The sequence below is a fragment of the Hermetia illucens genome, chromosome 2, assembly GCF_905115235.1.
Source record: "Hermetia illucens chromosome 2, iHerIll2.2.curated.20191125, whole genome shotgun sequence".
Taxonomy (NCBI): domain Eukaryota; kingdom Metazoa; phylum Arthropoda; class Insecta; order Diptera; family Stratiomyidae; genus Hermetia; species Hermetia illucens.
The window spans coordinates 141,608,168-141,896,525 of NC_051850.1; the positions used below are offsets into that span (position 1 = coordinate 141,608,168).

Genomic DNA, 288,358 nt, shown 5'->3' on the forward strand with positions numbered 1-288,358 from the left:
TGCTTTAATTGGAGTGTCTCCCGTTGTTGCCTTTGCACCATTTGCTTTGCATGTTATTAATCCTCCGAGATATGGGTCACCTGATTTCCACACTGAGAACCCTTAATCCAAAGGGACGCATAAAAGCATCGTTAGTTTAGGATTTCAGGGCTATGGTTTCCGGGTCAAGTGAAAATTTATAATTTAAAAGCAAATAACTTATGCTTTTTCGATTTCTTCAATTTCCCTGGATTTTTTTGGGAAGGTCATCATTATTTTAATGACAATAATGTGGGGAAGAGGTGGTGAATTTGGGTTTCGCAACTACTAAGTTACCACGATAGTTACCCTGAATGGAAGCTAAACTTATTCGTGTTAGAAAGTTCTGTATCCTTTGTGCAATAAAGGGCGAAATATGCCCTGTAACAGAAAAGGGATAACAGAAGGGTTGAAAGCTAAATGACCAAAAAAGTCTAGACCTCTAATGGAGTATAAGAAGATAAAACTGAGTGCAGTTATAGTTGATACGTTTAATTTACTTTTGATGCTCCACATGTACGTAGTGGTGCCTTTCTATGAGCTGCGAAATACATATTTCGCCCTTTGTTTGGTCGTTGTTATTAAAGACCATTTGATGTTATCGAAATTTCCGAGCGAGCGACAGATCAATTTAGATTTATTCTATGGTAATGAAAGATTATCGTCGCCTTGGATAAGCACGCAATTTTGAATGCGTTGTTCGTTTGTCAAAGAGGGAAAATTGATTTACAGAACCTACATAGGCTTTTCAATGACCTTTGTTAAATTTTGAGGTCAGAATTTCATTGATACTGTGTTAGTTATGTGAATTCAAAAGACACAAAATGGTGACTCTGAGAACCACTCCCTCCGGCTGACGAAATGTGCATTTTTAGTTTAACTATATTTATTTAATACAAATCATTATTTATTAATTTATTATTATTATTTTACATTTAATTACAGTCATTAAAAATTGCAAATCTTTTACAAGGATCTCCTTTCCCCCTACTAACAGGTAGGGGAGCTGCCCAGATAGGTGAGTTTCGCTTTGTAGTGAATTACCCAGCTCTGGTGTGGAGCTCAGCTGAATCTCTGCTAACCGACTTCACACTGCAGCGCCTCCAGACTACCCTGATACTGGGTTTCAGCGGCTTTTGGCCCGCCAACTTTACGGGCGCACATCGAATCGAAACTCGCTGGCCGTGCACCTCCCTTCCCCGAGGCCTCAGCCCCGGGAACAAAAGTCCTTTGTTGCCTGGTCACGGAGACGCTCTTGGACCTGCCGTCAACTTCAAGGCTAAAGAAGTGCTCCGAAGTGCTTCAAGGACTTCCGGGAAGCATCTGCGCAAAGCGATTCGTGTGTGCTAATATCTAGATCCTTCGTTCGGCGTAATAGCCGGTATCCGGTCTAGGCGTGCCTTAGTAAGGATCTCCAGATGCCCTGGTTTTGCGTCGAGGTCCATCATTTCGATATCCGTACAAACTGTCTTGCGTCCTGACCTACACCATTGGGTGACCCGCCCTTCCAATCCATCCAATAATCCATCCTCATATAGGGGGCTAAAAATGGTCAAGAGCTGTCAATTTTTCTTGCTAAGAACCCAAGTTCATGCGCGGATTTTATTGTCGTAGTTGTTATCGGTTTTGATTTTCGATCCTAGATAGGAGAAGTTATCAACGGTCTCAAAAGTTGCAGTTTCTTATTTTTATTGTTTTCGTTTGACTAGTGCTATTCGATGTTGTTTGTTCTTTGGTTTTTGGCGCTGACGTTATCACCATGTACTTCCTTTTGCCTTCATTAATGTGCAGCTCGAGATCTCGCATCGTCCGCTCGGTCTCGATCAACGTAGACTGTATATCTCGGGTAGTTCTCCCATAATGTCAATATCGTCAGCGTATTGCAGTAGTTGAGTGGACTTGCAAAGGATCGTGCGTCTGGCATTCACATCTGCATCGTGAATCACTTTCTTCAGGGCCAGGTTAAAGAGGACGCATGTCTTAGACCGTTGTGGATGTCGAATGGTCTTGAGAGTGATCCTGCTGGTTTTATCTGGCCTCGCATAGGGTCAGCCTAATCAGTCTTTTCAATTTCGCCGGGATACCGAACTCTGTCATGGCCGTGTACAACTGGTGTGACCGGGTAATGATGTCATAGGCGGCTTTAAAGTCGATGCAAAGATGGTACAACTGATGGCCATATTCCAACAGTTTTTCATTGCTTGCCGCACTGAGAAAATCAGATCTGTTGTTGATTTGCCTGGAGTGAAGTTTTGGTATGGGCCAATTATATTCTGGGTGTATGGGGTTATTTGACCCAACAAGATAGCGGAGAATATCTTATAGATGGTACTGAGCAGAGTTATACCTCTATAATTGCTGAACTACGTGATATCCCTTTTAAAGTTTTGTGTAAAACAAAGCCTTATTAAAATCGGTTTACTCTTTCTCTGTTTGTCTGTCCGTCACACGCATTTTTCTCGGAGACCGCTGTATGGATTGACACCTAATTTCGTGGAAAGGTGAGAACTGTGAACGCTCACGCATACAGTAAGTTACATTATTCTACTTTGAATTTAAGGGGGGAGGGAAGGTTACACATGCAAAAGTGGGGTGCACATTTTTTCCATCAAATATAGTCATGTGGGGGACCAAATGAAAGGTCTCGGTTAGTGCTTTTCGAAACCGGTCTTAGTTTTGACATTTGTTGGAAAAGTGGGGAGTACAAGGGATTGAAAGTGATCATTTCTTTAACGGACCCATTCTCAGAAACTACCCACCCGAAGAACCTGAAAATAATCAAGAGGCTGCCATTATATCGTGTCTAGGCCCCGGAATGCCCTACATACCATTGCTGTTCAAATAAAGTTAACAATAACATATTATTCTAATTTTAGTAATTGGCTACAAAACATCCCTTGAGTTCATCCTAGTGCCAGGAAATTTAGTAGCAACGTAGGCTATAATATAGAGAATGATCCAAGTTTGGTAGAAATCGTTCTATTACTAACAAATAATAAGTCAAATTTGTCGCTTCTTTGCAAATTCAAGACTTTGAATGTCAGTATCACTTGAAAGTGGATAGGTGCTAGGATCTGATGGGAGAATCGCACACTCAAATATTTTTATAAAACAAACTCAAACCTTTCATACCTGAAGCGTCTAGTTTCCGGTTTCCCGACTTGTTTATGTATGGGACTGATAATGCCTTGTTGCCAGTCGTCAGGTATTCATTCCCCACACCTTAAGCATCAGTTTATGAACCTCTTGGTGTAATTGGTTGCCTCCATATTTAACCAATTCCATCGGCTCCTGGCGACTTATGAGTTTTAAGCCTGTTAATTGTGCGGGTTGTTTCTTCTATACTTGGTATTGGCAGCATTTTGTGTCGTTTTTAGTTGGCGGAACCTCCAATTCGCCTATGCTCTGGTTGTTGAGCAGTTCATCAAAATACTCCACCCATCGCTCCAATATGTCCATTCTGTCGAAAAGCAGATTCCCTCTTTGTGTCTGCAGGATGAGCATCGGGGTGCGCGCCTGGTGCGGATGCTCCCTGTATTTTTCGTGTTCACAGGCATGTTGGTTTTCTCAGGTTTACTTTTCCTGTATGTGAAATCGCTTCTTCGTTCGATGGAGTTGTGATAACTTTTAGGGGGTGTTGTGATTCGCGCCCGGAATACTATGCCAACGAGATAGTGATCCGAGTCTATATTGGCCCCTTTATATGTTCTGACATTCATCAAGGTTGAGAGGTGGCGGCGTTCAATCAGCACGTGGTCAATTTGGTTGAAAGTAGAGAGGCCCACGTTTGTTTGTGGACCGCTTTCCGTGTAAACCGGGTGCTTCCAACTGCCATTTTGTGCGATACTGCTAACTGAAGAATCCGTAATCCGTTATCCTTGGTATTCGTATGTAAGCTATGGAGCCGAGGTATCGCCTGAATATGATTTCCGTCCCTACTTGACTGTTGAATTCTCCAAGTCTTCTTCTTTTTCTTCAGCCTTTGTCCCGTTCACAAGCGGGGTCGGCTCGTCGTGATCGGTTTCGCCATTTGGCTCTATCGAATGCCTGATCTGGGTGCAATCTCCAAGTATGATTTGGATATTGTATTCGCGACAGGCCTCGAAGCTCCGACTCTGCAGTCTCCCCTGTAGGGACGTGAATGTTAATGAGGCTTATATTTCCAAATGTGCGGCGCAGCAAGCCAATAATAGCAAGTCTCATTTTTTGGCGGACTAGAAAACCTACTCCGAGCACTTGGTTTACTGGATGTACGCCATAATATATGGTGTAGTGGCTCTTCTCCAGGAAGTCGGTTGCTGTCCAGTGCATCTCTTGCAACACTGTTACATCAGCCTTATATTAGGGCAGGGTATCGACTAGCTGCTGAACAGCATTCGGTTTGTATAGGAAGTGCACGTTCAAACGTTGTCGTTGCCGGGTTCGTCGTTTTAAAGTCCATCTTGTCCGAGGTTCCTTCTGTGGCTTCGTAACATCGGTTTTCCGTGTGGGGTTGTCAGTCTCACCAAACCCCAATCTGGAGGACCCAGTTGATATAAATTGTCTGGTTTTCAGGCGCGGGAGATTCGTCTTCCTTTTTGCGTCTGCAGTTTTTCGTTAAGAAAGAACTCCTAGGGGTCACCACGTGGAAGTAAAGATAGGGTTTGGTAGTAGAGCTGTTGGTGTTGGTTCAGCAGGCATTTCCCGGGTTTTATGCTCCATCGTGGGTACCAATCCACGTTTCGCCCTGGGACCTATACTACCTTTTGACCACCATCCTGACCCTTGGTTATATTAACACTCTTTGAAGAATGACGGGAAGGCGGAGGTGATTTTCATTGTGCTACGGTGTCCTGGAACAAACGCGAAAACCCAGTAGCGGAAAGTACTGACCTGGTATTGAATACAGGATGGCTGGGGAGTCTCAAATTCCCATACTACATACTATATGCTTGCTAGGCGGAACCAAGTAAAACGAAAGGCAGGATGTGTGACCACGAAGAGTCGTCGTGTGCCATTATAGCGGCCTTCAGTGTCCTATGCCAGCATTCTAGCATCCTATTAGATTGCGGTTAGTACGAAGTTACTCGGTGGAGTTTGAAGCCCAGGAGTTTGAGCAACGCCAAGAACAAGGTAGACTCGAATTGCATTCCTTGGTCAGTAATAACTTTGGCCTAAACCCCAAAGCGTGGGATCAATTCCCGACAAAAGGCTGGCTAGAAGTATTGCCTCAGGCCACCGTGGACCTATTAAGGGATGTTGGGCAATACTTGAAGCCTTGTGATTCTCGCAAGGGCCCAATAATATCGATGTAGATCGTAAGAAAACACTTTGTACACAGGGGGAATGAGCCTACTTCTTTCTGTACGTGTTTGGTGACTTTACACTTCTGGCAGACGATGCATTGCCTGGCTCAGGAGTTAACATCTATATTCATTGAGGGCCAGAGATATTTGTTAGTGACAATCCGATTTCTTGTCCGATCAAGTACTGTATGAAATACTTCCTTACGAAAAGCGGCCGGACTATATATGGTTTCGGTTCTTCTTCAGAGGTCTCGCAGAGTATTTCGGAGGTTAAGCTGAAAAGAAGAAACTCCCGAAATTTGTATTTGGAGTTGTCTCTAAGATTCTGAAGCACCGCGTCATTCTTCTGTGCCTCGGTGATTGCCTAAAAATCGGCCGTGGCACGGAATTTAACCTCTGAAACGCTTGACAAAGAGTCTACAACAACATTATGCTTGCCAAACACATGCTGAATGTTCGAAGTATGCTGCCTTATGAAGCTCAGGTGCAGGAGTTGGCGAGGTGACGCTTTGTCGGGCTTCTGCTTAAAAGTGAAGGTAAGAGGCTTGTGGTCCGTGAATACTGTGAACGGCCTGCTTTCTAAGGAGTATTGGAAGTACTTTATTGCCATCTATGTGGTTAATAGCTCACGTTCATAGGTGCTTTAGTTCCCTAGAGTTGTATTCAATTTCTTTGAAAAGAAGCTCAACGGCTACCGATTTGATTCACCCTCTGATGAAGGGCAGCAACAACTGCGATGTTTGAGGCATCGACGAAACGGTTAGTATTGCATCAGTTTGAGGAATTCCTAGGAGTGTAACGTGCGCCAGCTGTCTTTTGGCCTTGGTAGACCACTCAATTACGCGTGAGTCTTTGGTCTGGGGTGCAGACAAGTACGCATTGAGGATCGCTTGATGTTGTGCGGCTTTGGGCAAGAAACGACGATAGGAGTTTAACATGCCCGAAAACTGCGCAGATCCTTGACGGTTTTGGGTTGTAGGCACTCTGTGATGACCCTTATTTGGATCCGGTTGAGCTCTCTCAGGGGAAATCATGCGGTATTAAAACTTCACCTACCGTTGAAAGAATTTGCACTTTTCAACTTTAAGTACAAGACCGGCCTAAGGAGATGTTGAAAAATGCATTCGGGATGTTCCAAATGCTCAGATTCAGAGGAGAAGACGACCAAAACATCGTCCAGGTACACGAAACGAAAGTGAAGGTATCACTGGACAGAGTGGATAAATCTCTGAAAAGTTTGCACCGCATTGCACAGAACAAAAGACATCCGTGTGAACTGGAAGAGTCCGAAGGGTGTGCATATCTTCGTTTTCGGAATATTTCCGGGAGCTAAAGGGATTTGTTAGAGAGGTTGTGCGCAAACTCGTGGATGAGTGGTATGGGGTGGCGATTCAAAATGGTCTGAACATTTAGATGTCTGTAATCGCCACATGGTCTCAATTCGCCGTTGGAATTTGGGACCATGTTTAGTGAAGAAGGCCAGCAGCTATGGTTCCCAAATACCCTGGTTGAAAACTGTGTTGAATTTTTTGTTAGCAACAGCGAGCATCTGGCGTGGTAATGGACGCACCTCCGAGAAGATAGGGGAACCCGTTATGCGGTGTGGTGCTGTAGGGTGGGTGTGAGGGTAAGAAGGAAGGTCCCCCCTGCCTATTTTCGTAAGATTCATTAACTTATTGGTAGGGCAATCATCGCCACAGTGTGCAATGAAGGTTATGGAGGGAGGCCGCCCCGTGCTCGCGCTTTGAAGTTTCAGTAAGAAATGTCTGATATGTGCTATTCCACTGACAGGGTTCATTAGTCAGTACTGACTAAGCTGCCAAAGCCACTTCTAGCTCATACTGTTACAGATATTCAAGAGTCCAAACATGGTTTTATAGCATATTCGGAAATAGTAAATAGCTTTCAAATGGTAAAAATACACAGGCAAAGGTTTGGTGTCCGGATAGCTCAGTGGTTAGAGCACTAGGCTGTCATACGGAAGGTCGCGGTTCAAATCCCTCTGGTGGCAGTGGAATTTGCATCGTGATTTGACGTCGGATACCAGTCGACTCAGCTGTGAATGAGTACCTGAGTCAAATCAGGGTAATAATCTCGGGCGAGCGCAATGCTGACCACATTGCCTCCTAGTGTACCGTTACGGTCTTGAATGAAGTGCTCTAACACACTTCAAGGCCCTGATCCAATATGGATTGTTGCGCCAACGATTATTATTATAAAAAGGTTTGACTTGACTTTTCACATCTGCAGCGACTTGTTTAAATATTTGGAAATTTCTATATTAACCTTGAAAATAATTAAATGGATTGCAGGATTTTGTGTTAGAGCATTTCATTCATTGCACTGTAGGAGGTAATACGGTCAGCATTGCGCTCGCTCGAGATTATTACCCTGATTTCACTCAGGTACTCATTGACAGCTGAGTCGACTGGTGTTCGACATCCATTCACGATAGCAGATGGCTCTGGCACCAGTGAGATTTGCAGCACGGCCCTCCACTACGGCAGCCAGCGTAGCGTCTTATAAATTACTGTCGAAAATTCTGGAGAATACAATAAAACCATAAGTACCAAGGCAACTAACCAGCTTCTTACCGGAAAAGTGCTGGAAATATAAAGTTGACGTGTAGCAAATCTTTGTTGACTTCAAGCAGGCATACGATAGTATAGACCGTGGAATACTATATAACATAATGCTGCAATTTGGTATACCAGCTAAACTAGTGCGATTGTAGTCAGAATCCAAAACAGGTTGACTGAACCTTTTGAAACACGCACTCGAATATGCTGTCCGAGCAATAGATACCACACTAGCGGGACACTACTAATTAAGTCGACACAATTGTTAGCGTACCATGTTCGTGTCATGTTCCGAAAACTGACTGGCGTAGAGGAACTTCTGTATACTTTTGACACTGCTGCGAAAGTAATTGGACTACGCATCAAAGTAGGGGACCTCAATACTGAATTCGTAGACAACTTTATATATGTGGGTAGCAGCCTATCAAAGGACGCAAATGAGACTGACGAGGTCAAGCGATGGGTACAGCATGCGAATAAGACTTCCTTCTCGGTCCTCCGGCATGTGCACAGAAACACGAAGCTCCGCGTATACAGAGCCAGTGCTATGCTATGAGTGCGAAACCTGGACTCTAACTGAAGCCTCCGAAAATTTGATTCGAAAGGAAAGTTCTTCGACGAATTTTCGGAGTAATTCGCGACCGTGATGTCCTGTACAACCATGAGTTGTATGAACTGTTTGATGAGCTAGAAGTTTCGAGAAACTACTGGGCTTCTAAAATTGGAGGAAGCAGTCACGTGATCGAGGGTCCGATGTCGGGCTGTAGTGCCACCATGATGATGATGTAGTAATAAGTAAATATTTGGTTGGGGAAAAAGTAATGTCGTATTTGTGAGCGAATTTTAACGCTTTATTTAACATACTTAGAATTATCCGATGTTGCCATTTAGAAGGCAACTCCATTATCCCCCTCTTATAAAACCCCCCTCCTTATTTGCAAGAAACTCTGACAGCCAGTTTTCGCCACCCTCTTTTGAGGCCAACTTAGTAGCACCGAGAGCGTTTTGCATGGACCGGAAGAGATGGTAATCACTTGGTGCCAGGTCCGGACTATACGGTGGGTGCGATAGGATATCCCATCCGAGCTCCCGTATCTTCTGGCAGCATCCGCTTCAAAAATAGGTCGAATTCGTTTCAGCAGTGCATCGCAGGCGTTGGCACCCAAACATCCAGCTTTTTTTGGAATCTAATCTTCTGCAAATGGTTCCAAACGGTTTTATGGTCCTTACCCAGTTCCTGGCCAATCGAGCGAATGCTCACATGCCGGTCTACTTGGATGATTTCGACGATTTTATCGGTTTCTACTACGATTGGCCTACCAGTACGGGGTGTATTTTCTACATCCACTACACCAGAATGAAATCGATCGAACCAACGCAGTGCTATGCGAATCGTTACAGTATCGGAACCATAAACTTCACAAATTTTTTCTGCCGCCTTCGTTGCATTTTTACCTCTCAGGTAGTAAAAAAGTAAAATATGACTAATTTCTTGCTTGGTAGACTCCATCGTTGACGCGCTATAATTTGAGACTGAAACATACGATCACAACACTGTCAGCGAGGCACTTATAGCGCAGATGGTCGTCTTCAAATCGCCGAATAGTATGACCCGATGCGATAAGTATAACACAAGATATGTTTAATTGTTGCCGTCTATTGACAAAATACGATATTACTTTTTCCCCAACCTAATATGCACTGGAAGATCTGCGGTGAAGTTAACAAAAATTTGATTTGTATTTACATAAGTCGGTATACCGTAAGCTGGGCGCTTCGGGTAAAAGGTTTTGTGTTCAACTTATATGAGGAACTCGCTATGCACGGTTTTCTTTTCCTCTTGCATATAATGAGTTACATCATTTTAAGTTGAATTTTTTTCACCAAATATAGTCATGTGGGGTATTAAATGAAAGGTCTCGGTTACTACTTTCCGATGCCAGTTTTAGTTTTGAAATTTGTTGGAAAGGTGAGGAGTGCGGGTAATCGAAAATTATCATTTCTTTAATGAACCCTTTCTTAGAAAACTTCCCAACCTAAAAATCTGAAAAAAAAATCAAGATGCTGACATTCTATGGTGCCCAGGCTCCGAAATACCTTCCATACCGATATCTGTTCAAATAGGGTTAATACTAATATATTTTTTTAGTAATTGACTGCAAAGCTCCATTAAGTTCATCCTAGGCTCATGACATGTGCAGCAATGTAGGCTATAACATAGAGCATGACCTTGCCAATTTTGGTGGAAATCGCACTATTGTTATTATAGATCGAAGTTTCCGCTTTGGTGCAAATTCAAGACTTTGGATATCAGTAAGCTGATATTCTCCTATAATACGAGTATATGCATACGTTACGGTCAAGGTACTAATGGGACACATGTTCACTCAAATGTTTCTATAAAAGAAGTACACAAAACTATTCATACCTCGTCCAGCTTGCGGTTTTCCGACTGATTTTTCTTTTTCGCTAGTATTTTATTATAATGTGATCCCCGAACTTCTGCCGTGCTTCACATGGAGGATTTTCCATTTCAGTTTCTAATGGGGAATTTTCAGAATAATAATAATAGTCGTTGGTGCGACAAGCTAATTGGATCTGGGAGAGTTGTCAGTCATCTAATAAACGCAACTGTGATATTTAGGTAAACAATTAATATAAATTATTTATATTTTGTCATTGGTATTGAGGTAAAATCTAAGAGTTTCGAACACCGACTGTAGAAGTGGAAATGTATACGTAGCTCTTCGCAAGGAGCGGGTTAAAGTTTTGTTTACTTTCAAACTAGTGGTTGTTCTTATTTTAAGAAATTAGAATAATAAATTTTCTTCCACTACACTTTTTATTCCTGTCCTGTTCAAATTTACGATTATTTGCACTTGGCTTCGATATCAACAACGAACAATCAAAATGCTTCAGTTGACTAGAGCCAGCGCTGATTTACCTTTGTGTGTGAAAAAGATACACATGGCCCACCGGTAGCGCGGTCACATTATCATCTGTGTTGAATAAATATTGAAATAAAATGCCAGGTATGCTAAAAGGAAAATAATTGCTCGTTTTCTCAGATTTATGTGTTTGTTTTGTGATTCTAGCAAAAATAAGTCAGATGATTGTGAAGAGGAGCGAGGTGACCAAAAGATAGTCCGTATCAGATGCAATTTGGTTGGAAATATCTGAATTTAGTATTTCAATACTTATCAGTGACAGAATGTTTTTAAAATATATTCACTGTCTCGGTTTCTGTCCGTCTGCCTGTGTGTCTGTCTGCCATAGGCAAATCATTCCGAAAATACAATATTATCACAGAAATAGTGGATGCTTGAGAATTCAGAGATCTCATACCTGTGGCTCTTAGGGTAATTTAGTAGTATTTCTTCTTTGAATAGGCATTAAATTATTAGAATAATTTCTTTTTTTTTGAAACAGTTCTTAAATGAAGTTAGCGCTAGTTTTTATTTTCTACTTTGGGAAACAGCCAGAAAAATACCTGAAATATATTTTGGGAAAATAGTATTTCCTACCAATACGAAGGGCAATATAGACAACAAAGTCGGAAGTCGGAAGCCCGAAATTGTACGTTGTTAATAGATCTATTCATTACAATGTGATGCTACCTTTTCATGACGACTTTGGGAACAACAAATTCTTATCATCACCATCATCATCAACGGCGCAACAACCGGTATCCGGTCTAGGCCTGCCTTAAAAAGGAACTCCAGACATCCCGGTTTTGCGCCGAGGTCCTCCAATTCGATACCCCTAAAAGCTGCCTGGCGTCCTGGCCTACGCCATCGCTCCATCTTAGGTAGCATCTGTCTTGTTTTCTTTTTCTACCATAGATATTGCCCTTATAGACTTTCCGGGCTGGATCATCCTCATCCATACGGATTAAGTGACCCGCCCACCGTAACCTATTGAGCCGGATTTTATCCACAACCGGACGGTCATGAATCGTCCAGCCTCACGTAGGGGGCCAAAAATTCTTCGGAGAATTCTTCACTCGAGCGCAGCCAAGAGTTCCCAGCTTTTTTTGCTAAGAACCCAAGTTCCCGAGGAATACATGAGGACTGGCAAGATCATCGTCTTGTACAGTAAGAGCTTTGACCCTACGGTGAGACGTTTCGAGCGGAACAGTTTTTGCAAGCTGAAGTAGGCTCTGTTGACTGGTAACAACCGTGCGCGGATTTCATCATCGTAGCTGTTACCGGTTTTGATTTTCGACCCTAGATAGGAGAAATTATCAACGGTCTCAAAGTTGTATTCTCCTAGCCTTCTTCTTCCTATTTGACCAGTGCGGTTTGATGTTGTTAGTTAGTTCGTCTTTGGTGCTGACGTTGCTACCACATATTTTGTCTTGTCTCCATTGATGTGCAGGACAAGATCTCGCGCCGATAGCCGCCTGCTTTATCTGGATGAAGGCAGTTTGTACGTCTCCGGTGGTTCTTCCCATGATTTTGATATCGTCAGCATAGGCCAGTAGTTGGGCGGACTTAAAGAGGATCGTACCTCTTGCATTTACATCAGCATCACGGATCACTTTCTCGAGGGCCAGGTTAAAGAGGACGCATGATAGGGTTGTCGTAGACCGTTGTTGATGTTGAATGGTCTTCAGAGTGGTCCTGCTGCTTTTATCTGGCCTCACACATTCATCAGGGTCAACCTAGTCAGTCTTACTAGTTTCGTTGGGATACTGAATTCTCTTATGGCCGTGTACAGTTTTACCCTGGCTATGATATCATAGACGGCCGATGAATAGATGGTGCAACTGTTGTCCATATTCCAACAGTTTTTCATCGCTTACCGCAGAGAGAAAATCTGATCTGTTGCTGATTTGCCTGGAGTGAAGCCTCTTTGGTATGGGCCAATGATGTTCTGGGTGTATGGGACTATCCGGCCTAGCAACGCATAAATGGTACGTAGGAACGTGATACCTCTATAATTGCTGCACTGTGTGATATCTCCCTTTTTATGTATGAGACAGACAATGCCTCGTTACCAATCGTCAGGCATTGATTCGCTGCACCATACCTTGAGCACAAGTTGATGAACCACTTGGTGTAACTGGTCGCCTCCATATTTAACCAATTCGACTGTAATTCCATCGGCCCCAGGCGACTTATGATTTTTTAGCCGATGAATTGCACGGACTGTTTCTCCTAAACTTAGTGGTGGCAGTATTTGTCCGTCGTCTTCAGTTGGCGGGAGCTCCAACTCGCCGATGTTCTGGTTGTTCAGTAGCTCATCAAAGAACTCAACCCATCGCTCCAATATGCCCATTCAGTCGGAAATCAGATTTCCCTCTTTGTCTCGGCAGGATGAGCATCGAGGTGTATAAGGCTTCATCCTGCTGACTTGTTGGTAAAACTTCCGCCTTCTGCGCCTGGTGCGGTTGCTCCCTGTACTTTTCTAGTTCACAGACTTGTTGGTTCTCCCAGGCTTCTTTTTTCCGTCTGTGAAGTCGCTTCTCCGCTCGACGGAGTTCTTGATAAGTCTCTGCGCGTGAGAGAATGTATTGAGAATGCAACATTACTCGGTATGCGGCATTCTTCCGTTCCGTTACTAGCTTACATTCATCGTCAAACTAGCCGTTCCGACTCCTTTTGCGGCTGGGGCCAAGTATGTTTGTGGCCGTATGCATGATAACGTTCTTCAGGTGGTTGTGAAGATCATTTGTGTATGCTTCATCTCCAGGCCCTCTGTTGACTGCGGTTATTGCGGCATCCATTTCCCTCTTATAGGTGTCGCGGAGGGCTGTGTTGTGGATGGCTTCAGTGTTAACTCTCACCTGATTGTCAGAGGGGGTTCTGGGTGGTATTGTTATTCGAGCTCGGAGCACCATGCCAACGAGATAGTGATCCGTGTCTATATTGGCCCCCCTATATGTTCTGACATTCATCAAGGCTGAGAGGTGGCGGCGTTCGATCAACACAAGGTCAATTTGGTTGAAAGTGGTCTCGTCTGGAGAGGCCCACGTATGTTTATGGACCCCTTTCCGCGCAAACCAGGTACTTCCAACAACCATTTCGTGTGACCTTGCTAATTGAATAATCCGCAGTCCGTTATGATTTGTATTTTCGTGTAAGCTATGGGAGCCAACGTATCGCCTGAATACGGGCTCCTTCCCTACTAGGCTGTTAAAATCCCCAAGTATGATTTTGATATCATATCGGGGGCAGGCTTCGAGGGCTCGTCATACTGCCTCGTAGAAGGTATCTTTCTCCGACTCTGCAGTCTCCTCTGTAGGGGCGGGAACGTTAATGGGGCTTATATTTCTAAACTTGCCTCGCAAGCGCAGAGTGCAAGCCGTTCGGTTATGTTTTCAAAGCCGATAACAGCAGGTTTCATTTTTTGGCTGACTAAGAAACGTACTCCGAGCACGTGGTTTACTGGATGATCACTATAATATATGGTATAGTGGTTCTTCTCCAGAAAACCGCTCCCTGTCCAACGCATCTCCTGTAACGCTGTTATATCAGCCCTATATTGGGATAGGGTATTGGCTAGCTGCTTATCAGCTTCATCTCTGTACAGGGAGCGCACGTTCCATGAGAAAATGCGCAAATCGTTATTCCGTTGCCGTTGCCGGGTTCGTCGTTGTATCATCCGTCCAGTCCGAGGCTCCTGTTGTGGCTTCGTAACAAGTTGTTTTCCGTGTAGGGTTGTCAGCCCTACCCAACCCCCAACTTGGAGGACCAGTTGGTACAATTTGTTCCATTTTTAGGTGCGCGAGACTCGCCATCATCCTTCGCCGTCTGCAGCTTTTCGTTAAGAAAGAGCTTTCAGCGGTGACCACGCGGAGTTGGAGATAGGGTTTGGTAGTAGAGCTGTTGGTGTTGGTTCAGCAGGCATTTCCTAGGTTTTATGCTCCATCGTGGGTACCAATCCACGTTGTTGGAAGAGGAGGTTCAGAAAGCTGAGGCAAGAGGGATAGGCCACACGAGGAAAGTGTTTTTTAAAGAAGAGGGAACGGGTGAAATTACGTTGCACCTGGGTGATCAGATTATGGAGCAGGACTCGAAGGTACTTCTCACGAGGATTTTAAAGAGAGTTAAGGAGGATTATATGAGGTACAAATCATAGGAGGAGCAAAGACACTACTGCGAAGTACAAAACTTGACAATTTTGCTGCTCGGTTGGTGACTTCGAGGCAATGGGTGTCGAAACGAAGCTTATTGTCGAAAATGAATCCGAGGTCTTGAGTGGAGTTCTGATATGGCAAAGAATATTGCAGAGCACCGACGCACCACAGTGTTTAGGTTAGATTTAAGAGAGACACAGTTCATAGGCGACGATACAGTGGAAAGCGGCTTCAGGAATAAGGAACGGAATGTGTAACCCTGAAAAGAGACGCGGCAGGATCGGTTAGAAAGGTGAAAGGCATATTATGAAACAAATGGTATGGGAACGCTTAGAGCCGAAAGTTTGAATAGAAGGGTTTAGCAAAATCACGGTAAATAATATGCACTTCTTACCGTGAATTTAGACATTTGTCGATAAAGTTGGTAAATTCGAGCAGGTTGGAGGCAGGGACCTACGCTCAAAAAAAAAGTGTTGCTGTTTGACTATAAGGTGGTCAAAGTAGGCCGGCACCAGTCGCTACATACCTTTCCAAGATTTTGGAGCAGGAGGAAAGGAGGAAAATGCAACGGTAATTTCGGCAAGAGTACAATTCCCACTTTTGTGAATGGGGATGATGAGAGCCATATGCAGGGGAAAAGATTCTCTTTGAGAATTTTGTTGAATGTAAGGGACAGTGGAAGGAAGATGGACTGCCAAGTTTTAAGCAAGATGAGCTTTCTAAGACCGTCGTAACCAGGCTGGACATTGGCGTCAAGCTTGCCAATGAAGTACTCGACAAGCAAAGGGGAATGGTAGACAATGCGGGTAGGCTACGTCCTCTAGCGCGAGGGAAGAGGAGGGAGGAGAGGAAATATAGACTTAGGAAATATAGCGGTGGAGTAAATCACAAGGGGGAGTTTGCTCAGGAGCCAAAGCATTTAATGTACGGAGGTTACTGGGCGGGATTGGCGTTTGTGGTTCTCGTACTCCAGTGAGTCTTCAACTCTCGCCAGATATTCCTTTCTAAACTTAAAGAGTAAGCATTTGGCAGCGGAACGTAGAGTTACAAGAAAAACGAAGTCACCATAGATTTTAGATTACCGGAACTTCTTTCTCGCAGTGTGTTTTTAATGAAGTTTGTGGATTCCAGTGGTGAACCAGACAGGGTAAGAGCGTCGGGAATTGGGGACCGTAATATACTATATATTATTAACTTTCTGTGAGAAGATTTAGGATGTATGTATTTTAAGGCTCAGTTTTATATAGGAACGACATTTATTTATTTACCAAACTCAATCTCTATAGATGTAGTGGTCTCTGACAGAAATACATGTAATTGACAGGCAGTGTGGTAGGCAGGATATATAAGGTTTAGTTAGACAGCATTGAACTAACATTTACGGAAAATAAAACATAAACACTTCTCATCAACAGGCATTATGAGTGAAATTATAACCCTCATCATCAGCCCCAATTCAGCCATAAAATACTTGGGAATGATGATAGATACAAAGCCCCAGCAGCATTCATAATTTGTTTGCGACAAAGCATCCACCGCATGTCGAAATGACTGTCCGTTACAAGAAATGCTTCGTTATAATTTTCTCGTCAATACAACGCTGGCCAGTTGGCGAATTTACAAGAAAGTGATCACTGTTACCGGGGCGGTCCATTACAAATCACAAACTGGACATTTGGAAAAGAATATCGAGCTATTGTATTAGTTACGACAATGTTACTTTGCTTACCGATAGATAAGCAGCCACGGACAGAAGGGGAAAATGTTCCGAGCAGCAGGACTTGATGACTTTGTAGTTGAGCTCTGGACACTATTGCTCATCGAGTTACTGAGGAGGGTAGAACACTATCTGACTGGCAAAAAAGAAAGGTAATCCAGCAGAATATTCTAATCAGCGTCTGATCCGATTTCTAAAATTGGTCTGAATATCGAAGTCGATGGGAAATGATCAAAAACCGACCAAAATAGCGATGACTTGCTTCGCTAAAGGCTATTAACTCTCGACTCCACTCAGAGCAGGCCTACTACACCCATTTGCCATCTAGTGTACGTATGAAATGATCTCACGTTTTTCATAGAATCAATTACTCAATCAATTTTGCCAAGGTTGGTAGGCGGCTTAATGGTTAGTAGGAACACCCTTGCGCAGCCTCTTTACCAGGATTCGGAATCATTATAATTATGCATATTTTCCAAAAACTAGGAAACTACTACTTTTAAGCAGCGACGTTAAATGGACTACATCAACTTGAGAAACTTTCTAACTATAATCGCATTGATTTTGTCATGCCTAGGTACTTTTCTGTGTTTAAAATGGTCTCTGTTGACCCACATTGAGCGGGTTGCGTCGGACCTTGGCCTGCGCGTAAATGAATGCAAGAGGAAATATATGGTAGCAAGGTCAGCTTTCAAAACAAATGAAACGACAACATCCAATAGAACTGGTCGACTGAAATCAATAAAGATAGGTTACAAGCCGTTAATAATTTTTCCAATCTAAGGTCGAAAATCGCAGCTGATAACAGCTAGCAGTTGTCCATAGGAAACAGAGCCTCTTTCAAATTACGAAAACTGTGCTGCTCAAAACTTCTTACCATAAGGTCAAAGTTCTTACTGTACAAGACAATGATCTTGCCAGTCGTCTTGTATTTCTCGAAGACTTTGTTCTTAGCAAGAAAAATTTCTCTCTCTTAGCCGCGTTTGAGAGAAGAATCCTCCGAAGAATTTTTGGCCCCCTTCATGAGGATGGACGATTCTGTAGCCTACATAACGACGAAATCTATGAGCGATACCATGACCGGTTGTGGATAAAATCTGGGTCAATAGGTTACGGTGGGCGGGTCACTTAATCCGTATGGATGAAGATGATCCCACCCAGAAAGTCTATAAGGGCAATATCTATGGTAGAAAAAGAAGACGAGTCAGACCCTGCCTAAGATGGAGCGATGGCGTAGGCCATGACGCCAGACAGCTTTTAGGGATATCGAATTGGCAGACGGACGATCGAATTGGTAGATGGACAATTTCGTGACTTATATGACGTCGAAATTTATAACTAGTTGCGGATAAAAGCCGACTCAATAGGTTGATGGGGGCGGGTCACTTAATCTGTATGGGTGAACATGGTCCAGGGGGGAAAGTTCATAGGGTCGATATCTACAGGGCACTTCCAAAAGCTCTGTCGGCCTCCATTGGGGATGTTGTTGAAGAAATTTTAATCAATTTAAGTGGATCTATGCTTTCTTAGTGTCCGGATAGCTGAGTGGTTAGAGCGCAAGGCAGTCGTACAGAAGGTCGAGGTTCAAATCTCACTGGTGACAGTGAAATTTGTATCGTGATTTGACGTCAAATACCAGTCAACTCAGCTGTGAATGAGTACCTGAGTCAAATCAGGGTAATAACCTCGGGCGAGTGCAATACTGATCACATTGCCTCCTTTACGGTACTGTAATCCTATAGTGTACTGTTACGGTCTTGAATGAAGTGCTCTAACAAACTTCAAAGCCTTGCTGTCTTACTGCACAGATGGCTATGTACTAAAGTGGGTGTTAATCGCTACCTAATAACGGAAGCGACGAAAGGCTGCCCCCAAGAAGGTGTGCTGTCGCCACTTCTATGGAGTATGCTGATCGACTCACTACTATGCATCAGACACTATGCGCGTCAGAGATCAGATTTTTGGTGCTGGTGTGCTACAACTGCAGCGGGTGCAATTCACTAACGAAAATCCTGAGATACATAAACGAATCCAGGATATTCCGTAAGATGCTTAGAGGCTTCGCCTTTCCCCAACCTTAAGCAGACCTATACACACCCTCAGCCACTGCGCTCTCTATGCCTCTTCTTAATGCTGACTGACCTGCCTCTCTCGCCTCACCTCATGCATTCCCTAGTTTAGTTCTTCATTGGTGATCTCGAAACCATTGTCGGACTTAGTACCGATAGGTTTTTTAATTTCATCCTTGTTGTGTCTTTGTAAACACCACATTTCCCTCCCTCTGTGTATTATTTACAACAAAACTTGAGAAGAATGCTACTTGCCTCATCTTTGGAAAGAGGCCCTTATAATCCCTACCTTCAAGAACGGCGCTTCACTAGTTTTGAACTATTTTGAACTACTGTTCTATTTATCTTCTCTCGTCTTGCTCCAAAGTTCTTGAGGCTTATGTCTATGATAGGCTGACTGCGCACTTCTGTTATCCCATTGTGAAAAACCAGCATAGTTCCGTGAAACATCGATCGACTCCTTTAAACCTTTTGGTCTTTACCAACTTCGTTGCTAAATTAATTCTCGAAAGGAGGTATACGCTATTTATACTGATTTCGGCAATGCTTTTGATGTCGTTGATTACAATGTCCTCCTCTCCAAACTATCGCTAATCAACACTTCTCGCCCGCCAATCATCCCCTCCTATTTATGATGCCGTTCCTTCCCGTTTTTTTTTCTTTTCTGGACACTTATCCAGTTCCTTCTCTCCTTTCCTCTGATGTTCTCTAGGGTTACTTACCCTCCCCCTACTATTCCTGTTTTTATTCAATGGCCTCCCCTCCATCCTTATTTGTCTGTGCTAGTCTGGTCCCCTTTCGCTTTGAAGCTGAATAACGGAAATTTAACCGGGTCCTGTTTTTTAAAAAGAACTTTTCTTGGGTGGACCGTCACGACTCTGCACTCTCAATCTCCCTCCTCCCCTCCTTCCCTGCATCTTCCTTGATATGTGTTTCCTCTTCAAACTTTGTAATTGCTTGGTAGACTGCTCTGCCAACTTCGATGTTATTTTCCCCCGTAGTAGACGCAGTACGGACATCCAATTTCACTCCCCAATTCCAGGACTATGCTGGTCCTACAACGCTCCTAAAGTTGGGTTCTATGGTTCTATCTCTTTCCTCAGTTTTAAGCTTAAGTTAAGCCATTTACTTGCTTCTCCTTATGAGGACATATGTAACTAGGAATTTACTTGTCTTGCCTTTAATTAAATAAATAAAAATATGGTCCTGGGTTGGTATCTAGCTGTCATTTGGGTCGCTTGTTTCGTTGAGTTGCAAGCGGATTTGAATTTATATCTCTTAAGGTTATTCTTCAATCTGCAGATCTTGTCATTTATGTGCTCGTGTTCCTTCTTTCTCCAAATCTTGTAGGTGTGTCTTAATTCTACATATTTGCATTGATATTTTCCTCTCATGAGATAGTGGCTGTTATCATAATCAACATCTGGTTAAACGTCGTTTCATCTAGTGAGCCCTATATTCTCTTGTGGATGCTGCCGCGAGGAAAATAAACGATGAGATCAGGATATTTTTGCTGCAAGCGAAGTTTAATTCCATCTTCGTTGGTTAAATCGTGGAGTAGTTCCTACGGTGGAACTATATGTCAACCTATCTTTATGCTGTTTGAGGGCAATGAATCAATCTGGACTCAGTTCGCCTGTTATTGAATCGTCCATATCTTTTTTGGAGGATATAAGGTGATTAACTAAAGGTTCAAAAATTTAGCTCACTGCTCACTGCAAGTGTACAAATTTTTTCATTGTTTGGTTAAAAGCTTTTAATATTACAAGCGAAATTCTTATGAACGACAAAGCTGTTCACTCTCAAATTTTATTTTCTGCATTCAAAATTAGTGTGAGTTCGAAAGTCAAATACTTTTAGTTTACCGGACGCGTAAGATATATGATCTTGTAGTTTTCGTCCTGTTCAATAAATGCTCTAAGAGCGGGAGTTTGGATCGGAGACCACACGTTCCAGGTTTAAAATTCGTAGTCCTGATTCATTGTGGTAGTCGTTGTTGCATTTTCAACCCAATTTGGACCTTCGCCATGGTTTGCAAGACGATTTTATTCTATGAATGGTTTGACAGTCTGATGCACAGTCACGTTCCCGTCAACCCCCCTACCCTCTTTAACGAAGGTTGAGCTTTAGCTGTTTTCAGGTTTTTATGAGGAGCCTATACTTCCCCCTACTTTTCGGCGCCATGTGAGTGACCACCCCTCCTGTAACCTATCCACAAACACCACCATCCTCTTCATCAATCAACTCATCTCCAGGCCATTGATCTGTACGACTAATCTGGTCATCAAGATTTGCTCTGCAGAGAATACCAACGACACGACAGAGACAGGTGATAACGAAGATTTGAAGGTTTAAGTAACAATGGTAGTCCCTTCCCAAGTACTGATCGTATATGAGAGCACAGAGACAAGCTTGGTGTTGATATTAAGGTATCTGCATTTCCAAATTTTAGACAAAACAGCGAACGCGATTTTAGCGCTTAAAGCATCTGGTGACATCACCCTCTGTGCTATCATCGGCAGAAACAACGCTACCAAGATTGACGAATTGACCGATACCTTCGATGTTGCGCCTGTTAATGCAAATAGGGACAGTGCGGTGAGACGCCAGACTGAGAACCTTCTTTTTGTTGGGGTTTATCTTCAGTCTGACTCAATTTGTCTCTTCTTTCAAAACCAGAACCATTTGGGTAAGGCCCATGATTCGGTGGGAAAGCAAACAGTTCTCATCAGCTTAGTCGAGTTTTTTGAAGGAAAATTTATAGCCCATTGAACTTCTTCACGTCCTCAAGAGAAGGCAGCATGAAGGATGCCACCGATAACAAGAAGAAGTAATATCGGTGACAAGGTGCAACCTTGATGTGTCACTCCTGCGTGGAAAATGCCATATATACTCTGTTGACGTTGTCGAAAACTTTCTCAAAATCAATGAAGACCAGGTGAAGCGGGGATCCAAATTCCACTTATTGCTCCAAAATGATTCGCAAGGTGTTGGTATCTTCAATGCAGGAGGCAGAGCCGAAACCAGCCTGGCTTTGCCGAGTAAGTTTTTAAGATATTCTTTGATGCATTCCTGGGTTATTTTGGCTATTATCGTTGCGAAGGCAGGAAGCAGGCAGATGCACTCAAGATGGGTTCCCTTTTTCGGAATCGTGACGATCATCCCTTGTTTTATTCACTGTCTTCAATCAATTCTCTTGCATTCAGTGAGAGAAGGGTTAATTTTGTTTAAAGACAAATCACAATAATCACGGCAAGAAGTAAACTAAATTTCAATTGTCCTTCTTGGATAATGCGCTCAAAGCTCACAAATGTAGTTCAATTGTAATTTTACATAATGATGGCATGAATATTTTAAATCAGTCTCCGAGTATGTCATTGATTCCTCCATTCGAAGCATGTGATGAGCTCAGGTGAGTATTGTCTAGGTAAACAAAGCAAAGTTGAAGTCAGAGATTTAACAACTGTTCCATGAATGATATAGTAATTCGTGTTTACATATGTAGGAAGATATTGGTGTGCTTCAATCAATAACTTATTTATTTATTTATTCATGCTATTAGTGTTTTTTTTTCACAGTACAATGGGGAAGTCAAGGTCGCTTGGTTCAATGAGTATTTAGTTTGTGGTCTATCTTTCTGTTCCACTTTTCACCTTTTTCGCAGATTATATTCATTTTGATAACGCATTGACCATTATGTGATTCTTCTTACTGGTTAATTTGAAATTCTGTTATATCGTGCTTCTTGAGATGGACAATACCCAATTTAATTAATTATATAATTTCAAAATAGAACCAAGGTAATTGCCAAATTAAAAAAAAAAATGGAAGGCTATGAACCTATTTAAATCTCGAATTTTACTCGTTTCTAGCTTCATTCCATGCTAAAATATTCATCACGAACCATTTTGAAATCACATTATCACTTCCACGGCTGTGTTTATTTTTAGAAATGGGGAGCCAGAAATCGCAATTAAAATAAAAACTCAAGCGTCATATTTACTTTACATCGCCCTGAAAGGCAATTACCACGCTTTTAAATCCATTGATCCAATCACTGTGAAAATTAGGTCAAAGGATTCAATCCAATCTTGTCGAATTCTATTGTATAAAATCTCAATTAACCTAATTATAAACTGTTTATGCATATGAGCGTGTTCAAGATGTATTCCCAACTAATATTGGCTTCACACACGGCCCAGTCAGAGCCGATCTATTGAAGTTCAGTCACCCAAATCTAATTAGCTTGTAATAATTTAATTACCGTTTATTGAACAAGTGGATGATATGTTGTGCCATTGCATGGATTCTCCATCAATTCCTAATTATCGCTTCAAGTCACGCGTGAAAACTGTTACTATTATGTACCTACTCATAGCTTATTGATTATTAGCTTAGCATAAATTTGAAGCAATACATTCACATTAAGAGTTCATTTCAGCGTTAACACTGGATGCATAATGGCCAAAAGCTTGTATTTATTTAAACAATTAGCTTTCTAATATGGTAATTGCTTGATTTTCCTCATTTGGCTTTTTCTTTCTGTTCAGTGGTTCTTATTTCTATGTCCGTTGTTTAAAGTCCCCAGGATCTGTTACTCTCTTTTGCCCTTGTTCACTGTCACTGCTAGAGCGTGAACTACGCTATCGGGAATAATTCTTTTCTCTGTTTCCTTTCCTATTGATATGGTAGCCTAGACTCCCTAAAGGAAGTATAGCACATCCACCACGCCTACGTGCATTGTTCGTCAAAATGCGCTCTACCTCTCTCAGGGTCTACCCATGAACCTTACATTCCTCCTCTACTGCTCTGCGCCATGCGATTCTTGTCGACCATTCCAGGAAAATGGGTTCCATTGTATAACATCCCCCGCAATGCATTCGGCGTGCTTTCTTCAAGTGTGACCTATCCACTGCTACTTCCGGTCTTTAATCAACATATCTACCGGTAACTGGTCCGTATCAATAATTTTTCGGTTAGGAAACACTTTTCTGGGATGCCTCCTTTGTCTGATGAGCTGCGCATTACGAAACTTGAAAATGGAATTTGAAGTAGCTGTAAATGTACCCAGAATATTTCGAGAATATTGGGAAAAGTAGAGAATATCCAAAAATCGACAATAAAACTATCCGCAAAAGACTCGTTTGATTTCTTATATTGAAGAGTTGATTCAGTGTTCATCATCATCAACGGCGCAATAACCGGTATCCGGTCTAAGCCTGCTTTAATAAGGAACTCCAGACTCCCGGTTTTGCGCCGAGGTCCACCAATTCGATATCCCCAAAAGCTGTCTGGCGTCATGGGCTACGCCATCGCTCCATCTTAGGCAGGGTCTGACTCGTCTTCTTTTTCTACTATAGATATTGCCCTTATAGACTTTCATCTTCATCCATACGGATTAAGTGACCCGCCCACCGTAACCTATTGACCCAGATTTTATCCACAACCGGTCATGGTATCGCTCATAGATTTCGTCGTTATGTAGGCTACAGAATCGTCCATCCTCATGAAGGGGGCCAAAAATTCTTCGGAGGATTCTTCTCTCGAACGCGGCCAAGAGATCGCAATTCTTCTTGCTAAGAACCCAAGTCTTCGAGGAATACATGAGGACTGGCAAGATCATTGTCTTGTACAGTAAGAGCTTCGACCCTATGGTGAGACGTTTCGAGCGGAACAGTTTTTGTAAGCTGAAATAGGCTCTATTGGCTGACAACAACCGTGCGCGAATTTCATCATCGTAGCTGTTATCGTTTGTGATTTTCGACCCTAGATTGGAGAAATTATCAACGGTCTCAAAATTATATTCCCCTATCCTTATTCTTTCCGTTTGACCAGTGCGGTTTGATGTTGGCGTCCCCCTTTTCGTAGACCGTTGTTGATGTTGAATGGTCTTCAGAGTGATCTTGCTGCTTTTATCTGGCCTCGCACATTGGTCAAGGTCAGCCTAGTCAGTCTTATTAATTTCCTCGGGATACCGAATTCTCTCATGACCGTGTACAGTTTTACCCTGACTGTGCTATCATAGGCGGCTTTAAAGTCGATGAATAGATGGTGCAACTGTTGTCCATATGCCAACAGTTTTTCCATCGCTTGCCGCAGAGAGAAAATCTGATCTGTTGTTGATTTCCCTGGAGTGAAGCCTCTTTGGTATGGGCCAATGATCTTCTGGGTGTATGAAGCTATCCGGCCTAGCAAGATAGCGAAGAATATCTTATAGATGGTACTCAGCAACGTGATACCCCTATAATTGCTGCACTGTGTGGTATTTCCCTTTTTATGTATGAGACAGATAAAGCCTCGCTGCCAGTTGTCAGGCATTGATTCGCGGCCCCATACCTTGAGCACAAGTTAATGAACCACTTGGTGTAATTGGTCGCCTCCATATTTAACCAATTCGGCTGTAATTCCATCGACTTCTGCCGACTTATGATTTTTTAGCCTATGAATTGCACGGACTGTTTCTCCTAAACTTGGTGGTGGCAGTATTTGTCCGTCGTCTTCAGTTGGCGGGACTTCCAACTCGCCGATGTTCTGGTTGTTCAGTAGCTCATCAAAGTACTCAACCCATCACTCCAATATGCCCATTCAGTCGGAAATCAGATTTCCCTCTTTGTCTCGGCAGGATGAGCATCGAGGTGTATAAGGCTTCATCCTGCTGACTTGTTGGTAAAATTTCCGCCTTCTGCGCCTGGTGCGGTTGCTCCCTGTACTTTTCTAGTTCACAGACTTGTTGGTTCTCCCAGGCTTCATTTGTCCGTCTGTAAAGTCGCTTCTTCGCGCGGCGGAGTTCGTGATAAGTCTCTGCGCGTGCCCGCGTTCTATGAGAATGCGGCATTTTTCCGCTCCATTGCTAGCTTACACTCATCGTCAAGCCAGCCGTTCCGACTACTTTTGCGGCTGGGGCCAAGTATGTTTGCGGCCGTATGCATGATAATGTTCCTCAGGTGATTGTGAAGATCATTTGTTGATGCTTCATCTCCAGATCCTCTGTTGACTGCGGTTATTGCGGCATCCATTTCCCTCTTATAGGTGTCGCGAAGGGCTGTGTTGTGGATGGCTTCAGTGTTAGCTCTCACCTGATTGTCAGCGGGGATTCTAGGTGGTATTGTTATTCGAGCTCGGAGCACCATGCCAACGAGATAGTGATCCGAGTCTATATTGGCACCCCTATATGTTCTGATATTCATCAAGGCTGAGAGGTGGCGGCGTTCGTTCAACACGTGGTCAATTTGGTTGCAAGTGGTCTCGTCTGGAGAGGCCCACGTATGTTTGTGGACCGCTTTCCGCGCAAACCAGGTACTTCCAACAACCATTTCGTGTGACCCTGCTAATTGAATAATCCGCAGTCGGTTATCATTTGCATTTTCGTATAAGCTATGGGAGCCAACGTATCACCTGAATACGGGCTTCTTCCCTACTTGGCTGTTAAAATCCCCAAGTATGATTTTGATATCATATCTGGGACAGGCTTCGAGGGTTCGTTCTACTGCCTCGTAGAAAGTATCCTTCTCCGACTCTGCAGTCTCCTCTGTAGGGGCGTGAACGTTAATGAGGCTTATATTTCTAAACTTGCCTCGCAAGCGCAGAGTGCATAGCCGTTCGGTTATGTTTTCAAAGCCGATAACAGCAGGTTTCATTTTTTGGCTGGCTACTCCGAGCACATGGTTTACTGGATGGCCACTATAATATATGGTGTAGTGGCTCTTCTCCAGGAAACCGGTCCCTGTCCAACGCATCTCCTGTAACGCTGTTATATCAGCCCTATATTGGGACAGGGTATCGGCTAGCTGCTTATCAGCTTAATCTCTGTACAGGGAGCGCACGTTCCATGAGAAAATGCGCAAATCGTTTTTCCGTTGTCGTTGCCGGGTTCGTCGTTGTATAATCCGTCCAGTCCGAGGCTCCTGTTGTGGCTTCGTAAAAAGTTGCTTTTCCGTGTAGGGTTGTCAGCCCCACTCAACCCCCAACCTGGAGGACCAGTTGGTACAATTTATCCCGTTTTCATCCATCTTTGCTCCCCTTTAATGGAGTACTGTGCATCGAAGTTGTTATTAAAAATGAAAAACCCAAAAGAAAATAATAATTCCTAAACAAGCCGGGAAGCTGGGCGCTTCAGGTATGAAATGTTTTGTTTGCTTCTGTTGGTATATTTGAGTGTAGAACTATCCTATTTGCACGTAGCCCGTTTTGTATATGCATTTAGTATGTCAGATTTAGTACTTCGGGTTGTAAATTTACATGGGAAAGACAATTTTGGGCTACTGTAACTTTGTTACTAATAGTATGATTTTGATCACACTTGGGGATAATGTGCTTCATATTATATTTTATACTACCACCAACTTTTATAACTCTGGAATAAACTTAAGGGGGGTTTTACTCAATTTTCCCAAAAATATGGTAATATACTATTATCAACTTAATTTGAACAGATATCGATGTGGAGGGTATTTTGAGGCCTGGGCCCCATACAGAGGCAGCTTCATGAATTTTTTCAGATTTTGCGGTTGGATAGTTTCTGAGAATGGGTCCGTTAAAGAAATCATTACTTTCCACGCCTCCCACTCCCCACCTTTCTAAAAAATCTCAAAACTAAGACCGGCTTCGAAAAGTACTAATCGATGCCTTTCATTTGATGCCCCACATGACTATATTCGGTGAAAAATAATTTTACACATGTATGGGGGGGGGGGGGGTTACATGTATGGGGACCCACCCAAAATCTCAACCTAGAACGATACCACTCACTGCATGTCTGGGCGTTCACAGTTCCCACCTTCTTACCAAATTTCGTGCTAATCGGTGTAGCCGTTTCTGAGAAAAGTGCGTGTGATAGACAGACATACAGACAGGCGGACCCGATTTTAATAAGGTTTTGTTTTGCAAACAAAACCTTAAAAAAAATTGAAATAATAAACTTTGATTAAAGTTAACATCAGTACAGCTGGTCCCAAGCCCGGTTATGAATTGTGGAGGGATAGAATGCTTCCGTCTGAAAGCTGCACGGCACGCAGCATGTCATAGCTGAGTGGTTAGAGCACAACGATGTCATACGGAAGGTCGCGGTTCAAATCTTACTGGTGGCGGTGGGATTTGTGTAGGTACAAAATCTCACTGCCCCTTGTTGCCAAAGAGATTCATTGAGCGCTCCCCACAATACGCGCGCGTGACTGAGCAGCGAATCAAACCCAGCTGTCATCAGCGAGTGTCCTCGGCTTGAGGTCATTGTGGAAAATGGTAACCGCGGTACTGCGGGTAACGGTTTCAGCGCTCGACGAAGCTCTCTTCATCGCCCCCCGGCTGAATTCTAAGCTAAGGCTTGTGTAGAATTCTTGGAATTGGATCCTTTGCATAGACCAAGTATTTTCAGGCTCTCGGAGAATTCGATCTCAAATCAATGATTAAATTGTGACTATAAGATTGCACCGTCAAAAGATTCGCTACATAGAAAATTCATCTAGAGCATCGGCGGGACTGATTATACAGGACAATTCAGCTCTGACAATGCCAACAGACGTGTTAAGAATAAAGAGCAGAGGGTTTACAGGAACTATACCATCCCCAGTGAGATACACATAGTTGGAATTCTGGAGAGACTAAAGCTGAAAATTTTGTCGTATGCAGTTAGTTACGATGGTCTCATGAAAGTCGTTTCAAACGTGCCCAGAATGCAACGTACGCGAGGAACCAGGGACTTTTTTAAGATCTGCCAACGAATTCCAACAGAGCGTCCAGACAGTACAATTTTCTGTTACGGAAGCGAGAGAATATTGGAGCGGGCTTTGGGGTTACCTGGTCAGCATGTTGACCATGGTAAGTGGGTTACTGCCGAGGGCACTCGCCATGTCACTATGCCTGGCATGAATTTTCGGATTTTACTGAAGTGGAGGAATGATGAGTCACAAGAAGTTCGGTTGGTACATAGTATAAATCAGGTCATGAGTCGGCCTCCGTTCCACCCTTCCTCAATGCGGGGATTACCTACCTTATTCCCAAGAGAGACACGGTACCGGACATGTTGTATGCGCTTTAGCTAACCACCGACCGCCACCACCAGAGCCTGTTTATTTGTTAAGTAGGTAGGATCGTTTGAACCTAAATATTTGGCACTTCGTGCTAGTATTATGTAAAATACAATTGGATCAGGGCCTTGGAGTGCGTTACAACACTTCCTTCAAGACTTTAGCACACGATGCGGTTGGCATTGCCCTTGCCTGTAATTATTACCCTTATTTGACTAAGGTACTCATTTACAGCTGGGTTGACGCCACAAGGCAGCATGAAGAACGTCACCAATAACAATGAGAAATATAATAATATTGTTGGCATGATACAGCCCTGGTGGACCTCAAAATCCTCTGAGATTTTACCTCAGTGCAATACGTTACTTTTTTATTGATCGCCATCATGTGTCGGTCTGATAATAATCATTACTTTCTCCGAAATGAATCATTGTCTTCTGCGGCAACTTCCGCTTCCATAAGAAAATCTCTCTTGGCACGGCAATATCGGAGTTTGAGCGCGTCAAACCCACTATCATTTGGAGCGGCCAATACAGCCTTACACCCTTTCTATTCATCGATCCGCTTCCACTATTCCGGAGTCAGCTAGCTCGTATGATGAAGCTTGGGACGTTGTCGACAACCTGCATAGCATCACCAAAAAAGTAGTTTTGATGGGACCTCAATGGTCATCGATATTTTTAGTCAGTTTACTCAGCATAACTGCCATCTGAGCATCAAGATAGTTCTCCCGTTTTCGAACGATAAATGGGTCTTACAAGCATGAGGACTGGCGGACGCAACACTCAAGCGTAAACGATGATCAGATGGTGAACCCTTTCGGATGTCGGAGACAACAATCCATTGCCGATTGCAAAGTTGTCGATCTTATTGTTCGTGGGTTGTCGGTCAGTTGAAATCCAACTGAACAAAAGCATCCTTCTCTCTTATATCGGAAGTCTTCGTTGGTACATGTCATTGTACAATTGTACAAACCGGCTTCCAGGTCAAGAGAGCGCACCTTGTGGTAGCCGTGCTAAACAGCCAGTCACCGGATTCGTAGAAGCACATTGCCCTTAGGAATACTATCCAGAATTCCACTACCAATCATACTCTGTTTTTGATAGCCAAGGGCTTCGACGGGAGGTCAGTCCCTACTCGAGGCGTTGTTGACCTTTCAGCAGCAGCAAAGTTTGGTAATTTGCAGGTTGCTAGTCCACAAATTTCTATCCTTTTAGTCGTCTCTTATGACAACCAGGGAAGACTTTGAGTGTTTTCTTAAGCTTCGACTCAAAGGACACAAAGATGGGGTATAACAGATATAGTAACGGGGAGTATTTTGCATGGATCGCTCTAATTGTTTTCAGATTTGGCGGGTGGGTAGTCTCTGCATGAGGATTCGATATATTTTTTAATACGACCCAGGATTGTTCTAGGTTTTGCCTGTGTGACACAGAAGCAGAGACCGCTGAAATTGTGAAACGCAGATCTGTGGTAACTGCAGATGCAGCGGTAAACAGCTCTGGAGGGACAGTCCATATCTGCATCTGAAGAATCTCACCGCATGTAATACAGTTAAGAATCGTGGGGAGTTGTTCTTTCCACGTCTTCTATTGTTCAATATCGTGGATAAGAAGTCGACCGTCAGCGTCCTTCACAGGACCATGGAAATATTTTCGACGACATTCAAGTTCTTTCATTTGACGGTATACACTTCTGAATTTATTGGGCTCCGCATCATCTTCCGCTTCCCTGACTTGCGTAACAGCAAAGTTCCTTTTGTCACCGCACATATTATACTGAATTTCTCGAAAATTTCGCTCGATATCGGAGTTGAGTGGGTTAAGCTCATACTATTCGCAGCGATCAATACAGTCTTACACGCCTTTCGTTCATCTATCCGTTTTCATGCTTACGTAATCAGCTAGATCCTACGACACCTCTTCGTGACGGATGACGAGGCCGACATCCTGTGTAGCACTCAAGAAAAGAGCGCTTATCGATATTCTCAGGCGATTACTCAGTATATATGCCGTCCGATTGGCAATTTAGCTGTCCCACCGCTGATCAAGAGTTGGATTATACAGGCGGTCGATATTGAACTCTGCGGATCCCAGCTCCCCAAATCTTCCAAAAGTGGTGGACGCATCATGTAAGGGACTATCAGATAGTGACCCCTTTCGAGGCCGATGTCAGCGTCTGATTGCTCGTACAGCGTCGGTCAGTTGAATTCCAACTGCACTTATGGGAGGTTCTGTGCTCGAACAATGTGCCACTAATGATGAGGTGGCAGAGACAAAATCTTCGAACCACCCACCGTTACCGTTGTTAACCTTGGCATTCAGACCACCCATCACGATCACAATGTCACCTTTAGTTAGCCTCTTCTGAACTGTTCGGAATTGCTTGAAAAAGCATCCTTTTCCACTAAGTCGGAAGTTTCCGATGCTGCGTAGTAATTGATGATTGTGATGTCTTTTAATTTGGAGTGGATAGTTACAGTTAGAAGTCTGTCAGAAAGGCGGGGTAAGAGGCGAATTGCGGCTGCCACCAGGAGCAAACCGACACTGGAATCGCGTCTGCAAGAGGGACAGGAGTACTCTCCAGAGTCTCGCCATATTACTTAATTTAGGCCTAAAATGTTCAGCTTATATCGCTGGAAATCCCGCTTAAAGTAGAGAAAGCAAGCATTCCAATCATAGTCCGTGTTCGATAGCCAAAGGTTTTTGGCGTGAGGTCAGCCCCTATCCGAGGCGTTGTTGACTTTTCGGTTCCTTTTAGTCGCCTCTTCCGACGAGCAGGGAAGACTTTGAGTGTATTCTTAAGCCCCCCTTTAATTAAAAAGTGAAGGAAACTTGGGAAAATGTTGCGCTATTGAGCTACGTTATCTTTTGTAACTTTATGGTTAAGATTTTACCACATAATGCATAATTATTATAGCAGCCTGTTGATAACATACATACATATCATACCATCATATCAATGTGTTGCCAAATATTTTAACATTTTTGAGGTTTAATGTTTTTGATTCTTTAAATACCTATGAAGCCGACTAGGCAGATACGTAGTGTTTAAGTCCTTTGCTGAGCTCTGCACTTCGAAATAATGGACAGGAACAAAGGATGGAATGGATAGGAACAAAGAAGGTTTTCCAATTTCTGCGTCTATACTGAGTACGAGGCACTCCCGTGGACATTTCTAGATAAAAAAATTAAATCGCTGGTAGGTCAGCCAGAAGGCTGGATTTCACCCGAAATATGTAGATTTGAGTCCTTTTGCTGGAGAAAAAATATTGTCAAAAACTCTGAATTGAAACAAAAACAAAGCCTAATCGGGAACAAAGACAAAGCTAAAACCTACCATAGTCACAAGGGAGTGTAGAGTGAAATCCTGGTACCATCAGGAGTGGGAAGGAAATCCCTATTTCAAGTTAACAATAGACCATTTAGTCTGGTGAATTCATAAACTCTTTAAATACCGTAAAATGGACGGTGCAAACGCTTGGGAAGGCTTTCAAGTGTTAAATCTGGTTGCGTGAGTTTTCCAAACATTTATGTATTCACCGAGTGGACTTCAATAGGTTGCAGGATGAATCTGAACATGGAGAATTATTTTGGAGCCTGAAATTTCTATAGAATTACGCGTAAGTAGCTTGTGAAATTGTCGAGAGGGAATGTTGAATTTGTATAGCGGCCATAGCGAATTTATTACCAGTTGAGTTTCCAAATTATGTTTTAATCAAATTAGCGGTGGTCGTTGGAGTTATGAATATATGATTTGCTAAAATTTAAACACCTGTTGCTCCCATTTACGCATTTGAATCAGATTTTAGCGGATTTAATTGGCAAATGAAAAGTCACGCTGTTGGGTTCCGCTTAATTTCGAGGCTATAGAATTCTGGAAATTTGGTTGAGGTATTTCGTCAGCTTTTCCTTCAGATGAATGAAAACATTTTTGTTTCCCCGAAGCGCTCTGTGAGCTGTGAAGGTGAGGTCATAAATCAATAAAATCCTCTAATCTACATTGAAGTACTTCTGATACTATGAAATTCTAGTGATGAGAAAGATCCCTCTACATCCTATATCCTGCACAAAGAGGAAACTGGAAACTTCTTTCATATTAAGTTTCTTCCTGAACTTTTTTTAATTTTCGGTTTAGTAACGCCAATAGTAAGGAAATAACTCCTAAACGTAACATTTTGCGGCATACACCTACCGACTAAAAATGAAGCTTAATCCCTTGCGAGGATGCTGTCCTTATAGCTAGGGGGAGTTTCCTCCTAAACTGTTATCAATGTTCAGCATCGTAGCCGGATCGATTGGAATCATCATAAAAGACCCATCCATCGGCCTCGATAGCGTTGGCTACAAATAAAAGCCCTCTTTGCAGTCGTTTGGGCAGAAGAGTTGGAGTCGTCAGAAGACCACTTGCCCCTTTGGTTTGAATTTAGCCGCAGATGCCCTCGACGATCGTTTCTCTTCAACATTGGCACAACCGGCGGGGTTGTGTTTTCCGCGGAGATGGAGGCAGTTTACCCGCAGGCGATTTGCCAGAAGGCGGTTTGTTCCGAGGCTGTTTGCTTATTCTGCATATTTCCACAAAATTTCATCCCAACAAGTGCAGTCTTTCCCAAGGACAGTGTCTTTGGGAGAAACAGACAAATGCGTAGACTAACTCTGGCAATAATGTGTCGATAGCCGATTTGAAAAGTGAGGCGATCAAGCATACAGAAATGTATACGGCAACTTGAAACTATGTTCGGGTGGAGAAAAATAAGCAGCATGTACTCCTAAAATTGATACGTTCCTCTAAGCCTCACATTGCTGAGTTCGAGCACATTTTATACAGGCTAGAGTTGGGATCATACTGCTTCAATTTAAACAGGCAAAAATTAAGAAATTGCAGGCCTTGTCACGGGGGGAAACGGCGGAAGTCAATCTGAGTGGAGATCAAGTGGTAATTGAATAAAAGGACTTTGACGAGATTGCTACGAAGGATGAGGTTAATTCGGGAGACTGAGCGTCTATGATAACGCAAGGCTTATGGCGGCATACAAACTGCGTCGGTAAGTCTACATTTTGAAGCGGCGAAAAGAGTTACCATTGCTAGCAGAGTCCAGATCGGTTCGGTCGTCTGCCGGCTGCGAGAGCAGAGATCTCTGAGCAGATACTTGAGGTGTCTAGAGTTTGGGCACATGGCCAAAAACTATACAGATATATCCGATAGGTCCAGGGTGTGCCGTAAATGTGGAAAGATAGGTCACATTGCTGTGCGATAAAAGGCCCAACCGTTTCTTCTGACATCAATACCGCCCACATCACAGGCAGCAGCACACATCTGGTATTTAGAAAAGCGATCAACTCTATGCGCAAGTGAGATTTTTACAGCAAAATTCAAACCATTGCCCAGCAGCTTAGGATCTGCTCTTCTAGACGATAATTCAAAGTAAAATTGTGGTCGGCCATGTTTGCGAACAGTGCGAAGACCTACACAGTGGAATTAGGGTTGCGGATAAGAGCGGAAAACGCAATATAAACCTGCAGAAATTGAGCCGTAGAAGGCACAGGGGAGATCCTCGAGAGTGGCTTCATGTGAGTGAAAATAAGTAGTGTACTCATCTAAGTCTTAAGGGGGCTTTACACGCAACGATACATTGTAGCAATTTATCGTAACGATCAGATTGTTACAATTTATCGTTGTGTGTAAACGGGAGATTGTAGCGATTTATTGGGATTGGAGTTGGAGTGGATGGTTGATGCCGGCCGGCATCAATTTCTGGGAATCGTAACGATTCTTCACCTTTCTCACCAAACAACCGATGTACAGCGACAGCAACACTACTTCCTCCATGGTTAAAGCTTTTATAAAGACTGGGGGGTCGATGTAGGGTGACATTTGACAAGAAATCGTTACAATTTAGCGTAGCGTGTAAACAGTGCTCTACTCTTTCGATTTGTTGGAGCGATAAATCGTTCAATGAATTGTTACGAGTTATCGTTGCGTGTAAAGCCCCCTTTAAAGGCGAGGAGTTCCAATCAATGTTGCAGAGGCTAACAAGAGATGCAAACAACGAAATCATAGTTGGCGATTTTAATGCATGGGGTGAAGACAGAAGAAAAAGCTGCAAGTACACATCGTACTTGCAGCTTTTTTTCGTCTGAATTCTGCTCTGGCAAGCGGATGCGTCAACACTTTGCGAAGAAAGTAAATGGGGTCGTCGAGAGATGTCCAATTTTGTAGTGACATTTTAGCTAAGGGTCTTCAATGGCATATTAGTGAAAGTTATTCACAATGCCTTAATTTTCAAAATCAAACAACCTGCAAAAATAAATTGTTCCCAGAAGACATGAGCCATCTTCAATCCTTTAAAGTTTTTCTCAAGATTCCTCCAAAATTCAGCAATTTTCCTGGCACCCAGACCCCTCAATCTATATACCATCTTTAAACTCAGACCCGCCCCCAATAGTAGTGATCACGAATTAAGCTCCTTTTCTCTAAATTCTCAGTATTACCGGAGATGAGTTCCAGGTAAATTCTGATCCAGCCCGGCGAGGTAATACACATAGGTGTACCGCGGGGAGAGTGGAAAAAGAAGGAGTTGGTTTTAGTGGGTAAGAGTCCCAAATAACCGTCTGGCACGAGCCAACGGTAGATTTTGAAGCCTTTCAACGAAAGAAAGGTTAGCACACCACGAAAAGGACAGTCCAGTTGTTTTGTAGACTTGACCTGGAGTAGCAGTGAACGCTACACAGAAAGCGATTATCAGACAATATATGCTATTAGCATAGTATGCTGGTCCCAAGCCCAGGTAAAGGAGGAGGGTTTGAGGCAACGTACTCTGTACTATCCTCAGTAAAACAAAAATAAAATACTGAGATCAGGGAAAGAGATAAATAGAGTATAGTTGGAGTTATTCTACTATGCTAAATCCTACCTGATCTCTCTTGGTGACAGGCCCCGCGACAGGTCGACCAAGAAAATGCATAGAATGTCGTTACAAACATGATGATCGGATTAAGTCACAGGCCTCGGAGAAATGCTAGGGCGTCCACCTCAGTCGACGCGGCAGGACGGGCCCCGGTCCTGTCGAGAAATGGGCAAGGGTTCTTGACGCATGGACGGCGTCAGGACGTAAGCAAGTTAGTCCGCACACAACGAACAAAACAAATACGTGTCTGCACGCTAAATGTTGGTACCCTAACTGGAAAGACCGAGGAACTCGCAAGAGCCCTTCGGAAAAGGTGCATTGACATCTGCGCTCTGCAAGAAACCCGATGGTCTGGTTCCAAAAGCTGCGACATTGAACGCGAACGCGGTAAAAATGGCTACAAACTTCTCTATTTTGGTAACCCACACACTCAATATGGTGTTGGCATTGCCATCTCAGAGGGTTTCCGTGATGCCATTAAAGAAGTCGAACGATTTGATGATCGGCTGATGAAGCTCACCATTATATCAGCTGATCGCACTATTCACTTCTTCACCGCGTATGCACCACAGACAGGCCGACCTGATGCCGAGAAAGATGCTTTCTGGCAACTTCTCGATGAAAAGACTTGTCACGTGCCTGCTGACGATTACATAATCATTGCCGGCGACCTTAATGGTCATGTGGGTGAAAAGGCAGACGGTAACAGGTGCCATGGGGGAAAGGGGTTCGGAGCGCGCAACGAAGGTGGCGAGCGTATAATCGATTTTGCGGACACCCATGACCTTGTACTTATAAATACATGGTTCATCAAACGATTGTCTCATCTTCCCACATTTTATAGTGGGAACAATAAAACGCAAATCGACTATATTCTCATAAGACGTCAACATTTTACCACTGTCACTGATTGCAAAGTCGTTCCCTATGAGACCATCGCACCTCAACATCGGCCGTTGATTGCTGTCCTGCGAATTAAGCCACCGATAAAACGGCGTGAGGAACGCACTGGCCCGCCGCGCATTAAATGGTGGCGATTTGGTGAGAAGAACGAAGAAACGGTCTCACTCATACGATTGCCAACCATTACGAATGTGGAAGAATCATGGAACCAAATGAAAGACACGATCCACAAAGCGGCCTCTGCAACCCTCGGGGTCACCAAGCCGGGTAAGCGGTACATCAACCGAGATACTTGGCTTTGGAATGATGATGTTGAAATGAAGGTCCGTGAAAAGAAACGCCTCTACCACAAATTTCTCGACGATAAAACGCCTGCTAATTGGCAAATTTATAAGAATGCCAACCGGGAAGCAAAGAAAGCGGTCGCTGTCACCCGAGCGAACCATTTCAAAAATCTTTACGATAAACTGGACACTCGGGATGGCGAGAGAGATCTGTACCGACTTGCTAAAAGCCGTGATGAACGCACACAGGATATCGAACACTTCTGTTGTGTTAATGACAAGAACGGTACTTTGCTTACTGATCGTCGAGCCGCGACGGATAGATGGCGAGAATACTTCGAGCAGATTTCAACTGAAGAATTTGCTCATCCTCCACTTCCACAATCATTGCCGACATTTGGAGCAGTTCCACCAGTCAGCGCAACTGAAGTCGAGGAGGCAATAAAACAAATGAAATCGGGGAAAGCAACAGGACCTGACGACATCGCATCTGAGCTCTGGAAAGCAAAGAGCTGGGACCCAACACCGTGGCTGAGTGAATTCTTTAACCGGGTTATTCAGGAAGGAAGAACACCATCTGACTGGCAAGAAAGTACCACTGTTCCAATATGGAAAAAGAAAGGTAGTCCAGCAGAATGTTCAAATTACCGTCCGATCCGGTTACTTTCCCATACCATGAAGATTTTTGAACGCATTCTTGACAACCGTATTCGCGAAATCGTTGAAATAACCGTGAATCAAGCCGGATTTGTCAAGAACTGCGGAACTACTGACGCAATACACGCTGCGCGGTTACTCATGGAGAAACACCGTGAGAAGCATCGCCCTTTTTACATTGCCTTTCTGGATCTAGAGAAAGCGTTTGACCGTGTACCGCACGAACTCATCTGGTATGCTTTACGACAATACTTCGTGCCAGAAGAACTCGTGCGCTGGGTTCAATTGCTCTACCACGATCCGAAAAGTAAAGTTCGAAGTATGGCGGGTGTATCAAAACCGCTTCGTGTCTCTGTTGGAGTTCATCAAGGAAGTGCCCTCTCACCACTCCTCTTTGTCCTTGTTATGGACACCGTCACACGGGATATCCAACGTCCAGCGCCCTACACACTGCTTTATGCAGATGATGTTTTCCTAGCATCCGATAGCAAAAATGATCTCGAGCAACTTGTTCAAAAATGGAATGATCGCCTCATGCAACACGGTCTCAGATTGAATTTAAACAAAACTGAATTTTTGACGACCGATCCCCATGAAACAGGCACAATCACTGTCAGCGGCAGTGATCTGCCCAGATCTGAGCGATTTAAATACCTCGGGTCAACGCTATCAGCCAATGGAGAGCTGCGTTATGAAATTGCTTCACGCATTAACGCAACCTGGATGAAGTGGCGTTCCACAACTGGTGTCCTTTGTGATCGACGTATCAACGAACGTCTCAAATCTAAAATTTACCGCAATGTTGTCCGTCCAGTCGCTCTCTATGGTTCTGAGTGTTGGCCGACCATAAAAGACAATGAACGGCGTCTCGCGGTAATGGAGACGAAGATGTTACGTTGGACTAGTGGCGTCACACGTTTAGATCACATTCGAAATGAGGATATCCGCGACCGTTATGGGGTTGCACCGATCGTGGAAAAGTTGCGTGAGAGGCGTCTTCGATGGTATGGTCACGCAATTCGTGCAAGCGAGAATTCACTTGCAAAGATTGGTCTGAACATCGAAGTCGATGGTAAACGACCAAAAGGCAGACCTAAGCAACGGTGGCTTGATACGCTGGATGGGGATTTGAAAGCCTCGAGATTGCACCCAGATCAGGCATTCGATAGAGCCAAATGGCGAAGCCGATCACGACGAGCCGACCCCGCTTGTGAACGGGACAAAGGCTGAAGAAAAATAATATGACTTGGGTTTTCATCTAGGGAAAATGCAACTCATCAGACATTGCCTCACCTCTGGCCTGGGAGCAGCATGGCTGCCCCTCTATATTAATTCAAAAGGAGGACATGTGTATGATTTATGACTAGGGAAAAAACCGCTTTGTAAAATTCAGGCCTAAGCTTGCCAAAAGTCTACCAGGCCATTGTTTTCAACATCAAAAATAAGTCAAGTGACTAGGGGTCTGCGCGATAAATATTTATGGGGGCATGGTTAGGCCAGAACGGATTCATCGACGTCGAGACGTTATACTTTCTCTAGTAAAAAGCTAAATAACTGTCAGATCTTCGCTTGGTGGCAAATCCCTAAATTATATGTTCCGGTCACCTCCTGAAAATTGTTTACGGTTTACTTAGCAGCAGTAATGCCCGCAGTAGTGACCAAAAGGTACTAGGAGCAGAGCACCGAACCTTCAAGGCCCTGAAAGTCCAGAAGCTGGTCATTCAATCAACGCAGGGCGTTTTTGTATCGTTTCTGAATAATGGGGTCTTTTATGAGCATCAAAACGACAAAGGCTAATGTTGTTGGACGTTCTGAAGAATCATCCTATATCATACATATATCGAAGTCCCGCAGTGCACCGTAGACTGTTTATTGCTATAGTAGTGAACTCTATAGTCATCGATGCGGCAACAGTGTTTGAAATTGTACTGCATTCGACATGCAATGCCTAAATAAGACGGAGAACCGGACGATGGACACTTGAGGTATGAAAGGTTTTGTGTATTTCTTTTATAAAACCATTCTTTTATGAAACCATTTGAGTGTGCATTTGCCCCATTAGAACCTACATAATATATGCATATATTATGTGAGAATATCCACTTTCGTGAGATATTGACTTTCAAAGTCTGGAATTTGCACAGAAACGGCAAGTTTCACCTATTATAACTTTGTTAGTAATGATGCGATTTCTAAAAAACTTGGCAGGATCATGCTCTATACTATAGCCTACATTGCTGCTATTTCGTGATTTTAGGATGAACTTAAGGCGGGTTTGCTGTCAATTATTAAAAATTATAGTAACATACTATTATTAACTTCATTTGAATAGATGTTGGTTATGGAGGGTATTTCGGAGCCGAGGCACCATAAATTGGAAGCCTCTTGATTTTTTTTAGATTTTTGGGTTGGGTAGTTTCTGATCAATCGATCAATTTTGACCTCCTGAACACCCCACCTTTCTAACAAATGTCAAAACTAAGCCCAGCATCGGAAAGTACTAACTAAGGCCTTTCATTTGACATCCCACATGACTGTATTTGATGAAAAAAAAATTTACACTCTTCTTTTACCTGTATGGGGACCCCCTCTTAAATTCGACGTAGAATGATGTAATTCATTGTATGCATGAGCGATCACAGTTTCCACCTTTTCACCAGATTTGACGATGAGATGATGCGCATCTACGGTGGACTCGGTTTTCCTTCTAATTGGCAGATGAAAAACGCCGAAAGGGACGAACCATTGAGCAGACGGCAACAATGATGGGAACGGACGGGAAAGGGTCGATGGTAGTAGCATCAAGGTTTGGACACAGAGGATGCATGATGAGATTGTCTGCAATTTCACGCATACTCTTACCGATTGGGCCTAATTGGGAAAATACTCGCGTGAAAGGAAGACTTTCCGGACTGGATAATTCTCTTTCATCCAGTGCAACTTATAGAGCCGGATTTAATCCAAAACGAGACGGACATGGTATTACTCATGAATTTCGACGTTATACAGGCTACGAATTGTCCATCCTCATGTAGGGAACCAAAAATTCTTTAGTCGATTCTTCTCTCGAACGGGTTCTCGCGTTCTCAATTTTTCTTGCTAAGTACCCAGGTCTCCGAGGAATACATGAGGACTGGCTAAATCATTGTCTTTTACAGTAAGAGCTTTGACTCTATGACGATGCGTTTTGAGCGGAACAGTTTTTCGGTTGTGGTTTTCCCACATAGATGGGAGAATTATCAACGGTCTTAAATTCGTAGTTTCCTATATTTATTCTTCTCATTTAATCGGTGCTATTTGATGCTGTTGATTCTTTGGCTTTTGATGCTGACGTTACCACCATACTTTGCCGTGCCTTCACTAATGTGCAGCCGAAGATCTCGGGCCATAAGCCGCTTACTCGATCGAGATGAAGGTAATTTGTACATTTCCGGTTGTTCTTCCCATAATGTCAATATCGTAAGCATAGGTCAGTAACTACTGTTGGGGTGGACTTAAAGAGGATGGATCAGAATTGTGGATCACTTTTTCCAGGGCTAGGTTACAAAGGATACATTATAGGGCACCCCTTTGTCTTAGACCGTTGATGATGTTGAATGGTCTCGAGAGTGATCCTCTTGCTTTTATCTGGTCTCGCACATTGGTCAGGATCAATCTAGCAAGCCTCTTGATTAGATACCGAATCCTCTAATGATCGTGTACAGTTTTACCCTAGCTATGCCAGGACAATCCCTCAAATTACCGTCTGTGATTCAACAAGTGAAGCAGACTATTTTCAGCATTCGGACAAGAGGGATGCTTCACCAGATTGTTAAGGACAACAGTCAAACAATCTTACTTTAAATAGCGGAAGATCTTGTTAGTGCTCAGAGATTCCATTTTGTGCACAGTTATACGTAACAGGTTGTCCAATATTCTAGAAGGTGCGATGGTCTGTGGAAGTCTTATAATAGTAGAGTAGTATAGGTGTGGTGAGTTAGGGTCACGGACAAACATTCCGGCAACACCGTGAAGAGGGTCGGATTGGGTTGGATTGGAGTTTATTTCTTGCTTTGACGGGAATATTTCATGGAGTGTGGACTTGCAAATGACTCAGTCTTTTGTAATCAAGGGGTCAATGGTAAAATAATTATAAAAAAATTTGGCAGCATTTATCGAAGAAGGAACTGTTGCAACGGAGTCATCTGGTCAATCCGATAATTCGCAACTTTCTTGAGTGGATTCATTTGAATTATCCGACGAAAAATGGTAATAGTAAATTACAATTTTTCCGATAGAAAATTTTATATATATATCTCGGTGTCTTAAAGGCGTTGCATACTGGGAAATCTGAATCCATTGCCAATTCTATTGTTTTACTTTACGCATTGGGAGGAGAGGTCTACCAAGTGATCCGAATAGCAAATGTTCTAGTTTAAGTGAAATTAGTGAGTACTATTACCTAACATAATATCAAAAGCTGTTGAAGAGTTGAATAATCTTTAAGTTTTCACTATTATTAGACTTGGTATCTAAGGCGCGTTAACATTATTGACCTATGCGTTCCCAATCTATGCGACAAGACGAAGATATACTAAAAGACTTTGGTCTTTGAGCTTATTAACCTAAACAATATGTATCTATATTAATCTAGTTTCAAAGCTGGGACATGTATCTGTTTCAACTAATTGATAATGTTCTTAGTCGATTTGCAAATGATACCAAAGAGTCAGTAGCGCCAAATGAGAACTTTATCCCTATGCGGTTTGCAGTCAAGATACTCGCAAATTGCATGGTGATTATTAAGTTACTTTGCGACTAATTTATCCCAATTAACAAGTTCTATTTTAGGACTTTGTTGTTCCCATGTAATAGATACAAAGACCAGAAGACATTTACCAAAAACTAATATTTATTTTGTATTTCAAGGCTTCATAGCAAATAAAACATAAAACTACAGCACAAACTGCTTTTAATTATTGTACACTTTCGTCATTGTTTCGTTTCGCTTAATCTAAAGAGAACATGCACACTTGGTTGAAGTAGGTTTAATTAACGATTAAATTAAACTTCCTCTGTATGTGCCGGCTGGTAAGTGTTAGTAGTTTCTGTTGTCGCCGAAAGGACATATTTCCGCATTCCAAAGTAGACAATTACACCAATCAGTAGCTCAGCGATGGCTACGAGGATGACGATGGCCCATCCAGGAATCGCTAGAGGTCCTGTTTTGAAAAAAAGAAAATATGATTAAATACTGCAAATCATTGTTGTATCTTTGAAAGTGGGCTAAGATCTTCTTTATCGTCGCAAATTTTATAACAATAGTTTCGGTCAAGTGTAAGTGGCTAGTGGCAGAAAGTAGGCTACTAGCTAGATTTACTAATTCTCTGTTCTGAGTATTTTAGCTTGTGAAGCTTTTAGAAGAAATATGGCATTTTTAAGGACACCCAAAATCAGGGTCTCAAGCAAACTGAACTGAACTGAGACCACTAGTTAACCCAAGCTGTCCCAGCACAATTCAGGAATCTAGAGAATGGGAAAGATTGGATTCATGAAAGAGAAATAATACGATTTTGAATTTGTTGCCATTCCTAGGTATAGAAGGCGAACGTGCAACATTCTCTGAAATATAATCCATATGGTGGTGTGGAGATACATAGCATACGCATACGCATCTAGGTTCCAAACAATTTGGAGCCCGAAAGCCTTTAAAGGAAGTAGAACCTTTATTTGGAGAATAATAGTAGTAGTATCATTTATTCATTTAATTAAAATAAACGTAGATAATCTAAAAAGATATTGTCCCCCGGAAAGAGGAGAAAGGGGAGAGTTTAACTTATGAACAAGAGTCTAACAAACCAAGCTGAAATGCATTATATCAATGAAATAGCCTCCAAATCGAGAACTGACAACAAAGTTCTAGATGGGGACCGTAAAAAGTGTGCATATATCGAAGAAAGTTCTTCATTGTTTTAAGTAAAGGAGGTTAAGAGGAGTGGTAGGATAGCCTACACGGGAGAAATTCTTTTTAAAGAAGAGCGGTCGGGTGAAATTGCTTTGAACTTTTTCAATGGTATCATCGATCACCGTTGTGGAAATGGAACTGTAGAATTTTAAGGAGGGTTGGTGTCGGTTAAATTCAGAGGAGTTACATAGTCTGAAACCAGACATCCTGGAAATGCGAGCGCAGACATCTGCGCAGTGTCTGCCGAAAGTTACACCAAGGCCTTGGATGGAACTCCGCTGTCATAAAGGGGGCCACCAAGAGAGTAGGAAAACAAAGTGGGGGAGGATTTAAGAGACTAGAACATTGAATGGGACTTGAATTGAATGAACATTGAATGGCTAACGTTGCCAACTGACTTATAGAACACCGCCGAACCGATATGCATAAATTCGACTGAAGGGACACACAATGTACAGGAGGAATCACACATGACAAAAAGCTTAATGTTATTGGCCTAAAGTAAGCAAGGGAGCGTGAGAAGGAAGGAAAGCTCGTTAATAAAGAATAGAAATAGCAGTGGGCCGAGAATGAAACCTTATTATACACCAGAGGAGCGAGAAAGGAATATTAAGAGAGACGAGTTTGGATAATAGTACCATGTGATTAACAGAGTCAAAGGCCTTAGAAAAATCCATATAGATGACCTGCACTTGAGCTGGCATTTGGCCACGAAGTTGGTGGAGTAGCAGCGAACAGACGTTTTATAGAACCGTGTTGCTCTTCAGCTATAAGTTGACCAAATTGTACAGAACACGAGAGAAAACGGAAATAAGGCAGCATTGTTTGCGATTATGATCATTGCTGTGGATTATAGGCTAAGGCAGGGGGATTTTGGTAAAAATTATGCAGAAAGGAAGTGAAATGAATTGTTCGACTTTAAAAAAAAAAGTTTAGGAAGTCTAATAAAACTGGGACTAACATTGGCGTCTAGGTTGCCAATGAGATACTTCGCTAAAAAAAAGTGGTAAGAAGAGGTATTGTAGAAGATGCAGAGCAAGCTGCCCCTGCCGGGGGAGAAAAGAGGAAGGAGAAGAGGAGTTATACACCGAAGGAATGTGATTACAAAAAAGGTCACACGAAAATTGCGGCGAGCCAGCAGACGAACCCGTTGGCAGCAATTATGGGCTACATATTATCTTACGTAATATCAAAGTATTCTTAGTAGAGATTATTTGCGAATTTGGGAGGGAGGGAGAAACGAGGTACATAATACCCACTAAGAGCACTAAACAGGATGATAACACTCATAACAGTCCAGGAAGATTGTTGTACTAGAAGAAAACGGTTACCATTTTAAACCAGCCTACATCAGTCGAGTCCCGTTCCGCAGTTGCGTACCGGAATGCATACGTAAGTATGTTGGTGCAGGGCGATTATGTGAAACAAGGTGTGAAATGACTATGGAAATAATAGAGAATAGAAATAGAAAATAAACCAACCATTGAAGAGGATATACGGAAGTTTCTACTACGCAGAAGTTCGAAAACCCAATACAGGTGGCTTTTGGAAGCAGGCAAATGAGCCTCCGACTACTTAAATGCACAGGTTGGACTTCAATCCGCTTATTTGTGCTATCAGGTCAAAATAACCAGGCAAGGAATAGATTTCATTTCACTTGGCGATAAAATAATAGAGAGAGGGGGGGGGAATAGGCACCAGATCATAGACGCTATGACAAGAGCTTTCGACCATAAAAGCAGTGTGAAGGAAGATGAGGTGAACAACACTGATGAAGCCCCTACGAATTTGGTGCAGAAGCGAAAATCTGTAAGAATGGTTGAACTAATGAATTGGAGAACAAATAAAAGGAGAAGAGCTTTGTTCCCAAGAGGACAGGTAAGGAGAGCAGCTGAAGTTCATCGTCAATAGGAAAAGGATCTAAAGTCTGAGAAGGGGGGTGGACCCTATCCTAAAAAAAGGAATAGACCAACTTAGGAGAATTATTATATGCGTCATTAGGAAAACTGAGTAAAGGATCCTTCGAAAAAGTTTCCCCTCACTAGGATATAACGATCTTATCTTTGAAAGATATCGTTATTGTGCTGTCATGGATACAATCATGCTCATCTGGCCGGTGCGCGATTCACTTGATCTGCATGGAGAAGGAAAATCCTTGCCATAAAGGTAAGAGGGGCACTATCTACGCCTCCAATGTGTATTTACGGTGTTTCTAGTGAATAGAGTAAAGAAATTCAACTAGAGACACCATTTCTGTCACAAGAAAAGTGCCTTTGGCGAAGCGAAGCTAATTACCCTAAGAGGAAACTTGGGCCATATCAAAAGATCCTAGAAAGGACGAAAAGTATATATAATATAAAGGTCAAATAGAGAAATTTTTAGCGAAGCAGGTGGGCGCAAGGGTTTACAGGAGATAACCAGCGGTTGTAGAGACATGAATGGAGAAAAAAAGACAAAAAAAAGAAAAAGAGAATTTGACCCAATTGGGATTGCATGATTTGATGATAAAAGCCCTAGGATGGGAAAAACACAAACATCAAAGTAGTGTGATATACGGTTCTGAAACTGGCGTTGACAGGTAGAGTGAAAATAGAGAGAGGTTATGGGTCGAAGGGGGTAACCTAAAATACTGATGGAAGACCCAGATGTAAATGATGGGATCAGGTAACGCACGAAATGCAAAGCTGATGAGCGTATCAACAGCCCAGAGTGTACAAGCGAGTGTTTCTTATTGTATAATAGGCATAATTCCATTCATCATAGTTGAGGATGTATCTATTTATGCAGTGGATATAAAACACAAGCGCGATTGGGATAGAGTCGTGCAATCACTGGCAGTGCGTTTGTAAGTGGTCGACCCGAAAATTCATCTCTAAAATTTCTACTTTAAAAAGTAGTTAGAGAAAGTGAAAAGTCAAGCACCATGATCCACATCCTGCAAGAGAACATGGAGCATATGGTGCAAGACGGAAGAGATGACTTGTTGTACCCCGGCGAGCAGTACCGAGATAAGAGCTCACCATCGTGGTATACCAATATATCTGGCACTGCTGCCATTGGGTGAGAGATACTGTTGACTTGCTGGTGCAAGCTCACTGGCGAGGAGATGACTAATTTTGGGTTCATTATGTGGAAGTGACTTTTTCCAGTGTTTACTTCATACTAAACGAATCTCTGTCCGCTTTCCAGAATAGGCTCGGCGCTTTGGAAGACGAAATTTCAAAATACCGTAGGGAGAGTTGGAGAAATGAAGGACGCCTCAACCAGATTCTGGAGGTACGAACATTTTATAGATGGTCTGGGAAACGTTCCAATGCTCTGATTGAGAAGACACTACCACTGACATGACCTTGGCTAAGAAGTTCTTAGTGTCTTCGGAATAGAAGGAATAATGCGAGTACAAGATAGCGGAAAAGGAACTCCGTCACGCAATTAGCATGCAAATAGCACACTGCCGGTAACGCTAACAGGGTCCGATGAGGCTTCGAGTGTAAGCTGTTTACTAAAAAAATTTGATGCCCGGATGGTATTACCCCTCGAAGTGCTAAAACTTGTTTCTAAATACAAGCCGAACTCATTACTCAGCGCATTTAACGTATGTTTGACAGCGGGCCCTTTTGCCCCATCGGAGAGTTATGAGGCATGTGCTGATAAGCAAAGGCGACCTCGAGGCCCTATTAGCGTACCGTCCGTTTAGTATGTTGGACATAACGGGCTTAAGAAACTTATCAAGCCGAGAATGACTGACACAATAAGTGCTGCGGGAGACTTCTCACTCAAACAATATCTTTTCATATTCCGCACTACCTTTTGCGAATATTGAGCGACTATTTAAAGGACCGCGCAATGCTCTTTGATACCTATGAGCGACAGTGTAAAATGAAGGTCACATCGGGGGAGGCTCAAGGATCTATCTTTGGCTCGGACTTTTAGAACGCCTTATACGCTAGTCTGCTACGACTTTAGATGCCTGATAAATTGCATCTAGTCGGATGCACAGATAATGTTGAGGCACTCGTTGGTACACGCGCGGTTAAATAATCTGAACGCACACTTTGAATGATGTAGCGAGTCAGCAGATATGGATTCGCTTTAGTTCTGGATGAAGTCAAAATTAGAGAAGCTCAAAGCGCTTAAAATATGAGGGCTTTGCGGCTAGCATAATTATGAAATAATACTTAAACATTGGGGCAAAGGGGGTCAACTCGGATAAACGGGGGTTGCTTATACGAAATGAGAATCTCACACGCCTGCGTTTGCAAATGTTTCATTCCCAAATTTTGAATCTCGCTGACGCTTAGAAGGTGTAGTATATAGCGTACTATCGACATTGTTATCATCAATTTTACAACTGATTTTATTCCGCACACACGATGACAGAAAGAGCCTGGAAAGGACACTAGGTAGGAAAGTACTCTTTGAAAATATATTAAGGAGGAACCAATATGGATGAGTAGAAATTAAACCTTATTGCGCCATATAGGGTGAAGCATGTCCTGGGATTTGTTGCCCCCAATACATCTGACTATGTGCGTTTGCTTCAAGGTTTACTGCTGGCCTAAGAGAGCAAGAAGAAAATGTAATCAGCAATTCCGGTGGAAGCACAATGGGAATGAGGTCTGGTTCGAATGGGTAGAAATCCCGATGGCCATATTCGGAACATAGCTTCAAAGATTTTCATGTGCGGAAAAAAGACAGATAGACAGAAGAACACTAAAACATTCGTAGGAGCCTGACTCTATAAACTTCTAAAAACGAACCTATTTTTGTTTTATAGCTATTGCAGATACTTACGGAAATATTGACGTGTTATTGTTCTGCGACCACGCAAAACTCTTCTCCGTCCTTCAGCCTCATCGGCAAAGCAGGCGATCAAAACTAAAAATAAAAATGAAAACATTCTTGGTTGAGAAATAATTCAATTACAATCTAAATCCAAATTGTTGACTATAAGATTTTAGCTTGATCATCTGGAATTATTTCGAGTCCATTAATATTTATTTTAAATATTTGGGTGTTGTGCTCTAGTGGTCCAACTGGCGCAAACAATTGGTCCGCGTCATCCACATTACGCCCGGTGTGTGTACCAATCAAATTTTGACGAGGATGATAATTCTTTGGCAGAGGTAAACACATGGCCACCTTGCAAAATAATCTTTTTATTGAACTATAAAATGTTGGATTAACAATAAATTGCATTAATTTTTAAATAGATTTTATCATCTCTCGGTGAATTTTTAGTCTAAACAAAATATAGGTCTTGTGAATGTTAATGATTTTGATATGTTATTTTTAAGCTTGTATCTAAGCGGAATATCCATGCGGTGGCGTTTTTTGGTAAACACGTTTTTTAGCGGTGGAAGGAATCTTGCATATTTAATGAATTTCGCAAGTGGATGATTGACTTAAGTTTAACAACAATAGTTAGGAGAGAGAAGTGTGATTTAGATTATATAATAATAATTATGAGTTTGTTGTGGCTTCACTGCATTTTCTAGGGTCTGCTTACGCTAGTAGCTACTAGTGGTTTTGAAGTACGTAGAGCCTTAACTTGCATTCGAAAATCTGGGTTGGTATTTTATAGAGCCATGAAAATCCGCGTGTGGAGTGAAAATTATCTAAATGTCTTAGCGATGGCTGAATGGGCAATTTACTTACTTGGCCGTCTGGGTACTTTATTATAATCTATGAATTAATCAGCCAATCAATAATATTGAATTCATGTTTCATTTCCTAGTGACTGTTCTCAACCTCTGTCTAGCACGAAATGTGATGTAAAGGTTGGACCCCCAAGCATGCACTGAATAAATTTTCGTTTAAAGGTGGCCTACGTATCTTTTTTTATGCAAGATAGCCTTGTCGGATATCAGAATAGGTCTCGATTACAACTTTTCGAAGCGTGTGTTAGTCTGGAGATGAGTTGTAAAGGATGGATGTGCGGAGGTTAGACATTGACCACTTATTTCCCAGAATTATTCTTACATAAAAAAAATTACCAAACGTAGATGTACTATAGTTTCAACCGGGTAAAAAGCTAGTAAATGCCATTTGAGTGTATTTAAATTATGAACGTTAACAACGAAAATATCTACTTCGGCTAGGTTCCCTTGTATTGATAATATCAAAAAAATGAACCAAGTGCATAAAGTCGAAGTGGGTTAAGTCCTTAAGGGTTTTAAGTGAGCACCTGTCTGGAAGACTCTTAGGACACGGATTGATTTTGTGACCACAATCAGAGCCCCGCTGTGACAAGCAACAACGGTACCAGTCTATACCAAGTGCATGGCTTAGCATTCATACTGGTGGATGCAAGACCTACCAAGTCGAAGTGGGTATAACTTAAATTGTTACCAGATAGGCATCACCCTAAAGCCCTTTGTGAAAACTCGCATAAGGATAAGTACATAAAACGAGACTGGCCGAAAAAGCCCACCATGAGATTTGCTTATGTATTAGGGGGTAATACAGAATCCTGAGGCGCTGTTAAGGTAGCTGTTGATTTTTCTGAGTAAAAATCTCAGTAGAAGTCCAATAAGAAGAGGACATTGCCAAAGATTATAAGCAAAAACTATTGATGCGGAAAAAAATAAGAACAGGCTCTTAGACAACTACATTTCACTATGGAAGATATTATCGATAGGTAGGTTATAAAGGACCCCTTCTACTTCAATACATCTGAGAAGGTATTATTATAAGCCACCTTCTTTTTTCTTCAGCTTTTGTATTATAAGCTACCTCTGCTATCCTTAGCTAGATTTAGTAAAACATAGGAAAGTGTTGGTTGGCCTTAGATAGGTGGTAGCCTATCAAATTATGGCTTGTTATTTTTTCTTTGGACTAGCGTGGCTCTTACCAGCATTCCCTCTTTTGAAGTTTTGTCGTAGACCACTTCTCGTGGTTATTCATTGCCATTCTGAGACTACTATGTTATCTAGCAAGTATTATTAATTTGATAATCCAATTTATCAACAGACTGGGACTCCTACACTAAACACCTGAGTGACAACATGCCTCATCTACAGGTAAGCGGTGACATCAAGAGCGTGATATAGCAGTAGTAGAAAGCCTCAACAGAGTCATTATTAACACATATGCCAGAATGAGAAAGGACGTGCGAAAACCCTTAAACCGGGCGAAAAAGATCGAGGACTAGCAGACGGACAAAAGGACATACAGCATCGCTATCAAGGAAGTAAAACGAAAAAGTTTCGGGGAATTCTGTGTAGAATAGAATAAACTACAGAATAATCCAGGCTATATAAGGCTATAGCCAAAGACAAGACAATAACTTCTGTCTGAAGAAGGAAGACATTTACCGAGAATGATGGTGACAAGATAAATCTGCTCCTTAGAACTCATTTTCCAGGGTTCTACACCACCGTGGAAGACAATAGCATTCTAGGAATTCAAATTCCACACCGTCTCCGTCGCTAGCACAAATTTTTTATTCAGCAAATATCGGTATTTCGGGAACAAGTTGTTCCCTTTTTTAGTGCCGGGTGCATAGCGTTCTGCCTGACACCTGAACAATCGACAGAAAAGGAAAAAAAATTGGAAATTAGCGCAAGAGGTATGTTCGGAAGCCAGAGTAAGATGGGCGTGGGAATTTTATACTACTGAAATCAGCCGGAGGAAATGTAATTTTCCTAACACCACTCCAAGGCCTAGAAATATCCTAGGATCTCTCCTAAGAGCGGTAGGGTGCAGCCTAACCCCAGGATATATGCCAAGGGCACGGAGACGGGAAATGGTGGTCTTTATTCTTAAAGCGGGTAGAACGAATCCTTTTTACCCTAAATTTTTCAGACCAATCTGCCTGATATCGTTCGTGCTTTAGAGGGTGGAGACGTCCGTAGACTACAACTAACGTTCTAATACCTAACATCCTATATTCGTGTCAACACTTTACTTGGCTAGTCAACCGAAAGTGCTCTGTTTCAGCTGGCAGACGTATTCGCGGATTCCATATAATGGAACGAAGTACCATTGTGTGCGTTTCTGGACAACGCAGGAGTGTTCGATAACTCATTGCGTTCAGGAATACGAGATACCCTAATCTACAAGGGAGTGGGAAACACCCTGGCGTTCTGGATGGGTAGAATCTTAAAGAGTAGGCAGATAGAAATCCAGGCGGGTAAAAATTCAATTGTCATGAACACTACTCAAGCTGGTAAGGTAGTGATTACCTGGTACACTGACGGATCCTTTACGGCAGAGAGAGCAAGCACTGAGGTCATTGGTCCAAGAAAAATGCATTTTGGTCAAATGGGTAAGGATACCAGCTTATTCATACACGCCATGGGCGGGACAAAAACTGAAGACAAAGAAGAGGAAGATAAACAGATGTGTCTCCTTCTACCTCGAAAGGAATTACCGGGAGCGGAATAATGAAATTCTCACCGACAGCCAAGTGGCTATTAACGGACTTAATTAATGTGAAGTATGGTAGTTGATGAGCTCTTGGACAGCTAAAAGACACTGGAATACAGGTCAGGGTAACGTTGATGGTACCGTTTTAATCTGTAGGGGCAAATATGAGGATACGCTATGTGACAGAATTCAATCTGGATTGCGAGTCACTAGTAACTGGGGTAGAAAGCCAGGACTGTGCTTAAATCCAGGTCAAGGTCAATAATAATACCATTCACTAGGAAATGCAAGCTTGATCACCTGAGACCCATTAGATTATATGGCATGACTGTGAAATGAGAAACAGAGTTAAAATATTTGGGAATAACACTAGACCAAAAACTACTCAGGAAAACACACCTTGAAAACGTATATCGGAGCCACAAGGGCTCTGTGCAAAAAAAATGGTGATGCACCCCGGAAGTGCTACACTGGATATACACTGCAATAATAACGCCAATGATTGATTACCTGTGGAGCGGCAATCTGGACAGCAAGAACTAAACTCAGCACAACAGCCAGGAAGTGACAAACTTTAAAGACTAGCTTACATGTGTATCAGTGGGGCAATGACAACCTGCCCAACGGCATCCCTAGAGGTCCTTCTGGGATTGACTCCTCTCCATCTGCACTTAGAGATGCAGGCAAGGAGGCCGATCTAAAGAATGTCGGGTAGTACTAGTGAGGCGGTACGTTGCCTGAATCGAGGGAAAATTGCTAGGATGCATCTCGAATTACTGATACCACTTCACTTCGATGGGAAGTTTGAAATACTTTGGAAAAACAGAGCAAACTGGCAGAGGGTGGCATTGACATACGACTTAAACTAGCAACTGATTACATGGTACACTGACAGATCCTTTACGGCAGAGACCAAGCCCTGAGCTCGTTGGTCCAAGGAAAATGCATTTTGAACTAATGGCATACCAGCAGATTTCAGGCAGAAATACATGCCATAAACAGATATATCTCCTTCTAACACGGAAAGGAATTACAGGGGGCAGAGCATTGAAATTCTTACTGACAGCCAAGTGGCTATTAGTGCACTTAAGTCCTACCAGGTAAATTCTAAACTGGTATGGGAGTGCCTTAACAAACTGAGCACGCTCCACTTGTTCAATAGCGTCTGGATACTCAGGGTTCCAGGCCACATTGACGATCGTGCAGGACGTGCAGGAAAGGAACAGTGATGAAATGGGTTCGTGGCTACAATATTTAAAAATGAAGAGCCTGTTTTCTTGGAAACAAATGTGGGGAAGGAAGGTCTTGATCCATTGTAGCAAAGTATGTGAATTTTCTCTTACCTTACCTTCTCGTTATTCGTAATATACTAATCCAATTATAATTTTTTTTATAAATTCAGTTGGAAACAACTAGCTGACAATGACATGGTGGGAATTGATGGACTTCGGTATTCCTTTGGCAAACCACCAGTAGAATTCATGTTTCTTCGGCTTTATGAGATCATTTCCGAGTGATTGCCTAATTTTGTCCGAAACAAAACCTCTGTTCGACACGAACTTTTTTGCAAGGGTTGGATCCTCAAACATGCATTGTGAGATATCAGAATAGGTTTCGAAACTACCTTTCGAAGCGGGTTTTAGTCTGGCGATGAGTTGTAAAGGAGGGATGTGCGGAGGTTAGCAGCTGGTCACTTAATTCAAAGAATAATTCTTACATAAAAAATCACCAAACGTAAATGTAGTTTCAACCAGGTAAGAAGCTAGTAAATGCCATTTGAGTGTATTTAAATTATGACCTTAAGCAATGGAAATATCTATCTCTGCTAGATTCCATTGACTTGGTAATGCGGATGAAATGAACTAAGTGCATGATGTCGGAGGGTCGCTATGATTTAAACTGCTTCACATAGTATAGTATTAATATCTTGCCCCGATCCTTTCTCTGACCTTAGATGATCAGTAAATCTTTATGGAAAATTAATCCAACACCTGCAGAACAAAAAAAATATGTGTCTGCACGCTAAATGTTGGCAGCCTAACTGGAGGAACTCGCAAGAGCTCTTCGGATGGTCTGGTGCCAAAAACTTCGAAAAATAAAGTTCGAAGTGTAGCGGGTGTATCAAAACCGCCCTGCTTTATACAGATGATATTTTCTTAGCATCTAATAGCAAAAATGATTTGGAGCAACTTGTCTAGAAATGGAATGATCGCGTCATGCAACACGATCTTAGATTGAATTTGAATAAACCTGAATTTTTGACAACGGATGCAACGGAGTGCATGCCTTAGCCTACCTAAATCTCTACCGAACTAAGGAGTACGGCTCCTGTGTTGAAACGCAACACCACGTCGAGGCCCAAAGGTCTCTTCTTACTTGAGTATAACCAATAACCCCCATGAAGCTCCCACTAGGGGGCCAACCGCAAATAACCGAGTTAAACTCATATACAAAGAGAGTTCACCCGAAGTATGTGAGTCCAGAGCCTATCTCGGTTCCCATGGTAGCAGTATACCCCTGGTCAGGTTTCGTGACCAATTTGCCACTTCAGATGAGTCCCCGTGCAGACTCGGGTCTGATCGCCCTGATTAGGCCTTTGGAACATTCGCCTACTGCATCACGGCCGGCAAGCCAAAGTGAGTACAGCCTCTCCCGGTGCCACCACTATGGAGGTTCTCCTCGGCCACTTGGTTTTGGTTTGGCCAACAGAGTTGCCGCCCCGTCTTCCTCAACGCTACCTCTGAGCACCTGTCTTCAATGGTATAGTCACGTAATGTGTGCTAACGAGAATTCACTTGCCAAAATTGGTGGATGGTGGAAGTTGATGGTAAACGGCCAAAAGACTGGCCGGAACAACTGTGGCTGGATACGCTGGATGAGAATTCAAAAGCCGCTAGATTGCATCCAGATCAGGTATTTATTAGAGCCGAATGGCGAAATCGATCACGATGAGCCGCTGGGTGAACGGGACAAAGGCAAAGAAAAAGAATCCAACACTTAGGCAACGACATTTCACTATAGAAGATATAAACAATATTTATTGAAGGCCGGGAAACTCCTATTGTAAGCAGCTTCTGCTATTAAATTATCTGAAATATAAAGCTAGCCTGGCCCTAGTGCTAGCTAGACATAGTGAAATATAAGAATGTCTGGGATTGAACATAGATAGGTCGTAGCCTCTCCAATTTGGCTCTTACCAGAGTTGCCTCTTTAGAAGTCTCGCCTAAAATATTCCAGTGAATTACGATGCTAAAACTATGTTTGCCAGCAAGTATTATATTATTAATTTTAATGTCCAGTTTATCCTTATTCCATAATTATGAACTTACATTCGTAATTATTTTATTTTATTTTTATATCTTTGACTTCAGGAAAGATTTAGCAAGATAGGTATCTGGAATCAAAGTATTTGTTAGCTGCATGGATCATTGTTGACGAAGAACATCTTTGCTAACTAGATTTAGTTTAGATTTGTATTCGTTTTCTTCCTGTCTGACCATGCGTTGCCGATTTTTGATCCTTGGGCAATCGCATCGATGGCCGATTTTTTACAAAAAGTTCACAGTGATGTGAGCGGCTAAGAACGTACCTGCATAGACCATGCCACTGAGTGTTTCTATTTCTGCCACAATCTTAAGATTGAGATAAGAAATACATGTCTGTATTGCAAGGTCATAGGAAAAAGTTATAAACTTGAAAACTGCGTACTTTTGGTAGATGAAAACCGCATTCACAGATTTTTGTTATCTGTGCTTTTGAAAAGAATGATTCCAATTGAACTTCTACCTGGAGTAAGCAGAAGCGACCCACCTCGGACACTATTTTGTTGTGGTGGGGGAACTAGTCGTAGTTTACTACTACACTATGGGTGTCCAAAAACACATGAAGATGGAACCAAATGATTCTAACTCTGCAAGTGGTAAGAAGTCATAGACTTCGAATCCACCCGCGACTTTGAAAAATCAATTCGCCACGAATTTTGGGAATCTCAGTAGATTCATGTTTCCCTACGGAGAAATCTGTCGAAGGCGGGCTCTCCACTTCAGTGGGAAACCTGCACCCGGTTCCTGTAGTGCGGTCAGCCAGAAAGTATAAATAGTACAGAAACTCCCTTAATGAGAAGAACTGGAAACCTGACTGCGGCTGGCCTGCCAGTGACACTGTTGCCTAGCAAACTTTTAAAGACTGGGCGAGGAAACCTTGGCAGAAGGAAACTTCAGCCGTAACGGAGAAGGGACTATAGGCTTGAATGTCAGAACCTTCTCCTCTGCCTCTACGAGGAAAAGCGGCAGAAAGGGAAGTTGGTGATGTAGAAGCAACTGGTATAATTCCGGTATGAGGAAACAGATCCATGCGATGAACCTGGAGGATAACGGAAGAAGGTGAAGTTTCTTGAGAATGAGGATATGGGCGTTGCTACATCACTAAGTGTGGTGAAATCCAGAGAAATCGGACGCAATAAAGCGGAACTTTCGGCGGGAGTCGAGCACAAGCTGGTAACCTGGGTGAGACCCACACTGAATACAGCAGACTTTTCAGTTAGGGACGGTTTTGATATTAGGCTACACTTATGTCTACAAACATAAGAGCTAGTCGAATTAACTTGCAGCATGCCAAAGTCTCTTCCTATTTACTGGCAGCAGGCAAAGTTGCAGGACCATGGGTTCGTTTTAACAATATCTATGCTATTGGACCAGTTTAGGGGACTAGGATCTTCTCCAATGAAAGATCCTCGACACCGAGGGCCTGTGTTCTGATGTCAAAATTGTTAGAGTCAACTATGCTGAAAAAAATCTTTTCCCAAGACCCTGTTGCGGTGAACTTACAATACCAGGTTAATGGTAACAAGGGGATCTGGTAGGGTAAGCAGAATGAAGTGGCCTTAAACTCTTCATGGGTAGTGATACGAACGCTCAATATATTTGTTGTGGAAGTAGCAAATGCAATTTTAGAATGCTTGATTTTATCACTTCAGTTGGTCTGATTACCGGGAACGTAGGGTGCGCCCCTACATTCGTCGGGTGAAGAAGAAGTCAAGTAATTGACCTAACAATCTGCACTTCAAAGTTGATAAAGTTAATTAGAGACTGGCGAGTGCTATATGAAGTGTTACTCTCAGATCACCGTTACTTAGAATTTGACTATTTCAGACGAACAGTCTGTAATACAAAGACGGAAACCTGGGAAAACGAGTGCTCTGGAGAGGTCACGGGTCCAAATCGGCAAAACGGTTTGATGTTCGAACCGAGAACTGCACAGACTCAGCAAAGTAACCAGACGACTTCTAAGCCATGCTTGTAAAAGCTATAAGAAAGAACATTGGTTAAACTTCCGGAACTCAGAGCGTGAATATAAGAGGCTCGTAAAATGTTCGAAACACACCTTTAGAGTATACTGTGAGGAACTTGAAGGTGAAAGGGAGACTTCCAGGCTGGGCCAGAGTGCTTAATAAGGATGAGTCGGTCAAGTTGGACTCTCTTAGAAAACCGGATGGTACTTTCACGGACACCTCAGTTGAATCTATACAGACTCTCTTGGAAGTACACCACTCGGGAAAGCAGGTCTCAGAAGTGCGAGGAAGGGAATTGACGGTTTCTGGAAATCCTTCAAGATGAAGGTGTTGCAAGGGGATAGCGAGAGCAGCTATACTATCCTTTGTACACTTCAAAGCACCGGGCATGGATGTCATCTATCCGGCGATACTAAAGTATAGAACACTTAGAGCAACTTATAGAAAGTATTTTTCGAGGATGTTTTGTTCTGGGCTACGTACCTTCCTTTTGGCAGAAGGTTAAGGTGGTCTTTACACCGAAGCCCGTCTGCAAAAGACAAAGACTGGCGCTGGGCGAAAGTAGAAACGAAGATGTTACATTTTTACGTAGCACACGCAATGATCGTAAAAGAATTCCGAGAGAGATGTTTTCGATGGACTGGTCATGAGGATTCATTTGCAACATTGGTCTGAACATCCAAGTCGATTGGGAAAGAGCAAAGGCCGGCCCAAATAAAGATCACTACTCCTACAAGATTAGGTCTGTAACCGAGCTAAATGTCGCCACCGATCAAGACAGGCTGAAGGCTGTAATTTTATCATAAGTTCCCTTTCAAAAGAAAACTAATAGTCGGCGCGTTTTATTGCAATCATTAACGACCCTTATTCACATGTGTGAAATATTTTTATTTAGCAATATTATTACAACGTGCTCTGCAGAAGGTTTCCGCTAAATAAATTTCGAAATCGATGACTCATTAAGAGAAGATAAGACGTTATCATTATTCACCTGTTTTGTTGCTCACTAACAAACACATACAAACATATAAGGGTGTATCATAGGACGTAATACGTTCTCCACTCATTGGCCCCACCCGATAATATGCTTCTTGGATCTAACCTTCTAACCTAATCCTTGGTTCCTCGATGAAAAGGATCACGTTTAAGGAAGACCACAGGAGCAACCCTTTAACAATCACTTTATAGATGTTTCACAAACAAATCACAATTCGTTTTCATTTCATAAAAATTTACTCATTTTCAACTTGATTTGCTACAAAACTTCACTCACCTAAAACAATCGCCAAGTAAGTTGCACCTTTTTTGAATAACTTCATTTTGGATTATCCCGAATTATGCGAAAATCAAATATAAAAACTTCAGCCACTTAATTAAGCGAAAAGAACTGCGTTTCGTTTCGTTTGGTCTCTCACTAAAGCACAGACAGTGGAGATAATGTGCACCTTGCTCGCAATGAGCAAGGTGGATTTTATCTTCATTGATAACATTTTATCGGAGCATTGTTTATCTTATCAGACTGCGATAGCGCCTTGTGTATTTGTATTTCTTCATTTGTCACGAAAAAATGGTTTCAAAAACTTTTCGGTTTAAGATATGTTAGTAATGGCTTATCTTAAAGATACATAATGTTTACGTTAGATACGTTTATGCTTTCGCAACGAGTACTACTAAAATCGCATGTATCCGTTATTTGATTCATTGATGATTTCACTTCATTTACTCGGAATTGCGTTTTATAGCAAGTTACTAATCAGTAAATTATTTCAGTCCAATATATTAGATGTTCATTCCTTTTCAATACAAATGGGTCATCTCAAATTATTATTGATACATACTATATTTGAATTGGTGGAAGGTTCTGAATAGATTAAAAATCTAGCGGAGGCACAGCTCCTTTGAAATATTTCCAGAGTTGCCTAGGCAATCAAGGGCTTAAATCAACACGAAATTTAACTTTAAATTTACTGTAAAAGTTAGCAGGCACACCGCTGAGTTTTTGATAGGTAAAGATGTATTTCCTCTGTAGGGTTGTGAACGTTAATAAGGCTTATATTTCTAAACTTGCCTCGCAAGCGCAGAGTGCATAGCCGTTCGCCTATGTTTTCAAAGCCGATAACAGCAGGTTTCATTTTTTGGCTGACTAAGAAACCTACTCCGAGCACATGGTTTACTGGATGACCGCTATAATATATGGTGAGACTGCAGAGTCGGAGAAGGATACCTTCTACGAGGCAGTAGAACGAACCCTCGAAGCCTGTCCCAGATATGATATTAAAATCATACTTGGGGATTTTAACAGCCAAGTAGGGAAGGAGCCCGTATTCAGGCGATACGTTGGCTCCCATAGCTTACACGAAAAAACAAATGATAACGGACTGCGGATTATTCAATTAGCAGGGTCACACGAAATGGTTGTTGGAAGTACCTGGTTTGTGCGGAAAGCGGTCCACAACCATACGTGGGCCTCTCCAGACGGGACCACTTTCAACCAAATTGACCACGTGTTGATTGAACGCCGCCTTTCACCCTTGATGAATGTCAGAACATATAGGGGGGCCAATATAGACTCCCGAGCGCAATGCTGACCACATTGCCTCCTAGTGTACCGTTACGGTCTTGAATGAAGTGCTCTAACACACTTCAAGGCCCTGATCCAATATGGATTGTTGCGCCAACGATTATTATTATTATTAATATAGACTCGGATGCCGCAAAAACTGCAGTCGACAGAGGACTTGGAGATGAAACATCAACAAATGATCTTCATAACCACCTGAAGAACGTTATCATGGATACGGCCACAAACATGCTTGGCCCCAGCCGCAAAAGGAGTCGGAACGGCTGGTTTGACGATGAATGTAAGCTAGTAACGGAACGGAAGAATGCCGCATACCGAGGAATGTTGCATTCTCAAAGAACACGGGCACGCGCAGAGACTTATCACGAACTCCGTCGAGCGGAGAAGCGACTTCACAGACGGAAAAAGGAAGCCTAGGAGAACCAACAAGTCTGTGAACTAGAAAAGTACAGGGAGCAACCGCACCAGGCGCGGAAGTTTTACCCACAAGTCAGCAGGATGAAGACTCATACACCTCGATGCTCATCCTGCCGAGACAAAGAGGGAAATATAATTTTGGACAGAATGGGCATATTGGAGCAATGGGTTGAGTACTTTGATGAACTACTGAACAACCAGAACATCGACGAGTTGGAGGTACCGCCAACTGAAGGCCACCAAGTTTAGGGGAAATAGTCCGTGCAATTCATCGCTAAAAAATCATAAGTCGCCAGGAGCCGATGGAATTACAGCCGAATTGGTTAAGTATGGAGGTGACCAGTTACACTAAGTGGTTCAGCAACTTGTGCTCAAGGTATGGGACAGCAAATCAATGCCTGACGATTGACAACGAGGCATTATCTGTCTCATACATAAAAAGGGAGATATCACACAGTGCAGCAATTATAGAGGTATCACGTTGCTGAGTACCATCTATAAGATATTCTCCACTATCTTGCATAGCTTGCTGCATAGCCTCATACGCCCAGAACATCATTGGCCCATACCAAAGAGGCTTCACTCTAGGCAAATCAGCAACAGATCAGATTTTCTCTGTGCGGCAAGCGATGGAAAAATTGTTGGAATATGGACAACAGTTACACCATCTGTTCATCGACTTTAAGGCCGCCTATGATAGCATAGCCAGGGTAAAACTGTACACGGCCATGAGAGAATTCGGTATCCCGACGAAATTAATAAGATTGACTAGGCTGACACTGACCAATGTGCGAGGCCAGGTAAAAGCAGCAGGATAACTCTCGAGACCATTCGACATAACAACGGTCTACGACAAGGGGATCCCCTATCATGCGTCCTCTTTAACCCTCGAAAAAGTGATCCGTGATGCTGAGGTAAATGCAAGAGGTACGATCCTCTTCAAGTCCACCCAACTACTGGCCTATGCTGACGATATCGACATCATGGGAAGAACCACCCGAGACTGTACGTCTCTTCATCCAGATCGAGCAGGCAGCGCGAGATCTGGGCTGCACATCAATGAAGGAAAGACAACATATATGGTGGGAACGTCAGCACCGAAGACGAATCAACCAACAACATCAAACCGAACTGGTCAAACACGAGGAAGAATAAGGATAGGAGAATACAACTTCGAGACTGTTGACAATTTTTCCTATCTAGGGTCGAAAATCACAACCGATAACAGCTACGATGATGAAATCCGCGTACGGTTGTTGTCAGCCAACAGAGCCTATTTCAGCTTACAAAGACTGTTCCGTTCGAAACGTCTCACCATAGGGTCAAAGTTCTTACTGTACAAGACTATGATCTTGCCAGTCCTCATGTATTCCTCGGAAACTTGGGTTCTTAGCAAGAAAAATTGCGAACTCTTGGCCGCGTTCGAGAGAAGATGACGTAGGTCAGGACGCCAGACAGCTTTTAGGGATATCGAATTGGTGGACCTCGGCGCAAAACCGGGATGTCTGGAGTTCCTTATTAAGGCAGGCCTAGACCGGATACCAGTAGTTGCGCCGTTGATGATGATGAGGTCCCACCTCAGGGGTTTAGATCGACATAGGTGCAAATCTCTTTGGAGTAGTTCCCTGCATTCCTTCGAATGGACTATTTTAAGCGTCCCCGCATATGTGTGCGTCCTTCTCGGTGGTCGTTATGGGCTTTTCCCTAAACCTGTAGTGCAACCTCCTCGCACAAACAAGTGGTTCGCGAAATTGCTATTTCGTTATTCCACCAGCAGTTAGGTTCCCTACTGGGGAACGGTCGTCTTCTAGGCATAACAGCATCGCATGCTTCCGTTACTCGTTGGATGATTTGGGTGACTTTTCCTCTGGTCGTATCATCCGGCGATATGTGGGGCTAGGGGGCTACAAAGAACGTGTCCCTCTTAAAAGCTCTTTTCGAGCTCGGTTCGTCCTTCATTTCCATGCAGATTGCCTCGGAGTCACTACGATTGCCTCGGGGTCCCTCTACTGATTAAAGCGGCCCCAAAGTATGTCAATTTCAATATAGACTACAGGCTCCTTCCTCTGAAAGTGTGCTGGTATTCGCCAGTACCACGTCTAGCTCCGCTACTATGATTCTAGGTTAACGTCCTCTTCCGTCCAGAACTAGAGCGCTTAACATCTGCTCATAATCGGTCAGTGTAGCGGCGCTTGGTAGAGCATAGTAGCCATATATGTGAGTTCCTTTTACTTTTGGTCTGACAAATCCATCTTGCGGATGCTCCATTGTTTCCTGCAAAGCTAGTTCTTCACAAGCTACAGATGCCACCACCATGATTCCTATGACTCATTAATTATAGCCTCATCGATGCCTTTGTCGCAGATGGGCTGCGAAAGTCGATCATGCGCCGCTTGACAGTGGTTGAGGGCTCATCTGTGATTTTTACTGGGGGCTCTCTTGTAATTCGGGCGCCTTTGCACAGTAAGCAATATGAACCAGCTTCGCAGAGCCCTTGCTGATGTCGCCCTTCATTCCGCATTTCTTCTTTTGATTCAGCTTGGCATTTGGAGTGGTGCATGCCTTCGCAATGTGACAGAAGCCAAGGTATTTAAAGCATTGCTTCAGTCTGTTCTTCGTCTCCCTACTGCCCGTAGTTTGAGTAATGCCCTCATTGGTAGGCTGGTGATGACGGTTTATGTTACACCGTAGGATTTATTAGCGTTTTCACCGCTGACTCTTGTAGTCTCTAGGTTAAATTGTTTTTCCAAAATCTCGCGGACCTCCTCCTTCGTAGTGATTTCATCTAGTCCCTTGCAGACTACGGTGATCACCGGGTTGCCAGGCTATATACCAGCTTGCTATTGTAAGGACTTTTCAATCTGGCTCAAGATTTTTTCCATTATTGGTTTTCATGAACTGCAGCATAGGATCTCTTTCCTGAGATCGTCTAATACGGCTAAAATTATCCTCCAACTTGGTGAGTTCGGGGTCTGTCTTCACTCTTCTGAGAAGGTCAGTGTATGACCCTTCACCGTGTTTGGTGATGATGATAAAATCCAGTCTTTTTCTCCTTCGATCTCTCCATTTCTGAGGTGCCAATATCCTCCTTGTTTGATCAATTCCGTTTTTCCAAAATTATGGCTACGATGATCCTACGAATTCAGCCGTTCAAAATCAGGTGAAATTTTTTATTTTGGGAGTTTGACTCTTTTTCCTTTTGTGGGTTGTTACTCTGTTTATTCGCGCGGCACATTGTCGCCAAGCTCACTTTTATTCTGGTGAATATTACGACGTCTTTTGAAGTATTCACCAAGCTCCATGATCTTCCTACCTAGTGAGATAAAGGCAACTCCTTACTGATTACTGCATGTCGTTCCAGCAATTGATCATCAGGTACACTGATAGGTCCCTTACAGCAGAAGGAGCGCCGAGGTTAGTAGTCTAAAGAAAACGTACTTTGAACCACTGGAAATGGACATAAGTATATACCAAGCGTAAATATAAGCCATAGGGAAATGTGTTTCTTTTAACCTCCAAAGGAATTGCGGTGCGCAGAACATTTGTATTCTGAATGGCGTCCAAGCTACTATTTACCTACTAAAATCCGTCAGTATGGGAATGCCCTAATATACTGAATATGCTCGGCGTGCTCAATAAGGTCTTGATACTTGGTTCCAGGCGACAATGGGATAGAAGGCAAAAAGGTGGCAGATGAGCTGGCCAGGAAAAAAGCGTAGACTTTGCTATTCGGGGCAAGTCCAATCTATGGAATCGGAAAGGGGTTCATGGCTACGAAGTCAAAGAATGAAGAGAAAGGCTGAGGGAACTATACTACGGGAACTCACTAGGAATGGAACTTTCCAGGGTGCTCATGAGGTGGATTATTTGAATTCACCAAGAATAAGCTCAGGGTAGTAGTAGGAATACCAACTGGTCATTGCAGGCTTAATTATCACCTAAAGAGGCTAGGAATATCTACGGATGTTTTATGAAGATCTCCTAGCCTATCAAATCCTGAAAACTGTAAGAATCAAATTTAAGAGTCGAATTAAAAGTTTAAAAAATATATTTTATAAAACACATATTGCATATATTTAAAATACGTTACTCGTATCCATTAAAATTATGTCAATCAATATTACACACCAATTTTTCACACACATATGTAATCATAGAGAGGAATCTTAATCGTCCAACTGACAAAGTAGAGCTGTCCCCCGATTAATCCAGTGCGTTGGTTTCACCTTCGAATTCAATTCCATAAACATCACGAAGTTCGTGGAGTGTCCAGTGGTTGAAAGTACACCACGCCTTTCACTTGTCTTATAAATGGGACATTCGTATTTATTTTCATCAACGACTTTTGTAGATTTTAAAATAGGTTCCATCAAAATGACCGGCATTTGGTCGAATAAGATTTTAGGAAACGATTCATCGAGCGCGTGTGTTTCCCGATTCCATCGAGCTCCTTCCAGAAATAGACCCTGAATTTTGGGGAAAAAAAGGGAAACATTTTTAGGGACTTGTGTCGGAAAATTTGAGAAATGATAAATAATTGGTTTTTCTAATTATAGCTAGAAATGAAATTAGAAACAAGTATCTAAGAAGATGATCTCATAAATTATGAATGTAAAAACATCCGAGGCCACGAAGCATCTTCAAAATGCAAATTGCTACTACCCTCGCTTCACCCACACGTCACTTACATCATACATGATAGCATCCTCACTCTTTTTCCGCTTATCCTTTTTGTCAGCATGTGTAAGTATAATAAAATAGTTTCTTTATGCAATTGGACTCTAACCACGCTACCTTAGCTCTTCTTGAATAATTCATGGCAAAATTTATAAGAAGGATTCATAGAAGGATAATTCCTCTTACCTTAATGTAAGCACCAATTTCAGGTGATTTATTGGCGTCACTTTCGAAATCTGTTACGAAAAACTTTAGAGTGATGAGATCAATTTGGAAACGATTCTTTCTTGAGTAGTTCTGTAAGACGCCGGTGATAAATGACTGAGTAAAATAGAATCCTGATAGCCAGTAGACATTCGGTTCGCCGTTATCAATCCAATTTTGGAAGAAATCAAGCCTGTGGATGAACGGAAAATGTATTATTTGGAAATGTTCAAATTGGGATTACTGATATATGGTGGATCATTTTTCTTGTTTGCAATTATTACTGCTTATTTTCTTAGAATACCTTCAGTAGTATTATGGGAAGGACACCTAGAATATTCATAATATAAATACCAGATTAGGAAAACAATAAAATATCGCTGACATTTGCGAGTGGGCGAGCAGTGTCCCCGTTGGTGGATTACTTCACCATCTACTGCATCGAATGTTGCAAGTAGACTGAAAAAATGTGTTTACAAGCGATATATCTATCCCCTCCAGCGACAGCTTTGACGTATTATAACTTTGTTAGTAATAGTGCGATTTTCACCAAATTTGGTAGGATCATGCTCTCTCAAAAAGTACTAACCGAGGCCTTTAATTTGATACCTAACATGACTATATTTGATGAGAAAAAATGTACACCTATATTTTGCATGTACTCCCCCCCCCCCCCCCCGCTTAAATTCAAGGTAAAGGATGTTACTCACTATATTCGTAAGCGTTTACAATTCTCAGCTTTCTAATAAATTTGGCGTCAATCACTACAACCGTCTCCGAGAAAAATGCGTGTGACGGGCAGACAGACAACAAACCGATTTTAAAACCAATGAAATTGACCATGAACCCGCAAACATTGATGTTCCATAGAAGTGTTCCGTCGACACCCCTCAGCGCTAGCCAAGTTCGGGAATGTGGAGAGGGGTCCTTTTAAGCGCTTCCATCTTTCATGTGTCTTCAAATATTCGCATCTTTATGGCTAATAAACTGCCATTCATTCACCTTTGGATTAACGATGTTCTCCTTGTTTTCGAACATTTATGCCACCAAAAACACCTCACTTGACGATTTTTATTCCTTCCGAGGACAACTTCACTTTCAGATAATCGCTAGTAGAATGATCACCCGGTCGAGTTCATCAGCTGTTCCTCCAATCAGCCGGTCTGCGGTTCCGCTGGTCTTTACAACAAAAATGCATCCTCCTTCGCCCCAACCAGAATAACCAATATATGAACCGGTGAAGTTTAAATACATACAAGGACGATGTTGCCTTTTGACATTCAACATTTTGATTATAATTGACAATTTGTATATAAATATATAAATGAGTTTTAGAATTTTTAGGGAGAGGTTTTGACAAATGATGGATTTTAAAAATTTTATAAGGTGGTGTAAATGCTTTTTTGGGAAACCAGTAGTAGGTGTAGTAATTTTGCACTGAAAAGAGAACTTTGAGCTACTGTAACTCTATCAGTAATAATACGATTTTGATCAAACTCGGCGTTATCATGCGTCATACTATGGTCTATTTTACTGCAAATTTTTATACCTATAGACTTAAGGGAGCTTTCGCCAATTTCCCAAACAGAGTAATAGTACTTCCCCGCCTTTCCAACAAATGCCAAAACTAGCACTGGCTTCGAAAAGTACTAATTTCATTTTATAATCAACATGACTGGTCAAAGGGTAGTATAGATCCCAGGGCGAAACGTGGATTGATACCCATGATGGAGCATAAAACCAGGGAAACGCCTGCAGAACCAACACCAACAGCTCTACTACCAAACCCTATCTCCACCTCCACATGGTGACACTGAGAGCTCTTTCTTAACGAAAAGCTGCAGACGGAGAAGGATGAAGGCAAGTCTCCCGCGCCTAAAAACGGGACAAATTGTATCAACTGGTCCTCCAGGTTGGCGGTTGGGTAGGGCTGACAACCCTACACGGGAAACCAAAGTTACGAAGCCACAACAGGAGCCTCGGAATGGACCGATTATACAACGACGAACCCGGCAACGACAATGGAATAACGATTTGCGCATTTTCTCATGGAACGTGCGCTCCCTGTAAAGAGATGAAACTGCTGAACAGCTAGCCGATACCCTGTCCCAATATAGGGCTGATGTAACAGCGTTACAGGAGATGCGCTGGACAGGGACCGGTTTCCTGGAGAAGAGCCACTACACCATATATTATAGTGGCCATCCAGTAAACCATGTGCTCGGAGTAGGTTTCCTAGTCAGCCAAAAAATGAAACTTGCTGTTATCAGCTTTGAAAACATAAGTGAACGGCTATGCACTCTGCGCTTGCGAGGCAAGTTTAGAAATACAAGCCTCATTAAGGCACGCCGCTACAGAGGAGACTGCAGAGTTGGAGAAGGATACCTTCTACGAGGCAGTAGAACGAACCCTCGAAGCCTGTCCCAGATATGATATCAAAATCATACTTGGGGATTTTAACAGCCAAGTAGGGAAGGAGCCCGTATTCAGGTGATACGTTGGCTCCCATAGCTTACACGAAAATACAAATGATAACGGAGTGCGGATTATTCAATTAGCAGGGTCACACGAAATGGTTGTTGGAAGTACCTGGTTTGCGCGGAAAGCGGTCTACAAACATACGTGGGCCTCTCCAGGCGAGACCACTTTCAACCAAATTGACCACGTGTTGATCGAACGCCGCCACCTCTCAACCTTGATGAATGCCAGAACATATAGGGGGCTAATATAGACTCGGATCACTATCTCGTTGGTATGGTGCTTCGAGCTCGAAAAACAACACCACCTAGAATCGCCTCTGACAATCAGGTGGGAGTTAAAGCGCTCCGCAACACCTATAAGAGGGAAATGGATTCCGCAATAACCGCAGTCAACAGAGGTCCTCGAGATGAAGTATCAATAAATGATCTTCACAATCACCTGAAGAACGTTATCATGGATACGGCCATAAACATACTTGGCCCCAGCCGCAAAAGGAGTCGGAGTGGCTGGTTTGACGATGAATGTAAGCTAGCAACGGAACGGAAGAATGCCGCATACCGAGTAATGTTGCATTCTCAAAGAACGCGGGCACGCGCAGAGACTTATCACGAACTCCGTCGAGCGGAGAAGCGACTTCACAGACGGAAAAAGGAAGCCTGGGAGAACCAATAAGTCTGTGAACTAGAAAAGTGCAGGGGAGCAACCGCAACAAGCGTGGAAGTTTTACCATCAAGTCAGCAGGATGAAGCCTTATACACATCGATACTCATCCTACCGAGACAAAGAGGGAAATCTGATTTCCGATAGAATGGGCATATTGGAGTGATGGGTTGAGTACTTTGATGAGCTACTGAACAACCAGAACATCGGCGAGTTGGAGGTCCCGCCAACTGAAGACGACGGACAAATACTGCCACCACCAAGTATAGGAGAAACAGTCCGTGCAATTCATCGGCTTAAAAATCATAAACCGCAAGGATCTGATGGAATTACAGCCGAAGTAGTTAAATATGGAGGCGACCAGTTACACCAAGTGGTTCATCAACTTGTGCTCAAGGTATGGGACAGCGAATCAATGCCTGACGACTGGCAAAGAGGCATTGTCTGTCTCATAGATAAAAAGGGAGATATCACACAGTGCAGCAATTATAGAGGGATCACGTTGCTGAGTACCATCTATAAGATATTCTCCGCTATCTTGTTAGGCTGCATAGCCCCATACGCCCAGAACATCATTGGCCCATACCAAAGAGGCTTCACTCTAGGCAAATCAGCAACAGATCAGATTTTCTCTGTGCGGCAAGCGATGGAAAAATTGTTGGAATATGGACAACAATTACACTATCTGTTCATCGACTTTTAAGCCACCTATGATAGCATAGCCAGGGTAAAACTGTATACGGCCATGAGGGAATTCGGTATCCCGACGAAATTAATAAGCCTGACCAGGCTGACACTGACCAATGCGTGAGGCCGGATAAAAGCAGCAGGATCACTCTCAAGACCATTCGACATCAACAACGGTCTACGACAAGGAGATATCCTATCATGCATCCTCTTTAACCTGGCCGTCGGGAAAGTGATCCGTGATGCCGAGGTAAATGCAAGAGGTACGATCCTCTTTAAGTCCACCCAACTACTGGCCTATGCTGACGATATCCACTTTATGGGAAGAACCACCCGAGACGTATAAACTGCCTTCATCCAGATCGAGCAGGCGGCGTGAGATCATGGGTTGCACATCATCGAAGGCAAGACAAAAGACATGGTGGCAACATCAGCACCGAAAAACAACCAACCAACAACATCAAACCGCACTGGTCAAACGGGAAAAATAAAGGTAGGAGAATACAACTTTGAGACCGTTGACAATTTCTCCTATCTAGGGTCGAAAATCACAACCGATAATAGCTACGATGATGAAATCCGCGCACGGTTGTTGTCAGGCAACAGAGCTTATTTTAGCTTACAAAAACTGTTCCGCTCAAATGTCTCATCATTTGGTCAAAGCTCTTACTGTACAAGACTATGATCTCGCCAGTCCTCATGTATTCCTTGGAAACTTGGGTTCTTAGCAAGAAAAATTGCGAACTCTTGGCCGCGTTCGAGAGAAGAATCCTTCGAAGAATTTTCGGCTCCCTACATGAGAATGGACGACTCCGTAGCCTACACAATGATGAAATCTATGAGCGATACCATGACTGTCCGGTTGTGGATAAATTCCGGCTCAGCACGTTGCGATGGGCGGGTTACTTAATCCGTATGGATGAGGATGATCCAGGTCAGAAAGTCTATAAGGGCAATATCTACGGTAAAAAGGAACACGGGCAGACCCTGGTTGAGATGAAGCAATGGCGTAGGTCAGGACGCCAGATAGCTTTTAGAGATATCGAATTGGTGGACCTCGGCGCAAAACCGGGGTGTCTGGAGTTTCTTATTATGGCAGGCCTAGACCGGATACCATTTGTTGCGCCGTTGATGATGATGATGATTGTTCTTCGGCGTGAGTTCAGTTCCTGTTCGAGGAGTTGTTGACGTTTGAGTAGGAATAACTTTTCAAAATTCCAGTCGCCTCGTACAAGCAGGGAAGGCTTTGATTCTTAGAGACCAACTTACAGGACGCATAAATTAAGCAGACTAATAATAAACGGTGGAAGAGGACTGTTGCATCTCGGTTTGTAGAGATCGGTAGGTATACTAGATAGGTGAAGTGCAATGTTGGAGTAACTTTCGGTTGTCATTCACTCCAGACCTACTGACCCAGGACGTGCTGCGAGGAGAAACGTCGCATGAAGTATCGCCCTCTACACGTTGCCTGCAGACATAAAGTCATCTGGGATACACAGCGTATTTGGTATCGGAAGACTGATGGGCTGGGGTAATTAAATTGCTTGATTGCAATCTGAAGTGTGAAGTCCAAAGTGTGACAGGTATATCAAAACGGATCCATGTTTCTGTCGGTATTCCTCACCATTTCTCTGTTCTCCTAATGGACATTATCACCCAGGAAATTCAAAGTTTAGCACGTAGCACAATGTTCTATGATTTTTCACAGCATCTCACAGTAAAGCTGATCTTAAGCAACTTGATAACGGATCGCGTCAACCAGCGCTACTGCCTGTACTTGCTGTTGGGGCCTGAGAGATTTGAACATCTCGGTTCGGTGCTGCCAGATAATATGTTGCCTCACATATCAACATAATCTCGAACAATGCATCAACGACAATTTTAAATCCAAAATCTCTTGCAGTGTAGTTCCCCCTGTTGTCCCTAATGGTTCCTAGTACTGGCCGGCTACCAACAAAAATTAACTCCGCTTCGCTGTAATGGAGATGAAGATGTTGCCCTGGATAAGGGATGTCACACTTTATGGTCCGTACAAAATGAGGACATCCACAATGGACGTGGGGTTGTACTTATTGTAAAGAAGTTGTGTCTGGAAACTTACTTGCTAAGATTGGTCTAAATATCAAAGTCGATGGAACTCAAAGGCTGATCGAAACACAGGTGACTTGATATGCTAGCTAGTAATCTCTGACTGCAAAAAGCGTCGAACTGAGCCAATCCCACTACCAAATGGACGAAGAGGAAAGGCTAAAGGGACGAATGATCACATTGCCCGTTGGCATATATGTGGAGTACGGCTAAACTTATAGAATCGTCTCACTCATTATATGCAAAAGGTTCTATTGATTACAAATTACCATAAAATTTTATGATTATACACGTAGTCGTTTTCGACTGAATTGGGTGTAGCAGACATCAAATGGATCCTTATCTAAAAGAATATAAAAATTATAGTCAGCATTAACATTATTGATCCTGAGCTCCAAATCAACCATAGTCGTAATACCTCTGCCACTCTTCGATCCAAACCAACCATTTCAAGAGATATAAACCACAGAATGGCAAATTGGAAAATCTTCCAATTCTCAAGAAAAATGTTTTACAAAAAATGTAAATGTTTTGCTTCTGTTAATGACTTCTTTCGCTTTCTTTCACTTAGCCATTGCCCCCTACGCTGCTTGTTTTCAACTTCCTGCCAATGCCCCCGAAAGCGCCATCATTAGTCGTATTTTTTAGCTTCCTATCAAATCAACATTTTAAAGACTTAAATTCTTCTAAATCCTCCCTGGGGATTTCTTAAAAGTGCCTGTTAATAGGACCTGAGGCTTAACATCTGCCTTGGATTTTACGGATTAATTTCACTTCCGCCAAACTTTCTAACTCCCCACAAGGAATGGACGTAAACTAAGTCACTATACCTCCCCCTTGCCAAAGAAGTTGTCGCTGAAGACGGTGATTGTAAAATTTTTGTGAATCACTTTTTTATGTTTTTTTTCTGTTCTTAATGTCGCAGATACTAACCTCGCCAGGAAGTCATTTATATAGCCTCCAAGTGGCTTCAGCGATGGGTAACTTTTTCCTAGCCAGTCGCCCGGTAACTTTCCAATTATCATGGCGTGATGGATCCGCTCCAACTCTGGTATCATAGCAATCTGACCTTGTACGGCTTTTTGGACGTTGATTAGACTTCGTCGAATGTATTCCAGCAACCGATTGAATCTGAAATAGAAAGGATATGCGACGATATAAAAAGGGAAAGATAAAATATTGTGATTTGGAGGTTCGTAAAAAGAAAGCTTTTTCGATGAAACGTAGACGCTCAGAGAGGGTGGATAAAATCAGAAGCTTTTAGTTGAATTATTGATCAACCTAAATTGACACCTGAATAGTCAGGACACCCAAACACATAGAGACAGCAACTAATTGTATATAAAACCATCTAGAGTTCTATGTACTCACCTAATGAGTTCCTGACGGAGGACCGTATTCATCGAGTTTGTGTACAATACAGGATACTTGGCCGAAATCTTTTTTATGTCGTAAGATTCAGGAAGACGACTCAAGATTTCATGGCATAATTGTAAAGCAGGATCTCCTTTCGTATCCGATTCTTCGGAGGCTTTAGTCGCAGCCAGCAATTGTGTTTGGGTAAGAAGTACTCCTGATAAGAGCTGAAAGCAGGAAAAAAGTTCATGCAATGATAGTTATCTGCATAGTGAGAACGTAAGAAATTGTTACCCCTGCAGTTTCCTTGTTGTTTCTATTGATGTCCGCGTTTTCATGTAGTCCAAACACTTCAGGATGTGGACTAAGTGGGAATGTTGAAATGTATTCCAGACTGTTCGTTCGGTTTGGTATTAGAGGGATTCGATAATTTCCTGACGCCGAAAGGGAGTAGCTGTGAAAATGGAGAAATTGAGCAATTATTAAGTATCAAGTTGGTTCGAGAGTGATTCATTCAGTTTCAATCAGCAAATTCCAAAATTCTAGCATCTGGTATACAATGGAACATTGACATCAACCTGTTCCTCTTCGGTGTGAATTGTTTCTTTTTTGTTTTAATTTTTTTTTATTTTTGTATTTTTTTTTATAGAGTGACTTCGGCCCACTGCGTACTTATGCAAATACTCTTCTTGGAAGAAGCAGCCGTTTGGTACTAGAAGTATCGGCGAACTCCAACGATGTCATGAGGTATACCCATGGGCACCTATTAGGTAATTGATATTATCTTTGAGTTAGGCAACTGCTTTGAAGCCGAACTACGTCCAGGAGTAAGCTACAATAGAAGACAGGATGATAACACTTAACATTAAGGCCTGATTTTATCTGTAGATTGGAAATCTCACGAAGACTGAATGGGTGAACGTCTTATTGGCTGTCACTGTTGTATATCTATTTCGAATACTCAATATCCAAAATTTGGCCTTCCACAAGTTAAAAGTTACTGGCTTAAAGCGGTCTTATACTTCCGTTTTGACAAATACTTTATATATGATCGCTTTGATCCTTTTGGGGGGTATAGCGCGTCAACCATACCAACGCGCCATCACTCGCGGTTACCTGAAATGCGTTTCAACTCGCCTCACGGCTTCTCGAGACGTTCGGACTCCTCCTCAGCTCCTCTGCGCCAAGTGCAGTTAAGGTGACGCATTCGTCGGCCATTTTGGAAGAGTGAATTCCACTTGATGGCACAGCCCGCAATGCAATTGTCGAACCCCTTTAATGTGTAACCTGTCAACTGCCACTTTAGGATGATAGGAAGTATCATATCGCGCGATTTAAATTTCGCGCACTGTTCCAAAGTGAGTCGTTGAGTATTGCAGGTAAGATTCCGAGCGGAAACCAGTCTGCTCTCTGTTGATTAAGCTTTCAAGATGCGGGGAGACCGTCAAGCCCAGCTTCTTTACTCCAAAAGCAAGGACTAAAGGTTTCGTCCAGGGCAGAGGCAACTTATCAGATATTGCCTTATCTCTGCCCTGGGAGCAGCGTGACCGAAAGTGGCAACAGCTAGAAAACGCTCCTTTATTTAATCACAAAAACACGACAAGGGTGCGAATTATATCTGCCAATAGTTTGAGCCTAGATGTGGACTTAGGATCGCCCATACCCCAAAAAAATAATCTGGCTTTACTCCGTTTGAGTGCATTGATGGGCATTTAAAACATCGAATTCATTTCGCAAAAAAAGTCTTCTACTCGGTCCTGCTGATTTTACAAGTCAGCTACATACACAGACCAATATCTTCGTGTGGGTCAAAGTCCTGAGGAGAATAATTGCAGCTAAACGGGATGAAGACCAATGGGTGAGTTGCACCTAACATTTCACAATCCTGAAGTCTCCAAATTAATAAAACTTCGGAAGTCGCAATGCGCTGGCCACATTCAGCATATGGACGAAGCTTGGACACCTAAAAGGGTAGTCGAAAGGACGGTAGAAGGCCAAAAGTTGGTCGAAAAACCCCGGAAGCGTTGGGCGGAACCTGATGACAAAGACACCCTATCACCCTATTGCCCGGATTTTAAAATCGGAGGGCGATGGATCGAGATGGTTGGAGGAAAGACATCCTGGAAGCAAAGGTACAAAATGGGCTGTACAGTCCTGACGACGGCGATCTGTGAAACCTTAAGTGGTGGTCCTCAACTGGCGTCCTCCGCACTACCAATATCGGGGCCGTTATAAACCGTGTTGAATAGAATCCTGAACCTCATATTGACCAAAAGACCGACTACCAAAAATAATTACCGCTGCCCCGTGATGATAAGGCAGAAGGTTTTTTATTGGATGAAAGGCTTACTGCGCTATGATCACATCTAAAACGTGGATATCCGTGATCGAAAGTCGGGTTTTTGTAATCCGCGTTGATCGAAATCTGCCTTTTTTCTAAGTAGGAGCGTGGCAGTTAATGTACGAGACAGTGAAAGTATCAGCCTTCATGCAAATTAAGCAAATTCGTTTATTGATTGCTCAGAATGCTTTCACACTGACGTGTGTCGTTTTTGATAACAATCACAAACGGTTCCCTGCTTCCTCGTTCAGCGTTGTCATTGAGCTAGCTCCGGAGCCCGTTCGAGATCCCTTGTGTTTAAATAGAGCTGCTGATGAATTCCATCCCACCTTCCATAAGAAAAAAAATGCGATGGGCGTCGTCCACAATTCCACTGTAAAACGCACAATCCGGAGAGATCGTGCCTTTCCAATATTGTAAAACTGAAAACCTCCATGTCCACTAAAAAATTGGGCAAGGAAATTGTCAGTCTCACCATGCTTCCGATTCAGCCACACATCTAAGTTGCCGATGAGCCGGGCAGTCCATCTCCCCTCTAGTTTAATTTTCCCAAGAAAGCTGCCACTCGTCTAAACTCCGTCGCGTTCTTCACGAGCAACCACCTCCCTTGGCTCGTCTCGCTTGCGCTTGTATATGGCTTGACGCTTCTTAGAAAGAAGGGCAACGGGGATCACTCCCGCGATCACCATCACGGCCGGTTCAGAGACGGTGCGGTGCGCAAACGCCACCCGCAAAGCTCCCCGTTTCTGTACTTGCGCGAGACGCTTACGATTTACCTCTTTGCCAAGAGTGTCAGTCCATACCTCTGCGCCGTAAAACGTCGCCTGCTAGTCGTATGGCCCCCTAATATTTGCCATTAGCCTACTTAGCGCCGAAACTCCAGCTGCAGCCTTGTTTACTGCTGCTTTGATTAGCTTAAAACACAAAATTCATATTTAAGTCAAGAGTCAGCCTGAGGTACTTTATCGCTAGTTTTGACTCGATTATCGACTCGCCGAGCGATATGGAACGCAGGGTCGCAATCTCTTTTGTCTTTTTAGTCAGGATGACTACTTCGGTGTTTTTCCAGTACAAGGTTGAAACCATGAGATTCCGATGCTAAAGTTACACCCCGGGCGCCGGAACGTTGGGGTGGATCGGGTGTTTAGAACTACCAGTCCTGTTCTCGCTGCCATTTCCAGAATTCGTTTCCCTCTAATGTGAGGCATGTGCCCTGCATTGAAGTCATTCCCGACCAGGATCCGCCCATCTGTGCCTAAGATAGCGTCCTCAAAAGCATCAAGCCTGCGTCGAAAGCCCGGCATCGTAAGATACACACTAAAAGACGTTATTCTTGAACACCGAATCTAGACAAAACCTGGGGCTTGAGTAAGAACCCTAAGAAGGGTGCAGTCCCGAACCCAGATGGCAGCCGTGCATGATATGTCAGGGTGCAATGAAATTGGGTTCTTGTTTTGGTACTGCTCACTGATGAGTACTAAATCAGCTTTGGTCTCCGTAGCGAACTGCGCCAGCAACTCGTGAGCATTTGCACTCCGGTGCATATTGATTTGTAGGATACGAATCATGTTGACCACATCCTAGCTCTTTCTAATTTTTCTCTGAACACTGGACATCGCCCCAAGCCTGCAGTGTGCCCAACGTTCTCATCAGTCGCACTACGGTCCCCGCATAGGAGACGGCTTTCCTTTTCATTGCAAGTGTTCCCTTTATGGCCTGACTGAACACACTTACGACATGTTACCCTTCTGCCAGGCTTTCGACAGGTTGCAGATGTGCGCCCATAATCCAAACATCTGCAACATTTGGTTGGGGCGGCCCGGATTCGCATCCTCCACACTACCCAACCAAAAACTTTGTGATGCCGCCAGAGAGCATGGTGTTGATGATCCATGCTATGCTTGCGCAGAGATTGCTGTACGCTGAGGTCTGGGTATCACTGATGCCATGAGCATGACATCCGCGCAGCTCCGAATGTATTACTCAATTTTCAGCCCTTGGATATATTTATTCAAAGCACTGCAATGAGAGCAGCTCATAAACTAATTCTATTAGATATATGGGGAAACAGCGGATGTGGGGGGCACAGAGCATTGGAAGAGTTACTGCGAAGACTGAATTCGGTTCTTACAATGCCTTTCGATTCTTGTGTCCCCATACATCTATTTGGTAGAAGATATGAAGTTACCCTGAAGCGTAGAGAGGAGTCTACCTCTCGAATAAAAATGAGAACTGGGCTTTTCCTTTGGGACAATATACAACGGTTTTTCAAGCCGAAGTTTATGCGATCCTAAGAGCGACAAACTGGGTAATTGATGAGCGGTTGAAGGGCAATCTGCAATTTGCAGTGACCGTCAAGCTGCATTGAGGGCGTTGAGTAGTTCTTTGATCAGCCTCGAAAATTGTTCAGGAATGCAGAAACCGTTTGAACTCTATTTCTAGATTCAATGCGGTGGAACTACTCTGGGTACCTGGTCACTGTGGCGTTGAGGAAAATGAAATCTCGGATGTTTTAGCGAAAGAGGGGTCAATCTTCCCCATTTCGGGACCGGAACCAGCAATTGGAGTATCAATAGCATTGGCTAAGTCTGTTTTCAAAAACAGAAGCAGAGCCTAAATGCTGCTCGACACGCCAAACTTTTCCTGCCAGAACCGAACATGCGTCCCGCAAAGTTTATCCTGTCGAAAAGCAGAAGGACTTGCAGGTGTATTGTGGGCATTCTGACAGGCCATCATTTACTCACTGGGCATATGTTCAGAATAGGAATTACTCAAGATGATGCGTGTCCCTCCTGTAATGAGGAAGCAGAATCCACGGAGCGTTTCCTATGTGAATGCCCCGCCTATGAGCGTATCAGGCATCAGATCTTTAGTGCCGATGTTCTCCAATTGCGACGGGTACCATCACAGCTACTAACGGAAATCCTGTGATACGTTAACGAATCCGGAAGGCTTGGCTGGCTTCACCATACATACACACACACACACACACCCAACCAATTCTTATTTTCCCGCTGTTCAGAAGCTTCCTCGGGTATTGTTCGGCAACTTCCGCCACTGGGAGTTTTTGGCCTCGGGAGTTCGCAGAGGTGATACCAATCCGGGCGTTGGTCATCTCCGGACATTCTGGTTTGATGGTCTCTTTTGCCTCGTTCTTTTCTGGCATTCCATTAACATCTTTAAGAGTGAAGGAAATAGTCGAGAGCTAGTGGTCTATCTAAGAGAGATTGTTGCAGGGAAGTAAGAAACAAACTTACTTATTGGTATCGATAGTATCTTGGTTATACACTAAGTTCAATAACGACAATAGCAAGCGTCTGTCTTTATCGTCAGTGACACGACCTCCGTAATTACATTCCCCCGTTAAATATCGATGTCCTTCAAATGGTATCACTCCATATTGTTTCAAAAACATCTTGAGCTGCACCAGAGATATCCTAAAATTAAATTGTAGATTAAGTGCTCTTTCAAAGTAAATTGTAAATTATACTTTATAACCTACTTCAAATCAGATTCATTAAACTCATATGCGATATTCCAACCAAGAGGTCCAAACTCTCTCCGTTCCTGTATAACAGCGTGGAAGAATACTAGGGAGAAAACGCCACGGAGCCAAAACTTTGAAACATCACCAACAAACGCGTTGCTGAAGAATCTGTCACTATTAAGTGGGTCTGAGTTGAACGATCGCATCATATTCATTTTCAGCCCTTTTGGTGGTTCGTTTGTCATCTTCACGCTATTTTGCAAAACAGATACTGGGAAAACTGGACTTGGATATGACGTACACCAGAGTCTGTAGTCTTCATGAGCTCCATCCGTGAGAGTGTTATCCATGCAAATTCGTTCTAACTCACGCATCCAACTGACTGCGACATGACAATTCTGGAGAACTACCCAGTGTCCTAGTTTCGTTCCTTCGATGATCATTTTTTCAGCCCTGGGACCTTGGCCTTGTCCCAGTGAAATTGTTTTGCACCTAAATTCATTAAATGAAAAAGTGTATTTAATGGTTTCAGATATACAATTCCGAAGACGTACTTATCTTGCATGTTCTTTTGTTTTGCGAAGTTTAGCAGGTTCGCCATTGGATCCGATCCAGCTGATAGAAGGAATACCAAAGGAATGTTCCGTGCACTATCAGCAAATGAAGCCTCCAAGTCAAAAGTGGGAGGCTCAACGAAAGATTTGTCCATATTTTTGGTGATGAAGTCCTAAAATGGTCGTTGTACAGCAGGTGGAACCTAGGAGGCTTTTATAATAGAAAGTTACCCTCACAGCTGGGACAATCTTATCAGATCGAATGCATTTCAACAAAATTAACGAAATCAACTGGTCGGGATTTTCGTATGGTTTGGGGAATGGAGCATCTTGAGGATTGGGAAGGTCGTAGTACATCCGCCACTCGTCCACATTTGCTGTAAAATTCGTGCGGAAATCCTGCAAGCTGAAAAGTGGGGTGAACAGGAACATTATGCGAACAATGAGGACAACATAAGTTCTAACACTCTTATAAAAGGACGCGTGACTTTTTTCAATTTTCAAAAGAAAGCACAATACAATGGTCGTTAGGAACTGAACTCAACTCATTTCCTGCTTTTCCTTCACTACACCCATAATTGGCAATTTAGCTAACATACGACATCAGATCATGCCACGGTTAATTCCTCTAACCAGGCTAATGTCTAGCGATTACATTCTCGCCAGCTCCTTACACGTTGCGGCACTATATGTTTGTAACTATAAAATCTTTAACACGAATCCATTATTTTCACCAGAGAATTATTATCGAGTCCCGACACATTATAAATGCGACCCCATAAAACATATCCCTGATATCCTCTGTCGCGAGTGTCCTTTGCCTTCCCGTTCTATGTCTACATCTTATTCTTACCCGTCTAGCTCGCTGGCGCGAACAATTGCCGCCCAAGATTTATCACTGAGCCATGCTGAAGCCGGATTGGGATAAGGATTATCCAAGCCAACACCTCCGGTTAACAAGAAGATAAGATGTGAGTTGTTCATTTTGCCCTGCAAAAGAGGAATTTTTTCTCGCATTATTATTTATTATACACAAGGAGCAGGGATCAAGAAGGACACAAAAGTTGAATGGAGTCAGTATGGTGTGGTCATGGTTTTGGTGTTGCCGACTGTGGAGGAGGAGATAAGGCACTTAGGATTCATATGAGCTCAGCTTCAATCTAATTCGGAGCTGGAAAAGTAGCTCCTTGTCCCCTGGGGATAGCTGCTGTTCCAGTATGAAATATACTCATGATAAGAGTCCTGGCCATTAAGGCGATAATTGGATGCCTCTATTCACTCCCAGATGACAACACCACACCACATATAGTATGCGGTGCATCAGTCAGCATTGCACAAAGGCGTAACCTCACCTGAGATGCTAAGATTCCTGTGCACATTACGAACGATATGACCAATTTGTCTTTTTCGAAGAGCGACCGGCAAACGTTTAGGTAAATCGTTTTCGTGAAGTAGCTATTTAGGTTCGCCAGTCGCTCCTCCAGGACGTTCGACTTGGGCGCCTTCATAATCGTCTGCACGAATAAATTGAGAAACCATGTCAGCGAATACTGGTACATGGGGTCGATATTGGCGAGCTCCGTTATGCAGAAGAACAGGACCGCGGAATGTTTGGCGACGGGAACGTATTGCTGGCGGGCGCTGTCGATTTCGATTTCGGTTGCCACGGCGATGACCTGCTTCTCTTGAATTTCGGCCGATAAAACTTTGCTGGAGGATAAAATGTTGATAGCGTTCTCATCCTCCAGGATGTTGCCTTCCGACGATGATAATACCTAGGAAGAAACATTTAATTCGTTGTTGATGTACTCGGGAGGGAAGCGAGCGACGGACGGAAGAAATTCGATTGAAAGGAATTACCTGAAGAATTTTCGTTTCGAGATTGTACAAGGTATCACGATTCCTTGCTGATTCCACAATTAGCTGCTCTTTTTTCTCCTGTAAATCGGGACGTTCATGGACGACAACGGTGGCCAGTAGCTGCTCCCTGAGTCCTTGTTCTGTTATCATGAAGTTCAATATTGTAACCTGTTTGAAAAGGATCAGAAATTATGTTTTGTAATGTGCAGGAATTGTCGAGGCAATTGAAATTCCAGAAAGTTTAATAAATTTAAATTTAAGAGATTAGAATGGTTGGAATCGCTTTATTTGAGATTATTTTTCCTAATTGTTATGTTTCGCGTACAAAACTGTTCTAAAATGTTCCTATGTCTGTCCCAAACAACCTCTTCTCTCATTCGGGAGGTACAAAAATTTGTCGTCACAGGTACTACCTTACCGAATATTTTGATAGAAAGAGGAATCTTTTTATTGACTGAAAGCTTTCTAATAGTCTAGTGGAAATTTTGCAGCATATAATGAAATTACTAGTCCTTCTTGACACTAGGGATCTAACGCCACATATTGGAGCAGCAACTGTAGAGCCGGCGGTCAAAGGGCAGTATAGGTCCTAGGGCAAAAGATGGACTGTTACCCACGCTGGAGCATAAAACCTGGGAAGCACATGTTGAACCAACACCAACAACAACCTAACTCCATCTCCATCTCCACGTAGTGATCGTTGGGGAGTTCATTACCAATGAAAAACTGCAGACGGAGAAGGACGAAGGAGAGTCTCCCTCGCCTAACAACGGGACAAATTGTGCCAACTGGTCTTCTAGGTGGGGGATGAGTAGGGCTGACAATACTTCATGGAGAACAACTTGTTGCAAAGTCGCGAAAGGCGGACTGGATGGATTCTACAACAACGAACTTTGGCAAGGAAAACGGAATAACAATTTTCTCATGGAACGTGAGCTCCTTGTACAGACCGTACTCATCAGCTAGTCGATAACCTGTCCGTATATGAGTCTGTTATAACAGCGCTGGAAAATGACCGGTTTCCTGGAGAAAAGCCACTACACATCCCATATTATAGGGGCCATTCAGTAAACTATGTATTCCGAGTAGGGCTCTTGGTGTCATTGGCTTTGAAAACGTAAGCGAAAGGCTATGCAAATTTGGAGAAGTTAAAAGGACCAAGCTGTTGTGCGTTGTAACTTCAGCAAAGCCTGGGAATTGGGGAATGGAAGTAGACTTCGAGCTCTGCGAAGGGCACGTTGAAAATGTCTGCGTTACGTGTGTTCTAAGACGCAGGACGTCAGGTGATGCCGTTAGAGACGGAGCAGTCTACCAGACCCGAGGAAAGTTTAAAAAATGTGCATATCCAGATAGGATCTACCCTGTTGTAGGAAGGGGAGATCCAAAAAGCGGGGGCGGGGCGGGAGGGAAGTTTGTCTTAAAGAAGAGGTCACTGGTGAATTCACGTTGCATATTTCCAAGAGCAAGACAATCATAGTTACGGGAAGGTGACCAGATCACGAAACAGTACTTGAGGGTATTCCTCGCGAGGGAATTGACGAGATCTAAATTGGAGGAGGTATAAAACCTGACAATTTTGCTGCTCGATTGGTGATTTCGAGGCAATTGTTGTCGAAGCGGAGTTTATTGAAAGTGAAATTTAGGTATGACAAGGAATGTTCGTTAAGAGAGTAGGCGAAAGTGGGTAAGGATTTAAACGAGTAGCATAGAGTGACACTTTCTGACGTTTAGCGCTAAACGATTAGCAAAGCATCAACGAACCAGAGTGTCCAAGTTACATTGAAGGGAAACACAGTCCATAGGCGACGATATAGCGGAAAATAGCTTAAGGTTGTCGGCATAGAGCAAACAGGGACTAGCAAGGAGGAGAGGAAGGTCGTTGAGAAAAAATATAAATAATAAACGACTCAGAATAGATCTTTTCGGGATGCCAGAAGTGGAGAAGAAGGAGCGGGATCTGGAGCGTTAAAAGAGAAGTGGCAGCATCGGTTAGAAAGGTGAAAAGCATGCCATACAACAAGTGGTATGGGAATGCTTAGACACGAGAGTTTGGATAGAAAGTATCTTGTGATTTACAATGTCGGTGTGCTAAAGCCAAGTCAGTGAAAATGCATACCATTTACTTTTTGCCGTGAATTTAGAAAATTGGCAACAAAGTTGGTAAAGTCGAGGAAGTTGCTGGCACTGGATCTACGCTCAACAAAGTTTTGTGCCCTTTCACTATGTGGTGGCCAACGTGGGCCGACAATCATTTGTTGACGCACCTTTCCAAGATTTTAGAAAAGGAGGAGAGGAGGGAAATGGGACGGTAATTCTCGACAAACGTGCGTATAATCGCCACTTTTATGAATGGGGATGATGAGAGCCTCTTTCCATAAGCCGAGGAAATGATTCTATTCCAGGCTTTTGTTGAAAATAAGGAATAGGATAAGGGAGATTGATTGACTGAAAGAGGTTTCGAAGACCGTCGTAGCCGGCATTGGAATCAAGTTTGCTAATAAGGTAGTCGACAACGAGAGGAGTAAGAAAGGGAATGGTGAGCGATGCGGAGCAGGCTACATTCATTAGTGGGAAGAAAGAGGAGTACGGAGAGAGAACACAGACTGAGGAAAAGAAGCGGCAGATTAAATCACAAGACAGTTGGAGGGAGTTAGCTGAGGAACTAGAGAATTTAATGGACGGAAGGGGTTAACTGGGGGCAAGTTTCGGCGTCTTCAACACTGGCCAGATATTCGTTTCTGGACTTACGTATTAAGGATTTGACCAAGGAACACAGAGTTTTAAAAAATAACTAAGCCAGTCACTTCCTCCTGGAAGTGTGTGTTTGACGAAGTTTTTTGTGGATTTCAGTGGTGGACCAGATAGGGTCAGAACGTAAGCAGTTAGGAGAGGAGGGTACGTAACAGGGAGGAAGATTAGATAAAATGTAAAAGTAAGTGTTGGGTGCTTGGTGACTCGGTAATGGGGAGAGGAGGGGACGATCCCATATACACTACGCGACAGTACATTCAGCACAACTGCCGCGGCGCGGCATGCGTATATTGCATTAGCGCGGCAGTCAACTGAAAACTACTACATCTTTTGACATTTTAACAGGTGGATACAAACCCAAATTGAAAAATCGTAGCCGTCAACTGAGTTCATTATATGGAAATGACACTGTAAAATATTCTCGGCCAGGCAACTCGGCCGCGTCGCATCGTGTGGCTGAATGTCGCCTCGTGCAGTGTCGTTCAAGTGTGTATCACTGTATACAACTCCAAATCAAGATATGATAGGTAGTGCAGTGTGTGGCTGCGTCGCGTCGTGTAGCGTAAATGGGGTCGTACCTTTCCGAAAGTTGAATTTGGTAGGTTTTCGCGCAATTGGGGGGTGGAGTCGAGATATCTGAGCATCGAACTCAAGAACAGGATGGTGGGCGTCAGGGGCAACGTAAGAGGTGCCATGAGGGGATTCGGAAAGACAACGCGGTCTAAGTGGTTTCTAGACAGGAGGGTGGGACAGGAGGGTATGAAAGTGGATAAAGGAAAGGGGTGGCTGGAGTTATAAGGGAGGGAGGGAAGGCCAAGAGTAATAGGCCAGGAGAGCATAGGAAGTTTGAAGTCGCCACAGAGGATTAAAGGAAGTGAGGGGAACAAAACGATTAGGACTTCTGATAATCTGTACAGAGAAGGGGGCTACTAAGCGTGGAAAATACACACAGGATATGATGACTCGCATGGTGACAGAGTCGTAGGTGGAGGAGGAAAAGACGATTTCGGTACAGAGAGGGACTTAACAGCTATTAGGGCACCTCCGCCGCTTCCCTTGCCAAACGCAGCGTACTCTTTGTCACAACGAAAGACAGAGTAATTTTCGGGGAGTTCGGAATCTAAAAGCTTGTTATCCAACCAAGTTTTAGAAATGGTGATGGCAGTTTGAAATTCGACAGCTTGGTCCTTAGACCCCCTACATTTTGATACAACTGTGTAAAGTTTTGATAATCAACTAAGTTGGGAGAGGCAAACAGGCGGGCCGGAAATTTTCACGAAGCTTAGTCCTCTGATAAGGCTAGACGAAGGCCCCTTGTGGCCGAAAGGAAGATTGGACGATAGGAGAGCCATCCTTCGTCATCTTCGCACATGAGAGAGGTGACAAACAAAGTTAGCCTCGATACAAACAGTTGTTTTGGTGGCGAGGCAATGTTCAACTGGGGACCGCTTGAGTGACATGTGGTCGGAAAGGCTTGTGGTTCAGTAGTGGTGGGTGCCGATGATACGCAAGAGGAAGTGTTCGGTAGTGCAAATGCAGCGATAGTAGGACTGCGTAGCGCAGCTGATGCTGAGTAGGGAACATATCCTGCGGGTGGATGGCAATTTTTAAGTTGGTTTGCGGACGTCGTCAGGCTGGTACGATCTTTTACAGACGTACTGGAATGTTGGCTGCAGTCGCCGGCAGGTTATAAGCAGAGCCAGTCAGCGGCGTCTCAGAAGCCGAGGCTACGCTGGCTCTCGATCAAGCAGCAGCTTGAGAGAGCAGAATTGGTAATTTTGAGACTGCATGTTAAATCGATGCTAAAGTCACCGTGTGCTGATGTAAAAGTTGAATCGCATTAGGTATCCATTGCGGTCTAAAAACTTGAAGCGATTCTTTTCAAATAGCACACAGTGTGCCATAAATCAGCGAGGAAGTAGCCATAATAATTACACAGCCACGAGAGGTTAACGATGCAATATGTTATACTGTATAGTTAATATAGTCTATTGCAAACAGATGAAAATTGAATTGAAATTACATGCACGCAACGACAACATAATTTGTTTTAGGCGGAAAAAAGTGGGAACCGATGTAGCGCCAAATCGAACTCAACAGTTGTCACAGAACCACGTAGCACTTACGATCTATTCGACTACAGGGGAGCATGAATTTAGTATCAAGGTTCGCCTAAGTATTGGTTAGGGTCAGCCTAGTCAGTCCTTCCAATTTCGTCAGGTTACCGAATTTTCTCTCTCTCTCGTCTGGAAGACCATTCGAGATCATCAACGGATAAGGAGATACCTTATAATGCACCCTTTTTAACATGACCCTGGAAAAAGTGGTCCGTGATCCTGGGGTAAATGAGAGAAAAAGCACTATCTTGTTTAAGTCCACCCAACTACTGGCCCTAGGCTGACGATATTGACATCATAGGAAGAACAACCCGAGATGTACAATCAGAATCGGTGCAGGATTTTGGGCTGAAATATATGGTGGAAACGTCAGGGGGGACTTTGACTTCGATAGGGACTCAGACTTCGATAGAGACTCAGACTTCGATAGGGACTCAGACTGCGATGGGGGGACTTAAACTTCGATGGGGACTCTGATTTGAGAGGGACCGTTGGCCGATTACGATAACTTGGTGCCTATCAAAACCTTTGTTACTTTCTGGGTAGAGCAGGATTCAAGCCTATTTACTATATAATTCTTTAGAAGGACGCACTTACCATGACCACTGTCTCTGGGAGATAATGTGGGTTTCTCAAACAAGTTGTAATATAAAACATGAAGTTGCTGTTGTATTCAATCATACCATCACCAAACTTGATATAATATGCTCCTTTGTGCTTAATAACGTTGCGTTCAAGGACAGAAAATAGGTTGGAATCGATAGATTCGCCTGAAAGTCAACCATAAATATTGTTTAAACTTTTGAATGATTTTGGATTGAATTACTGCGAGGTAACTTACCGACATTTTCTAGCAGGACGGGATGACCATACCTTATGGCGAGTTCCACTACGCGCATATAGTTTTCATCAGTTTGTTTTATAACTTTAAGGTTGTTGTTTCTCTCCATGTTCTTCACCCATTTGTTCGCTTGTCCTGAAAATTGTTTTGATAATTGGTAAACTATTAGGACTAGCGCTATTGCTCTTTATGTGAGTTAAGTTCTACTGAATATTTGTGTAGAAAAAATATTTCAAAATATGTGTGTTTTTAAGTGACGAATCCTTCAGCATAAAAGTTTTCAATGGTAATTGGACTTCAAAATTAAGGAAACTTATACCCCTTTCCTAAATGTTACTTGCTAATTTAGTGGCTATTATTGTGCAAACCAATCAAGGCTGCATGCACTCAGTTAGCTAAGGGTACGGCCGCACACGGAAAGCTCTGAACATAAATTTTCATAAGCATTTGTGTCAAACCACGTGTGACTTCCTTGCTAGCGTAACCAATCATGGCTATTATTTAAGGCGACTGCACTTTCTAGCGGAGATATTGACTTGCGGCTGGGATCCACACTACAACGACAACATCAACCACAGCAGCACCAACATTAATTATGATAACAAAACCGGTAATAGTTAAAATGGGAGACTCCACCGTAAATTCCTTCGGCAAGTAGCGCGAAGTTACGATAGTCGCCTACTGAAAAAGTAGAAAGGCCCAATGTAACAACGGCGAAGGCGACCAGTAAAGGCGATCAGTAAAAGGGAGTGACACCGAAGAGGGTAAGGGCCATGGCGGCAAAAAAGGAGAGAATTCGAGTTTAGAAAAAGGGCCGTGAGAAAAGATGGCAAGCTCTGAGCTGCGTCACACTGTCTTGTCGGGAGAAAAGATTCACCAACGCCCGCCAGGCGAAAACGCCAGTTATCTTACCAGAGAGGATGCACCTCATCCAAAAGATCTCTACGGTTCTGTTTTGGATGAGAATTCTCATAAAGTGCGGGGTGGTCCTAAGCAAAACGAAGGCTGCTACTATTGTCCAGTGAAATATCTCCATAGATATGAAAAATGCAGCACCCTCCGTCCGCCAGAGGGGAAACAGACAATCAACAAAAGAAGGCGGGGAAAACAGCGTGGAACTGCAAACACTGACGCATCAAGAAGAATTCCGTGTGGTCAATAACCAAACGGACCAAGCGACGTCGAAGAAAGGAGAAAATTCTACAACAACAACATTAGTTGAATAGTGACTGCAGGGACTTCACTGTAGCAAAGTCCAAGTCGATGGCGACGACATCATCAGCGTCAAAGAAGGGGCAAACCACGCTCAGAAGTCAATCTCGTCAAGCTGAAAGAAGGAAAATCGAGAAATGTTAAACTGGCTGGAGCTGGCTATATGCTTGTCGAGCTTGAATTCAAGATCCATAAGGACAGTACATTCTACGAAACAGTTCAGGACATTCTTGCCACGAAAGCAATAGTTTCCAGCCTAGAACCCATGTGCATCCTTGAAGTAAGGAATCTGAATTCTCTCACTAACACGGAAGCCGTGGAAGCGACGAAAAGGATTTACCCAGGTGTGATCAAGTTTGAGGTGAGAGTTACGTCGGTCAACTCCGTAGAACAAAAATTGATAGCGGGACAACTTCTTCATTGCGGGAAAACAAATATCGAGTGGATCTTTTGTAGAATAAGGCGAAAGGCAGTTCAAACCTGCTGTTTTAAGTATTGGGCATACGGGCATATAGCTGGGGCTTGCAAAGGACAGGACAGACCCATTTTTAAGGTTTTGTTTGTAAAACAAAACCTTATTAAAATCGGTTTACTGTCTGTCTGTCTGTCCATCTGTCTGTCTGTCTGTCTGTCTGTCTGTCTGTCTGTCTGTCTGTCCGTCACACGCATTTTTCTCGGAGACGGTTATAGTGATTGACACCAAATTTGGTAGAAAGGTGGGAACTGTGAACGCTCACGCATATAGTGAGTTACATCCTCTTACTACGAATTTAAGGGGGGGTCTCCATACATGCAAAAGAGGGGTGTAAATTTTTTTTCATCAAATATAGTCATGTGGGGTATCAAATTAAAGGTCTCGGCTAGTACTTTTCGAAGCCGGTATTAGTTTTGACTTTTGCTGAAAAGGTGGGGAGTGCGGGGGGTTGAAAGTGGTCATTTTTTTAACGAACCCATTCTCAGTGAACTACCAAACCGAAAAATCTGGAAAAAATCAGGGGGCTGCCACTATATAGTGCCTAGGCTCCGAAATACCCTCCATATCGATACCTGTTCAAATAAAGTTAATAAGAGTACATAATTATAATTTTTAGTAATTGACGGGAAAACCCCCCTTAAGTTCCCCCTAGAATCACGGAATGCAGCAATGTAGGCTACAACATAGAGCATGATTTTGCGGAATTTGGCGAAAATCGCACTATTACTAACAAAGTTATACTAGGTCAAAACTGTCGCTTCTCTGCAAATTCAAGACTATGAATGTCAATATCACTTGAAAGTGGATATTTTCGCATAATATATGCATATTTTACGTGCTACATGCCAATGGGACAAATGCACACCCAAATCTCTTTATAAAAGAAATACACAAAACCTTTCATACCTGAAGCGTCTAGCTTCCGGTTTCCCGACTTGTTTTTTGTTAAAAGTGCAGCGAACCCGGACCCAAAGCGACAAATTGTGGGTCTATAAAATGTCATGTCTTTTGCAAGGATCGCGGTCGGCCGGAAGTAGATGTGACTAATGTTCTAGTGACGGGTGGTGCCAGGTTTTCAAAGAAGAGTTGCAGAAAGAGAAATTCTGATCCACATTCTGCAAACGAATATGCATAGGAGTACAACTGGTCACGACCTGATGGCAGATGGTGCAAGAAAGAAGAGCTCACTTGTTGCTTCCCCGCGAGATGGGAGCTCACTATCGTGGGATGCCGATCCATCTGGCACTGTTGCCATCATCGCGGTACTGCGGTTAACTAGCGAGTACGTAATGGTCGAGGAGAATGCTTTATTTGGGCTCATAGTACGGAAACGACCTCACACTGCTTTTCGAAATTGGCTCGCCACTTTGGAAGACGAGATTAGAAACACAGAAGGAAAGGTCTAGTCGGAGGAGACTTTACCGTCAGAGTACTCCAATGGCATGCCTCAACCAGATATTAAAGGGACACAGATTTTGGAGATGGCCGTCAAGACAGGACTTATTCCCCTAAACATGGGTATAACTCCGAAATTCCGAAGTATTGGTTTTAAGGGAACTATCCGTGATGTAAGCTTTACTACGGAGTCCTTAGTGTCAGCGGTTCAACGATATAAGGAATTTCACTGTCAGTGATCATCAGTAAGCTCCTTTCAATGTTGCAAATGGCTCCTCACAATGTTCTAACGTCCAGCTAACATCTACCGGGTGGAATATTAGGAAAATCGACTTCGGAAAATTTGCCAAAGCTACCTCAAGAGGAGTAAATTAGCAAAAAAACCCAGGTGCAGAGAAAACAACTGCAACCGAATCGCTACTTCATTCAAAAAGGGCCTCATCACCGCAGATTGTAATGCATCGACTCCTAAAAGGAAACTACGTCCAGGGAAATTACCTGTGTACTGGTGAATTTAAATTGCAAGCCTACGGAGGAACTGCCTCAAACTTCGGTGGATTGTTCAGCGTGGAAGAGGCTAAGACGAGGTGACCCTTAGTTTCGTAGGATATAAGAGAGGGAAAAAGGAACTCCGTTACGAAATTAAAAGACAGAAGGGAGCAACGTTAAGGTCGAGCGTTTGTTGAGACGCAGTGTGATGCACGGTGGCGTGGGGTGACTCAGAAAAGCAGGACTTGAAATGAGCTGCGAGCAGCTTGAGCGAAAGTTGAAGTGCGTTTCACGGGATTCCTGCTTAAATACATATAGTGATTGTTTTTGAAGTTATAAATCTAATTCCTATTATGAATATCGAATTTTGCATGAATATCGATTGCAACATTATTCTCTAGAAGCCTTTCGAAAAACATTTATTAAAAAAAAATTATGGCAAGTGGCTAATTTTCTAATAAAAAATATAAAAACTATAATTAAGCAATTCATGAGCAATGTTCACTCGACACAGGTCGCAGTCACTAGTGAAAATCGCGACATGAATCCAAACCTTTGCATTTCACTGGCGCTTTCAAGCAGCGGCACGCCATTCATTTCGTTGTTTCACAAATAGTCACGTCACCTCACCGTGGTGGCGTCTCAACTTGCGTCCGGCCTAAAAGAGAGCCATGGCGCTTTGGGTATAAGCTAATTACCGAAAAACGAGTTGAATCGTGCAGGCCCTTTTTCTAGGCCATTCCATCCGAGTTGACGTTGTCAATGAGGGAATGAGCACTGATGACTGCCCACTCTTCACTGTGAAGGAAATAGAAGAGGCAGTTTTGCCCATGAAGGACAAAAAAACACCAGGACACGATCGTATTTCCAGCGAAGTGTTGAAATTACCTAGCGCATCCAATGCGTTTTTGACAACCGGTGTTTTTACCCTCAGCTGGAAGGTTGAAAAACTTGTGCTGATAAGCAAGAGCAAAGGCGACCACCCGAGGTGCGCTCAGCATATCGGACATTTTGGACACTGACAAGAAGCTGCTTGGAAAGATCATGAAGCTACGACTGACTGACGCAATATGTGCTGCGGGAAGACTACTCACCAAAACAATATGGTTTCAGAGCGGAGCAATCCACAATTGATGCGATTAGAGAGGTGATTCAAGCAGTGAAACTGGCTAAGACGCATAGTCGTCACTGTCGGCGAGTAGTGTTCCTTGTGACCCTAAACATTGGAAACGCTTTCAATTCTGCAAGGTAGTGCCCACATGCTTGAGGCACTGGAAAATAGTTTAATAGTCCAGGCTACTTATTGTGGATAATGAGGGACTATTTAAACGACCATGCCCTTCTCTACGAGACCGAAATACCTGATAGACTAGCATCTGGTCGGATAGGAGGATGATGTTGTAGCACTGGCTACCGCATGTACGGTTGCGTGCGCTGGGAATGATGATGTGGCGAGTAAGAAGATGGGATGGCTGAACATAGATTCCTACCTCTGGAGAATACCAAAGTTGTTGTCCGAACCAAGCACAGGGTTCCCACAGTCCTTCCTACTTAGGTTGGTGAAACCATGAACTTATTACAATCAAAATATATAGAAATAAAAAAGGAGCGCGTTAGGCGAAACATAGGCAGTGGGCTGTGAACTCCGCAGGAACTTTACGTTAGATACGTTCGTTCCACACAGCTAACTGCATGGAAAAGTGGGTGAAGCAATAATTAAATGCGGTAAACAAATAACCTATCAACATCTCATCCAAAGTCTGAATATTGATGTTGGCGAAAATTGTGTATTTAAACGGCGTAGGGAATTGGTTGAGGCAACTTCTTTGTTGGTACTTGTCCTGAGTATGTACTGACATCCCCCAAAGCCGGTGGGTGTGGAATCTTGCCGGCTTCTGACTATTTCGAGCTTTTTTGTAAAGCCAAGTCTTGGAAGTACTTTGCTTGTCCGTTGAAGGGAAGTATCTCTATGCACACTTTGGGTGACGGTGGTGTATACCCCAATGTAAAGGCTCATTAGTTATAATTATTCGGTAATTACACTTTCGTTTTTTTGGAAAAAAGGAAGGAAAAAAGGGATCCTATATTGAAAGATTGCATTATTATTTTCTACTTTCGATCCTACTTTGAAAGACGGCAACTTTACCATAGTATTTTTCTACAAAATTAAAAATTTACCTTGGATAGGGATTGGAATGAATGGGGCCACTCCCGGGCTATAATTCCTTTTCTTTATTTTCCCACAGGCAACCCTAAAAGTCCTTTCGGCGTCCGGGTGCACGGGCGCATCCCCCTCCGAGTTGTCAGTCGAGTCGAAGAAGTTCCCGGGAACAGTAAATTAACCCCGCCAGACACCAAACAGAGAGGAATTAATTTTGCGGAGCACCGGCCCCGTTTTTAAGTGCGGCCCCTAGTAACGGGGTTATGTACAATTGTCCCGCGACGATCAAGAGGAGGATGCAATGTCTCAAGACGGCTGGAACAGCAGGCACTCTTCCAGGTTTACGAGTACGCCAGTAGCGAGGAGTGCCGTCAACGGAAGAAGGAAGGAACTCCGGAACTCCCCTCCCTTTCCCATAGTTTGATTTATAAGAAGTGAGCGAAAGAAACGATATTCCCCCATTAAAGTCAAATTTGATATTTAAATTATCCCAGGCGCGGAATAAGGTCGACCGACAACCATAACAAACCAACAAAATACAATGATTTGGTGATGAGACCAATAAGCAACAAGAAAAAAAATGTACAAACTTGTAAAAGCCAGCAGCGAAATACTTCGGCATCATGACGGGCATAAAGACGAGGTTCTTTGAGCAGATTCGCAACATCGCAGAAAAGACTGCGATTAGCCGGCTGATCTTCAACGTGCTCCTTATTCAGGAGGTGTGGCTTGCTGATGAATGCTTTTCAGTCCGTCCTTCTTTACGATTCCCAAGTATGGGCTGACACCTTCACTAAGTATCGCAAGCACCTACCGTAAGTACAAATACGAGGGGCTCTGCGAGTTATGTGCCTTATCGCCTCGGAGCTAACAGTAATGGTGGCAGCAAGAGTTATTAAGATCGTTCTACATGCTGCCGAGCGGAGGCTTATATACCTCAGAAAAGGCAAGGGAAATAAGGAGGCTGTCGATTGTGAAGAGAGAGCCCGTACTCTGTGGTAGCAATCTTGGGAGAGAGAATCGAGAGAGAGATGGGCCAAGTATCTCATCAAAGACGTGCAGCCGTGGTTTAATCCACACCATGCTGAGATTGACTATTACCTAGCCGAGCTGCTTAGCGGACGTGGGTATTTTCAATCTTACCTGCACACATAATCGGGAGATTACGGTCGCCTGCCGACATTCATTTCAAGGATGTGCTGGATGATCCCTGTCAGACCTTTTTCTTCTGCAGAAGGTGGGAGCACCATTGGAATCACTTTTCGATGGAATAGTGTCAGCTCTCGCTGGAAATCATAGTTGAGGTCATGCTGTAGAGCGAGGACACCCAAAGCATTCTAAAAGGGGAGGGAGATGGATTGGGGAGATGCTAGAGTAGGGGACGCTCCCTCAACGACAGGATTTTGCTTTTATACTAAAAAGGCCTGCAGTGAGGTAATGTGTCAAACGGTTCCGAGTTAGACGCTCTTGATGGGTGTTTTAGCCGATAGTTTGCTTGAGATAGGACTCTGGCACTTTGTGTGTAAATGCATCTCATCTTCCTTCCTCGAAAAAGGACATCTACTTCTACTATCTTGTGATTTGCTCGATGAGTGCTCTTTTCTCCTATAGTCTGCTGTTTTGCATTTTCCAGAGTTTATCAGTGTGGTGATAGTGGGTAATTTTACTGCCTTTCAATCTTCTAAAACTTATTTTGCTTAAGAGGTAGTCGGCCGAGCTGGACCGAAGAGTAGGGTATCTTAAAATTTGACCTTCAAATTTCTATCCTTCAAGCTTACTGTAAATAAAACTAGGAACAATGGTACAGTTCGGCTATTTTCACCGGGTGAGTTAAATAAATAAAAGCCAACTTTGGCTTCATTTTAATCAATTACTTACACAGTAACGACCAAATTAGAATGACGAAGAAACTAAAAACAAATTCAAAAGAAGCCAAGTAATTACCTTGAGGATCAATCATCAACGGATATCGATTAGCGTTCGTCACAATTATTCCATTTTCAATTGAGAAATTATCTGAGGGCAATCCAGCTAAAGACCAAGCACGAATCTGCATGGGCGTGCCAAGTGTCGTTGCCAAGGAAAACTTTTCCGAGCACGGGATATTCTTCTCGATGCAAAGTTTGTTCCAGTTCTCCAAAATATTAACTCGATACTGAAAATAGGATGAAAATGAGAATCACCCAACAATCACTCGTTTGGCATTCGGAAAAGTTGAGCGTTTCGCTGTTGCACATTTTACAACATTGACTTGCAAATTTCATTTTTGATTGACTCGAAAGTTCGCTACTAACCTCGGTTGTAAAGAAACCCAAATATGCAATACAGCCAGCTGCCAACAGAACATCGCCGATTACGTTGTGCAAGGATGCATGCAAAGTTTTCGCATTTTCCGACCAGCGGGTTTTCTCGCCTCCGAGTCCGCCCAAAAGTTTTTCCGCTCTGTACAATGAAAATGTTTTAGGGAAATTGACACAGAAAGGTATGTCAGCGTGCAGCGATGCGTGGAGGGTAGAATGTTGTTTGAATTGTCCTTCAATAATGGGAGTAAGGGATGGCTGAGTTTATTTTGATAGAGCAGCACGAGAATCCTGGACTATGAATTAAATAGTTTCAGGAGTTTGAAAATATTCAACAGAAACGTAGCTACACTCAATGGAATCTTAGCTCCATTATTCTGGAGTCAATTCTTGTCACCGGCAGTGAGGAGTGCTTAAAATTTCCATCTTATTACAATGGGGTATCAAAAACGTCTCTTTCATACCGTATCACTCTACCAATCTATCGCTTCCCTGCTGATGTCGCCAGCTTAACAATATCCACACCACCCACCTGTTGAGCTTCTTCTCGCAATTGTCAATTTCATCCTCGAGACCTTTCTTCTCTCGCGATTTTTCCGCAAAAAAGTCATTGAGTTTTTGCAATTTATCGTAAATCTTCTGAAGTTCAGCACGTTTTGCATTTAATTTTTCCATTTGTTGGGCAAGTTCGTCTTCGGCTGCTCCGAGGGCGATCTTTTTCGGTGCTACAATTTTCGCGACACGGTCGTAGACGTCCATTGCACGTACCCATTTACATAATCCTTCGCAGGCAGTCGATGCACTACGTATCTTTTCAGGAACGAAATCACGGTCCGAAATGTATCTAAATGGAGTTGAAAAAGAAACGACAGCAAGTACAGGAGCATTTGCATAGATTTAAATTTAGTAGTTTGAATGAGTCTAGGAAAGTCAGTTACTTGTCTCTGATTTTCTTCATTATTGCAGGATTTATGTTGTCCTTGTCGAAAGTTTGTAAAGATTCCAGGAACTTCATGTCGCCAAGCATTCGTTGTGACGATCCCCAGTAATCGTCAATCATTCGGCCGGCTGGAGTTTGAATAAGGGAATTTTAGGTAATTGGTTTGTTGAATTCGTTGACAATATTGAAATTAATTGAATAAGTCAAGTCCTTACAAGCATCTGGTTTCCGTTCTGGTTTGATTCCTTTCATGACACATACAGCTTCCAAGACTAGTTTGACTCCATACGGAGGATTTTTCATAGATTTAACGAATGTTATGTCAGCAGCTTTCAGGGTATTCAAGGCATCTAGTGCAGCCTCGAGTGCAGGGATAGCTTCCTGCAAATCACTTTCACAATCGTCCTTGATAGCTTGGGCTGCAGCTGCAGCTTCATTGGCAGCGGCTTCGTCAGCTCCAACGACCTCTTTCTTCTTTTCAGCTTCAGCCGTATCACGCTCGATTTTCACCATAATCTGTTCTGTTTCTTCGGAAAGCTTCTTAAGTTGAGGCTGTAAATCGTAAAGGTTCTGTTGCATGAGTCCAACCTGGCCCGCAGCATAGTCCAGCTTATCCAAACCAGTTGTGTATCTGAAATATATTTTATTTGTCGAGCGTGTATTTCCAATCAGTGGAAAAAAGGCTTACCTATCACGCATTAAAGTTATCTCATCGTATTTCTTTTTGTAAGAACTTTTCAGGCACTTCATAAGTTCCAAATAGGAGGTCGGAGTTACATAGTTCTTCCGGGACAATTCTCTATAACACTTTTCGCTAGCATCCTGAACAGTTACATGGAAGTGCATAACCATTTCAACTAGTGACTGCTCGAGATCTGTCAAAACCATTTTGTTAGACGTTACGTCTGCATTCGCATCCAAAGCGGAGTCTTCCTTGATTTCTTCCCGCCCGCTAAGATTCATTGAGTAAACGAAGGTTTCTGCTACTCGCACTAGAGCATCATTGGGCCACGAAGTAAACCTAAAATTTGACATTATGAACAATTTGACCAGTGGGGAGGAACGGTTCATACCAGTCTATAGTGCAGCAATTAACTAATGAGGGAAACATCCTCAGCCTCTCTTTGAATGAATCGCCAATCGGGGAAAATGCCAGTGCCATATGGAGCTGTTCACGCACGCGTTCAATGAAGAATGCATACATTGCCATCGGTGATGGGTCGATTCTTTTGTCCTGCAATTTATAAAAGAGGACAAGATCTTTTTTTACTACTTACATAAAATGTCATGTTGTAAACCTTGGGTCCAAAGTGAAAAATATGCCTATTATCTCACTATTACAATAAAAATTTCATTCCTGGAATAGGCAATAAGAATTTGGAGGAATTGGGATACATCGATCAGGCACCTTCAGACCTGTGCACGGTTTTGTTGTTGCCGGAGATGGATAGGTTTGATTTGATGGTGCTGTCGAAGTAGACGGTCTGGTTCCCAATGTTATAATTGCTTGGTATTTTTCGGGATAGGGGACTGGTAGTCTACTTGAATTGGGCGCTAGCGCCATAGAAAAAGAATCACACAAATTTATCAGAACCTCTTCCTGTTCGGCACCGGAAGCTGACACCTTGAGTGTGTTCGGAGAGTGGGTCTATCTAACTAACAGGGATCCACTTGACTGTTGATTATGTTTTAGCGGCAATGGAACTGGGTGAGCAGATGCAACAACTAAAGGACTATTTTCCCTGCGCCTTCAAAGGTGCTGAAACGACCCCATACCAAAGTGGGGCAGCATTCACCGGAGCTCTGCGACTAAAGGGGAGCTTAGTGCCGAGTAAGAGGATTCCGTGGGCATTTTTGGTTTTAAATGAGCTAGCCAAGGTAGGTTTCATTCTTTTGCGATCAAGCGTGGATTTTTGAGAAGGGCATCATAGTAGGTCGAGCCCCATCCCTCCAACCAGCAGACATCCCAAGATCCCTATAGTAAACTTGATTGCGATTCCGATAGTGAAAAGGTAGATATATTCTTCGTTTCCAGCCCAGGAACCATTTTCGTCAAGATGAGTATACCGAATTTCGGCTACAGTATACTTACTTCGAAACCGTTGACAAGGGCTCACCTGAAATAAAACTATAAAAGGAGCCAGTGGTTGCTACTGGGAATTTAGCAAAAAATTATTTTCTCAAAAGCCAGTACTAGAAAACTATCTACATGCTACGCAAGCTTGTCGAAAGTGGAGAATCTGGTAAGGTCGATAGGGAGATGAAAAGGACGGAACTAAGTTTCAGATCTTTGCAGATTTATTTACCAGTGTCATTAGCAAAAGAAGTTAAATGAACAGTATTATAGAAACCAAGCCTTTACTTCAACGGAAAGCAAAGCAACAGGGGCCGTTCAACTGCGTGAACTTCAGCAAGGTGGCTAGGCGTCATCTGCAGGTAACACTGCTGGATGGTAATTCGAGTAGTGGCAAACTTTCCCCGGAGATATGAAACAGTGTGGAAGGCAAGTCATGCAGAGACCAGTTCTCCTCAAATTTTCTTAATTAAGTGCCAGGTATTAAAGGATAAAGAACTCCAAATAAATATCGTGTCTTTCCGCTTTTTCATGAATAGAGAGCCTTTACGGGGCTGAAAAAGGCGACGTATCCTATGTTGGTCTAAATGATGATCCAGCGGTGATGCCATTCACCGTCTGCTTCCACCGTCCCCAGAAATGCTGATGGCAATGCGCAGCAGTTCATGTGCGCCTTGACTGTTGCTCAGGATATTATTACCGTACTAGTATAGAAGCCCTAAATTGCAGGGTATATGGCAATGTAAGGGTTCAAGGACAAAAAGTGCAATATATTTAATAAGCCAAATGTTGATCACCAGAAGCCTACCGCCTGAACCCTCAAAAAAGGCGTATGTAGTTCAAACCGAGGTAAGCTGACGGCAACGGTGCATTTTGTGAGGGATGGGACAAGATTCTTGATATCGGCTGACACCGAGAAATTCAGGATGGAGGGCGTGCAAACAGCTCGACATTTTATAATCTGAATCTCTTCTTAAAGGCTTGCGAAGGGACGCTAAGTAAATTGACTGGGCGAAGTTTGGTCCGGTTTCATATTTAAACCCCTCAGTACTATTATTGATAGCAGATTACACCATAGACGAAGTGGAATCAAATGTCCCGACTCTAAAAACGCGGTGGAATTCGCCTCTCGTGTCAAGAAAAACGCAAGATTTTAACCAAAAAGCACATGAAATTATTTTTTCTTAAGGAATCGGATGGTTTCTGGAAAACTCGAAGGCTTGCAGACCCATCTTATGCTATAGAAACTACAGTCGCACTTGGTGGAGAGCGTTGCCCCGTGACTGGTGGAGATCTGACCGAACTGAATTTTAATTAACGGCGTGCAACACCCCTGGTGACATGTACCCTGGTGAAGTATTCTTTCCACCTCTTCGGTTGCGCGTCATCGTGGATGAGTAGTCAACCGTTGAAGTCCTTCATAGGACCATCAAAAGATTTGCGACCATATGTAAGCTCTTTCGTGAAACGGTGTATAGTTCTGAAGTCATTGCGATCTGCGGCTATTGCGCTGACCAGTGCAATAGCAATTTCTCCTTTGCCAGAGCGTACACTATGCTGAACTTGTCGGGATTTCACTGGGTGTCGGAGTTTGAGAGCGTCACGCCGGCTATCATTCGCAACGATCAGCAGAGCCTTCAACTTCTTCTGTTCATCAATCTGTTTCCAAGACTCCACAGTCAGCCAGATATTAAGGCGCTCTGTCAGGACGTGGCCAGCGACCTGCGCAGCACCCGAGAAAAGAGCATTTTTAATGGCAGCCCAATGCTCATCAATATTATCAGGCGTGTAACTCAATAGATCTGTCCTCACTAGCGCAATAGCAAATTCTCTTTTGTCACGGCGTACACTATGCTGAGCTTCTAATGATTTTGCTCGGTATCGAATTTCGAGCGCCCTTCTCCCCGGTTATCTATCCGCTTCCACGACTTCGTAGTCGGCCGAATCTTATGATTGTGATCGACGACCTGCGTACCCCCCGAGAAGAGAGCATTTTTGATGGCAACCCAAAGCATATCGATATTCTCAGGCGCGTTACTCAATAGATCTGCCGTTCAATCCGCAAGATAGCTCTCCCACTGTCGAGCGACGCTTGGGTTGTACAAGCGGTCGATGTTGAATTTACAAGGTCACAGCTCTCCAACTCTGCGAGAAGTGGCGGCGCAATACACAAATGAACGGAAATGACGATGTTAACGCCTCTCCTGTTACGCGAAGTGATCGATTTAATTGCTCGTATGGCGTTGAAACCCAACTAACCTTATTGCAGGCTCTATGCTCGAACAGTGTGCCACCGATGATATGGTAGTGGAAGTCGCAGAAATCCACGAACTTCTCGCCATTACCGTTGCGGTCGTCAAGATCATGTTTCCTCACCAAATGTCACAGGAAGGTGTTGATCCCACCTTGGCATTCAGATCACCCCCACTCCCCTGACCCGCGTTTAATTGCTCATCGAAAACATCTTTTACCATTGCATCGGAAGTCTCCGTTGGTGTGTAACATTGTACAATTTTGATGCTCCTTAACCTGGAGTCTGTCAGAAACCGGTTCCCAGGTAAAGAGAGCGGGCCTTGTTGTAGTCATCAAAAGTAACCCGACACCGGATTTGCATCAACTACCACTTGGCTTTCCAGGGTACTCAAGCACATTGCCGAGAGTCCCACCATCTTATTTCGCTTAGGCCCAAATTATCCTGGAATTCCCGCTCATGTTGGAGAAAGCGAGCATTCTGAGGACCCTCGATACAGTTGTCATTCCAGAAGTGCCTCGTTTGCCTGTCGTTTTCAGTTTGCGGGCTGATGGAACTTTTAACTAGTCGATATTCTGGTCGTTGAGCTGTTCATCAAAATACTCACCCTATTGTTTCAATATGCTCATACGGTCGCCAGTCAGATTTCTTGGACAGGATGAGCATCGAAATGTATACGGCTTCATCCCGTTGAGTTTTGTACTTTACGACTTTCTGGTTTTTCTAGGCTTCATTTTTCTGTCTGTGGCGTTGCTTCCCCACTCGTGATAGGTCTTTGTACCTACTCGCATTCTTCGAGATTGTCGCATAGTCCAGAATGCAGCGTGTCTCTGTTCCATTGCTAGGTTACATTCATTTTCGAGCCAGTCTTTCTGACTTTTATTACGACTGGGGCCAAGTATGTTTGTGGAGCTGTGGTGGATGATAACGTTCTTCAAGGTCATAAAAAGGTATAAAGGCTATTTTCCATGCCGAATCTCCAGGTTTTCTGTTTACTCCGCTTATATCAGCACCGATTTCCTTTTATAGGTGTTACGGAGGGCTTTGTTGTGGATGGCTTCAGTGTTCACTCTGACCTGGTTGTCAGAAGGGTCCGACGTGTTTTGTTTGCTATTTGGAAAACTATCCTGAACAACTAAGGTTACCGCGTAAATAAGGAATGCCATAACATGCGAGGTCTGATCAAAAAGTTTCAGGACTTTTCAAATTGTGGGCAACAGACGATTGTTTTTTCCACCACGATAACGTGCCTTGCCAAAAACTCGTGTAATGAGAAATTTTCAGAAGATTCTGCAGTAGGGTTGTGGTAGACATAGAAGTTGAATTTCTCTCGGGAGCCTTAGCTGAATTTAGGCCAGGAATTGAGAAAGGATATGGGGAGGATATGGAAGGGGAAAGAGCAGGTCCTCCCTCTCATCTATTCATACAGTGTTGGAGTGACTTTTGAAATAGTTATGGTGCCTCTAGGAGGAGAGGTATTTTGATATCACTGTGATAAAGGTTGAATTTTCAATGGAGAGGAAGTTGGAAAGGCTCTCTTCCCATTACGGAGGGGTTGGACATTGAAACTTTACCATGATGAGCTGCGAGTTTTAATGGAACTGGACAAGGAAAGCTCCCGTCGTTCTCCATAGGTTTTGGAATGCTCTGCAGAAGGAAACGTTTTTGATTTAAAACTACTTATTCAGATCGTTCACAGCTTCTCACCTCGTCTTTGTTTGAAGGAATACTCTTTTGATTGTCTAAGGTCAACACTCTTCTTTTGAAATGAATTGTTCAAACAGAACCAGGCAAAAATGGCTATTATTATCCTGTAATCGAATATCTTCTATGATACGTACCTGTTGTTTGCTTATTGTTTGCATCGCGTCGAGAATTACACCCTTTTCGTCTGATTGGTACAAATTCGGCAAATCCCCAGTGTTGAGTATGCCGTTAATATCCTCAACAAAAGACTCATAAACAACCTGAAATAAATAACAGGCTCCGATGAATATCACACGGAACGTGCTGGGATGAAGTCTTCTCCCGGAAATCTGAGAAATCAATATCTCAAGTTCCAGGGAACATCATGCTTCAACAATAAATACAACAATATTGTTTTCGGAGAAACGACGGAGCTTACTTGGGAATCACTGAACAAGAAAACGGCCGGCTTCATTCCCATTCCTGCTTTCATTAGGATCCGCTTGATATCGTCTCTCCACTCAACCGACGAGTACGTCTTGGTAATTTGAATGGTTAATAGTTCAGCATCAGCTATACTAGCAGCTAATTTTGCTGAGCTCCTTCGTCCGGAGCCACCCAAGCCCACCATCAGGATATTACCACGGGGCATTTGCAAGACACGTGATACTCTAAAATGTGTGAAGCATATTAAGTTACGTTCCAGGTTAATTATTTGAAGAGCTTGTTCGTTAATGTAATGCTGCTCAATGTTTTGATACAGCTGGAGGTAAACATTTTGAAAGTCTTCCACAGTAATAAATGAAAAATCCTCAGAAGTCGGGAGGGCATTACACAGGAAATTTGAGAACGTATCCTTCCTTTGTTCAAATCAAAATTGTATAACTACCTGGAAACGTGTTCAATAGCAAATCGGAACAGAACCAAATCCATTGGTGAATTCGAGAAGGAATTGTACTCCTTCAAGTAATACTTCATAACTCTTTCCAGTTTCTCATTATTCTCGACTTCATCATAGATTTTCGGTTCGGCATCCGGCTCCATGTAGTTGCCAAAGAACATATTTCTTAAATCGTTGTCAGTTACAGCTTGGCCGGGCTCGATACGGTCCTCCATTGCCTGCTCCAGGGTGAAACGCAGCTGCTCCTTGCATGCAGTTTTTACAAGTTGCAGTAATAGTTCGCGATCTCGTTTTTCAATCAACCTTTTAACAGAAAAAGTAATAAATTTATCTACAAACTCATTCATCTGCCTTCGTCTCTTACCTGTCGTAGTAAACCCGATAGGTTTCATGCGCCCACAATCTACCTAGTTTTTCAGGTGTCGGCAGACGTTTAGCTGGAACTAGGACAATGCCTTGCAGTACACGAGATACATCTCTCAGCGAGAAAGTGTAGTGGGACTTTGCGGGAGTTGGAAGGAACAAATTTATGGCGCTTCTGTAGGTTGCTACGAGAGCCCCGGCTAATCCCTGAAATGATGTCAGTGCATATTATGTCAGATCCAAAACTTTTCGCAGAAAGTATGATAAGATAAGTGTTACCCTTGACAATAAAGCTACTTTCTCTGGGTAGTCCTTGCTGAAATGCCAATCACCAATCGTGTTAAAAATTCGTATGAGAGTCGAGTCCTCAAATCCATCAACTGCAACGACAAATGTGTGTCGATAGAGTCGGGGAAATATGTAGTTGCTCCCACCGACGATACCCATTGCACCAAGGAATATCTGTAAGTAACGATGTCGGCGAAAAGTCGATAAAGTAGGTGTTCAATATATGGAGCAAAAAAAATCTTTAAAATGTAAATAAAAAAAAATCACATTACCAGGTCGATTAGTTCCAATTTGGAAGTATCTTTAAGATCCGACCAATATCCATGATCCATCCATTGTCGTAGCAGCTCTAATGGTGGTTGCGACCCATACGTGTCCTTTGAAGGCATCGCCACATCATCACAAAATACAATACACTAAATACGATAAAACTTAATAATTATACAAAAAAAATGGAAGTCGCAAAAAATACCTTTTTGCCAACAGGAGGACCAAACACTCCTTTTCGGCGGCGATCAAGCTTGGACATTATTGTCTCTTGGACCTGAAAGCAATTTAAACTTATTCTAGTAATTCCACTGCGCAATATAGAGATTGTCTATGAAAGGGATGTTAGGGATGACTTAAACGAGTAAGACATCGAGTGCATTTGCTGACATTTAGGGTCAGCTCCTTCAACGGGCACCAACGGACAAGCTACTACCTAGATTACTAGAAAGCACATTCCGGCGGGTATGAAATAATAATAATAATAATGGGGAAAAATATTAATCAAAAATAGGAATAGTTAGGGTGCTAGTACAGAGCCTTGAGTGGTACTCCAGACGAAAGACAGAATGCATAATCATGGAAAGGAACTCTACAGGATTAGGTAGTTATATTACGGTTGACGGAATCAAATCGGTTTAAAGTGAACTCGGAACTAGAGCGGAGGAGTGAGATAGGTCGGTCAATGCTAGAATAGAGTCTGCGTCTTGGAGAGATTGACGTTTGGTGATTTAGTCTAGTATTCGGGTACATAGATAGGGGTGTTATTATAGAATGTTGCAATGTCCGCTTTGAAGACAAGGAGGGCGAGGAAAGTACTATGACCTCGCTTATTAGTAAACTATGTCCAGATAGCTCAGTGGTTAGAGCACAAGGCTGTCGTACGGAAGGTGGGATTTGGATCGTGATTTGACGTCGGATACCAGTACCTGAGTCAATCAGGATAATAATCTCGGGCGAGCGCAATGCTGACCACATTGCCTCCCACAGTGTACTGTGGTGTACCTTTACGATCTTGAATGAAGTGCTCTAATACACTTCAAGACCCTGATCCAATATGGATTGTTGCGCCAACGATTATTATTTCCGAGTTATCACAATCTCGGCAGATGCCCGATTTTACCTAATACTAGCACTAAGTGCCAAGCATTTAGGCTCGGACGATCCTACCTACTTAAAAACTAAAGGGGCACTGATACTGGTGGCCGGTGGGATGTCAGTGGGAGAATCCGTCGAGTACTCCCCGCAACATCGATCACGTATGCAGAATGGTGTACTTCTGCATGGTTTGAACCAGACTGTGCGAAAATCCCAGGACATCAAGGGAAGCCGTGAGTGATTTAGGTACAATACCTGTAGCTGACGATATTATGGGAACTACAACCACCCATTCGAGACGCCAAATTTCTTTGATTTCCCGAACCAATGGCTCATAGTTCACCTTCTTCTCCACGTATTTCCGTTCAATGTTGCTATTATGGGGGATAGCAACATCAATAATATACGCGGAGCGACCCGTCTTGTCAACTAACAGTACGTCAGGCTTGTTGTGTAGAGTGTGGCGATCAGTCAGAACTTGCCGGTCCCAATACATGCTGCAAGCAGAACTATCATGTACTGCTTGCGGCTCATATCGTTAAACCGGGCATGTTGCCGTGATCAACCCATGCTTGTGTGCAAGGTTTTGATGGATAACCTTACATACAGCATTATGCCTGGTAATGTATTGCACCGGTGCCATAACACCATAACAGTACATCCAGAAATGAGATGGTCCAACGTCTCTAACGCCGAACCACACATTCTGCACTGGTCGTTCTCCACCTGTTCTTTCATGATGAGCTTTTTATAAGCTCGGGTGGCGACCACGCCATTCTGAATGGCACAGATGAACCCCTCTGTCTCAGCAAAGAGCTCCCCAGAACACAGCCACCTGTTCGACAAATGCAAATCGACAAATGGCTGCCAAAGACAATTCAAGTGTTTACCGTGCATTGCCTTCGACTTCCATTCATCGATCCGCTCTTGGTCCGACTTCACCCCACTCAGAGGATTCAAAGATCGATCCTTCAAGTAAAGTGAAGTCAGTCCACAGTCTGCCTTACAGACAGCCGCATGCAAGGGACTCGCCTGCTCTTTGCTGTAAAAATAGGCACGCAGCGAGTCGACTTGGCGATGATGTTGTGCCGCCACGCCAACCACTCCCCTACCTCCGATGTCACGAGGCAGGTTCATCCGCTCCACGGCAGACTTTGGGTGATGCATTCGGAATTTGAACAAAGTTGTCCGTATCCGCCGCTGGACGTTTTCCAGATGGGTCTTCGTCCACGGCAATATTCCGCATGCATAAGCCAGTGAAGGGATAGCGAATACATTTAACGCGCTTATTTTATTCTTCCCCGAGAGATGCGACTTCAGCACCAGCTTTACACGTAGCAGGAATTTGGACAGCAGAGCATCCCTCATCCTTCAGATCACCAACTCGAACATGGGTTCCTTGCAGAATTCCTAGGTACTTGTGGAAGTCTGTCTCGGTCATAGCTTCGATCTGGAGGTCACGAATGCTATGTCCGGCATGCGGCTCGTGATGACCTTTGCAGATGGCTTGGATCCGACACTTGTCTAATCCAAACTCCATCCGAATATCACGGCTGAACATGTCTATTATTCGCAACAGACTTCTAAGATGATTGTCAGTCCCAGCATACAGCTTGATCTCATCTAAGTACATCAAGTGTGTCAGTTCGCACTTAGCACGTAAGCCATATTTTATTGCAAAACCGTGCCCTCTAGCATCATTCAGTAGCGATGAGAGGGGGTTCAGTGCCATACAAAACCAAAGAGGACTCAACGAATCGCCCTGGAAGATGCTCCTCCGTATACGGATGGGCTCTGGGGTATTAGCACTCTCAGATGTACGGACTGATAAGGTGGTATGCCACCCTTCCATGACTGTCGCCAGAAACTTTATTAGTTTCGGATCAATGCGATACAGATGTAGGATGTCGATTAGTTAGTTTTGCGGAACGCTATCAAAAGCCTTGGCATAATCGATATAGCAACTGAAGAGGTTTCTTTGGCCTCTAGTTGCTTGTCCTACAACTACCGAGTCGATAATGAGTTGCTCTTTGCAACCCCTTGACCCAACTCGGCAGCCCTTCTGCTCCTCGGACAGAATGTTGTTGGTCTCGAGGTGCGCATTGATCCTTCCACTAATAATGGACGTGATGAATTTGTAGAGGGTTGGTAAGCAAGTAATCGGTCTTGTGTCTGCGGGGTCCTGCACCGATACAGATGTAGGATATCGATTAGCCAGGTATGTGGATCGTTGTCGAAAGCCTTGGCATAATCGATATAGCAACTAAAGAGGTTTCTTTCACCTCTAGTTGGTTGTCCTACAACTACTAAATCGACCATGAGTTGCTCTTTGCAACCCCATCTCCAACAAGGACGGTAAGGTTGAGGCGTCCACACCTACAGGAAATGTGTGAGAGGTTAGGTGATTTTCCCAGGACACTTTTAGAGGTGGCAATAAAGATAAGGCCCGACCTAATTTGGTTTCTAGCATAAGTGATCATAACAGATTGATTTTCGTTGAAATTCCTTTTATTGATGGGAGCAAATGGATTCATTAGAAACGAGTGGAGAATAAAGGCGTATGGGAGTAGTGTTGTCTTATAATCAATTATAATGATGATACAAGTCTTTGGAAGGTTCCACAAATAATAAGGAATTAGATCGAGCCGAGTCATGGACAATGAAAGTACAACCATACACTCTTCCTCACCTGGGCCCGTACAGAAGTGACGATTTTCCAAACCATGTTAGATGTGCCAGCACGCCAGGATACTCAAAGCGTTTTTCAATATCTCCGATTTTAAGCATGGTGATGGGGACAATAGTTGCAGTCGAACTAGCCCGCTGTTCATAGTAGTATAGTAGCTGGCAGGGGACTGCAGGATAGAGAGATGCGGAATACAGTCTTCTGGGAGCTAAGCTAGATCTCTGGAGTTGATATATGGCCCTCCAGGAGCCAAGCTTTTCTTCTATCAAACCGTTAGTGGGTGGTGACCCAGCTATTAACAGAACGCTACGAATCGAATCTGAGGGGTCGAAAAACACCTCTCAAATCCATGGTGGGGGTCCATGGAAATCGTGCCCATTGGATAGTTTGCAGTGGGGGGTAACTGGCTGTATTCGAACGAAACCCCAATAATACCTGGTCATCACGGAGGGCTATGGGATGGCTCCCCTTCTCGTGGGAATTAAATGAGTGATACTATAAAACAAACCAACAAATCAAGCGGTGAACGAACAAGACCCTGTACGCACACAAACTGGTCCAGCACATGTCACCAACACTGAGAGCCAGGTGGTCACGCAAGCAAGAAGGGAGAAGTTTAGAGATGAAGCAGTGGAGCCAAGCTCAACACTGGCCCACTGCGAAGTCCATAACCAACAAGGATTCCCGCTCAAAAAGCAAGAACAAGCAAAGGTACTTCAGGAAGGAAACGGGGTTCTGTGATGCAGGTGCTAAATGATATCTACGCTATCTGAAGGACGTTTTGAAAGCAGAGGGGCCCTTTAAGAAGGCTTATTGCGGACCTGAGACTTCATCGTCAGAGCGGAGTAAGCGATGAGTAGCGGCAAGCAGTAAGAAGGAAATGCTTCGAAAAAACGTAAACCCAAGCCCAAGAGAGAGGAAACCTTGAGGGGCGGGGGTCGGCTACACTAATACGGTAAACAACATATACGGTGGAAAGCATTTCAGCAGTATACACTCACTCCTGAGGAGCAGAAAATAATTGAGGATCCCATCGTCATGCAGATATGTGGGGGATGGAATAAGGAGCACGTGTTCACCGGCATACGCTTTCGACAAGGTCATACACTGTTTCGACCGCAAAAGAGGAGAAGCTGGACGACTTTGATCTAGATCTTCTAGCGTTCAAGTCGCAGAGCGAAATGCAAGGAAGTGCCGTGTCGAAGGAGGAGAACAATTCTCCGACATTAAAGATCCAAGGACTAACGGAATCGATGGACAACATTAAAATAACCCAGCAAAACCTGCACCATGCAAAAGCTGCATTTGCAGTAATTTCAAGGACAAGTTCGAAGGATAAATTTGGAATTTGGCTGGCTCAAGCACCCTAGGTGTACCGGGCATGCAGGTAATTTGGGATTCCTCTTGTGAAAAACCAAGAGCTTGCATTATTCTCAAAAGAAACTGGAGACCAAGTTGCTGTTTCTCACTGGAAGTCGGGAGAAGAACTGGACTGGCAATCGTGGCACCAAGATACATCCCAGGAGATGACACCCTTCCCTGAATAGCATTACGACGAAAATAGAACAAGAATAGAAACAGTGGTAGAAAGCCTCAACAGAGTCGTCATTGATGCAGATGAGGGCAGCTGCTGGTTAAGACAGTCAAATCATTAAGGGACGTATCCTGGTGGGAGAGGAACTTAGCCAGAATTAAAACCGGGCAAAACAAATCGGAGACTGCCAGAGGTCCAAAGAAGCACTGACGACATATAGCATTGCGATCAAGGAAGCAAAAAGAAACAGCTGTAGCGAATTCTGTGAAGGGATAGAACAAACTACAGAAGCATCCAGGCTAGTTAAAATCATAGCGAAAGATAAGGTAATACCTTCTGTCTGTCTGAAGAAGGAAAATGGCGCATTTACGAGAATGAGTAGGACGGGGTACATCTGTTTCTCATAACGCGTTTGCCGGGATCTTACCTCACGTTGGAAGGCAATAGCATTCTGCTGACATCTCAGCAACGGACAGAAGGGGAAAAAGCTGAATTAGAAACTTGCAAAAGAATTATGCTCGGAAGATAGAGTCAGATGGGCAGTCTACATGCAAAGCACAATTCAAATGATAGTCCAATGACGTAGATTTGGAGAGGCGAAGGTGCTTTTTGTAGATAATCCCGGATGAAAAGATCAACTTCCTATATATTACCAAATTTTATTAATAGCGTCACAAATTTTGAACCCGAAGCAGGCAGCTTCGGCGTTATGAAAAGAAAAGAAAGCGATTAAATTGTGGAAAACCGTTTAAGAAAAGGCATCTGCTTACAAAGACGGCATAACAGAGAGTGATTGATCCAGTTAATTTCATCAAGGATTTCCCATGTCAATAAGAAACGATTATTCGAGGATATTTTTCCTAGGCAAAATTATCAGAGTTGGCAAAGGATCTGATCTGATCCAACTTCCGAAATCAAGTAAGCCATTGGCCTCAGGTTTAAACTGTAAACAATTTACGAGCGACAATTTTATTATAGATAAAAAACGAGATGTACCCAACTGTGAAGTAAGATTCCACTTTGTATGTCATTAAATCAGGACCTACAAGGACATAAACATACCTGTTGCGCTGTAGTCCTTGCCGAAAAATTCACAACATTAATTATATTACTCTGCTTCGGCAGGTCCTTAATATGATTGAATATGACTGCACTCTTGCCCGTGCCAGTCGGCCCAACAAGCAGCATCGGCTTCGACTTGTTAATGCAAAAATTCAGCCAGTACGTAATGAAGCCAGTTTCCTTTGTGGGCACGATAAGCTCACTGATTTGGGCTTCATCCGGAAAATTAACTTCATCGGTCTTCAGCCATGGCCACCAATTTTCCACTTCATCGTATCGGTAGTCGGTCAGCAGTTGTTTCTCGGGAAACATTTGACCACGATTCAAGGAGAAATACTTGGGCCGTGGGTAGTTATCATTGGCACCGTACAGAACCTTCCGAATAAGTGCATCGAAGACTTTTGCTCCTTCATCTGCAAGTGATTCGTTGGGATTTGTGAGTTCGGCTTCGTAGCCGGAAAATGCAATTGCAAGTGGAATTCATACTTACTGGTTAGAAAGGATGCGTATGCCCAAGCGAAGCAGAACAGGAACGTTTGCTGGAACCAGGTCTGATTGTACTGCTTTGTTTGTTGCAGGAAATGCAGGAAGAATGTTGATAGCATCTGGAAATGAATTTTAATCAATTATTGTTGAGTGTGTTCAAGATACCGTGAAAGGTAATAGACTCCTGGTACACTTCACAGGATTTGATTGTGAATCTTCGAAAAACGTAGTCAAGGTAAAATGGATTGCAGCTCACCTGATACTGATAAAGGGGCGACGTTTCAAGCATTGGTTTGCAATCGTCAAGAAAATTAAGAGCTGCCGGTACCAGCCACTGCACTAGTTCCTCGTACAAACCCAAGTAGATCTCATTAAGCATTGATTGCAAGGTATTAAGGAAGCTTTTGTGCAGAGTTGTCCATCCAAGCTGAGCTGGATCCATATAAATCATTCCGCATCGAGACACAGTAGCTGGTGAAGCTTGTTCCAAATCGGCAGGCTCGAACATCATGTTCATCATTTTCGTCATCTGAATAATCTCTCCTGACATAAGGCAGAGTTTCTTATTATCGTCCAGGACAGTATTTAAATTTTCAATCCAAACGGCATCAACCGGGCCGTCGAATATAATCCAGTAGCGTTCATCAGTTGCTCCGTATACCATTTCCCTGAATGTTTTTGCCAATACTCCATCACTCCATTCGTGGGAGACAGCATCGAAGCTACCATAGAGTTGACCCATTGTAATAGCTTTTGGATTGATGATCCGATAATTGGCAGGATATTCAGTGCTGGTGGCTTCAGGATCTGCGCGGATAGCTCGCAAGGATTCGGCCAGTACTTGATAGGCAGTGGTTTTTCCAGCCATTGGGCCGCCAACGATCATTAAACCGTGACGGACCAAGAGCATTTCATAAATCTGTACGACTTTTTCAATGAACCACGGAGTTGGTTGAAGGTTTTTCTCCTGCAGCTTGATATTGAGCCATTTGAAAAGGTCTCCGCGTGCGGGCTACGAAAAATATATTTTAGAAAAAATGCAATTTTGGAAATATAGCTTAAATCTCTTGTGATTGTTGTCACTTTTTTATACAAAGAACATCACGTCCCTTCTCGTCTAGTGTGAGTATGTGAAAATGGAGGCATGAAGGTACCGTATGTAACTGCACCATCAGTTGCGGTAATTTCCAAGGAAATTGGACGCAAGGAAGCAGAATCTTCAAGTAGGAACAAATTAGTAACCTCGGTGAGATCTACAGTGAACGCAGCAGACTTTCCGGTCAGCGGTAATGTCTGCAAAGATGAGTAAAACTAACGTATCCGTCGTGGGCATCTCTTCATTGTGCTCCGCACTAGGGCAATTTAATATCCGTCGAGAATGCTCACGGGAAAGTTTTTCACGATGGGCTCCTCCATTTCGAGTCCACCAATAAGTTCGCCTTATAATGACTCCAGCAGTTAATCTCATTCACCGGGAAACCGGCTCCTGAATGAAAATGGAAAGACAAACCTGCAAACGTGGATGAGTTTATCATGGTATTCGAACTGGACTAAAAGTCTCCAGGAACATTCACCATATGATATTGTATGTTTTTTTGAAAGTGTTTTAAAAAACTGTAGAGAATCATTTTTATTTGTAAAGTGAAGAACAATAATGGCCACATCTGCCTGCGGGGGATAGCGCATACATTGGCAAAACCCTCGTGTGGGGGTCGTATCGGTGAAGGCGCTCTCCCGGTTTGGTGAGCCTCTTAGTTAGGGAAGTCCTTTCACCAACGGGAGAAGAGCGGAACAAGGAAGTGGTTAGTTCAAAGAAACCCTTGCCATCCGGCCCCTCCACCGATTGAGCTAAACTTTCTTCTCAACAAGAAGAACCCGAACGTAATGGACATCATTCCGGACCGGTCCGGAATTGAAGACATTTCTGATGTGAAGCGCTATCCTTCGAGATCGACGCTTGTACGTTCGGCTTGATGAACGGTATCCACAGTCTCCATAATAACTCCACCGTGCATTCCCCTGCTCCCAGCTGCTTTAGAGATAAGTCCCGGGCAACAAGGATCAGTTCAGCCAGTCAACTTCTGACAAGCTTTTCGAGCACTTTCCGCCAAAATGCCTTTACTGCAACTTTGTCTGTTCCAGAAGCTCTGGCGATGTTCAACCCAGCGACGTTCCATGAAGAAGAAAAGTACTAATGCGCACGTAGAGTGAGGGCACCCTTCGTTTTGTCTTGCCTTTTGTCGGCTTCATGAGTGGAGCCAACTGATCTGGTCTGGTCATTCTTCGTTTTCCCCGTCTTTTCTGTTTTTATTTGTAGCATTTCCTGATGAGCCTTATCCCTTCTTCTCTAACTAGGACAGTCAATTGCATTTCTCTACTCGGCTCGTGTCCGAATTTACCTGTTTAGGCTTAGAAATTTTGTCTGAATTTTTTCCGGAACAGCAACATTGCGGAGTATTGGAGTTGATGTTCCAGAGGTTGCCACCTTACTTTCCAAGGCCTCCTTTTTATTTGGGCGTTCCGGGGACTCTTCGGGTTTTTCAGCTCAGATTGCCTCTTCTGTTGGGTGCGACAGTGTGCGACACGTTGTGTGTACTACTGCGCCCAAATGCAGTCAACTCTTCCTCCAGCTGTTCTCCATGAGAATTTTTACTAGTGCATCGTGTGCAAAGGAGTGGGCCGTAATAGTCAAAAACAGTTGTGCTCTCGTGGACCAAGTTACTACTATAGTTGGCTGAGGTCTACGCTTAGCTGATTTCAGGACTCACAGATGAACCAGCGGCTCGCTCGGAGTCACACGGGCTACTAATATCGGTTCAATGCAAAGTACTTGAGCAGGATCCCGAAGGGGCTGGCTCCTAATACAAGTCATAAGGATCTACTTGGCCGAGCTATGCTCACTTCAACCCCTTCGACGTACACAGAGAGGTGCTGACGGTGACTTCACTCTTCACGGGGAGGATTTTCCAAATGAAGTAATTCTCGGATAAATCGAAGGTAAGAGAAAGAAGTCTGACGCTTCTGTGTTCGTTATACATACATATAAGGCCAAGCTTATGTCATAACATAAATAATATAAAGGTGGGCCAAATCAATCTCCAGAATGCCATATTCCTGTCTTTTTGTGCTAGTAGCCCCGTGCACTTTTCTGATTATTTAAATTAAGGGAAAGTCGCACCGCGTCCTTAAAGAACTGTTGATACAAGAGTCATGGGTTTGACCCAGCAAACAATGTGGCATTAGATTAGTTAAGGCTGCAAGGACATAGTTGCGGTAATTTTACCACATGAAATTAATAGCAGGAGAAGAATCGCAGAAGCAACTACCGCATCGATTTACATTATTATTTTTTTTGCCTTTTGCCAACGTAAGGACTTAATAAGCTGGTAATGTTATCCAGACAGATTTTGTAATAGGTCAGCTGGTCTCATCACTGCGATCATAGTGTGTACCACTAGGTCAGTGGGATTTGGAAGAAATGAAGTGACTAACCTAACAATCTGCACTTCAAAGATATTATACCTGATTAGAAGATGGCCAGTGGTTGACGCAGTTTGACTGTCAGAACACAGGCGGAATTCAGTCCGATTATAGCGAGGTAAATGCTTCGTTGATGCAATTGAAGAATGTAAAAACTAAGAAAATCAACCAAATGACTTCTGAAATGTGCTTACAAAAGCAATAAGAATGAAGACTGGTTAAACTTCATGAACTCAGAGCATGAATATAAGGGAGTCGTAAAAAGTTCGAAACGAGACTAATCTAGAATATATTGAGGCGCCAAGGCTGGGAGGAGATGGGTTTTTTCACTAATTTTCGAGAGATGGGTAACTGCAGAAGCTTTGGGAAGTAGACCATCTGGGAAGTTTCTGAAAAAAAATTTGCAAGATGAATTGGAACCTCGCTAGAGCGATGGTTACCAGTAAGAAGGCAAGGACTGATATAAAATTTTGAAGCACCTTCCATGGAAAGAGCATCTAGAGAGAGCAAATATTTTTCTAGCGTATCAGGCTCTGGACTATGTGCTCATCTCTTGGAGAAGGTTAAGTTAATATTCACATCTAAGCTTGGAAAAATACCCATTTAAACCATTCATTTTCGCTAAGGTTACACCCACTAAAAGAAAACCAACTGGGGTTTGAGAATACATTCAAGCCTTCATTGCTTGTAGTACAAGGTGATCAAAAGGGACAGAAATACCATAAAATTTAGAAATGCTACTGCCAACGAAACGTCAAGAACCTCTCGGATACAGTCTGACCTCATGGCCACAGCCTGTCGCTATCGAAAAAGGACTATGACTGATCCCCTTCAGGCATGGATTGTTTTGGAGACGGCAATTAGACCCCTGGTGGGATTAGCATCGCGGTAGTGATCTGGTGCAGGGCTCAGCAATAATATGAGTGCGAAGTTCATCAAAACTTCCCTTGAGTGTTGCGTCCGCCACTTTTTGCAGGTGCGGAGGGCTGCTAATCCCCCCGCCCCCTCCCCCCCCCCCCGCAAGTTCAACATTGTTCGTCTATGTCATCCGGCAGTCCCTGACAGCGAACAAATTATACTGCTGATCGGACGGTGTATATACTGAGCTAGACCCCTGAAAATAACGCTGAGTAGTAGGTTACCATCGAAGGCGCTTTTTTCTCGGATGATACGCAGGTCATCTGCTGCGTCCTCAAGCAGCATTAGAAGATCTATCTGACTTTGGAGTTGTGGAAGCGAAGCGATAAACGGAAAGGATTGAAGGCTATATTCACCGCTGCGAGTGATTGTGGCCGGTCAAAATCCTGTAAAGTCCATCGCAGTGTGCGCCGTAACAAAAAGGAATTTGTTATTATGCTGATCAAGAAAGTAGAAATTGACGCAAAACGTAATGATTTCAGAAGAGTATACCGCATCACGAAAGACCTTGCATTCGCAAATATTTCGATGGTCCTGTGGCGGATGCTAACGGTTACGCAGTTATTCACAATGACACGCAGATGAAGAGGAAGAAGGAACACTTCACCACATATCTTATTAGTTCGATTTCGAGAACTTTTTGATAGCCTGAACTAACTAACAGTTATCATCAGCGCGATATATGATACGCTCTCTCACACGGTCATGAATTTTTGCCAAATGGTTTTAGATCTGGAGAGAGAGGAAAGTAGGGTTGGACTGAAGATAAACACTAACAAAGAAAAAGTTTTCAGTCTGACGGGTCATCAAACTCTTCCTATCGGCATTAATAGGCAGAGCATTGAAGGTGTTAATCTGTCTGTATATTTAGGAAGCATGATTGCTGACGGTGGCACCAAACTGGATACTTGCTGGTCGATGCATAAACAGCGCTGGATCCGCCTTCGACGCGTTGTCTATAATCTGGAAATAGAGTTATCTCAACACCAAGATCAAGTTAAGATTGTTGATAATGTAGAGTAGCACAAGGAAAGTGACCAGTGTTACTCAAAACTTCCAAGCCTTCGCGAGCACTTGTCTGCAACGTATCATCAGGGTATGCTGACTTGATAGTATTTCGAACAAAGGACTTTGTCGCGCACAGGCCACGGGCACAGATCACGGTAGTGTAGGGATCTCTAGATGGCTTGGGGAAAGAGAAAGCTCCTTTCAGTAGACTGTGTACGATGGCTTATAGGCGTGGTTGATGCACTATGATTCGTCCAAGGAGTGAATTGTAGACATAAATACATACGCGGAAGAATTCAGGAATTGACTTTAGAGATAGAAGACGCAACTCTGGAAGGCAAGCACGCGATGCGGATATTAGTGGACATTGAGGGGACTATTGATTGTGTGGCTTTCCGAAAACTTGGTGAAACCGTCAGGGAGCATAATGTGGATGATACTTCAATTAATTAATTAATTAGGCCTGCTTTAATCAATGTGAGTATAAGATGCTATTGCGTTTGCTTATGCATCTCTGATGTAGTGGACTAAGGAAATGCGAAAGAGTTAGCTAGCCTCATTGGAAAGAAATGAGTATTTATTTATTTATTAATAAGCAATAAAACAGAGCAAACTCTAACTACTTATTGCCCTCAGAAGGAGTAGAAAGAACCTTAACTTATGATAACAGACCAAGCTGGTTTGCGTTTTAACTTCGACAAGGCCTAGGAATCGGGGAATGGAAATAGATTTCCAGTTCCGCGAAGGGCACTTTGAAAATGTCTGTGTTACGTGTATAAGACGTAGGACAGCAGGTGATATGTCGTTAGAGGCGGAACAGTCCATCAGACCGGAGGAAAGTTTCAAAAATGTTTATGAATCTAGATAAGTTCTATGCTGTTGTAGGAAAGACAAGTTCAGAGGGCGGAGACAGAAGGGACAGTCCACAAGAAGAAAGATATTTTTAAGACGGAAGAAACGGGTGAATTTTCATTGCATTTTTCCAAGAATAAGGCAATCACAGTTACGGGAGAGGATAATTCTAACGAGGGAGTTGAAGACAGTTATGGAAGGTTAGATGGTGTCAAAATCAGAGATAGGGCGAAGTATAAAGCCTGACAATTTTGCAGCCGATTGGTGACTTCGAGGCAGTAGGTATCGAAGCGGAGCTTATTGTTGCAGATGACTCCGTGGTCTTGAGTGTAGTTCTGATTCGAAAAGCAATATTGGGCAAGAGAGTAAGAAGAGGAAGTGGGTAACACTTTCTGATTGAAAAGCGATGCAGTTTATAAGCGATGATATAGCAGAAAACAGGACAAGGAGTGGAAAGACCGTTGATAAAGAATAAAAATAGTAAAGGACCCTGAATAGAGCTTGTGGGAAGCCCAATGTGCAGCAACAAAAAGAGACGTGGCAGGAGCGGGTAGAAGGTAATAGGCAAGCTATGAAACAAATAATATAGGAACGCTGAGAGAGATGAATTTTGAGAGAAGTATCTTGACTTTCAGTTTCGATGGTTTTAGCAAAGCGAGGGTAAGTAATATGCACTTTTTCTAATCACTGACATACCTTTTCAAAATTTTGTATTAGGGGAAGAGGTGCGAAATGGGATGATAGTTACCAACAGCGCGATTGCCACTTTTTTTAATGAGGATGATTATAGCCTCTTTCCACAGGCAAGGAAAATGGTTCCCTTCGAGGCTCTTGTTGAACATAGTGACGAGGTGAGGGGAAATGGACTGAGCAGTTTGATGCAAAAAAAAGGTTAAGAAATCCGTCGTGAGCAGGACCGAGATTGCCGTCAAGCTTATCACTGAGGTACTTGACAAGGGGAGGAACATAGATTGGAGAAAAGTAGCGGTGGAGTAAATCACAAGATAGTTGGGGGAGTTAACAGAGGAGATTTAATGAAAGTAGGAGATAGGTGAGTAGGACTGTGGGACCAGGATGGTTTGAGGTTTCCGCGCTTCACTGAGTCTTCAACACTGGCCAGATATTCCTTTTGTTATTTAGGTATTAAGATGCTTTCCAGACTGAGGAAGAGAGCAAGGAATTAGGGGAGGACTGGATGTAACAAAGAAAGCGATCTGAAAGAATGGTGTAGAAGGCAAATCCATGAGAATAGTGTGTGTAATTCGAATGGGTGTTATGAATTACGTGTGCTGGTTCCGATTACGGAAGTCTCGGAGTTTCAAGTAAAGGGGCTTAGGAAGTTCCAGGTGTTTATGTAAACCAGCAAGAGAATGGAAGTTTCGGTATCCAAGTGGATATCGACATAAAGCAAAGTACGTAACAATATATTTTGGCTAGGTAGGTTCATTCATTTGGACATATAGGGGAAACAACGGACGTGGAGGGTTTAGAGAATTGGAAGACATGTTGGAAGAATTGCACCTAGCTTTTATGAAACTATCTGATTTTCTCATCCTTATACATCTGTTTGTTAGCAGATATGAAGTTAGCCTCAACCTGGGACGAACCAGAAGAACTCGTGGTATTATATACCGAAGCCTTGTATACCGATGGCACAAAAACAGAACAGGGTCTTAGAGAGGGAATCTACCTTTCGGGTAAAAATAAGCAATTACTTTCTTTTTTTGTGACGATATCCTAAGTGCTATAAACTGGGTGATTGCAAGCGATTTAAGGAATGAACGAAACGCAATCTGCAACGGTAGTCAAGCTGGACGGATGGCATTCGGCAGTCTTCTGATCATTTCAAGAATAGTTCAGGAATGTAGACACCATTTTAACTCTGTTCTTAAATTGAATATGGTGGAACTACTATGAGTACCTAGTCACTGTTTTCCGCAGGGAGACGAAATTGTGGATGACTTAGCAAAAGAGGATTCAAATTCTCTGCTGCCGAGATCAGAACCTCCAGTTGGAATGTAAGTCGCATTGACTAGTTCTGCTATCATGAATTAAGAACAAGTTTCCCGGAAGGGCCAGTAGCAGAGTCTGAATGTCGGTAGACACTTCAAATTTTTCTTGTAAAAAAGAAACCAACGGTGCAAAGCTTACGCTGACAGTAAGCAGGAATATTGGCAGAAGTATTGTGGGACGGGCTATGTTTTACCAGTTGGACATATGTTCAGGATAGAAATTCTATAAGATGGTAAGTGTTTATTCTGTGATGAGGAAGTGGATTCCACCGAACATTTCCTATGCTACCAGTTATGGAGGGATGAGACATCCGATTTTCGGTTTTGAAAGAGTCGAATCAAATGGACCGCCATTGCTCAAAGGAAAAGCGTCTCTCCTTCAATACACACCCAAAAGTAGTCTTGCCCTTTATTTGTAAAAGTTCATACATCGCAATTATTAACGAAAATAGAAAGCTATCAGCAACATGTCAGTCTTCATTCAGGTATTTTTCCCTTATTTATTCACGCTTTGACCTCCACCATTCACATACTCTCACTACTTCGACGTCACTCGTTTCTACCCGCCATTCGAGCAAGTTTTTATCCTTCTATCCGACAAGTGACATTGATAGAAAAATATGTGGGGGCGAGCGGGAACGTTTACTTGTAGTAAATACGAAATGGTCCTTCAAATAAAACCATATAAAATGATAATACCTCAGGTACTTCAACTCCGGGGAATAAGTCCGTGTAGATGCCAATAAATAGAGCAACATCCTGTTCAAGAAACTTGGGCAAGTTGACGTCGATAATGGCTCGCAAAACAATTTGAGCTTCAGGCAGATCCTTGTGCATTTGTCGCAGAGCACTTGAAGCCAATAGAACGGATTTTACAGCTCGCATACCTTCAAGGCAAAACATTTTTCGATTTGAATAGCTCTGTGGGATACTTGAAGGTGGAAAAAGGACAGCTTAAGTACACTATGCCGCGGGAATATGCTTCCAATTCGTTCTTTTGCAAGGCTGCATTCACTCTTTATTTGCAATTCTCAGTTAGTCGTGGCAGCCTTTCGTTATCTGCCAAATAAAATGCGGATAAAACCGGGAGATAAAATTTTATGGAAGGAAAATTTAATTTCGTAAGATATTATGCGAAGTGCTGCACTCCAAGATTCAGTGCCAAATAATGTGGTTGCCTTTCAGGATGCTAAAGGACTTTTTGAAGTTCAGTTGAGTAATCACGCCTTTAAAATTTACTGGATATGGAAATGTGGATCTCATTATTAAAGAGCTCCCGCTACATGACCCTTGCATCAGAACATTTTCGTTGCAGATACACTCATGCGTCTGCAGTGTATCATGGAACTTATTTGCGTAGCATAGTGTCGCCTGCGAGTCAATTTAGATTCGCCTAAGCTCTACTCCTATAGTCCTAGTGCTTCCTTGTTACCATAATCGTAATGCGATTGCGACGAAAGCTGTTCCGAGCATAACTTGTATGTGTGGACGATTTTTTGTGCCAGCGGTCGAGCATCATCAAAGCCATTTGAATAAAGAGTGATTTCACCAATCATTGCATAGTCTGGTACCATCATAGCGACTGTTCGGAAAAGGACTTTCAAGTTGTCAGGCAATTCCGTGCGCCCGGCATAGCTGAAAGGGAGTAGAAAAGGCAACGAGAAAGATTAAGTTGATGAAAAGAATTTAAATTTACATGTCATTGGCTTCAACGGTTATTTATTCATTTGAGAGTTGACCTTACCCAGGATTCATGGTGATGAACATTGTGCACGTTGGATCCAAATGGAGCATCGTATCCTCGAAGAAGAATTTGACGACTCCGCGATTGATGGCACGCTGAATTGTTGAGATTTGCTGTGCAACGACCGACAGGACTTCTAATTCGATACGATTGAATTCATCGAAACATGCCCAGGCTCCAGATTGCGCTAAGCCCTGTGGATTTGGAACGAAACGAAGAAGTATTCGTAGTTGAAAATAACAAGGATGCTTTTTGATATCTTGAAGAGGAGAAACTAACGTAATTGTGGCTATTAGAAGACGACCTTGTAGTGGACTCAGTAGTGATAAATTTGAGTCAGTTCTTAAGGCAAACGAAGCGACATCGACTTCTCATTGCTACTGATTTATACATCCTATCAAGTTTGTGTAAGAAGCCGATAAAAATTAATTAACCGATATAAGATACGTATTGCAACTAGTGCGAAGCCGATACACACTATATTTTCTTAATTTTAGGGAAGTTCCCTGTTATCGGCTAAATTGCTGGTACTGGGACTGGAGATCTGGAGAATGGCCAATAATAAATCTCTCTAAAATCAGTTTTAAATCTCAGTTGGATACTTCTGAGGCGCTAAGAGAACCGAATAGAGGAAGTTTGGCTACATTATTTAAGCTAAACTTGGAGTTTTTATCGGTAGCTTCTGCATTGTAGAAAAGTTTACCAGTTGCATAATGGAAGTAATTTTGAGAACCTTCTGCTAGTAACATTTTACTTAGACACTACCCTTGTGGTATAAAGGACTGTAGTCCTGTGAGTTGGGGCTTAAGAATACACTTAAAATCTTCCCTGCTTGTAGTATGGAGCGACTAAAAGGGATAAAAATTTGCATTTGCAAATTATGAAACTTTATTGCTACCGGAGCTTCAATAATGCCTCGGATAGTGACTGATCTCACCGCGAAGACCTTGGCTAGCAAAAACGGAATAAGATTGGTTTCTGGAATGTACGCACACTCCTTGACGACGCAAGCGAGGATCATCAGAATGCTCTCCCTCTTGCGGCAATGTGTTTTTGTAATTTGGAAAGCCAAGCGGTAGCAGATGCAAATCCGGTGGTGGTCGGGTAGCTTCTGACGGCTACCGCAAGGCGGGCTCTTTTGGCCTGGGGCCAGTTTCTAATAGATCTATAACTGAAAGATTCCGGTCCAGACTAAAGAGCATCACAATTATACAGTGCTACACCAATGGAGACAAATTACTCGCAGTCCAGGATAAGCTTCCTAAAAGTTACATTGTGATTGTGATACCATAAGCCAACTTCAATTGATCGACACCATCGGAGCAATCAGATCAATCACTTCACGATCAGCATTAGATTCAGAAGTTGTCTTCTGGATGTGCGTAACAGGAGATCACCAACTGATGGTCGCTTATGTCCCCTTGCGTGTTGCGTCGCCACTTCTCGTAGGGTTGGAGAGCTGCGACCTCCAAAATTCAACATCGACCGCTTGTACAGACCACCTGCCGCTCGACAATGGGAGAGCTATATTCCTGATTGGATGCCAAATATACTGAGTAACCTGCCTGAGAATATCGATGAGCATTGGGCTGCCATCAAAAATGCTCTTTTCCTGGGTGCTACGCAGCTCATACGTCATTATCATAAGATTCGGCCGGCTACAAAGTCGTGGAAACGGATAGATGAACGGAGGGGGTACGCCGTGACAAAAGAAAATGTTCTATTGCGCTGGTCAGGGAAGCGGAAGATATCGTGGCAAGAACATTTCACGACGATCTTTAACCGTATCACATTCAGTGAACTTTCCCCTTTTATGGATGAAATGGCTAGCCACTGTAACATGCGAATATGCGCTGCTCCTCCAAGCAGAAGAGAAAGCACTTCGGCCATCAAAACAGAATAAAACACTGGCCTCTCCGCAGAGTTACTTATCGCAGCACCTATAGTTACTGTAGATCTGCCAATTCCATTCGTACGGAAATCTTGGGAATCCGGGACTTTTCCTTGAGAGTGGGGGGAAGGAGGTGATCCTTAAGATTCCATAGGAAGGCACCGGTCTTGTATGTGAAAATTTTTCGGGGTATTTACATGCTCCCTATCGTCTCAAAGATAATGTTAAATGAATTCTAGAACACATCAAAGAATATTTGGAAAGCTTGATTGATAGAGAGCAGACTAGTTTCGGTTCCGGATGCTCCTGCATTGACATCTTAGGTATCATTGTGGAGCAGTTCGCGGAATTTAGATCTTCGCTGAATCTGCTCTTCATCGATTTCGAAAAAGTTTTCGATAGCGTAATAAGACCTATATGTGGAGTGCTCTGCGCAGGAGGGGTATTCCGGAAAAACTCATATAATATCAGAGCGTGATATGATGAGGCAAAATGCCACGTGCTACAATTAATTAAAATCGATGGCGTCAACATGCAAGGTATCTGTAGTGCTCTAACTGGGGGACATTACGAAGAAACTAATGGCTATTATGAGAGCGACATATGATGGCGCAACGCACGTGCTACACCGAGGTAAAATCTCGGAGGATTTTCGGGTTCAAAGCGGAGTTCGCCAGGGTTGCACCATGAAACAGATATTATTTGTTCTTGTTATTGGTGACGTCCTTCATGCTGCCTTGTCCGGAGAACGTGGATGTATTCAATAGACGACGACATCTTTCCTCAAAACCTCGACGACCACGCTGATGACATCTGTTTGCTCTCTCACCGTCTCTCCGGGTCATGGACTTTGGCCAACGGGCTCTGGATTTCTAAAGAGAGGTAAGTAGATTTTAAGTGAAAACCAACCAAAACCAAACCAACCAACCAAACCAAAGTTTCCAGTCTAACAGTCAACGCACTTGGCCTATCTGCATTAGTGGGCTGGGCATCGAAGGCGTCGATCAATTTGTATGTCTAGGGAGCGTGGTTTTTGCCGATGGTGGCACCGAACTGGATGTTCCCGATGGATTAACAGTATTTGATTGTATTGTGTTGTTTGTGCATTGCTCTGTGCAAATAGCACATGGAAAGTGAAAATAGCACATGGAAAGTGAACTCCACAGTTATACGAAAGCTTTACGCTTTCGTCAATACCTGTCTTCGTCGTATCGTCGGAGTACGCTGGCTTGATGCTATCTGAAACGAAGAACTTTTTCCGCGTGCAGGCCTGGCACTCGTACACACTGGAATCGGAAAACGAAACTGGCGGTGGATAGACCACACATTAAGACGGGATGACAACTGTATTGTTACCTACGCAAGCGGTGGAATTCACGCTCCCCCCCGTTTCTCAACTTTCCCAGTCCATTGCCCAAGTGTTGAAGTCGTACTGCAATAATTCAGGGGGCTATACTGTATTGTGACATTTGGAGCTGTTATCGATCTTAACCCTCACAAAGTCCTGCTCGCGATTGTCTGTTGCAAAGCTCGACTACCGCAAGCCCACACCGCAGCCTTTCCACTCAAGTCCATTTTGCAAACACCTTGATGGAGACTCTTCTTTTCTTTTCGTGCACTTTTTGTACAAGCAGGTCCTGGGCGGATTGGTAGGCCTTTAAATTTAGCTGGATGACTCTGGTATTTAAAGCGATTTTGCAGGCTGAACACCTGATACTACCCTTAATATGGTTGTAATCACGATCTTTGATTTCTCTCACTGTGTTCCAGTTCTTAGTGCAGTCCTTCGTCAAGTGTTTGCACCCTCCAGATTTTCAATACAGTTTCGATCTATCGGTGGTCTTTACCCGCAAACAATGGTTTCGTAGCTGGCGCTAGAGATATGGTTAGGGTCGCTGTCTGCGTTCCGCTGTCCTCTTGATATGAGATGCATTTAGTACCTTTTTGACACATTCTCCAATACGATAACTTTTTAGTTACCGTCAACATTCCTTATGTCCTCGCTAGAAATGGCTTCCATACTTTTCTGTATTTTGTAATTGGTTTAAGCGTTTTAACCATGTCAAAATTGTAATAAGTGGGAAGAGAAAGCCTGTCAGTTTCTATAGCTTATATGGCTCACAACCGGCTGAGCTGCTGAAATACAGCAGCTTCCTTTATCACAGCGACCAAACGGCTAATCATGAGCGATGTCAAGGGAAACCACTTGCAATGCGTTTACTAGTGCCTGGTGGAGGAAGCTCAATATCATTCACTAGGAAGCGTAAGCCTGATCCCCTGAGAGCTATAAAGTTACATGGCGTGCAGGTGAAACCAGAAACAGTGATCAAATATTTGACAATTACACTAGATCAAAAATTATGTCGGAAATACTTGTCTGATGACTTGTAAGTCCACTTTGTACTTTGGATATACACTGCAAAGTTAAAGCCTATGGTTACCTATGGGACGGTAATCTAGACAGAAAGAACTGAACTCAACACAAGAGTTAAGGAGTTACACAAACTCCAAAGACTGGCTTGCGTGTGATCAGTGGGGCCATAAATACATGCACAGCGTCGTCCCTGGAGGTCATTACGGGATTAACCCCTCTTCATTTGCAAATACAAATGTAGGCAAGGAGAGCAATTTTCAGGATGGCCGCATTAGCGGCTTTCAGGTTGAAAATCTGCCCAGTTAGACTGGGCATAGCGAGTTCCAGGCACAGTACTCCTACTTCGAAACCGATTTCGGAGGTCCGCCAAGAAATAAAGGTTGACAAGAATGGCACTCACCAGAGGCCTTCAAACGCAATGGATCAAAGGATGAGGTCGAATAAGCGGAGCAGGGTGTGCAAGCGCTCTGGCGCCAAACAACCTCTGCAAACAGTTTAACAGAAGAATCGGTTGCTCCGGAGTGGGGAAAGCAAACTGAAAGTGTTCCGCTCCATGAAACCCTATGCTGGTCAGATCCAGTCGGCGCCGCTAATGGGCTGTTTGACAACATGCAGATCGACGGTTCGATGGGAATTGAAGGTTGACCAACGTAAGCAAGTCATGGTGAAGATAGCGAAGAAGGAGAAGAATGAACCATCAAAGAACTCCAAATTAAGTATTGAATTTTATTGAAAAGTATCCTCGCCAGGACCTGCGTGCTTTTGTTTCCGGATCTAAGTTCCAGTCATGGTTAAATTGGATCTGGCTAGAGCGGAGAACGTGTGTATCTCCTCAGCTTAATTACCCAAGAGAAAATCGGCTGGCTCCAGGTAAAGACAACATAATGTCGGTCATCTTCCAAAAACAACAAGAAACGGTTATGCCGTGGCTTGGAGACGTTTATTGAAAGCTGTATTTCGTTCGGATCGGTACTGCATGGAGATGCACATTCCCGGCTATGAGTCCGCGCTGAACAATCGCCCAATCAACCTAATCTCTCAGATTGTAGAACCTCTCCAGGAGATTCATTTAAGAACCATTATAAAGCGGACACACTACTCCAAGTGTCAGCCTTCCTCAAAGGCAAATTCACAGAAACCGCTTTTTACGAGGTAATTAGCACGGCCGCTACAGTACGTGCAATAAGAGTAGATGTTTATATAGTAGCTGCCTTGCTAGTTATAGGGGGATGCAATGAGTAATTTCCATGTTAAGAGCCAAGATAATCTTGTCTGATCGGAAGATAGTTACTTGACCAGAGCTGTGAGCAGAGGGACGCATTGAGTGGCGTCATCTTCCTGGTGCCCTACTTCTAATGATTGATTAAATTTTCCGAATATAGGTGAGAAGCGGAGTGAAAATGGTGGCGTATGCTGACGACTTGACGTGATATTGATGTCAATAATGTTTCTTTCCGTTATAAGTGAAATCATGATGGGCTCGTTGGGAAAGGTGTGGGCATTGGCCACAAGTCGCAGACTCAGCATAAATACAACCAAAATGGAGTTGATGTTATCTACCACCAAGTCAAGGATGCCCGAATTTCACAATTCGCGGACAAATGGACAAAGGTTGGCAATCTCCTCCAACATTAACCATTAGGATGTGATTCTGGATACTAAATTAAATTGGAGACTTAATATAGAACTAAGGGTCAGAAGACACGTTTTGATCACATCCGAAATGAGAATATCCGCAATCGTTATGGAGTTGTACCGATCGTGGAAAAACTGCGTGAAAGGCGTCTTCGATGGTATGGTCACGCAAATCGTGCTAACGAGAATTCACTTGCCAAGATTGGTCTGAACAACGAAGTCGATGGTAAACGACCAAAAGGCAGGCCGAAACAACGGTGGTTTGATACGCTGGATGGGGATTTAAAAGCCTCGAGATTGCACCTAGATCAGACATTCGATAGAGCCAAATGGCGAAACTGATCACGACGAGCCGACCCCGCTTCTGAACGGGATAAAGGCTGAAGAAAAAGAACGAGAAGGTTCAGAAGACCTGTATAGCCGTCTATATTTTTAAAAGGACCTTTATAAGGAAATGAGGGTGTTCAGCCAGCGATGGTTCCCTGAATGTCCACAGCCGTAGTTTGCCCCATTCCAGCGTACAGTTCTGCTGTATGTTGGTTGTCGTCTCTGAGCACGAAGTCCCAATAACACCAACCTTACTAGGATTCAATAAACCGCCTGTGCAGATGCTAGTGGTGCTCTACATTTCTACCCGGCAAATGCCCTCAATATACTCCAAACCTCTCCGCCTTAGACCTTCATATTTTATAAGCTGTAGCGTGTAGTGCTCTCAGACTACGTGTGTCTTTACGGCGAAAGTAACATTTTGGACGATGTACATCGGGAAGCCTCGGCAACGGACTACGCCACATGCAAGCCGAGTTTCAGGTGGAATTTTTGCTGTAAGTTTTCCAACTAAGGTAGAGTGAAAGATCGGCGATGTGTTGTAAGCTTATGAAATGGAATTCTTCGCCGACGGTGTTTTCTTGGATATACAAAACGTGGCCGAGTCAATGCTATCAGGAGAACTGCGTTACGAAATTGCTTCACGCATTAACCCGACTTGGATGAGGTGGCATTCCACAACTGGTGTCCTTGTTATCGACGTTTCAACGAACGTCTACATCCAGATTAGGCATTTGATAGAATCAAATGGCAAAACCAATCTTGACAAGCCGACCCCGATTTTCCACGAAGACAAAGCGTGGTCAATTCGTACGCCAGGATTCGCCAGTGCATTTCTGGCGGAGATGCTGGTGGTACTGGAGGCTTGTTGGTGGCTGGGTGCGTGATCTGAGACACATGCGCAGCATAATTACTCTGACTGGTAACCAGGCGGCTTTATGTTCAGTGCACTCGGTGACTGGTGGTGTTACGACCCTTTTTCTTAATAGAATTCATTAATGAAATGATTCAAAATTACATGGACAGCGTTACAGCTAAAGGTATCGTGAACGGACTGCAAGAAACCACATATCATTCGCTAATTTATTCAAAATAAAGTGCTGACCTGTCGTCTGCATTTTCGCCATATTGTGGAATTTTTATAAAGGGTCGAATTGCAAACTGCTTACTCAGTTGCATGTGCAAGGTGTTGCATTGCATTTGCTAATATTTCATTATACCTAGACTGATATGTGACTCGCACGCTCAAAATCACCTCTCCTTTGGATTTCTGGTTATATGATCAGGGGAGAATAAGCGGGCTGATGGACTGGTCAGGCTTTGCATTTGGCAGTTCCTCAGTGAGAGCAGTCGGCTTGCCGCTGTCGACTATGAAGAGTGGAAACTATTTGCGCCACTTAAGAGCGGCTGGCTTTAGATTGCCAAGGTTCACTGCCTGTATCAAGTCGTGCAAATGCATACGGGGTTACGGCGGGTCCCCTGGCCTATAGAGGATCATACCGTCCGACTTGAGATATTCTAAAATTCGCATTGTCAGAGTAGCGAACAGGAATGAAAAACCCTCAGACACTTCTTTTCCGATTGTCTAGCTCTAGTTAGAGCCAGGCTCCCGTCAACAAGTAAGCAATTCTATGGGGTCCTCAAAGAGATCTCTAGATGCAGGGTAGAAAGCTGCTATGCTCCTGCGAATGCTACGGGCTCGTTTTGAAGACTTGACTAGCTCTCATTGCCTTTCGCACAGCAGTTAAGATTTTTGGAGTTTTTAACGTAAAAACGGGGCACCATGACGCTTATTGGACTCTTTGGCCACTCATACTTACCTACCCTAACTTCGTTAATTTTTGCTAGCTAAATAGAATCAGTCCAAGATAGCTCTTCAGAAATCGAAGTTAGCTGATTTGAGTGCATCCTTTGCCTTGTTGTGGCAGAGTGCCGTAATGAATTTAAGGGGAAGATGGTGAGTGTAAAGTTTGACACACGGGCATGCACCAGGAAATAGGGAGAGATAACGCTCAGGCTGATTCGAAAGGAAGGACGAAGGGCTAGTTTACTATCGGGAGATTAAAATGTAAAATTGTTTTTTCCTTGGGAAGGGCAAGTATAGGGGAAGGATATACAGGAATCACAAGAGTTGGACGGGAAGACACGTAAGGAAACACTATCAAAAAGTGAGCCGGAGGTGAACAAGGCGGGTTTGACAAGCCTGGTGTTTGAACCCGGCCCCTATTGCAGTGTAAAATGGAGTACGAATGGAGCTCGAAGCTCAATATTTTATCATCAAGCGAAGTTGGTACAAAACAGAGGGAGCCAACTTCGCCATGTTATATAATTCCTCTGGTGGTTAGACAGGGCATGACAAGAGTCGAGAATGTTCCTAATAGTTAAAAATCCCACTCGCTGGCTGGCCCAGGACAGTGTGTTTTGAAGATATCCTCATCATCATCAACGGCGCAACAACCGGTATCCGGTCTAGGCCTGCCTTGATAAGGAACTCCAGACACCCCGGTTTTGCGCCAAGGTCCACCAATTCGATATCTGGCCTCCTGGCCTACGCCATCGCTTCATCTTAGGCAGGGTCTGCCTCGTCTTCTTTTTCTACCATAGATATTGCCCTTATAGACTTTCCGGGTCGGATCATCCTCATCCATACGGATTAAGTGACCCGCCCACCGTAACCTATTGAGCCAGATTTTATCCACAACCGGACGGTCATGATATCGCTCATAGATTTCGTCATTGTGTAGGCTACGGAATCGTCCATCCTCATGTAGGGGGGGCCAAAAATTCTTCGGATGATTGAGGAGTGAAGATATCCATTTAATCAAAAAAAGATTGACGAACAGGCATGCATTGATTAGGATCCAATAAGGTTTTGTTTTACAACTTTATAAAGCCGGGAAATATGGTGTAGATGGAATGGCGAGAGTGGAAAACAATTCGTGCAACTCGCTTTACAACTGCTGAATGACCCTTTTATCACATTATTGTGAGTTTTTCTGTGTTCAATGAAAATTAAGCGCAAAATCCAATACATTTCATATTTACGCTATTGGGTTTGCACCTAATGAAACTGGATAGTTTCCGTGTCTAAAGCGAGTTATCCATTTTTAATTAAGAGCGCATAATTCCACTATAAACGCTCAATTGACTCGCAGATCCATCCTTTTAAACATTTACAAAGCAAAACATAAATAATTCCATTAGTTCATCAAAACATTATCCAGAGCCAAAATTTATATGCATTTTCCATTTCAATAATAATTAAACAAAATGCAAACTTGAATAAACTTTTCCAGGACGATGTGAATTATGCATTCAGGAAAATGCATAAATACAGTGCGGTATTGGGGCGAAATGGTGGTCTCCTCCAATGTTGTTTGCACCGCAGAAATATTACCACTCGCGCCCTGCTCACGGCCACGCCGCTACCCAATTGCCGTTGATTATTGTTTTTCGATCAAAGCAAAAAAGGACCAACGAGGAAAACACAAATAAATTGGTATTTATCGAAAATCGCCCCGACAATTCCTTTTTGCAAATCAACAGAACGCACTCATTTATTCCACATGTTTTAATTTTAATACAGAACGGGGCTGAATGGCTGCCTGACTAGCTGTTGATTTTGCAATCTATTATTTTATTGTTCCGTTTATTAAAATTATGTATGTCAAATGGATGAGTGGACGGAGCGGGAGATGTGGGGATGCTCTTGCAGGGTGAGCCAATCGAATCGGTATTCATCCCTTGATGAGAAATTACGTTTAATTGCTAATTATTGACTTTACTCTGAAGTTTCGGTTTTTCTGTGAGCCATTCATGTGTGCCGAATTACATTCAGTCGAAATTAACATTGGGAATTGCGTTTCCTGTATTTTCCCTTCTATGACTATAGGAATTATATCGGAATGTGCCTTTCCATTTTATTCATCCAAATTCAAAGCATTTCAACTGTGAAGAGCCATTCAGTGGCGGCTAATGATTCCGGATTCATGGAAATCCTTGCTCCTTTTCCTAGAAGCTATTTGTGATTGTGCGGGCTTTCCAAGAGGCATTTCGAGTTTGTGCTGTGCCTATTCAGTATTCGGCCATGCTTGTAGTTATGAAAATGTCTATACCAAACCACCGAAATGGGACTTAATCATTGGGTTCTCTTCTCCTAATGGCTTATTCCCAAGTCTATTTCTGCAGCAGCTTCGTCTGATGTTGGGACTGCCTCTGTCATTTGAATTTGAAATTACATAGCAAAACTCTACACTTTTTCGTCATAGGCGGATAATACATATCATCAATCACTTTAATTTGCGCGACGGTTCTTCGCAATAAACAAACTTCATCAGCATTTTCCAGCCGTTAAACAAGCAGAATTCCCAGGAATTTCTCATCATACGATTTTCCTGACAATCCACTTACCTCATCAGGAGACCAAAGTCCTGTGAAAAAGCATCAAAACGAAAAATACAAAGTCAATCATACCTTGAAGAACTTTCCCAGAGCCTTGTAGTCCAGTCCGTCAGAACAATTGAATACAACACATTTTTTAGCAACAGCCTTGGCCAAGTCCTTGCAGGTTTCTGTTTTTCCAGTTCCAGCCGGTCCTTCGGGAGCACCACCTAAGCAAAGTTTCAGGGCGCCCATCAATGTCCTATAAATTTTCAAACATGACAGTTTTCAGTTGGATTTTTTTATTGTCTGTTTGTTGTTTGGTTCTTTTCTATTCCTTGGGAATCGCCTTTGTTCAAAAAGTGATTCCAAAGGAAGTTTTGAAAATTACGCATATATATGGTAAAGCGGGGACGTGTTGTTTGTGAAGAAAAACATGTAACCATATCATGGAAGGTCCAAGTGGACATTGGTGCACAAAGTTTCAAAGTTTCAATTTCTTTCGTAATAACCCTTCAGTTGTCAAGGGTGTGAAATTGTACCCAACTTCTGTAGGTCACTAGATAAAAATTCAACTATATCAGGAGATGGATGTAGATATTAAAGAAAAACTTTTTACATCAAAGGAAAGGCTAAGATCAAAGACCATGCCTCGCAATAGCAAGATGCGGTCTACGTGGAAAAAGACTAAGTTTGTGTTTTACAAAGAAGTGATCGAATTCCTAAGCCACGTGCTGCCCTAAAAAGCAACTCATTATTTGTTCGTGTGCCTGCTTTCAAGAAGTGGCCAAGCCATACGCCATAGCCGCCCCCTCAAGGGTTATTTCCTCAGAGGTCGTCGCATCAAGGGTCGTCTGCGGTCTTTAACCGGTTGCTCACGTTACGGAGAGTGAGGTCCCCGAGGCGCCCGAGTAAGTACTTATGATCTCCTAGTGGGAAATATACCTGAATCCTAGGTAGTAGCCTTGAGAAAACCTCTCGCTGAAGAACGAACCGCAGATGAGCGGTACATGTCGGGACACATTGAGATTCCTCGAGGCCAGCGAAAGTTCTTTGCCGCCGTCGATTGGATTAGTCAAGCATTGTCAAGGGTGTAGGTCTGACGTGTAGCAGGAGCTTCGCCGACTAGTGTTCATTGAGCCGGTGAGTTCGGTTATCACCCAAAAGTAGTTCAGACCTCAGAGAACTGAGGTTGGGGCTTTGTCCCCGTAGGTACACTCGTTCCTGACTATTACGGCCCGCTGTCTTGTGCGCAATGCCCTGGTGAAATTCAACCGGAGAACAGAAACAAAACAACTCAAGAAATTCTCGGAATAACAGGGAAGGAGGAATAGTTCAGGAGGAAGAGCTGACTGCATTTGGCGCAGCGAGAAAATGCGTCGCTCACCGCAGCAATCAGCGAAAGGGGCAGCGAGGGCAGAAACACCCGGCAAGAGACGAGGACGCCTAAATAAAGGGGAAGCTACGCAAAGTGGTGCGGCCATCGGTGCGAGGATGACAATTCTGGTACTCTGCAATGTACCTGTTACCGAAAAAAATGTTGGGCAACATCGGTGGATTCGGACACGAAGAGAGTGGAAGCTCAATCCGCTATCTTAACTAGAGTAGAAGAGGAAAAGCTCATCAGAAAGTAGGCAACAGTGGTGAAGTGCACTCGGCCGGGAATGTTCTTCGAAAAAAACTTCCGGCTCATGAAACTGGAGAAACTACTGGGCCACATTTCCTTCTACAGGCGTACACGAATAGCAGCGAAAGATGTGCGAAAAGTGGAAAAAGCCAGACTTCCTTTTGAGGACACTGCAATTGCCAAACGGAGATAACCCACTACTAAGCGAACTGGGGAAAAGCGGAAAGCAGAAGGCGCGTCTGAGGGAGATTTTATCCAAATAGTCATAGGGGCACAAAAAATGAACGTGGAGAAGGGCAAAAGGAAACAAGACGCCACGCGACCAGAAAATAGTCCTTGTAAAGCCAGGGAAACTACAAATGATAAATTACTAACAGAAAAGGCGAAGAAACGAACAATAAAAACGGTCGACTCATTAAGACGGTGGAAGCATCTTCCATACGAAGGGCGCGGAGACCTCTCTGAATTACCCCCGAAGACAACTACTGAGGGAGTGGGCTGCGATTTCTAGTCTAGAGCCTATGTGCTTTCTAAAAAGATTTTGACAGCCTCGCAGAAAAGGTCGAAGTGGAGGAGGCCATAAAGCATGAATGTCGAGAGGTAGTTCATACCGGGATAAGTACCATGTCTGTGAATGGTTGAGGCCAAAAACTCGCTGTGGTGGAAGTCGTCGAGCAATACCGGTGGAAAATCAAAATTGGATGAGTAGTATGTGCGGTACAAATGAAGACTCCCACCAGGTCTTGCAGGTGCCTGGACTATTGACACACGTCTGCAATTTCCCAGGAACCCGACAAGATGTCAGCATGACGCAGATGCGGTTAGGTAGAGACTCAAAAGCCAAGACTTGTAAGAAAAAAAATTACTTTCGACACTTTGATATAGCCTGGAAATCGTAGCAAAAACTGGAGTTATAGTTTCGAACACTGGATCTATGCTAACTTTTCGTTGCCTAGGCTACGAAGAAAGCATCCTTGACGTAACTGTGGGATGAAATCACCGTCGGTGGAGACATGGTGAGTACTAGAAAAACTCTCACCAAGTGACCACTAATTTATCGCGTTCGAAGTGGCTGACGACCAGCCTGCACTTGGAACGTCGCAAAGGTGAACATCGGGAGATTCTTCGAACCTATTGAAAATGGCAGGGCCCCGCTGTAGTGTAATTTGTAGCTGAAAAGTCGTAAATTCAGTGATGAACCTGATAATGGCAGCCTGCCAAGTTTCTGTGTCCCAGCCATGACAAGCCTTCTATTGAATGGTGAATGGTGGACATTGCCGACCTTCAGAGTGTCACAAGCTACGCCGTTGGCACAACGATTACTCGCCCGCGAGGAGCCATGCACCACAATGGCAGAGTACAGATTACATAAAAGGAGACCCCGCAGCGTGATAAATAAATGCAAAGCTTGCGACTGATAGAACCTAGTGAACAAGGTAAATGGACATCCGCGGGGACTTGGCTATAAACTTGTCACCCAGAAAATCGGTTCACTGCGTAAATCTTGACTACTTAGTGCCCACCAGATGGGGCACACTGTACGGATATTATTCCTCAGACGTCCCGTACGGTTTGATGGCAACAGCGTGGAAAGCGTGGAGAACTTCTTGCTTTTCACCATGAAAGAGCTCGACATATCGTATGTGAATTGATGTCCAGGCCAAAACTGCTGTTCGCCGCGTTCAACGCTTGCTTGAAGGAGAGCATTTTTCTTTGCCGCTTGAAGGTGCTGCTCTAATGTGGCGGCGGGGAAGACAGGCAGTATTTGCCCACCGTCCACACGAAAACCAGGTGGCCTAGGAGAACCTCCAAGTGATTGCACCGGGATAAGCTGCATTCACTATGGTTTGCTGGCTGTTATGTAGTAGGCGAATGTCTCAAAGCCCTAACCAGGGCGATCAAAAACGGGGACTCATCTCAAGTGGCAATAGGTCACGAAACCTCACCAGGGGTATACCGGTACCGTGGGAACTGGGATAGCCACTGCACTCACCTGTCTTAGAAGAATTCCTGTCTCATGTGCGTTCAGCTCGGTTGTAGCGGTTGGTCCCCCTAGTGGGAGTTTCATGGGGGTTGTGGCTACTCCATACGTTGTGTATGGTACATGAAACTCATTTGTTTCTCTTGAAGGTGGACTGGGATCATGCCCGCCACCATCAGTAATGCACACATTCGGCAACACATTTGCAAGTCCGCGGCGGCAATAGCTGCCTTTTGATATGCACACTCTAGGTGCTGTGTTCAGTTTGGCGTTAATCATTACCTCCATAGCCGGTTTAGAGATGAGCGTAAGTTTATCGACTTCCACTTTCATAGTGTTTTTCTTTCTACTGGTCATTATCAACACCGCCATTTATCCCTTGGCGGGGTATAACGCGTTAACCACACTTATGCACCTTACGTTAGCCGTTACCTGAAGTGCCCTTCAGCACCGTTCTTGATTTGGCGAGACGTTCGCGCTCTTCCTCTCCTGTTTTGCGCCAAGTGTCTTTAGGGTGATCCACTCGTCAGCCATCTTGGGAGAGTGGATTCCACTGCATGGCGTAGTCCGAAACGCAATTCCTGCCTCTCTTTAACGTGTGACTTATCCACTTCCACTTCCACCTTTCGTGCGTACAATTGGCAGGCCTGTGTATCGACCCAGTTCTACGTTTGAGATAGTGTCCGCGCAGCGTACTCCGATGATGTGGTGCAGATAGGTATTGACGGAAGCTTGGAGTTCACTTTCCAAGCGCTACTCCTATATATATATATATATAGTAACACAGAAAGAACACTAGCACAGAACAGTCTCAACTCAATCTTGAAATATTTGGATTTCCAAATTTTAGACAAACCAGCGAAAGCGGATCTAGCGCTGTTAATGCGTCGGTTGATATCCAGTTCGGTGCCACCGTCGCGTCATGGCTATACAAATTGATCGACACCTTCGATGCTCTGTTTATTAAGGGAGATAGGTAGAGTTCGACGACCCGTCAGACTCAGAACCTTGATTTTGTTGGTGTATATCTTCAGTCCAACTCTAATTGCCACTCTTTACAATTCTAGAACCATTTGGCCAAGGTTCATTAACCGGTGACAGAGCAAACAGATGTCATGATCGTAGTCGAGGTTTTTGAGGAATGATGTCACAGTCCACTGAATTCCTGCACGTCCTTCGGACCAGGAAGTATGAAGAACTTCACGTTAAGGATGTAACCCTGGCGGAGTCCGCTTTGGACCTGCCGAGGGCACTCCAGATCCGCTCTCTTTTCATACTATCTAAAGCTTTCTCGGAATCGATGAACAGCAGGTGAAGCGAAGACGCAATGTTCCAAAATGATTCGCAGGGTGTTGTTGTTGCGAATGTAGAGGTTCCCGAGCGGAAACCAACCTATCTCTGTCGATTAAGCTTTCGAGATGTTTACTAATGCGTTCTAGGATTATTTAAGCTATTGTTTTCGCGGAGGCAGGAAGTACTCAGATACCTTTCCAATTATCACAATCAAAACAGGTCCCCTTCTTTGGAATCTTGACGATCATCCCCTTTTTCAACTCTCTGGGAAATGTCTCGAATTCGAATTCTTAAGATTTCCGTACGAGTGGAAGTAACGCATCTGCAGTAAATGCAGGTATACCAATAAATAGACCTGCGGGGAAAGCGCCAAGCTCAGCAGCTTTACTCCGTTTGAGTGCATCGACAGCCGAATAAAATCTCTTTCGTGATGCGGATTAGATTTCTGAAATCATTATGTATGGCATATTTCAGCACAATAGCAAATTCTCTCTTGTCACGGTGTTCACTACGCTGAACCTTTCGGGATTTTGCTCGGTATAGGAGTTCAAGCGTGTCAAGTCCGCCCCCTCGTAGCGGTCAAAATAGCTTTCAACATCTTTCATTCACCTATCCGCTGCCACGATTCCGCGACCAGTAAGATTTCATGAAGCCCTTTTGGAACGTGGTCGACAACCATCCATATTGTCAGACCGATTACTCAGTATATCTGCCGACCGATCAACAGGATAGCTCTCCTACTGTCAAGCGACAGCTGAATCATACAAGCGGTTGATGTTGAATTCAGAGCCGTGTAGTTTTTCTACCGTGCGAGGAGTGGCGAACGCAACACGCAAACGAGCGGTGATTTCTTTTGAGACCGATGTCAGTGACTTACTTGTTATGCACATCCAGAAGACAGCTCCTGAATCTACTGCTGATCCCGAAGTGCTCAATCTGATTGTTTGTACGGCGTCGGGTGGAACCCAACTGGGCTTATTGCAAGCTCTGTGTTCGAACAATGCACTACCAATGACGAGGCGGTGGAAGTTACCGAAATCCACGAACCTCTCAGTATTCTCGCTGGGGTCGCTAAGACTGTGTTTTCCCATCACATGTCTGGGCAAGGTGTTGTCAGATCACACTTTTACATTCAGATCATCCGTCACGATCACTATATCACCATTAGAAAGCCTCCTCTGAAAAGCATTTAATTGTTGGTAGAACGCTCCATTATATCCCAGGTCTTCGTTGGTGCGAAGCATTGCTCCTTAACCTGGACCGGAATCTAGCAGTTAGAACTCTGTTAGAAACCGGCCTTCGATAGAGGTCAGAAGCAACCCGGCATTGGATTCGCATCTGCTACCACTTAGCTTTGCAGATTACAAAAGCACATTGCCATTAGTGAGGCTCTCTGGAACTCGTCGTCTTACTTCGCTTAAGTCGCTATCGGAGGTGATGTTGATGTCTCGGTAGCAATAAGCTTTGAACATTTTCATGTTGCTAGCCCACAAATTAATATTCCTTTGATTCGCCTCTTACGACAAGCAGAGAAGACTTAGAGTGGCCCCAACCCGCAGGGCTAAGGATAATAAGGTCCTCGATAAAGCCGGCATCGTAGCCTCTTTTGGAAAAGGAAGGACAAGTACTTCATTATAGATGAGTTTCCACAACAGTGGACTCCGTAACAAGCTCTGCGGTACTCACGCCGTGAAGATGAACGGGGTCCCGTACCAGAGACAGTCCGCTCTGAGAAGTAATTCTCCATCAAGCTCTCCTCATGAAAAAAGGGCAATGTCCTGTAAACAGTAACTAGTTTTCCTCGTCTCAAATTTTATTTAAAATCTCATCAGATTTTTAATTTGTTACTCCAGTTGGTTGGAACACTGGGTTTTCATTTTTTTAAATGTCACCTCTAAGGATAGGTTGAATTAATATTGCATGCCATCAACACAAAGGATTAATAACATGTGTCTTTTACAGGTCGATAAGAACAATCGCGATATGCAGATGACATATTTTCTTTGCTGGTGTATTCACCCGAGCTCCGAGCGCCAGGTTTCTAAATATATCCTTGTAGACTTTTATCTACGGGGAAATCTGTAAAAAGCCTGTCAAAGAGTTTTTTACCAAGAAAAAGTGTAATATCATCTGAACTGCGGAGTAGAATTATTGAGGAAAGTATGATATTATTGGAAAGAAAGTTGAGACTGGAATTCGTTCTGACTTGAAAGTTTTTACTCAGTTCTTATAATATTGAAGTATTCAGTAGGGGAATCTAGGGAGACATGATTGAACCAATAAACCTAGAAGTATTGGAAAGGGACATTTTATACCTCATGAAACAACTGATAGTGAATATTCCAAAGGCTCGTGATAATTAGGGTTAAAATTTCAATAATATTATATTGACAATGCATAGAGCCGCAATGCTCACAAAATGACAAAAAATATTTCAAGGATTCGATTCGAATCTTAAAATATTCAATTGAGTGTATCATAGGGACTTCATAGTGGACATGATATCGTTTGGAAGATGTAATGTAGCCTCGCCCCCGCTTTACTCTACACATATCGTTTCGTGGCTTCATTCTCATTTCATTTCAACTTACCTATAACACCGATCCGTTAAGGGAGTCACCACTAAACGTGAAATGTTTCCTAGATATTCCATCCCATATTTGACATCTGTTACGACCATACTGACACGCACGTAGTGATGTTTAGCTTGAAATGGCAGAAAAGTTCAGAGAAAATGAAGAAAATCAAAAGCGAAGGGAAAACTTCACAACAGTCTGCAATTCAGTATTTAGGCATAGAGGATTGAATGGAAGGGTTAGTTGATAGCATTGAATACGTCTGCATATTTAAAATTGGAAAAATAGGAGACAACCTGACAAGCGGAACAAACAGGGGGCGCAAAGGACACATACTTGCATCATCGACACTCCAGTAGTAGCGGAGCTGTGCGATCCAATTGAATTCACTGCTATCCTTGACGTCCGTATCAACCAGGAATTTGACGGTGTCACGTGCTGGAATTTGTCAGAAAAAGGATGATATTGTCTTTTGAAAAGGAATATGAGAATAGTACCGTGAACGTCAAGCACTATCAAGGCCTCGACTGTTATTCGGGTGCCGGCTTTGAGTGGCTCCCGCACCAATGACACCAAATGACCTATTTGTTCGTTGCACGTTTCAAGGTATTTGGGAACGGTATGGTTGTCGAGGGCTTCCTCCACCTGATGGAATAGATTACCGTCAATGAATACTGTATTTATGAGTTCATTCATTCGAACTGTAACAGCGGTAACAAGCTAGTCATATCGAAACATATTTGATTCCATCCTTTTATAGAAGATGATTTGTGCATCTTTCACAATAGATTTGAACTCATTCAAATATTGTGTTCAAGGATATTTGAAAATTGAAAGTTACCTCAAATGTCCATGCCATGCAAGATATGGCTTGCACAACTTGTCCGGGCCACTTCTGTACCCACAGAACCCTCAACTCGTTAAAGTAATCCTTCCAGGCTTGCATCATTTGGTCCTGTACACTTTCCAGCATCACGGCTTCAACTTCTTTCAACCACTTTTCCACGAGACCCTACGAATGAAAAGCATTTGTGCATCACTAAGTAATGTCCTTTAGAGTACAACTGCTCGTTTCGCATACATTCGCTGCTGCAGGTACAACTGTCCTCGTTAGTGGAACGACTTCGCTTTCAGCGGATATCATGGAAATTATTTCCATGTTATGATCGAAATGCAAGGATTCAATCTGAAAAGCAAATGTCATGGTTATGTAGTCCAATGAAGTCACGGATGACTGAGAACTTACTCCTTCAAAGCATTTCTTCATATGCGGCTGTACTCGCAGTGGATCCTTCGTTTCAGATAGTATTTCGAGGAGTTCATCATTTGACAGGAAGAAGAATCTGGCGAAGAATAGACGTTTGTTTTCTAAATACTTATTCAAACCCTTTTGAACTGCTTCCAAGTCGACTGATGCTTGTTGAAACGTCTCAAGGAGGCTTGGATAGTCCGTCGCCTGTATTACGTTGGGCTGGGCAAACGTGTTCTTCATGATTTTCCTCCATGTTTTGTCCACCTAATTGTAAATACAATATATCCGCTAATGACTAAATTGTTTGGTATTTATAATTATAAAAATATTTCAGAATTTGCGGCTGTTATTTATGCTTTCTATATTCGTTAGGGAAAATGATTCCAAAAATATGTATATCTTTTGCATGGTTATTATCTTCCTTTGTCAAAAAAGAAATAGTGAAGCAAAGGTCAAGTTGAGGGTGTGTTTTAAAATGTATAATAATGGACCCCGAAAATTAGTAAAAGAAATTTTAGTCTGCAAAGGCGCAGAAAATAGTTTCTAATTACGTAAAAGCAAATGATTCTAAAATGGGGAAATGGAAACGTGGGTAATAATATAACGGACAGCACCTCGTTGACTTCGGCTCTATGATAGTAAGTTTCAAAGGCACGAGGAATTAGGTTAACCAATTTGCTATCTATATTAGATTTAGGAGTTGTTTCCTGGATATGCGTGTGTTTGTGTGTGTGGTAGGGGCGAAGCTACAGCTTCTGAGCACTCAGGCTGTGCTAGCCCATTGTCACGCCACCCCCGTCGAACGGAATATTCCAGATTCGTTAACGTATCACAAGATTTCAGTTAGTGGATGTGAAGCTACTAGTCGCAACTGGAGAACATCGGCACCAAAGATCTGATACCTGATGCGCCCATAGGCGGGGCATTCCTGAACGATTTGTGAACAAAGGCCTACTCAACGCCCTCAATTCAGCTTGGCTATCATTGCAGATTGTGATGCGCCTGCCTTTCAACCGCTCGTCAATCACTCAGTTTGCCGCCCTTAGGATTGCATAAACTTCGGCAAACCTTTTTGTCTCATCTTAACTAACCACACTATGGATGCATATACGGCAACGTGTATCCACATTACCACATGAAGCCTGAGTCGCCATGTCGAGGCAAAGGTTCGTCTGCACAGCCCATAAGCTGTGAGAGTTCGTTTCATCTTTACCTCTACATGTTTGTTCCAAAGAAGTTTTTTCTCTAGAGTGACTCCCAGATATTTCACTTCTTCGGAGAATTGAAGGGTAGTACCCCTCATCTCAGGGAGGCAGTTTTCTCCTTTTTGTGAATAATACCATTTTGGTTTTATTTGGATTAACTGAAACACCATGTCTAAGGCACCTGCTGTCTATCAAATCAACGGCACGTTGCATATTCCTACACACCGTTCCCAGATCCCGATCAACAGCAAGCACAGCCACGTCATCAGCATAAGCTTGAGCATGTATTGGCAAATTTTGCAGTTCGCCTAGTAGTGAGTCGATCAGCATACCCCATAGAAATGGGGAAAGCACACCTCCTTGGGGGCAGCTCTTCGTTGCTTCTGCAGTCAGAGAGCGACCGACACCCACCTCATCGTACAGAAATCTCTGCGTTAGCATAGCATGGATCCACTTAATTAAAGCATCATTAACACCATGCTCTCTGGCAGCATCGCAAAGTTTCTAGGCGCATAGTCAAAAGCCCCTTCAATGTGCACGAACACCCCCATCGTATACTCACCATTGACAGTTACATCCTCTATCTTTGTCACCAAAGAAGGAAGAGCAGACTCACAGGACTTTTCACGCTGGTAAGCATGTTGGTTTTCACTAAGTGGGTGCGACCTAAGTGCGTTTCCACGAAAGTGATGCTTAACCAGTCTCTCGAAACTTTTCAACAAGAATGAAGTCAAGCTGATCTCTCTGAAGTCTTTTGGATTAGAATAGCCATCTTTCCCAGGTTTCGGTATGAATACTATCTTAACATTTTGTCAAGAAGAAGGCACGTGCTCCAGCATTGCCGGATAGATGCCATCCATGCCAGGTGCTTTGAAATGTTCAAAGGACAATATGGAAGCTCTCACCTTTTTATGGGTAACAGCCACTTTCGCAGTGTTCCAGTCCCCCTTGCAGCACTTGCGTTTTGAAGGGGTTGCAAGAATCGTCAACTCTCCCCCTGCCACTTCTATCACAGTACGCTCTAAAGGATTCTTGGTTCGGACACCAACCGAGCCTCTTATATTCACGCTGTGAGTTCCTGAAATTTAACCAGTCTTCATTCTTATTACTTTTGCAAGCCCGGTTCAGAAGTCGCATGGTTGATTGCCTGAGTTTTTGTAGTTCCTGGTTCCACCAACGAACCGTTTTACCGCTTTGGCCTCGGGAAGTAGGTCAAGCCTCTTCATAACACTCTAAAAGCGTGCAGTTCAGAGCTTTTAATTCATCTTCCAGTGCCAAAGGAGTCCTTAGTCGCCTAGGAAACTGTACTTTATTGCCAAGAAGTTCATTGAACTTTGCCCAATCCGTTTTCCGTCTTTGTACTGCAGACTGTTCGCCCACAATAGTCAGATTGAATTCTAGGTATCGGTGATCTGACAGTGAGACCTCGTCTAGCACTTGCCATTGTGTTATCAACTCTAATACTTTTGAGGTACAGATTGTTAGGTGAATTACTTTGCTTCTTTTCGGTCCCACGAACGTGGGGCGCACCGTACGTTTACAGTCATAAGACCAGCTGAAGTAATGAAATCAAATAGCTTCTGTCCTCTTCGATTACATTTGCTACTGCCGCAACAAATATGTTGAGCATTCGGATCGCAACCTATTAAGAGATCGCAACCACTTGATTTTGCATACGCCACCAGATCCCTAAGCTCTTGCGTCGGTGGAGGATACAAAGAATCATAGGATAAATAAGCGGAGGCAACTATGATGTTTTTCCTCTCACCATTTATCTGGTATTGTATGATATCCGTTTCCGGGGTTCAGTACTGTCTCAGCATGGTTGCCCTGTAGCTTTGTCATTCTCGCTGCTGGTTGATTTGACCAATCCCTATGTTTTTCGACATAAACTTAGTCTATTGTCTAATGGAAAACAGTATGCGGCAGTCCGCTTGTGACGGGGTTTTCCCAACACCGCACCGCCAGAGATTCGATTCCCGATTTGATTTCTCTGAGAAAAACCGCACTTAGAGGTACCGCAGTTCCCATGTCCTCATCCATGAAAAATTTCATGTCATCCCGCAGAGCATTCGTCTGTTTTCCACTTAGCACCTTGATTGGTTTGCATAGATTAGATCACTCGAACTGGCATCAACTCCGTTCCGTTCACGTCTCTGGCTTCTCTTTCTTCCGCCTGTTTCTTGAAAGGTGTAGGAACAGTTACTAGCAGGTAGGATTCACTCTGTAGTCCCTTCACTAGTGCGAGTCCCCATAAGGGGATTCCGCCCTTGTATGGACTATCCTCCGCGCGCAGCTACATTGTGGGAGAGCGCACCGAAGAAGCTGTGATTTGCTCTATATTGTGTGAGTCGAAGACCACCATTATTCTTCGCTCTCAAAATGGAGACGTTTTCTACAGTTCTCTGATATGACTGAATTTCAATTTTCCCTGAGAACACTCTTTTGGTCCAGTTCGAATACTAAGTTGAAACCCTCCACGTTTGTAGATTTGTCCTTCCTGACATTCATGAACTTCACCCTACAGTGTCCGAAGTCCATGCCCGGGTTCTGTTCACCCAGCATGCGGATGGTATCTTCTGCCTTCCTTCGAGGCCAGGTAGCCAACATGCGCGACATGATCTGTCCTGTGTTGTTCAGTGTTCCTAATAGCGAACTTGGGCCGACCACCGGAACTCAAAGCCTGGTCTGCCTGCTGGAGCCATTTTGAGGCAGCCTTGTCAGTGCACTCCAAATTAAGAAGCCCATCGCGAAAACCTTGATTGTTAAATCAATATGTAATAACCAATTTAGCTGATTGATCGTGGCTGACGAGAATGACTCACCGTACAATGCAACATAACAGTGTAGGTTGCTGTTGGCGATGAGCTGGGCATGCACTTTTAAGTTAAAGGTCAAGGACCGGGACCGAAAATTAGCGGGACCGGAGCCAGCTAATCGTTGAACAGCGGAACAGCTAGACCGGAAAGTTGAAGCAGCAGAGATTTTGACTTTAGACGGAAGATTGGTGACGAGTGCGTCAGCCAGGTTTTGAAGGTGAAAAGAAAGTGAAAATTGTGTTGCGTTGTCATCTGCTAAGTGGAGAACAAAGAATGTTCTCCTTTTCTTCGTATATGGTATGATTCCGTCGATATCAGCGACATTGGGAGCGCCATAGCACCACGCGTGATGAGAACTTCAGTGTTCGGAGTACTACCGGATCAAGAGAGTCCAAAGAAAGTGTTGAAAAGATAGTGCAGTGCAAGCAAACAAATACGACTAACATTCCCGTAAAATCGAAAGCTGATGAAGAAGGCAATGAAATCCTCCACATCTGTCTTTCACTGTATAGCAAATCTTTGAAACACCATTAACTCATCGTCTGGTCCGAATATGTGAGTCAGTTTCAGAGAACATATTCAGTGTTATTAAATTAATCGCAAATATAGATTAGTGAATTAGACCGGGCTGTTTTCGCTGTTGGCTATGGATTTGTTAATGGAGAAACTTATTGGTTGTTTAAGATCTCTCGGTTGAATTATTGAGGCAATTAGGGATACATTTGATGCCGGCGTGCAGTAATAATTTCGGCGTTATAACAACTCTTAGGTCTTAATGAACTTTAAAGAAGAAAATATAATTAAAAAGGACTTTGTGTAGAAAGAGAAGAGAAAATAAATAACGAAAGAAGAATGGTAACTGTCGCAGCATATAAAAGCATTGGAATCTGCAATGAGTAGTATTTGTACTATATTGCTAATGGCTGGTCAGCAGCAGATTCCGCTGCTAGACTTGGTTGATTGATTCTGACATTGAAAGAAAGTTTCAACTGCAATAATTTTTTTTTCCATTTGAATGTGCTCCTTTGGGAAATAGTGGAGAGTGTCTGATTTAGTCGAATGAACTTCACCTTTGGAGCCTACACGGGGAGGGCCTGAATTTTAGCCTTGGTTTTTTTACTTCAGCATGATTATTATAAAAATATACTGATTCAAGGATTTCTTTTCCCCCTACTCTTCTCTAGCCCCGTAAAACTCATTTAGATAAGGGACATTCCTCAATATAATGGCCTGAGGATGTCAAGGTAGAGTAGGAACATCTGAGGCAGGGAAACATTGACTGAGGATGTTATTCGTCCTGGATCCTCCTTTTCGAACGCGGCACTGGGGTCCGGGGGGTATTACGGCTAACACGCGAAATCCAGCCGTATTCTTTTTCATGTTTTTATTTGCAGGTTTAGGTTGTTTATTTCGATAGGTGCGCATAAATTTTTATGTTTATTTTTCAGGATCCGATGGGAACCCACGCACCGGAAAGGACGCATAAATTTTACGCAATGAGAAGAATGAAATAAGGAATCGAAGTGCTTAAAGGACCCCGACATTCCTAAGCCTGGCAAGGACGTGCCGACGGAGTACTTCCATTGAGCTTCAATATTTGCGTGCGGACCTTCACGACCAGTTTTGCTACCTTCTTAGATTTTCGCGTTAGCATTCCTTTCTTGGTCGTCTTTAGCCACTAAGGATGATCTTTTGACCATCGACAAGCTACATTATGCCATTACAAGTGAGAGAGCGACCTTGTCTATCGGACGGACGACTAATCCATTGGGTGACTCGCCTGAGAAAATCGCTGAGCATTAAGCCACCGTAAAAGATGCTCATCTCTAGGGTAGAAGCGGATCGATGAACGGAAGGGGTTGAACGTGACGTGATTGTGAGTTCAGCGTAGTATATACCATGGCAAAAGGGAATTCGCAATTGCGCTAATCAAAGAAGTGGTTTAATGAGTGACCTCTGCCTGGACGAAACGGTCAGTCCCTTTTGGGACTCAAACCCCACCACCCCACTTTCCACATCGGTGACAAACGCTTTGAGGTCGAAATCAATGCTTCGATCACCTCCCATAAATATACGTGATTATATTTCCAAGCAATCAATCAAACCGGTCTGTATGAGCAACCATTTCCTCCAGCCACACTCCGTGATTTTATCCCAGTTCGTCCAACCAAAAGTGGTTGCAAACTTCGTTAAGCAGAACAAATCCATCAAATCCTCAAAAACGCTCTGCAATCACTAGTTTTTATGTGTCCTCTATCACCGTCTGTTGAATGCCGTAAGCCTGTTGAAAACTCTTCCTTTCTTAAAAGCTCCGTCCACTCAAACTTCGCTAAAATTTACGAAGAAAAAAGCTCTCAATTCTGTTAGGCAGTACAGACTAGTGCATAAAATTATTAATATCCTAAACTTCCCCTTAACGTTCGAAACGAGATTCCTTTAAAGCCTCACAATATGATTTGGATTAAAAGGTGTAAGAGAGACTTCCAAGCTGCGCAAAGTCCTTAATAAGAATGGGTCGGCCAAGTTTGACTTTTAAGAGGATGGTATCTCACGAACTCCAGAGTTAAGTCTATAGAGAGAGCCTCTCGTGGAAGTACATCACCCGGAAGCAGAGGTCTCAAAGTGGAAGGAAAAGAATTGGCGGTTTCTGCAAACCTCTGAACACGAAGGTGCTGCAAGGAGAATTTGGACATTGTGGGAGCGGATGTTACCAATGAAAAGGCGGAAGCACTTCAAAGCACCTGGCATGGATGGCATCTACCCAGCGGTGCTAAATGAGGGTATTGAGGACTTGAACAGCTTCTAAGAAAAATTTTTCGAAGATGTCTTGCTCTGGACTGCGTGTCTTCCGCTTGGCAGAAGGTTAACGTAGTCATGATACTTAAGCCCGGGAAAAATTACTACTCAATGGAATCCAAAGAACTTCAGACAACTCAGCTTAATATAATTTTGACTGGAATGTCTGGATAGACCAGATGAGCGTGATATTCACGAGAAGGCGCTAAGGTCCCTAAATGAAAATCAGCATGCTAAGCAGCGTGACAATTCCTATCTGCTGCTCTTCACTTTTTGGCTTCAAAGAAAGAATAAACAGCTCTGAAAGAAGAGTACGCGATGGGGGTGTTCGCGGATATTGAAGGGTCGTTTGACTGTGAAGACTGGTTAAACTTCAGGAAAGCACAGATGAACGTTTGACTGTGCGCCCTTTTCAAAAGTTCTGCCATGGCGACAGAGAACATGGTGTCGATGAAACTCTAATTGCTATGTTAAAGCAGAGATTGCTATGTGCTTAAGTGGATTTGGACCACTACCTATTAGCGGAAGCGAGCTAAAAACTGTCCCGAAGGTGACGTGCTATCGCCACTTCTGTGGAGTATGTTGATCGACTCACTACTATGCGAACTGCAAAATAAGCTAATAGACACTCAAGCTTATGCTGATGACGCGACGTTGATGTGATTGATAGTTGGTACCCCAGGCATGGAATTTCAGTAAATTCAAATAACACCACAATAGTATTTACAAAAAAGAGGAAACTGAATAGTCTTTCCGTTCCAGAGATGAAACGAGCTCTCCAGCTTATGGGTTTGGTAGGCGGACCCTCGATATACGGACTTAGGCTTCAGGTAGTAATGTGGATATGTGTTGCTATCATTTGGCCGTCGAAGTATGTGTCTGGGTATGGCTGGCTCCATGAGCATGATATTCGGCGCAGCTCTTAATGCATTACTCAATTTGCAGCGCTTGGATTTGTTTAGAGCACTGCAATGAGAAGAGCTCATAGACTAATTCGATTAAATCTATGGTAAAACAATGGAAGTTGAGGGCACAGAGCATTGGAAGAATTATTGGAAAAATTGAATCTAGTTTTTGCAATGCCCTCTGATTCCTGGAATCTCATACATTTGTTTGTTTGTTATCTTGGAGCGAAGAGAAAATCGAGAGAAACCAGACAAATGGGCGTCAGGCTACGTCCCATACCTCAAAAACCGAACAGGGTTCTGGAGCAGTAAGTAAAATCAAGAGGTAGGTAGCATTGGTTAATGCCGCTATCAAAGAACTGGAAACAACCTCCCATAATGACAGGTGGGTGAAACTTAATGCTGCCAAACACACCCAACTTTTCCTGTTAGAACCAGACATGCATACTACAAAGTTTATCCAGTCGAAAAGCAGGAACACTTGCAAAAACATTGTGGGCATTCTGACTGGCCATATTTCACTACCTTGGCCTATACCTGTATCCAGAATAGAAATTTTTCAAGATGATACATGGTCAATCCTATAATGGGGAAGGCAGTGCCCTGCCTATCGACAATTCAAACATCAGATTTTTGGTGCTGATGTGTTGCAACTCCAGCGGGTAGCGTCGCATCCACTAACGGGGAATCGAGTATAATATGAACCACTGGGGTCTGAGTGCCTAGAGACGATGCCTCTCCCTCGCCTGAAACACACACACAAACTTCCACTTGAACCTATGTAGGCTCATCCTAAGCTTTCACGATGGTCGACCATCCCGAGCGATAGTTCAGCAGTAGCTCTCTTCTCTATATATTCATTTTGCGTGAATCCCGCAACGTTCCGTTCTTTCCGCAACCCTATTCTTACTGTGCACAGCAGGCATTCCTAAGTCCCTTCGAAGCAAGTCCTAATAATCCAATCAAGATCCTTAAATATACCGAGGAGGAAGGCGGGCATTACCGTTTCTGGACACTCAGACCAAGTGGAAAGCCCTCAACCATCTAAAGTGCCAAACGATTGTTTTCTCGGAAACAGAAGAAGAACCACTCTCTCAATATTAACTCAATTCGCTACTGTTATGTAAACCGTTTACTTAAGGGTAACCACCTCCTCCAACTTACCCAATATCGCCCACAAACATGAGCTTAAAATCCAATTGCAGAGAAAATTAATTAATTATGAAGCCACCAAAGAAAATAACAAATATAATATTAGGCTGACATACCGCTTTGAAATTCCTTCCTTCCACAGGCATTTGTCTCATGATATCCTCCGAACTGAAAATCGGTTCCAGATACATCCACGTTGACTGAACTTGAATCCAAATATCCAAAATATCCTGCATTGAAATTAGCTTGTCTTCCCAATCATCTGCCTTTGCTCCCAACGCAACAATAAAAGGTGACCCCCGCATAGCTTGTGCCTTCAAAATGTGGTCATCCAAAAGAGTTTGAATGTCATCCACAGCCGCAAGAATATAAGTGTCAGAATCACGGTATGGGAACACCTCGAACTCCACATCCTTCCACTCCCCTTGCATAACGACCAGTTGGTTATTCAATTCATATTCTTTACCCGCGGCATTGGAGATTTCTTCCAGTTGAGGTATAATTGTCATTATATCGGCACCGACCATTGCTTCCAAGGTCGGATAAAGTTCAGGATTGCATGGTTTACCCAATTTAGCGGAGACAGATTCCCAATGTCTGGGTTTCAAGCCTTGGCGACATATTGCGTCCAAGACAGGCAGATAAACTTTGAATTTGTCTATTTTCACGCGAACTTGTTCGGCCATTCTCTTTGCCATTGGATTTCCCACCATTTGACGGGATAATTTGTACATTATCTGAAATGTGTTGTATTAATTTAATTTGGTATTCAGGGAACCGCAAAGAATTACCTTCGACATGTTTTCAACGTCTGAACGGATGAGGTCAGCATTCATATTAGCAAATGGTTGATAAAACCTGAGAAAAAATAGAAGTTATTTGTCTGCTTTGGTCTACTTTATTTTTAGAGGATGAATCCTCCCTTCATTTTCTTCTATCCAGAAACTTACCATATTTCATAACTCTTATCAAACTCATATGCTGTTTTCCATAGTTTCTCTATAGGTTCCATCTTCTCAATGAGTTCGATAAGAACTGGGAAGAATGATTGATCAATTTGCAGCAGCTGCTCCTCGTGATTGATATGTTTTGCTTCCTTGCTACATTTCTGCGAAAGTTAAAACGTTTTTTGAGCACTTCCTTATTCCGAAACGGAATATTTATCACGATACCTCCAATGTGTCCATCAGTTCATCAACGGCTTCAACTTTCTCTTTAAGTTCTTCCAGAGAAAGAATCTCCCTGGCTTCTCGCATTCTAAATGCATCCATGCGACGTTTCTCAGATAGAATGAAAGTTTCGAAGTTTGCCCGCTTCTCGCTGTTCCCGGTAATTAGGTTAAAGTTAGACAAAGGTATTTAAGGGAGGAAATTTCCACTAAGTACCGTAAAGCTATTTCCAAGTTATCTCTAACAACATTTAATCGAGATGCACTTAGTTCTAAGACTTGTTCCAGCTCCGTCGGCCACAGGAATGTCCTCGAATTCAGATGAATATCTTCCGCTACAACAAGAGGGAATTATGCAAATTAGGTTTTCCTAGACCAGCTAAGCAGATTGGCGATTTACGGATTTGTACTTTCCATAAACAACGGCTTATTGAACGAGTCAACATATGCCTGGGGATAATCAATTTCGTAAATCACCTATTAAAATTCTTAATTGCTCCATCCACAACCTACGGTAATCTCAACTCTCAAAAGCCATTCAAATAAATTAAATATGCTTTAAGCGCCTCCTCTTACCTTCCATGGTGGCATATCTGAGCAAGAACGAAACTCTCTTTGCGACCACTTTAATTTCATCCTTCAATTTGAAAATCCTTTCATCCCGACATTCAGTCAGATAATTTTGCAGCGCTACCACTTCAGCCGTTTCCTTGGGCCGTTCACCGGCTTTCATCGACATCTCTTCGAATTCATCGCAAATTCTAAGGACGATAATATTAAAGCGAAATTTAATTAAGAAGATAATTACATTCGTTCTAATCCCAATATTCTAGTAGGCTTTTACGACCAGTTGTGTTTGCGTGGGGAGGTGGCTTTCAACCTGGCAGGTGTGAAGGATCTATTCAAAGGCAGGAGCCGACTGCTCGTAAAGTGCTTAAAACTTCATGGTCTTGAAGACCTTTGGCCGTTTTGCTGCTGATGTTACTGAAGACATTAGAATTGGCAAATGTAGGGGCTGTCTAAGAGCGCCCTTTCTGTGTCCTGGCGTGGCAATTATCGTTGAGTGGGTCCCAAAAGGGATTCACTATAAGTCAAGTTTAAATCCACCTCTAACAGTTGCGGACCACCGCCACAAACCTATGTAAACCAGACTTACCTCCGGTTCTCGTTCTGATTCAAAATTTTGAAGTAATTCGTTGTGAAGTCGATAATCTCCTGAACTAGCATCGCCAGTGTCGCGTTCGTATGTCGATTATCCAGCATGAACATATTCAACGGGACAAAGTCCCTGATAAAGTAGGTCCCTTGCAATAACACTCGCATTTTTTTCATTAAATCCTCAAATGCCTATTATCCAGCAATTTCCAAGTAAGTCCAGACACGGAGCCGAACCGATGACGGACCGGGGGAAGGAGTAAGTCACCACGTCGTATCATTCAAGTCGGTTATGGTAATGACGATTGGGAGGTAATTTCCAATATGCCAGAAATTAAATTGAATTTAATTTAAAATAGCAATAATATGCGTCGCTGCGTTTAATTTAAATTTAGTCAAATTTACCGTCAGCTCGGGGATGGTGTACTGCGTGAAAATGTGCTCCGTGAGGGCCTTCATTTTTCCATTCAACAGGGGAAAATAATACGTGTAGATTGGATACAAATAGGTGGTTGGACCCGTCCAGTTTTCTCGGACTATGCTCTCGACTTTGTCATATAGTATCCTCATATCCACATGCGTCTCGGGCATGCAATGCAGGAAGGTTCGATGTTGAGGTTCTAAGGATAGATATGAAATGAGAAATTAAATTTGGATATAACTAGTGGCCACAGGCGAATTCAGAAATTAAATTTATGTGTTGCGATACTTTGAACGATAAAAATCTAAATAATTTTACAAGAAAATGTATAAAATCTTTATTTTCATATATCTAGTCTTCTCGCTAGTAAATTATGGACGTATTGAATACAGCTCCCCCGGTATTACCTTCCTTAACCACGGAAGCAGATGGAAGACGGAAAGTGGAATTTCTTTATCAGATTTTATGTGCAATTTTTCGAGATCATATGCTTGTCACTTTCTTTGGCCACAGTTTTTCTCTCTCCACACTTTCAACCAGTTAATTATATGCAAAGGACAAGCTTTAGTGCTACGATGCTAAGATAAACACAGTTATTCGTCCTTTTGATATCCATTGGTTGTAGAAGATAGCTCTTGTAAAGTCGATTTTATTTTAAGACAAGTCGGGAAACCGGAAGCTCGGCACTTCAGGTATGAATGGTTTTGTTGATCATTCATGTAATAATGTTCAGGTCTCATTTATATGCAGCTCATAGTGTATACAGGATGAACGAACTCGATATTCAATTGGATGTGGTGGTACTGACATTTTTTTCAGACAACTTTGACCTACTGAAATTTTGTTAATAATAGTAAGATTTTTACCAAACTTTCCAGTAGGCTGCCCCATATTAAAGCTTATATCAATGCATTTTACTGGCCTAGTATGAGCTTAGAAGGGGTTGACAGTAAATTTAAAATATATATTAATGGACTATTATTAACTTTATTTTAGCAGATATCGGTATGGACGGTATTTCGTAGCTTAGAAACCATCACGATTTTTTTTAGATTTGTGTTGTAATGAAACTTTAGATTCAGATGGTCAAATGACTAAACTCAGTGGCCAAGATGACCTAGAGGGAAGAGCTACCCCAAAACCTTAAAGAAATTGGCTACGTCGACCGTGAAGATATGCTCGCAAATAGTGAAGCTCCATCAAAGCTCTCGGTTGATACGTTCTTGCACGCCTCTGTGCCAACCGGCAACAAAACCAAACAAAAACGAAGTGAAAGCGGATCGCTCCACTACAAAAGGATAAGTCCAAGGGCGAAACGAGGATTGGCACCCACGATGGAGGATAAAACCTGGGAAACGCCTGTTGAGCTAACACTAACAGTTCTACTTCCAAACACTATCTCCACCTCCACGTGGTGACCGCTGGGAACTCTTTCTTAACGAAAAGCTGCAGACGGAGAAGAAGGAAGGCGAGTCTCCTGCGTTTAAAAGCGGGACAAATTATACCAACTGGTCCTCCAGGTTGGGGCTGCGTAGGGCTGAAAACCCTACACGCTAAACCGACGTTATGAAGGAGAGAAGGAAGAAGGGGCCTCGGACAGGATGGACTTTACAACGACGAACCTTCCCATGGAACGTGCCCTTCCTGTACAGAGATGAAACTGCCAAACTGCTAGTCGATACTCTGTCACAATATAGGGCTGATGTAACAGCGTTGCAGGAGATGCGCTGGACAGGGACCGGTTTCCTGAAGAAGAGTTATTACACCACATATTATAATGGCCATACAGTAAACTGTGTTCGGAGTAGGTTTCTTAGTCAGCCAAAAAATAAAACCTGCTATGCACTTTGCGTTTGCGAGGCAAATTTAGAAATATAAGCCTCATGCTCCTACAGAGTCGGAGAAGAATACCTTCTACGAAACAGTAGAACGAACCCTGGAAGCCTGCCCGACGTATGATATCAAAATCATACTCGGAAATTTTAACAGTCAAGTAGGGACGGAGCCCGTATTCAAGCAACACTTTGACTCCCATAGCTTACATGAAAATACAAATGATAACGGACTTAGGATTATACAATTATTTGTGTTACATTACATGGTTGTTGTAATATTACATGGTTTGTGCGGTAAGCGGTCCGCAAATAAACGTAGGCTGCTCCAGGTGGGACCACTTTCAACCACATTGATCACGTCTTGATCGAACGCCCCGACCTTTCAACCTTGACGAATGTGAGAGCATATGGGTCAATATAGACTAACACTAATAACAACACCACCCAGAATCCCTTCTGACAATCAGGTAAGAGTTAACACTGAAGCCATCCACAACACCTAGAAGGGAGAAATGGATGTCGCAATAACCGCAGTCAACAGAGATCCTGACGATGAAGCATCAACAAATGGTCTTCATAATTACCTGAAGAACGTTATCATAAATACGGCCACAAACATACTTGGCCCCAGCCGCAAAATGAGTCGGAACGGCTTGTTCGACGATGAATGTTATGTAGCTAACAACGGAACGGAATGCTGCATACTGAGTAATGTTGCATTCGCAAAGAACGCGGGTACGCGGGGATACTTATCACGAACTCCGTGGAGCGGAGAAGCGACTTCGGAGACGGAAAAAGGAAGAGTAGGAGAATTAACAAGTCTGTGAACTCGAAAAGTACAGGGAGCAAGCAGACCAGGCGCGGAAGTTTTACCAACAAGCCAGTAGGATGAAGCCTTACACACCCTGATGTTCATCCTGCCGAGACAAAGAGGGAAATCTTGTTTCCGACAGAACGGGTATATTGGAGCGATGGGTTAAGTACTTTGATGAACTGCCCCGCTAAGTGAAGACGACGGACAAATCTGCCACCACCAAGTATAAAAGAAACACTCGGTGCAATCCACCGGCTTAAAAATCATAAGTCGTCAGGAGCCGATGGAATTACAACCGAATTTGGTAAATCTGAAGGCGACGAATTATACCAAGCGGCTCATCAACTAATGGTCACAATAATGGATAGACTAAGTTACTAACAAAAAAGCAAAAAGAAAAGCAAAAGTGCGAATTTGTCCAGATACGATTGTTATCTCTTGCAAGGGCAATCGGTCCTACGCGGAGATACTTAAAAGGCTCAAAGATCGAGCGTAGGCTTGGGAAGAACGCCACGGCGCGTGTCCGACAACAGGAGATTCACATATAAAGGCAGGATCTCGATGAAGTGACATCGAAAGGAGAAATTTCCCCTGTGTTGAAGGAACAATTCAACTGAATTTGCGGAGGAGTCTATGGCAAGTTTGCGAAAAGCTTATGGCGGGTATTCAAACGACTGAAAAGTTCAGATTGGGTGAGTAGTCTGTCGTTTAAGAGAATAAGGCGTGATAGATCCGATCGATACAAAAGGTGTGGGGAAAAAGGCCATATTGCCAGGGATTGTAACAGCGATCCCAAGGGCTTATTGTACGAAGTTAAGTAGGGATGGTATAACGAGCATATGGCCTGGAATTTTGGAAGGCGCTAACTGCAATGAAAAATGCAGTTTATTCAAATAAACCTCAATCATTGCACTTGAACAGAGCACCTACGAATCTGTAATGGAAATTGTCATCATAGTGAACCGTATAGAAACTGTCAGAGTGGCATATGGGTCGCAAATTCGACTGGTAGAGGGCGATCTGGGCTTACTTTCGACAAGTCACACAATGTACTACGAGTCAGGCAGCCAATGGCTTTGTGTGGGAAAAAATTACCGGTGTATATATACACAGTTGCTAGGCCCCACCAAGTATGACACTGTCTGAATTCGAGGAATTGTTTGAAAATCTTGTTTTCGGCAATGAAGTTTAAAGTTGATTGGGGGTGACTTCAACTCTTGGACACTTGAGTAGTAGAGAACCAAACGCAAGGGGGCGTAGTTGGATATAGTTGTGAGGAAAGATGGCACTGTAAGCACCTTTTAAAAAGGGAGTCTTTCTCGGTTGTGGACCTAATCTTTGTCAGCCCTGTACTACGGGTGGTATGTCCTAGTGCGTCAGCGAAAGCTTCACCCATAGCGATTACCAGGCAATCTTCTTCAAGGTATGTGTGGAGCCACAGGGTATAGAAGATTATGTCCAAAATCGCTGGATAGGGATTTAAAAGCCTCGAGATTGCACACAAGATCAAGCATTCGATAGAGCTAAATTTCGAAACCGATCACGACGAGCCGACCCCGCTTGTGAACGAGTCAAAGGCTGAAGAAAAAGAAGAAGATGTCCAAAATTGAGAAACATTTCATGCTGGTCTGCAAACTCTGGATGGGTCTTCAAAGAGGTGTAGTTAGACCAACCTAATAAACCAGAAGTCTCTACGGAAATTCGTGCCCATGTGCCACAATGCATCGCCAAGGCATGTGAGGTGTCCATGCCAAGGAGGTGCTTATCCCCTAGTAGAAGGAGAGACTACTGGTAGAATGCTGGACTGGCCAGTTTTCGATCAGCCTGCCACCAAGCCAGAAGAACGGTTCAGTCTCCCACGACCTCCGACTGTGGCAGTAATACCACCAGTCAACCGAGACGAGCTGCTAGAAGTCTGCGGCAGAATAAGCGATAGTAAAGCCTTGGGCCTGGACGGAGCACCAAATAAGGCCCTTAAGCTGACTTGGAATCCAGATCGGACATGTTCGAAGCGTGCACGTCCGAGGGGATATTTCCTGCATCATGATAACAGTAGAAGTTGGTATTGCTGCCTAATTCTGGCAAACCACCAGGTGTCTTCTGGACACTGTGGGGAAAATGTTAGAGCGAGCAATTTATAATAGATTACTACTGGTTGTTGAGAACCAAGGAGGCCTTTTAGATCAACAGTATAGGTTCTGTAAAGCCAGATCAACCATTGATACCCACAAATTGGTTACTGGCTGGTTACTGGTGACGACACGATGAGATTAACTATAATCTTACCCGATTTCTGAGGGGTCATGGAGGGTATAGCCAGTACTTCCAGGTTTAAACTGGATACCTCATGATTCAGCACGATTCTTCGACTGTCAAAGATTTGTAATAGAAAGGAAGAACTTAAAGGAGGCTCTATGAGAGATGCTGGTGCCAGAAAATCTGATGCCGAGAATAGTAGCTCGTCAAAAGAATTGCGATGCGATCAATTCCATGATTGCCTGTTATGATCGATAGACGGGAAATTTCAGAACAGATCGAGATCAAAAATCTTGGAAGGCATAGTCGAAAGAAAAATTAAGCACCGATTGATCTAGATGAGGGAGCATAGATGATTCCTATTCCGTCCAAGGGAAGTGGAGAGAAGAGGCGAGGCGGGTCACTATGGTTTACATAGCTCTAGACAACTTAGCGTGTAGGCGGGGAAACGTAGCCCGGGCTAATAGTGTTTTGTTAAGCCGAGAACTTCATGTTTCGGATTTGTGTGGTTTTGGCGATTTCTTTAAATGTGCTTCTTGTTTTTGTCAAAGGTATATTGCTTGATTCTGGAAATTAACCTTTTGTCGATGATCATTCCAAAGTACCCCCAGGGGCTCCGATGAATGTTCACATGCTAAAATTTCAGTGATGTGGAGAAGCACTGAATAATTTTATTTTGGAATACGTGCTGAAAGTAATCGTCAACCCGGATACTGGATATTGGATTTGCTAGGCAAGCCTTCGTGTCATGGAAATTTTTAGCAGACTGAATTATTCACTGTTCGATTCGGAAGGAGACTATGAATGACTCTGTGCCGTCCAGAAGAAAAAAGTGGTATTACTATCTTGATAAGTGAATATCAATTTGGCAAATCGTGATGACAAATTGTCATTGACGATGACACCAACTTGTTATTGATAGAACAATGTTCGAGCACAAACACGGCTATAAACAAATTTCATGTCAATTAATTTTCAACATAAATTTAATCAGATCGACTACGTCGCCATGAGCAGCCGATTTCTAAGTTGCAGCACCGTGACAAAAGGGAGTTTATTACTGCGCTAGTCAGGGGGGCAGAAACTGCCACAAATAAAAATGATTGCAGTAGTATACACCGCGTCACGAAAGAAACAGAAAGCTAGACGCAAATCTTTCGTTGGTCCGTACTGCTGCAAGGGTGTTGACACAGTGAATGTAAGAGGTCCGAAGCGGAAACTTCTGTTAATCTGTGTCTATCAAGCTTCTGAGTTGTCCTTTAATATGTTCCAGGATTACTTTATGCCATTGCAACGGCAGGGAGCATGCATATACGCCTCTAATTGTCACACTCAGAACTTCACAGGTGTGGTACGGTTAAGAACCGTGGTGAAGTTCCTTTCCGCACAGGACCATCGAAAGATTTGCCACCCCATTCAAGTTCTTTCATTATGTGGTATGGGTATAATCTAAAATCACTGAGTCCTGCGATATCTGGACATTCATTCTGGGAACCCAAACGGCAGCATACGCAGTGTCGTGTTGCTTGTGATGGCTATCGCAATGCGCGTTCTCTTAGCCGGGGAGCGGGTTTAGTACCATCACAACTGTACAGTGCTATGCACCAACGGAGACTTCCGAAATAGTGGAGAAATTCACGCAGTTCAGGTGAGTTTCTTATGGTGACATCATTGTGATCTGACAACACCTGACTCCTTTATGTGATTGGAAAACACGGTTTTGGCAACTGCAACGGTAAGGGAGGGGGACAAGTGTTTTGCAGCTACCAGCACCTCGTCATTGGTAGCTAATTGGAGAGCACAGAGCCTACTATAAGGTTAGTTAGGTTTCAATTGACCAATAACTTCGCGACCAGCATTAGATTGTGCGTAACACGTGCGAGGTGTGTAACAGGAGGAGATGACGTGGGCCTTGAATTAGGTCACCATCGGTTCCCTCGCAGGAGGGAGAAACTAATAGTTATTATCAGAGTGACAGATGATGGCGCAAAATGGCACGTGCTTCGCCGAGGTAAAATTTTGAAGAATTTTTAGGTCCAAAGCAGAGTCCGCCAGGTTTGCATACTGTCACCGATATAATTTTTCTTGTTATCGGTGACCTTCGTCATGCTGTCTTGTCCAGAGGACGTGGCGGAATTTAATGGACAATGACATCTTTACTCAAATAACTCGACTGGGCTGATAATATCCGGCTCATGAGCCTTCTTGGCCACATGGCGCTGCATTTTAAAAGGAAGTAGGTAGAGTTGAACTAAGGATAAACATCAACAAAGCCAAGGTTCTCAGCCTGACAGATCATTGTAATCTCTCTAGCTGCATTAATGGGCAGAGCATCGGAACCGTCGGTCAATGTGTATATTTCTGAAGTGTTCCGCGGACCGGATGACAAGGAGCTGGACGTTGACCGACGCACTAACAGCGCTTTCGCTGCCCTGTCTGAAATCTGGAAATTCAGATATCTCAATACCAAGAACAAGTTAAGGTTGTTCTGGGCTAGCATTCTTTTGTATTGCTATATAGGAGTAGCACATGGAAAGTGAACTCCACGGGAGCGCGGGAGGCACCATCCTCTTAAAGTCCACCCAACTACTGGCCTACTCTGACGATATTGACATTATGGGACGAACAATCCGAAATGTATAGTCTACCATCATTCAGATCGAGCACGCTGGGCTGTACATCAATGAAGGCAAAACAGGCATCAGCGCCAAAAACCGAAGGACGAACATCTCCAACCTTGCGAGCATCAGATGGTGATCCCTTTCGTGGCTCATGTCAGTACATTTCTTGTTATGCATATCCAGAAGACAACTCCCAAATCTATTGCTGATCGGAAAATGGCCAATCTGATTGTTTGCCGTACCATCTTATTCCGTGTAGGTCCACAATGTCCAGCTTAGATCGTTGGAATCATCGTTCCTCATTTTCGATAGAAAAAGGTCTTTAGCGTAAGGTGAGTCCTTATCTGAGGCAGTGCTGAGGTTTCGGTAACAATTAAGTTTCGAAATTTGCAGATTGCTAGCCCACAAAGTTCTATTCCTTTTAGTCGCTTCTTACGATAAGCAGGGGAAGGCATTGAGTGCATTTTAAAGCTTCACTTAACAGGGTTGTCGAAACAAGCTTCAATAATTGCACCCCGCGATTATTGGTAGTTGAAAACTTCTACTTGCATGTGAAGGTCAATTTGAATGACTGAGCTAACCAAATTTAATAATTAAATACACATACCTTTCGACATAATATATTCAAGTCGTGGAATCTGGTATCCAACTTGCAGAATTTTTTTAAAGAAACTCACGAAAAGCTCCGGCAATTCAGTCATGTACGGGTAAACGAACATTTTTCCGCTATTCTTGAGGACGAACGATGTTGTCTGCTCGATTTTTGCAGTCTGCGGTTTTTATTGGAAGAAGAAAGATTAATTTAATCTAGGAATCTAGTAATTAGCAGGACAACTGTGTATTATGAAAACGAAAAACTTTATGTATTCAAAAAGGACGTACCGCTATAGCCTTTTGCAACTCCATCAAGTCAGGATCAGTTTCGTCGACTCTGTATATAGTGGCGTTGCTGGCTCTACCGTTTAAATTGTCATCAGCAAAATGCTTTCCAACCACTGAAATAATTAACCGCATGATGGGACGTCGTTTTAATTTTGGATGATCCGGGTCGTATTCGTCGATGTAATTGCCTTCCTGTTTTGAGAGATTTTGTTTGTCAGCGGGACTTTGAAACTCATTACGGAACCTGAATATTATCCTGGCCGCATATGAAATCAAGATCCAGTGAATAAATGGACGAACAAACGCATATGTCAGCCTTAGAGGCAGCTAGTGTGCACTAGTGCCTGCAGGGGTACATACGAATGCCTTTTGCAGACTTTCTACGCAATTTCAGTGAAATCACCCTCGTCCCTTTACTCACTATCTCTTTGAATACTGAGCCAGATTGCGACGGTAATTACGTATCTACGATAGGAACATTATTACTTTATAAACATCAATCGCGCGGAATAAATGATCCACGCTACGCTGAATAAGTCCTCTCAATTGCAGGGACATCAACGAGTGGATACACTCGAATAATATTTCAGCCCGGCCGCCATACGAGGTGTCCCAGGCCACCAAGTCCTCCCACGATTTTCTCATGGCGTCAACCAAATCAGCGACTCGCGGTAGCCAATCATTGATTAAAACCTATCAAAAACCAAAGCAAAGAAAAAACCACGTGAATATTTAATCAATCCAATTTAAAATGCATTCAGCGGCCGGGGATTATCAAAGGACTTACATCCCTCGCAACGAGGCACGAATTATTCACCAAATCAGTAATTTGATCAGCATTCAGAGGAATTTCGTCGCGATACAGCATGGCCGCGTTAAAAATTAAAATGTCGTGATAGCTAATGCGATCCGTCAGGAAACGAGTGCCGGAAAGGGAGAGCGGGGAAAAGTATATTTAATGCATTTTGTCATTAGTGACTAATGTAATAATTCAATTTACAGTTGATGCCAGAGTGCATTAATCGCCTGCAGGACGGGATGTGTGACCATCAATATTTGATCAAGGCGATTAGTGGCCACCTGGATGCGAGCTTTCCACGGGATGGGAGCCCTGATGGTCATTATTGGGAATTCCGGGGGCTCCATTTCCAGCTGGAGCCTTTTGCGCTCGTTCTCTGATCTGTAAAAAGGATTCCTGAGTATGAAGCGTATATGATTCACTAAAAAATGGCTATCAAAGCTCAAAAGCGATTTACATTAATTTATTATGATAATTTTGGAGATTGCTGGAATAGCGAAATTTTTAATTTGAAGAGTTTTACGTTTACAACTCGTTGCAGTTGGACCCAGGTTATAAATACCAAACTATGAAACTTTTGAACTAAGAAAGCCGTTACTTGCAGCAGAGAAGATTGAGATTAATTAAAACTCGAGCAAGTCGAAACAAAAAAGTCTTTGACCGGGTCAAAAACTTTGTTTCCTCCGCACAAACTGCAGGAGCTCAAAGAACTTGACGAGAACAAAACTAACTCGATCCGTTCATGGTGCCGATAGGAACTCCCGGTATCCAACGAACGGAGAAGTTAAATCGAAAAAGTTGTCGTAACATGACAAAAATCTTATTACTTCAAGATGTATCTGAGAAAGGCCCTTTTCACGTGATGTCGGTAATCCTCTTGTAGATCAATTAGGCATGATATGATAAGGACAGCTTCATCCTCTCGAACATGGTGTTCGGGGTTGAATAAGTAATCCATCAGCATGACCTCCGGATAAATGCCTGGCCACAGTTTCTAATTGGGTGAATTAAGAAAGAGGGTACTTGTGTAACTTGTTCATGTGGAGGGATATGCTTTTCATGGATGTCGTGACAGGCAAAGTGGTGTAGCGAGCGACTTTGCCTGCTGTTTTGTGTTTTACGACCTACCTCTTCCTTTACGATGAATTTATAGGCTTTTTGCAAGTATGGAATGTGACTATCGATTTTCGGTAGAACTTTCTTAATTAGTTTCGACGGATACGTTTCAAGCTTGCGAATGTTGATCTGGAAAGAGAAATGGTCGGGATGAAATGTTGAGCGTACAAGGATTATGGAAGGTTGGATAAATTGGCGAATGGCTCCTGGAACGGGTGTTATGCAGCATGTGATGTCAGATTAGATTGGGTACTTTGCGTGGGTCTGATACAAAAATCTATATCATAATCGGGTAAAGCAGATAGAGCATACTAACAAATGTTGGCAGAGGAATCTTTGTTCTCAGGCTATTTCTTGTCAGGATACGAGAATTTGACTGAAAAGAGAGTGACTAGCTATTCTCACCTTTTATTATCAAAGATCAAATGTTAACTGCAGACTCTCAATTCCCAGAAACACAAAATAATAATAAACCCTACCATAGCTGATCCCAAGTTCGGTTGTGAACGGAGGGAGGATGGCTTTAGTCTGAATGGGTGTACGCCACCACAACGTCTCAGAGGGTAGGTGAGGAAAGAGCAGAAGCTTAATAGTCTAGTACATTACGCACTGAGGAAGCAATTAAGTATAAAAATCTAATCCATAGAAGAGGAGAAGAAAAAATGTGAAGTCCTAGCGTCCGTACGTCTGACTTAGTGGCTGGGGCGAGATTCCATAATGGACAGCACGTCATCGAAATCGCTGATGGTGGGGTTGTTGGCTACTACTGCGAAATAACAACGACAACAAAGATTCGTCGAGCGTTTCCCGCAATATGCGCACGTTATTGTGCAGCAGGTTGCAGATTAGAACCTAATTCCAGTCATCATCATAGCCGGGACTGGTGATCAAGATTCAATGGGGGCCATAGAGGTGTGTAGAGAATTTTCGAAAAAGGGTCCTTTGGATAGACTTATTATTCTCAGGCTCTGTGCATTTCCAGCAATTTCGAGCGTTTTAGCTCAATCAATTAGGTGTGCTGATATGTCGCTGCTGTGTTGTGATGCAGTTACGGCTGCCACATTACACGGTCAGAAGATTCGCTTTCGCAATATTGGTTTGAGTGACCGAAGATCACCATTGAAAATTCGTCTCAAATGTCGGCGCGACCCACTAGGGCAGAACATTGCTATGTTGATTTAGGTCAGCACTGACAATACCAGCAGACGGGTGAGAAATAAAGTGAAGAGGGTTTACAAAAACTCTGCCATCCCCAGTGAGACACACATGGTTGAAATTCTAGACACACTTAAACAGAAACTTTCTTTTTCGATGATATGGCAAAAGTCACTCCAGACGTGCCTAGAATGCAACATACGTGAGGAAGCAGTGGAGCCTCTTCAGATCCCTCAACGAATCCCATTCGAGCTTCCAAACAGCACAGTTTTCGGTAACGAAAGCGAAAGGATACTGGGGTGGACTTTGGGGGTTACCCGCCCAGCATGCTAAGCATGCTGAGTGGATCACCGATGAAGGGACCCGCCATGCCATAATGTCTGGCATGAATTTTGCGGATGTTACCGAAGAGAAGGTTTGATGAGCCATAAACAGCAGGATCGATATTGGATTTAAATAAACATATCACATATATAAACATGGGGCCTTCATTTAACTTCTGCTATCTACCTAACCTGACAATTCCCAAAGAATAAAGCTGCCACGGAAATCGCATCTGTCGGAGAAGGATAAGATAGGCGCATTGAATATATTCGCTATCCCGTCACTGGCTTATGCATTCGGAATATTGCCGTGGACGAAAACCGACCTGGAAAACGTCCAGCGGCGGATATTGACAACTATGTCCAAATTCCGAATGCACCATCCAAACTCTGTTGTAGAGCGGATGAACATGCCTCATGACATCGGAGGTAGGGGTGTGGTTGACGTGGCGGCACAACATCATCGACAAGTCGACTCGCTGCGCGCTTATTTTTAGCGGAAAGAGCAGGCTAGTCCCTTGCATGCGGCTATATGTATGGCAGACTGTGGGGTGACTCCACTTAACTTAAAGGATCGATCTTTTAATCCCCTGGGGTGGGATGAAATCAGACCAAGAGCGGATCGATGAATGGAAGTCGAAGGCAATGCACGGTATACACGTGGATTGTCTTTGGCAGCCATGTGTCGATTTGCCACCCGAGCTTATAAAAACTCATAATGAAAGGGTGGGTGGAAAACGACCAGTGCAGAATGTGTGGTTTGACGTTAGAGACGTTGGACTATCTCATTTCTGGCTGCACTATTACGGCACCGAAGCAATGCATTACCAAGCATAATGCTGTATGCAAGGTCATCTATAAAAACCCTGCATACAAGCATGGTTTGATCACGGGAACATGTCCGGTTTACCGATATGAGTCGCAAGCAATACTTGATAGTTCTGCTTATAGCGGGTATTGGGACCGGTAAGTTCCAACGGATTGCCATACACGGCACAACAATCCTGACGTGCTGTTAGTTTCCAAGACGAGTCGCAATGCGTATTTTGTTGATATTGTTATTTCCCCATAATAGGAACATTGAATGGAAATACGTGGAGAAGAAAGTGAACTATGAGCTACTGACTCAGAAAATTAAAGTAATTTGGCAGCTCTCATAATAATGTCAGCTACAGGTATTCTATCAAAATTCCTCACGGCCACCTGGATGTCTGGGACCTCCACACAGTCTGGTTCAAATCATGCCGAATAACACCATTCTGCATATGTGCTTGATATTGCGGAAAGCCCTCGACAGATTCTCCCATCGACCTACCACCGGCTACTACCACCAATGCCACCTTAATTTTTAACTCGATAGGATCATCCAAGCCTAAATGCTTGGCACTTGGTGCTAGTATTAGGTAAAATCCGGCAGCTGCTGAACTTGTGACAACTCGGAAATAAAACTCCGCCGAAGTCGGTTCCAAGCCCGGTTGTGAAAGGAGGAGGGATGGATAGGTTCAGTCTGAAGGGCGGTACGCCACCGCAGCGGCTCAGGCGGTAGGTGAGGAATGTGCAGGAACTTTGCAATCTTGCAAATTACTCATATAATTACAATTAGGTATAAAATGCAAACCTAAAAATGATAACGAGAAATTTGAGGTCCAGTACAGATAACTGGCGGGAGTTGTCTGATGTGGTGACTGGGTCGGGCTCCCGTAGTGGACAGTACGGCGTTGAAACCGTTAGTCGTGGGGTGGTTCGACGTCTAGGCGCCACGACGACCAGGAGCCTGCTGCAGCTGTTTTGCCACAATCGGTGACGACAATTTCAGCAGGTTCGCGCAGGCAGCGGATGAAATGGGCTGAGGGAATGAACCTCTTCATCATCCGCTCCTACTGCGAAAAAACGGCAAGGGCGGGTACAACATCTTACCGCCCCTTGTTGCGCGTTTCCCGCAATTCGCGCGCGTGACTGTGCAGTGGGTCGCAGACCAGTACCGCGTTATTATTCGTAGTGACGAAATCCTGGCCATCATCAGAGACCGTGTTCGACTTGTTTGAAACTGGTGCCCAAGAGTCGATGAGGGCAGAAGCGGTAGCATCACCAACACCACGCCCACTGCACAGTTTCAGTACTCACCGAAGCACTCTTCTCCTCTGTCCAGTTGAGGTTTCCGCTGAGGGTCGGGATGAATTCCAAAGAGCGTGTATAGAATTCTCGGAAATGGATCCTTTGCATAGACCAGATATTACCAGGCTCTATACATCTCCAGAAACTCTATCTCAAATCACTGATGAGATTGCATCTCGACTGCGTACTGATATGTCGCTGCTGCAACTAAAATCACCTGTGTATTGTGGCGCAGTTGTCACTGTCAATATGGTTTGCTAGCAGTTGCACACTAGATCCGGAGACCAGAAACTTCTCGAGAGGTGCTTTGACTACTGCCAGCCTTTCCGGATCTAGTCAGTCGGAAGCGTTTCATGTAACTATAATGTTCTTCAAGAATTACCGGCTACAAGCCAGGAGGAAGGAGCGATGTCTATCACTGCATTAAAACCACTTGCTCGCTCGCCGAGAAACCTCGACGACTTACACCGCGAAAACTGACTATTGCAAAATGAAAGTTCGAATATCTCATGAAGAAAGGCTTTTGCCGACCCTCAGAAAAAAAACCTGGGTTGGCTTTTTGAATTTTGTTTTCAAGAAAGACAAATTATCTGGATACCATGCGTTGCTTATTGATAAGTCAACGTTCTCACCGAGTTGTAGTGATACACCATACTGCACATGAAGATCGCCACCGGTTTGGTTGGGAAGACGATATTTCCAAATATTGACCTGCTAAGAGTTTACCAGTTCCAGCCGGGACATTCATTCCCAATACGGCTGCGGTCACTTCATTTGGATTGATCAGAATCAGAAATCCAATTGTCGTGGGAACATCAATTGGTACAGTCCCATCAGCCATTGCATGCCTACTGTTTGATGAAGCACCTGAACGATGAGGAAGCTATCTCCGGCGAATCCTCTTCTGGCGCAGATCATGAAAACCTACCGGCCGCAACCATCAAAGTGATAACAAGTTGCGGGTGATATCGAATAAATGAACATCCGTTTTTTTGCTGTTGTTTTGTGGTCAAAGGGTAGTATAGGTCTCAGGACGAAACGTGAATTGGTACCCAAGATGGAGCATAAAACCTGGGGACCGCCAGCTGAACCAACACCAACAGCTCTACTATCAAACCCTATCTCCACCTCCACATGGTGACCACTGGGAGCTCTTTTTTAACGAAAAGTTGTAGACGGAGAAGGAGGAAGGCGAGTCTCCTGCGCCTAAGAACCAATACCCTGTTCCAATTTAGGGCTGATGTATCAGCGTTGCAGGAGATGCGTTGGACAGGGACCGGTCTCTTGGAGAAAAGTCGCTACACGATATAATATAATAGCGGCCATCCTGTAAACCATGTGCTCGGAGTAAGTTTCTTAGTCAGCCAGAAAATGAAACCTGCTGTTATTGGCTTTGAAAACATGCTATGCACTCTGCGCATGAGAGGCAAATTTAGAAATATAAGCCTCATTAACGTTCACGCTCCTTTAGAGGAGACTGCAGAGTCGGAGAATGATACCTTGTAAGAGGCAGTAGAACAAACTCTCAAAGTCTGTTGCAGATATGATATTATCAAAATCATACCTGGGGATTTTAACAACCAAGTAGGGGCGGAGCCCGTATTCAGGCGATACGTTGGCTCCCAATTAGCAGTGTCACTCGAAATGGTAGTTGGAGGTAGCAGGTTTGCGCGGAAAGCGCTTCACAAACAAACGAGGGCCTTTCCAGACGGAACCACTTTCAACCAAATTGACCACGTGCTGATCGATCGCCGCCACCTCTCAGCCTTGATGAATGTCAGAACATCTAGGGGGGGCAATACAGACTCACTATTTCGTTGGCATGGTGCTACGAGCTAAAATTACAACACCACTCAGAACCCCCTCTGACAATCAGGTGAGAGATAACACTGAAGCCACCCGCTACTCAGCACTCCGCAGCACCTATAAGAGGTAAATGGATGCCGCAATAACCACAGTCAACTAAGATCCTAGAGATGAAGCATCAATAAACGATCTTAACAATCACCTGAAGAACGTTATCGTAAATACGGCCACTAACATACTTGGCCCCAGCTGTAGAAGGAGTCAGAACGGCTAGTTTGACGAAAATGTAAGCTAGAAACTGAACGAAAGAGTACTGCATTCCGAGTAATGTTGCATTCTCAAAGAACGCGGGCACACGCGAAGACTTATCACATCAACGAAAACAAGACAAAATATATTGTGGCAAAGTCAACATCAAAACAAACCATCCAACAACATCAAACCGCATTGGTCAAACGGGAAGAAATAAGGTAAGAGACTACAACTTTGAGACCGTTGATAATTTCTCCTATCTAGGGTCGAAAATCACAACCGATAACAGCTACGACGATGAAATCCACGCACGGTTGTTGGCTGTCAAAAGAGCCTATTTCAGCTTACAAAAACGTCTAACTATGGGGTCAATGTTCTTACTGTACAAGCCAATGACCTTGCTAGTGCTTATGTATTCCTCAAAGTTTGCGTTCTTAAGAAAAAGAATTTTTGGCCCCCTACATGGGGATGGACGATCCCGTAGCCTTCATCACGAAAAAATCTATGAGCGATACCACGACCGTCAGGTGCGGGCGGGTTACTTAATCCGTAAGGATGAGGATGATCCAGCCTGAAAAGTCTATAAGGGTCTATCTATGGTAAAAAAAGGCGAGGTAAACCCTGCCTTAGATGGAGCGATGGCGTAGGTCAGGACGCCAGACAACTTTTAGGGATATCGAATTGGTGAACTTCGGCGCAAAACCGGAATGCCTGGTCTTCCCTAATTAGGCAGGCCTAGACCGAATACCGGTTGTTGCGCCGATGATGATGATGATGGTAATGTACCCAGATATTCATACGTGAAAATTGAACGAAACCTATCATATCTGAAGCACGGAACTTCCGGCTTCCGACTTGTTTTTCCTACCATAGATATTGTTCCTAAAGGCTTTCCGGGCTGGATCATTCTCATCTGTACGGATTAAGTGACGACCCTCTCGCAGCCCACCATTGATTTGGATTTTATATACCCACAATCCAACGGTTATGGTATCGCTCATAAATTACATCGTTATATAATTTATACAGGACCATCTGCTTTGCATTATTTCCAGAAATTGGGAAGATAGATTTTCAGCCCACCTGGTATAATACTTTATAGATATGAGTGAAATTTGTATTCCTTCGAAGCCAAGATGCCTTTCAGTTGAAACTGGCTCATAAACATCTAAGGGTAGATAGAAGACAGCGTGTAAAGGGTACGTTACTGCTGAGGACAGATACCAACTGACCTCACCATCACAAACTTGGAGAACTAATTATCGTATTTCTCAATGACCGATAAGGATTAGTGGGTGTATTCGGGTTGGTGATATCCTTTCAACATCTATTTATATAATTACTTCGTGTTTTCTAAAGAAGCCTCGAAGTGATCCTTTGATAAACTAATTGCGATGTCAACAAAAGATAATTAACTTCGCCATTTCTTTTCCGTAAAGAAAGTATCTCTTACATTTTTCATCAGTTTAATCATCTTGAGTTTCATTGCGCACGTAAACAGCTCCTCAGCTTTAGCTAGCTCGTCCATATATCTCTGCAATATTATCCTCTTCTGATGATCGGGATCAACAGGCAAAAGTCCTTCCAAGTACTTAAACGTTCTGAAAATAGAGACGACAGCCAAAGGGTAAAAATAAATGAAATATATTTGTTTTCTTTCATTTTCTTCAGCTTCAAATCCAAGTCCCGTCTATTGTATCCTTTAATTCCATGAAAACATAGTGAAATGAAATGCCCTCTTGGAACTAGAGGCTGACGGTAGCTATATAGATTGGCTAATGGAACGATACACAACTGTTTCTCCTGCTCTTTAAGCTTTATCATGTGCTGTTCGACGTTGAATTTTTCTCGTTTAATTTTCGGCCCGTAAACCTTCTTGACTTTACGAATTTCCTAAAATAGAATGTTGGAAATAAGAGCGAATGCAGGAAACATATTTCATTGAAGGATTTATTTTGAATGAGGATTATTTTCAAGAGTTGATGAGTAGGAGTAGCATTCTGTCTTATAAAGGCAAATCTGTTATTCGACTTCACCCCTTGATGGATCCGTACTCATTCCACTTACATCTTTCATACACATCTTTTGTTAAGACCCATAGGATCATTTCCATTTTGCAAATAAATGAGGAAAACTATCAGCGTAATATCTTTATAAAAAGCTAATCCGCTATAGATACTAGAGCTAGAATTATGAAATAGAAACTTGTGATTGACTTACACATTTGGTTTCCAGGTTTTTCACCGTGTCGCTCATCGATACCGCCCTTTTCATTGCTTTCTTTCTCAACAAATCAGGTTCAATCAGCTTATCTATAACTTTACTCATCCGATCCAGTTCTTGTCTAAGTTCTAGTCGTGAAAAAGATGAATTAGGAGGTTATGGGAATTATGAAAATATATTTTCTAAAATAAAATACAACAAAACTTATTTGAATTATGAACACCCTGTTGTTGTCCCTTAAAAAGTTGTGGGTTTTTTTATATCATCGTGGCCAAGCAGAATGAGAAAGGTCCGCCTTTCTAATCTGTTACAGATTTAGGGTGATGACCCCCCCCCCCTTAAAACGTAAGGTTCCTTTCTCCACAGCGTGCACAATTGCGTATGTTCGTCATGTAAATTGTTCGCTCTGTCCTCCGTTGAAACTAAAGGGGTTTCAGTGACGAACTAGACTCATGGATCCCTCAGCTCGGCTGCGCAAGTCAAATGGATGGCTGCGCTTTCTTTGGGTAAGAAGGCTTTTAGCCGGCCTAGGGCGACTCCCTTAAGTATGCCTCTGACATCGAGGCTAAAATGGTGTGGGCCTTGCTCGAGGACCTCGAACAGCCCCAGTAAGGTAGCGGTAGGGGCTTTCGGGAGATATTGTTCACCCTAATTAGGACATGCGTGCAGCAGTTAGGATCCCTATGTACGTAGGCAATGTTTCTCGCGTCGTTGGCGTGGTTGGTGGCGGATTTTCCACTGCGTCCTTGGGCAAACGCAACAACTCGGCGGAGTTATGGCTCGAGCTAATGTTTGATACAGCGTGGCTGGGGAATGTCAGGTTCTCCTTATATACTAGCTCAGCGGGACCTGCAGTAAATTCTTCGCCTTTGGGTGTCCAGAGGTTAAGTAGAATAAATGGTATGAAGGGTCGCTTTGGGAGACTATAGCAGCCTTCAGTCTCCTGAGCTATCTTTGAAACATACCATTGGATTGCGGGTGGTATCCGGTTGTCCGGTAACGATTGAAGTCGAGTAGTTTGCTTAACTCGGAGAAAAGGGAGAATTCGAAATACATTCCTTGGTCGGCGATTCTTCTCTCTTTTCTCGCGCTCTTCGTGCAAGGTTTACTTCGAATGTGTCCCACCGCTGTAATAGTTGTTGTGATACTACGCTCTTTGATGTGATCCAGCTCTGCATCATCCGTCGGTGGCATTAGCGGCGATGCCGCAAGCAGTTGCGGCGATCCAGCAAGCATCTGGAACGGCCCGGGCTTACTTCCGCTATCCGGCGGTTTGTTTGGCGTCAATATATCACCGGGTCATTCCCTCTACGCGGTTCGGCTAGCATGCCGGCAAAAGTTGCGCAAAATACGGATGCTATACCTAACTCCCCCGTGCATTCACGTAACCCGCTTATTACAACTGCTTCCTACTGTTTTGATGCGGTTCAGATAGCTGCGACCTTCTCAGTGAAACCTCCAGCCTCCCAGCCAATAGCTCTTCTAGTAGCAGCTAACCCATCTTTAGCGCGCTATTTGTCCACCGCAGTGTACCAGACTTCAGCAGCCTTCATTCCGAGCTCCTCTTTTTCGCACTCGGGGGGCCCTCTGCTACAAGTCGCTTCACCTCCTAAGCAACTTTTCGTTACCAGACTTACCTCTTCCATTTCTTCTGAAAGTAAAGCTGGTTTATTTGCGTTGCATCTTTCGTGCTTGAAACTGACGAAGCATGGCTCCTCCGAACACGTAATTCCATCCTTCAAAGTAGCGTATCCACATTACTTCGATACCATCGTCGAACACTCCTTTTGGCCGCAAGGAGTATTCCCTAAGCTTTACAAGTAGAATAAATTTCGAATAAATTTCTGGGTGGCCCGTCTCCTTCGCCGACCAATATAAACAACTTGTCAAGTTGTTTAAGTCTGTATTATGAAAATGTGGGAGTACGTAATCTTTCTGCCCTTTATTTCCAACACCATCTCATCTGTATCACTGAAACGGGGTTGGAACTCCATGAGGGGTTCTTTGTCTTTCGCTGCGACAAAGATCAGCTTCAGGTTATTCATCTTCTACCCGCTATGATTGTATCACCTTACGTGTTTTGCCTTCCAACGCCAGTGCTTTTATTATATGGTGCGTATACTTCCCTTGGCTTGGACCCTCCTATCTGTACGATGAATTCTTCGACAGTCTTTCAGAAGTCCTTACTGTAACTTTCCCCTCTTTTCCTTTCATTGCCTGTGGTGATTTGAACCTCTTTTGATCTACTGTGCTATGCTGCTCTTTAGTTCAACCGCACCACAAATCATCTAAATCGCACCCTCGATCTAGTTCTCTCCAACATGCCAGAACGGCTCCTTTCTCAACCTTCTCTTGCTATTCGCTATGTTGCTCCTGATGCTCCTCATCCTGCTCTTAAGTTCGAGGTACTACTGCCACGCCTTAATTGCCATACTAGGCCCAAGCCCTCTAAGCTCAACTTTCATAAGGGCAACTTTGAGGGTCAATCAACTGGGCTCCCATTCTCTCACCATTAAACGAGGAGAAAGTTTTTATTCACCGGAAGCTGTGCAGACTTCGACCATTTCAGTGCTTTGCGATTTTCAGTTAAGTCGCTGATAGGTATGTCTAGTAAGGATTATCTGGACACTGTTGAAGTCGGATTGGCACGTGCAAACTTGTGTCCGGATAGCTGAGTGGTTAGAGCGCAAGGCTGTCGTACGGAAGGTCGCGGTTCAAATCTCACTGGTGGCAGTGGAATTTGTATCGTGATTTGACGTCGGATACCAGTCGACTCAGCTGTGAATGAGTACCTGAGTCAAATCAGGGTAATAATCTCGGGCGAACGCAATGCTGACCACATTGCCTCCTAGTGTACCGTTACGGTCTTGAATGAAGTGCTTTAACACACTTCAAGGCCCTGATCCAACATGGATTGTTGCGCCAACGATTATTATTAAACTTGAAGCCTTTCTGGTCTCAAATTCGTAACGCCCGCAATGCCTCCCAGCCCCCTCCCATTCTCATCAAATTCTCTGACGCCACTGCTACCTCTCCTCAGCTATCCTGTGATTTACTTTGCAATTACTTCTCCTCGGTGTACAACTCATCTCCCTCTCCAGTTGTTGTGTCGCGCACATTATTAAGTGATGTATTACCGTGGGAGACTAGTAGCTTGAAGAGTAGTGATGAAGAGATATTGTGCTCAAACAAACATTAAGATTATTCAGGTTATTCCTTCGCCGAGAGTAGATAAGGTCGCCGCCTTGAAGTAAGGCTTCGCAGAAACACGTAAACAGCTGCTATAAATTTGTGGCAAGATGCTAGGCACCAAAGCATCGGGCCTTAATGGTTTATCTTCTGTCATATGCAGTCGGTTACGACGGCATGGCAAAAGTCATTCCAGACGTGTCCAGAATGCAACATACGCGAGGGACCAGCGGAGCTTTTTCATATCTCTCAACGAATCCCAACAGAGCGTCCAGACAGTACCATTTTCGGTGACGGAAGCGAAAGAATATTGGGGTGGACTTTGGGGGTTACCCGGCCAGCATGCTGAGCATGTTGAGTGGATCACCCCCGAAGGCACCCACCATGCCAATACGCCTGGCATGCATTCTGCGCATGTTACCGAAGAGGAAATTCGATGAACCATAAACAGCTCGAAGAACTGAAGGGACCTATTACGGTGGCATGCAATGATGGTAGGGTCATCAGCAGCACGTTACAGATCTTTTGATCAAGAAGTTGCTATAAGGCATCTTTCTCGGCATCAGGTTGATCTGTCTGTGGTGCGTATGTGGTGAAGAAGTGAATAGTGCGATCAGCTGATATAATGGTGAGCTTCATCAGTCGGTCATCAAACGGTTCGACTTCTTTGATGGCATCACGAAAACCCCAGTCCAGTTCTCGACAGGAGGGGGCCTGTCGCGCCACGTTGATTGAGGTGGACGCTTGAACATTTTTCCGAGGCTTGTCACTCGATGCGATCATGTTGTTTCGAACGACATTGAATGCATTTTGTTGGTCGGCCTGCATAGGATAGTCGAATAACTCCAACCAAACTTTATTTATCTCCTTCCCTCATCTCAATGTGATAGTATGGTAGGCACCAAAGCATCAGGCCTTAACGGTTCATGTTCCAAATACATTCGTGAGGTCCATAGATGTCCTTCAAATTTCTGTTTCGAACCCATTATTGTGCAATGTCATGTATAATGCTGCTGAGGACTGTCAAGACTATCACTCACCGAGAGTAACACTAAAGTGGTGCTCATCAAAATGTATAAACGGGAGGCATCATTGTTGATCAGAAGTGAGAACTATATCATTTCATCAAAGCGATCTATTGAATATTTTGGGGTGAGGGTAAAAGCTCGGTTAAATTACAGACAATATTCAAAAGATTCTAGCGTTAAATTTTCCAATGACACTATGATGACTCCTGGAGGAATGGGACAAACCTGTAGGCTGGTTATATCCAAGAAGTACTTACTGGAGTATCAGTTTAGGAGGATTTAGTCTATACTATTCGCAATACCCAGAAAATATTGCGATTCGCAGACTGCTCTAAAAAGTGGGCCAGTGAAACACGAGGAGTAGCAAAACGCAAAAGCCGCTACAGAGGGGAAAGTCAGGAAAAAACCCTCTCGGCTTAAAGAAACAAATAAGATTAGACGAGATCCGTGAGAGGATGCGGAGAGGATACGTGTAGGGGAACTTGAAGCTATTGTGCGGTGGAGTAAACAAGGCCAGGACGATGTCTGCTTTATGGGCGGTGATATAGAATTAGCCTATCGTCGTGATAAATGCTGCCTTGGTTGTGAGGGTTGAGAAGGGTCTATGGGAGTGGAACGGTGTCTGAAGGAGTGGGTCGTGAGGTCTTGTTGTATGGTAGCGTAGGAACGGATTAGGTCATTATCATAAGATTCGGATTTGGTGAGGAACTTAATGAGGGAGTTGAAAAGGAATCTGTCGATACGAATGGAGTTGACATTGTCATAAAGGAACTGGTTAGAACGGAGGTTGGAATCAGGCGTCGCCAAACGGAAGACCCTCCTCTCGCATAAGCACAATTGTTCCATTTGGTGCGACGGGTTGGCACACCAGGCGACAAAACCGTATACTATTAGAGGTCTTATCAGTTGTTTATAACAAAAAAGCTTTATTTCAGGGAGGATTGAGGAGTTTCTGTTAAAGATAGGCCAAAGAGTAATTGAGCCGGTGTGGGTGTTGGAGATGATGGAGTTGACGTGGGAAATTGGTGATAAACAGGAATTTAGGTGGACACCCAGGTATTTAATGGAACGGACGGAGGGGATGGAAACTACCCCAGCATTGATGTTCAGGTTTTGTGTGACATCTGTTATCTTCCGGGTTAATTTGGCTCTACCACGGAAGACGATGGCTTCGCACTTACTTGGATTAAGAAGGAGTTTCCATGAGTGAAGGAATTTATTGAGGGGTTTGATGGAGAGGTTAAATCTTCTTTGAGCAGCTGGAATGTTACGGGATACGGTATACAAGATTAGGTCGTCTGCGTATTGGATGGTTTTAACGGCGTAGGGAGTGTTGATAGGGTGTTCGAGAGGGATGTCGGCGGTGTAGAGAGAGAAAAGGGTAGCTGACAAGACTGAACCTTGTGGGATGCCTGCAGGAGGAAAATGTGGGCCGGATAGTGAGTCAGAAATGTGGACTTGAGATTGGCGGTTGGATATTAACTAAGGATTAATCTGCAAAAGTGGGGGTGGAATTTGAAGGAGTCGCATAGTTTCAAGATGAGGCCTTCGTGCCAGACGGAATCAAAGGCCTCCTGAATATCAAGGAGGCAGGCAGTGGTAGGGATATTGTTGTACAGGTTGCGTGGGCGTGGGATGTCTATGGGCACGTTTAAAAGCAAATTGAAAAGGAGGTATAATATTGCTTCTGGAGATGTGGGAGAGGATGATGTCGTGTAGGACATGGTCAAACATTTTAGATGTGGTATTGAGGAAAGAAATTGGTCCGTAGTTGTTCGGGGAAGCATAGGGTTGCTATTCCTTAAGAATCGGTATGATTTGGGCATTTTTTCAGGTTGTGGGAAAATGGGCTGTTAAGATGCATGAATTGAAGAGTTGGGATAAGAAAGAGCTAAAACATTAAGGCCTAGTACGAGGGAGGTGCGTTTATTATGGGCTATTGGGTGGATCAAGGAATTGGTTAGGACAATAGATGCTGGCAAGGAATACGACGAATGATTGGGTGGAGACGGAGACTATAGTTCGCTCAAGGGAAGGGGCGATTGTGGAGGGAATGTAAATTCGGCTTGACGGGCAGTTACTATCAAGATGGCAGTTCCTCCACCTCGGATGCCAGTTCAGTCGGAGTGGAATGTGGTGTAATTGGAGATGTAGAACTTATGTCTGGGACTAAGTTTGGTTTCGTTAAGGAGGAGGAAGTCAGGTTCATGAGTGGAGAGAACATTGGATAAGTCTAATGACTGGTGAGTTGACGTTTAGCGGAACTACCTCAGCAGACATTGTCTGGGGAGACTTGATAGAGGAAGGAGAGTAACGCTTGACTTGATAGAAGAAGGTGTTAAAAGCTGACGGGGAGCGAGTAGCGTTCCTAGCTAGGGATGGACGGAATAAAGGGTAGGACTGAGGTTTGGAAGCAGGAAATGTTTGGGAGGGTCTGAGCTGACGAGTTGGTCTGGTGGAGGGTCAGAGTTTGGTTTGGAAGGATGGACAGATCGAGTTTGGCGGGCGCGAGCTTGAAACATCGGCCAGTTGCGATAACTCGCCGGATGCGCTGGAACTTGGGGGAAAAAGATAACAGAGAAGAGGTGTAATGGTTTGCGTTACGACATATGGGAGGACACTGGTTGCTTCTCGAGCTCCTAGGCGATGAAGTTTGCCTAATATCTCCTGAGGGAAGTATATAAAATCTACTCCACTGAGAACTCGATTCACCGGCCTAAGGTGCGTCGGCATGTAAGTAAAGAGGGGATGGTTCCCTTCTCTAAGTAGCGCTTTTGCCGAATCATATTTAGCATGGGACGAGGCGGCACATGAGTGGAGTGGACGGAGATTTTTTTTAGAGTCAAGTTATTTGGGATAGCTGAGATTAATTTGTTTTTTAATATTTTTGGTAGTAGCAGGGTCCGCGCCCGCGGCCTTTTGAATTAATGTTACTTGATGACGTTTGAGGTTGAGCGTTGGGGATATTGGTTGGGTGTTGATTGGAAGTGATGGAAATCGGTGTTTGGATCTTTAAAGCGGGCGAACAGGATTGATGAGGAGGGTAGACTGTGCATTGTGTGATTGTTGTTTGGAGCGGGCTGCGAGTTACTTTGAACAACGGCGAGTTCTTCCTGATTTTTATGGGAACCGGGGATCTTTTCAGGAAGCAGTTCTAATTGTTCGTAGTTGGAAATCATTTGTCAAGCATCGAGCCGTTTTTCTCGTTTCTCATGGGTTGATTTATCGTCGTCGGGAATGGCCCAAAGTGATACGAGCCATTCGTACTGGCTCGTCATTTTCCTGAGGGCTCCCGTGAAATCATGGACCTGTCGCCTTAGCTCAGCGACCTCTTCTGAAATATCCGGCTCCATTTCAGAACCGTTACTGTAGGCCGTCCTAGGGCTCTCGACAACGCTCGAACGAGCGTCCTCCTCACTATCCCCAAGGGGATGCATCGTTTTAGGGCCAGGATTTAGCTCCTGGACCGACCTATCGACTACATTGCACTTCAACATTACCGCGCCCTTCTCATTAACACTGTTCAACTTCCAGATAATCACTTCAGTAGTTCACTTCCACACATACTATCATCATCATCATCATCAACGGCGCAACAACCGGTATCCGGTCTAGGCCTGCCTTAATAAGGAACTCCAGACATCCCGGTTTTGCGCCGAGGTCCACCAATTCGATATCCCTAAAAGCTGTCTGGCGTCCTGACCCACGCCATCGCTCCATCTTAGGCAGGGTCTGCCTCGTCTTCTTTTTCTACCATAGATATTGCCCTTATAGACTTTCCGGGCGGGATCATCCTCATCCATATGGATTAAGTGACACATACTATCGCACTTCTCAAATATTCACTTACGTTCAAGGTTTGAACCGCGACCAAAAAGTGCGTTTGCACGCGTACGCGAATGTCAAGATAATGCAATTGCCCCCATTGGATACCGAGAAGCAAATGAAATGAAATCAATGCAAGGCAGAAAATTAGCTTAGTTTGTAAAGCGGGAAACCCTCTGGATAAGGTGGCAATTGAAGATGTTCATGGAAGCAATTAATTGTGATCGATCGACCAATGGTGGAAGTTTAGACAGGCTAAAACCACCAGTTGGAAAGCAACATACTTTCACGGTTGAGGTCCATTGATCGTTCATTCTTGGCAAGTACTCAAGTTGCAAAAAAAACATGACTCTCCTCGGTCGACCCAGGCCGAATTTTACTAGACGATTTTTGTCCTCGTTATAATTCACACATATGTCGCGTTTTTGAATTTAAATGAGGGAGCAAATGCCATCTTGTAACTACTTCGGTCACGCTACTCCCAGAGCTGAGGTGAGGCAGCGTCTGATGAGTTGCCTCTGGCCTGAAACCACAAGTCATATATTTCGCAATAAATTTAAGAATTTATCGAGATAGTTCAGATCTTAACTAATGGAAATTCCAACCCCATTTCAAAGTCCGGTTACTCACCTGCTGCAGTTCGTATTTTTGCAGGATCGCCAGGCTTGAATATTTCTTGCTTCTTCTTTTTCCGTATTGTTGGTAGGCGAACTTGCATTGCAGTACCACTGCGAAATGCTCCTAAAAATGTAAATGGGAATAGCATTGGATGATTGGGAACCAGGAATTCGAATAGGTTTATGATACTGTTCAAAGACAATATAGCTTACCAATAGTTTCAGAGGGTCCTCCATAAAGTTTCTGCAATTCATTTGAAAAAAGCGCAGATCTAGTTCTTGCATTGTCCATGAACAGTTTTCTCCGTCTTTCTTTGTAAATTTTAAGTAATTGATTGGTGACTTCAAACACGACATGTTCACTAGGGTTTTCTAGTGAGACACAGATTAAGATTCTGAAGTTTAAATACTCCAATAAATGCTTACCACTCTCTAAATTTTCAATCCACGGATACACAAAGGGCTCTAGGGTGTACCAAAAAACAAAATTATGAACTTCTTGTTTATATATGTATCAAGGAAATTTTACCTTGCGTTTCAAACGAGTACGGTAGGCATGGCTTTTCTGTTAGCAACGTTAGCCTGCTTGGTAACCGTATTTGCTCGACTTCTCCCAGAAGATCCTCATCTTCTGGTCTAAATCCGGCGTAAGTGTGCAAATTATAGTTTGCACGGAGCTCGGGATCTTTGGATTTTGTGAAGCGGTCTTCATGGAAAATTCAAACGAGACGCAGGTATACACTTTTTTCCGTTAATCGAAAGATATTTCACTTACCCAGTTTTTTAATAATAAACGGTTTTGCAGGATCCAGAGGCAAATCATCCGACTTGTACCGAAACTGGTAGAATGGGACGTCTTCGATATGCCGCCTTACCGCTGCCTTTGTCCTCTTTACCTTCTTCATATCTTGTTTTTTCTTTATTTTGTAACTTTTTTTTTCACTCAAAGTTTCACTTAAGTTATAATGTCAATTTTAACTATTTTTATGCCGGTATTTTGATGTGTAAAATTGATTTTCTTTTTACTACGAAAAAATAGTCGTTTGTTTGCGTCCCCTTGAAAGTCAGTTGGTTACTAAGGTGAGGAATAAATAAAAGCTGGCGGTGTTGCTAAGGTTTCAGTTTATGCGGTAGTCATAGGTTTTCAACAAGTTACATTGAAAATATCTGGTGAAGAAATAAAACGTCATTGGTCACAGATTACAGAAATCGAAGTGGCAGTGACGGTACCACTTGTAGAGAAACTGCCCGTCAATCTCGTTGCTTTGGGTTCGAATCCTAGTCGCTATTGATGGCTGTGTTTGTTTTGTGTTTGTCTCGCTACTGTGAGCTTATCACTTGCACACCATTAAATATTATGACAATGAAACTGAAGTAGATAGACTACATCGGCGGAGGCGCCGCTTTGCTGCAATTGCGGCCAGACCGGACATCCTGCCAACTACAGCGGATGCCCGGCATACAAAGATATGGTTGCCAGAAGGGAAGCTGGCAGGGCGAGAAAAAATGCAGAAACGGCGAGGACCAAGCAAATGGTGACACAGATGTCACAAAGCTTGTCCCGGCCAGGTGTTTGGTACGCCCAAGCAGCTAGGAACACTCTTCCTGGAGCTGCACTTCAAGCTCCACAAGGCAACAAACTGGCCTTCAAGAACTTGGTCGAAAGCCTCGCTTCCGCCCAAACAAATGAGCAGCGACAGATTGCCGCAATACAATTACTGATGAACTTATGGAGTTAAATATAGTCACATTTAACTCCGCGTCCCTGGTCTCACACGCCCAACGTGCCACTGCCCAAGCGTTGGTTGATACTCTGAAAGCAGACATATTTTGCGTTTCGGAGACCCACCTAAACCACAGACACAATGTCAATTTCACCGGATATACCACTATTCGGCACAACAGCAACACGGGCGCTGCCCTTCTAGTCAAAAAAGACTACCATTTTGAGGAAGTCGTCATCGAGGGTCTACTAGTCTGTTCCGCTGCAGCGGCAATAGTTAAAACTATCGATAATAAACGGATTTTGGTAGTTTCCGTTTATTTCAAATACAATTCCCCAAGTGAGCAACTGGGCCATGACTTAAAAGTCTTGGGCGATCTCCAGTTAAAATCAAAATATCTTACCTTCGGTGGCGACTTTAACTCATGACACATATCCTGGGGCGATAAGGCAGAAAATTTAAATGGGAAAACCCTGTATAACTGGATCCACGACCCTTTCAGGCCAGCCAACCTTGAGGTGGTCTCGCCGGATTCGCCGACAAGACCCGCTAGTCTATCCATCATTGACTTTTTCCTGCTGTCTGATGAAACCAAGCAAAGTTTTCAGGTAACTTCCTGTAAAACCTTGCCAGGCATGTCCGACCATTTTGCAGTTGAACTCAAAATGGCCTCAACTTCACAACTGCAGAAGCGAGTTAAGATAACCATCAGGTCATTCGCCCACACTGATTGGGACAAATTCAAGTCAGATTTAACACCAAGGCTGAACTTGAAGAAACTCGCTACAGATCGCAATCTGTCGGACAAAGAAATCGACAAAGCAATCATTTTGGCCACGGACGCCATCAATACTGCTACACGCAAAAATACCAGGCTGATCAAAGTCGATGAGTTTGTATACAAGAAACTCCCGCATGACATCATGCTACATTTGAAGGTCAGACAGATTTGGCGCAGGAACCTCAAGCGCAACTTCCATAAAAATGGAAATAAAGTTAATGCTGAATACAAAGCATTGCTCTCCCGGATTAATTGGCTTGAGTACAATTATCCGGGAAATGGTGGCGCAATTCCGCAATAAAGAATTAACCCGTAATCTCGCAGATATTAAGCCCGGGCCAGATATGTTTCAACATATAAATAGGCTAGCGGGGAAAAATAAGTCCCGTAATTTCGTTCTTACCAGGAACACGGAACCAATCTGCGGAGACGCCAGTAAGGCGCAAGTCCTTGTGGAATCATTTGAGTCTCAGCTCAATACCCCTCCTCCTCAAAGTAACCCGGCAATAGTGTCGATGGTTGAAATAACTATCGCCGACTTTGTCTCTAGACATTCAAATAAATTAACCACATTCTCCCAAACGAACTCCTCGGTAAAACCAACGGATTCGCAACAATTCCTGAGTTTATCACAACTCACGACCTTGACCTCAAACCTAAACGGTAAAAAATCAGCCGGACCTGACGAAATTCCTAATTACGTAATTAGGCAACTCCCCCGAGTCTCCATCAATTTTTTGCTGGCAGTATTTAATAACTGCATAAATAATGGCTACTTTCCCACCACCTGGAAAGTAGCTAAAATAATTGCGATCCGGAAAAAAGGCGGCTCTACTGAGCCTAAAAACTTTAGACCCGTTTCATTACTATCCAATTGAGGCAAACTCTTTGAGAGAGCATGGACAATCGGGCTAGTCCAATATTGCAATCTCACAGAGATTATACCGAACCATCAGTTCGGGTTTCGCAGCAGGCACGGAACTCAACATGCACTTAGCTACCTTCACGACACCGTCGTAGCAAGACTTAACGTCAATAATAAACCGACCGTAGTATGTGCATTAGACTTAGAAAAGGTCTTTGACTCCGTATGGGTAAACGGACTAATCTACAAACTGATAGATCTTGAGTTCCCAATTCCGATCACTAGAATTGCACTAAGCTTCTTCGAAGATAGGTATTTCTACGTCAGCGTGGGGAATGAATTCTCCGATCTCTTGTCGGTAACATCGGTAGTACCGCAGGGATCCATTTCTGGACCCACATTTTATAATATCTTCACGGCTGACGCCCCAACTCCCGAGCCCGGCACCGAACTTGTTCAATACGCCGATGATACTCTCATCTTCGCCTTAAGCCTCCACCCCAACAGGGCAGCCAAAGCGGTCGAGAGATACTTGAAAGACCTTGGCAAATATTACCTGGCATGGGGCATTAAGATTAATGAGGCCAAAACGCAATTCTGCACTGTCGGAGGAAATCTAGATACCTAGGTTCTAGAGGAATCCATAGAAAAGCTAAACGCTTGAAAATGAAGATCGGAAACACTATAGTGAGCAATTCCCAGACCATCAAGTACTTAGGAGTTAAACTTCACGAACTCCTTAAGTTCAAGCCACATCTTGAGCTCGCTATCGGTAGGACTCAGCACCAAGGCCAAACTGACTCTCTACAAGACCCTGATCAGACCCATTATCTGCTATGGAGCGCCCACGTGGATCACTTGCTCCACCCGAACCATGTCCAAATGTGAGGCATTCGAACGACGGATATTAAGGTACTGCACTGGTCTTTCCTATAATTGGAAAACCAAGAAGGTTGGAAAAAACGCCGAAGTAAATCGGCGCGCCAAGGTGCAACCTCTTCGAGAATTCGTTCTCAACTTGGTGGAACGGCTCTTCGAAAGAACGGAGAATCATCCAAATCCACTAATCCGGCAACTCTACCAACAGGGTAGCACCTTCCCATTGGCCAACTTCCTAAGGCCCTGCCAAATAGTGAGCGAAGCTCTTAAACCCGCCATCTTTCCCTATATGATTCTCCCTGCCTGGTAGGGGTACATCGAGGCTAAGCACAAGACATGTAATGTGCTATTGTAAATAGTAGGTTTAAGTATTTATTGTTAGAGTAAGTTAGATTAAGTTAGACTTAGTTAGTTTTAAGTATTTTAAGTAAGTAAGTGATGCCTTCTGGCGCTTTTAGTGCAAGCGCAGTCTTTGAATAATTCAGTTGCATACAAAATAATTGTGAAGATTTATGTATTAAAATTAATACAATTAAAGTAAAAATTTACACAGAAGGTCGGGTAGGCCAAACAATTGTAATAGCCACCCATTGAAATAAAGTTAAGTTAGTTAAGCTTAATATTTAAGCTAGAATGTAATTAATCATGTATTAGAAAGTAAGACACTATCATGAATAAAAAACTTAAACTTAAACTAGACTACATCCCGAAAGGCTGCAGGCGGAGAAGGACGAAGATGAACTGGTCCTCCAGGTTGGGTGTTCGTTAGGGCTGATAGCCCTATACGGAGCCCTATTGATTACACAATAATAAGCCTGGCAACGAAAAAGGGATAACAATTTGAGTTTTTCTCATGGAACGTGCGCTCCCTGTATAGAAATGAAGCTGCCAAGCAGCTAGCCGATACCCTGTCCCAATGTAGGGCTGATATAACAGCGTTGAAGAAAAAGCGTTGGGAAGCGACTGGTTTCCTGGAGAAGGGCCACTACACCATATATTATAGTCAGCCAAAAAATCAAACCTGCTGTTATCGGCTTTGAAAATATAAGCAAACGGCTCTTGACTCTGCGTTTGTGGGGCAAATTTAGAAATATAAGCCTCAAAAACGTTCACACACAAATTGTAGAGTCGGAGAAGGATATCTTCTACGAGGCAGTTGAGCGGACCCTTCAAGCCTGTCTCAAGTATGATATCAAAATCATACTTGGAGATTTCAACAGTCGAGTAGGGACGGAGCCCGTATTCAGGTGATACGTTGGCTCCCATAGCTTACATAAGGATATCAGTGATAACGGATTGCACATTATCCAGTTAGCAGCATCACACGAAATGGTTGTTGGAAGTAGCTGATTTGCGTGGAAAGCGGTTCATAAACATACGTGGGCTTCTCCAGACAGGACCACTTTCAACCAAATTGACCACGTGCTGATTGAACGCCGCCACCTCTCAGCCTTGATGAATGTTAGAACGTATAGGGGGGTCAACATCGACTCGGATCACTATCTCGTTGGCATGGTGGTCCGAGCTCGAATTACTATACCACCTACAATCCCCTCTGACAATCAGGTGAGAGTGAATACTAAAGCCATTCACAAAACAGCCCTCCGTAACACCTATAAGGGGAAAATGGATGCCGCAATAACTATAGCTAACCGATGCCCTGGAGATAAAACATTAACAAATAATCCTGACAACAACCTGAAGAACGTGAATGTAAGCTAGTAACGGAACGGAAAAATGTTGCATACCAAGTAATGTTGTATTCTCAAAGCACGCGGACACGCGCGGGGGCTTATCACGAACTCCGTCGAAGGGAGAAGTGACTTCACAGACGGAAGAAGGAAGCCTGGGAGAATCAACAGGTCTGTGACCTTGAAAAGTACAGGGAGCAACCGCACCAAGCGCGGAAGTTTTACTGATTTCCGACAGAATGGGCATAATGGAGCGATGGGTTGAGTATTTTGATGAACTACTGAACAATCAAAATGTCGGTGAGTTAGAGGTCCCGTCAACTGAAGAAATTTTGCCACGAGCATGGAAAAAACAGCCACACAACCAATTCACCGGTTTAAAAAAACGTAATTCGCCACGAGTCGATGGAATTACAGCCGAATTTGTCAAATATAGAGGCAACCAACTACACCAAGTGGTTTATCAACTGATGCACAAGGTGTGGGAGAGCGAATCAATGCCTGATGACTGCCAACGAGGCATTCTCTGTCCCATACATAAACAAGTCGGGAAACCGGAAGCGTGGCGCTTCAGGTATGAAAGGTTTTGTTTGCTTCTTGTGGGAGTATATTTGAGTGTAGAACTATTCCATTTGTGCGTAGCCCGTTAAGAATATGCATTTAGCATGTCAGATTTAGTACTTCGGGTTGTAAATTTACATGGTAAAGACAATTTTGAGCTACTGTAACTTTGTTACTAATAGTATGATTTTTATCAAACTTCGAGATAATATGCTTCATATTATATTTTATACCACTACCAACTTTTATAACCCAAAAATATGGTAATATACTATCATTAACTTAATTTGAACAGATATCGATATGGAGAGTATTTTGAGGCTTGGGCACCATATAGAGGCAGCTTCTGGATTTTTTTTTCGGATTTTTCAGTTGAGTAGTTTCTGAGAATGGGTCCGTTAAAGAAATCATCAATTTCCAGCCTTCCCACTCCCCGCTTTTTTAACAAATCTCAAAACTAAGGCCGGCTTCAAAAAGTACTAATTAAGACCTTTCATGTGATACCCCACATGACTATATTCGGCGAAAAAAAATTGTACACCCCCCTTTTACATGTATGGGGACCCCCATCTAAATCTCAACGAAGAAGGATATCACTCAGCGTGTCAATCGGCATAGCCGTTTCTGAGAAAAGTGCCTGTGACAGACAGGCGGACAGAGCGACGGACAGATAGACAGACGGACAGACAGACAGATAGACAGACATTGAACCGATTTTAATAAGGTTTTGTTTGCAAACCCCAAATGCCTATTGTGCGAGGTGAAAGAGGGACAAGATAACCGGCATATTGCCGGAAGCAGTAAATGTCCCGAATTTAGGAAGGCGCTCACTGTAATAAGAAAATGTGGTTTATTCAAATAAACCTCAATCATTGCAGTTTCGTTCAGGATTTAATTGAGCAGACCACGTTTGAATTTGAGATAGAAATCGCCATCATAAGTGAGCCGTACAGAAACCGTCACGGTGGCGTATGGGTCACAGATTCGACTGATCGACAAACCACACAATGTACTGCAAGTCAGGCGCCTGATGCGTCGTCGAACGCTGCACCCACAGCGATCACCACGCGATCTTCTTTGAGACATATGTCGAGCCTCAGGGCAAAGAGCTATCATGCCCGAAATCGAAAAAGATTTCAGGCTGGACTGCAAAATCTTTAGATGAGCAGACCTTCATAGAGGGGTGGTTAGATCAACTTGAGGAAGCAGGCGCCTCTATGGAGAGAGCCGTCCATCTGGCTCAATGCATCGCCGAAGCATGTGACGCGTCCATGCCTAGGAGGTGCTCATTCCCCCGTAGAAGACCAAACTACTGGTGGAATGATAAGCTGACCGGTCTTCGATCAGCCTCCCACCGAGCCAGAAGAGCGGCTCAGAGGGCGGTAGGTAGGGTCGATCAAGGGTAGAAAGAGTGCGCCTACAAGGCAGCGGACGTAAACCCGTGGGGGAGAGCTTTTGGAATCGTGATGAGACGATACAAATGCCGTTCATCTCCGCAGCAAGAGGAGAGCACCGACACATTCCAACCACCTCTGAATGTGACTGCAATTCCGCCAGTCACCAGAGACGAGCTGCTGGAGATCTGCGGTAGAATAGGAGACAATAAAGCGCCGGGCCTGGACGTAGTACCGAATAAGGCCCTTAAGCTTGCCGTGAAATCCAGGCCGGACATGTTCGCTGAGTTGTTCGAAGCGTGCATGTCCGGGGGAATATTTCCAGCGGCATGGAAGCGACAGAAGTTGGTACTTCTGCCTAAACCTGGTAAACCTCCAGGTGAACCATCCTCATACCGACCCATATGTCTTTTGAACACAGTGGGAAAATGTTAGAGCGGGTAATCTATAATAGATTACTCCCAGTTGTTGAGAGCCAAGGCGGCCTTTCAAATCGGCAGTATGGGTTCCGAAAAGCCCGATCAACCATTGACGCCATCAAATTGATTACTGGCTTGGCCGAAGATGCAATCCACGGAAAGGGTATTACCAGCAAATATTGCTTGGTAGTAACCCTGGACGTGAAAAATATCAGGTTGTCCACAAAGTTTTCGCACAAATCAAAGACAGAATTCAGCAGATAAGTTTATAAAAACCTTTAATTATTTAATCTAATATATAATTGCCTCCATTAGATACGACTTCCCTCCATCTATCGGGCAACTTCAAAATCCCCCCTCTATAAAACTCTTCCCCCTTCCCCTCAAAGTACGTGCGAAGTGCACTTTGGAGGTCAGCTTCAGAAGTCATTTTTTTACCATCCAGAAAATGTTGGAGGGACCTGAACAAATGGTAATCAGAAGGAGCAAGGTCGGGACTATACGCAGGATGACTCAAAACTTCCCAGCCAAGCTCACTCAATTTTCGCTGAGTAGTTAAAGATGTATGCGGCCGGGCGTTATCATGATGAAAGACAATATTTCGCCTGTTGACCAATGCTGGTCGTTTCGAACGTAGCTGGGTGTTTAATCTGTCGAGCTGCTCGCAGTACTTATCGGCGGTAATGGTCTCGTTTGGTCCCAAAAGCTCGTAGTGTATGGGGCCACGAACGTCCCACCATATACTGAGCATTCGCTTCTGCTGATGAATAGACGGCTTTGCTACCGATGGACCCGGTTGATCTCGATGAGTGTAGGCTCGTTTCTTCGCTACGTTTTCGTACACAATCCATTTCTCATCGCCAGTTACCAATCGATTCAAAAAAGGGTCGTTTTCGTTCCGTAAAAGGTTAGCGGAGCAAATTCTCACTCTATCGGCCAGATTTCGCTCAGTCAGTTCGTGCGGTACCCACTTTGTGCTCTTCAAAACATATCCAAGACGCGTAATGGCTACTGCTACTCCTGATTTTGATACACCGAGATCCTCTGCAAGCACACGTGTCGAAAGAAAAGGATTCGCTTCCAGTTTGTTGCGCAGGATATCGTCGTCAATCGTATAGGGTCTTCCTGAGCGAGGTTCATCTTCAAGTGTCAGGTCTCCGCTGTAGAATTTTTCGAACCAATCGTAAACTGTCCTGCGCTTTACCTTTCCTTCACCGAATACCTTCGACAAATTTTCAATCGCCTTCGGCACCTTCGTCCCCATTTGAAACTCGTACAAAATGCAATGACGAAAATGTACTTTGTCGAATTCCATGTTTATCCTTGAATATCCTTCACAACACTGACCCTTCAAGGATAATTTACCATGCATTTTATAGTTAGGACTCTGACCTTTCCATTGGGATATCACATGTTGTACCTGCTGTTTTGGTTTGTCTGCTAATTGCTTTTTAATTGTCACATTAATATTTGTGCGAAAACTTTGTGGACAACCTGATACATTCAATTCGCCCAATTGGAATCTAATATGGAAATCCCTAGCGAAGGTTGGTATTCCCGCCTATCTCGCTGCTATCGTCGATAGTTATTTAACTGAAAGGAGGCTCTGGTATAACACCGATGATGGACCCCAGGAGTACGTTGTTTCCGCGGGTGTCCCACAGGGCTCCGTATTGGGCCCACTACTGTGGAACATCATTTACAACGATGTACTTAATCTTCCCCTTTCCGGAGGAAGCCACAGTGGTGGGTTATGCTGACGACATAGCGCTGGTTGTTGTCGTCGCAAAGCATCTTGAAGATGCTGAGTTATATTCAAGCGTGGCAATCGGTGCTGTCAAATACTGGTTAGAGAGCTCTGGTCTGATGCTTCCGAAGGAAAAACCAGAAGCGGTCCTCATCACCAAGCGCCGGAAGAGAAATTACGCCTGTATTAGAATCGGGAATCATATCATTACTTCCAAGCCGACCATCAAATACTTGGGGGTGGTGATAGACAGGAAGCTCAGTTATAAGCAACACGTACAGTATGTTTGTGATAAATCATCCACTGCCAGTATGGCCCTGGCGAGGATGATGCTGAACGTGGGGGGGGCCACGGTATACCTCTAGGTTGCTTATAGCCAGGGTGGTGACCTCAATCATGCTCTATGCCACCCCAGTTTGGAGGGAGGCGTTGCGTATGTCAGTTAATACTAGCAAACTGAATGCAGTCTACAGGAAGACAGCTCTGAGGGTATGCTTTGCCTTCAGGATTGTCTCAGATGATGCACCATACGTCATCTCTGGAATGATGCCGATTGACATCTTGACAGATGAGATGGCGAATATATACCATGCGAAGCCAATCTCTCTCTTATTGCAGACGAAGAACGCTGAGAGGGAGAGATCCATAAATAGATGGCAAGAACGTTGGAAACGCTCGGGGAAGATTCGGTGGACTCACAGGCTCATTCCTGCCATCAAGGAGTGGTTGGAGAGACGACACGGTGATTAATTATAATCTCACCCAGTTTCTCACGGGACATGGAGGATGTCTCCAATACCTTCACAGGCTTAAATTGGAGACCTCACCCGATTGTCCACATTGTGATGGAGTCCGGAAGGACCCAGAGCATGTATTCTTCCATTGTCCAAGATTTGTAGAAGAAAGGAAGAATCTAGAGGAGACTTTAGGAGAGGTGCTGGTACCAGAAAATCTGGTACCGAAAATGCTAGCACATCAAGAGAATTGGGATGCGGTCAACTGCATGATCGTATCTATTGAAGATAAATTGCGAAAGGCAGAGGAATGGAGAAAAGTCCGGTCACGTGCGCCGCGTATAGAAGAAACGGGATTAAGCTAGAGTGAGCTGACTCCGCCCCGTGATATAATACCGCATGGTGGTTCCGCGGGGCGGGAGGGAGTCGGGGGTGGTTTTAGAGGGGAAAAATCCCACACGCTGGTGAGTCCAGACCAGTGTCTTTTGAAGGTTTCCACCTCCTCAAAAAAAAAGGCAGACCGACAGACAGACAATAAACCGTCATTTCAACTCATGGGCAGAAGAATTGGGAAGCAGAAAAACAAATGCAAAGGGGCAAATACTGCTAGAGACATTCTCGCATTTAAATGTCGTACTTGCGAACTCTGGGTGAACCAACACATACCGTAGAGGAGAGTTACAATCGGTAGTAGACCTCACTTTCATCAATGACACCCTTATCAAAGACTTGCAGTGGCATGTCAGTGAAGAGTACACAGACAGCGATCGTCAGGCTATTGTCTTCCAAACCTCGCATAGGAATTATATGAAGCCACCAAAAAGAATAACGATGAGCTGGGTAACTAACAAATACGATGAAGAAATGTTCAAGGAGGTACCTCTTGATGACACAGTATTATTGGGGAGCGCACAAGAAAAAGCTTTACATCATCATCATCATCAACGGCGCAACAACCGGTATCCGATCTAGGCCTGCCTTAATAAGGAACTCCAGACATCCCGGTTCTGCGCCGAGGTCCACCAATTGGATATCTCTAAAAGTTGTGTGGCGTCCTGATCTACACCATCGCTCCATCTTAGGCAGGGTTTGCCTCGTCTTTTTTTTCTACCATAGCAATTACCCTTATAGACTTTCCAGGTGGGATCATCCTCATGCATATGGATTAAGTGACCCGCCCACCGTAACCTATTGAGCCGGATTTTATCCACAACCGGATGGTCATGGTATCACCCATAGATTTCGTCGTTATGTAGGTTACGGAATCGTCCATCATACAGGTCGCGGAAAAATTGCAGCGGGCATGCGATACCTGTATGCCACGGCGTAGCGCTTTCCGAAGACGAAATCCCAATTTCTGGTGGAATTCAGTAATTGAAGAATGTCGGAAAAACTGCCTCAGAGCTAGGAGATGCTCCCAGTGCTGAAGAAATTAACCTGAATTCGTTGCAATAGAAGAACGCAAGGACAAAATTGCAAGTAGCTATGATGCTGTTCGTCGAACATTTCAAGCGGATGTGTACTGAAGCTGATTTTAATCCTTGGGGTGGCGCCTACAGGTCTGTAATGTCATCACTGAAAGGCGAGCGCTCTCCACCGAGTATCTAAATTACTACAAAACATAGTGGACATTCTCTTCCCAAAGGATGTGAACTACACAAATCTGCCTAAAGTCCATGTAAACCCTAACGAAATTCCTGTAGTGGTGGAAGAGGAAATTTTTGATGCAGCATGGAAATTCGCTGAAAATAAGACCCCAGGGCCAGATGAATTCCCGAATATTCCTGAAAGTGTAGCCAGGACAGCACCAGGTATGTTTGCCAAAGTTTTTACGGCCTGACTTAGAGAAGGAGAATTCCCCGAGCAATGGAAGCTGCAAAAGTTGATAATTATTCCGAAGCCAGGTAAACCATTGGGTGATTCCTCCTCATATCGGCCGATATGTTTGGCCAATACCATTGGTAAACTATTTGAACGAGTATTATACAACAGGCTGCTCCCTGTTGCGGAAAAGGAAGAAGGCCTATCACACAAGCAATTCAGGTTTCCTTAGGGGAGATCAACCGTCGATGCAATACAAGATGACAAATGCTGCGCAGTCGTGACACTCGATGTAAAAAATGCATTCAACACTGCAAAGTGGACGAAAATCGTAGAGACCCTAACCAAACTACAGGCTCCGAAGTACATTGCACGCATCGTTGTTGCATTTCTTCTTGGAAGAAGATTATATTGCGATTCGGACGATGAACAGAAATTATTCCCAATGACATATGGCGTACCACAGGGATCCGCCTTAGGTCCCTTCATCATCAACGGAGCAACAACCGGTATCCGGTCTAGGCCTGTCTTAATAAGGAACTTCAGACATCCCGGTTTTGCGCCGAGGTCCACCAATTCGATATCCCCAAAACTTGTCTGGCATCCTGACCTACGCCATCGCTCCATCTTAGGCAGGGTCTGTCTCGTCTTCTTTTTCTACAATAGATATTGCCCTTATAGACTTTCCGGGCGGGATTATTCTCATCCATACGGATTAAGTGAGCCGCCCACCGTAACCTATTGAGCCGGATTTTATCCACAACCTGACGGTCATGCTATCGCTCATAGATTTCGTCATTCTGTAGGGCTACGTAAGGGTCCATTCTCATGAAGGGGGGGGGGGGGGGGGTGGGCAAAAATTCTTAGCTGTTATCGGTTGTGATTTTCGACCCTCGATAGGAGAAATTGTCAATGGTCTCAAAGTTGTATTCTCCTGTCTTTATTCTTCCCGTTTGACCAGTGCGTTTTGACGTTGTTGATTCGTTGGTTTTCTGCTCTAACGTTGCCTTCATTGATGTGCAGCCCAAGATCTCGCCCCAATCGCCGCCTGCTTGATCTGGATGAAGGCAGTTTGTACATCTCGGGTCGTTCTTCCCATGATGTCGATATCGTCAGCATAGGCCAGTAGTTGGGTGGACTTGAAGAGAATCGTACCTCTTGCATTTACCTCGGCATCACGGATCACTTTCTCGAGGGCCAGGTTAAAGAGGACGCATGATAGCGCATCCCCTTGTCGTAGACCGTTGTTGATGTCGAATGGTATTGAGAGTGATCCTGCTGCTTTTATCTGGCCTCGCACATTGGTCAGGGTCAGCCTAGTCAGTCTTATTAATTTCGTCGGGATACCGAATTCTCTCATGGCCGTGTACAGTTTTACCCTGGCTATGCTATCATAGGTGGCTTTAAAGTCGATGAATCGATGGTGCAACTGATGTCCATATTCCAACAGTTTTTCCATCACTCGCCGCAGAGAGAAAATCGGATCTGTTGCTGATTTGCCTGAAACAGGGGTCCACCATAAGTCCCTTACTGTGGTTAATTATGTACAATGGAGTGCTGACATGGGCTTTGGGAACGATATCGGGGTAACAGTAGCTGCAAAACGCTTAGACGAGATCGAAATTTACGCAAATGAAGCGATATGGCAGATCAATTCCTGGTTGAAAAAGTCCGGTCTATCACTTACTGAACATAAAACGGAACTAGTGCTAATCAGCAAAAGAAGGAAAGAGACCAAACAATTTACTCCCTAGAGTTGCTTAAATATTTGGGAGTAATGATTGACAAAAGGCTCAACTTTAAAAAACACATTGAGAGCGCTGCCACTAAAGCGTCTTCCATCGCTGTAACGATCTCGAGGATACTACCGAATATTGGTGGACCAAGACAAAGTCGACGTCGTCTTATTTCAAGGGTAGTTAGTTCCGTGCTACTCTACGCAGCTTCAGTTTGGGCAACCGTTCTGGAAAACAAATCAAACTGCGGAAAACTAGGAATGGCGTATCGACTTAGTGCACTCCGGGTATGCAATGCTTATCGAACAACATTAGGAGAAGTAGCATATGCACTGGCAGGGACAATCCCCATAGACGTCTTGGCGGATGAAGGTCGGCTTCTCTACGACAAAATGTATGCAATTGGGGAGTCTATTGTACTTCGACGGTAACTAGCACGGCGGGAATCCATCGCAGAATGGCAGAAGAGCTGGACCGATGCACAAACTGCCCGTTGGACCTACCGTATCATTCCACACATTCAAAGATGAATTGAAAGAAGCCACGTGGAACTAAGCTACGAGCTAACACAGTTTTTAAGTGGACATGGAGGTTATCGGGCTTATCTCGATTTGGACACAGCGAGTCACCATGCTGCCCAAGATGTGGTTACGTAGCTGGGAATGCGGCACAAGTTGTATTTGAGTGCCCAAGTTCTACAGCACACCGAACTAGGCTGGAGGCGAACGCAGACAGGCGCTTATCACCTGAAAATATAGGGGAGTTTATGTTGGAATCAACGAAGGCGTGGAATCAAGTGGTAATTCAGTTGAAAATGATTCAGTAACAGCTAAGGCATGAAGAACTGCGAAGAAAGCAAGAAAAGGTGCTAACAATAATGAGCCACAGTTAAGAACTGATCCAGCCCCGCAATGCAATGCTTATAGCAGTCCTGTGGGGAAAGTGGAAGAAGAAGGAGGTGGTTTTAGTGAGTAGGAGTCTCACATAACTGCATGGCAGGAGCCAGCAGTAGATTTTGAACCTTTCCACCTTCCAACGATAAAAAGAAAAAAAGCGATGCTAATTAGGTTTTGTGTTGCACACCCAAAGGATTGCTTAAACCTCACTAAAAAGAACCTCCGAATCATAGTGGGAATTCTCACTGGTTACTGTCGGTTAAACTACCTAGGGATATCTACGGACTCTGCCTGTAGGTTCTGTGCGGAGTGTGATGAAACCCTCTCATTCCCTCTCATTCTGGGATAGTGTCCGGCACTTGTTCAGAGTAGGTCAAGGTACTTGGGAGAACACTTAATACCAGATGCAAAGTTGCAAGATCTGGAAGTAGGGAATGGACTAAAATTGCTAACGGTTGTGGGCGTGCTTGAGATACTATGACTAATAGGTACACTATAACCAAAAGGAGACTCCGCAGCGCAATAAACAAGAGCAAAGCTCGCTGCTGGCAAGATCTGATCGACGAGGTGAATGGGGATCCGTGGGGACTCGGTTACAAACTTGTAACCCGAAAAATCGGGGCTCTGCAGAAACCCTGTTCACTTAAGGCCGAGCAGATGGACCGCATTGTGAGGGCATTCTTCCCTGCACACTCCGTATGGGATGGTGACGTCGGCGCAGAGAGCGCAGAGGACTGTCCACTTTTCTCTGTAAAAGAGATGGAACAGGCAGTCCTCTCTATGAAAAACAAGAAGGCACCAGGACCCGATGGTATTCCAGCAGAGATGTACAAACTGGTATTCCAACACCGGCCAGACCTACTGCTCGGCGCATTCAACGCTTGTCTGAAAGAGGGCATTTTCCCTGCTCGTTGGAAAGTTGCGAGGCTTGCGCTGATCCCTAAAGGGAAAGGCAATCCCGAACTGCCGTCTTCATATCGCCCACTATGTATGCTTGATACTGCTGGGAAAGTGCTCGAAAAGCTCATCAGAAGTAGACTCGCTGAAGCGATACGCGCTGCCGGAGATTTATCTCCCCGGCAGTTTGGTTTTAGGGCAGGGAGATCGACAATTGATGCTGTCATGCAGGTCGTGGACGCCGTTCGACGAGCAGAGGCACATAGCCGCCGAACTCGACGGGTGGTGCTCCTCGTAACGCTTGACGTCAGAAACGCCTTCAATTCCGTAAGATGGAAAGACATTCTAGGCAGTGTGCCTACCTTCAACGTGCCGAACTCTCTCTTACGGATTTTGAGGGACTATCTGAGCACAGGGTAGCACAGGGATCCATCCTAGGGCCGGACCTCTGGAACGCTACCTATGACAGTCTGCTTAAACTCGACATGCCAGAAGAGTCGCGCCTGGTCGGCTACGCAGATGATGTCGCAGCGCTTGTTGCTGGACGCACTGTCGAACAGGCGCAAAGCAGACTCGGCATATTGATGCGACGGGTAAGCGGATGGATGACTACTCATGGTTTTAACTTTGCACTGGAAAAAACCGAAGTAGTCATCCTGACTAAGAAGAGAATTCCGACCCTGCGTCCCATATCGTTCGGCGAGTCGATAATCGAGTCAAAATCGGCGGTAAAGTACCTCGGGTTGACTCTTGACTCAAAGATGAGTTTTTCTGAGCAAATCCAAGCAGCAGCGAACAAGGCTGCGGATGGAGTTTCGGCGTTAAGTAGGCTAATGGCAAACAATGGGGGTCCTACGTCTAGTAGGCGACGCCTCCTGATGAGCTCAACGCAGTCTGCCCTGCTCTACGGCGCAGAGGTATGGGCTGGCGCTCTTAACAAGGAGGTATATCGTAGACGCCTCGCGCAAGTACGGAGACGGGGAGCTTTACGGATGGCGTCTGCGTACCGCACAGTCTCTGAACCGGCCGTGATGGTGATCGCGGGAGTTATCCCCGTTGCCCTTCTTGCTAGGGAGCGTCAGGCCATATACAAGCGCAAGGGAGATGAGCCAAGGGAGGTGGTTGCTCGCGAAGAACGGCAACACACTCTAGACGAGCGGCAGCTCTCTTGGCAAAATGAAACTAGAGGCAGATGGACTGCGCGGCTCATCGGCAACTTAGGTGCGTGGCTGACTCGGAAGCATGGTGAGACTGACTATTTCCTTACCCAATTTTTAAGTGGGCATGGAAATTTTCAGTCTTACCTGCACAAGATTGGAAAGGCGCGTTCTGCGGATTGTGTGTTTTGCAATGGAGTTGTGGACGATGCCCACCACACTTTTTTTTCTTGTGGAAGGTGGGATGGGGTTCGTCAGCAGCTCTATTTAAACACAGGGGATCTCTCTCCAGACAACATTGTGGAAGAGATGCTGAGGACTGCTGATAGCTGGAACCGTGTTGCCCATTACGTTCGGACCCTTCTCGTTGCTAAGAAGATAGAACTCGACCGGTGGAGGAGCCGGATGGCAGGGGGTTCCTTGAACTGACAGTTCCCTTCCTCCTCTCCCCTCCCGTTGGTGAAAGGAATTCCCTGATTTGAAGGCTCCGCAAAGCGGGAGAGTTCGGGGGCTGGCCCTTAGTAATGAGACAAACGGTTCCAGGCTAGCTCTCTGACGATGGGGAGGTGTTTAGTTGGTAGTCCGATGACGTACCGAATCGGGAGTCCAACACTGTGTGCGTAAATGCGTTCACCTACCCTACCCCAAAAAAAAAACAAAAAAAAAACACTATAACCAGCAAAAGGCCATAATAGTTCTTTAAGGACGCGATTCAACTTTCTTTTAACAGGATAATAATAAGCTAATATCCCATATCCAACGCTTCGAATCACTTTATTCTCTCCTTTAGTCCATAGTCTAATCACAACGTGAAAAAAAAAACGCAGATAAATAATACATCCATTATCGTAATCTGATATTTATGACACGTATGCACTTCGATACGTTCTGATGATCGCAAACATAACGTAAATACACGGAACTCCGCCATTAATTTTAAAGATGCATAATTATGCAAATCCATTCCCGCTGCTGCTAATTACATATAAAAAACTTTTCAAATCACGTGCTCCCTTCAATATATTCAATCGCAGTAAATTGCACCCATTACCTGTTCCTGGCACAAGTTTTTCCCGTCAGCCTTCGTGGGGTGTGTTTATCCTTGCAAAATATTCCACTGCGAACAAGGGAAGCGCTTGCCCGCCACCGTCAGTTACAACTTGAAGACAACACAAACTAATCCGGGAATAAATTAAAATTTCAAATTGGACGAATTAATCATTTAGCTCAGGTATGCTTTTGTAATGGCTTTCTAATTACAGTTGATGCTTACTTCCATTTACTACATGTTAAAGGATTTCGCAGGATGTGGGAAGTACGGCGAAGCGCCACTACGGCAGGCAGGCAGCATGTAGGGGACTCAAGCGCATTTGAAGTGAACGATGGAAAAAGGGAGACGGGAATTTGATGCATAAATGAATTTTAATCAAAAGTGAGTACTTAGTCGATTGCATCAAGGTGAGCACGTTCCGGGGTCATGCAAGTAGTCATCGTTTATTCAGCTTCTTGAAAAGGGACGAGCATGAAATACATAGAGTGCATAAAGTTGTTGCGTGAGGTGTGTGAGGGAAGACTGGGCCTTGCAGTAACGTGTCGTAATTAGAGCGAATGTTTAGGTCCGAGAATCCTCTCGTCTTCTGGCCAGAGCCGTATCCTTTTATTCAATTGAAATTTCAGCTTGGCTGCAAAACATGCAATTCCGTTTTGTACTCCATCTGAACATGTCACCCTACACGAAGCCTTCTCAAGAAATACGAACAACTAACTCATGAGAAACGCACAAACGATGACTGCTGCTGCAGAGGCAAGAAGCTCCGAACATGATACCTTAGAAGCAACCCCCATAGTTGTTCGCATCGTTTCCCCATATCGTTTTATTAAATATATTTATTTCCGCCGGAAGCTAATATAATGCAGCCCATACGAGTGAAGTCTGAATAGAGCCATTTTCTGCTCATGTTCCCAATAAAAGGCAACTTCTGACGAGTTCGCCCCAACAGCAAGCGTTTATGCAAACATACATCCCTGAACGCTTCTTCTTTTCTGTACCATTCTTTGTTGAACTAATAGAACCACATCAACTGCACCCTCCCCGCATTCATTCGCACCCGATCTTTTATGGAAAGGAAAGCGGGTACTTTACAGAACTTTGTTACTTAAGGAGTTCATTTTTGTTGCCTCGCTCCTTGGTCAAAGGAAAAGTAGTCCTTACTGCTGACCGCATGAGATGCGGCCATGTGTGCGGGTGGGTTTCAGAATTGTTTAACTATAGTTAGTCTTGTGTGCGAAGTACTTAGCAAGTATGTTTGCAAAAGTGTTTTCATTTCTAATCGGATTATGAATGGATAACTTCGCACACACAAAAGTTAATGCATAAAACATTGGTTGCACTGTGAAAGGGACCAAGTACCAACTAGAATCCATGGAGCTGGAAGCGAGTGTGTGTGTTTGTTTATCACTACGAGTTCTGTCTATAAGTTAGTCGCATACATAGCCATTTTCTCGGGCTAATTTTGCTGGACATGCAACATATGTATGTACACGCATTCACTTCATAAATGCACTTTTCTTCGCATATATCTATATACAGATAAAACATTATATATATACATAACATTATTTTCAGAATTGTGCTAATATTTGTACGAAGTTTTCTCTGAATAGCAACTATGTATGTCTAAATCATTTATCCTTGCGCTTACAGAACAGCCAATGGATTATACAATTATAAGGAGATGAGCAACTAAGCTTGTCAGGAGCCGAATATTTCTAGTATAGAGCGTTGTAGGAAAAGAGGAATAGTTATTACAAAAATGTGTGGCGCGGCAGGATTCGCGGCATTCGAAATTTATTTCGAATTTCGCGAATACCAGCGCACAGATGACGCCACTGGCGCTCCACTCAGTTCAGACCTCGCTACAAGAGTGAGGAACAGAGTAGGTGGCGAGAAACGTCAGATAAAAAATAATAATAAGAAAAAAGAGTCAAGAAGGTAGTTGGCAGTCATTGTGAAAAGAACGAGTTTTGTGCATAAAGAAAATAGTTACGGACGGAAATCAGTATAATTTCTAATATCCCTGAATTATAATAGAAGTACTTTTTTTGAAATTGTGTATTGAACGTTGTTAAATACAAGCTCCTAAAAATGCGTGTGGTTACAAATTTAATCTCATCAAAATCTCATCGGAGGATGCTAACATATACTGGAGTAAAGTCATAACGATTTTTGCCATAAATGAGCTTAAAAATTCTATGAATGCAACTACAAACCAAGAGCATAACCGAATAAATGCAAGGATAATATCGGAAAAAAAATCTGAAAAGCTGATGATTAAATAGGAAGTACTCGAAAATGCATGCAAATATGATGTAGGGTTTATTGGTGTGTGAGACAAAACCTTATTAGAATCGATCCGATGTCCGCCTGCCTGTCTGTCAAACCCGATTTATTCAAAAGCGGCGGGGCTGATTCTCACCAAATTTGGTGAGAACATGTTGTTTGTGGCGCCATTTAGTGTTGAGTTTAAGGGGGGGCTCTCCATGCATGCGAAAGGGGAATGCAAACATTTTTTACACAGAATATGGCCATGTGGGGTATCCAATGAAAGAGTTCAACAACAAAGTTATAGGAGGTGAAACTTTTACATTTTATGTGAATTTTGTGCATTCTTAAACGTAGATGACGTCATCAGTTCGTCAATACCGCAAGAAAGTGAGCTTATATGAATGAGGGGTCGTATGGAAACGTGTCGATTTAGTTTTTTAATTATTCATATCAAAGCGTAGTTTACGTCCCAGGGCAAAATAGGGATTGGTACCCACATGGAGCATAAAACCTCATAAAGGCCTGCTGAGCCAACACCAACAGCTCTACTAGCGGTACGGATAACAACCGTACCCGAAAAACCGATCTTACGAAGACACAAAAGGAGCCTGGGAAGGGATGGACTTTAAAACGACGATCCCGGCATCGATAACGGAATAACGATTTGCGCATTTTCTCATGGAACGTGCGCTCCCTGTGCTGTGTTAAGGGTCACTACACCATATATTATAGTAGCTATCAAATACACCATGTGCTCGGAGTAGGTTGTTTTGTCAGCCAAAAAATGAAACCTACTGTTATCGGTTTTGAAAATATAAGCGAACGGCTACGCACTCTGCATTTGCGAGGTAAATTTAGAAATATAAGCCTCATTAACGTTCACGCCCCTAGAGACGGAGAAAGATACATTTCACGAGATAGTTGAGGGGACCCTCGAAGTCTGTTCAAAGTATGATATCAAAATCATAATTGGAGATTTCAACAGTCAGGTAGAGACGGGGTCCCTATTCAGGTGATATGTGGGTTCCTATAGCTTACATAGGGATACCAATGATAACGGACTGCTGATTATTCAGTTAGAAGTATCGTACGGAAAGGTAGTGGGAAGTAACTAGTTTGCGTGGAAAGTGGTGGGCGAACATACGTGGACTTTCCAGACGGGACCACCTTCAGCCAAATCGATTACATGCTGATTGAACGCCGCCAACTCTCAGCCTTGATGAATGTCAGAACATATAGGGGGGGGCCAATATAGACTTGGATCACTATCTCGTTGACATAGTGCCTCGAGCTCGAATTACAACACCACGCAGAATCCCCTTTGACAATCAGGTGGTAGTGAATACTGAAGCCATTCGCAACACAGCCCACTGCGGCACCTATAAGAGGGAAATGGTTATTGCGGCAAACCGCAGCCAACAAATGTCCTGGAGATGAAGCATCAACAAATTATTTTCACAATGCCCTGAAGAACGTTATCATAAATACGGCCACAAACATGCTTGACCTCAGCCGCAAGAAGAGTCGGAACGGCTTGTTCGAACGAAAGGCAACAATACTGCATACCGAGCAATGTTGCATTCGCGAAGAACATGCGCACGCGCAAAGAATTACCATGAATACCGTCGAGCGGAGAAGGGACTTCACAGAGAGATACAGTAAGTCTGGGCGAACCAACAAGTCTGTGAACTTGAAAAGTACAGGGAGCAACCGCACCAGGCGTGAAAGTTTTACCAACAAATCAGGAGGATGCAGCCTTACACACCTCGATGTTCATCCTGCCGATTCAAAGAAGGAAATCTGAGTTCCCACAGAATGGGTATATCGGCTAGTTGGACCTCCCGCCAACTGAAGACGCCAAACAAATGCTGTCACCGCCAAGCATAGAGGAAATAGTCCACGCAATTCACAAGTGCAAAGACTGTAAGTCGCCAGGAGCCGGTGGAATTACAGACGAATTGGTTAAATATGGAGACGACCAGTTACACCAAGAAGTTGGCTCAAAGTATGCGACAGCGAAACAATGCGTCACAACGGGGGGGATATCACACAGTAAACGAATTATTGAAGTATTGCGTTGCTGAGTACCATCTGTAAGATATTCTCCTCTATCTTTCTAGGCCGGGTAGCTCCATACGCCAATATATCATTGGCTTATACCAAAGACGTTTCATGCCAGGCAAATCAGCAACAGATTAGGTTTTCTCTGAACGGAAAGCGATGGAAAAACTGTTGGAATATTGGCATCAGTTGCATCATCTTGTCATCGACTTTAAGGGGGTCATCCCGTGTGTCGAAATCGCAGAATCGATTTTTTTTTTATGGCATCAACTGTATCTGGTTATAGTGTAGAATATATGGGCAAAGTGATTTTTGATATTCGGATCACGTAATAAGTCACATGCCAGATTTATATCGATCGCCGTAATAAAGCTCGTATTTATCAGTCCGATGACGTTCAAATGTCTTCGCTAAAAGGACAAGGCTGTAAGTGTGCTTCTTGAAGAGATCTAAGGTTCATGGACTAGTTTGCTGATAGCTGATTAATTGTCAGTTAAGGTTTTATGGCTAAAAATCGCATTTTACTTTTAAAATGCGTTTTTCTCGAAACTGCATATTTAAAATCGGCTGCCACCATAGCCCAAAATCTATCCCACAAAATTCTTTGAAATTTTCACGATTTATTCAGAACATATTTCTACGGTCCGCAAACTAGGATAATTGCTATTCATTGGGTAGTTTTTTATTCATTAAAGAAGCCTCGAAAAAACACCAAAATTCACAAAAAATTTAACTTTTAAGATTTTTTAATAGTTTGCGGACTGTAGTTAAGTACGTTAAAATGCCGTTTACTTTTTTTTGGGATGATCCCAGCGCCCTCTAGAGTGGCAGCAGGAAAACACCTTTTTTCGAGATGGATGTATAAATTGCTCTGTATTTCAATAACAGACTATGCGATCTGGCTGGAAAAATGACTTCATAGTCAAGATATTAGTAAAACTATGGTGAAGAATTCGTATTTCCGTATCTTCATCCAGTTCTTCACAAAAAAATATTTTAAAAGAGGCAAAAAAACGGCCTTTACACGGGATGACCCCCTTAAAGCCGCCTATGACAGCATAGCCAGGGTGAAATTGTACACGGCCATGTGGGAATTCGGTGTTCCAACGAAATTGATAAGACTGACAAGGCTGACCCTGGTCAATGTGCGAGGCCAGATAAAAGCAGCAGGATCACTCTCGAGACCATTCAACATCAACAACGGTTTAAGACAAGGGGATGCCTTATCATGCGCCCTCTTTAACCTGGGCCTGGAGAAAATGATTCGTGAAACAGATGTAAATGCGAGTGGCACCTCCTCTTCAAGTCCACTCAACTACTGGCCTACGCTGACGATATTGACATTATGGGATGTACAGTCTACTGTCATCCAGATTGAGGAGGCGGTGCGAGATTTCGGGCCGCACATTATTGAAGGGAAGACAAATTATACGGTGGCAACGTCAGCGCCAAAAACCACAAAACCCGAGAGGAAACAACATCGAATCGCACTAATCAAACGAAAACAATGAGGATAGGACACGATAACTTTGAGACCGTTGAAAATTTCTCCTATCTAAGCTCGAAAATCACAACCGATAACAGTTACGACGATGCTCGAAACATCTCACCATAGGGTCAAAGCTCTTACTGTGCAAGACTATGATCTTGCCAGTCTTTATGTATGCCTCGGAAACCTGGTTCTTAGCAAAAAACTGCGAACTCTTGGCAGCGTTTGCGAGTAGAATCCTCCGAAAAATGTTTGGCCCCCTACATGAGGATGCACGATTCCATAGCCTACATAACGGCAAAATCTATGAACGATACCACGACCGTCTGGTAGTGGATCAAATTCGACTCAATAAGTTGCGGTGGTCACCTAATCCGTATGGATGAGGATGATCCAATCCGAAAATCTATAAGGGCAATATCTATGGAAGGAAAAGAAGACTAAGCAGATCCTGCTTGAGATGGAACGAGTGCGTAGTCCAGGACGCCAGATAGCTTTTAGGGACATCGAATTGGTGGAACTCGGCGCAAAACCGGGATGTCTGGAGTTGCTTATTAAGGCACCCCTAGATCGGATACCGGTTGTTGTGCCTTTGATGATGATATATAAATATCAATTACACGAGACAGTATACATATATATATGATATATAGCATGATCCGACCAAGTTTGGTGGAAATGGCGCTACTACTAACAAAGTTATAATAGGTCTAAATTGTCACTTTTGTGCAAATCCAAGACTTTGAATGTCAGTATCATGCGAAAGTGGCTATTCTCACATATCATATGCAATTATTACATACTAATGGGGCAAATGTGCACTCAAATGTCTTTATAAAAGAAATACATAAAACCTTCGTACCCAAAGCATCAGATTTTGGTATTTCGACTTATTAAAATATTAAAGTTATCTGCAATGTACGATGGTCGTGGAGCGCTTGGAGTGGCCATTTCACTGCATGGTGCAGCCCCCAATATAATTATTGTCCCTCCTTAATGTGTGACCTATCCACTAGCACTTATGTCTTTTGATCACATTGCCTTCGAGTGCCAGACCTGTGCCAATCAAGTTGTTCGGTTGAGATAGTGTCAGGTCAGCGTAGTCCGGTGATGAAACGCAGATAGCTATTGGCGAAAGCTAGAAGCTTTTGAGTAACAGTATGGTTCACTTTCCATGTGCTACTCCCATGTAGTTGCGCAGAAGAAATACTTTTAAAAAGCCTCAATTTGAAATCGGTGTTGGGATAAGTAAATTTGCAGATTTTAATCAAGCCAACGAGGGTGGATGTAGATATACAAATTGATCGACGCCCTCGATGCCCTGTCCATTAATGCAGGTAGGGAGAGTACGGTGACCCTTCTGAATTAGAATCTTGCTTTTGTTGGAGTTTGTCTTCAGTCCGCCATTTGCGCAAGATTCGTGACCCGCAACAGAGCAAACAGATGTCATCAGGGTAGTTGAGGTGTTTGAGGAAAGATATCATTGTCCATTGAATTCTTTCACACCCTTCGGACAATGCAGCATGAAGGAAGTCACCGATGACAAAAAGAAATAATACCGGCTATAGGGTGCACGGTGCTTTATAGCTCAAAATTTGGGATTTTGACTCCGTGTAGCATGTGACATTTGGGGTCATCATATGTCGCTCTAATAATAGCTATTATTTTGGTAGGAATGCCCCTCCTAATACCAGGTGGGCGGAAAAGTTCGTAGGCTAACATTGAAAAAAAAATAATTTTCAGAAAATTTTATTTTATTATTCAATATAGTTGCCTTCGTGGGCGATATAACGATTATATAGCGGCCTTACAATTTATCTATACCATTTTTAAGGTTTTGGGTGAAACAAAAACTCCGGCTTGGACACGCCAGTTTGCGGGATTTTTACCCACTAAAACTACCCTCGCACTCAGTTTATGTCCATTGCCTAAAATATGCAGCGCTTTTCCCCAAACTGGGACTGCATATAGCAAGGTGGAACTCATCACTCCAGCTATGAGCAGCTTGCAAATGTGCCGGGGCCCTCCTACATTTGGTATCATCCTCCCAAAGCCATGCTAGTAGTGGATGCTTTTCAGAAGTATGCTCTATATGCTGCTTAAAATTTTGCTTCAAATCTTCCAAGTCTTCGACGGCCGACTTAGAAGTGATGATACGGTTTACAATTCTAATACACGCGTAACTTCTCTTACGGCGCTTAGTGGCGAGGACCGCTGCTGTCTTTTCGTCCGCCAGTGCCAGTTCAGCACTCTTTAATCAAGCCTTAACAGGATTCATTGCTTCGCTTGAGTACAACTCAGCATCTTTGAGATGCTTTACGACCACAACCAGTGCTACGTCGTCGACGGAACCCCATCCTCTTGAACCGGAAGGTTAAGAACAATATTATACATGATGTTCCACAGTAGTAGGCTGAGTACAGAGTCCTCTTTGATACTCGCGGAGTCAATGTACACCTTAGGTCCATCGTCATCATTATACCAGAGCGTACGCTTTTGCAAGTAGCTATCGACAACAGCAGCAAGGTAAGTGGGAACAACAACCATTTCCGTAGCTTCACATTGACGGTCCCTCCATGAATTTCATTTTCAGTCAGGCCAGCAACCATTTTGATGGCATCAATTGTTGATCTGGCTTTACAGAACCCATACCGCCAATCTGAAACGCCGCCTTGGCTCCCGATGACCGAGACTAACTTATTATAAATTTCTCACTACAACTTTTGCCTCGTAGTGAGAGAGGACATATGGGCCAGCCTTAAGCAGCGGCACCAGCTTCTGCTGCGTCTATGGTACAGGAAAGATACCCTCGGACATGGACGATTCAAACATATCCGGTCTACATTTGAAGGCTTTATTCGGTATGCCAGCCAGCCCCGGAGATTTGCTGTCACCTATTCGACTGCAGATCTCCAGCAGCTCGTCCCTGGTGAATGGTGGAATCGGAGTCACATTCAGGGGGCGCTGGTTGGTGTCAGTACGCACCCTTCCCCTTTCTTTTGTTGCGGAAATAGCCCCTGGATTATTTTTAACAAGAGCATAGGGCACGTGATCTGCGGAGATGAACGGCCTTTGAATGGTCCTGTCACGATTTTATAGGCGCTGCCCCATGGATTTATGTCCGCTTCTGAACGTGAAGGTGCGTGCTTTGCTAGGCAGGTCTAACCACAGCTCCATGAATGTTTGTTCATCCATCGCTTTTCCAGGCCATCGTCGTGTTCTTTGGATTTCGGCTTCCGGAGTGCATGTCACCTGCCCTGGGGCTGCATCTTTAGTTCTGGTGGTCACTGTACGTGAAGTCCTTGCTAGCTTGCGAGGGCATATCATGTGCCAGCGCAGGGCTGAGTTAGATCAACAATTGAACCAGATCCCCCTTTCCGATAATTGTTTACATCACCTACATTGGCCAGAACTACATCCAACTAGGCGAATGCTTCTAGTAAGCATAGTCCCTTGCCATTCGATTGCCCACGCATTATTTATTTATTTATATTGTACGGCTTGATGCCGCACGCCCATAGCGATGCATTCGGTCAGTGCAGTCGGTGACGGAAACGAAAGAGTATTGGGGTGGACTTTGGGGTTTGCCCACCTAGCATGCTGAGTGGATCACCGCCGAAGACATCCGCCATGGCAATACGACTGGCATGAATTTTGCGGATGTTACCGAAGAGGAATTTCGACGAGCTACAAACAGCTCGAAGAACTGAAGGTCTGGGTCGGGTGCACAACTTCTGGTACAAAAAGGTCAGCATTATACATGGTCCGTTAGCGCACAGCATAAATCAGATCCTTAGTCGATCGGAGGAATTTCCACCGTTTCTCACTGCAAGGATTGCCAACCACATCCCTAAGAAAGACACGGTGCAGGGTCCCACAGACACAAGACCGATTGCTTGCTTACTAACCGTCTACAAATTCATAATGCTCATTATTAGTGAAAGGGTCAATACGCACCTCGAAACCAACAACATTCTGTCCGAGCAACAGAAGGGTTGCCGAGTTGGGTCAAGTGGGTGCAAAAAGCAACTCATTATCGACTAGGTAGTTGTAGGACAGGCAGCTAGAGGCCAAAGAAACCCAATTAGATGCAAAATCGATTATGCCAAATATTTCAACAGGGCCCTGGGCCCAGGGCCATTTCCAAGGTCTAAATCTCTCCTAAACTAGTGATCACGACTTAAGCTCCTTTTCTCGAAATTCTCAATATTAACGGAGATTTGAGCGTTTAGAGTTTTTCAAATGATTCCCCCACTTTTCGCCCATAGACTCATAGACACATAGACTCTCCAACCCATATACCTTTGTCAAGGTCTAAGGTCTCCTTTACTAGTGACCACGTATTAAGCTCCTTTTCTCGAAATTCCTCACATCCATATACAAATTTCTCAAAACTTGATTAACGACGTTTTAGAGCACGTATTTATAACTATAAACTAGAAAAGATCGCCCGTCGTCATACAATCGGAAACTATTCACCGCTAATTCATAAAACGAACTCCCCGACTTTCCGACTACGCATCCACGACATCGCTCGCCAACTTCCTTCCCACTTCGCTTCTTTTTCGCCTTTTATAGCGGGGAAGGATTATTCTTTATCTTGAAGGTGGACCGCGGATCATCTCAAAAAAAATTTTACCACCTCACGAATTCTTCGCTGCAGTACAAGCAGTATACCCTTGCTGCCTCCTTGTATATAGAGGGAGCTTTTAACAACGTTAGTACCAACGCCATCAAGGAAGCCTTAACCGGTATTGGATTGGAGGGGCATCTCACACATTGGATTATATCCACGCTAAGTACGACGATAATCCAGTCGGATCTGGGAGCGAACCACTTGACCAGAGCTGTGAACAGAGGCACGTCCCAGGGTGGCGGCATCTCACGGGTGCTCCGGTTAATAGTAATGGACAAAATTTTACGTATATTGGACAACAGCGGGGTAAGTATCAGGGATGCTTCTGTCCATTATGAGCGACATCATGGAAGGAGCGTTGCGATAGGTCTGCCTGTGGGACGCAAGATGCGGACTCAGGATAAACCCAACCAAAACGCAGGATACCTGAATTCCGTCTACCACGGCTGAATGAACAAAGATTGGTTCTTTCCTCTAATGTAAAGTATCTGGGTATAATCCAGGATCCTAAGCTAACTTGGAGATTGAACATAGAACTGAGGGTTAAGAAGCTCTGTATAGCTTTCTATGCCTGTAAGAGAAGCTTTGCAAAGAAATGGGGTCTCCGGCCGAGGATGGTTCTCTGGATGTACACCGCTGTAGTGCGTCCGATCCTAACGTACAGCTCTATTGTATGGTGGCAGGCTTTGAGAAAAAATACAATAGAACGAAGCTTAATAAGATTCAAAGAATCGCGTGTGCAGGTGCTACTGGGGCTCTGCAGTCCTGCCCGGCACATGCACTCAATGTACTCCTGCATCTCCTCCCCCTATACCTCCACATTAAATATGTTGCAGCGTGCAGTGCCGTCAGACTACGTGAGTCCGGATGCTGAGTAGCGAAGTCCTACAGTCACAGCAACATCCTAGATGAAATACCTCGGGAAATCAGGGCATCCTCCACGGGCTATTTTACACGGAAGCTGAGCTTCACGAGAAACTTTGCGGTGGACCTTCCAACCAGGGCAAAGTGGAAGACCGGCGGCGTGTTGCAAGACTATGATACAGTATTCTTTACAGACGGATCAAAGGTGGCCTATGGAGTCGGCGTGGGGGTTTTCTCGAATACACACGGTGTATCTAAGTTGTATGGTCTCCCATGTTTCGCCAGTGTATTCGAGGCGGAAGTACTGGCGATATTGGAAGTCTGTCGATGGCCGAAGCGTGATTCGAGCCCCATTTTGACTGACAGCCAAGCGGCCATCAAGACCTTGTACTCTACGACGGAATCTTTCCCGATGGTGGGGTAGTGCGGAGACGCGCTGAACCATCTGGGCGGCACGCTCAAGGTCACTCTACTCTGGGTTGCCGGGCACAGGAACATAGAGGGGAATGAGCGAGCTGATGGATTTGCCAGGCAAGGCTCTTGGCAGTCTCTCGGCAAATACAGTCGGTGTTCCGCTGGCGGCTGTCGGGGGCAGAGTCTATTCGCACTACCTAGCAGCCGCTGCTTATAACATAGCCCGATCACGAGAGCTACTGTACCAGGCACGTGCAAATGCACGGGGCACTGCCCCATATGGGACCATGCCGCTAAGCTCGGCATACCCTACAACTCGCATTGCCGAAGCTGCGGAGAAGGAAGGGAAACCCTCATGCACTTTCTCTGCGATTGTTCAGCTCTGGCTAGAGTCAGGCTGCGGACACTGGGTAAACCATTCTTTGGTTCGTGAATGCTACGGGCGGGCTCCGAAGATCCGAGCCGGCTGGACTCGGTCTTAGGAGTTTGTGGCATCAAAACGGCGCACCAAAGCGCTAATTGGGCTCCTCGGAGCGGCCACTGATACCTACCTACCACGGCTTCTTTTTTCATGACCAAGCCAAATCTTTCACTGCTTCCAGCAATCAAATCCAAAACTTCTTCTCAGAATCCGAACGTTTTCCAATTGTCTACCCACGAACCGGTCCCCATCCCGCTACGCTCGCCTTAACTCCGATTGAACTCCAAGAGCTCAAGTGGCAGCAACATATGCATGCGGCAAATCATTCCCCGCTGTCAAGATCAATGCGGACGAATACATTCAATAATGTGCAATCTCCGGCGAGAGTTAAGATAATTCCACATTATAGAATGCATTATTTGAGCAAATTAATTCAGAAAAAGGCGAATGAGATTCTGTTCTTTTCACGAAGCCGCGAGCACTACAAAACTCTGCCATGCTAGTAACATAATCGACATTTGGAGCAGTTCCACCTGTCAGCGAAACTGAAGTCGAAGAAGCAATAAAATGAATTAAATCGGGGAAAGCAATAAGACCTGACGACATCGCATCTAAGCTCTGGAAAGGGAAGACCTGGGACCCAACACTGCGCCTCAGTGAATTCTTTAATCGGGTTATTCAGGAATGAAGAACACCGTCTGACTGACAAGAAAGTACGATTGTTTCCCATACCATGAAGATTTTGGAACATTCTTGACAACCGTATTCGCGAAATCGTTGAAATAACCGTGAATCAAGCCGGATTAGTCAAAAACTGCTGAACTACTGACGCAATACACGCTGCGCGGTTACTCATGGAGAAACACCGTGAGAAGTATCGCTCTCTTCACTTTGCTTTTCTGGATCTAGAGAAAGCGATTCACCGTGTGTCACACGAACTTATCTGGTATACTCTATGACAATTCTTCTTGCCAGAAAAACTCATGCGATGGGTTCAGTTGCTCTACGTGTGGCGAGTGTATCAAAACCGCTTCGTGCCTCTGTCGGTGTTCATCAAGGGAGCGTCCATCTAACATCTAATGTCCAGCGCCCTAGTCACTGCTTTATGGAGATCGCATCTAATAGCAGAAATGACCTCGAGCAACTTGTCCAAAAGTGGAATGACCGCCTCATACAACACGGTCTCAGATTGAATCTGAATAAAACTGAATTTTTGACGACCGATCCCCATGAAACAGGAGCAAACACTATCAGCAGCAAGGACTTGCCCAGAACTGATCGATTTAAATATCTCGGGTCAATGATATCAGCCAATGGTGAACTGGGTTCTGAAATTGCTTCACGCATTAGCGCTACCTGAATGATGTGGCGTGCCACAACTGGTGTTCTTTGCGATCGACGTATTAACGAACGTCCCAAATCTAAAATTTACCCCAATGTCGTCCATCCTGTCGCCCTCTATTATGGTTCTGAGTGTTGGCCGACTATAAAAGACAATGAACGGCGTGTTGCGGTAATGCAGACGAAGATGTTGCGATGGACTAGTGACGTGACACGTTTTGATCATATCCAAAATGAGGATATCCGCGATCGTTATGGGGTTGAACCAATCGTGGAAGAATTGTGAGAAGTGCGTGTTGGATGGTATGATTATGTAATTCGTGCTAACGAGATTTCAGTTGCCAGGATTGGTCTGAATACCGAAGTCGATGGAAAGCGACCAAAAGGCCGACCGGTGGCTTGATACACTAGATGGGAATTTAAAAGCCTCGCTTTTCGCCGATTCCGCTTGTGAACGGGTCAAAGGCTGAAGAAAAAGAAGAAAGAAGAAGATAGTGTCCTCAAATATTCTTAGATTAAAAATCAACGAAACGTTTTATTCTTGAAGCGCCGAGCTTCTGATTTCCGACTTGTTAAAATGAAATTTGATTCCCACATCAATTATTCTAATTCTAATCTTATATAATACTTTCTATAGTTCGCGGTTTCCTTGCTGTATGTATAATGAACGCTTTTGCGAACATCCTTGAAATTATTCCGTTTGCCATCTATGAATGCGGGAAGTAAGAAAGGGTGCTTGAGGGCTCAACTTTACGAGAATTGTTTCCCTTCCTGCAATCGGCCGAAATCCAGGGCCATGTGCTGCGAATTTTCTGGACAATCAGATCTCGACGAATCAGAATTCTCTTCTCGAATTCCAGCATTTCCCCGGTGCAGTAGATGCAGATTCGAATCAGGTCCTATTATACCAAAGGCTGTGCATATCATTCACCTTTTGAACTAGAAAGTTGAATGCACGTTGACATATGAAGGTCGTTGGCAAAACATACATTGAAGAGCTTCCTCCCGTGGCTATTCGAGCTCAAAAGCAAAAGTGACGTCATATCACAAGTAGCCCATCGCTCTGGGTTTCGATATGTCTATGGAAAGTACACCCTTCTCGTATCTTAATTTGCAAAGTGAATAGTAATGAAATTACTTTTCCAAAAAAGGAAAAACAGATGACAAGTCCCAACGTGGAGTATTTGCTGCCAAACGTTTACGCGCACGTTTTTAACCGGGACATGATACTAGATAGTTGTTGTGAACAAATATTTCAATATCAAAAGTTCATATATGTAAACGGCATGCGTTTAATATCCGCACATATCTGCGAAATTGAAAGTTAAGTATAATAAAAGGAATGGCAATAATCCCGACCGCATGTATATGAAGCGCCATCCAATACTTCTGTGGCTACCATCCCGGCATGCCCTCCAATCTGGAAGCTCCGAGTGCCCAAAGTATTTCTGGAAATAACTTTTATCGAAACTATGTATGAACTCCCATTTCGAGTGGTCAACGAAATATATTAAAATATCCTGAAAGATAAAATTGTTCCTCGCATCGCTCGAGTTCGTGGTGTTTGTCGTTTCCGTTAGAGAACAAATAAGGATAATGTAGCACATATTGGGGGTGTCGGAGTGGACTAGGCCAGGTTTTCTGGCCTTTTCGATTTCTGCGAATCCATGTCCGTTTGAGGGCGTTTTGTGTATTGTATGTAGCGACGATGATACTCCGGAGGCATTAATCACAGTAATGGTGTTTTCGTACTGTTGACCAATACATTATTTAGTGCGATAAATATTTATCGGAGTATTTTTCCATGTCATTTATTGCTTGCTATTATTTTCTCCAGAATTGCTTTTCCGCACACGTAATTGGCATTTCATTGAATTCCGGAATGGAAAGGAAAGCGGCCTAAGCTGCCAGACGCGAAGATGCCAAGTGGGGAAACTCGGCGTAGTAATAATTAGAGTAGTGGCTGCCATGGAAGTGAGATGTGCTTGACTAACTTGTCTAATTTAATGCTATAATTGTTTCGGTACTAATTTACTACCCTGTAGAGAGGGATTGCCTTATTTACGAGAGATTGCATTGTGGGTCGGGGATTATATTGATTTTTGCTTTCTTCCGGCAAGAGATTTGACTAATGGCGATACTATCTGTTACTGTCGAGCTTGGGGATTTATTTCTGGACTCCTATTTTCAGAATAGTTGTAATTCGGACTATTTGAAGGTTTAATTCAGGTATTTGAACTTGATTGGAAGTTTTACTCATTAAACGTATTACGACTGTTCGAGGGAGTCTCCAAGTATTTATTTGTTGGAATCAGAAATTTTCTTTGCAAAGATTCGTCTTAAGCTGGACACTTCTCGGAAGCAGAATGAACGTAAAGAAATAAAATGTTCTTAAGACGATTTAAGTTTAGTATCGGGGGTAGGAGGAGAATATTTTAGCTTGTGAAAAAAGGGATGAGAAATTCCTTTATTTTTGTAGGTAGAATTGGCTCAATACCTCTTGCTGATTCCGGGAAACTTGCAAAGGCGATAGTAAGCGAAACTGTATAATAGTCTGAATCCTGTAGTATTTGTAAAACTTGTATTGCTCTATTGTCTTGTGGCAAACTTGTTATCAGTCTTGTGACCGAAAACAAGCTTTATATCGGGTTGAAAAGGCTTTGAAACCGAAATTTTGGTTACTGCTTTGGATACTGGACAGGGCGGATATCGGCATCGGAACATTCTAAACATTTCCTGAAAGTCAGTTAATGAAAATCAGCTCAATCGAAAAAAAGTTTTGAAGTTCTGGATGATGCTTTGATCAAGTAGCTGTACTTTTGTTGCCTTGTCGTTGTTCTTTTAAGTTGTATATTAGACAAAGGTGGAGGATTGTTGTGCACTGTACAATTGCCCGGTGCTCAGAGGTGGCGGCAACCCTGTCGGCCAAACCAAAACCAAGTACCCGAAGAGAACCTTCATAGTAGTGGCACCGGGAGACGCTGTACTCACTTTGGCTTGCCGGCCGTAATGCAGTAGGCGAATACTCCAAAAGCCTAATCAGGGCAATCAGACCCGAGTCTGCACAGGAACTCATCTGAAGTGGTATACTGGTACCATGGGAACCGGGATAGCCCCTGGACTCTCATATTTCGGGTGAACTCCTTTGTATGCGAGTACAGCTCGGTTGTTTGCGGTTGGCCCCCTAGTGGGAGTTTCATGGGGTTGTGGTTATGCTCAAGCGAGAAGAGACCTTTGGGGCTCGGCGTGGTGTTGCGTTTCAACACGGGTGCCGTACTCCTTAGTTCGGTAGAGATTTAGGTAGGTCTTGCATCTACCAGTATGAATGCTAAGCCCTGCACTTTGTATAGACTGGTACCGTTGTTGCTTGTCTCAGCGGGGCTTTGATTGTGGTCACAAAATCAATCCGTGTCCTAAGAAGACCATGGGATTAACTCTTCCAGACAGGTGCTCACGTAAAACCGTCAAGGACTTAATTGTACAATTGCCTAGGAAGAACAAGATTCGGCGCTTTTGACGTTTCATATCGTTATTTAATGATAGTAGCCATTCATTAACAAATTCCTTGGCCATTCACCTTCCCGTTCGACCGGTAATTTGTTGGCAATGACTGGATGCCTTTGGGACACCTAGGCTTTGCGGCTTTTCCTATGATGAGCGGCTTCAACTTTTCTGAACCTTCCATGTTCACAGCCTAGAAACGTCAACTCACCTCTGGCAGTCCGTTTTCTTCATTCAGTGGCTGCCGCATTCACTATCTTTCTCTCATTTTTTTAAATGACGGACAAAGTATTTAAAGAAATTTTGAAATGTTTTGCCACTTCCGTCTTTTTCGAACGCCTTTCAATCGCCCGGATTGTTTCTTTCTTATGGTTTTATGTAAAACAAAATCTTATTAAAATCGATTCACTGTCTTTCTGTCTGTCTGTCACACGCACTTTTCTCCAAAACGACTGAACCGATCTAAACGAAATTTGATAGATAGATGGGAACTAGGAAATCATAAGCATATAGGGAATGACTTAAATTTAGGTGGAGTTATGTACGAAGGGGGGATTTAACATTTTTTTGCACCAAATATAAGCGTGTCAGGTATCAAATGAAAGGTCTCGGTTAGTACTTTCCGAAGCTAATATTAGTTTTGACGTGAGTTATAAAGTGCGCAGCGAGGAGTCAAAATGTACGCACTTAAAGTGAGACAGGACTCATTTTCGGAAACTACCGAAACTAAAAATTCGAAAAAAATCAGGAAGGTGCGCTTGATGAAATCTAGGCCTCAAAATATGCCCCATTCCGATACCTGCTCAAATAAATTAATAACTTTTAGACATTTACTAAAGAATCCCCCTTAAATTCATCCTAGGACTTCCAAATTTTGTACCAGTTAAATTTCATGGAAATCTGGCCATTAACGCCAAAGTTATAGTAGTTCAAATTTAGCAATTTCGAGCGAATTGACAGCTTCTAAAGCTATGCAAATAAGATTCTGACACCATAATTAACGAGAGTAATTGACATTTTGGGTAAAACAAAACCTTATTAAAATCGGTTTACTTCTGTCTGTCCATCACGCGTTTTTCTCGGAGACTATATCAACGATTGACAACAAATTCTGTGAAAAGGTGGGAACTGTGAACGCTCAAGTATATAGTGACTTAGATCCTGTTACGTCGAATTTAAGGGGAGGGCCCAATACGTACCAAAGGGATGTGTAAGGTTTTTTTTTCACCAAATATAGTCATGTGGGGTATCAAATGAAAGGCCTCGGTTAGCAATTTCCGAAGCCTGTACGTGTTTAACTGCTAGGTCCACTCAGTCTGACGTTATCTGAGTTTGAAGATATGTTGAACAAGCTTGTTCACGATGCAATATTTTTCTGACCAACGAAGGTAATGTAAGTGCGTTTCAGAAAGGAGAGTTTGTTTCAATTGTAGACTGACACGTTTCATATCCTGGCACGTCAGCGAGGACTACACCAGCAACGATTACCAGGCATTTTTTCCAATTATGGAGACAGCCACATGGTAGGGAAGCTGGTCTACAAATGCACTGCATTAGCACACCGTTATGGGTGTGTGCTAGACCTACCTACTAACGCTGGCGCAAGCCACCAAAAATCTCAAGCTAGCCATCCGGCTCTGCCCTGAGGCGGACGTAAATCTGATTCAAAAGGCGCTCATCCGCGCAAATCACATGCCTTACCTTTTGATTGAAAATCATCCGGGGGTTATTCTCTCCACAAGGGAGTAGAACGGACACCTTTCACAGGTCTCTGAATGTGACGGCAATTCCAGCAATAACTACAGACGAACTGCTACAGAGCTGCAGCACAATTGGTAACAACAAAGCATCATGCCTGGACGGAATGCCAAATAGGACCCTTACGCTCGCCGTGAAATCCACACCGAACATGTTCGATGTGTTGTTTGAAGCGTACATGTCCGCTGGCATATCTGCTGTGTCAATCTATCGGCCTACCATTGTGGATAGTTTCTTGCGAGAACAGACGGTCTGGTATGAAATGATGGTGATCACAGTACGCAGTACGTTAACTCTGCGCGTACCCTTGGAGCTCTGTAGTATGCCCACTACTCTGGAACATCATGTAAAATGTACTTAATCTTCCGTTTTCAGAGGAGGATACAGTAGTACGCCGACGACACTGGTTGAATGTAGGAGGTCGTTGGCATACATGGAGGCTGTTTATAGTCAAGGTATCAGGGTGGTATGTGCCATCTTGTTGTATGCGGTCCCAGTATGGATAATAGCGTTGTACTATATATTATACAGAAGCTGAGTGCAGTGTACAGAAAAAAAATCTTAAGGTTGTTTTCTGATTTCCGGACCGTCTTAGATCTACAATTAGATGGTAACAGCGTTGGGGCCTCTCAAAAAGGGTTCGTTGGATACACAGGTTGATCCCTAACACCAGGGAGAGGCTGGGACTTAGAAGAAACTTTGAGGAAACTCTTGGTGAAATGCCATTTTCGGAAAATTTTGTCCGGAGAGTGGTTACTTACCATGGAGGTTGGGATGCGATCGATTTCATGATCTCAACGATCCGAAAAGCGGAAGAAGTCGAAGGCGCGGTAGCTAAAGTAGGGTACCTCCGCCCTGAGCTGTAATCTCTAAAGGCGTTTCCACGGGGTAAGAAGGAGTCGAGGGTGGTTTTAGTAGATCAAAATCCCACAATGGGGTGTTCAGGCCGTTGTCTTTTGAACATTTGCATCTCCTAAAAAAATCATAAAAAATAGATAGGCAGTGAACCGAATTTAAAAAGGTTTTGTTGAAAACAAAAACGGAATTATTAGTCGCTGAGTTCGCAATGAATTGCCATTAATCATTCATCATAGGGAACAGCCAACGCAATGGTTAACGGGGTAGAGTGCTAGCTTCTTAATCTCGTTTCACTTGCATAACGACACAATTGTGCCAATAATGAAACTGGAGCACCGTTTCACTGCAAATAATAATAGGGGCTAAAAGCTCCACAATGGTGTGGAAATCTTTTGAAAACTTTATACCCCGATATTTCAGTTAATAATGAACTCCATCAAGTTGTTTACATAGTATCCTGTGCCAAGCCCAGGTAGAGAAGGAGGGTTTGAGGCAACGTACTTTGCACTATTATCAGTAAAACAAAAATAAAATGCTGAGATCAGGGAAAGAGACAAATAAAGTATAGTTGGAGTTATTCTACTATGCTGAATCCTATCTGATCTCTCTTGGTGATTCGTCCCGTGGCAAGAAGCATCAAGAAAATGCATCCAATGTCATTAAATGGTGATGATGCGTCATAAACCCAGGGAAAATCCTAGGGCGTTTACCTCTGTTGACGCAGCAGGACAGGCTCCGGACCTGTCGGTAAATGGGCAAGGGTTCTTGACGCGTGGAGGGCGTCACGACGTTAGTAAATTAGGTAAGTAATCTGATTACGCAACTTTCCTGTAGAGACGAGATAGGTGAATGATATGGGTGTATCAAGGTGTCGACATCATCTTGATGGCTTTCTTGTGTATTTCTTCATCATATCCAATTAGGAAACGGATGCATTTGAAAGACCGATTCTGGATGTATATGTATACTTATTTCCTTGCCACTTCCAAGATCCTCATTGATTCCATTAAGATCCATTACCATTAATCCTAAATTAATCTTTAAGGAAGCTCTCCCGTTGGATTCCGCTGGAAACCAAGATCCTCATTGATTCCATTAAGATCCATTACCATTAATCCGAAATGAATCTTTAAGGAAGCTCTCCCGTTGGTTTCCGCTGAAATGTGGCAAACCATGAACAGCTGTGCAATGTCTATCATTATGATAGATATTAGTTCGGGCTCGTAATTACGTGGCCGCACTTCAATGGATCACGGATCAATCATCACGGACACGACACTAACACCAGCCCTTATGTCCGGAATTTTACTCGCGTAACTTCCGTCGCGGTCAAAGATATGCAAGACTTTTCCGCCTCCATACAATTTCAAAGAATGTGTTGGGAGTTGATTCTTGATTGGTGCTCTACAATTGGCGATCGACGCATCAGGGGTCATCTCGAATCCAAAATCTAGATCAGCGTCGTTCGCAACGTGCAGAAGTGCGTGGAAATCGAAAATGATATATGCCGGCATTCACAGCTTCTAGTTCCTTGAAGCGCAACACTCTAACAATTGGAGGAGAAATTTATTCCCCCAGATCACTGAGCACATAACCTTAAAATCTGCGTCGGCTTTTGAATGGGGCAAGCGAACGACGAATGTCAAACACCCATGCTGTTTAAAGTATTCGCGGAGTTGGGCGGAGATGGTATTCATTTGGGGAGCGGAAACATTTTCTGTGGAAGTGGTCTGGGATCTGTAGCGAGGTCAAGATATGACACTGCCGCCGGGCTGGGATTTCCTTCCGCTTGGAATAGTACCCATACTGAATGCACGCAATCTGTATATCAGTCAAAGATGGGTCAGGGGATTAGAATAGTGCTTAAGTTTTTTGAAGCCATCGTGACCAATAAACAACTGAATGTCATGAAGTCATGCCCGGAAGACAAGTACTCCCCTTGGGCACTCTAACTGATAGTGAAATAGGGAACTCGTGCAGCTCGCTTGCTCGAACAAAACGACTATCTCAGCGATTCAGAGAGAGAAAGAAATAAAGAAAAATTAATGCTGCTCGCAACTGAATTTATCTAATTTAAGGCTTATTGCTGATAAAAGATAGGATCTTTTAAAAATCTCTTAGTTCGACAAAAAGGTAGTTTCATAACCAAACATCTTAATTTCTAAGAAGTATCCTTTTGTTCTGTGCTTGAAGTCTTCGAAGTTGCGTGCTCCCCATAAAATCTTTCTTCTTCATCCATAAAGTTGTGATAACCGATAGAGACTTCCGACTTTAAAAAGCCTGCAGAATTCTCTACCTTCCTCCAGATAGTGGAACTTGAATACACTTCATTTTTCAATTCAAAGCAAATATCAGTTAAAAGGGTAAACAAAGAAGAAACGTTTGTGATGTTGATAGCATTTCACTAACAGCAAACAAATATGCACATCCGACCGCTCGCTTCCCTGTTCATTCACATGAAGCACACGTAACCAACCATTATTTGTACATTATCGCCAATTTTGTAATACAATGCGTCCTATCCACCACATTATATCACATCCCTGTGTATTTGATCCTCTCTCCCGCCTCGCCGTGCTCACACCTGAGCTGGAAATGCAATATTTCAATGGTTTTAAATGAAATTCGCAGGGTCGTTGTCGAAATCAGGAGGACGATAGTACCAGAGCGGGAACACCTCGAAAAGGGTAATGGGATGGATGTGAATATGGTCGAACGTGCTGATAACGAAACGGGCGACCTGGCGTATTGTTCCTTCAAAACTGGCGGAATTCTCTCCATAAGTCTTTATTAGCAATTGCGCTGCTTTCGGTGAGAACCTCCCAGATCCTTTTGGATTCGTTGCGCTGAATTTTAAATGCAGTTCCGTTCTATTTTTATGCCGGTAGTGTTTGATGAATAAATTATTGGCCTCAGGTTGTTCGATGACGACAAAGTGGAATGCGTTTTCTGAGACCAGACGAAGCGACGGGGAGGTCCTTTTCCTTTTCATAGTCGATTGCCGGTTGACGCTATGCCATTTTTTGCAAAGATGAATTTTATGGCTATTGTTCGGGAGTCTTATTGTTGTCGCACTTGAAGTGAAATGCTTCTCCTTTGAAAGTGAACTTGAATCTGTTCACAGGAAGAGTTGCCACTTTGTGAAGTTAAGAGCTCTATTAATGAAAGATTCCTTTTTAATGTACAATATTTAAGTATTTTTTTCTGTTTATTAACTGCATACTCTATTTAGAATAGCTTTGAAAAACTGCCTTATTTTTGTTTAAATTTACGAAGTTTTATCTTTAACCTCTTCCATCTTAGAGTCGCCTTGGACGTGGTCAAGACGTTCTTGCAGGGCACAAGATGACTTTCTGCAAGAATCGAGATGACTAAATATTTATTGGGTAGTCAAGGCTAACACAGCCTTCGAAGCGAAGTCGTTGGTCAGTTTCCGTTGGAACAATCTAAATCCTGCAAAAAGCCATTTTCAAATCAAAATTTGCAGTTCTGCTTTTAAGCCATACGTTTACACTGTGTCGACTATATGCTAGGAGTTTGCAAGAGCAGCAAATTAAGAAGGATGGGAGAAGTGCCTTCTGTGCTTCAAACCAAAAGGTGGATTTGGTTTAGTATCTTAAGTCCTGAAGGCTTGCAAATCATCATCTATCATAACTATTGAAACGAACTTCATTGATACCATATAAATGAGCAACTGGGTACGTTCTTAAATTCCGGAGGACCCTTAAATATAACAAATAAGTTGAAAACCAGATTCTCAATGGTTCAGGTATGAAAGGATTGTATATCTCTCCTTTAAGTAGCTCGTAATGTACACATATTTAGCATGTAAACAATTTACGTTAGTGTGATATTGATATTCAGTGTTTTCGGTTACAGTTAATTTATACGGAAGGGAGACTTTTTAGCTGCTGTGACCTTGACAGTAATAGTACAATAAACTTAACGGGGGTTCGTAGTAAATTTCCAAACCATTGTAATATACTATTATTTACTTTATTTGAATAGATATCGATATTGCATTTTGAGGCCTGCACACTATATAGAGACAACTTCAGCTTTTGAGAATTGGTCGGCCAACGAAATGCTCATTTTGAGGCCCACACACTCTCCGTCTCTCCAGCAAATGTCAAAATGAAGGCCGGGTTCGGAGAATACTAACCGATACCTTTCATTTAATACCCCACATAACTATATTCGGTAGAAAAACAGGCCTCTTTACAAAAGCATATTCATATTCGTCCCAACCAGAAACAAACATTGGAATTGCACTTAACAACATGCAGCATGAGTAAGCCTATGAAAAGTCAAAGAAACAGTCATTTCGCAATATTAAGAAGTGGCTATGGTAAAATTTGAAATATTTAAATGAAAATTGATTTTAGAGTTTTGGGCAAAAGCGAAAGGTGGTAGGGTTTTGTAAACAAAATAAAATTGATTATTTTAAAAATTGAATTTTTAATACAAGTGAACATCAGGATGGGAATTAGAAAATTAGATTAAGTGTATTAGAGAAGCAAACATTGAATGAGTACCTGAGTCAAATCAGGGTAATAATCTCGGGCGAGCGCAATGCTGACCACATTGCCTCCTACAGTCTACTGTGGTGTACCGTTACGGTCTTGAATGAAGTGCTCTAACACACTTCAAGGCCTAGATCCAATATGGATTGTTGCGCCAACGATTATTATTATTATTAAACATTGATACTAAAATATGAAAAAAAGAAGAAATGCTGCATAATAGCAAAGGCATTCCTACATCAGCTTGATACCAGGCAAGGCGATCGGAATGTTAAACATGCCGCAACGCTGCGAATACTACACAATGTTCTTAACTGACGATGTTTCTCGCAGCTTAATTAAAGTAGCACTTCACAACTGATGATCTTTTGCCATCCACGCAGTAGCATGTGCCTTAAATCTAAAATCTAAGTTCTCTTAATCGATCGCTCTCTAGGAATTTGCGTACTGAATAGCTACCACCAAAGACATAGCTCATACGTTGCTGCTGCGTTGTGTATGATGAAGGAGTTCAATTAGATCATCTTTCTCAACTTTGGATGATATGAAGTCACCTATTAGCAATTACAAAAAACAATGATAAATCGGATATCGATAGCAGCCATTCGGCCAGAAATGCACTTAAAATTTAGTTTAGAAAATTTGACTCATGAAACGGATGCTGGGATCAAAAAGGATAATCAATAGATATACGACTATTAAGTTAGCAGAGGCCTATAATAATGTGGGGCAAGGTGACTGACGGATGCCCAGAAAATTTTCGGACTCAATGATCAATACGAGGTCGACTCTAACTCACCATTCGACGGCACCATCCAGCGCCAACAACAATTTGACAACCAGTTTTGAAACACGAATTGGTGGGTTATAGGCTGGAATTCTTATCCAACTAGGAATTAGATTAAGTCGTAGCAAAGCTATTATATAAGTCCAATTAAATAGTCACCTAGTAGAGAAGTGCTTTCAAAGTTTCCCATTGAGCTGGGGTTTAGGCATACATTCAAAGTATTCTTCACTTGTCATAAAAAGCGACAAAAATGTATAACAACTTGTGGGTTAGCTACTGAAATATCAATAATGACTCCAACAGGAGCTGACCATACCGCTACGACCTTTGATTATCGTATGGTTTGAGGAATACGCGCATACCCTTCGGCAAGGGCCCTGAAAATTGTTACTGGTCGCTGGGCATTCTGAGCCTAAACGAAATGAAAAGGGACCTTGAAGAATACTCCCCTCTCTTGTGATTCTGATGTCGGACAGTTGTCGGCGGCTACCGCAAGGCTGGGCGGTTTCGATCAGTATCTTGGCTGGGAAATTTCAATCCAGGCTAAAAAACCACAATTTTAAAGTGCTCCGGACCAACAAATACTTCTGATATAGAAAAGGAGGAACTACATGCCATTTAGGTGAGTCTGGACGTAGGTAATATCCTGATCTCTATGTGTGATCTGAATGTCAAGTTGGGCCCTGACAACACCTTGCTCGGCCATGCGATTGGGAGGCATGGTTCTGACAATGGGGGGACAATGGGTATATTATAGGGAGGCCTGGTTTGTCGACCGTAACAATGACGGTGAATTCTGCAATTTTCATTTTCGCACCATATTTTCGAGCAGCCGGTTTTCGACTAACTAATAACAAATATCTAACCAGATAGACTATATCGAGATCAGCAGTCGATTTAAGAGTTGTCCTCTCAATGTGCTTAAGAAGCTTGTATCACAAGCTACATTATCAAATGTGGCCTTGTGGTGCCTCCTTTTAATAGCTGTTTATTTGACAACACATGCTTCGGTTTCAAATCTGTCTGGAAAATGTTCACTACTAAGTATTGTTTAGTTCAAGGTTACTTCTGAATTAAATGAATGATGATAGTATATTCAATTTATTATAGAACCCTAATAGGAAGGGGAGACGTGCAAGCGGTATCGGGCCAGCCACTCCCGCACGAGCATCTGCCAATGTCTGGCCACGCACGGTTGACTCGTTTTCGCAACCAATCGAGCATTTCCGCGCAAAATTGTTTGACCAGAAGGTAAAAGGATGACAAAAAAACTAGAAAAATGGTTTTCATCTTGGAGTTATACATATAGCCTTTTTGGGGCGAGAAGAGTAATTTTGTGCCATTCCGAATTTTGGCGTTTTGTCCTTGCGGAAACACCAGGTCACGTCTAAGAGTGTTCATGTGGTTTTTCTAGTGATTAAATTATCTGAAATAATTAGATGGTTTCTGCTTTTTCGCTAGTATTTTTAGTTTTAATGGTATATACCGATATTTCGGGAACCACTTGTTCCCTTCATTAGTGCTACACTTCTGCTCGTAATTCTTTTTGGTTTTTGAAACTTATTACTATAATGCACTCAAAGTCTTCTCTGTTTGTCGTAAAAGGTAACTAAAAGGAATACAAATTTTTGACTAACAACCTGGAAATTTCCAAACTTTACTACAATTGAAACTTCAAAAACGCCTCGGATATGGACTCCTCTCAATCGAAAAACCTTTGGCTATTGAAAACCGGCTATGATTGATTTGTCAAATGAGCGCACACTCCTTGAAAACAATAGCGAGGATCGCTTTCTCCAACTTGAAGTCTGGAAAGCCAAATTGTAGCAGAAGCGAAACCTGCACGCTCTCTTGATTTGGGGGCCGGTTTTAGGCAGACTGCCGATATCAAGTCCAGGCCAAGGAATATCAATATAGCATAGTTCTATGCACCAACGGAGACTTCCGATATAATGGAGAAGGATGCTTTCTACGAGCAAATGCCCACAGTTTAGGGGAGGTTTCCTAAAGGTTGTGTTCGTGATGGTTGTTCTGAATGCGAAGGTGAGCACCTACAAGATCTTACTCGGGCATGTTTGGCGACCAGTAGGGATATTGGTTGGAGGTTTTTGGATTTGTGTAGCTTGTATTGCTCATAATTGACGGCATATTTTTTCACCCACGATGATAGCTAGCCACCGTTACATGCGGATGCGAATTATACCTTCAAGCAGAAAAGAAATAATTTCGGTCACCAATGCACTCAAATGGAGTAAAGCCGCTGGAGTTGATGGTCCCCTGCAGAAGTATTCATCGTTACCCTGAAATTATTGTAGATCTGCCACCTCTGCACGTATTTTTCTCAGAGAAAGGCAAGAGAAGCTGTTAAGATTCCACCCGTTTTGGATGGAACAATTGGAGGGGTATCAGCGTGCTCCTTGCAAGAGATTATCTAAAATAATTCTGTAACGCATTAAAATCTTCTGGAAAGCTTGATCGACAGAGAGGAGGCTAATTTCCGCTTTCCATCCTCCTAAAATTGACCACATTAACACTTTACGGACTATTTTGGAACAGTGCGCGGAGTGTGGATCTTTGCTTCACCGGCTCTTCATTGATTTCGAGGAAGCTTTTAACAGCGTGAATAGGGAGTCTATCTGGTGTGCTCTACGCAAGATAAGCGTTCCGGAAAAACTGAAAGGTATTCTCAGAGTGGCATGTGATTAATGCAAAATATCAAGTGCTGTACCAAGCTAAAATCTCAGATGAATTTGAGGTTCAGAGAAGAATCCTTCAGGGTTGCATCGTGTCCCCGAAATTATTTCTTGTTCCTGTTGATGCCGTTCTGCATGTTGCCTTGTCCGAAGGGCGAGAACGAATTCAATGCACTATGAAATCTTCCTTCAAAAAACTCGATTACGATGATGGCATCTGTTTCCTTTCTTGCCAGGTCATAAATTTTGGCAAAAGGCCCTGGATTTGCAAAGAAACGTAGGTAAAGTGTTACTGAAGACAAACACTAAAAAACCGAGGTTCTCAGTTGTTGGGTCATGCCGCTCTTCCTATCCATGTTAATGGGTAGAGCATCGAAGGTATCGATCAATTTATACATCTAAGAAGCGTGGTTTCTGCTTACAGTGTACTCAACTGGATGTCGCTCGACGCATTAAGAGCATCAGATCCGCCTTCGCTGCCTTGTCTAAAATCTGGAAATGCAGTTATCTCAACACCGCTTTTGCACCACACTATAAACTGACAAAATGTAGGTATCAAATGCCAAATGGAGTGTGGGGTCCGAAAAGGGTCATTCTCAGAAATTTGAAGAAAAATGTATTGTTGTCCATGTATATGGTATCTGGGTCTCAAAATACCCCCGGTTATCATATCGGCTTAAATAAAGTTAATGCATGGATATTTTTACATTTTGGAAAGTTACAGTAATATAGGTTTTGATTTGGAGCATCATATTGGAAAGTTTGGTGTAAATCCTACTATTATTAACAAGATTATAGCAGGTTAAAATTGTCTCTTTCATTCACATATATACACTACGAGCTATATATAAAGGGAACCATGCACTCAAATATTGTGGCAGAAAACGAACCCTTTCATATATGAAGCGTTTAGCTTCTGGTTTCCCAATTTGTTAATATTAGTTTCACTTGCGCTTTTTAGCTGTATCTTCTTTTTCTTTCTTTTCTTTTCTTCTTTTTTAAAGGTTTTGTGTATGAAATCCCAGGCATACAGAGACATAAATTTAGGTAGAGTTTAAAGGGAGCTCCCCATGCATGCAAAGGAGGGATTTAAACACTTTTTCACCGGATATAGTTGTGTAGGGTACCAAATAAAAGGTCTCGATTAGTACTTCCTGAAACCGAGTTTAGTTTAGTTTTGGCGTGATATGCAAACTGCGTGAGTGTGGAGCCACAATGCATGCACTTAAAGCTAGACAGGACTCATTTTCGGGAACTACACAATCGAAAAATCCGAAAAAAATCAGGAATCAGTTAAATGAAATCTAGGCCTCAAAATATGTCCCATTCCGATATCTGCTCAAATAAACTTACTTATAGTATACTACCGAAGTGTAATTATGCGGTGTTTCCAACGATTAATTATCTGAAATAATAAAAAACTCGTCTCTTAAATAATGCATAGAACTGCAATTTAAATGTCCAGTTAAACTATAAAAAACCAATCGAAATGAATAACACACTGTAAGCCCTGTAGAAAAAAAAAAGTTGTTTCTTATTCGTTGGTGTAGATATTTATTCTTGCAAATACCGATATTTCCCTTTTGATTTGGTTTTGTAGATAGTCGTGCAGCTAGGTATATAGGTTTATAACAAAATATAGTATATCAGAATAAAACTGACTTTTGCAGGTTATACAAAGAGGGATACGAGAGGGGTTTCGCACTCTGAATACCTTGGGCAACTTCGGTTTCAAATAAGACCGGACCAGGCAGGGTGGACATTCTTCCCGGACTACTCGTGGGACCAAGGCATGGACTCAATTATCAAAAAAACAAAAACGGTGATAGAAGAAGAGGGGGTGATGCCAGGCGCATCATCGGAGGACGAGCTGCTGGCCTCCAGCCAGGAGACAGTAACCGTCGAGAGCGGTACACTCGGTGTCAGCCGTAGCACCGTTGTGCAGAAACCAACCGTAGCGACCTCCCGGAGCGAGGCGGCAGACGGACTAGTGGCTTCCAGCCTAGAACCTACTGCCGTCAAGCTGGATGTAGCGAGTACCAGACATAGTACTCCTAATCCAAAGCCCTCACTTTCGGGGGATCTCTCGAAAGCGAAAACCGACAAGAATGTCGGTCGACGGAAACCGGCAAAGAAGCGAAGGTTCACGCCCGTCCAAGGCCATGCATATTCTCAGCAAGATTGCTAAGAATAAGGAGGCCGGTGCTGTCGACGAGCGGGATGAAAAAGACCTCGCTAAATACCAGGCGATTGTTAATGAATACAATAGCAAACGCCGAGCAGAAGGCGATGCCCATCGCTCTAAAACACAATCGATCCCAAGACGAGGTCGAGCAAGATAAGAAGCGGAGTGGGTAAGAGCGCAGGTGCTAAACAACATCCGAAGGAAATTGCACAGCAACCGTCAGCCGACGGGCCACATACTGCGAAGTCCTTCAACGACGTGGCCAGGAGCCACTTACGTGTGGCGCTGTCGGATGCCAATTCTGCTAGTGGCAAACTAGCGCTGGAGGTGTGGACCAGTGTTGAGTCCAGGCTGTCCGGCATGGTCTATGAGCATCTCCTGGACACCGGAGGCAAACACCCGGGACTCATCCCCCACTTTGATTCATCTCGAATGGTCCGTCGGTTCCACGTAATAGTCTGCATGGACCAGTTCTCTAAGGACTTTCTCGGTTCTTGTGTCGCTAAGATCAGCGACGCCTGGGCGGGCGCTCAAGATCATTCCTTACGACGAGATTCCCAGGAGACCGGTCGCTTGCATCTGGTTGCCGAAAATCCGCATGGATAAGGACAAGCTCGTTCAATTTCTGCGCCTTCACAACCCCGGGATTCCAATGGACGACTGGGTTGTTATCAAGGAGGAGAAACCTCAGGCAAACAGTCAGCCTCCGTATAAACGAGAAGTGCCTGGAGGCACTGAAAAAGGCCGACTATAAAGTGTGGTTCGGAGTCAGGAATGCAAAGGTGAAAGTGTTCCGCTCTGCAAAACCGGACGACCACCTAGATACAACCGCCACCAGCCGCCAACGAGCTGTTGGAGGAGATGACGATCGACGGTTCGACGGGGACTGACGAACCCCACACGCAAGCAGATCATGCTGAGGGTAACGCAGATAAATCTGCAGCACTCGATGGGATCCTTAGGGTGGATGACTGGAGAGTGTCTGACCAGAGATCCTTCTCTGACCACAGTTGGATATTCTTCGGTCTAGATGTCGCCACAGAGGTCTCCAAGCCCTTTAGAGACCCCAGTCGGTGTTCCGCTGGCGGATGTCGGGGGCCGAGTCTACTCACACTACCTAGCAGCCACGGGCCTGAGATGGCGAAGGCTTACAAGCTGTGCCAAGTCAAGGAGAATTTGGACCGCTTATAATACAGCCCGATCACGAGAGCTCCTATGCCAGACGCGTGCAAATGCTTTCAAGATTACGGCGGTCTGCACGGGGCACTGGTCCATAGGGGACCCCTGCAACAGCCACGGTCGTAGGAGTTTGTGGCATCAAAACGGCGCGCCAAAGCCCTAATTGGGCTCCTCGGAGCGGCCACTGATACCTACCTACCTATCTACCCAGAAAGCGTATAACATATCTACGTTCTAAGAGAAAAATTGATATAAAATTTTTTGACAGTTTTCAATCCAGTAATGTTGAAAAACACGAATCATCCTCCAACGACAACACTCAATTCCTTCGTGGAAAAAGTTTCGATTCGCTGGAAAAGAAACTTGAACATGTGCCTACTATTTATTCAACAAAATTGTACCGGAACGAATAAACGAGCACAAAACATCACTTGATATGCAAATTTGCATTTTCTCGTTAATCATTCAGAAACGAATCCGTGGTGAATTTTAGTGTTTATTCTCCAGGTGGGAACCTCGTCATCTGTTCTCCAGGAAGCGTGCATCCCAAGGCCCGCGGTGCGCTTTCATTGCACGAATTGTAAACATAGAGGAAATGTATTAAATGTTAAATAGTTGTTGATCGAGTTTTTACAAGAAAGCCTTTTGAATGTGATTTCCCCCATTGCAATCGTACTGGCCTGCAATGAATGCAAACTCGTCCAAGGAAAATATTTTCGTATAAATTGAATAATTCATTCCGGAATTTTAAGTGGTTCATGGTATTCCATTTGGTTTTGGAAAAATGTTTTGTGTAATTCTGCAATACGTGGTGATATACCCCTGGAAAACTCAAGTTTCTAAAAAAGGCAAAACATAATTTAGGGCTGACGAAAGTGGGAGGGAAGGGGGTGGTTTCCCCAGGCCCAGAGTTTTCTTGGGGGTTCGGAAAAGGGACTTTGACAAAGTTAGATATAGTGTACTTTAGTAATATAGTAATTACCCTACTCACCTTCGGCCTATATTTTCCTTGCATGGTCCTGGTCACCGAAAACCAAGGAACCAACAACATCAAACCGCACTGGTCAAACGAGAAGAATAAAGATAGGAGACTACAACTTTGAGACCGTTGATAATTTCCCCTATGTAGGGTCGAAAATCACAACCGCGCACCGCTGTTGGCAGCCAATAGAGCCTATTTCAGCTTACAAAAAACTGTTCCGCTCGCAACGTCTCCCCATAGGGTCAAAGCTATTACTGTACAAGACTATGATCTTGTCAGTCCTCATGTATTCCTCGGAAACTTGGGTTCTTAGCAAGAAAAATTGCGAACTTTTGGTCGCGTTCGAGAGAAGAACCCTCTGAAGAATTTTTGGCCCCCTACATGAGGATGGACGATTCCGTATCCTACATAACGATGAAATCTATGAGCAATACCATGACTGTCAAGTTGTGGATAAAATCCGGCTCAATAGGGTATCGTGGGCGGGTCACTTAATCCGTATGGATGAGGATGATCCAGCCCGGAAAGTCTATAAGGGCAATATCTATGGTAGAAAAAGAAGAGGGGGCAGGTCCTGCCTGAGATCGAGCGATAACGTATACTAGGATGCCAGGCAGCTTTTAGGGATATCTAATTGGTGGACCTCGGCACAAAACCGGGATGTCTGGAGTTCCTTATTAAGGCAGACCTAGACTGGATACCGGTTGTTGCGCCGTTGATGATGGCTATTGAAGAAGGGGTACCAGGTTATTTTTTGGGCTTTTGTTGCAGAACCAATTTCTGCCTTTTCCGGAAAACACTCCTTCCGCCAAGCACGATTACTAACCACTTTCGGTTTTAATTACTTTGAACAAGAGCAACAAGCACGTCATTTAGGGGCTTTTGCAATGTAACGTAATGTCACCGCGATATTATACCGTTTATTAATTATTTAATTCCAACATCGAAACACCTTTATGTCATCTCCAGTTACGCTCGGACTACCGCCCAGTCTGGCCAATTGTGAACCCACTTCACTTTGCGAAGGATATCGACGGAAGATACATCTGCTTTTTTGGAAATAATGATTATTTCGGGATGGATCTTTCTTCGTCTTTTGCCGCTTTTCCTTGATCATTTTTATCCACTGCTTTGTTTTACGAATTTTTCATTCTTCCACTTTTACCATCGTTGAATGCATAATCACGGAATTCCCAAGTTTCCCTGGGATTTCCACCGTCTCCACTTTCTTTAGTGAAGATGCTTGTTAGCCTCATGCTGGGTATCAGAGAGTTTACTAATATCTTCCCATATCCTCCACATCCTCACTTTCTCATTTAGTTGAAGTTGAGAAGGTGTCACTCGCTTTTTACGCGTAACTTTACCACTTGAGGCTTCGGCGTTTTTTTCCTCTAGCAGCTTAATGACCTTAATATTTTGATGGATATTTCGCTTCCGCTTGATACATTCTTGCAGTGTAGCAAACGCTGTTCCAGTTAACTGCCTTCTACATATCTTTGAATTTTGCTCCAGTGTCGATCCGTGGACTACCCGCGTTCCTTTCCAATTCACGCGACGATTCTCGATTGTGAAGAGGCAATGTTAGCCTCGGTGGTGACTTTTCAAACTTCGAGCTCTTGCGAAAAGGTTCCGGTGTGGATCTCATTTCCACTTCACTATTGCTTCTTGCAGCATTAGATACCACAATAGCCATGTTTCTCACTGCTCTGGCAGTGCGGTTTCTGCATATCGACAGAAGTTAGCCGGACGAGAGACGGACAAGAAGACAGGGAAGTGTTTTTAATAAGCTTTAGTTTGACATAGAATCATTAAAATATCAATGGATATTTTTAATTTGGAGCAATTTCCGCAGCAAATTTGGGATAGAGGGAAGTTTCAACAGTAACTTTTCAATAAAAAAAAAACGAACAATTTCAAAATATTTCCAGAAGGCCACTTCTTATTTCACGAATCTAGGAAGGGAGAAAAAGAATTAGGAATTTCATCATCATCAACGGCGCAACAACCGGTATCCGGTCTAGGCCTGCCTTAATAAGGAACTCAAGACATCCCGGTTTTGCGCCGAGGTCCACCAATTCGATATCCTTAAAAGCTGTCTGGCGTCCTGACCTACGCCATCACTCCATCTCAGGCAGGGTCTACCTCTACTTTTCTGGCTGGATCATCCTCATTCATACGGATTAAGTGACCCGCCCACCGTAACTTATTGAGCCGGATTTTATCCACAACCGGGCAGTCATGGTATCGCTCATAGATTTCGTCGTTATGTAGGATACGGAATCGTCTATCTTCATCTAAGGGCCAAAAATTCTTCGGAGGATTTTTCTCTCGAACGCGGCCAAGAGTTCAGGAATTTAGGAATTTAGCTATTAGAAATTATGGAGCTGCAACCCGAGAGAGGGAGAAGGGCTGAACACAAATAAATTAATTTTCATGTCAGTCCTTGATAAGCCAAATCCACCAGATATTACGAAAATTAACAGTAAGTTTTACTCACTCGCGGAGAACAAAACATACCACTTTTCCACCCCTCCACAGATGTTCCCTCTTTAAATATTCCAGGCTATATACGGTTTGAAATTGATAAACCCGCAATAGTTTGAAAAATACAAAATCGAAACCAAACATTCATTACGCTCCTCGCTTTTCATTAACGCTTGCCAGAGTTGGATACACCGCTCTTGATCCTCTGCCTTTGATCATCTGTTCATTGTTCTCTACCTGCCTCTTTCTGTCCTTTGTCCTCTGTCCTCTGTCCTCTGTCCTCTGTCCTCTGTCCTCTGTTCTCTGTCCTCTGTCCTCTGTCCTCTGTCCTCTGTCCTCTGTCCTCTGTCCTCTGTCCTCTGTCCTCTGTCCTCTGTCCTCTGTCCTCTGTCCTCTGTCCTCTGTCCTCTGTCCTCTGTCCTCTGTCCTCTGTCCTCTGTCCTCTGTCCTCTGTCCTCTGTCCTCTGTCCTCTGTCCTCTGTCCTCTGTCCTCTGTCCTCTGTCCTCTGTCCTCTGTCCTCTGTCCTCTGTCCTCTGTCCTCTGTCCTCTGTCCTCTGTCCTCTGTCCTCTGTCCTCTGTCCTCTGTCTTCTGTCCTCTGTCCTCTGTCCTCTGTCCTCTGTCCTCTGTCATCTGTCATCTGTCATCTGCCATCTACCATCTGTCATCTGTCATCTGTCATCTGCCATCTGCCATCTACCATCTGTCATCTGTCATCTGTCATCAATCATCTGTCGTCCGTCATCCGTCATCTGTCCTCTTTTTTTTCCCGATGGAAGGTGGAAAGCTTCAAAAGCTACCGCAGGCTCCTGCCATACGGTTATGTGGGACTCTTATCCACTAAAACCACCTCCTTCTCCTTCCACTCTCCCCGCGGGACTCCCATTCGGTATTACGTCGCGGAGCTGGATCAGAATTTATTTTGCGCTCATGTCAACATTCGTGTTCCTCTCGCGTTTATTCTTTCGGATGACTTCCTCTTGCCTAAGCTTCTTTCCGATGGCTGTAATCACTTTTTCAACTTCGGTCCATATCCCCTTGGCTTTCACTATAAGCTCCATGATATTTTCGGTTGTAAAGTGCTCCCCGGTTGTAGCTTCTAATGTAGCCCTTTGGGTTTCGAATCTGGGGCAGTGAAAAAAGACGTGTTTTGCGTCCTTTGGAATGTTTGCACACTGTGAGCAATATGGCGAATCTTCACGCCCAAATCGATACAGGTATGCTCGATAGCCTCCGTGTCCGCTAAAGAATTGAGTTAGGTCGAAACCTACTTCGCCGTGAGGTCGCTCGATCCATTTCCGGATATGCCATATGATTTTGTGAGTCCAATGGCCTTTTCCTGACTCGTCCCACTTCTCTTGCTATTCCGCGACAGTTTCAGCTCGTGCGAACTGTCGCCGACGGGCAGGAGATTCTCCGGTGAGGTACATTCGATCGTAAAGTCGTTGTATTTCTTTCGCCAGAATCTCAATCGGGACCATTCCTGCTATCACGCAAGCTGCTTCATTAGAAATTGTTCTGTAAGCGCAACATGTTCGGAGGACACTTATGCGATACGCAGCTCCAATCTTCCTCTTATTTATTATATTTTCCAGTGTATCTGCCCATATTGGCGTTCCATACAGTAGGATCGAACTGACCACCCTTGAAATAAGGAGTCGACGGCTGGGCGTTGGACCACCTATATTTGGTAGCATTCTCGCAACCAGCGCTCCGATGTGCACCCTCCACATGCAATCTGAAATTCAACCTCTGGTCAATCATTACACTTAAGTACTTAAGTGTAGGCTTGGAATAAATTGTTTGCGTTCCAACTTTGATCTTCATGGAAGTGCACTTTCTCCCCTTGGTAATAAGTACTACTTCCGTCTTATGCTCTGCGAGCTGAAGACCAGCATTCTCTAAGCAGGATTTATTCTCATAGACTGCTTCATTTGCATAGAGCTCGACGTGCAACAATCGTCACACCAATATCGTCCGCGAAACCAATGGAGGCCACACCAGTAGGAAGGTCTAGGGTCAGTACCCCGTTATACATAATAATCCACAAGAGTGGCCCTAGGACAGACCCTTGTGGAACTCCGCATGTCGTTTGGTAGGATTTAATTCCTTCATCTGATTCGCAGCACAGAATCCTATCGATTAGGAAGTCGGCAACGATACGCACCAAGTACTTCGCCACGCCTAAGTTAATTAGGGACTCAAGTATCTTGCTCCAGCTAGCGGAATTGAAGGCAATCTTCACATCAAGTGTAATCACTGCACAACATTTGCCCTCGTCAAGTGCGGTCTTAGCTGTGTTAGCTACTAGGACAAGTGCATCCGTTGTAGACCTCCCTTTTCGAAAACCGAACTGATTTTCGGAGAGACCGCCATCCTTTTCGGCAATTCGAATTAATCTGTTATAGATTACTCGTTCGAATAGTTTGCCAGTATTATTTAGAAGGCATATCGGCCTGTAGGACGAAGCTTCACCCAAAGGTTTGGGGACTAGAATTAATTTCTGCTTCTTCCATTGTGTAGGAAATGTTCCTTCTTTAAGGCATGTGGTGAACGCCTCGGCAAACATATTTGGAGCTATTTTGACTGCTGCCTTCAGAGCTTTATTGGAGATGCTAGCCAAGCCAGGTGCTTTGTTTCCAACAATTTTATCCGCAGCTTCGAGGTCCTCCTTTTAGCTTACCATGGGAACTTCTGCGGTGTCTATCTCGACAGTGGGAAGGTTAGCGGTACTCACATTCTGTGGGAAAAGATCCGTTACCATTTCATCAAGCAGAGTAGGGGAAGAGATCGGTGGGGAGCGTTTGCCTTTAACTTTCGATATTACGGCGCCACCCCAGGGGTTCGTGTCAGCTTCATTACACAGTCGCTTAAAGTGTTCGCTTTTACTTTTCATGATGGCCACATGTAGTTTCTTCCGCGCGTTTTTATATTCTTCATGTAATTGCTCGTATCCAGATCGGTTTGTATTTCGCTTACTGCGCCTTCTGGCCTTGAGGCAGGCCTTGTGGCATTCTCCGATTTCAGAATTCCACCAAAAGTTCGGAACTCGCTTCTGTGATACAACGCACGTTGGCATGGATGCGTCACATGCTCGTCGCAACTTCTCGGCAATCTGCAAAGCTTTATTTTCTGCGCTTCCTTCAAGCGCTGTATTTTGCTGCAGAACCTCTCCGAAAATCTCCTCGTCAAACCTATTAGCTGCCCACTTTCAGCTCTCGTCCGAGACCGGTTCATTCGTTTACCATGTCTGATTTAAAAAATGATGGCCTGGTGGTCGCTATGTGTATATTCGTCACTGTCATACCACTGCAGATCCTTAGCTAAAACATCACTAACAAAAGTGACATCTATCACGGACCCCATTTCTCTCTTACGGAAAGTGTTTACGCATCCAGTGTAAGCCACTACAAGATTCAGACGAGAAAGAGCTTCGAGTAATATTCGTCCTCTTGCGTTCGTTTCTCGGCTGCCCCATTCTTGAAATCTCCAGCCACTATCTTAGGACTATGGCTGTGTCCTCTGTCCTCTGTCCTCTGTCCTCTGTCCTCTGTCCTCTGTCTTCTGTCTTCTGTCTTCTGTCTTCTGTCTTCTGTCCTCTGTCCTCTGTCCTCTGTCCTCTGTCCTCTGTCCTCTGTCCTCTATCCTCTATTGTCTATCGTCTGTCCTCTGTCCTCTGTCTTCCGTTCCCTGTGCTCTGCCAACATGCCTATTTTGAAGGGTATGGTATCGACTTTTGGTGAAGGCACCTAAGCGAACTATTAGTGCAATGGTATAAAGGGGGCCAATTAATTTTTCGATTGAAATATGTTAAGAGCCAATGTGAAGTATTTTCGGCACGGGATAACCGACTAAAATGTGGTGATGTTTAATATTCAACATATTGGCTAACATTCAAAGTACAGTACGGCGGTTTATAGGTCAAATGATGCCGAAACTAAAAAGTATATGCACACTTCTGTTTTGAAAAATGGTACCTAATTTGAATTCATTCTACACTCCTCTTAAAGAAAGATTCCGTTTCCTTGGTTACCAGAAACCAGCATGCTCACCCAAGGGTTATTTTTTGAACAAGCAGATGCACAAAAGCTCTTGGTGTTAAGTTTCGCTGTGGAAACTCTACCTGATTAGTGCGTATACATAATTAGGACATTTTAATACCATGAGCCAAAACACAAATTAAACGTAATCTCTCCGCCCTTCCTGTTAAGGAATTTAGCTTTCCTATTATACATTTCAGCGTAATCCGCTTTTGCATTTCCACTTCTCCCGTCGGGGGTATCTCCGCCTTCCATTAAACTTTCTCTCAGCTGCATGATATTTTGCTAGGACTCGACTCCTTCAAATTTCAATTAAATGCAATCTGGTGTACTTAAAATAGTCTCCTCCTTAGTAGTTCGTTTTCCCGACCCTCGCTCTACCTTTGAAGTTACTTATCCGACTCGCCCTCTGTTCGTCCGATAGACTCGCTCGACTTTCTTCACCTGGTCAAAAAATGAAAATTTAATTCATTCATCTTCAGACCCGGACAGGGTAGTGAATTGTGGACCCGATATCGCTTACACAGTTCCTGCCTTCACGTCAATATAATTCCTTTCTCGCGCTGCGTCTTCCCTTCCACGGCTTAGTATTCTCTCACTTTTTGAAATGAATATTTATGAAATGACAAAATTTACTAGTGAGGGCGAAGGATATTCAATTTCTCTCTAGGGTGGAATAAATCCTTGAGAAAATAATCCGTTTTTGTCTCGCATTGCACAATCTAAGATGTTTTTAATTATTCATTTTTGCTTCCAATGTCTTCCGGATGAACCTTGTGATTAGTTTCTGGATAAATATACATTACTGAAGTGGCCTTAGATAAACACGGATATCGCTATAGTGGTCCGCAAGTAGTTACGGAAGGGCGGCGAAGATGCCGAAAAGGACGCAGATGAGAGAGTACTCTGGTATTTATAAAATAATACGGATTTTATTAGGTAAATCTGGATATTTATGGGGATTTTATGAAGCTGAAGATGAGGAATGTTTGTTTAGAGTACAACGTTATCTTATGAAAGAGGAATTTTCGAGAGAACCGGCTGCTGTTTGAAAATCCATTTTTAATTGAACAGAGTTTCCAGGTGTAAACTAACTACAAAATAACATTGGATTTATAAATTAATTTCCGTTGTTTTGTTGGAAAATTATGTCCACAGACAATCAAGGGGACTTTATTATTCATGACCAGTGATGATCTGGTGTAAAAAACATTTTGAATTTTACTATGATAGATACAATGTACAAATTTGTCCGTTTCTCACTATAAATTAGTTTATCAAATCTTTTCTCAGTGTCCTTTCTTTAACTTTGATACTCTTCGATGATAACCTACCTTGTCGTGGTGAGGGAGCTCAGTAAGGAAACCAGGGATGATACCTGAAGTTAAGCGGTAATCAAAACCCCAAGCCAAGGTGAGACTACCGTGCTGAGGGGGCCAAAATGCAACCGCGAACGGTGAACTCTGGGTACCCGTCGGCCCCCAATTTCAACTAGCCTTGTCTTGGCAGAAAGGGGCTCTGCCGAGATCGACTTATTTTCCCCGGTAAAACAAAGGTCATAGCAGCCCACTATTAAGAAACTAAGAACTTAAAAAAATAAAAACAAAAGAATTCAACAGCATTTTGATCATGACGATACAACCCGCAGCGAAGGAACAACCCTTAGCTCTTCGAAGGTTATCTAGACTCAGATTCGTCATATATTCAAGTGGGAACCAACCCAATTAGGACCCTTAACCGGCGAACCGAAGTAGTCCCCTTCTGTCAGCACTTCTGACCCCGGGATCCAATCGGCATCCCTTGCTCAGGCTAAAGTTTTAAATACGGGTAAGCATCTGTCTTCGGGCAGCAAACAGCCTTCGGGCAAAGCAATGCCTTCCGACAAAAATCCTTGGGAAACCCCGCCTCCGGGCAAACTTCCTTCGGGCAAACCGTTCCGCGTAAACCGCCTCCAGACAGAGGGCAAAACCCAACCCCCGTGTTATGCCAGTGTTGAAGGAAAAGATCCTTCGGAGCATCTTCGGCTAAGGACAAACCAAAACGGTAGCAGTTTTCTGACGATCCCAACTCTTCGGCAGCGGCTCAGTCTTCATTTGCAGTCAAGGCTGTTGAAGCCAATGGATGGTCTTGTATGAAGACACCAATACTTCCGGTTATGACAGAGAGGAGTATGAGGAACTTAGGAGGAAACTCTGCCTAGCTGTAAGGACTGTATCCTTGCAAGGGATTACACTACGCTTTGAATCCGTAGATATATACTTTAAAATGTTACGGATCAACTTCGTGGAACAACTTGGAGTCCAGAATAACCTCAACACCTCCCCCCTGGACGCTACTGGGTAGCAAAGTAAGGGAAAGAGCCGATAGACGAACATTCCTCACTGTCGCCGTTCTTGAACCGGATATTAAAAAGGTTCGGGAACAAACGCGCTACCGACTCTACTATGGGCTTGGAGTCGTCACATTACAAATGTCGGCTCTTAAAGCCATCGAGGAGGACGTGCAGCCCACGGCATCTTTATCTGAACCATGGATGAGGTGCGACTGCTCTTATCAGTCGTCGTATCGATAACTGCAAGACATGCATATACCTTATACAAGAACCATCGGTTAATGGTGGGGAAACAAAGGTCTTAAACTTCAGACATGCTGATTTGTTGTATGCTAATGGAAATGGTAGACTCCGCTCATGTATGGTGGCTTCAAAAGACCACCAAGCTATCTTGGTTAACGACCAATGTGATGGCGACACCACAACGATCAAATCACCATCAAAAGCCAACAGGAAGATAAGGAGATCCTATGGTGCTTTGCTTATTTCCCTCATGACGCAGACGAAGTTCCCAGTGGAACATTCATCTGAGCTAACCAATATGCCAAAAGTAAAGGCATGGGGCTAATAACAGGATGTGATGTTATCGCCCACCAAACATGCTGGGGAAGCTCCACTATCAACGCGCGACCGAGACTACTGGAGTATCTGGAAGAAACCGAATTGCAGATCTTCAATATAGGTAATGAACCTACTTTCTTCAACGTGTTCTGGGAAGAGGTTATCGACATCACGGTGGCATCCTCTGAAATTGCGGCTCTTGTTGGAGAGTGGAGAGAATCAAACCTAAGGCAGCTCGGGCGACGTACAAAACATAACTGAACGCCCAAATTACGATCCCTGGCAGGCGCCGAGATAATCACTACCAACATGAGAGAAACTTCTGAAGAGAGCTGTCCACTCATGATGTCAAAGAAGGGTAAAACACCGTGATGGAACTTAGATTTGGCAAAACAGAAGAGTACGACACGGGTGTTCCTCAACTGAGCTGTAAAGTCTGGTTTAGCCGAAGGTTAGATTTCGTACCGAAGGTCTAAAGAAAAACATAAGGTCGCCCAAACGATCATCATGGAAACGCTTTTGCGAAGAAACCAACTCTGTTGGGGTAACCTGAAAGCTGAAACGAATCCTTGTCAAATAACGTAGCTAGCAGTTGGATTATTTTTGTTTACAGACTGGAAGATACACAGAAAGCGATGAGGAAACGGAAAAGTATTGGCTTGAAAATCTCCTCTCAAGGCCGGCAGCCACATACAGCTCTCAACCGGAAAATTGGACTTTGGCATGCAAAGTAGTTCCACGGGAGCGAGTGAAATGGGCATTTAACTCGATCGATAGATACTAGTCTGCAAGTTCGGACGGCATTATTCCTGCTCTGGTAATAGAGAGAATGGATGCCCTGGGCCTACAAATTCGAAGTATATACTGCGCTTGCTTAGCACACGCTTGTATTCTAATCAGCTGGCGTGATGTGAAGGTAATATTTATTCCTAAACCGGGGAAACCCACCTACATAGAAGCAAACAGCTTTTGATCGATCAGTCTAACTGAAAAGACTAGTAGATCGGTTTATAAGGGATACATCTATTCCTAAGTGGTAATTTCACTATAGGCAACATGCCTACCAGAAGGGCAAATCCACGGAGACAGCACTCCATGAAATAATGGCAAAAATTAGGAAGTCAATGTCCGATAAAGAATACGGCTTAGACATTAAAGGGCTTGCCTGTTATTTGCCCCATGCCTTTACTTTTGGCATATTGGTTAGCTCAGATGAATGTTCCACTGGGAACTTCCGATGCCCGCCGATCATATGGTTTCCAGATTTATCTTCGGAAAGACATATTTCGTTGTAATCACCAAAAGAGCAGAACGGTCGATAAATGGCTTGGGATGACAGATTTAATAACCTTCACCGCGGGTGATTCATGAGAGGCGGATCTATGAGCGATACCATGACCGGCAGGTTGTGGATAAAATTCGGCTCAATAGGTTACGGTGGGCGGGTCACTTAATCCGTATGGATGAGGATGATCCAGCCCGGAAAGTCTATAAGGGCAATATCTATGGTAGAAAAAGAAGACGAGGCAGACCCTGCCTAAGATGGAGTGATGGCGTAGGTCAGGATGCCAGGCAGCATTTAAGAATATCGAATTGGTGGACCTTGGCCCAAAACCGGGATGTCTGGAGTTCCTTATTAAGGCAGGCCTTGACAGGATACTGGTTGTTGCGCCGTTGATGATGATGATGGTGATTACACTCAAAAAGGGAGAAATTGGGCAGTAGATTCAAAGTCAACACTGGTACTCCGCGAGGACAACAACCAACAAATATCATCAAACAAAGCGGGGAGAGCTTAGCCCACATGAGGGGAATGTTCCCAAAAAACCCAAACCTGAGTCCAAGAGGGGAGATAACCGAGGTAGGTCAGAGGTGAAGGCAGGAATCAGGAAGCCCGCCACTAGCTGTGTGAGGTCAAGGGCATTTGATGCCCATATTACCAAAAACGTTTCCGGATCAAATCCTCACTCGTGAGGAGCAGGAAACTACCGAAAATCGTGTCATTAGGCAGATGTGCAAGGGATGAACTGGGAATCTTGTGTTCACCGGGATACACCTTCGACCAGGTCACATACTGATGGACTGCCTATCGGAGGACCCTGCAGTATGGCTTATGGCTATAGTTCCTAAATTGCCAGGCTGGCAAGAAGCTGAACTGTCGCCATGTGCTGGTGATGATATCCCAGGAGCACACATGTCACCATATGTTTCTTCCAAAAGCCGCAACAATAGAGACGGAAGATCTCATGGGCCTCTAAATCGATTCCTATTGTGATCTCCATACGCGGTTACAGAAAAGTGGCATGTTGTAGGAGGAGGGTGATTCTCTGACGGTGGAGAAAAGCGCCAAACAATAACGGAGCCAATGGCAAGCATTAAGATAGCCCAGATGAACCTCTACTAAGCGAAAGCTGCATCTGCGGTAATTGCAAGAGCAAGTTCCAAGGAGAACATTGGAATAGTGCTGCCTCAGGAGCTCTGGGTGTGGCGGAGGCAGATTCACGATTTACATGGGGAAACCATGGAGCTAATTTGGGACTCCTCTTGTGAAAAATCAAAAATAGACCAAAAATTACTTTGAAAGACGCATGTCGGAAAGCTATGAGGGCTCCGATGATTGGCAGGTCCACAGGAGGAAACAAGTCGGAATACCGGAAGCTCGCGCTTCGGGTATAAAGGTTTTGTGTTCATCTTATGGAAGAAACTTCAACGCACATTTTTCTGTCCGTATATAGCTACAAATCCAACATAATCCTTCAGATTTTTCCAAACTACGAGACATACGTACATATTGCAGCCATAGATATCACGCTCACCCTAAACAAACAAACTGCCTATTACCGAATACTGTACACATATATGCACGTATATAAATTGATCGTACCCATATTTCCGATTTACTTCTTCTATCTATTTGAATTAGGCATTACCCGCAAAGTTCATTAGCACGCATATATTATATACCTACATACACATATGTCTGGCTGACAAATAACTAAAAAACTAAAACAAAATAATTCTCTGCGACCCAATTCATAAGAACTCATTTCGTTGTGGTACTGACGAATTGATATGTCATGATGACGTCATGCAGGTTGTAGAGTGCACGAAATTCACGAAAAATTGTAAAGTTTCACCCCCTATAACTTTGTTAATAATAGTTGGATTTTCTTCAAACTTGACGAAACTGTGCATTATATTCTTCGTTACAGGCATGCCAAATTTTGTACTTCTGGGATGAACATAAGGGGGGGTGCCGGGTAAATTTCTAAAATGTGGAAATATACTATTATTAACTTTATTTGTGTAGATATCGGAACCGGATATATTTTGAGGCCTAGATTTCGTAGAGATGCACCACTGTGATTTTTTTCAGATTTTTCGGTTGGATAGGTTCTGAGAACGAGACCTGTTACACTTTTTGTCGGTCATATTTTGAACCCTCACTCCCCTATGTTTCATCTAATATCAAATATTGAACCAGATTCGAAAAGTACTAATTGAGACCTTTCATTTGATACCCTACATGGCTACATTCTGTGAAAAAAAAAATGTGCACCCTCCATTCACATGTACGGGGAGCCCCCCTTAAACTTAACACAAGATGGCGCCACTTACTGCATGTAAAGGGATCACCAGATTACATACTCTCACCAATTTTTGTGACAATCGGTCCAGCCGTTTCCGAATAAATCGGGTGTGACAGACAGATAGACAGACAGACAGACAGACAGACAGACAGACAGGCAGACAGACGGACAGACGGACAGACAGACACCGTCTCGATTCTAATAAGGTTTTGTTTCACACAAAACCTTAAAAAATGGGGCTGCACCGCGAAGATGCTACTTTGGATATGCAATAGAGTGGTCAATATTTACCTAAGGGGCGGTAATCTGGGCACAAAGAATTGAACTCACCACATAGGCCAGGGAGTAGTATAGGTGTGTATCAGTGGGGCAACGAGGACATGCTAAGCGGCATCCCTGGAGGTCGTTCTGGAATTAGTCCCTCTCCAGCTGCATCTACAGATGTAGGATAAGAGGGTAATCTTCAGGATGGCCGAAAGTATCAGTGAGGCGGGGAGCAGCTTAAATGGAAGGAAGATTGATATTCTCTCTAGGCGGTACCCTGAATTATTAATACCAAAAGTAGCATGACAACGGAGTTTCACTTCGATAAGAAATTTGAAACACGTTGGAGTAAGAAGGTAAACTGGGTGAATGTGGCTGTGGCAAACGGCTTAAACTAGTAACCTATTACTTAATACATTGGCAGATCCCTCACAGCAGATAACACTTGTGCAAAATAGGTCGAAGCACTTGGGAGAATACTAAATACTAGATACAAAGTTGAAATACTTGGAAGTAGGGAATATATTAAAATTCGTAAGTGTTGTAGGCTTGCTTGATATATTATAGTTAATAGGTTCACTATAACTGGTCAAAGGGGCATAATGGTTCTTCAAGGACGCGGTGCGACTTTTCTTAACAGAATAGTAATAATAACTTCTGGGCCACCGAATGTCTGCTCTTTAAGAGAGCAGTCCGGGACATAAATCCACCCTTGGCAAAGACCTTAAATAAAACCGAACATATCTGGGTATTCGGAATTTGCATATTCAAGTCCAAAACCGTCTTTTTTGCGGAGTCCTCGGTATATGGTTTTCTATGTTTGTTTGCGGGGTACCTTTCACGGGTTGGGCAGAAAGTTCTCGCGTTTTCAAAATTGATCGGTAACAAAGCAGAACCCCGTCAGCTGAATAAATCTACTTCCAACTAAACCTAATACACTGTTAACTTATCGGAGGACAGCTTCCGGCGGCGATTACGATGAGGCGGTGATTAGATTTTTCTACCGATGATGATGAAGTCTAAGCAACCGGACCACCATTTGACATCAGGATTCCCAATACTATAGTATTTGATTGCATCTGAAACTGTATCTAATTTGAGTGTAGTCTGAATTTGAGAATTGAAGATTATCCTGACCTTGTACATAACCAGTCGAGAAACTAGAAGCTGGAAGCTTCTGGTACGAAACGTTGTGTGTATTTGTTTTATAAAAACATTTGTTTGATTAATAACTAGCACGTAATATATGCATATATTATGTGAGATTATCGACTTTCGCATTTTATTGACAATCAAAGTCTTGAATTGCACAGAAGCGACAAATTTGACAAATTTGGTAGGATCATGTTCTATAATAGAGCCTGCAATGCTGCATGAGGATTTTAGGATGGGGGTTTCATAGTCAATTACAAAAAATTATGGTAATATACTATTATAAACTTTATTCTAAGGGTATAGAGGGTATTTCATAGCCTAGGTACAATATAGTGGCTGCTCCTTGATTTTTCTTCAGTTTTTTTAATTGGGTAGTTTCTGAGAATGGGCCCGTTAAAGAAATGATCACTTTCGACTACACGCACTCCCCACCTTCCCAACAAATGTTAAAACTAAGACCGGCTTCGAAAAGTACTAACCAAAACCTTTCATTTGGTACCCACATGACCATATTTGGTGAAAAAGAATTTACACCAACCTTTTGCATATATGACGACCCTCCCCCCCCCTTAAATTCGACGTAGAATGATGTAGCTCACTATATGCGTGAGCGTTCACAGTTCTCAGCTTTCCACCAAATTTGGTGTCAATCTCTATAACCGTTTCCGAGAAAAATGCGTGTGACAGACAGACAGACAGAAACCCGATTTTAATAAGATTTTGTTTTACCCGAAAACTTACAAATGAGTGGCCCTAACGGGTATCATTTTGTTGATGAATTAGAATCGTCGGCAAATACGTATATACGAGTACATGTGATATAGGAATATGATGCATCTTTGATCTTTCCGTTTATTCATCTGAGTTTGCCAGCCTCATTTGACATTACTCATTGTCCCAAAGTGACCATATCATCATGAAAATCCGATGGTAGTCGCACATCTGCTCACGGTGAATATAAACCATCAAATGTCAATATTAATATTTCGTCCGCATGCGAATTCATTCATATGGTATTCAGTCCTGACCTGTCCATCCCAACCATAAATTATCCTTTGCACATGTACGCAGATAAAAGCTCACGCAATCACGTATTTCACTGGCTACAAATATCCTGACCACATCCTTGACAATTATCAGCATAAATCCATCACACACATCATTATCCTTTATGATATCACTGACCGCATTGACTTCCTTTCTCGCAACATAACCAGCAGCGAACAGACACTTCGAATTCCTGTTTTCCCCAAATTTCTCTGAAACTACAAATATCATCATCATTCCTCGAAGCATTTGGTATCAACATTGATTTATGATTAAATGGAAGCAGTGAGGACGACCATCAGTCGCCGAAATGGCAAAAACAATTCGAATCACTTCTTCCTTGGGTTCAAGACTCAGATAAATCCGTTTGATTCATGAGACTTATCTTATTTGTCATCAATTTGAGGCATACGAAAATAGGAGGAATCGTGTAGGCTTTGTGCTGGGAATGCTTTCGTTTAAATATTCGTTGAAATTGTTGTCAGTGTTTTCCTGATTCCTTGTTTGTTCGGCGAAGAAGGCGATAGATAACGCCAACGAGGAAATTTCCTTTCAGGGACATTTGCGAAATTGGGAAAATGATAAACACGTACACGATTAACATTGATGTGCCATGAATTTCTGCTGAACCGAAAGCCAGCAGGTAGTTTTCATGAAGACTTCAAAAGAGCGCCTTGAGGAGCCGCGGGAGATGTGTTCCTGAATTTCTTTTGTTAAAGTGTTGAGCGAAATATGACATTGAAACTTCCATTTCAATGTTAACTCCCCTAAAAAATGATGAAATATTGTATAAATAACAGTGTTGCTCTTTAATAATGGAGGGAATAGGGTACGAATTCAGCGCCACCTCGGCGAGTGTTCCTCATCTGCAAAACCGAATAGAGATTGAAATGTGTCATCTTTTTTCAACCAACAACTGGGTAAAAATCAGATTGACTTCTTATGACTATATTCTTGGCTGTTCTTCTGTGTACCATCCACTGTATCCTTTTCGCTACAAACGCCACAATATAAATCCATTACGACAGCCTCTCGTCTTCACGCAAAAAGGTGCTCTCCATTTACTTCAGCTGTTTATTAAAGTGTCCTAGCAGGGTGACATGAAATGTTGACTCCCTGCCACGTGATGGAATAACAAATTGCCTACTTTATCCTGGCCGACGGATCTGTCATCTTCGACTCGACACACTAAGTATTTATTTGATTCCTAGTAGGAAGTAAATAGGAGAGGAGACAAAAAGAACGACACTTAATTCTGGAGGAGTCCGTTTGATCAGCTCCTAGACAGGAGACTTGAGAAATTAATTTGATTAGTTGGAGGGAAATTGCAGATCTTTTTATAGAGGAACACTTATTAATGTTGTTTGTATTTCTGAGACCTTTCAAGAAGCCATTTGCATTGAAGCCACTATCAGATTCAGTATTAGAGGAAAAATAATGGACTTTCGCTGAGTGCTTCCTTTTAATCATTAAAACGGGATTTATCAATGGAAGCTGCATGCACTCTATGTTTTGGTTTGAAAATGGATTGAAAAATACTTTTCGTTGTTAAATTTAAGGATTCCTGAGTTTTCTATCCACTTCAATGCGGACTGCCCCTACTGGGAAATCTGGGGAAGGTGTCTGCGAATTAACAAAAAGGGAGCAACCAATCAAGGTCGTTGCATCCCTAATAAATTTAGTCATTATAAAAGTTACGGGATCGTCCATCCTCACATTGGGGAGTCAAGAATTCTCCGAAGGATTCTTTTGAACGCGGCTAAGAATTCGCACTTTTTCTTGCTAAAGACCGAAGTCAACGAGGACTACATGAGAACTAGTTAAATCATTGTCTTGTACAGTAAGAACTTTGATCCTATGATGAGACGTTTCTGGATGAAGCTGAAATGAGCTTCGTTGGTTCCCAACAACCGTGCATGGGGTTTGTCATGTAAGCTGACATCGGTTGATGTTCGACCCTAGATAGACAAAAATATCGCACGTTGCCTATTCGATCTGGATGATTAGATTCTACAAAGTGGGTTGCTATGCTATGATCGATATCGTTAGCATAGTCTAATAGCATGGTGGACTTGACGAGAATGGTGCCTCTTGTAGTTACATCAGTATCCCGGATCGCTTTCTTCAAGGCTAGGTTAAAAAAGGTGGATGATAGGGCACCCCCTTGTCTTAGATTGCTGTAGAGGTTGAATCGGGTTGAGAGCAATCCAGCTGTTTTTTTCTGTCCACGCATATTAGTCCCACGCGCATAGATATACGAGATGCCCTTGTAACATTTTTTTTACTACGCTATGTTAAATAATTTTAAAATTATTTCGTTTCAAAAACAAATTTGTATTATTAATTCAATTCTGACAGAAAACTTTTCTTCTCTCTCAAACGAGTAGGCATGGCCTACTTCGCACGATTACTTGACTGTGAAATGGTCCCGGTTTTAACTGGCCTCGTGGGCGACGCACTCCCCGGGTGCCTAATATCGATCCGCCATAGCACTCCAATCCCAGCTGAGATCTAGGGATTTTGACGAGAGAACTTGTGGCGGGGCTTGTCGGCCGCTGTCGACCGGTGGACGTTAAAGCGAACGCGACGTCCTCGCTTACTTCCAGTGCCGTCTGTTTCCTAGAAGAAAGGATACAGTCTATCCATGGAAATCCTCTTGGGGTTGTCACCGACGTCAAGATTGAAGGCGTGTTTTCCACGCTCGAGGACCTCATAGGCGCCCTCGTATGGTGTTTGCAACGACTTCCGGAAGGCACCGATCCTCATCAGAACGTGGGTATAAACTGCGAGTTTCCTTGTCGTGTAGAGCGCCGGCTGCATGTGACGAGATGGGGAAGGTGACTGTACTCTGAAAATGGCCTCTGGTTGTAGGCACAACAATGTGGACTCTCTTGTCGAGGGCTAGGTCACTAGGAAGTCCAAAGTTCTCCCGTAAACGAGCTCAACAGGGTTGGCAACAACCTCTTCACAACCGGCTGTACGGAGACTAAGCAGACCGAAAGGCAGGGCGTGCGAGAGTGTAGATTTAAGTTGCATTTCCTGGTATGTAATAATTACGGCGGGGACACCGAAGTGCGGAATTCACTCTCGACAGAAGGCTTCAACATATAAGCGAACCGCGTTAACCGATGATTGTTTGTGAGGCAGTACTTGTAGAAGTGCGAATCTTGCAAAGGACCCATAATGCCGAGATGTATGATGAGAAGAATACACCTACTTCCTTCTTAGCGTGCCTAGTGACATTAGAATTTTGACGTGCGATACACTGTCTGGCCCAATAATTAACGTCAATGTTCGTGGGTGGCCAGAAATATTTGCTGGGGTCTAGCCGGTTCGTTGTCCGATTGCCAGGGTACGCAAGATCGTGTGCTGAGCGAAACACTCCCTTATGGGAAGCGGTCGGAATATATGGCCTAGGACCCTCTTCGGAGATCTTGCATCTTGATAGAGGAATGTGAGCCGATGATGGGGAACTCTTTAAGCTTGTATTTGGAGTCCGACTGCAGGCTCAGAGATCCCAGACAAAGCATCAGGAACTAAGTTATCTTTACCGAAAACATGTTGAATATCCGATGTAAACTGGTTGATGTAGGCTAAATGCCGAAATTGGCAAGGCGTTGCTTTGTTGGCCTGAAAGCGAACGTTACGGGCTTGTGGTCCATAAACACGGTGAACGGCTTGCTTTCAAAGGATAAACAGAAATACTTGATGCTCAGATAAGAAGCTAGTAATTCACGATAATAGGCGCTGTAATCCCGTTGAACAAGATTCGATCGTTTTGAAATGAAACCCAACGATAGCCAGCTTCGATTCACCCTTTGGTAAAGAGCAGCGCCTACTGCAATGTCTGAAGCAACGATGAATACAGCTAGGGATGCATTTTGTTGAGGAAATTCCAAAAGTACAGCATCTACTAGCTGTTGCTTGGTTGCTTAAAATGCTTCTTAGGATTAGACAGGAAGGTGTCAAGTAAAGGTTGGTGATGAGCGATTTGGGGAACATTCTAAGGTCTTCAACCGCCTTTGGGAGCGGTAAACTCAAGAGTGGTTGCACCTTGTCTGGGTCGAGTTGTATGCTGTCAGGAGTGATGGAATGGTTTAGAGATTCCACCTGCTGTTGGAGAAATCTGCACTTTTCAAGGTTGAAAATTAGGTCATTGTCAAAAAAACGTTGGAAAATGCACTCCAGATGTGTCAACTGCTCACACTCGGTGGAAGATGCGACCAGAATGTTATCCAAGTAGACGAAACAGAGCTCCAAATTTCACAGTATAGAGTAGATCATCATCATTAACGGCGCAACAACTGATATCCGGTCTAGGCCTCTAGGAACTCCAGACATCCCCGTTTTGCGCCGAGGTCCACCAATTCGATATCTCTAAAAGCTGTCCGGCGTCCTGACCTACGCCATCACTCCATCTTAGGCAGGGTCTGCCTCGTCTTCTTTTTCTACCATACATATTGCCCTTATAGACTTTCCGGGCTGGATCATCCTCATCCATACGGATTAAGTGACCCGCCCACCGTAACCTATTGAGCTGGATTTTATCCACAACCGGACGGGTATGGTATCGCTCATAAATTTCGCCGTTATGTAGGCTACGGAATTGTCCATCCTCATGAAGGGGGCCAAAAATTCTTCGAAGGATTCTTCTCTCGAACGCGACTAAGAGTTCGCAATTATTCTTGCTAAGAACCCAAGTCTCCGAGGAATAAATGAGGACTGGGAAAATCATTGCCTTGTACAGTAAGAGCTTTGACCTTATGGTGAGACGTTTCGAGCGAAACAGTTTTTGTAAGCTGAAATAGACTCTGTTGGCTGACAACAACCGTGCGCGGATTTCATTATCGTAGCTGTTATCGGTTGTGATTTTCGACCCTACATAGGAGAAATTATCGACGGTCTCAAAGTTGTATTCTCCTATCCTTAGTTTTCTTGTTCGACCAGTCGGGTTTGATGTTGTTGATTGTTGTTGATGTCGAATGGTCTTGAGAGTGATCCTGCTGCTTTTATCTGACCTCGCACTTTGGTCAGCGTCAGCCTAGACAATCTCATTAGTTTCGCTGGGATACCGAATTCTCTCATGGCCGTGTACAGTTTTACCCTGGCTATGCTATCATAGACGGCTTTAAAGTCGATAAACAGATGGTGCAACTGTTGTCCATATTCCAACAGTTTTTCCATCGCTCGCCGCAGAGAGAAAATCTGATCTGTTGCTGATTTGCCTGGAGTGAAGCCTCTTTGGTATGGGCTAATGATGTTCTGGGCGTATGGGGCTATCCAGCCTAGCAAGATAGAGGAGAATATATTATAGATGGTACTCAGCAACGTGATACCTCTTAATTGCTGATATCTCCTTTTTTAGGTATGCGACAGATAATGCCTCGTTTCCAATCGTCAGGCATTGATTTGCTGTTCCATACTTTGAGCACAAGTTGATGAACCACTTGGTATAACTGGTCGCCTCTATATTTAACTAATTCGGCTGTAATTCCATCGGCTCCTGGCGACTTATGATTTTTAAGCCGATGAATTGCACGGACTGTTTCTCCTGTACTTAGGGGTGGCAGTATTTGTCCCTCGTCTTCAGTTGGCGGGACCTCCAACCCGCCGATGTTCTGGTTTTTCAGTAGTTCATCAAAGTACTCAACCCATCGCTCCAATATTACACGGTATGCAGCATTTTTCCGTTCCGTTGCTAGCTTATATTTATAATCAAACCAGCCGTTCCGACCCTTTTCGCGGCTGGGACCAAGTATGTTTGTGGCCGTATTTATGATAAAGTTCTTCAGGAGATTGTGAAGATCATTTGTTGATGCTTCATCTCCAGGATCTCTGTTGACTGCGGTTATTGCGGCATCCATTTCCCCGTATAGGTGTTATGAAGGGCTGCATTGTGGATGGCTTTAGTGTTAACTCTCACCTGATTGTCAGAGGGGTTCTGGGTGGTATTGTTGTCCGAACCCAGAACACCAACGAGATTGTGACCTGAGTCTATATTGGCCTCCCTATATGTTCTGATATTCATCAAGGCTGAAAGGTGGCGACTTTCAATCAATACGTGGTCAATTTGGTTGAAAGTGGTCCCATCTGGAGAGCTCCACGTTTGTTTGTGGACCGCTTTCTGTGCAAACCAAATACTTCGAACTACTATTTCGTGTTGCCTGAATGCATATATTTTTAAATTTGCCTCGCAAGCGCAGAGGTCAAAGCCTTTCGTTTATGTTTTCGAAGCTGATAGTAACAGGTTTCATTTTTTGGCTGACTAAGAAACCTCGTCGTTCGTCGTTGTGTAATTAGTCCAGTCCGAGTCTCCTTTCGTGGCTTCGTAACAAGTGGTTTTCAGTGTAGGGTTGTCAGCCTTACCTAACCCCAACTTGGAGGACCAGTTGCAACAATTTGTCCTGTTTTTGGGCGCGGGAGACTCACTTGCATCCTTCTCCGTCTGCAGGTATTCGTTAAGGAAGAGCTCCCAGCGGTCACCACGTGTAGGTGGAGATAGGGTTTGGCAGTAGAACTGTTGGTGTTGGTTCAGCAGGCATTTCCCAGGTTTTATGCTCCATTGTACCAATCCACATTTCGCCCCGGGATATATACTACTCTTTGACCACCCTTTTAGGGAACATCGGAAGTATTTGATTGTCATGTACGCGGCTAATAGCTCACGATCGCAGGTGCTGTAGTTCAGATGAACTGCATTCAAATTCTTGGAGAAAAAAACTCAACGGCTGCTACATTTGGTTCATCTTACTAAGATGTTATGGGAGCATCTGCTTGGGGAAATACCAGGAATGTATTAGGTTGTTGCAAATGAAATGTCGGATTTTTCAATGAAGTGAAGTTAGTTATGATTTTAATGTTTAAAACTGCCGCAAGGTGACTCTGGTGGTATGGGATAATTGAGTATAAATAGTCGTTCGTTCGATCAAGGATTCATTTCAGTTTCAATCGTCATTGAAGTTCCAAGTAAAACTCAACGAAAAAAGCATGGAAGGGAGTCAAAAACGTATACTTTTTCTATATGAATTTAAACTTGGTCACAACGCAGCGGAGGCAACCAGAAACATTTGCAGAGCATTTGGAGCTGACGCTGCAAACGAACGAACGACACAGCGGTGGTTCGAAAAATTCCGATCAGGCGACATGACCCTCCAAAGTGAACCTCGTGGACACCCAGGACCATCGATCGACAACGACGAGTTGCGTTTGATAGTGGAATCTGATCCCCGATCATCGATTCGTGACATTGCAGAGAAAATAGGCGTACACTATTCGACAGTATCTCGGCACTTACAACAGCTTGGAAAGGTGAAGAAGCTTGATAAGTGGGTTCCGCATGAACTGAACGAGCAAAACATGGCGCTGCGAATGGAAATATCCAGTTCTCTACTCAACCGCAACAGGAACAATCCCTTTTTGCGCAGAATAGTGACATGCGATGAAAAGTGGATATTGTACGACAACCGTCGCAGATCAACGCAATGGCTAGATGCCGATCAGCCTCCACAACACATGCCAAAACCGAGCCTTCACCCGAAGAAGGTAATGGTAACTGTTTGGTGGTCTGCATCTGGAATTATTCATTATTCGTTTTTGGAGCGTGGTGAAACAATTAATGCAGAGAAATATTGTGCCCAACTTGATGAAATGCACGAGAAATTACGTGTTCAGCGGCCTAGATTGGTCAACAGAGATGGAGTGATACTGCTCCATAATAACGTCCGACCTCATGTTTCCAGAATGACGGTCCAAAAATTAAATGAATTACGATATGAGACTCTTCCTCATCCACCATATTCACCCGACCTCTCGCCAACCGACTACCACTTTTTTAAGCATTTGGATCACTTTTTGGCGGGGAAACAATTCAGCAATGAAGTAGCTGTCAAAAGTGGCTTTGAAGAATTTCTTAGCTCTAGAAACCCAGACTTTTACGAAACTGGAATAAATGCCCTTGTATCTCGTTGGGAGAAGTGCATTGAAGCTGCTGGTTCTTATTTTGACTAATAAAATTAATTTTCATAAAAGTTATAGTTTTTTGAAATTTTACTCAAATATCCGACATTTCATTTGCAACAACCTAATAGCATCCAACTGTCGTTTGGCTAGCTCAAATGCCTGGAGGGCCTCCGTAGACCTCCAATCAGGCGCGAGTCTTTGGTCTTAGTCTCAGACACGTAGGCATTGAAGAACGCTTGGTGTTGTGCGGACTTGGGCAAGAAAAAGTGGCAGAAGTTTAACATTCTCAAAAACCTTCACAGATTCTTGACTGTTTTGGGTTGTGGGAAATCGTGTGGCCTAAAAGCTTCACCTATTGTTGAAGGAATTTGCATTTTTCAATGTTAATTACAAAACCGGGCTCAATGTGATGTTGAGAAATGCACTCGAAGTGTTCTAGATGCTCAGACTCAGAGCAAAAGGCGGCCAGTACATCACCCAAGCACATGAAACCAAAGTTAAGGTTTCGCACGACATGCTGATGGTTTCAGGCTGCCACAAGACCAGTTCTTACAACGGCCTAGTGGCTCAGGAGGGTGTGTTCCGAATTTCCGAATTTCTCAGCGGTGGTGAGTTGTGCTGAGGTTATTTTAGTGTGGAGCTCGAGTGAATCTCTGCTAAGCCGCTCATACACTGTAGCGCCTTCACACGATAATTAGTTCTAACAATTGTTGAAAAGAAGAGAAGTTCTGACCCCTTCTGAAAAGAGTCGGTTACTTGAAGGACCCATTTTTAGAAATTACCCAACCCAAATATCTGAAAATAAATATGGTGGTCTCCATACGGATAGTTTTTAAATAAAGTAATAGCATGTTGCTATATTTATTATATTTTTAGGAAGAGATTGGGAAACCCCCTTAAATTTGTCCTAGAATCCATCATAGCGCACTATTACCGACAGTTATTTTGGGTCAAAGTTGTCACTTTTGTGTAAATTCCCTGCGTTCTAAAACTTTGAATGTTGATATCATTTTAAAGCGAATGGTCTGACGAACAAATGCATAAACATTACAAGCTGCGTACAAATGGCACAAAAGCCCATTAAAGTATTCTTATATAAGCAATACACAAAACCTTTCATACCTGAAGCGTTTAGAACAGCCACAATCAGGTTTCTAGTTTCGCTCATTATGGAAGTTACTGTCCTGACTTTTCCGGCTGGCCGCTCCGTGATGCTAATTGTTAGCATTCAACTGAAGTGGAGAGCAGATTCATAATACCCGATTGGCTGAAGTGTCGCTACTGCCAGTGTAGGACATTAATAGTGACTGTGATTACTTAGCTGTTGGTTTTAATAACTCCTCCTTAATATTTCCTGTCGGGTTTCAGATCGATTTTGCTTCTATTTACTCATTTCCAAGCACCTATTCAATTTTCAGTCTACTGACAAGGACTTTTAGGATTACATGCTCAATCTATATAGAGAAATAGATTTTCCTTTGAACTGCGGGCAATTTCTATCCGAAGCCAGCCATGATTGTATTTGAAGGATATCAATAAATTCTGGGAAGATAATGAAAATGCGTAGAGAGGTCAAAATATCAACCATTTGTCCCCCGAGTGCCGAGTTGTGCAGAACAGGTAAAATGCTGATAATCAGGTTGCCAAAACGTTCCCGTCCATACACTTATATATGCACATCGTATTTATAATATGAATCCAGTCCGTCCTGCGGCATCGAGAAATCCAATATGCTAGCCCAGCTGACGTTTGATTTCTCGAGCCTGGGAAATATTATAATTCAGGAATAATTGAAATTATTTGACATGAAAACTAATGAATATCCTGGGAGCGACTCACTCTGGGGACCAGTGAAAAACAATCTTCAAAAGACAAAGAAAAACACAATAAAAACTACAAAGAAAACAACTTCCCTATAAAGGACATTAAGTGAACAAGCAATTGAATTCAATAATAACTCCGGAGAAGGGTAGGGAATAGACAACAAAGGCTCTTGGCTCGTTCTAACGATAATTTTGCACATACTTTCTTCTCCCTAGGATTGACTCGTCCTTTTCCAATAAAAACGACTGCGGAGGGTAAGTACAGAGACAGCGACGGCACAAGTCAATGTCAAGGATGAAACAAATAAGGGTAACTCTGTGAACAATCAAATTACATCCTCATCTCGTAAGTCATGTGAAAAATATCCCCCCAAAATGATTTATGTTGCCGAGTCCCCTAGGATCAGACGATTTTTTACCAATTGGTACGAGGACCCTCAAAAATGAAAGGGAGTATATAAAACGAAACAATAGCTGCCGGTTAGGTGAGTCGAGTCGAATTCGGCAAGGTAGAGAGGGAGGAAGCCATGAACGAGAGCAACGAAATAAAATCCGTTTTTTAGATAATTTATTTTCGAACGGAATCGAATCAAAACCGATCGGCCGGAATCTGGAAACACATTTGTAGTGAAAGTCACATAAGATGTTTGTTTTTCCCTGTTGGAGTCGGGGTGAAAATTTTGTGTAAGGTGCGGTAGAGCGTAACAAAAGGATCACTGTGGTGTGTGTATATGGGTAAGTAATATGGGGTAGTGAACCTGGGGTTGTCACTGTGTGTTCCTCGTTATTTCAGTTGCGAATATTTTCACAAATTTAGGACTAGTAGTGATTTCACTCAATTGGAAATCGTTTCAGGAAAATTATTTTGACCAAGTTGGGTTTATAAGAACGAATGGGGCTCATATTTGAAAAAAATTGTTGCTTGTTTTATATACATGTACTATGTATGTAGCATAAGAGGGCAATGATCCATCTGCAAAATCTTTTTCGTTTATGTCCGTTGAATCCTTTGAAATATGTTCTCAAATACAGAACGTCTATTCCCAAGTCAAGTGTCCTTTGAGAATCATCCCTCCAACAAAGGCAACCCTTGTCAATTCGCACTGCGTATCTTTTCAATTGAAACCGCAATATTAGACACTCCGGATGCTTTTAAGGACATAAAATATGATCCGTAACTCTTCATGCAGAAGTGATAGAGATGTATTATAGATGAAAAAGGACTCAGCGACAAGACGATACCCTTCGTTTGCCATTGTGGAGTGTCTTCTTGAACAGGCAAATCCGCAATAAGACTATTAATCATAATTTACAACAGGACGTAACGCAGTCAATATTTGCTGTTTTGCCGTTAGCCATTTCCGCGGCGACTTTACGATTTTATGTAGTAGAAAAGATCATTAAATTAATTCAAATGACAGTCATATTACGATAAATTATTATTTGAATATAATAAATTTGGTCTTACGATGCTACTGTGCTTCAATGGATCTAATGGTTTTCCCTCTTGTCTTTATGGAACTAGGGGTATTTATTCTCGGACAGTGAAAGACACTTTTGCTCACCCGTTATTGTTCCGCACTTTTTCAAGAAAGCCGCCTCAGTATAGAAGCGTCGGCAAGGGTTATACGATCCTTTGTTTTTGAATTTATATTATTACCTAAAAATAAGAGTCACTCATTCTATTTCTAAATTCATGCAAACGTTGTGGAATTCCTTTAATCCAATATCGATCCTTGGTCTCTAGAAAGCTTCCACTTCTTTCTCTAGCCAGCGCATCATCTAGTTCAGGGGTGTTCTGGGAGTTGTTTGGCATCCACTTTTCGATTTAGATTTCTTCTCTCCATTGCTGCATATAAACAATAGAACTGCAATTTTCGTATGAGGGCAAGGCGGTTTCTAACATATGTACGTACCACTCTTTGTTCACTCAATTCCCATAATCGCACTATTGTCAGAATCTGCTCACTTTTGAAAGATAACAGAGTCGTTTTAGTTGAAGGTCCTTATATCTTTCTTCCTTGGGTAGATATTTTGAATATTGCTCCATCACAGGAGTCCATCCCGAACGGACAGCAAAGGGGGGGGGGGGGGGGGGGGACGTTAAAGCGGTGCTCATTCTGCCTCTCGGAGATGGCTGCCCCCTTAAAAAGATGGCCTCTGTCTGTCTAAGGAGGCAATTCGGAGCTTGCGTCCAGTCTAAGCGAGTGCTTTCACTGCTCGAGGACTTTATAGGGGTATCTACCGGGTGGCATCTGTCGCTAAAAGAATTGTCTACTAGCTGCGCGTGATGAGATGGCGGAGGCGGCATCAACTCGGCCACGGCCTCCCGTAGCAAGCGTAACCACCTAGTCTTGTATCGAAAACCAGGTCGCCGAGGAGTCATAGGTTCTCTCAGTACACAAGATAAGCAGTGCTCGAAATAAACTCTTCGCGGTTGGCTATACGGAGGCCAAGCAAAAGGAAATACAAGACTCCCGATTGGAACGGATCATTGCGTGCCATAATAGTGGTACCCAGCGTCTAATGCCAACGTTCAAGCATTCCATTGTTGTCCAGTTGTCTGATGACATTTAAAATCTAGGAGCTTTTTGAGCTCTGAGAAGGGGACATATTCGATTTACATTTCCTGGTCTGTGATTAATACAATTAGAACACGAAAGCCTGGAATTCACTTTCGACAGAGGGCCTCAGCACAGGACTGTGTTGTAATGTCTTTCAGTGGTTTTGACTCAGGATACCGTGTATCGAGAAGTATGGTGTTGAAGCTCTTTATGGACCCAGGGAATACTTCTACTTCCTTCTCAACATACCTAGTGGCCTAACACTTCTGGCATGCGATACAGTCTTTAGCCCAAGAATTAACGTCCTTGTTCATGGACGGCCTGAATATACTTGCTTGAGGCTAGACAGTTCGTTGTTTGAACGCTGTGTTGCGCAAGACCGTGCTCTGATAGAAAGACTTCCTTACGAAAAGCGGCCGGAATATATCACCTAGGTCCCTTTTCGGAGGTCTCGCAGCAGATAGAGGAAGATGAGCTGAAGATTGCAAACACCTTAAAGTTGCATTTGGAGTCCGACTACGGGCCCTGACAACCTGCGTCATCCTTTTGGGCCACAGCGATTGCCGAAAAATCGACTGTTGTTTGGATTTTGACTTCGAAGATCCGAGAGAAAGCATTAGCGACTGAGTTATCTTGAGATATGTTGAACGTCTGCTGTTGGGTAAGTACCGAAATGAGTGAAAAGATGCTTTGCCGGGCTTCTGCCTTTAGGTCTATGGTCCGCGAACACGGTGAATGGCCTGCTTTCAAGCGCAAATCCGTAATTCACGACTGTAGGCATAATAATAATTGCACCTAATTTAACTATTTTGAGAAGAGTCCGAAAGATGTGCAAATTGTTGTCTTGCGTTGTCTTCTGGATCTGCAGGATTTCGTGATATGCTAGAAAACATGACAGTTAGCTAAGTTATGTGTAAATTCCTGGTGGAGCGAATGGGATACCGGTCTTGAATATTCAATTGTCTATCATCTATACACGGCCGCAATCCGTAATTAGGTTTGGGGATCAGATGGAGTGGAGATGACCAGGCGCTGTTTCACGGTCGACATATATCCTATTTCAATAATTCTTGAAGCTCGTTCCTCGCAAAAGCGTGTTTCGGGGATGGTAAAGGACGCACATTTGAGAAAATTAGGGAGCCAGTAGTATTGTTGTAGTACTGAACATCATACTCAACTCGTTTAGAGGAGTGCGTAAATACATGATCGGTAATGTCTTCCAAAACAAGCGAAAGGATGTTGTTATAACAGCTGGAAATTATCCGAAATTTCCAACTTTAGAGAAGTTGGCCATCTACAATCTGGCTCTTTGATCCTTTTCGTATATTTGGAGGATGTTCTGGTCGCATTTGGTGCATTTCTCATTGTCTCCTTGAGGCCCATCTAGCAGGTCGGATTGGTGGGCTACCTGCTTACCCATGAGGGCATCTAACCGGATCCAGTCAAGGCGCATGTGATTTTGGGGTTCCCGCTTCTGAAAAAGATTAAAGTTCTGAGGTATTTCTTGACCGCATTAAACTTCTACCATCGTTTGTTGCCCGAAATTCCCCGCCATTAATCTATCCTTAACGCTCACTTATCGCTTCACTTGTCGCACTCCCTCAGGAAGATGCACTCCTTGCCGTATTCATCGATGCTTTACACCTGGACGTAGGTGTTGTATTTTACAAAAATGTGAACCAAATCTCACAACCATTGAGCTTATTTTGAAAGCGATTGAAACTGGGTCTACAGAAATTCAGCGCCCATGATCATGAGGTATTGGCCGTGTACCCTCCAAAAAATATATCTGGTATACGCTTGAAGGCAGACCGTTCACAGGGTTCATGGACTATAAGTCCCTCACCTTACTTTCCAAACAAAAACCCCATAAAGCATCCCCTTGCCAACTTCGGATCCTGAGTTTTATTAGTCATTAGACTTCTGATATTCAACTCGTATTTATAGTTGCTGACCCTTGGTCAGGTGTTGTCGAGGCCAGGAACCATGAAACTGTTGATTTTCCGGCAATCGCGGGGCGCAGATGAGTGATTCAGTCTTTCTTGGAGACCCAAGACCAACTATAAATACACATTTAAGGAGTTTCTATCTTCGGCTCAGCGTCCAATGTATACTTCGAGACCTCAGACAAACGGCCAAGGCCATATACTCCGGCCGAATTTCGTAAAAAAGTATTTAATGTCGAATCGGTAAGACCCCATAAGATGTGTAACTGGCCGTCCATGAGAAAGGACATTTATTATTAGGCCAGATTGTGCATTGCATGCCAGAAGTGCAAAATTAAAAAGCACCTGAGCAAAAACAAGGAGTGTTTTCTCTGTTCACAAAGCGTTTCCGCGCAATCCATCTCGACTTAATTGATCCTTTGTGAGACTTGTACAGTTTCACGCTTTGCCTCAGAATCATTGATGAATTCACACAGAGACCTGAGGCGATACTTCCGAAAGGTAATACACAATCTTGTGCCAAGGCTCTTTATCGAAAGTTTATTCCACTCTTCGGTGTCCAGGCAGTTATAACCACCGAACAGGAAATACAGTTTGAGTCCTCCCTTTTCTCGGAGTTGGCCAAACTCCACCTCTAAAAACGCCGTTGGATAACCGCCTACCGTCCGTATTTGAATAGGATGCTTGAAAGATAGCGCAGGACGCTGTAGGCCGCTACAATGGTGCAAGATGATCTTTCATGGTTGCAAGTCTTTTCATATACGGGAAAAACACGAGAGTCCTTAACGAACCTATATTCGGCGTCAAGCCGGGCCATAACACCACTGGATTGGGGCGCCTTCTTAAGGGCAAGTTGAATACACCACGCGGAAAACATAGCCGATTCGTTAGGGATCTCGATTCCGTCTTGGCTGAAGTCTTTATTGCCGGAAGAAAACACAACCCGGAAGAGTGGTTCGCCACAAGTTCGTTTTGTCTTGCGCAAGCAGAGCTGAGAGAACCATGCATCTTGTTTCTTGCTAGAGTCTCTTTGATTTCAGCTGGGGGTAGAGTGGTGTGGCGAATTTCCGCTCTCCTATGAAGTGAATAAGCATGTCGCCTAAGGAGAAGATCGCGGCAGGCGCGATTCCCCCGTTGGCGGCCGTTGCGATTTCCACCAACTCAAGGCGCAATTTGCGCACTCATCGGTCTCGTCGAAGAGACCATCGAACTTATTTTGGACGTGCTTGAGGAGTGCTCGCCCGTCTTGTAGTCACGGAGTGCCTCGGGAACGGCTACCCCAAGGGCAGTATCAAGTCTCCTTACAATCTTTGGTCGGAGTACGGCAACATTACTACGAAAAGTAGTTTCTCCTAGCCAGTTAAGCACGATGTACGACACCACATCAACACTACCGGCTCCCCAATCTTCTCAAACGTGCGTCCACTGTCACCCTAGATGATTTGATGAAACAGGATATCTGCAGACCTTTCAATAGCTGTTGGTCCTCTCCAGTTTATTTGGTCCCTAAGCGAAACGGCGAATGACGACCATGTAGAGATTATAGACGTCTGAATGCTCAGACACCGATATCCCATTCCACTCATTCATGATTTTCCGCACTCGCTAACGAACTGCCTTATTTTGACGATCTTGGATCTAGCAAAGGTGTACCACCAAATCCCTGTCGCTCCTGAAGACATTCTGAAGACGGGTTTCTACGTACTCTTCGAGTTTGCCATAATGATTTTCGACCTGCAACGTTGCATATACTTTGTAGAGGTTCATCCACTCTGCACTGCGAAACTTGAACTTTTGTTTCGTTTATATGAATTATGTTTTGGTCGCTTCTTCGTCCGAATCTGATCACTTGGACCATATCGAGTGCATTTTTCAACGTCTCCTTGAGGCCGGACTTGCTCTAAACGTTGAGAAATACAGAAGCAGGTAAAATTTCTCGGCCAAATAGTAACCCCTGACGGTATCCAACCTGACCCAGATAAGGTTAAGGCGATTATGAGCTTTCCCCTATCAATCACGGTTAAGGATCTGCGAAGGTTCTTGGACATGTTAAACTTCTATAGTCGTTTCTTGCTCATCACCAAGCGATCCTTAACGCCTACTTGTCTGGACCCAAAACGAAAGACTACCGCTAGGTTTCGTGGTTTGCTAAGGCTGTCTATGCGTTTGAGATAGTCAAGCAACAGCTTGTTAATGCATCATTGCTGACATTTCCTCAGTCAGAAGCACCCCTAACTGCGTCGAATCTCGGAGGTCACAGTACCCTCTGCGGTCGATTATACGGCAATCGACAAAGCACAAAGAGACGACGCAGAACTTCACAGCCTGAAGACAAATTTAAAAGACAAGTTGAAGGAGTTTCCCATTTTTGGCTCAAACTCTTATGTACTCTGCGAGACCTCAGATAAGGGACCGAGGCCTCCAAAGTATTACACGCAATACACGATTTTTCGCACCCAAGCATCAGGACGACGAACGGGTTAGTCCCTGGGAAATACTTCTGGCCGTTCATAAACAAGGATGTAAACTCTTGGATTAGACAATGCATCGCGTGCTAGAAGTCCAAGGTCAACAAGCACGTACCAAAGGCACCAAAGGAAGTAGGTGTATTTTCTAGGTCGATCAAGCGCCTTCACACCATCCATCTTGACATCATTAGCCCTTTGAGAGACTCGCACGGTTTCAAGTATTGCCTCATAATCATCGACAGGTTTACGCGGGCGAGGGCCTCTTCAGAGTTCTGTAACAAGGCGAGCGCTCGTTCAAGCTCGACATTCGAGGCGGATCCAAGTGGGTTTCCTTGTTGTAGCTGAAAACGTTCTACGAACCAGCCGTCGCTTCAACAAAGTGTTCGCGAAGCATTAGATTCACTCGGTGAACCCATTCGGGGGATCACGTGGTCGGTTTGCTCCGCTGAACCTGCGCGGTGTCAGCTGTGGACGGAGTGATGTGACGGCACATCGGGGGTACGAATCCTCAACTTCATCGAGAATTCGCCTCTGCCGCCACATTGAACGCCGTGGAATCAGCTGAAGGCCTGACAGGAGACTGAGGTGAGAAATGTCAAGAGGGACATTCAGAGAGACTCTACTCTTGTCGGCCGGCCCGTCGGCAGCTTTAACGAATAAAACAGAAACTGAATTCTTACCGCTGACAATTAAAACACGTTTAATTTTTTTTATAACTAATGTGAATATTCAGATAACGTGAAATTGATTAGTTAAATTAATAAAGGCAAATTCTTTTAATTCATTGGGCAAAAGGAACCCCCAAACCACCATGACAAAATGGTGCTTGAGGGGAGAAAACTTCTAGGTTGGATATATCCAAAATGGAGGTCCACTGGGATCCTTTTAGGATATTTGGTAATGCAATCAAAGGCAGAACCGGGTTTTTACTTCCTCAACTACTAATTGTCGCGGTTGAAGAAAATTGAAAAAAAGATGTATTTTTACACTAGAAATTTTGTTTTCTGCAGATGTCTCACCAAAACCATCCACTTATATTTAAATATTACACCACGAGTAACCGAATATAATACATTTTAAGGAAATCTTAATGGACTTCCTCGGCACCGTATCTTCTAAGCTTAACACAGATTCAATTCAAATTGCGAAACTTCAGATACTTCACAATATCCTAATTTAATACAATTGAGTAATAAAAAAACAATTGAAGTTACAAATTAATCCTAATTCGAAAAGAATAGCAAAATAAAACTCTAATCAGGGTTACAATCAACATCACAGACTGTAATAATAAAACTCCATTCGCAACAAAAACATTCGCTGAGTCACTCACGTGGATGACTGGCAGTGCGTTGGTCATCGCCAGTTAGCTATAAAATCGGGAAAAGAGGGATTTCCATAAGAATGTCTCCTTCTGTGCCGAACTGAAGGAAACTCTTTTACGACGCAATTGTGAAATGTTTTTCTTCGTCTATTGTCGTCCGCTATCCAAAAGTTGAATCCGATCCCCTTTCGCCAGTCAACTTACGACATCAGCACAGCAAATTCAGAATATTTATTCCCGAAACGAAAGGATCCAATTCAAATGTACGCACTTCCGTTTTCGGGGTCTTTAGTACTTCCTCGAACTTGAGTGCCTGAAATAATATTTCCGGTGGCCCCTCGATCTCGCTCGACCCTTGACTGAGACACTCAATTAAAAAGTTTCGAGTAAATTGCGGAAGGATTTTTAGGGAATTTTATGACATCTGTTTCTCCGATAAAAGTAGAAATAGACAATTTGGATTTTACGTGCCTAGCTTGAAGGATGATCTTGTTTTTATGTACAGACGAAGAAGGAGGAAGTAATCTTCGAGTCGGACATAGTGTCCTGAGACTCTAGTGCTCAGTGATAAAGTTTTATTTCTTCACATCCTGAAAACAATATTCAGTAAATTGCTTTACTTGGCTTACAAAAAGGATTACTGACACTAAGGACGGTGTCTTGGGATACGATATTACGCAGAGAGCAACCGAAATGAATTGAGTTCTCGGAAGTGCGACTTGTGCCAGAGATTATTTCAGATGCTATCGCAACATGGACTAATTGCTAATGTTGTTCGAGAAAACAGGATTATCTATCTTATGCAGGACACTAGTCAATGGAGTTGGTGGTGACTGACATCGAAGCTCAGTAATGCGGAGAAATGGTATTATTTTATGGAGATTATGCTGCAGTAGGCATATGGGTATTAAGGAGTATATATTCGAAGCAAGGTTGCCACAGAATCAAGGACTTAGCACTATTCAAAGTGAAGTTAATGATTCATGCACTTGAAGGAGTCACAATAATAATTGAATATGAATGGGTATAAAGGCTCTTTCTAGAAAAGAAATAATGGTAGTTGAACAAAAGTCAAGAAACGGATATCCGCATTGTATAAATGAATTTGAAACACTTCCTCTTTCGATGTGTAGCGTCGTTGTTTCAAAGGACATGCTAAATTATTTTCGCTTTTCGCTGTAATCTAAACAAGTTTCAACCTATGAAGGTATTACTCGGTAATGCCCAGCTGTATGTATGCGGTTGCCAGTTTCCGTGAGCCATCATCAACCATTTCCTTGCCTTTTTCTTCCACGGTTCCCGGAACGAACCACTTATTGGAAATCTTTAGAGAGTGCATTGCATAGCCAGCAATGGAGTTTCTGCCTTTTCCTAATGTTTGACCTGTCCACAGGCTGTGGATAGGGCCACCTTTTGATCAATACGTCTTTGAGTGACTGATTCGTCGTTCGAAATTGAATTAGGCCAGGCTCAAGAGGGGATAGACTTTCGGAACTCATAGCGTGAATATAAGAGGTTCGTCAAGTGTTCGAAACGAGACTCCTGGAACGACGAACTGGAAGGCAAAATAGATACTTCAAGGCTGTGCAGAGTCCTTAAAAGGGATGAGTCCGCCAAGTTGTACTCTCTTAGAAACCCGAGGATACTCTCACGAACTCCAGACCGGAATCAGTACAGACCTTCCTAGAAGTACACCATCCGGGAGAACAGGTGAGAGAAGTGGTAGCGGGAGAGCTGACAGTTCTTGCAATACCTTCAACATGCTAGTGTTGCAAGATTAACTGGAACACTGCGAAAGCTGTTGTTACCAATGAAAAGATGAAAGCTGCCATACTGTCCTTTAAACACTTCAAAGCACCTGGAAAGGAAGGTATGGAGCACTTAGAGCGATTGCTAAGAAATATTTTTCTAGCATGTCTCGCTCTGGCTATTTGCTAACCTCTTGGCAGAAGGTTAAGGTAGTCTTCATACCGAAGCCTGGGAAAGATAACTATTCTAATCCAAATAGCTTCAGACAGATCAGCTTGACTTCATTCTTGTTGAAAGGTCTGGAGAGACTGGTTGAGCATCATGTTCGTGGGGAGGCTCCTAGGCCGCGCCTACTTAATGAAAACCAACATACTTACCATACTTACGTGGAAATTCCTGTCAGTCTGAAACTCTAAAGGGTTAGTACGCGATGGGGTGTCTGTTTACATTGAAGGGGGGCTTGACCGCGCGCCTTTCGAAAAGCTTTGTGATGCCGCCAGAGCGCTTGGTGGTAATGATCCTTTAATTAAGTGGGTGCTATGCTAACGTAGAGATTGCTTTGTACCGACGTGGGTGCCGATCGCTACCTGACAGCAGAAGCAACAAAAGGCTGCCCCCAAGGAGGTGTGCTGTCGCCACTTCTATGGAGTATCGACTCACAACTACGCGAACTGCGAAATTTGCCAGTACACGTTCAGCTTATGCTGATGACGTGACGGTGCTTGCTGTTGATAGGGATCTTGTAACGATGTGTAGAAATACTCAACGTGTCGGGATCGGATTGACAGTTGGTGGCTTAGGCATGAACTTCCAGTTAATTCGAATGAAACCACAATGGTGTTATTTACAAAAAGCAGATAACTCGATGGACTTTGCCTCCTAGAAATGAAGGGTACAACCTTCAACTCTCCGAAGGAGTGAAATATATGGGGTCACTCTAGATAAAAAGCTTCTTTGAAACAAACATGTGGAAGTAAAGTTGAAGTGCAGACGGACCGGATATACGTTGCTATCATTAGGCCGATGTTCGCTTATACATTCGTAGTGTGGTGGGTTAAGGCGAGGCAAAAAGGTTTTCGCTGGAAACTTCCCTCCCTCCAAGGAACTGTGTGTTTGAGTAATAGCAGTGCCATGAGCACGACATCCGGTGCAGGTCTAAATACATTACTCAGTTTTCAGCCCTTGGGTATATTTAATCAAAGCACAGCCATGAGAGCAGCTCATTGACTAATTCGATTATATCTATGGGGGAACAACGGATGTGGCGGTACAGAATATTGGAAGAGTTATTGGGAGTCTCCAGTTCCTACAATGCCTTCTGATTTTCGGGTCTCCCTACATCTGTTTGGTAGAGGATATGAAATTAACCTATTAACCATAGTATCTCAAGTAAGCCTATAATAATAATAATCGTTGGCGTAACAATCCAATTGGATCAGGGCCTTGAAGTGTGTTAGAGAATTTCATTCAAGACCATAACGGCACACTATAGTACACTGTAGGAGGCAATGTGGTCAGTATTCCGCTCACGCGAGATTATTACCCTGATTTGACTCAGGTACTCTTTCACAGCTGAGTCGACTGGTATCCGACGTCAAATCAGGATACAAATCCCACTGTTACCATTGAGGTTTGAAACGCTACCTTTCGTACGACAACCTTGTGCTCTAACCACTCAGCTATCCGGACAGCCTATAACCGTCAGGAACTTTAATATATTCCCTACATCCAGATCTTTCAACGGTGCATCTGGTATTAAGTGTTCTCCCAGATTCCTTGACTTACTTTGCACAAGTGCCGGACACTGTCCCAGAACGTGTATAGAGGTTTCGTCACACTCCGTACAGAACCTGCAGGCAATGTCCGTAGATATCCTTAGCTTCCCTAGGTAATAGTTTGGGGCAGCTCTGAAATCAACGAAAGAGGTGAGTCATTTTTTGATTTTATTATTACTTCAAACCTATTGGTGTGTAATAGGGGCAGTACACCAATCTTCCATTTCCCCTGCTCGGAGAACTGTGACGGTTGGGAGGAGGTCCTTGATATCACCCTAATAACCGACAATGGGATTCTTAGGGAGGAGGACTGGCGAGTGTCTGACCAGAGATCCTTCTCTGATCACAGAGAACTGTCTGACTAGTTTTCAGTCTAGATCTCACCGCAGAGGTCTCCAAACCCTTTAGAGACCCCAGGAGGATTGACTGGAGAAAGTTTGGTCAGGTAATTAAGAACAAACTCTTCGGTGCGCAAATTGGTAAGATTGGCACGACAGACGAACTGGAGTCAAAGATCGGGGCTCTGGAAAAGCCATCCGATACTGCCTTTAAAGTCTCGTACCCTACTAAGTACAGCAAAAAGATTCTGTCACCGTGGTGAAATGAAGATCTCTCTAGCCTCAGGAAGCTGACCAGATAAATCTTCAACATCTGCTACAGGCAAAAATACTGGCAGCCATACAAGGACTGCTGGAAGAAGTACAAGTCGGCCATCAGGACTGCGAACAACCGGTCTTGTTGGACTGTTGTCTGAACATCGAAAACACAAGTGAATCCGCGAGGCTGAGTAAGATTCTGTCCAAGGAACATGAGAGTCCATCCTTTCTTAAAAAGTCGGAAGGCTCCTGGACGGAACCTTCTATCGAAACTCTGGAGCTGCTGGTTCAAACACACTTTCCCGCCAGCGAGGAGGACTGTGAGTCAGAACCTTGCTTGGAGGCTGTGCGAAACTATCAAATCGGTAATTACCGAGGATAGGATCGGCTGGACTATAAACAGCTTCTCCGCATATAAATTTCCAGTCCTAGATGGCATAATGCCAGTCATGCTTCAGAAGCAGCAGGAAAGGGTTGTGCCGTGGTTTGTTGAGATTTACCGGAGCTCTCTTTAGGACACATACCTTAGTCCTGGAGGCGCGCACGAGTGGTCTTCATACCGAAAGCTGACAGGCGCGGTCATTAGTCCGCCAAGGACTTTCGACCAATCAGCCTGACCTCTTTTGTGCTGAAGACCCTAGAACGCGTCCTGGTCATTCACTTAAGGACGATTATGGAGAGAACGCCTTTCTCTAAGTCTCAGCATGCCTACCTCAAAAGAAAATCCGCAGAAACTGCTCTCCACGAGGTAATTGGCACGGTTGAGCAGTCGCTGCAGTGCAAGCAGTATACCCTAGCTGCCTTCTTGGATACAGAGGAAGCTTTTAACAACGTCAGTTCCAACGTCATTAAGGAAGCCTTGACCGGTATTGGATTGGAGGGGTATCTCACGCATTGGATTATATCCATGCTAAGTACTAGCATAATCCCGTCGGATCTGAGAGGCAACCACTTGAGCAGAGCTGTGAACAGAGGCACGCCCCAGGGTGGCGCCATCTCACCGGTGTTCTGGTTAATAGTAATGAACAAAATTTTACGTACATTGGACAGCAGCAGGGTGAAGGTGGTGGCGTATGCCGACGACTCGGTGATATTAGTATCAGGGATGTTTCTGTTCATCATGATCGACATCATGGAAAAAGCGTTGCGAAAGGTGTGGCTGGGGGCAAAACGCAACTGATGCTATTCACCACCAAGACAAGGATACCTGAATTTCATCTACCACGGCTGAATGAACAAAGATTGGTTTTTTCCTCTAATGTAAAGTATCTGGGTGTTATCCTGGATCCAAAGCTAAACTGGAGATTGAACATAGAACTGAGGATCAAGAAGGTCTGTAAAGCCTCCTATTCCTGCAAGAGAACCCTTGCAAAGAAATGGCGTCTCCGGCCGCGAATATTTCTCTGGATGTATACCGTTGTAGTGCGTCCGATCTTAACATACGGCTCCATTGTATGGTGGCAGGCTTTGAAGAACAAATACAATAGGATGATGCTTAATAGAATTCAAAGAAACGCGTGTGCAGGTACTACTGGGGCTTTGCAATCCTGGCCGGCAGATGCTTACAATTTACTTCTGCATCTCCTCCCGCTAGACTTCCACATTAAATATGTTGCAGCTTGCAGTGCCGTCAGACTACGTAAGTCCGGATGCTGGGCAGCGAAGTCTTACGGCCACATCAACATCCTAGATGAAATACACCGGGAAATCTGGGCATCCCCCACGAACTATGCCACACGCAAGCTGAACTTCACGAGAAACTTTGGTGGGGACCTTCTAACCAGGGCAAAGTGGAAGACCGACGGCGTGTTTCAAGATTATGATACAGTATTCTTTACGGACGGATCAAAGATGGCCTGTGTAGTCGGCTCGGGGTTTTCTCGAATACAAACAGTGTATACTCAGTGGTCTCTCAGGTTTCGCCGGTGTATTCTAGGCGGAAGTACTGGTGATATAGGAAGTCTGTCGATGGCTGGAGCGAGATTCGAACCCCAAGTGTAGCACAGCCATTCTGACCGACAGCCAAGTGGCCATGAAGGCCTTGTACTCAGCGACGGCGTCTTCCAAGCTGGTGGGGCAGTGCAGAGACGCGCTGAACTATCTGGGCGGCGTGCTCAAGGTCACTCTCCTCTGGGTTCTCGGGCATAGGAACATAGAGGGGAATGACCGGGCTGACGGATTGGCCAGACAAGGCACTTGGGAGTCCTTCGGCGAATACAGTCGGTGTTCCGCTGGCGGCTGTCGGGCGCCGAGTCTACTCGCACAACCTAGCAGCTGCGGGCCTAAAATGGCAAGGGCTTACGAGCTGTGCCAAGTCAAGGAGAATTTGACCCGCTTATAACATAGCCCGATCACAAGAGCTTCTGTGCCACTCACGTGCAAATACATTCAAGATTACGGCGGTCTGCACGGGGCACTGGCCCATAGGGGACCATGCCGCTAAGCTCGGGATACCCTACAATTCGCATTGCCGAGGCTGCGGCGAAGGAAGGGAAACCCTCATGCATTTTCTCTGCGATTGCTCGGCTCTGGCTGGAGTCAGGCTACGGACGCTGGGTAAACCATTCTTTGGAGACCTCAGAGAGATTTATAGCTGCAAGTTGGGAGGGCTGCTTTCTTTCATAAATGCTACGAGCTGGCTCTGAAGATTCGAGCCGGCTGGACTTCGCCTCTCTGCTCCCATAACAACAGTCACGGTCGTAGGAGTTTGTGGCATCGAAACGGCGCACAAAGGCGCTAATTGGGTTCTTCGGAACGGCCACTGATACGTACCCTACCTACCTTATGAGGATGGTTCACCTGGAGGTTTACCAGGCTTAGGCAGAAGTACCAACTTCCACTGCTTCCATACATGCTTTGGCGATGCATTGAGCCAAATGGACGGATCTTTCCATAGAGCCGGCTGCTTTATCAGGTTGATCTAACCACACCTCTATGAAGGTATGCTCATCCAAAGATTTTGCAGACCAGCCTGAATTCTTTTTGTCGGTTTCGGGCATGATAGCTCTTTGCCCTGTCGCTGGTCACATGTCCCAAAGAAGGTTGTCTGGGTGGATCTTTCCGTAGAGCCGGCTGCTTTATCAGGTTGATCTAACCACACCTCTATGAAGGTATGCTCATCCAAAGATTTTGCAGACCAGCCTGAATTCTTTTTCGGTTTCGGGCATGATAGCTCTTTGCCCTGTCGCTGGTCACATGTCCCAAAGAAGGTTGTCTGGTGATCGCTGTGTGTGTAGCGTTCGCTGACTCACCAGGAAACACCACGGGCAAGCGCAGGGCTGACAAAAGTCAGCAACTGAGCTTGACCCCTCTTTCTGGAAGGTGTTTACAGCACCTTCGTTAGCTAAATCTATGTCCATCTGCGCAAAATAATAATAATAATAATAATAATCGTCGGCGCAACAATCCATGTTGGATCAGGGCCTTGAAGTGTGTTAGAGCACTTCATTCAAGACCGTAACGGTACACTACAGAACACTGTAGGAGGCAATGTGGTCAGCATTGCGCTTGCCCGAGATTATTACCCTGATTTGACTCAGGTATTCATTCACAGCTGAGTCGACTGGTATCCGACGTGAAATTACGATACAAATTCCACTGCCACCAGTGAGATTTGAACCGCGACGTTCCGTGCGACAGCCTTGCGCTCTAACCACTCAGCTATCCGGACACATCCGCGCAAAAGCCTCTAATAAACTGCGTAGCATTTGATTCTCTACTACCTCACTCTAGGGCCCAAGCATGACTTCGTCCCCTTCCGTCGAGAACAAGATTATCAAGCATTTCCTCGAATTCAGACAGTGTCAAACTTGGTGGGGCGTAGCAGCTGTATACATATGCACCACTTATTTTCGCCCACATAAAGCCACTGGCTGCCTGACTTGCAGTGTACTGTATGGCCTGTCGACCGCAAGCCCATATCGGCGGTCCACCAGTCCAACCTGTGACCCATATGCCACCGTGGCGTTTCTATACAGTTCACTTATGATGGCAATTTCCATCTCAGATTCGAACGTGGTCTGCTCAAGTAAATTCTGAGCGAACCTGCAATGATTCAGGTTTATTTGAATAAACCTCATTTTCTCATTGCAGTGAGTGCCTTCCTGAATTACGGACATTTACCACTTCCGGCAATATGCTGGTTATCCTGTCCCTCTTTTACTTCGCACAACAGGTATTTAGGGTCCCTATTGCACTCTCTGGCAATATAGCCTTTCTCTCCACACCTTCTGCATCGATCAGAGCAATCAACGCTGCTGGTGCATGCCCTCGCGAAGAGCACATTCATGAGGCATTTAAAGCACCTCTTTATTGAAGTTTGTTCTCGTAAATGGCAGACAACTCATCCAATCCGAATCCTTCCGCCAGCTAAGAACATCTGCGCTGCCTTCGCTGGTACTCGTATTGTGGCCGTTTGATTACCACCACAGTCTTTTCGTAAGCCCACAACAGACTTCTCTGTAAGTTCTTTCAACTTGAATTGTACAAATTTCTCCTTTCGATGTCACTTCATCGAGATCCTTACATTGTATATATATCTCATGCCTTTGGGCACGCACTGCGGCATTCTCCCCAAGTGAGTCTTTGGCTTGAGTGCGAAAGTCACCAGTTTTGCTCACGCTGGATCTTTTCAGCTCAAACATGAGATCTTCTTTCTGGGTTCTTCGGATTCTGTTCACATTTCTGCTCAGATCTTTTAGGTCGGGATCTGCTTTAACCTTTCTGGGTATCGCGCGTAAGATAGATTGCCCTTACTGGAGATAACAATAGCATCTCGACGAGTTCGCACTTTTGCTTTTCCTTTCGCTTTTTTGCTGGTAACTTTAGTTGATCCATCGTTTTCGTTCGTCTTGGGCTTCACAACGCTGGTCGAGTTTCCTACATTCGCTGTACGCTTTCCTCCTTCTGAGCTATTGGTGCTGGTTTTCACAACGTCCTGTTTATTCGCCAGGATTCGAAGGTAGCACGGTTAGGCGTCACTTGGGTCGCTTGTGATACTGTTGGCACAGCGGGGTTCGGCGTATCCTTATTATTCTTTTCCTCTATCTGTGATCTATTATAGAGGACTCTAATAGCCCTCACCATATTCTTTATGGCTTGGTGCACATTGTGCTTGTCCTTGATAAACTCGAACAGCTCAGCAGTTTTTGCCCCAAGCTGGGTGAAGGGTAATTCCTCCGTATCGTGATTCTGCTCCCTATAAGCCCCGGCAGGGTTACTCCTTTTATACACTCCTTCACTTTTGGCGTTAATTGACCTTGCCAGTACTTTATCCTTCATCGTCTTTGGCATTGGTGGAGATCTCAAAGTTGGCGAGCTTCTTTTGAATGGATCCCTAACTTGTTGCTAGAGCACCTGCTGCTGTCGCGCATCTTGAACATATGCGGTGGGTGTTGTTACGGTCTTTGTCGTACAAAAATCTGCCTTCAGTTCATCTTTGTTTGGTCTTGTTACTGGTGTTCTCGGTAAGGTCGTACTTCGCTTCAATACCTCCTTCCCCACTGGTACTGGTACTGGGGTTCCGAGCCCCTGCACCGTAAGTTTCCTCCTTGTCTCGTCTTCCAATGTGGTTTTATGTTCTGGGTATCCTTCCGATAGCCATTTTGTTCCACCCACTAAAGATGAGCAAACACTAGCCCATGCACAGTCAGAAAAGAAAAGTATATGAACACATATTTACACATCAATAGGTATCCCCCAATCCGTCAGCGGGGCTCGCGCGGGGAAGATCTGGCCACTCCTCACAGGCCTGTCTGTCTGTCTGACTGTCTGTCCGCCACACGCATTTTTCTCGGAGACGGTTGATTGACATAAAATTTGGTAGAATAGTGGGCACTGTCAACGCTCACGCATACAATAAGTCACATCCTTTTACGTTGAATTTAAGGGGCAATCCTCACACACGCAAAAGGGGTGTATACATTTTTTTTCATCAAATATAGTCACGTGGGGTATCAAATTAAAGGTCTCGCTTAGTACTTTTCGAAACCGGTCTGAGTTTTTACATTTGTTAGAAAGGTGGGGAGTGCGGGGGATTGAAAGCGATCATTTCTTTAAGGGAGCCATTCTCAGAAACTACCCAACCGAAAAATCTGAAAAAAAATCAGGAGGCTGGCACTATATGGTGCGTGGGCTACGGAATACCCTTTATACCGATTTCTGTTCAAATAAATTTAATAATAATGTATTTCTATAATTTTTAGTAATTGGCTGCAAAACGGACCTTAGATTCATCCTAACACCACGAAATAGTGACGCCGGCTATAATATACAGTGTGATCTTCCCAAGCTTGGTGGAAATCCCTTCATAACTATCAAAGTTATAATACGTCACAGTTGTTGCTTCTTTGAAATTTCAAGACTAGTGAGAAAGTGGATACTGTCACATAATATGTGCATATATTACGTGCTACGTACTAAGAAATACACAAAACCTTTCATACATGAAGCGTCCAGCTTCCGGTTCCCCGACTTGTTTAAGGCTTTTTTTAAATTCAACTTCTATTCAATGCTCTTGCAATCATTATTTGATGCTCTGTCTGTAACTACGCAGTCAACCTCCTGAGAGGATCACAACTTCTAAGAATATATAGTATCCTATCGATAATCACAGTGGTTTCTGCTTTTTATGAATAGACATGCAATGGTACATATGACATGTTTGGATTGTGCGAGGAAGCTACACCTCTTCATGATGGTCCGTCATAACGTTTTCTATGTAAAATTTCCTTAAATTGGGGAAAAATCTGACTCACATATTTTGCGTCCAGAACACGAAGCTTACGTCTCGAACATTTTCCAGGAAACAAAATTAATACTCTACAAAAAGGAATTTTCCATTAAATTGTCTGTTTAAGGATTAGAGGTAGAAATATTTCCAAAAGCAATTATCCATATGAAAACCATTCAATACACTAATGAAACCCCCACCATCCTTCAATAAATAAAACCGCACAGTTGACTACCAAAACATCTTTATTAATCTGTCATTATCAATATCCTTCGAAAGGAGATTTGATGAAGGTGTAACGCCATTATTCGTTAACCTTTCAACCATTTACGCCAAACGATTCATTCTGGTAAGGGAACATTTCATTTCTGCTTCTAAGGACTTAATTTGTAGAAACAGTTTCACCCTACCAGGACGAAGCTGATGTCGTGTCATGGGGTTCACGTTGTAAAAGATTGGCAAATGTCACCATTTTGCAATGGAATTGATTGCATGAGAAGGCGGACCCGATACAAATTGAATGGGCGTTTCTGACGGAACCCCTGCAGACAGCCGATCACAATTTCATTTAGTCAAATCGGAGATGGCCTGAAGACCGGCACCAGGATTAAATGGAGCGTTGGTTCCGCTTTGCTACAGTCAAATCAGAATATGTAAATACATCTCGCTTTTATGAGATTGTAACATATGATGCGACTTAGAATAAGGAAGGTGCGAATTATCAAAAGACTTCCTAATTCGGTCCTCCCAAACAATTAGCTTTGAGTGGCGCAAAGGTTATTATGTCGCCTTTATAGCCCAGGGAAGTAAGTCCTGCGGAATACACCATGGTTTGTATGTTCCCATTCTAAGGTCGTATGCAACTTCGCAGATTTCAAATTGAGTATGCAATTCCAGGATCCCAGCAGAGTTCGGAGACTGTAGAATTTCAATTTCAATCTTTTAAAGCTCAAGCCCTGAGTATATTTTGCTTCCTTCTTTTTTTGCAGGAAGCGAGACTCTAGCCTCTAGCCAAGTGATACCATGACGCAGTGTAGCCCCCGTTCGAAAACAACTGATGCGAAATAAAAACTCAATTTGTTAATCAATTTATGGCAATTCGCAACTCGCTGTTGTTTTTTCCCTGTGCTTCCTGTTTAGATAGATACTAAAAACGCCATTGCACTAACAGCTTCTAATTGGGAAATTCCCTTAAGTTTTTCTCGCAACGAGCAAGAAAATAAAGTGGAAATTGTAATTTTCTTACGGCGGCCGGACGCCACGACTGACGTGGCCCGGTCGCCATTGCTCGAGCGGAAGGACTCGTTTTGGCAAAACGTTTTCGGAAAACGCTCTCCTGAAACTTTTCATATTGGCAAGTAGAATTTCGTTAATGGAGTAACTTTTCGCTGAGTTTAATATCAATTTTTTTTGTAACCTCATCCTCCTCGCCCGCCGGTATGTGCAGCACGAGGAGGACATGGAAGTGTATGGACGTTTCGTTTTTGAAGCAGAAATGAAGCAAGGACACTACTACCTCAGCTCCTATGTTGAGTCGAGAGTGGAGCAAAATAAAATGGAAAAGTGGAAAGATGTGGAAACTTTTTAATGTGAAACTTTTGATTTGTGCAATGTACATGGCGACTAGTGCATTAATGAAATGAAAACCATGTCGTGTCCTTTGCCTATACCGAAACTTACTCGGAGCAGGCAAAGTTTATATTTAGCACAATGTTGGAAATTTTCAGTTTGTTGGAGCTACATAAATTCGAGTGAAATATGATCCTTTCCAGAATGATATGGCTCGTCATTGAGGGGATTGAAAAAGGATGTTTTCTTGAAAGTTATGTGTCGCCCAAGTGTACCAGTACATTGAAACACTTTAGCCTACATCAAGTGAAGAGCACGTTCTGAAACAAATTTTCCGATTAAATTTTCGGTATTTTGCTTTTAACCTCACACAAACACACAAATACACAGTAAATTGTAAAATCCTTCGATGGCTCAACTAACATGAGAGCGGTATCTGGAACCAAAGGAGATACACTGCACTTTCGGCCTTTTCTACTCAATTTTGGAGGTTTCCTCAGCTTTCGATGGGTGGTCAAAGCCAGTGTCAACAAAGATCGACAATCAAATAGCCGGCTGGCCTAATCCATTTGATTACAGAGAACTTGATTGAGAGCTAGTAGGGCAGGACCAGGCAGCAAAAAAACTTGCAAACTTTTGGCCGCGTTCAAGAGAAGAATCCTTCGAAGAATTTTTTGCCCCCTACATGAAGATGGGCGATTCCTTTACCTGCATAACAACGAAACGTCTCAAAACGGCTCAACATGATGCGTAGGGGGGTCACCTAATCCGTACGGAAAGACTTTAAGGGCAAGGCGTATGGTAGAAAAAGAAGACGGGGGCCCTGCCTGAGATGGAGTGATGGTGTAGGTCAGGACACCAGACAGCTTTTAGGGATATCGAATTGGCGAACCTCGCGTAAAACCGGGGTGTCTTGAGTTCCTTACTAAGGCAGGCCTAGACCGAATATCCGTTGTTGGGTCGATGATGATGATTAGCGTATAAGGCAAAGAGCTATCCCAGGGCTTCAAAATTCTGCATCCTGAAATTTTAACTTTATTTGTACAACGTTTTAAGATATGGTTCTAGAGATCCCACATCGTAATGGAGAAAAGGACTTTAATAGGTACCGGAAGCAAGATATATGGTTGCTGTTCACCCTGTGAGTTGACGTTTAAAAATAGACTCAAAGCCTTCCGTGATTCTCGTAAAAGGTTACTAAAAGGGATAGAATTTTGTGAGCTAGCCACCTGCAGATTGCGAAACTTTACTGCTATCGAAACATAAATAACGCTTCGGATGGGGACCGACCTCACGCCGTAGACCGCTGGCTAACCAAAACGCACTATGATTGGCTTGCAGAATGTGCGTGTGTTCAAAACGATATCGAAAATCCCTGCAATGCTCGCTATCTTCAATTAGGGCCAGCGTCTTAACGATATAAACTGGACATTCTGGACCTAAGTGAAGTAAAATAGTGAAACTCTAGACAGTACTCCTCTTCCTCTTGCTATACTCAGTTTTGTACTCTGGCGAGTCAAGGTTTCTGTTGGCTATGGTTTCTGACAAAATTTTGGCTGCAAGGTTAAAGTCCAGTTTAAAGGAGCCAATTCTGTAATTCTTTTTGTTTGAGATTGGGTAAGTGAATACATTAACACCGTCAGACTACCTACGAAACACCCAGCCTGGAGGCCTGGATGTCACCTTGTTTCGGGCTAGCCTCCGAGTTCTCCCGCCCTGGGGAACATCAACAGGAGGGGAAAGGATTAAGAGAAATCGTAGTTCAAAGAACCCCCTGCTATACGGTTTAGCTAGATTCTCTTTGCAAGGAGAAGGATCCGAACGTAATGCGTAATACGGCTCCACCTGTCAGCGCTCCTCAGCATCTTCTCGACAATGTCGGCTAAAATAGAGTTGTTCAAGAACTCCATTAAACTTTCCACAAGAAAAAAAGTGTGATGGGCGTCGTCCACAACCCCATTGCAAAAATGGGTTGTATATGGCTTTACGGGCCTTAGCTAGAAGGGCAACGGGATCACTCTCACGATCACATTCCCACTTCTCTTGTTGCGCAAGATGCTCTCAATACACCTCATTGCCAAGAGCGGCAGCCCATAATTCTGGGCCGTAGAACAGAATAGACTGCCTTGAACTCATCAGAAGATGCCGTTTGGTAGACATAGAGCCCGCAACCGTGCTATCGCTTATAGATTTCGTTATTATTTAGGGTACGGAATCGTCCATCTTCATGTAAGGGGTCACAAATTCTTCAGAGGATTCTTCTCTCAAACGCAGCTAAGTGTTCGCAATTTTTCATACTAAAAACCTAAGTCTTCGAGGAATACATGTCTGGCAAGATCATAGTCTTATACAGTAAGAGTTTTGACACTATGGTGAGACGTTTCGAGCGAAATAGTTTTTATAAGCTGAAAATTTCCAGCAGTTTTTCCATTGCTTGCCGCAGAGGGAAGTCTGATTTGTTGCTGATTTGCGTTGAGTGAAGCCTCTGTGGTAGGGGCTAATGATGTTCTGGGCGTATAGGGCTCTCTGACCTACCAAGGTTTTTTTTTTTTTTGTGCGTACACGGAGGTGGAAAATCTTAGAAAGACACGTCCGCCGCAGCTCCGCCGCCCGAACGGCGGAACAACAGCGGGTGCGTGTGGGATTCACAACCACTAAAAACCACCCCCGGTCTCTCCAGCCCCAGCCCCGCGGGACCACCATTGAGGTATTACTTCGCGGGGTAGGTTTGCTCTTAGGCACTCATCCTTCTCCTATTTGCAGCTTTCCTTCTTCTTTGTTCCATCAGCAACTCCTCCTGCATTTGGATGATTGCGGAGCCAACCGCAAGCCACTTCTCCTCGAACACCAGCATCTCAGTAACCAAGCTCTCCGGGGTCACGCTCCTGCCCAGCACCTGGTTTAAGCTCCTTCTCTCCATCGCAAATCGTGGGCAGTGAAACATCACATGCTCTGGATCCTCCGGTATGCCATCGCATCTGGGACAGTTCAGAGAATCATCCAACCCAAAGCGGTGCAGATACTGCCTGTAGTAACCACCGTGTCTCGTGAGGAACTGGGTAATGTGGTAGTTGGTATCCCCATGTTTTCGCTCAAGCCACACCCTAATGTTGGGAATGAGCCTGTGCGTCCACCGACCTTTCGCAGACTCGTCCCATCTGCGTTGCCAGAGATCAAGCGACTCTGACCTTGCCGCATTTCTACGCTGTGCATGCCCCTCCATATGTCTTGCATTGTACAGGACACTCATTTCTTTGGCCAGAATGTCAACCGGGATCATGCCTGCCACCACCAATACTGCCTCATCTGATGTGGTTCTAAAAGCACTGCAAACCCTCAAAGCCATCCGCCGGTAAACCGAGTTCACCTGCTTCCGTCTCTGAGAGTTTGCAAGCGCCTCTGCCCATACAGGCGACGAGTAGAGCAGGATGGAGCGCACCACTCCGGCTAGCACCAACCTCCGGCAATGTTTCGGCCCACCAATATTTGGCAACATTTTTGCAAGTGCCGTGGTGGCACTGGCTGCCTTTTGGCATGCATACTCTAGGTGCTCCCTAAAACTCAATTTGGTGTCAATTATTACCCCCAGGTATTTGATAGCCGGCTTTGATACGACCGTATGTCCACCGACCTCCACTTTTACAGTATTATTTTTCCTGCGTTTCGTTATCAAGACCGCTTCCGTTTTCGCGTCCGCCAAGGTCAGCCCGGCCTTTTCTAGCCAGGACTTTACCGCTCTCACTGTTTCCGTTGCGTAAACCTCCACATCTTCTGGGTGTTTTGCTGCAACAACCACAGCTAGGTCATCAGCAAAGCCGACAATCGTAGTCGCCTCTGGGACGGGAAGAGCAAGCACCCCATTATACATGATATTCCACAACAGGGGACCAAGTACCGATCCCTGTGGTACCCCGGCTGTCACAATGTACTCTTTGGGGCCCTCATCCGTCCCGTACCAGAGAGTCCTCTCTGAGAGGTAGTTTTCCACCAAATTCGCTAAGTATCCGGGGACACCTATGTCAGCCAACGCCCCTTTAATTCTATTCCAGTTGGCCGAGTTGAATGCGTTTTTGACATCCAATGCCACCACGGCACAGCAGCCGCCAGAAATTAGTGCACCTTTTGCCAGGTTTACCACCATGCCAATTGCGTCCACCGTAGAGTGGGCGCGTCGGAAACCAAACTGGCGTTCCGACAAACCATTGTTGGCTTCGACGATGGGCAGGAGTCTGTTGTAGATGACTCTCTCCATCATCTTCCCCATTGTATCCAACAGGCAGATAGGACGATACGACGCTGGGTTTCCAGGTTGCTTGCCAGGCTTCGGAAGCAACACCAACTTTTGCTTTTTCCACTGGGCAGGGAATATTCCTTCTTTTAGGCACGCCTCGAAGGTGTTGGCGAAAAGGTCGGGCCTAGTCTTCACTGCCAGTTTCAAAGCTCGATTGGGGATGCCATCCAAACCTGGGGCCTTGTTGTCACTGAACCTACCACATATTTCCCGCAGCTCCTCAACAGTTACAGGCGGTATTATGCCGTCATTTGGCTGGACAAAAACTTGCCTTCCCCTACTTTCGTGGTGAGGGAACAGAGTGGTAACAATCTGTTTCAGGAGGCGCGGACAGGTCACCTGGGGTGATTTCCGCAGCTTTTTCATCACCACTCTGTAAGCCTCGCCCCAAGGGTTTATGTCGGCATGGTCGCACAGCTGTTTGAAGCAGTTCTTTTTGCTCCTCCGAATGGCTTCCTTTAGGCGGCCACGCAATTGCTTGTGTGCCTCCTCTCGACCGTCGCCACCGGGTTTTCCCCTGAGCCTCTGGCAAAGCCTCCTTGCCCGAAAACATGCGGCTCGCAAACTTGCGATTTCATTGTTCCACCAGTAGTTGGGTTGCCTACTGGGGAGCAATCGCCTTCTGGGCATAGTAGCATCGCATGCTTCCGTCACCCATCGAGTGATCTGGGTGGCTTTCTCTCCAGCCGTACCATTCAGGGATATGTCGGATTTGAGCACCGCGGAAAACGTGTCCCCTTCGAACGCTTTCACTGTCCAGCCAAGCATACCACCCGGCATTTTGCGAAAACTCTTTTTCCAGCTCGATCCGCCCTTGATTTCTATGCAGATTGCCTGGTGGTCGCTGTGAGTATAGTCCTCACTGACATGCCAAGCGATTCTACTGGCTAAAGTGGCACTCACGTATGTCAGGTCCACTATAGACCCCAGGCCCCTTCCCCGGAAAGTGTACGAAGACCCAACATTCGCCAGTGCCACGTCCAGCTCCGCGAATGCTTCGAGGAGAACACGTCCCCTGACATTAGTTATCCGGCTGCCCCATTCAAGAGCCCACGCATTGAAATCGCCTCCTATTATGATCGGCCAACGTCGTCTTGCATCCAAAACAAGAGCAGCAAGCATCCGCTCATACTCGACGAGTGTAGCGCTGGGTGGAGCATAGCAGTTGTAGATGTCGATGCCCTTCACCTTCGCTCTAATGAAGCCCTCCTCCGGGTGCTCCATTATTTCCTGGAAGGCTTGTTCTCCACAAGTCCACAGCGCTGCTTGGCCCGTTTCGTCTTTGGCCCAAACGCTACCACCGCGGTTTCGGTATGGTTCACTTAGTATGGCCACATCGATGTTTTTCTCGCGGATGGTTTGCGCGAGTAGATCCTGCGCCGCCTCGCAGTGGTTGAGGTTGATTTGTATCAACCTCATCTGCGATTTGTGCTAAGGGCTCTCCTGTATTCCGGGCACCTGCTGCTGCCTGCAATGTGCCGATGGTCCACACCCTGCTTTCCTTTGCACAGTAGACAATTTTGGTCAGCTCCGCAGTCCTTGCTGATGTGGCCCTCCACTCCGCATCTCGTGCATTGCTTTGACCTGTCATTTGGGTTAGTGCATGACTTCGCAATGTGACCAAAGCCAAGGCATCTAAAGCACCGTTTTAACGCCACCTGTTCCCTAAGGCGACACATAACCCAGCCTATTCTCACTCTCCCTGCTGCTAACAGTTTGAGTGCGTTCTCCACTGGTAGGCTGATGATGGCGGTTTGTGTTCCCCCATAGGCTTTCCTTAGAGTTTTTACCGCTGACTCTTGTAGTCCGGCAAGATCGAACTGTTTCTCCAACGCTTCGCGAACCTCCTCCTTCGTCGTGATTTCATCTATATCTTTGCAGATTATAGTGATCTCCGGCCTGCTAGCTCTTATGTCGGCTTCCTGCCCTAAAGTCTTCCCGATTTGGCTTAAGAATTTGTCCGCGGTTACATCCTTGGATTTCTTAAGTTCTAACATAAGATCTCCCTTCTGCGACCGTCTAATACGGCTGACGTTGTCTCCCAAATTGGTGAGTTCGGGGTCTGCCTTCACTTTCCTGAGTATGTCGGCGTATGACCCTTCGCCTCGTTTGGAAATGAAAATCACCTCCGGTCTAATCTTCCTCCGATAGTTTCTTTTCCGCGGTTCTACCTTCCTCCAAGCTTCCGCATCCGCCTTTGAAGGTTCGATCCCTTTTCTCGAGGTAGCCACTGCAGTATTTTCCCTGGTAGCTTCAGACATAATTTTCATGAACTCCGCCTTTTTGGGAGTTGAGTCCTTTCTTCTTTTCGGGGTTTGCTGGCCTGTTGAGTCATTCAGCTTCTCGCGCAGCCTCTTCCCCGGTTTCTCCCCTTTTGTGTTTTGAACCGGCGTTACTTGAGTTGCCTGGTTCACTTTTCCAATCGGCGACTTCCCTACTCGTTCATCCTGGGCCTTGCCGTACGTCAAACGGATGCCTCTTATCATGGCCCTTATATTTTGGTGAATGTTCCTGCGCTCTTTTATGAACTTACACAGCTCCATGATCTTTTTACCGAGGGCAGTGAAGGCAGCTCCAGACTGATCATTGCCCAAAACATCGCTCGGGTGAATCGGCGTCAGCGATTCTTCCTCATCGAAGACTCCCGCTATACGCTTCCCACTGGGGGTAGCGATCGTGGGGGCTTGTGCCCGTGTGGGAGGGGATCTGCGAAAAATCGAGCTCCTTCTGAACGGATCCATCACTGGAGCCAGTTCAAGTTCCTCCCGTACGCTTGTAACATTAGATGCCACAGTAGCCAAGGTTCCCACTACTGAGGCACTGCGGTCGTTGGATATCGACGGCCGGGAGCCCGCTTGCTCACTCCCAAAAACCGCCGGCACTGGGTTTCCGAAGCCCTGCACCGTAACTTCATTCTTCTTCTGCTCCTCCATGTTTGGTTTTATTTCTGGGTATCCTTCCCATAGCCAATTTTTATCCACGGGTGGGCGTTTACTTCCCACCTACCCGGCCTGCGCATAAACATGCCCATACATGCACATCTCCAGATGCGTGCATGTGCATGGCCATGACACATTCGCCGAGCATTCCCTTATCCGCACGAAGGGACGCGCCTGATGGGAGATTTGGCAACTCCACACAGGAGTTCCTACCAAGGTAGCGGAAAATATTTTAAGATGGTACTCAGCAACGTGATACCTCCATAATTGCTGCATAGCATGATATCTCCCGGGACAGATAGTGCCGTGTTGCCAGTCGTCAGGCATTGATTCGTGATGAACCGCTTGGTGTAGTTAGTCGCCTCCATATCTAACCGTGTCCGCTCCTTTGAGACATTATATCCTAAGAAACTGATCCCGTGTCGACCAAAAAAAGCATTTGCTTGGATTGATGACTGCTCCATATTGTTTCAACCTTTGGAACACAGTTTTTAAGTCGCTGGCGTGCTCTTCACCTGAAGATGAAGCGACTAATATGTCATCAATGCAGGCACAGCAGAGGCCCAAGCCTTCTAAAGTCTCGCTGATGAATCGCTGGAATGTTTGCTCTGCATTCCGTAGCAGAATGTCATAAACGGAATCTCGTAAAGGTCGAACGTTCTGTGATGGCAGTCTTTGGTATGTCTCCCTAAATGCTTAAATGCTCTCACCAGGTCCACTGTTGAAAAAACAGTTTTACTATTGAGCATTTAGGCGAAATCTTGGATGTGCAGAGCGAAAGTCTGAGCATTTAGCGCGCGATAATCTCCGCAGGGTCTCCGCTCGTTATTTTTTAAGACACCATATGCAAGGATGTAGGTCACAAACTATTTGATGGATGAACCAATCCTAACAGGACCATGGTATTGAATTCTTTCTCGCGACGTTCTGCTTATCCGGAGCTAACATTTTGGTTTTTAAAGCACCTGGTTGCCCTGACTATATTATGTTTAGTTCGATAACACGCTATTTTTCCAGTTCCGTACGGATGGGTTATTTCCGGATATTCTTATAGGATATAATGATAAGAGGTTCCTCCAGTAATTGTTGTGATGGTCCTGATTGTACATTTTGTCATCTTGCCTTGGCAGGTAAGCTGAGTTGTTGAACCAAGACGACTGCCGAAGTTCTTGATGGAGCCAACAATGTGCTACAAAATCTGCCTCAAGTATCGGTTTAAAAACGTCCGCTATAACAAATCTCCATAGGAATTCCCGTCGAAGGCCGAGCTTAAGTGTGCCATTAGCGATTCCGTATGTGGCAATTGGGATACCGTTGGCAGCCGGAAGTTCGAACTGTGCCTGTTTACGTAGTCCTTGGAATTTTGAGCGCGAATAAATGCATATATCGGCTCATGTCTGCATGAGGAATCGTGTTCTCGTATTTTTGTCGAACATAAAAAGACGGCATGAAGACGATGAAACGGGACCGTTTACCAACTTTATCAGCCCCCGATGGAGGTTCCTGAAGTCTTGATGCACGGTTTCATACATTTGGTAGCTGCGGCATTAAATCCTCAGAGATACCAGCATACCTTAGGGACAAAAACTTTCGGATCTTTGGCCTTCATTCGCAGTTCCACAAGTTGACTTAATAATTGCTGGACTAGCTGATGTTGCCTCCGCGATACTTGGCGCAAGGGTGGCGTAAACCTAACTAGCTATGCCGGCTGCAATTTGTGGTGACTGACCATCCATCACCGCCATAATCGGTTGAAGGGTTTCTCGTTACCCATATATGTGTCTGACATGAGGTGCCTCATTTTTGCTCGCTGGCTGGCACACAACTGCTTCATTAATTGCTTCGTAAGCTGCTATATGACCTATCTGTCATGGCTATATAAGCTATATGTCGCGGACTTCTGTGATATACCGCGGTGGCAGCACCGCCTGACTTGCAAATATTCCTGCTGTGGGTCTGTAATATTACACCTCACAACGCTTGCCTCCACGATTTTAAACCAAATCTCAGGGTCGCGGAAATTGAAGTCTGGAAGACTTGGTACCCGGTTTGCCGAGGTCGCAGTCATATTCTTGTCTACAGGCTTCTTTTAAGGGAGTAAATTAGATCCGCCTTTTTTAATCGAGGTAAGTGTCTGGACGTGATTAGCACCTCCATAATATCAGCCTCAATGCAGATGCAAATAGTTTAAATCAATATTTTTCCAGGTGTTCAAACAAATATTTCTATTTCACCTTATTAGAATCAATTCAACGTCTATCTATCCGTCTGTCTGTCTGTCTGTCACACGCGATTTATTCGCAAACAGCGGAGGCTACCGTAAAGAAATTTTATGAGAATGTATGATCTTCAAATCTCTTTACATACAGTTGGTGACGCAGTTTCATGTTGAGTTTAAGGTGGGAGCTCCCCATATAAGCGAAAGGGAGTGTCCTATTTTTTTTTGCGCAGATTATGGTCATGCGGGTTATCCACTGAAGGGCCTGATTAATACTTTTCAAAATTTCTGATATTGGGTGAAACAAAAGAAAGTAGGGATCAAAATGTATGACCGGAAAAGGACAACAGGTGTCGTTCTCCGAATCAATCCAACTGACGCCCGGTATCAATAAATACATTATTTGCTGCATGATTTCGTAAGGACATAAAGCGACTACCTCCGGGGCTGTGGATCCTGAGCGTGTACCGGATAATCACTCGATTTTACGATTCCGTCGATTCCCTTTGAAATTTTAGTAGCGTATTCACGGGTAGCTAAGCTAGCTGATGTTGCTTATAATAACAAAAATCGAATCTAAAAATGTTCTGATGTGGTTCCCCCTTAAACTCATACGAAAATGGCGCTATTTGCTAGTTGCATGTAAAGGTTTTCATGCGATTGTTCTCTAGTAAAGTGAGTGTGACGAACAGACAGACAAAAGGACAGGTGGACAGAAAGGCCGACAGATATTGAATCAATTTTTATAAAGTTCTGCTTTTCGCAAAATCTTAGGCGCAGCATTGCATCTAAATCTTAAGGCAATATGTAATAAACAGAAAGTGCAAATTATTTAGAAGGAAACTCTAATTTGAAATTGATGCCCAACGGACAGAACTGTTACCAAATTTTACACGAAAGATATTTGAACTATCTTCAATTATGAAGTCCAATCAGAGCATGATCCAATATTCAGTGATATCTTCCGACAGTGCAACTTCTCCGATTGAGAATTAATGTAGGAATTATCTGCTTGGTCACAAAAGTGTAGGGTGGTCTTTCGGTTACGTACACAGACTTTTCCCAAAAACCATCAAATATTCAAAAGACTTCCTTGACAGAACCCTAGGCCAGACGATGAGGACGACGACATGCGACATGCATGCGAACGTCATAAACTGAAATTGCATTTTGTCTTGTCCCCGAGGGAATACAGGAATACGACATGTAAATATTTAATGACACCATAAAGGGACATGTACGCAATTCTGTCAAGGATCGGAGAGACAGGTAATCGATTTTAAGGAGAGAACTGGCCACGATAAATTGTCCTCTGTTAAATTCAATAAATACGAGTATATAATGTCCGACGGACCGGAAGTGGGAGTGAGTGAATGGATAGTGGATTTTTAAATGAATTCAGGAAGAAATGAATACAAGGACACAAAGTTATGGCTACGTGAGGTTGTTGTAGAATAACAGGGGATCCGTTTATCCGTTAAATTGCTTTCATCACTTGCAACATATGGGGGAGTGCAAACAAGTTAATAAATTATGCAGGCCATTATTACTTGTTGGACAGGAGGTGGAGATGATAGCAGGCGGTGTCCATAAAGAGCCTTTTTAAAATTTTTGTTTTGCTTTCTCACAATGCCAGCAACAGCAACTAATTCATATTAATAGTTATAATACATCAATAATAAATGAGACTGGAACTTTAAACAACAGTGTGAAATGAGATAATTAGTGAAATTAAAGGATCTAATTGTTCAAGTCGATTAACCTTCATATTGTGCATGATGCGCCTTAGGATCATCCTATTCCTACATAGAAGAAAGAAGTTACATAGCTTTTTGCCATCTGCTTCTCCAGTGATTGAGTTTTCTTTTTTCCGCTGTTCCGATATACTGATATCGATAAACTACTTTTATCTGTTGTAGTGACAAAATTAAATTAAAAATCCTGAGTTTCCGGAGTTGACCAAGAGGGGACAGCTATCCCAAAACCTAAAAAGAAAAGAAAGTTAGCGAAAGGTCCGCCTGTAAATACTGAAGCTCTATCTGAGTGTTCCGGTTTGCTAGCCTCTTTGCTAACAAAGAGGGGCTAAGGAATAGCTCAACACTTGGATCTCTCACATGCCATTATACAAAATTACACGTGTTCTCTAACTGATGCGTTAATTCACACCGGCTTCTGGAAATCAAACGATTCTGGGATTTTGGGCGCACCTGGTGAAAACCCAAAACGCCTGCCATAGCTGAAAATGAAAATATAAAATTTCTGAACCTGCGTGTAATCGATAGTCAAGATCCACGATGGACCGTATCCTCAGTCGATGCTTCTCCAGCTCCAGTTCCCTTCTCACCTTGGCATCCTCAGACTCGTGAGACCCAAACCCACGCCTCTGAGATTAACAATACCGTGCTCTATTGACTGATCAAGGCAGGCCATATGAATAACTAATCGGTCGACGATCCTGAGATCGATATCTAATCTCTTTCATTTGTACCGACCGTAGTTAATGATTTCCCAGGCACACCCACGAGGTGCGTGCACGCTCCGTGGTCAGTGAAATATCACAGGAGACCACGGGCCAAATTACCGAGTTTTAGCAAATTGCGGCTACCGTCCCTAAGTTAGCGGTGGGAGCCTTGCGTTCGGGATGTGGGTACCGAATCGGTTTGCGGCTTGCGAACCGATATGGGCGATGGAATAGTCGCGTGTCGGGGACCTCAACGAGTCATACATTTTGCTGGTACCACCGCATCTTTACAAGGCAAAGAAGTGTACCAGCCCAGTGTGGGAGGTCACTGACTCCCAGAACGAAGCTCCATTCCGCTTAACCATCTGCGATCCTTTGAGTTAGCGCTATTACCAAATCGATACGATTTGGATTATGTTATGGCGGAATCACAAGTTGATCCCGCAACAGCTCAAGCTAACGGCGGCAAACTGCTAAATTATACACATTTATCGCTACAGGCGAGTGGACATAAGTCTGGGACTTGGACGAACGTTTTCATGGCGTTTTGTTATAGCGGACATCAGAAATCCCATATAAGGCACAGACCTCCTAGATAACTATGGTTTGCTGCTAGATCAGCAGGACAGATCTCTTATAGACCCCGCAACCTCGCTCAAGTCCTCAGTCATTCTATCATTTTTGAAGATTCGCATTCGCCCAGTCATTCAAAAATACAGCAACGTAACCATCGAAAGTAGTCTCTCTCAGCCAGCTAAGCATATTGTACAGCACCACATCCGTACCAGTGGCTCCTCTGTCTTCTCGAAAGTGCGTCCATTAGCACCCGAGAAGCTTACTGATGCTAGGAAAAAATTTGATATACTTTTAGGGCAGGGTATTTTCAGACCATCAAATATCTGCTTGTATTCTCTACTACGCATAGTCCCAAAGCCCAACGGCGAATGGAGATGATGTGGCGATTATACATGTCTGAAAGCTCAGACCACACCGTTCATCCACGACTTTGCAAAAACCTCGCTAATTGCCGTGCCTTGGACTTAGCCAAGGCGTTCCATTAAATCTTTGTAGCTCTAGAAGACATACCGCAAACTTTTCAGAGGTTCATCCTCTCTGTCCTGCGAAACCTTATATTTTGTTTCTTGGTACTTAGGTGATGTTTTGGTGACCTCTTCCTCTGAGTCTGAGCATTTGGAATATCTTGAGTGAATTTTTCAATGTTTCGTTGAGGCCAGTCAACCAAGAATCTGTGACGGTTTTTAGGAATGTTAAACCTCTATCGTCGTTTCTTGATTTTTTTTGGAGAAATTGAATATAGCTCAACGGAACTACAGCCAAGCTGTTCGAGGTGCTTACGAACCACAAGTCTCTTACCTTTGCTTTGAAGCAGAAGTTCGACAAAACGACCCCTCACCAACTTTGGCACTTAAACTTCATAAGCCAGTTTACTTCAGACATCCAACACGTGTCCTGGAAGGACAATGTAGTTGCAGACGCTTTGTCACGCATTTCAGAAGTCAACATCTTTGCCACATCCGATTTTTCGGCATTAACCAAGGCACTTTTCGTAATGAAGTATTCCATTCAGTACACGATCTAGCGCACCGTAGGATTCCGATAACGAATCGATTGGTCACCAGGGATGTTAGCTCCACCACCAAGCATGTACAGAAATAAGTAGGCTCATTCTCTCGTCTACCAAGCATTTTCACACGATCTGCATCGACATCATTGGTCCCTTCCGAGACTCGCATGGCTTCAAGTATTGCCTCACAATCATCGATTTCCTCGGCGCCGCGCGCCGATGCCCTTTGTCGAGAATGGATCCCACGATTTTGGAGTTCCAGGCAAAGTCATTACTGACTAGAGAATGGAGTTCGAGGCTACCTTGTTCTGGGAGTGAAGCAAACTACCATCCGCAACCCACTGGGATGCCAGAACGCTGGCATAGGACCTTACTGGGACACAATGACTCTTCGTGGTGATAAGTCCTGCCTTTCGTTTTACTTGGCCTCCGTACAGCCCATTGTGAAGAGCTTGCCACCAGCTTAGTATACGACGAGAACTTTAGACTCCCTAGCAACCCTGCGCCCGACACTAGGTAAGCCTTTTCCACCATTGGGGTTTTGCGACTGCTTCACGACACCGTGGCCAAGCTAAAATCACCCCCGTCATTCTTGATGATGAAATTCGGCCACGGTTGTTGGCAACCAACAGAGCCTATTTCAGCCTACAGAATATGTTTTCTCCTCGAAACGTCTCACCATAGAGTGAAAGCTCTTACTGTATAAGACAATGATCTTGCCAGTCCTTATATACTCTTCGGAGATCTGAATTCTTTCCAAGAAAAATTGCGAACCCTTGGCCGCGCTCGAGAGAAGAATGCTTTGAAGAATCTTTGGCTTCCTACATGAGAATGGACGATTCCTTCG

General features: G+C 43.7%; 3 protein-coding genes across 3 annotated transcripts; all 3 read right to left on the bottom strand.

The window, feature by feature from the left end:
- Nucleotides 1-42,456: 42,456 nt before the first annotated feature.
- Nucleotides 42,457-58,569, bottom strand: LOC119650138. The gene is made up of 3 exons (XM_038052670.1): nt 58,400-58,569; nt 48,261-48,344; nt 42,457-42,723 (listed from the first exon to the last, which is right to left on the bottom strand). Exons 1-3 carry the CDS (start codon nt 58,443-58,445, stop codon nt 42,566-42,568), a joined length of 288 nt encoding a protein of 95 aa, XP_037908598.1. The 5' UTR covers nt 58,446-58,569; the 3' UTR covers nt 42,457-42,565.
- Nucleotides 58,570-64,154: 5,585 nt separating this feature from the next.
- LOC119650366 (dynein heavy chain 3, axonemal) lies at nt 64,155-168,716 on the bottom strand. Its single transcript, XM_038053061.1, has 58 exons — nt 168,637-168,716; nt 168,295-168,442; nt 161,203-161,319; nt 160,902-161,068; nt 160,276-160,455; nt 160,063-160,174; nt 159,762-159,968; nt 159,276-159,467; nt 159,001-159,163; nt 150,852-151,066; nt 150,448-150,638; nt 149,868-150,052; nt 149,509-149,626; nt 149,296-149,443; nt 149,074-149,231; nt 148,915-148,981; nt 148,240-148,860; nt 139,241-139,510; nt 139,076-139,180; nt 138,836-139,006; nt 138,492-138,639; nt 138,331-138,432; nt 138,010-138,124; nt 130,611-130,779; nt 119,911-120,104; nt 119,599-119,801; nt 118,866-119,053; nt 110,153-110,908; nt 109,901-110,015; nt 109,411-109,823; nt 103,236-103,307; nt 103,036-103,179; nt 102,755-102,937; nt 102,477-102,682; nt 102,101-102,415; nt 101,651-101,882; nt 101,367-101,492; nt 96,274-96,434; nt 95,889-96,221; nt 95,416-95,831; nt 95,199-95,328; nt 94,793-95,104; nt 94,255-94,402; nt 93,905-94,115; nt 86,229-86,363; nt 85,985-86,157; nt 80,520-80,687; nt 80,012-80,434; nt 79,513-79,649; nt 78,891-79,065; nt 78,674-78,832; nt 78,121-78,614; nt 77,876-78,055; nt 72,572-72,731; nt 72,293-72,504; nt 71,855-72,052; nt 64,988-65,198; nt 64,155-64,590 (listed from the first exon to the last, which is right to left on the bottom strand). The coding sequence occupies exons 1-58, from the start codon at nt 168,663-168,665 to the stop codon at nt 64,291-64,293; spliced, it is 12,081 nt and encodes a 4,026-aa protein (XP_037908989.1). The 5' UTR covers nt 168,666-168,716; the 3' UTR covers nt 64,155-64,290.
- Nucleotides 168,717-168,863: 147 nt separating this feature from the next.
- Nucleotides 168,864-178,845, bottom strand: LOC119648580. The gene is made up of 7 exons (XM_038050350.1): nt 178,499-178,845; nt 178,253-178,429; nt 178,150-178,188; nt 177,937-178,095; nt 177,737-177,847; nt 169,062-169,192; nt 168,864-168,923 (listed from the first exon to the last, which is right to left on the bottom strand). The coding sequence occupies exons 1-7, from the start codon at nt 178,626-178,628 to the stop codon at nt 168,864-168,866; spliced, it is 807 nt and encodes a 268-aa protein (XP_037906278.1). The 5' UTR covers nt 178,629-178,845.
- Nucleotides 178,846-288,358: the final 109,513 nt, after the last annotated feature.

Bases quoted from the DNA above. Each gene is read 5' to 3' on its own strand.
- LOC119650138 (XM_038052670.1), bottom strand. From the start codon at position 58,445: ATGAAGTTATTCAAAAAAGGTGCAACTTACTTGGCGATTGTTTTAG. The intron at 48,345-58,399 runs GTGAGTGAAGTT...TTTTATTTTTAG, and splicing joins TTACTTGGCGATTGTTTTAG to TTTTGATCGCCTGCTTTGCC. The intron at 42,724-48,260 runs GTAAGTATCTGC...TTTTCAAAACAG, and splicing joins AATAACACGTCAATATTTCC to GACCTCTAGCGATTCCTGGA.
- LOC119650366 (XM_038053061.1), bottom strand. From the start codon at position 168,665: ATGATAAAGCTTAAAGAGCAGGAGAAACA. The intron at 95,329-95,415 runs GTAAGGACTTGA...TTCAAACTCCAG, and splicing joins AGAACGGAAACCAGATGCTT to CCGGCCGAATGATTGACGAT. The intron at 78,833-78,890 runs GTAACTTTCTAT...CGACCATTTTAG, and splicing joins AGATTGTCCCAGCTGTGAGG to GACTTCATCACCAAAAATAT.
- LOC119648580 (XM_038050350.1), bottom strand. From the start codon at position 178,628: ATGAAGAAGGTAAAGAGGACAAAGGCAGCGGTAAGGCGGCATATCGAA. The intron at 178,189-178,252 runs GTAAAATTTCCT...GGTACACCCTAG, and splicing joins GTACTCGTTTGAAACGCAAG to AGCCCTTTGTGTATCCGTGG. The intron at 178,096-178,149 runs GTAAGCATTTAT...GTGTCTCACTAG, and splicing joins GATTGAAAATTTAGAGAGTG to AAAACCCTAGTGAACATGTC.